This window comes from Tiliqua scincoides, chromosome 13 (genome assembly GCF_035046505.1).
Source record: "Tiliqua scincoides isolate rTilSci1 chromosome 13, rTilSci1.hap2, whole genome shotgun sequence".
Classification (NCBI taxonomy): Eukaryota; Metazoa; Chordata; class Lepidosauria; order Squamata; family Scincidae; genus Tiliqua; species Tiliqua scincoides.
In genome coordinates this window covers 4398925-4683988 of record NC_089833.1, presented here as the reverse complement: position 1 = coordinate 4683988, position 285064 = coordinate 4398925, and the positions used below count along the sequence as shown (strand labels likewise).

The following is a 285064-nucleotide window of genomic DNA, read 5'->3' as shown; positions in this document are numbered from 1 at the left end:
GAGACTGTGAAATAATTTAGTAAAAATATTGATTTTATTTTTTGTTCAGGAAAAAAAGAAATCAAAATGTCTCTATTACCCTTGCATGGGGCTCCCTTAGGCACATGGCCCAATTGATCTCTGCTGGCACCAGTGAGAGTTTTGTTTCCCAGGACTGCAGAGGTCCAACCTGCAGCGAGACCACAGACAGGGACAAAGGTTTAAAGCTTCCTCCAGCCCCATCTCTCTGAGCATACTGGGCCTGATCAGGGGCCCAATCCTATCCAACTTTCCAGCACCGGTGCAGCCACAATGCAGCCCAGAGGTAAGGCAAACGTTCCCTAACATTTGAGGAGGCTTCTGTGACTGCCTCCCCACCATAAGATGGAGCACATGCCCCATTGGCATGGCTGCACCAGCCCTGGAAAATTAGGATTGGGCCCCATGTTGTCGGTCAGTGTTTTAAAAAAAACAGGTGACTGTCTGTACTTTAATATTGCAGAGAACCTAGGACCTAATAAGAACAGCCCCCCTGGATCAGGCCATAGGCCCATCTAGTCCAGCTTCCTATATCTCACAGCGGCCCACCAAATGCCCCAGAGAGCACACCAGATAACAAGAGACCTCATCCTGGTGCCCTCCCTTGCATCTGGCATTCTGACATAGCCCATTTCTAAAATCAGGAGGTTGCGCATACACATCATGGCTTGTACCCCGTAATGGATTTTTCTTCCAGAAACTTGTCCAATCCCCTTTTAAAGTTGTCCAGGCCAGACACCGTCACCACATCCTGTGGCAAGGAGTTCCACAGACCAACCACACGCTGAGTAAAGAAATATTTTCTTTTGTCTGTTCTAACTTTCTCAACACTCAATTCTAGTGGATGTCCCCTGGTTCTGGTGTTATGTGAGAGTGTAAAGAGCATCTCTCTATCCACTCTGTCCATCCCCTGCATAATTTTGTATGTCTCAATCATGTCCCCCCTGAGGCACCTCTTTTCTAGGCTGAAGAGGCCCAAACGCCATAGCCTTTCCTCATAAGGAAGGTGCCCCAGCCCAGTAATCATCTCAGTCGCTCTCTTTTGCACCTTTTCCATTTCCACTATGTCTTTTTTGAGATTCGGCTTCAATGACACCCCAAAACATGCAACAAAACATTTCTTGCAGCACAATATGAGGCATGTCTACTCATAAATAAGCCCCACTGAATTCAGCTATGCCACTGGGAGTGAGCAATGCCGGTATCTCTTTCTTCAATTGTGAGCCCTTTGAAAACAGGGAACCTTTTTTTCATTTCTTTTGCTGCATGAACCACTGCGAACATTTGTTGTGGTTGTTGAGAAGCAGCATATACATATTTTTCATAATGGTTCTGGCCCAAACATGGGCTTGGAAACTGATCAGAAATGTTCATATCTTACAAATTTGAATATATGGAATTCTTTCTTCCTGCTTTGAGCTTGATTAGCTGCTGCCTCCATTCAGACCATACATTTCAGCTCACGTCCCCTTTTGAATGTGTCCCCTTTTGAACGTGTATGTTCAAATTCTGTTTTTCAGGTCTGTTTTGGAGTTAGGGAGCGGGATTGGACTGACGGGGATTGCGATTAGCAAAGCTTGCCGCCCCAGGGCTTATACGTTCAGCGATCACCACCAGCTGGTTCTTCAACAGCTGTCAGAGAACATTCATTTGAATGGCTTTCTTCTGGAGCCCAAAGCTCACAGTCAGGACGCAGCAAAGGGCCAAAGCTGTACGGCAGAGCTTGTTGAATTGCAGGGCCCCAACCTAACTGTAGTCGAACTGGACTGGAACTCTGTTACAAAAGAACAACTCGCAGACCTTCGCCCTGAAGTGGTCCTTGCTGCAGGTACAGTGCAGACCTGATAGTGTCTGAGGGGACAATCAGACAATCATACTGCAGGGCTGCAGTCCTGTGTACACTCTCTTTGGTATATAGCCCAGTGAAGACTTGCTTCTGAGTAAACATGCATAAAATTGTGCTGTTAGTATTTGCATAGGACCGTTCGAGTGTCCAAAGCACTTTTTTGTAATCCCTACAACAACCTTGCAAGATAAAGCGTTATGATTCCCCAAAATTGCAGCTGAAGCCAAGGGAGCCCCTTGCCAAAGACCACCGAGTAGCGAATTCATGGCAGAAGTGAGGTTTCAATCTGGGAAATCCTGGCTTGCAGTTGAGTCTCTTGGCCACTAGGCTGCGCTAGTGCTCTGCAAAAGAATATTTCATTTGCTGTCTGCAGAATATTGAACAGATCAGAGTCCAGGCCACTGGCTTTGGTTCATCTATAGCAGGGCTCTCCAAACTTTTGGGTCAGAGGGCCACATCAAATATCTGGCGTGGTGTGAAGGGCAGGGAAAAAAATTTAAATAAGTAAATTAGAAATGGAACATAGACGAGTGAATAAATGAAAGAATGGGCTCATTTATTCAACCTCTCTGGCCCTCAGAAAACCCTCCAGACACAACCAGAGCACAGTTCTGGTCATGTTCGGTTGAGTGGGCCAGAGGCTTTCAGGGGACAAGTGGTTGGCCGCGGGCCTGAAAAAGGCGTTCTGCGGGTCGCATCTGGCCCCCGGGCTGGGGTTTGGAGACCCCTGATCTATAGGAATTTGAGGGCTAAATGACCTGTGGTATTAAGCTCATTGCTCATAGGGGGGCTTAAAACTAGAAATTACAGCAGAAGTATTACTTTTGTGTCACAAGATAGCTGTTCAGCCCAAACTGGACCAGGAACACAGGGAGGGGGCAGTTAACATTATCTTATTGTGCTGATTTCCCACTGAGAAATATCCTTCCCCAAGTAGCTATTTGCAGCAAATAGCCACACTGGGCTGCCTCTCTCAGCCTCTGTTTTCCCATCTGCAGTATGGGGTTAATAAAACTAATTTCCCTTACAGGGTAGAAGCTGTAAAAGATGTTTGTCCCCAGAGCAGTCGGTCTCCTGCAGTGGTGGCTCTCCATCTCGGGAGGTTTTGAAGCAAAGGCTGGATGGCCAACCATCTGCCAAGGATGCTGTATCCCAGTGTTCTTCAACCTCGGGGTCATGACCTCAGTGGGGTCGCAAAGCCACATTTGTAGGGTTGCAGCAAGTCAGGGGAACCAAAATGGCCAAGCAATCATGCCAAGTCATACTGTTGAGGTGGCGTGGTGCAGTATGTCAATAAGAACATAAGAAGAACCCCACTGAATCAGGCCAAAGACCCATCTAGTCCAGCTTCCTGCATCTCACAGTGGCCCACCAGATGCCTCAAGGAGCACACAAGACAACAAGAGACCTGCATCCGGGTGCCTTCCCTTGCATCTGGCATGCTGAGGTAGCCTAATTCTAAAATTAGGAGGTTGCACATACCCGTCATAACCTGTGATGGACAGGTTATGGGGGGCAGAGGGTTGCATACAGGCCAGCATTCCACACGTGAAAGTATTGACACACTGCTTGCATACATAGGATTGTCACTGAGCCTTGCTTCACTGTTACTTTGCTGTCTGCTGCATGCCATTCTATGTTACTCTGAAGTATCCTGTCCACTGATATAAAGTCAAATATTAGGAGCAAAAGTGTGTGTGCCAAGTTCACAAACAGCCTTCCCCATTGTGGCCTGTGGGGGCAGCTTGTGGGGGCGATGGGGGCGTGTGGGTGGGCAGATTGCATCCCAGAAGTGAGGCAGGATCAACAGTGGGTCCCAGCCTCATATGTTGCTTGCAACTGGGGTCATGCCACAAAAAAGGTTGAAGACCACCGCTTGCACTGTGCAAGGGGTTGGACTAGATGATCTCCAAGGGACTTTCCAACCCTAACATTCTATTCTAGGGTCACTGTAAGGATCACATCATGGCAATTCATGGGAAGCCTTCTGTACCCTTAGAAAGCCCTATAGATATAGTCAGCATTGCTTTTATTTTTCAGGGGGCAAATTGCTACCCCAGGAGACAATTCTGGGGATGGGGAAATGGCAAGAGGAAGGCATTAAACCCCTACAAGATGCAATCCCTTTCTCAACAACTGATATTATTTTCAACCATTCAGCAACTGTTCATCTAGAAACTTTTTTCTTAGATCATTGCATGTTTTCATTTTTGTTCTGCTTTTTTCCTTTTTCTTCTCTCTCTCCCTTTGGATACATCCTTCCAACCAGATGTGGTATATGACCCGCAACTAATACAAGCCCTGACTGGGGTCCTGCAAAAACTTTCCATTTGCAACAGTGATGGTGATCCTCCAGAAGTCTACATTGCCTTTGCAATTCGAAATCCAGATACTTACCATCTCTTCCAAACAGAACTTGGTAGGTGCTCTTACCTGTTTTGAAGGGCAGCAGTGGTTTGAGTCTCCAGTAGTGGGCCTTGCAGGGAGATGGTACAATGCTCAGCTAAGTTATGCTAAGTATGGTGGAGTCCCTACTCCATGGATTCCTTGTATGGCCTTGGGCAAGCCAGTGCCTCAGTCGCCCCCATCTATAGGATGGCAACAATAAACACAGGCCTACAAAAACAAACAAACCGAAACACTTTTTTTTTTTAGTTGTCAAGGAGGTTTGAATGAATTTAGGATATTTCGGAGGTGCTGAATCAAAAAATGGCACCAGTGTTGCCCAGTTGGGTTTAGTTTTGGGGGTACAGCATAGCCCCCTTATATGCTGATTCCTCATGAAGAAGCTGCTTGAATCAACATATCAGGTGGCTATGCCTTACCCCCAAAACTAGAACCGGTTGGGCAAAACCGATGCCATTTTGGGATTCAGCACTCCAAATATACCCAAGAATAGGTCCAACTTTTAAGGCAGCAAGATGTTTGTAGGCCTGGGCTGCATTTCACAAGGTTGTTTTGAGGGTCCATAAGAAAAAAAAAAATTAAAAATCAACAATAACAGTAATAGTTAATGAACTCTTGGAGCGCTTAAGAGGAAAGGCTGAAAGAACAAGAGGTGCAGAGGCTACTCTGCAGTGCTTTTGTAGTCACTGTTTTTAGACTACATCATTGCAAGAAAACCTTCTTGCATGTAGAAAACTAGCAGGTCAGGAAATAGTGTACTAAGCTAGCTTTCTCCATAGCTTGCTAGTTTTGTGGAGATTTTTTTCTTTGCAGGGAAGCAGCCTTATAGCATGTGGATTTCCACCTCCTGCTGTCTGAAGTGGTCCAGTCTTGACCACATGACCTGCTGTTCTGTGTAGACGCGGCCCTATTTAATAGCACAAAGAAAAACCAACAGGAGCAGGGGAAACAGCAAAGGTTTATGGGCAGGTCACTGTGTGCCGCAATGAGCGACTGGGTCTTGAGAAGGGATTTGGCATCAGGCACTTGGCATCAGAGAGGGAATGGGACCAAGTCTTTTAAGGGCACAGAGACCTCACTGTTCTCTCTCCCTCTTCTTCCAGACAAGGCGGGGATCAGATGGCAAGTTGTTCCCGGCTCCCAGAAGAACCTCTTCCCTTACGACTCGCACGCCAACATAACCATTCTCAAGTTACATCTTTAAGTCCCGTCCCCCCAACTATTTGTCTTACAATTGGAACTGCTTCTTGTTGGCATCCTTCAGTCTCAGAAGACTATGGTGTCACGCTCTGAATAGTGCTTCTGGAACAGAGTGTCCTCTCCAGTACACAAAGCCTGGGTAAAGTAGGTATGGAGGATAGACTGTTACCCATGCAGCAAATCCCCTCTCCACGTCGCTGAAATGGTCCAATGGAAAGGCAGAGGCCAATACGGCTGGTTCCAGCGGCGTCGCAGGAGTTGCCAGAACGTGACTGTGTCAGCCATGAACTGCCTCAGGGACTCCGGCTCTGGATTTTGCCTCGAGGTTGACTCCTGAAGCCTTTTCCATAACTGGATGTAGCCACAAGGCAGTGGAGGTTTGGGATCAGAGTTTTCCTTCTCAGATGAGCTGCCTTCCCAGGCTGACGAGTCCCATCTACCCGGTGGCTGTTTAGTCGCCTCTTACGACAAGTACAGCCAAACTGAGGGCCTATTCTTATCCCCAGCCCCCAGGGGAACTGCTACAAGCAGTTAAACAACCCTTGTAGCTCAGGACCACAGTGATGGGGGCTTCCATTCTTCCAGTGATGAGGAAGTGAGCAGAACAGCTGTCAACATCTGTGCCTTAAGAGGAGGGGCTGTATTCATAGTGCTGTAACACACATTCTGCCTGCCGCATCTCATTGTTGACCAGTTGAACTGGTTATTATATTAATAACCAGTTATTAATTGAACTGGTTATACGATTAAGTTCTTGTTAATCCAGAGTGCCGTGTCATCCAGATCTGGTGCTCAGAGAAGCTACAGTGTGACGGAACATTAAGCGCCGCTCTGGGGGGAGAGGATTCTCCCAAACCCAGGATCCGGTCTGTGGGCTGGGGTTTAGAGAGACCTTATCTAAAGCCTTGGCATTTGATGCACGCATAGTCCAAGACACACGGATGTCTAGAACACTATGAAAATGTGACCTGTTTATAATTCACCACCACCCCAAAAATAGGGCACTCAAACAGTTTGAGTACATTCAGGCCAACCAAAAGGGTGAAATGTATTGTCCCAGACACCCACTTGGCAAAGCATACCAAGTGGAGGAATTGACTCAGCTTGAAACCAGAGACTTTGAGAGGGCGCTAACCTGGCCAAGGTATGTCCAAGCTACCCAAAAGGCTGGGGCTAAATTTCCAGGCTTGATTAGGAAAGCCTGAGACTGGGATGCTGGCAGTGGGGGTAAAACTTTTGGGATTCTGCTGACAATAATTCCATGGTAATTAGGGTGCCATCCATGAGTACTTCAAACAGAGTGAAGGAACAGGCCTGAAGCTCACTACCAAGAGAAACGAGAGAGGAAGGGATGGAAAGTGGCTACCAAGAGAGACTGGGGAAGAGTATGCAGTCATTTATTATGAACGTAGACTGTGGTCACTGGTGGGTTGGACTCAAGTCTTAATGGAAAAGATGGGTTTTGAGGAAGGATTTAATGGAAATTTTAAGGTACTTGATGGAGGGAATAAGGGAGGCAGTTCCAGGAATAAGGGCAGAGCAGGAAAGTCTTAAATAACTGGGGTTGGCAGAGCAAATAGCAGGTAGGGGGGTGTTGTTGGGATGTGGGAGCAGAGAGAGAGAGAGGCAAGGAGGAAGAGTCCAAGAAGTGTATGCTGATGGATCCGGGAGTGGACAGGAAGACAGCATGCATATATGGTCAGAGTGATGAGAGGCAAGGTGATTTCTGCAGCAGAGTGCTGGACAGAGGTGAGACAGTGGGAGAGCAGGGAAGAGGGGGCGACAGAAACGGCGCAAGGCAGGTGCCAGCTTTTTTGGCAGCCATGTGTCAGCCATTTTGCAAGAAGCTTTTTTGCTCGAAAAAGAAAATGGAAGCGATGAAAAGACGGGGTAGAGAATGCTCCCAGACCTCCCAGTTCACTTTTGAACTTTATTAGAACTCCTGGCATTTCTTCTCAACTCTAAGAGTTGAGAATTGGGGAAGGGGAGCGGGGAGGTGGTTTCATTTTCCCTCAGCTGCCCAAGCACTGTCAAAGGTAGAACTGGAAACTAATTATCGAGACTAGAATTGATTAACATAGAGCAAAACAGAGCTGACATGAAATGGCCAGGGTGTTCATGAGCCAGAGAGCAGCAGTGGGGTTCGATGTCTGTTTAAAGCTTGGTTGACATCAATTCTGCTTCAAGGGCTCCTTTGGAATATCCTTCACAGAGGCGGCTGGACTTGCTGTCAGAGGGACCAGCGAGCGCCTTCCAAAACAAATGAAGCCATTTGCAACTTTTCCACGCTGACCTCCCAGCGATATCCCACAATGGCCTCGTATTCAGACCAGCACAGAAGGAGCAAAATGAATCTTTAGTGCTAGCCCACCATGGAAGCCTGCAAAGGAAGCAGCAGCGGTGCTCTGGTTTTTAAATTGCTGTAAAGTTTTTCTTGGTTTGGTTTGCAGAGGTACTCTGCAGTGGTGGCTTGAGCTGCAGGCTCAGCCTCAGTGACCAGATTCAGTAGGCAAGCTGCAGCTGTGGTATCCTCCTTGGAAACAGGACAGGGGAGGGAATGTCGCTCAGTAGCAGAGCACCAGCTTTGCATGCAGAAGGGCCCAAGTTCAATCCCAGGCACCTGCAGGTACGATACATAGACATTCTTATATGAAACCCTGCAGAGAGGCTGGCTGTTGGTGCTGGTAACACTGGAGCTAGATGGGCCAACTGATCCTGATTCCAAAGAGGCAGCTTCCTTTGTTCATGTGCTAAGAAGAATACATGGCCCTCAGAGCCAAGATAACATTCCCTACCACCTGCGTTGTGAAACTGACAGTAGCCCCTTACAGATGTTCAGACCTGTACAGTGTGTAATAATAAAATATAATAATATACAGTATTTATATACCGCCTTTCTTGGTCTTTATTCAAGACTTTATTCAAGGCGGTTTACACAGGCAGGCTTATTAAATCCACGCAGGGATTTTTACAAATTGAAAGAAGGTTCTCTCTTTCAAGAACCACCACATTCAAGCTGTTACACTCCGATCTGGTTTAACATTCTGGCCTCCATCCTCCCACGCTCCGAGCAGATGGAACAGCTCAGCTGCAGCTTGCCAGCTGCTTCAAGGTCGCACGGTGCCGGTGGCCTCGAACAGGCGACCTTGTGGATGTTAATCTTCAGGCAAATGGAGGCTCTACCCTCTAGACCAGACCTCCTGCCCTGTGTATGGAGGGGGGGGGGGGAGATGTCACAGCAGCAGACTCAACTTCTATTATATAAGGTCAAAGTTTGAGCCAAAACCCCCATTTCAATTTTGTTGCCCTGTTTTCAGGTTGGCTGGGTGCCTTGAGGGGCGCTGGAAGGGGACCATATTCCACTGTCATCACCTGATCCTTGCTTGTCTGAAGAAGCCCCTAATGAACACAGATAGTGTGTCCTGCTATGCCCCACTCTTAAGACCGCCTGTTTCTTAAGAGGCAGGGACTGACACAGGTGCAAGCCTTATAACAACATAAGGTGCAAGCCTTATAACAATTGCAACACATCATGTCAGGGATCCAAGTGGTCTAGCAGCCATAGCATGATCTGTCTCATGTCTCTACTGGCAAGATTTGTTTCATTATTCACAGGGTCTGTCAGTCCTTTCCACCTCCCTTCTCCACTTTTTCTGCTTTCCCTTCATTGACTTTCTCATCTGGTTCTTCCTCCTTTTTTTCCTCTTTCTCCCGACCAGGACCCACAATAGACAAACTTAGAGCAGTGTTTCTCAAACTGTGTTTTGGGACCCACCAGATGGGTCACAAGCCAATTTCAGGTGGGTCCCCATTCATTTCAATATTTTATTTCTAATATATTAGACTTGATGCCCCCGTGGCACGTGACTGCATTTGGGGAAATGTTACAGATCTGTACTTTTAACAAGCTGCTATGTATATTCTTTTAACAATGATAGTCAATGCAGTTACTCCTGGGTAAGTGTGGGTAGGATTGTAGCCTTTGGGATGTTTTGAAAACAGATCAGCAGTGGGTTAGGAGGGCTTTTTATTTTAAATAAAATTTTATACTTACACTTAACTTTTAATTGACTTAATTGACTTGATTTTTTCATATGGGGGTGTTAAACATTTTCCTGCTTAATGATGGCATTTCTGGCCATGACATCACTTCCAGGTTAATGACATCACTTCTGGTGTCTGGATAAATTGTCATTCTAAAAGGTGGGTCCCGGTGCTAAAAAGTTTGAGAACCACTGCTGTAAGTGATATTGCAGGGAAGGAGGAAAACAAGGCATGAATTGGTGTTTGCTTAGTCTAACACAGTGTTTCTCAAACTGTGGGTCAGGACCCACTAGGTGGGTTGTGAGCCCATTTCAGGTGGGTCCCCATTTATTACAATATTTTAATATATTAGACTTAATGCTATCAAGGTATGTGACTGCATTTGGAGAAATGTCACAGATCTGTACTTTTAACAGGCTACTATGAAGGTGCTTTTAACAATGCTAGTCAATGGGACTTACTCCTGGGTAAGTGATTGCAGCCTAGGATGCTTAAAAATTTTCCTGCTTTGTGATGTCGCAAAGTATCACCTCACAAAATGCTCCTCACAGGTGCACACACAGCGCCCCCTGTTTCTCTCTCTCACACACACAAAGAAGTGTCTCATGTACACTTCACACGTTTGCCAAAATGAAGTGTGTCAAAGTCACACACATGCACAAAGAGAAGCACCTTGCAAAAAACACCTCACACGTATAAGGAGTCTCTCTCTCTCTCTCTCTCTCTCTCTCTCTCTCTCTCTCTCTCTCTCTCACACACACACACACACACACACACAGAAGTGTCTCACAGGCATTTTCAAATAAGGTCTCACACACACAAGCACAAAGTAACACCTCACAAAACACTCCTCACAGGCGCACACACAAGCAGCAGCTCTCTCAAACACACACACTCTCTCTTTCACATATACAGAAGTGTCTCTTTGATGCAGCTTTCCAGAGTACCAGCTCCCAAACAATTAATGCCCAAGGCTATATTGGACACAGTCTTCCCATGGCACTAAAGAGGATGCATCATTTAAACTTGTCGCTGAACAAACTCCGACATGTGCCATGCGGCCTTGGGAGACACTTTACCAAAAGCTCCCTGAGGAAGTGAGCGTGCTTTCAAAGGCCATCTTTTTCCACCTTCCTCCGTACCCTGCTGATACAGTATGACTGGCCTTCCACCCGTCACAGAATGACCAGATGTTTTGGGGTGACCTAAGGGAGAGGACACAGCCCTAGTGCATGGTTTCCCAAACTATGGGTCACGACCTGGTTTTCGGTGGGTAGTGAAGTGCTGAGCAGAGCTTCCAATGTAAAACGCAGAGGATGGCAAGAGCAGGTAACTAATTGCCTCAAGCCTGGATGCTATTCAAAAATCAGATCGCTGCTAATTACTCTGCAAACAGCTCAGCTCCTGCAGTTTGTATGCGTGTTAAATATGGAGAGATAAATGTGTTGTAGTTGATGCCTCCTAATAAAGAATTTAAAAAAACCAGAAGATTTTATGTTTAAGTTTTGTAAAGCTAGGTGGGTCCTGATAGAGCGTTGTTTTAAAAAGTGGGTCCTGGTGCTCAAAAGTTTGGAAACTTGACACTCAAATCCACAGCAGGACTTTGGCTACTGGTGTGAAGGAGGTCAGGCAGGGAGAAATCCCCTGCCTCCTGGGCTCCATCAGAGCCGGATCACCCTAGTAGCACCTGTTGCTGTAAGAGCCCAAATTTTGAAGACCAGAAGCTTATTTGATTTCTATCCTACTTCTCAAGCCAGAGGCGTCTCCTGCTTCTCTTTTCCAGTCGAGAAAACACAGGGCAACAGAACGCCTTGCATGTGCAGAACTCACTCGGCTGTCTCAGAGAAAGAGAGCCCCTGAGCGCGTGCAGAGTGCCTTGCCCCCTGCAGGGCTTGCATGTGCAGAACTCACTCGGCCATCTCAGAGAAAGAGAGCCCCTGAGCGCATGCAGAGTGCCTTGCCCCCTGCAGGGCTTGCATGTGCAGAACTCACTCGGCCGTCTCAGAGAAAGAGAGCCCCTGAGAGCGTGCAGAGTGCCTTGCCCCCTGCAGGGCTTGCATGTGCAGAACTCACACATACTTCAGTACCTTTATTGGCATATTAAAAGTTTACAGAGAATAAATAGCATAATAAAATAGAACAGCTTTGGGAATGTTAACTTCAAACTTTGGCCTTAGAGACTACCGCTAAAAATTCCGCCACCAGATGGGTAATAGGAGGGGAATAATCACTGAGAAGAATTGGGAAAGGATCAACAAGGGAAAAAGGAAGAGAAGAAAGAAAAGAATCAAGTGGGACCTGAGGTTGTGATGAGCAGTGCACTGAAGAAGGATATGATCCAGAGTATCTGGTTCAGCTGAACAAAATAGACATAATCTATTTGGACAAGGAGTTTTAGAGAATCTCCCTTGATGTAATGCCGATGGAAAGATATTCAGTCTCGCCAGCATAAAGGCCCGTCTTTTACTAGGGTTGGTAAGTTGGGTAACTAGGTTTGGTTAGTTCGCAGGACGGCCCAGAGAAGGAGACAAACCAAGAGAGAGAGGCGAGCAGGTCGGATTTAAGCTAGACAGTAAAGTTGCATATTCTTGCTCCCACAGTTTAAGTTTAATGAGATGATGCGCTTTTCGAAGGTCCAAATCAGCTAAGAGTTCAGGAGAAAGATCTAAAGAGGATAGTTTGGCACTGATGAATTTAAACCAGTTGGATAAAAAAGAGTCTTTTAATAGATCTAAGAGAATAGAATTCGAATGGATATTAAGATGGAGTTTAAGCCAAAACTTAAAAGTGGAAGTCCAAGCTACAGTAGTGGGATGTGCAGAACTCACTCGGCCGTCTCAGAGAAAGAGAGCCCCTGAGAGCGTGCAGAGTGCCTTGCCCCCTGCAGGGCTTGCATGTGCAGAACTCACTCTGCCGTCTCAGAGAGAAGAGAGCCCCTGACACCAGGCTCTCAGAGAGCAGGAGAGCCCCTGAGCGCGTGCAGAGTGCCCTGCCCCCTGCAGGGCTTGCATGTGCAGAACTCACTCCGCCGTCTCAGAGAGAAGAGAGCCCCTGAGAGCGTGCAGAGTGCCTTGCCCCCTGCAGGGCTTGCATGTGCAGAACTCACTCCGCCGTCTCAGAGAGAAGAGAGCCCCTGAGAGCGTGCAGAGTGCCTTGCCCCCTGCAGGGCTTGCATGTGCAGAACTCACTCCGCCGTCTCAGAGAGAAGAGAGCCCCTGACACCAGGCTCTCAGAGAGCAGGAGAGCCCCTGAGCGTGTGCAGAGAGCCTCGCCAGGAGTCATTGCACTGTCTGAGAGCGAGAGAGCCCCTGAGCAGGTGCAGAGTGCCTTGCCCCTGCAGGGCTGCCACCCCTCCCTCTGTGGCCAAGAGTGCTCACGCCCTGGTGCTGGCGGGGCTGCTCTGGCGGCCCAGCTGGGGGGGGGAGAGAGAGGGAGCCGCCACGCGCAGTCCCGGGCCAGGGCTCGGAATTACGCATTGAAAGGAGTGGGGACCCACCTGAAGTGGGCTCGCGACCCACCTGGTGGGTCCCGACCCGCAGCCCCGGGGCGGCAGCACTCAAAATAGAGAGTGGGCTCTCAGCCTGCCCTCCTGGAGTAGCCCTGTTGACTCTCACGAGGCCTACTTCTGAGTAGACCTGCCTCAGGCTCTCAGGGTGCCATTCTGTCCACGCTTACCTGGGAGTAGCCCTTTGACTCTCATGGGGGGAACTTGGGGGGGGGATGTTGCTAGTTTGTTTTCTGATCCTTTCCTCCTTGGCTTTGAAGCAGCAGCGGAGCTCCCCCCACACGGACCTCGCAGATTCTTGTACATGATGAGAATCAGAAAATAGTCGCTGCAGAGGGTCTCAGCACAGCCCTTCTCCTAGCCGGCTGTCCAGTCCCAAGGGTCTGGTCACGGCCCTCACTTCTATCCCGGGGCCACGTTCCAAGAACCCTCATTGGCTGCTAGGCTGGAGGGGTCCAGCAGTTGGTTTTGGAGCAGCAGCGGAGCTCCCCCCACACTGACCTCACAGATTCTTGCATACGATGAGAATCAGAAAATAAATCGTGACCGCGCAGGGTCTCTGCACAGCCCTAAAAAGGGGGGACAGTTTTAGTTTGGGGGTCACCTGGGGGAGCAGCAGCAGAACTCCCCTCCCCCGATCGTGCCCACCTAACTCTCTCGCTCTGCGGACAGACGGCATCCGAACGGTGCCAGGCGCGAGGCGGTGATCAGATCGAAGCTTCAGCTCAGGATGGAGAAGCCTGGCAGCCAGGCCAGGCCGTCTCTCAGTCTTTGAGGCCAACGCAGCAGAGACCGCATGCTGGCCAGTGTCCCTTCTCCAACGCCGGCTGCCCCGTGCCAATGGTCTGGTAACGGCCCTCACTTCTATCCAAGGGCCTCGTTCTAAGAACCCTCCTTGGCTGCTAGGCTGGAGGGGCCCAGCAGTTGGTTGGGAGCAGTTGGTTTTGGAGCAGCAGCGGAGCTCCCCCCACACTGACCTCACAGATTCTTGCATACGATGAGAATCAGAAAATAAATTGTGACCGTGCAGGGTCTCTGCACAGCATCCGAACATCTGACAGCATCCGAACGCTGCCAGGCACGAGGCGGTCACCAGACCTAAGCTTCAGCTCTGGATGGAGAACCCCAGAGCACCCCGCCAGAAGCCTGACAGCCAGGCCAGGCCATCTCTCGGTCTTTGAGGCCAACACAGCAGAGATCCTCCAGAAACTGCGGTTTGGCTGACAGGCGCAAGAATCTGTTCGAGGAGCCCAGAGCTGTCACTCGACTTGCAAAGAGCCGTTCCCTTGTTGCTGCTCGTGGGGGGAAGGCGAGTCCTGGAAACATGGCCGGGGAAGCCGCATGCACCTGCAAGGCTCCTTGGTGCAGATGCTCCAGGTCTTGAATGGAATCGGGCTGCTGGATCTCACATAAAAGCGCATAGCGATGAGGCCGCATGCTGGCCAGCGTCCCTTCTCCAAGCCAATGGTCTGGTCACGGCCCTCACTTCTATCCCAGGGCCTCGTTCCGAGAACCCTCATTGGCTGCTAGGCTGGGGTCTCCTATGCAGCTCACAATGGGTCTTACTTGCGAACAGATGTGCCTAGGTCTGTGCTGTGAGGCTGCCATCGTATCCACAGCCTTACCTGGGAGTAAGCCCCGTTGCACCCATTGGGCCTTACTTGTGAGTAGGCATGCCTTGTTCTAATAGAACAAAACAGTGCTTTGAAAGTTGTGGCCTACACCAAGGAAGAGAGTTTGTGCAAAGGGGGGGGGCAGAGATCATTGGCAGAAATATATTGATTAATGCTGAGGGAGAGTCAGCATGGCTTCTGTAAGGGTAAGTCTTGCCTCACGAACCTTATAGAATTCTTTGAAAAGGTCAACAGGCATGTGGATGCGGGAGAACCCGTGGACATTATATATCTGGACTTTCAGAAGGCGTTTGACACGGTCCCTCACCAAAGGCTACTGAAAAAACTCCACAGTCAGGGAATTAGAGGACAGGTCCTCTCGTGGATTGAGAACTGGTTGGAGGCCAGGAAGCAGAGAGTGGGTGTCAATGGGCAATTTTCACAATGGAGAGAGGTGAAAAGCGGTGTGCCCCAAGGATCTGTCCTGGGACCGGTGCTTTTCAACCTCTTCATAAATGACCTGGAGACAGGGTTGAGCAGTGAAGTGGCTAAGTTTGCAGACGACACCAAACTTTTCCGAGTGGTAAAGACCAGAAGTGATTGTGAGGAGCTCCAGAAGGATCTCTCCAGACTGGCAGAATGGGCAGCAAAATGGCAGATGCGCTTCAATGTCAGTAAGTGTAAAGTCATGCACATTGGGGCAAAAAATCAAAACTTTAGATATAGGCTGATGGGTTCTGAGCTGTCTGTGACAGATCAGGAGAGAGATCTTGGGGTGGTGGTGGACAGGTCGATGAAAGTGTCGACCCAATGTGCGGCGGCAGTGAAGAAGGCCAATTCTATGCTTGGGATCATTAGGAAGGGTATTGAGAACAAAACGGCTAATATTATAATGCCGTTGTACAAATCGATGGTAAGGCCACACCTGGAGTATTGTGTCCAGTTCTGGTCGCCGCATCTCAAAAAAGACATAGTGGAAATGGAAAAGGTGCAAAAGAGAGCGACTAAGATGATTACGGGGCTGGGGCACCTTCCTTATGAGGAAAGGCTACGGCGTTTGGGCCTCTTCAGCCTAGAAAAGAGACGCCTGCGGGGGGACATGATTGAGACATACAAAGATATGCAGGGGATGGACAGAGTGGATAGGGAGATGCTCTTTACACTCTCACATAATACCAGAACCAGGGGACATCCACTAAAATTGAGTGTTGGGCGGGTTAGGACAGACAAAAGAAAATATTTCTTTACTCAGCGTGTGGTCGGTCTGTGGAACTCCTTGCCACAGGATGTGGTGCTGGCGTCTAGCCTAGACGCCTTTAAAAGGGGATTGGACGAGTTTCTGGAGGAAAAATCCATTATGGGGTACAAGCCATGATGTGTATGCGCAACCTCCTGATTTTAGGAATGGGTTAAGTCAGAATGCCAGATGTAGGGGAGAGCACCAGGACGAGGTCTCTTGTTATCTGGTGTGCTCCCTGGGGCATTTGGTGGGCCGCTGTGAGATACAGGAAGCTGGACTAGATGGGCCTATGGCCTGATCCAGTGGGGCTGTTCTTATGTTCTTATGTTCTTATGATTAATGCTGTACAGTGAAACTCCTGAACCTATGGACTACATTTCCCAGCAGCCCCTGCTGAATCAGGTGGCAGACCAGGAAAGCGGGGAGCTTCAGTGGTGGGGTTGGATGGATGGATTGAAAAGGGATTGCAGAAGTCTCAAGACCCAGAGACAGGCTGCAAGCAGGTGACTGGAGGAGGGAAGCTGGAGGGTCTGCATTGCAGAGGGGGGCAGAAGGGAGCTCTGGTTCTGGGGATCTGCGCAGGCTAAGAGATGCCCTGGGAAGGAAGGGCTCACTGGGCACTTGTAAGAGTTCCTGCTGCACACTGGGGAAGGCCCTCCTTTGGCCACTGCGGGGGGGGGGGAATCCTGTTGTGGCATCCTACCCCCTGATGATTGCCAGCCCCTTCCCTGCCTGTCCTATTAAGTCACCTGCTTTTGTCAGGCAGCTGTCAGGGTGGTTGCTCTGAGCCCCAAAGGTCCCCTCCCAGCCAAGGCTGCTTCTGCACAAAGGTAGTTGGCATCCAGTCCTCCTACCTGGTAGCCATTGCACCAATAAATTTGTCCAGTCTCCTTTGCAGCCACCACCACAATTAGTGTAAACTTGCAGTGGTTTTCAAATTGTGGGTCTGTGCACACCAGTGGGTCATAACCCATTTGGGGAGGGGGGTCACGTAACTGACAAGGTAAGTTAGGCTATGTGCATCAAGGGTTAAACACCCTGCCACTGGAGAGGGGAGGGCGCTGCTGTCCAATCACCATTACAGCCACAGAAGCTTGAACGACTAATAAAGTGAAACTTTTTTAGGTGGTTCCTGGTGCTAAAAAATGTTTGAGAACTCCTGGTGTAAAGGACCTCAAACAAGGACATGCAGTAGGATGCACTGATACAAGACTGAAAACCTCGTATAGCTCTCCTCCTTTGTCTCCCTGTCAGATAACTGATAAACAGAACCAATACAAACCGAACCACCACATCAATGCAGAGGAGCAGAAATGGCTGCCACTGTTCTGAGCCAGGTAAGGGACATGATCACGGACAGCTTGAACCTCTCCTCTCGTCTCACAGGTGTGTTTCCTCCTTCCCTGAGTGTCAGGTGACAACGAAAAGACACTGTCGGCATTCTCCAGCTCTCTTTGCATATGGCTCTTGACATCTAGCAGGAAACATGCAGGTTTTCCTCACTGGACTGCAGACTAATCTATTAATAGGGAGTCTCCTCTTTCTTTCAGAGCCCTGTTTCATTTGCGGAGGTTGCTGTGTATTTCAGCAGCGCAGAGTGGGCTCTGCTGGATCAGCGCCAACGGTGCCTGCATGAGGCAGTCATGATGGACAACTATGAGAGCATCCTCTTTGTAGGTAAGGAGGCCTTAGCTGATAGATGCCCCAGGAGGGAACCCCTGTTTTGCCGGGTGTTGCTGGAACATTTGGTGGCTAGATTGACCTAGGCTTGGCTGCTGCTATGCCTGATAGCTCCACGCCCTCCCCCTCTGGCCCAACACAGATCTGGGGGTTCCTTACAAGGAGGGTACCCCCAAGCTGGGGACACTGTGCCATGAAATGACTGGAAGACTTTGGACATCTTGACTGGAGCTAGCTCAGTTTGTATTGGAGGGGGGGGCATGTCCCCCCTCGCGTTTCAGCTCTCCTTCTCTGTGTCACAATACACCCAAAATTGAAACCCCACAAGACGTTCTTAAAGGTATTTTTAAAAATAATAATTTAGCTGTCTTCTGTTACATGGTACGTGTGACTTTTCTGGGCCCTACTTCTAAGAGAAAAAAAATGACTAGGGGGTGGCTTCCTTGACCAGATGTTCCCTCCCCCTTACTTTATTTCTTGTTTCTGCAGCATCAGTTTATACTCAGTTTGGACGAAACAGGCATTCAGACAAAAGAGTGCACCGAGGAGATAAGCTCCATATGGACCCTGTATGTGGAAAGAGCATCAGTTGCAGTAGAAACCTTATAACCCATAAGAGGACCCACTCAAAGGAAAAGCCCTACACATGCCAGGAATGTGGAAAGAGCTTCAGTTACAGCAGCCACCTGACGACCCATCAGAGAATCCATACAGGGGAGAAACCCTATACATGCAAGGAGTGTGGAAAGGCCTTCTGTCAGAGTAATGATCTTATGGCCCATGTGAGGACTCATACAGGGGAGAAACCCTACACGTGCCAGGAGTGTGGAAAGAGCTTCATTAAGAGTAGCCAGCTGACATCCCATCAGAGAACTCACACAGGGGCGAAACCCTATGCATGCCAGGAGTGTGGAAAGTGCTTCAGTTCCAGCAGCAGCCTTATAACCCATCAGAGAACCCACACAGGGGAGAAACCCTATACATGCCAGGAGTGTGGAAAGCGCTTCATTAAGAGGAGCCAGCTGACATCCCATCAGAGAACTCACACAGGGGAGAAACCCCATGCATGCCAGTCTTGTGGAAAGTCCTACAGTTCCAGTAGCAGCCTTACAACCCATCAGAGAACACACACAGGGGAAAAACCATATACATGCCGGGAATGTGGAAAGAGCTTCCTCCGGAGCGCTGATCTAATGGGCCATCAGAGAATTCACACTGGGGAAAAGCCCTATAGATGCCATGAATGTGGAAAACGGTTCAGTTGCAACAGCAATCTTACAGCCCATCAGAGAATGCACACAGGGGAGAAACCCTATACATGCCACGAGTGTGGAAAGAACTTTTGTCAAAGTAAAGACCTTATAACGCATGTGAGAACCCATACAGGGGAGAAACCCTACACATGCCAGGAGTGTGGAAAGGGTTTCAGTTCCAGAAGCAGCCTTACAACCCATCAGAGAACACACACAGGAGAGAAACCCTATCCATGCCAGGACTGTGAAAAAAGCTTTATTAAGAGGTACCAACTGACATCCCATCAGAGAACTCACACAGGGGAGAAACCCTATACGTGCCAGGAGTGTAGAAAGTGCTTCAGCTCCAGCAGCAACCTTACAACCCATCAGAGAACTCACACAGGGGAGAAACCCTATACATGCCAGGAATGTGGAAAGAGGTTTAGTTGCAATAGCAACCTTACGGCCCATCAGAGAATCCACACAGGGGAGCAACCCTATGCATGACATGAGTTTGGAAAGAGCTTCTGTCAGAGTGGTGTACGTGCGACCCATCAGAGAAGCTATAAATGGGAGAAACCATATAGATGTTATGGCTTTGTGGTCAGTCAGGTGCTATCGAGCATGAAAAAGAACACCAGGGAGAATAATCATGGAGAGCAGGGATTCTTATTCTGGGTTTCATGGGTCTCTGAACCAGCTGCAAAATAATTCTTATTTATATTTTTATGTGCCTTTTTCTGGGGAGGTTTGTATGTAGCTTTCTTAAGATTCTCAAAGCTGTTGGTGACTAAAGGAAGGCTTAGAACCCCTAATATAAATGCTGGTGGGTGAAGTTAAATCCCATTGTTTGCAACCTAGAACGGATGTGGGGAACATTATTTCTGTTTATTTATTGTTCCGTTGAATTGTATTCTTACCAAAAGGTCTGGCAATGGGAATTATGGCTCAATGTCTCATTCCAAGGTACGTGAGGATCAGCTCTTGCTGCTGCCCTTGAGAAGTGAATATAGCCATAACAAAGTACACAGCTGTGTGTGGTGAAAGATGTTAGACTGGACAACAAATCAGCACAGTGAGGGAATCCCACACCCACCCAGTGTTCCCTGTAAGCTTTCAGCAATACGGAATCCTGCAACACTAAAGTTCAGCGATGACGTATCGTGCTGTGGTTGCGAGGCCATGCCCCAGAAGGAAGGGTCTGTATACCCCTTTCAGTGAACACTGCTTCCACCACAAAGAGACTTAGGGCCCAACCCTATGGGCCTTCAGCGCTGGTGCTGAGCTCCAGCGCTAGGTGTCATAAATGTGCTGTAGGGCACGCTTATGGCACGGGGGGAGTGCTGGCACTGTGGATGGCCAGACCCTTCCAGCACTGGCTGGCAGTATTTTTGAAGTGGGGGGAGACGGGAAGTGGAGGGAACAGGGCAGAGGGAGGGCATTTGGGAGGACAGTGTGGTGGATCAGGCTCTGCCAACATATTCTGTCCTCCCTCCTGGCCCAGGGAGCCCAACACAGGTATCCTAGGCTCTGTGCCCACTCAAACGCAGGCACAGAGCTGAGGAGACCATTGCCACCTGTTGCTGTCTACCTCGGCTAAGGTAAGAAAACGCTCCCTTCCCCCAAGGAGACCTCTGGCGGTATCTTGGCACCCACAGGATCCAGCGGTCGCCATTTTGGCACCGATGGAGCTGTGGGTGCTGGGAACTATAGGATTAGGGTGCCCAAGCGCAAGCCTGTCTTACGCCTCTTGTGAGCCCCGTGCCACCTGAAGGTGTCGCAAATGTGCCGTAAAGCACGTTCGTGACACCAAGAGAGCAAGGAGTCCTGGGCAGACCTGCACTGCCCCGCCAGCACTGCATACAGACACAGGGCAGCAGCTGAGATGGGGGGTTAATGCCAGTCACTGCAGGACTGAGAGAGGGTGGCAGGAGGGAGTTTCAGAGGTAGGGAGGCGGTGTTTGTGGACAGAGGAGGTTGGAACAGGAGTGAGAGCAATCCTGGGAGAGGGTGGGATTAGTGGAGGCCTTTTCCTCCGTTGTATCCTAATCCCCGCCTGCGTCAGCCTACAGAACCTACAGCAGCCCCATTGATCTGGTTGGTGTGTTACTCAGGGTAAGGGGGAAAATGTCCTCCTATCTTGATGAGCTCTCCTGTTGCCTCTTAACCTGCACTGGATACAGCACAGTGCAGGTTAGAATTGGGTTGTAAGGAAGAAATTGGTTCTAAATCAAACACTATCAGGTTTATTTTAAGAAAAGTAGATAAAAATAAGATGACAGAAATCAATCAAGTGTTTATTATGGTCTCAGACCAACAAAGCAGAAATACCATCCCCCCCAAGGATCAGTAAATAGTACCGTAATTTGCTGTGACAAATGGGTCCTGTGTGTTCCTAACCAAACCGTTGTGGTATACGTGTGGTGGGAATGTATTTGGTGTATCCATATAAATAACAAATAAAGGGACTACTTTGCAGGAAAGGTATTGAAAGGTTCCCTCTTCCTTTGCCCCGGTCCCTAGCAACTTAGGTGGAAAAATGAGGGGAGAACCTTGGAGGGAGCTGCAACTGAGAGGAAAGGGAGTTTACAGCACAATTATAGCTGCCCTTGTTCCTGATGTAGTTTGAGGGTGAATATCCAGGCCTCCTGAGCAATGCAAAAACCCTGGTCTGATCCCACATGCACATGTCAGTGCTGGAAAGTGGGTTAGGATTGTGCCTATGGCTATCTACACACAGCTCTGGAGGTGGCCACCTTAAGCCATTTCTGCCCAATGTTGCATATACACAACAGGGAGCAAATGTGTACACCTGTGGACTGGGGAGAAGTGGGTTAATTTATTTGTTGGGAAATGACAACTCTGGAGGGTTTTGTACTGGAGTATAAGTGCACTGGCATTCGTGGTAGGAGGGACAAATGCCCTGGGGTGCCATTCCTGTGGGAATGCACCGCTTCTCACATCCACCTGCCACGCCACCACTTCCCACCCTCCAGAGCCCTTCTCTTGGGTTGTCTCGTGCGGCATCCTGTAGCCCGGAGTTTCTCAATGTTTGTTCTCCATTGTACTATTTCACATGGTTCACCTATTTGAAGTACCACCAGAAGTACCACCTATTTGATGACACCATTGCCAGTTACTTCTGGGTTGGAAGGCTAGATGTGAGGCAACAAACACCAGTAAGAGGCTCAGAGCGGACTGGAAGGTTTTTTCGAGTGTGGAAAAGCATGCTTTGGAACCTCCTACCTCGTTTGTTGTGTCACATTCCTGGTCTTGCTGCAGGGTGGCAGGTGTCCAGAGGTCCGCGAGTACCACAAGACACCACTGGTACCACTGGTGATACCGGTACCACTGGTTGAGAAACACTGCTCTAGCCCTCCAAGAGCCTTCTGAGGCCTCCGGAGGGCTGTTAAGCATCACTTCTGATGTCAACCTGATGTTTAAAGTCCCCCTGGAGGCCTCGGAAGGCTTTTGGAGGGATGGAGGAAGTTGTGTGAGGCTCTGGACGCGACTTCTAAGTGGGGTACAGCATTCTCCGAGGGGGGGCAACATTATGTGGTTCTGGCCCTGGGTTGCACATGGACCAGGATCTCAATTGTGTAAATGTGTAATCTGTTGAGTAAAGAGAGTCCAGGTGGGCCATGATACAGGCGAGAGGATCCAAGAGGAAATCTCTACATGGAGAAAATCTTGATACATTTATATGGAGGAGGATGCTCTATGGGCTGGTATAATGGAGATGTAGCTCCAAACATCTAAATGGACAAGGCACATTTTTCAGTTGGCGCAGGGATGCAGGCCGGATGCAGCCACGACACAGAGAGGTTGTACTTAATGGAGACAATCCAAACAGGAGGTGCACTGGAAGAGTTGTGTAATTGGATTCAGTGGAGACCAGAGGTTGCTGAAACGGGATTATCGCCTTCCTCCCAGGGCATGTGACCTGGAAGGAAAGGAAGCAGCATTCCAGGGAACTGGGCACTAGGGGGTTGGCCTCCAGACTTACCTGTCATATTGTGGGGTACATATTCTGGTGTATATTCTGGGGACAGTGTGCTTAAGTCTGTGCCCCGTCCTCCCCTCACAGGCTCATCTAGTCCAGCATTGCTGTTTCTCCCATCGACATACCAGGTATCTCTGGGAAGTCCGCATTGCAGGAGGAAAAAGGCCAATTCCACCATTGTTCCCCGTGACTGATGTTCAGATGCACACTGTGGCTGGCTCTGCAAGCAGCATGTAGCTCTTGGCCATGGGTGGATGTGTCTTTCACGAATGCATCCAATCTGATTTTAAAGCCATCTGAACTACTGGCCATCATCAAATCTTGTGGCAATGAATTCCACATGCTACTGTTGTGCTGTATGAAGAGATACCTTTTGTTCTTTCTAGTTTAACAGATGACCCCTGGTTCTACTATTGGGGGGGGGAGAGAGAGATCTGGGAGCAGCCCCAGACCGCTGCCATGGAGACCCCTGCGGCGCAGAAGGCTTCATGGGGGCCTTGGCTGCCTCCTCCGTTCCCCCTTGTTTTCAAAGGGGGAACGGAGGAGGCAGCTGCGCTGAAGTAATTGCGGTGACAATGACATCACTGCAATTACTTCTGGGTCACATGTGGGGGGACGGAGAAGGGCAAAATGGGGTGTGGGGGGCAGAATTCTGGGTGTTGCCCCGGGCGCGGGGACCCCCAGGAATGCCACTGTTGCAAGTTGTTTATTCATTGCCTACAAATTTGTTTCAAAGCATTCTGGTCCCTGGATTGTAGTGAAAATCCTCAATTTCCTTTGTCTCAAGATGGGCTGTTCCATCCTTTAGGAGCCAGAATATGGTCTATTATTTAAGGATCATTCTCCTTCATCGGGATTGTGTGCCTGAGAACCCCTGCCCAGTTGCCCCTTTGCCTCTCAGGCAATAACAAAAGTTGGCTCCTTAAAACAACCAGTACAATAAATTAAGAATGAAAATATACTGAAGCAACTATTTAAAACACCTGGAGAGTCAACTTAAAATTTTTTTAAAAGTCAAGTAACAATATGAGAGAAAATAAATGACTACCACCAGGTCTACTCATTTTGGAAGCTCCTGCATGGAGGTGCCCGTTTGCCAAAAACGACCCTGTTTCCCAACATTCTTCATTAGGCAACATCCTGTTCTAGATTTTTTCTTTGCCTTTTTAAAAAAAATTTTAAGAACATAATAATAATAATAATAATAATAATAATAATAATAATAATAATAATAATAATAAACTTTATTTCTATCCCGCCCTTCTCCCTAAAGGGACCCAGGGCGGCTTACAACATATTAAAAACAGATTAAAACATAATTTAACAAACAGATAAAAACATATTAAAAACACATTAACAGAAACCATAAAAACAGATAAAAGTCAGAATAAAAAAGAGCATAAAACAGCAGTTCATAGAGGAATCAGGCCTGTAAAAAAACAACTAAAAATGTATAAAAGATGTTTAAAAGGCCATGAAGTCAAAAGGCTTGTTTAAACAGCAGGGTCTTCAGGCCTTGCCGAAAAAACTCAAGAGAGGGAGCCATTCGCAAGTCAAGGGGAAGGGAGTTCTATAATGTTGGTGCCGCTACTGAGAAGGCCCTGTTTCTTGCCGCCGCCCCACGTACCTCCTTAGGCGGCGGCACTTGTAAAAAGGCCTTCTTTGATGACCTGATAGGACGAGCCGGATTGTACAGGAGTAGGCGATCTCTAAGATACCCTGGCCCAGAGCAGTATAGGGCTTTAAAGGTCATGACATACAAAGCACAGCACATAAAAGGCAGGCCATGCACTACCCATTCACCAATCCACCGTTAACAAGTACAATCCTAATTCACTTAGCAGTGGATCGTATAATAATGGAAAGTGTTTCTTGGATCTGTTTTCTCTTGATTTTACATTTGATGTTTGTGTTTTGGGGGGGGGGGAGTTCCCTTCAATTGTAACCATCTTTATGATTAAAAGGCAGGGTCTGCATGTCTAAAACAATTACATTATTCCAATGGACTTCAGACTATGTTTCAGGATTCTGTATAAACTTATCCTGAGCTCCTCAGTACAATCGATGTATAAACAATGCAGCAAGTGTGAAAAGCACCAATGGCTTTGTTAAGTCTCCATTTGCTCAGTACAGAAGTTTTAAATCCTCCATTTTACTGATCCATAGAAGTGCAGGCAGGCCATGAGGCTGGCTGAGGCAGTGGGCACCCAGCTCCATCCACACACGTGCCTCCAATAAGGCTGGGGTACAATTACTGGCCTGGGATACCTCCCTTATGAGGAAAGGCTACAGTGTTTGGGGCTCTTCAGTCTAGAAAAAGGCACCGGGGGCACACGGGCTTGATGGAGATGTACAAAATGACGCAGGGGATGGATAGAGTAGATGAAGGGATGTTCTTTTCCCTCTCACACAACACAGAACCAGGGGACAGCCACTCAAATTGAGTGCTAGGAGCGAGAACATAAGAACAGCCCCACTGGATCAGGCCATAGGCCCATCTAGTCCAGCTTCCTGTATCTCACAGCGGCTCACCAAATGCCCCAGGGAGCACACCAGATAACAAGAGACCTCATCCTGGTGCCCTCCCTTGCATCTGGCATTCTGACATAGCCCATTTCTAAAATCAGAAGGTTGCACATGCACATCATGGCTTGTACCCCGTAATGGATTTTTCCTCCAAAAACTTGTCCAATCCCCTTTTAAAGGCGTCTAGGCTAGATGCCATCACCACATCCTGTGGCAAAGAGTTCCACAGACCAACCACATGTTGAGTAAAGAAATATTTTCTTTTGTCTGTTCTAACTCTCCCAACACTCAATTTTAGTGGATGTCCCCTGGTTCTGGTGTTATGTGAGAGTGTAAAGAGCATCTCCCTATCCACTCTGTCCATCCCCTGCATAATTTTGTATGTCTCAATCATGTCCCCCCTCAGGCGTCTCTTTTCTAGGCTGAAGAGGCCCAAACGCTGTAGCCTTTCCTCATAAGGAAGGTGCCCCAGCCCAGTAATCATCTTAGTCGTTCTCTTTTGCACCTTTTCCATTTCCACGATGTCTTTTTTGAGATGCGGCGACCAGAACTGGATGCAATACTCCAGGTGTGGCCTTACCATCGATTTGTACAACGGCATTATAATATTAGCCGTTTTGTTCTCAATACCTTTCCTAATGATCCCAAGCATAGAATTGGCCTTCTTCACTGCCGCCGCACATTGGATCAACACTTGAACAGACAAAAGAAAATACTTCTTTACCCAGCATATAATTAGTCTGTGGAACTCCTTGCCACAGGATGTGGTGATGGCATCTGACCTAGATGCCTTTAAAAGGAGATTAGATTGGTTTCTGGAGGGAAGGTTCATCACAGGCTATAAGCCACAACAAGTATGTGCGACCTCTTGGTTTTAGAAGTGGGTTATCCCTGAATGCCAGGTGCAAGGAAGTGACACCGGGATGCAGGTCTCTTGTTGTCCTGTGTGCTCCCAGAGGCATCTGGTGGGCTACTGTCTGATCCAGCCAGGCTCTTCTGATCTTATGCATCACCAGGCATTTGGCATGCCACCACAGGTACCAGGAAGCTTGGGCCAACCCTGAGCCTAAGGGTTTTGTTTGTTCTCACTATGATGCTTTGGTTCGCCCCAGCAGTTTCAGAAGGGCCTCCTTTACATCCTTGTTTCGCAAGCTGTATATGATGGGGTTCAGCATGGGGTTTATCACGGAATAGAAGAGAGAAATCAGCTTGTCCTTCTCTGCCGAATAGCTGGACTTGGGCCTCATGTACATGAACAAGCCACTCCCATAGTAGACGCTCACCACAGTGATGTGGGCAGAGCAAGTGGAGAAGGCCTTCCGCTTCCCATCCACCGAGGACATCCTCAGAATAGTGACGGCGATGCGGATGTAGGACAACAGGATCAAGACAAAGGGGAGGAGAAGGGTGAAGGAGCTCCCAGCCACCATCATGACCTCGTTGACCGAGGTGTCCTCATCGGGACATACCAACTGGAGCAGAACAGGGGCTTCACAGAACAAGTGGTCAATGATGGAATCGCACAGAGATTGCTTTATCGTGAAGGAAGGGACCACTGACAGCACAAAGCTGCTAACCCAGGCTACAACAGCAAGCACAAGGCAGGTGGTCTTGTTCATCACAGTTGTGTAGTGCAGGGGGTTGCAGATGGCCACGTACCGGTCGAGCGCCATCACCAGGAGCAGAAGACACTCTGCTGCCCCCAAGTAAAGAGTGATGTACACCTGTGCAGCACACAAGTGATACGAGATGGTCTTTCGGGTAGCCAGGAAGTTGACAAGCATGGGGGGCACCACGGCAGAAGTGTAGCAGATGTTCAGGAAGGCCAGGTTGCCGAGGAAGAAGTACATGGGAGTGTGGAGCCGAGAATCCAAGCAGGTCAACGTCAGCATGGAGACGTTTCCAAAGAGAGTCACCATGTAGATCATGGACACCACCACAAAGAGGAAGAGCTCCAGGCGGGGGCGGCCAGAAAACCCAAGGAGAATAAACTCTGTGAAAAGAGTGGCATTCCTACTGCCCATCTTCTTTGCAGGGGCCTACCTTCAAGGGCAAGAAGAGAGAAAGAAGCTGGGCACTTCAGAGGGCCAAATCCAGCACCACGCAGGAAACATGGACATCTCTTGAACATGTGACTTAAAAAAAAAAACTGAAAGGAGATTTGGAATGGAGGAGAGGAGGGTACCCAAACTTTCCCCTTCCTGACATTTGTTCATTGCCTTGGGGTTCACAGACAGAGAAGAAGCTTAGAGCCAGCTCTCCTGTCCTTGATGAGATTCCCTGTGAGATGCCTGTATTCACAAATACTTTACCTCATTCATACATGACCAGTTCAGCTGATCTCTTTTAAGAACAAGTCTTATCAATACACCTTGAAAATGCATTGTAAGAATGTGGCATACGAAGCTGGTTGAAGAGGCACATGGTGTTAGAATCGGTCACCGTAATGGCTAAGACACTGCGCCATGAACCAGAACGTCCCGGGTTTGAATCTTGCTCCTGCCATGAGGTCACCAAGTGGCCTCAGGCAAACCGCCCCCTCCCAGCTTCAGTCTTCCCCAACAAGGGAATAATATAGTGTGCCTACCTCACAGGGTTGCTGTGAAGACCAGAAAAGTGGTTTGCACATACAAGAAAGACTTTACAACAGTGGTTCCCAAACTGTGGGTTGGGACCAACCAGTGGGTTGCACTGCCCCCAAGTAAATTTTGGTGAACTGCCCCCAATTTTTGGTGGCAAAATGGATGAGCTGAGAGGCAACAAGGAAAATGGATTGAGACTTATGGAAAGCAAAACCGAGCCATTCTTGTGCATTTACTCATGAGTAGGCAAATCTGCCTCAGTCCGCTTTGAAGGGCAGGCTGTGGGGAATGCAACACCACCAGAATGGTCCCAATTCGATGAACACAGGCCTCAACAAACTCTCGAGAAGAAAGCCCCCCCCCAAGAAAAAATGTATTGAGCCCTATGGAAAGCAGAACTGAGCCACTCATGCATGATTACTTGCGAGTAGTGAATCATCCCTTGGCTCTTATCAAAGACCAGGTGAAGGGAAGCACAAGGCCACCAGAACTGTTGTGATCCTATGAATGTGGGGATCAGCAAATGTTCCCACCACAGTAAAAAGGATTAAAACAGAGGTTGAGCGGCTGAAAAAGTGAAACTTTTTTTTTAATCTTGTAAAAGTTAGGTGTGCCATTTTAAAAAGTGGGTCTCGGTGCTAAAACATTTGAGAACCACTGCTATACGAGCATTTAGTACAGGGGTGCCCAAACCCCGGCCCTGGGGCCACTTGCGGCCCTCGAGGCCTCTCAATGCGGCCCTCAGGGAGCCCCCAGTCTCCAATGAGCCTCTGGCCCTCCGGAGATTTGTTGCAGCCCACACTGGCCCAACGCAACTGCTCTCAGCCTGAGAGCAACTGTTTGACGTCTTGCATGAGCTGTGGGATGAGGGCTCCCTCCACTGCTTGTTGTTTCACATCTGTGATGCAGCAGTGGCAGTGAAGGAAAGGCCAGCCTTGCTTTGTACAAGGCCTTTTATAGGCCTTGATCTTTTGCAAGCATTCATTCATATAAGTTCATCTTTAATATATTCGGACACCCCTGATTTAGTAGTTAGGATGATGCCATTTACCTTCATGGTTGCTCTCATAAAAGTCCTCAAGGGCTTTTGCCAGGAAAAGAAGAAAGATGCCCAAAACTCAAGAGCTGCAGCGTCAGCAAAGGGAAGTTTGTGAAATCTCCATGATCCATTTGATGGACAATATCGCCAGGTTGTGGTTTTTCCACCACTGTTGGAAAGCAGCCAACATCCTTGTGTCACTGCAAGGAACGATGGAAATGACCCCTAATTAGCGATCCCGCTAATCACTCCAGTGCCCCAACATCAAACCTTTATCCAAACCCTTCCAAAAAGAGGACACCTGAAGATCCCTTATCCTGGCTCCATAAATCAATACATTATCGATTTGTTTCATTCATTGCTTCTGCCCCCCGCCCTTTCCAGTCCCAGTAAGAAAGCTCAGGGCAGCTCACAATGCAACAACAAACAAAATTTGTCTGCAGGAAATCCTCACTCCAAACAAAAAGGCAGGTGAGGCATGCCCCTTAGAACAGAATAAAAAAGCCTTTCCCCCGGAATTTGCCAGATATTCAAGCCATCGCCTTTTCTTCTGGAAGTTTCTGAGATATTTAAAACCAGCTGTAATACTCCCACCCACCCCCAATGTTCATGAATTCAATGGATTTCAAACTACTTTGTGAGAAGCCCTTGAACCCCTCAAGGAGAGTTGTGTCACAGACAACAACAAGCTTCCCTACATGAGTTTGACTCCCTGACAACATAGACCTGCAAAGAAAGACTCTTGACCTGCAAATCCGGAATGTACATAAGAAGTTCCCTGCAGGATCAGGCCCAAGGTCGATTGGTTCCACACCTTTTCCAACCAGATGCCTTGGGAAAGCCCACAAGCTTGACATATCCGCACGCCCCTCACCTGACACTGCTGCCCTGAAACTATTATTCAGAGGCCTTCATTGCTAGTAGCCATTGATAGACTGGTCCTCCAGGAATTTGCCCATTCCCCTTTTCAAGGCAAACGCAGCCAGCCAGCACGGAAACTTGTGGCAAGGAGTTCTACAGATAAATTCTGGACTGGATGAAGAAGTGCTTCCTTATGGGTCAAGTTCTTAGCAGATCTCGAGCAATGCACAGAACAAGAGAGAGAGAGAGAGAGAGGGAACAGCAACGCACTGGTGCAGACCAAACATAAAGAGTGCACACAAGTGCTGAAATGGTGTTTTTTAGTGCGAGATGTTCCCATAGCATTGTATGTGTCTTGCACAGATCTGAGCAGATCAGGAGACCTCAGAATCAAATAGTAAGTCATTTCAAACTAATACAGTCAGTTCTCTTTATATGCAAATTCACTATCCATGAATTGGATTTTCTGCAAGGGTCAAAATTGCCACCTAGCTCTACCTACCTACCACCTACCTTGTTATCCATGACTGTTCTTGTTAGCCATGAATACTGCGCTGGTGCACTTCAAGGGGGGGCTCAGCACGGCTATGCGCAGGCAGGCAGGAGCCGAAGAGACATGAACTGAAAGAAGCACCAGTACCATTTGGGGGGAGAGGAAGAAATGCCTCTACAGTATATGGTGGCCAACAGGGAAGGGGGTTGTGGTAATCACATCCATTCAATTGTACTGCTCGTTTTTTAGAAAGTTGTCTGGATTGAGTCAATTTTTCACATTAAACGGCCATTGGTATGAGCCTGTGGAGAATCGTTGGACACATTTGGGTCCGCTTCCAGACTTGCTCCACCATCTTGGGCAGCATCTCAGGAACTCTAGCTGTACCTTCACAACCCTGGTGATGATGAGAGGTCTCTGGAAGGCTGCCTGCAGGGTACTCTGGGGCTGGGGGAAAGCATGAGACCTGGGTGGGAAGGGTGACGCAACCCCCTCCCCACTGTTGAACTTTTGAGGCCTCATTGTTGGTTGAGCAACCTTCAATGAACTGAGGGATAACCAGCATGGAGGAGGAAGATCTGATGTTGGAGATGTTGGTGAGCCCTCACAATGAGCAACAAGTTAAGATTCAGGTTCATAAAGTTAAAGAGTGTATGGTGAAGAGGTTCCCCTGGAACCTCACCCCATTTTTCCTATGAGCTCAATGATTCAGTAGCAATTAATTTGGTATCCACTAGGTTTTTAAGAACCTGACCCTAGCGCAGGGGTACTCACACTTTTTTGGCTCGAGAGCTACTTTGAAACCCAGCAAGGCCCGGAGATCTACCAGGGGGGAAGGAAGCGTCTGACAGACACCCCCTTTAATGTATGGAGCCCCTGCTGGAGCGTAGTCAGTTTCGTCAGTTTTGTTGCTGCATGCCTGAAGAACAGCTAAAGTGTCAGTTTCAGTTTAGTGTCAGCTAAATATGTCAGTTTCATCTAGTCACTAGACGAAACTGACATATTAACAGTTTGGAGAGACAGGGCTCCGAGATCTACTCATTTTGCCTCGCGATCTGCCGGTAGATCGCGATCCACCTATTGAGCACCCCTGCCCTAGCGGATAACGAGAACTGAATGTGTTCTCAAATGCTAAGGGGAAGCACTTTAAAAATTAAATGAATTGTAATTTTGGGATATATTCTTACAGCTACAGATCCTTCCATCTTCCCATCCCGTGTACCTCACTGAGAATGGAAGGGCCTGCAGTTGTAGGATTTGCAGTGTTGAGAGCCAGAGGTCCATTGATAGACAGGTACGAAACAAGTCCCCTAAAATTAGAAAGGTTGAAGAGGCTGAAATAGTCCCATTCCTTAATTCAGCATTAATTCAGGAATGAAGATATTCAGTGGGAATATCTGCCTGCCCACCAAAAGCTATAAAATAGAACTCGGCTTAAATGGAGGAAGACCTCAATTTACTTCTTCACCAGTTCTTGATGGCTGGACACCCGTAACCAGATTTAGTGAATAATAATATTGATTCTATCATGCCAGCAAAATTCTCACTGTATCTTTTTCACACAGAATAGGTGGCCTGGCTACCTGATTTAAATCTGTTGTCTCTTTTTGTTTTGTTTTAAGGGGGGGGGGGAATTATAACAATCTAAAAGTCATTAACAAGTCAACACTCACCTCCTTCATCAGAGACCTGGTGATCCCAGAGAAACTGCTGTTCAAATGGCTAAGAATGAGTTGCACTGATGTTGAAAATGGAAAATATTGAATAGAGAAGGTGTAGATTGAGCTTTGGCAAAGATCACAAACTTTGCCAGAGATCGATGCTTTTGACAGTGTGCAAAAAGCACCTTTTATGCTCTTAAAAATAAGAAGTATCTTCCCTTGTCTTAAAAGTGCACCTTCTTCTGCGGGTTACTCCAGGGGACAGGGCTATGATTAAGCAAATGGATCATGTCCAGAACCAGTCCCTGGAGTGTTCCAGCACAAAATGCTTTGGGGAACCACCACAAATGAGATCACTGAGGTCAGCGGGCAGAATGCATCCAAATACCTGAGACTGATGGGGGAAATGATGAAGGCAGGTGTGGATGGTGTAGAGCAATGGTTCCCAAACAGTCAGGACCACTGTGGGTTGTGACCTGATTATTGGTGGATTGTCAAGGGATGATGGAAGGATCAGATAACTAATTGCCTCAAGCCCTGAAGCTATTCAAAAATCAGATGCTGCAGCTGCAAACTACCCTTCCAGGAGCTGAGCTCCTGCAGTTTGCAAGCAGGTGTAAAAGTATAGGGAGAAAAATGTTTGTGGGTCTTTCTTTCATGTTGTAAATAAAATATTATTACTTTCTAGATCTCCTTTTTTAATAGAGTGGTAAACCTGGGTGGGTCCGGTTAGAGTGTCATTTTAAGAAGTGAGTCCTGGTGCAAAAAAGTTTGGGAACCACTGGTGAAAAGAGAGAGAGAGAGGTCTCAGTCTCTCTCTCTCCCCCCCCCCCCCTAATAGTAGAACCAGGGGTCATCTCTTAGGCCTTTGGCATCCCAGGCCCTGAATTGTTGTAAGCCAGGATGTAGCAGGAGGGGCCTTGATGTCCAGGCCTGGTATGAAATGCAAATAAAGGAACAGTAACAGCACTGTATATGTATGGTGATGCAATCAGCTGCACCTGTTGCAGGTGGGAGTCATGTGACCTGGGGAGAGATGTGTGTTGAGTCACGCAGGCTATGGTGCAGTGGTGCAATGCACCACTGGACAGCCAATCAGAGTGGGTCACAAGACTGTCTTGTGACTATGAGGTTGCCCTACTCTGATTGACAGGCCCCGGTATATATGGGGGCAAGAACAGACTCCAAGTGTGGGTTGCTGTGGTGGAGTTTCTGCATGTTGTGCTGCTGGTTTGTGTACTGACTTGGACTGTGCTTATCTTGACTGTGCCTCTCTGTATCCCTGACTCCTGGACCGTTTGACTGACTACTCTTCTGCCCGCTCCTTTACCAATACCTGCTTCTGCAAGAAACAAGCCTGTGTCTGCTGCTTTGGCTCTGTTTGGGATCACCTGCTTCTTGTGCTATCTCCCTACGCTCCCAGGCCACTCTGCCATCGGGAAAGCAAGGGCTATCCTCCCCTGCCACCCTGACAATTACTTTCTAGATCTCCTTTTTTAAATAGAGTGGTAAACCTGGGTGGGTCCGTATAGAGTGTCATTTTAAGAAGTGGGTCCTGGTGCAAAAAAGTTTGGGAACCACTGGTGAAAAGAGAGAGAGAGAGAGGAGGAGGAGGAGGAGGAGGAGATGAGATGAGATGAGATGGGCGCCCTAGAGTGTAAGTGCCTCTCTAGGGCGCCTGTCTCCTATCCTCTTATAAAGGAGGAGGGGAGGGGAGGGGAGGGGAGGGGCGGCTCAGTCGGTGCCTCTCCACAGCACTCCTGGGTGCCCCTCCTGGCAGGAGTGGGTGTGGGGGCGGGGCGAGGCGAGGCTCCAAGGCGCCCCTGGATGGTCAGCGCCCAGGGCATTTGCCCCACTTGCCCCCCCAGGTACACCAGTGACTTGCAGTTTATTTTTCACGTTTCCATACCGCCCTTCCTCCAAGGAGCTCAGAGTGGTGACATAGCTCCTCCCCTCCTTTTGTCCTCACAACAACCTTGTGAGGTTGGTGAGGTTGAGAGCTCGACTGGCTCAAAGTCACCCAGGAAGCTTCATGGATGAGTGGGGATTTGAACTTGGATCTTCCAGGTCTAAGGCCAACTCCTGAACCACTACACCAGCGTTTCTCAATGTTTGTTCCCTGCTATACACTTCATGTCATCCACCTATTGGAAGTACCACCGGGAAGTAACTGGTGATGATGTCATCACCAGTTACTTCCAGCCTGGGAGGCCAGATGCAATGCGACAGCCACTGGTAAGAGGCTTGGGGCGGATAGGAGAGTTTTCAAGTCATGGGACTTACTCCTAGGTAAGTGTGGGTAGGATTGCAGCCTAGGATTGTTAAAAATTTTCCTGCTTGATGATGTCACTTCCAGTCATGACATCACTTCCGGTGGGTCCTGACAGATTCTCATTCTAAAAAGTGGGTGCTAAATGTGTGAGAACCACTGCACGACACCATCCTGGCTCTGCACATCAAGAAGGCCAATCAAGTTATTTAAAGAAGCACTCCCAACATTTCCCTCAGACAAGATGAGGACAGTGATTTATCAGTAACAGGCATAACAAAAAAAGTACTAAATGTGATTGTCTGTGCCAATATAGAGAGAAGCCACTGAAACCTCTCTCTGTCAGACACACCTCCAAGAGCTGAGTCATCCTGAGTAATCAAGCAGTGGGCGTACATGTGAGAGCCAGTCACATACCCAAAAAATAATCTAAAATACCATTTCTGTTATTTAGAGGTCACCCCTGACATTTGAAATTCTCCTATATTTTTTTATCTAGCCATCACCTCCAAGCCTCTGTCGACTGCAAAGTTTTGGCATGTTGACACCACCAAACTTTTTAATAAGGCCCTTTTGGACTTGTTAACGCTTGCAACTAAAAATCTTTAGGGTGCTTTGAAAACATTTGGCAATAATGAAGCCCACGGCTGCCTGTTTTGTCCATGACCAATTAGCAAATTGCCTGGATGCACCCCACCGGTGTTGGCTAGGAACACTGGGATAATTTGGGAAGAGGGGAAGGGCACCCTTCAATTGGTTGATACTGTCATGCCTTTTGCCTGTGGGGACACTGGAGAAGGTGGGTTTGGGATCTGTTAACATCAATTTCTAAACAAAAAACCAAACTCTTATTCCCAGAATTCCTTGCTGGAGAAGCCATGAAACAGTGCAATAAAACACTCATAATGTATTAAGGAGCTTGTCTATTTTCAGGGGTTCCCCTTCGGGCTGGGGATAAGAATAGGCCCTCGGTTTGGCTGTACTTGTTGTAAGAGGCGACTAAACAGCCACCGGGTAGATGGGACTCGTCAACCTGGGAAGGCAGCTCATCTGAGAGGAGGAAAACTGATCCCAAACCTCCACTGCCTTGTGGCTACATCCAGTTATGGAAAAGGCTTCAGGAGTCAACCTCGAGGCAAAATCCGGAGCCGCAGTCCCTGAGGCAGTTCATGGCTGAACACAGTCACGTTCTGGCAACTCCTGTGACGCCGCTGGAACCAACCGTATTGGCCTCTGCCTTTCCATTGGACCATTTCAGCAACGTGGAAAGGGGGGATTTGCTGCATGGGAAACAGCCTATCCTTCATACCTACTTTACCCAGGCTTCACGTACTGGAGAGGACACTCTGTTCCAGAACCAGCATTCAGAGCGTGACACCATAGTCTTCCGAGACTGAAGGATGCCAACAAGACCTGGAACTTTCAACAGGTTTCTGCCTGTCTCTTGCCATTCTTCCATGATAGAGCATATGCAGACCCAGACCTGCTGAGCTTTAGGCAGGGTACTGTGTCATGTGAACATCCCGGAATGCCGGGAACTACGGCACTGAAGGAAGTCAGGTGTTCACTCTGCTTCAACCTCATGGTGTCACTAACAGCATTGTGAAGACAAATCAGAGTGAGGGCAATGATTTCTGATTTCACCCTGGGTTCTTGCTGATTATTTTTTTTGGGGGGAAGGGGGGATATAACAGAAGCTGACAGTAGGACTGCCACTACCAATAGGGTCACAAAATAGGCAACAGCAAAAAGGTGGTCCCAACTTTGAGCCCCCGCAAAAGCTCAAGCACGGTTGGCTGCACTTTAAAGTGGAGGAGCTCTGTGATCTTTCACTGTCTTCCAGGGTCCACCCTAAGAGATAGAATCCTCATGGCTGTTGAAAAATCTGTGGTTTGTCTGCAATATAACTATTGCTTGTTGATGTCAGGTTTGTGTAAAGCAGGGGTGTCCAAACTTTTTGGCAGGAGGGCCACACGATCTCTCTGACACTGTGTTTGGGGGCCAGGGGAAAAAAAGGAATTAATTTACATTTCAAATTTGAATAAATTTACATAAATGAATATATTAAAGATGGAACTTATATGAGTGAATGAAGGTCATTCATGCTGAGAGCAGTTGTGTCTGGCCAGCATGGGCTCCAGCAAGTCTCTGGAGGGCCAGAAGCTCATTGGAGACTGGGGGCTTCCCATGGGCAGGATTAGGCGTTCCCAAGGGCCACAAGTAGCCCCCGGGCCGGGGTTTGGACACCCCTGGTGTAAAGTGACAGGAAGGGTAAAGAGAGAAAAAGGCCCTGATAGAGCTCAACAGCCAAGTAAATTATAAACTGTAAGTGCTAACCAGGCAGGAAACTGCATTAAGATTCATTGCCTTATTTGAGACTTTTTGCTATCAGGTGAGATGATGCATGAGAATTCCACACAGCTCCCAAAATTAACAGTGGTAATGGATGCTTCCAACAAGTGACAAAGGTATAAACCATGGGTGTCGTCTTCAAGCCTGACCATTTCTAGCAAACACCTCTTGAATCGCCTTGTCAGAGCCAATGAATTAATGATGTACAGAAATGTGAACCTGGTGAGCCAATTGGGCTAATTATGTTTTGCCTTTAAAGCTGAACACAAAAAGAATAGCACTGACCCAATATTGTGCACGTTACTTTTCCCACCTGATCTGCTTTGCAATTGTGGCAAAACTGACAACTGTGGTTGGCAACTGGCATGATTTGATTCTCATTCCTTAGGTGGTGGGAGCGAAAGAAGTGAAAGTCATCAGATTAGCTGGTAAGGATAAGTGCAGCGTTGATCCGAGAAGACAAGGCAGCCATCTTCTCCAGCTCCTGCTGCATCAGGGTATAACAGTGGTGTAGCTAGAGGGGGTGCAAGGTCAGCAATTGCACTGAACTGCAGGCTGCTTGGGGGCAACAGCCTGGCTGCCCACCCACGCAATCCCCCCCCCATGATCAACGCTCCCACCTCTTGCAAAAAGTGCTGGGAAAAACAGGGCTTCCTTTTTAGTTTTGCCCCTGGCTCCAGGATGTCTGGCTACACCAATGTTATAACAGTCTCGACTCATGCGAGACTGAGGACCATGTTTATGACATGAATTGGCTTCGGCAGGCATTTGGTTTTCTTTTATCTAAATAGCAGCAGCTGCTGCTGCTGGGTATCCAGACTGAAAACATGGCACAGAGGTGTGCGTGAAAGGGGGATTTAATCCTCCCCGCCACAGCCCCAGTCCCGATCCTGCCCCACAGCTGCTACTTAGTGCTCCTCAAAAAGATGCCCAAAGCGGTTAAGAACATAAGAGCCCCGCTGGATCAAGCCAAAGGCCCATCTAGTCCAGCTTCCTGGCTCTCCCAGTGGCCCACCAGATGTCTCCAGAGGCACAGAAGACGACATGCCTGCAATCCTTTTGCCACTCCCTTGCACCTGCCATTCAGAGACAGCCTACTTCTAAAACCAGAGGTATGCCCATCGTGGCTTATTTAAATGTGATGGCATTTTTCTCATAAAACGGTGAGTTTTATGGACTCATAAAAACATGGTGAGTTCCCTTTTAAAGGAACCTAGGCCAGGCGCCATCACCACATCCTGTGGCAAGGAGTTCCACAAATTACTTACATGCTGGGTAAAGAAATATTTTAACAAATTAAACACATTCAAGTGTATAAAAGCAAAAAAGTAATGCAGAGGCAGTAGATCAGGGGTGCTTAATACGTCAATTGTGATCTACTGGTCGATCGCGAGGCAAAATGAGTTGATCGCAGGCTTCTCTCCCATCCATGCATCCCTGGGAGTGAGCCCCGTTGACTCTACTGGGGCTGACACGTGAGTAGACCTGGAGAGGAGCCGCTCGCAGGCTTCTCTCCCATCCACGCATCCCTGGGAGTGAGCCCCATTGACTCTACTGGGGCTGACTCATGAGTAGACCTGGAGAGGAGCCACTGACAGGCTTCTCTCCTGTCCACGCATCCCTGGGAGTGAGCCCCATTGACTCTACTGGGGCTGACTTACCTTTCCCCTGTTTTTGCACTGGTATATATGGAGATCTGCCCCCCCCCAACTTCCATCTGTTGGTTCTGTGTGCAAGGGGTTTTGCACTGGTCTTGCTGTGATGTTTATATAGAGATCTTCCCTCCCCCACACCTTTCCCCTGTTTTTGCACTGGTCTGTATAGAGATCTGCTCCCCCCCCCCACACACACACACGTATTGGAATCGAGGAAGATCTGGTGAGGAGGTAGATGTGGTGTCAGCAGTGGCCCCTTTAAGGGTAAGGCCTGGGCATCCAGCAGAGTGTGCTGCACAGCTGCAGCCACTGGAAGGCAATAGGGCCCTCAGGGATATAAGAGCACCTGAGGCAGGAAGGGCTCCACTTATTTATGTGAGTCAGCCTTTTCCTACATGAAGATCATTAAGTCCAAGTACCGTTCCACCATGACTGATGAACATTTGGAAGTGTGCTTGAGGCTGGCTGTCAGTAGCTACTGTCCGGACTATGCATCCTTGGCTGATTCACTTCAGTGCAAGTCATCAAAGTAAACTCAAGTAATTACAAAAAATGTTTATAGTTAATTATGCTGTGTTGTGCAATATTGGCTCATGCGGTTATGGAAGGTACACCAACATACATTGTACACATAAATGTTATATGTTATGATGGCGCGAACATTGTAAAAAAACTCTGGTAGATCTCCGGGCCTTGCTGGGTTTCAAAGTAGCTCTCGAGCCAAAAAAGTGTGAGCACCCCTGCAGTAGATAGTTACACTGTTATGGGTTTTCAGCCATTTGTTTTTCTTCCTTGTCTAAACAGTCCTGTTTATTTACTGAAACTGCCTCATGGACCTTTCAGAGCTGACAAGAGTCTCCAGGAGATCTTCCAAACTCTACCTTTATCTCTTAAAACTGAAGACTATTGGAACTCCTCCTACATGTCCCAGTCTGTCCTTTTGCTTACCAACTGGCTGATGAAGAATTCTGTAGGATTGGTACACTTGTTTTTCTTCTTCATTACTTTAGGTTGGTCCTGAAAAGAAAAAAAAGTCACAGATGTCACAATGTCATGTGACGTCACGCCATCACTGCTCCAGGTGCCAAGGCAGTGGGTTATGCCTCTGACCCTGAGCTCCCCTGCAGGAACAGGGAGTTCAACTAAGCAATATGAAGGCACAGACATATCAAATGAATCCGCACACATTACAAACATCACCCCGAAGTGACACAAAGTAGGAAATGTGGATCCTCTTTCTTTTTCGGAAGCTGGCAACATTTCTGTGCAGGTGATGCTGTGGTAAACTCCTAAAGCTGTGTCTTGAGTGAAATTTAGTAGGGCTGCTGGGATGTCTGAGCTATAACTGCTCGGGGTTCAGCCCGTGCTTATGGACTGGCAACTGGCAACCCCAGGACCTCAGTAGGAGTTTTCTCCCAGGGCAAAGGTGGCCTGATCCAGCATGACACCGGGCTTCTTGGATGTGTGCCAGGGATGGATCCAGGAAGCCCTGTAAGCAGTAGTGTAGCTAGAAGCACTAAGTTTTGCATGGTACCTCACTGTGGTGTGCAAGCAGTGACCCCTCTGGGGCCATTCCAGGCCACTAGAGCAAAATGGAGGCAATATCTCTGAAGGGGAGGGGTGATCACATCATGGTGAGGCGCCCTTGCAAAACTTAGTACTTTGCACCCCCTCTAGCTAAGCTACTGCCCATCGGGACAGCTGTGGTGTTACTCAGGGTAAGGGGGAAATGTACTATTACCCCAAGGTGACCTCTAGCTGCCTCCTAACCTGCATTGCATGGCCATGCAGCCTGGCTGTACTGGTGCAAGTTGGGATTGGGCTGTAAAACCCTGTAACTATTTGCATAGTTAACCTGTAGTTGGACCCTCTGAGGACTAATTCACCATAGACCCAGTGACTCCTTTTTCCCCTCTTGCTGTTTTTGTTTCTACAGCAAACAAGTGTCCCTCGGCTGCTGCTAAGTAAAGCATTTGTAGAACATCATTAAAAAGTTAGCTGTATTTTTGCCAAAAAGAACTTGCATAACTTACAAATGAATTGCCCGGGGGCTTTCTTATTGCCTCTGTCTTTGTTCACAACAATTAGTGGGAAACTACTTATTAAGATGCCCTAGTGACCGATTTGCCCGTCTCCAGTGCCTTCCAAACTCAAAACCAACCCTTTGGGTTACAGCAAGGCAAGAGCCAAAAATACCAAATATAAGGGAGGCAAAAAAAAAATTAAAAGCACCAAAAAAATTCACATGGCAGGTATTGTGCTGGAGTTCAGCTCTGGGTTGTAGCCTTACTCCTTCCAAGTGTGTGGAGGGCGGGCTGCAGAGGCTTGGTGCACAAGGAAAAAGGCACCAACCGATTCTCAAAAGTACATTTCTTAATTATGTAATGGTTGTGTTTTAAAACACATTTCCATCCCGCTTTTCTTCCATTAGGGAACTGAAATAAGCGTTGAGATGCAAATAATCATGACAGTTTCAAACAAGATGATGAAATATGGTAATAATAGAATTGGCAATTCGGTCAAATAGGATATTCAGCTTTCCCAAAGACCTTTCCAAAGAGGTTCTGGGGGGCAGTTCAGCTCTGGAGGTAAGAACACAGGAGCCTGCTAGATCAGGCCAAAAGTTCCTCTACCCCAGCCGCCCCTTTCCCACTGTGGCCCAAACTGCAGCTTCCCGGAAGCCCAGGGTATCCCCCTCTCACTGTTGCTCCCCTAAGACTGCCTTTGGACATGTTTGCCATCATGCCTCCATGACCTTCTTCCTCCATGGATATATCTGATCTCTGCCGCAGCCTAGCCACTAGAGCTCTGCAAGGCTTGCTGCAGTCTCAGCTGCTGCAGAGGGGCATATATGAGTCCATGGCAATAGGCTTCAATGTGGGTGATTTCACTGTGATGTAGGAATGCTGAACTCTTATCGAAGCCCCTCTCTTTGCCCATCACCAAGCCTTAATCATGGGCCTCAGATCCCCTCTTTTGTAAGTGTGTCTGTCAGTCAGTCAACCCTTAAGGGCCCAATCCTATCCAACTTCCCAGCACCAATGCAGCCATGCCAATGGGGCATGTGCTACATCCTGTAGTGGGGGGCGGGCGGGTGGTCTTATAGGCCTCCTCAAGGTAAGGGAACATCAGTTCTCCCAGTGGCACAGGGAATGTTCTCAGCCTTCAGCCTTCCCCAATCCAACAAACAGGCCCTGCTCTAAGAATGAGTTGCCAACCACTGGTTTAGGGGTATCTAATGAAAGGGCAGAAGGATTCTCCAAATGGAAGCAAATATAAAAGCTCCTTGTTTTGAATATTCAAAATTAACGTGACATTTGCCATCTTGTGGGGTTTTGACACATGCGTCATTGCTTGAGACAGAGCCTGGGGAATAACTACCTTTAAATGTCAGGTGTGACTATAAAGTCCATCTGCTCCAGTGGTTGACTAGAACTATTGCTGCCTGTTGCATCAGCAGCTCTTTCGGAGCAACTCTTGAGCAGGTGGGAGAAGATTTCAAACAAACTAGGTCACTGTCCTGTGCTATGACCTGCCTTGGATTCAAAAGGGAAATTCCCTTTGAGTTGTAAGGCAGTTCCTCAAACTGTCCCAAGCATCCAAGTTCCAAGCGTCATCTGGGACCCAGCTTCTCGGTTAAAATTTACAATGAGGTTGGTGAGGGAAACCGAGGTTCAAGGCACCTCTAATGCGTTGCTGATACCTTTGGAGTAAACAGAACCCCCAAACGTGACTTGGTTCATCTTTTGGTCAGACCAAGGCATGGCCAGTTGTGGAATTTTCCAAAAAGCAAGAGAAAGGCTTTTCTCATATCAGCTGGAGGAGGGAGTGGGGGCTGCTTCCTCTGAAACAAACAAAACCAGGGAACTTGAGGCATCCTGCCAACAGCCCAGTATAAAACACCATGAGGCTGGCCTGGGTCATGCTCTGCTGGTATGGTGCACCCAGCACCATATTCATGTGTATAAAATAAAGTGTCAGGCAACATGATGTGCAAACAGATGTTGGAAGGTGGCTTTTGCATGTCTCCCAGAAATAGCACTTCTCCCTGATGTTGAAGAATAAGGTGGTAATTAGATGGGCAAATTAACTCATCCCTAAGGGTAGCATTCAGTGTGTGTATTTAAAAAAGGCTGTTTTTAAAAAAGGATGTTGGCATCCTTCAGTCTCAGATGGTATCATGCTCTGAATGGTGGTTCTGGAACAGAGTGTCCTCTCCAGTGCATGAAGCCTGGGTAGAGTAGATATGGAGGATAGACTGTTACCCATGCAGCAAATCCCCCCTCTCCACATCGCTGAAATGGTCCAATGGAAAGGCAGAGGCCAATACGGTTGGTTCCAGCATCGCAGGAGTTGCCAGAACGTGTCTGTGTTCAGCCATGAATTGCCTCAGGGACTCCGGCTCCGGATTTGGCCTTGAGGTTGACTCCTGAAGCCTTTTCCATAACTGGATGTAGCCACAAGGCAGTGGAGGTTTGGGATCAGAGTTTTCTTTCTCTCAGATGAGCTGCCTTCCTAGGCTAACAAGTCCCATCTACCTGGTGGCTGTTTAGTTGCCTCTTATGACAAGTACAGCCAGCCAAACTGAGGACCTATTCTTATCCCCTAGCCCCAGGGGTTTGCATCTCTGATCCCCCAGGATCACACTATGCATCTCAGTAACCACTGAGAGGGGTGATGGTGGAGTAGGCTTTGGGGGAGGGCTTCCCAGAGACACCTGGAGGGCTCTCAGGAAACAAAAATGCTGGACTAGAGGTACTGTGAGGGGTGGCGAGGCAGGGGGTCAAGCACCTTGCCCCTCCTGTACGTGAGAGTAGGGATGGCCGGGGCCAAAATCCCTGGAACTAGACCAGGCAGGTGCCACCACAGTGTCCCAGAGTCACAGCAGGATCAGGGCTTCTCTCACCCTGGCTCTGCTCCAGGCTGGCTGACTGAGTTGCCTCCTCGGTCCTGTGCTTAGGTCTCAGATCAATAACTGGCTAGCTGAGTGGTCACCCTGATGGGGGTAGGGGCAAGCCAAGCAACCCTCCTCAGCCACCCAGTCTGCAGCAACATCCTGCCCTTCACAGCCTGAGATTTGACTTGGCTGGCCTCACCTGGCCCCACTGACCACCTCACCCACCTCACCCATCCTGGGCTGTCCATGCCATCCCCATAGCCCAACCTCCTGGCCTGTGTCTTGTCTAGCCCGCAAGGAGCATTAGACAGCAGCCAGCCGATAAATGGAGGGAGTCGATTCTCCATAAGTCTGAGGCCAAAGAGGGACTCACCTTGGGTCCTTTCTGTTACGTTTCTTATGTTACAAGGCAGTGGCAACGGGGTGCAAGTCTCTTTTATCTGTGTGCTCCCAGAGGATTCTGGTGGATGACTGCAAGATGCTGGAAACTTGACTGGACAGGCCCTGGGCCTGATCCCGCAGGGCTCTAATTCTGACCACCAGTCGAAGAAGGTTCATTGCACCCAACACATTTGTCACAGCGTATTATTTTTTATTGCTCCTTTGGGGAAAAGGGTATTTTTGGTGCCATTGTTCATATTACCCCTGGGGGCTGGGGATAAGAATAGGCCCTCAGTTTGGCTGTACTTGTCCTAAGAGGCGACTAAACAGCCACCGGGTAGATGGGACTCGTCAGCCTGGGAAGGCAGCTCATCCGAGAGAAGGAAAACTCTGATCCCAAACCTCCCCTGCCTTGTGGCTACATCCAGTTATGGAAAAGGCTTCAGGAGTCAACCTCAGGCCAAATCCGGAGCTGGAGTCCCTGAGGCAGTTCATGGCTGAACACAGTCACGTTCTGGCAACTCCTGCTTCGCCGCTGGAACCAACCGTATTGGCCTCTGCCTTTCCATTGGACCATTTCAGCGACGTGGAGAGGGGGGATTTGCTGCATGGGTAACAGCCTATCCTCCATACCTACTTTACCCAGGCTTTGCGCACTGGAGAGGACACTCTGTTCCAGAACCACAATTCAGAGTGTGACACCATAGTCTTCCGAGACTGAAGGATGCCAACATTGTTCATATCTACTTTTCTTGAAATGAACCTGAAGTCTTTTGAATTAGAACCAATCTCTCCTCTAAGTTTGTGGTGGAAGCATGTTCTCTGTAAGGGGTCCACATCGGTGCGAAGACACCAATGGTATCTCCTGGCGCATGGCATCACAATGCATGTCACGGCTGAACGCCCAGATTGCATACCCTGAGCTGCACAGACCTGGAGCAGAATATAGACAGCTAAGCGGCCACACAGCTTACAGGGAACACAGGGTAGTGGTGGGATTCTCTACATTGTGCTGATTTGTTGTCCAGTCCAACATCCTTTATCACACAGTGTTATGGCGATGTTCTCTCTCCAAGGGCTGCAGCAAGAGCTGATCCTGGAGCACCTTCTTGGAGAGAGACATTGAGCCATAATTCCCTTCACAAGGTCTTCTTTCCAAATACATTTCAACTGAAACTGGACAAACAGAAGAAATTTTTCCAACCTCAATTCTTGTTGGGACTCAACTTCACCCACCAGCATTTACATCAGGGGTACCTAGCCTTCCTTCTGTCTGCTTTGAGCAACTGATGAAAGCTACATGCAAACCTCCCCAGGAAAAAGGCACATGAAAACACAAAAAGAAATTTTTTTTTTTGCAGCTGGATCACAGACTCTTTGCCCCATTCCATTAACCCCAGATTAAGAGACCCTGATCTCCATGCTTACTCTAACTTGAATTCCTTTTCATGCTGAGCACAAAACCTCCCTCCATAATCCTCACGTCTATATGGTTTCTCCCCTGTGTGGTTTTTCTGATGGGTTCTAAGGTTGCTGCTGTGACTGAAGCTCTTTCCACACTCCTGGCATGTAAAGGGTTTCACCCCTGCATGGATTGACTGATGAATTGTAAGAGCACCACTCTGATGAAGTGGCTTAATGCAGAGAAATTCCCTTTTACTTAAAGAGGAGACTGAGAGAAAGAGAACTTTCAATAAAAGATTAAGGTTTTATTACAAAAGAACATAGGTAAAAATAATCATAGAGTTGGAAGGGGGCTAAGAGGTCATCTAGTCCAACCCCCTGCCTTAGGCAGGAATATCTCTAGTGAGGGAGAGTCCACCACCTAATGCACATGGAGAAATGATAGGGGTACGTTTCTTGGTCCTAATAATTGAATAAAGCGCACCTAGTTCTCATAGTGGTTGCCTGTGAAGTGCATTTGGTGCATCCGAAGAAATCAGAGGAAGGGGGTGGCATAGGGGTCCCTGCTATGCCATCCCCAGCTGCTAGCTAATGATGGGACGAGAAGGGGAGAAAAGGGGGGGGAGAAGGGAAAGAGTTCAAGGCACAAGATAGTTACCTGTCCTGTGGAGGGAGGGAGAGAAACCTGTGGAGAGGGCAGACCTACACAACACAAGCGTGTTGGACCTTGGAGAGAGGGGCGGGGAGAGAGGAAGACTTCTCTTATAAGGGTGGGGAGATAGTGCTGAACTGGAAGATAGCTTGATTGCTGGTTGCTCAACACAGTGCTGGGTGCTTGGAGAACTGCTTTCATATGTAGCAGTATCTCTGAAAGGGGATCAGGATGTAGGTGTCAGTTATCAGCAAAAGTCAATCAGGGCTTCAGGGCTTCCTAGAAAGGGGAGCTTAAACAAAGACTGTGTGGGAAAAAAATACAGGATGTAGGTACAATACAATGAATCAGAAACAGAATTTTGCATACAGTTTTGTAGGAGATGCTTAAATGGTGATTTTCTTGCTTGATGATGTTACTTCTGGCCATGACATCACTTCCAGATTAATGACATCACTTCCAGTGGGTCCTGATAGACTATCATTCTAAAAAGTGGGTCCCGGTGCAAAAACATTTGAGAACCACCGCTCTAGGAGACAAGTACCAGCCAGGTAAGGCCACACCTGGAGTTTTGTGTCCAGTTCTGGTCGCCGCATCTCAAAAAAGACATAGTGGAAATGGAAAAGGTGCAAAAGAGAGCGACTAAGATGATTACGGGGCTGGGGCACCTTCCTTATGAGGAAAGGCTACGGCGTTTGGGCCTCTTCAGCCTAGAAAAGAGACGCCTGCGGGGGGACATGATTGAGACATACAAAGATATGCAGGGGATGGACAGAGTGGATAGGGAGATGCTCTTTACACTCTCACATAATACCAGAACCAGGGGACATCCACTAAAATTGAGTGTTGGGCGGGTTAGGACAGACAAAAGAAAATATTTCTTTACTCAGCGTGTGGTCGGTCTGTGGAACTCCTTGCCACAGGATGTGGTGCTGGCGTCTAGCCTAGACGCCTTTAAAAGGGGATTGGACGAGTTTCTGGAGGAAAAATCCATTATGGGGTACAAGCCATGATGTGTATGCGCAACCTCCTGATTTTAGGAATGGGTTAATTCAGAATGCCAGATGTAGGGGAGAGCACCAGGATGAGGTCTCTTGTTATCTGGTGTGCTCCCTGGGGCATTTGGTGGGCCGCTGTGAGATACAGGAAGCTGGACTAGCTGGGCCTATGGCCTGATCCAGTGGGGCTGTTCTTATGTTCTTATGTTCTTATGTTCAGGGCAGAGGAGGGCCCAGGTGTAGATAACCACCTCCTGGCCAAGACTCTGAGGCCCTTTGTGCTTCCCTGGCCAGCGACCCAGTTCTGCCACAGGGTAGTCTACCCAGACCAGCAGGGTGGTTCCCACAGTGCCCCCATCCATTGTATCATTATAAGTAAGTTACAAACAATCGGAGCCTCCATCAGAGCAGCAGACTGGAGTGGGCAGCCAACAAGCAAGCAAGGGGCTCATCCATTCTCCACCTGTCCAAGGTTGACCTTCCATACAATCATTTCTGGTGACTTCATGGCAAGGTGTGACCATCCCCACCTCTGTGGGCTGGTCCCAATGGGCAAGATCTGCATCATAGAGGTTGGGGTGTGACATAATCACTGCCTAAGGATGGCCCTACCCTGATCATCACTGCTGTCCAGACTCCAAGCCTGCAGTCACGTTTATTGTAAAGCTGCTCCTAAGAACATCTGCTGGCTAGTACAGCACTGGTGTTGCCCAGTGCACCAGATAGTCCTAGCTGGGTGTGATTGGGTTCCCCTGCTGCCCCTGTTTGTGGTCTGAAGGGTGACCTTCCCCTCAGTGAAGGTAAGAACCAGAGAGGAGTGGAAGACCAAAGGAAGGGACTTTGTTAGTCCCCCTTCCCCACTGAAAATTGCTGCCCTATACAATCCTTCATGGTTATGGGATCCACAAGCCAAAAAGCTACTGTAGCAGGCCAGTTTCCTCCCAGATTTGATTCTTTTAGGGAGGGTCATGGATGCATTCCTGGGCCCAGTATGCATGGCTTGTAGCAGCAGTTGCCACCATGCTTGTGGTTGTGCCCCCAGCGTCATGTGCATGTCATGTTCCAGTTTGGGTGAAACTGGAAAACATAATATCCCAAGAATTATCTGGGCCCCCTCCTTTGGTTCCTAGGCCCCCTTTCTGACCCTGGGCACGGGTACAAGTCAGAATGGGTTAAGTCAGAATGCCAGATGTAGGGGAGAGCACCAGAATGAGGTCTCTTGTTATCTGGTGTGCTCCCTGGGGCATTTGGTGGGCCGCTGTGAGATACAGGAAGCTGGACTAGATGGGCCTATGGCCTGATCCAGTGGGGCTGTTCTTATGTTCTTATGTACAAGTTACCCCCTTTATCCCCCTCTCCTAGGCTCTGATCAGCAGCAGTACTCATTAAGTTCAGGTCGTCATTTTTTACTGCATATATGTTTATTATTATTATTATTGTTGTTATTATTATTATTATTAACAGTAGCACAGAATAACAGTGTAATAACAGACACCCAATTCCCTGCCTCTCAGCAGATTATGAATGTTTAGTGGCTTCTATTATTAAGAACATAAGAAGAGCCCCAAGATCTGGATCAGGCCAAAGGCCCATCTAGTCCAGCTTCCTGTATCTCACAGCAGCCCACCAAATGCCCAGGGAGCACACCAGATAGCAAGAGACCTGCAAGGCCTCCTGGGAATTGTAGTTAAGAACATAAGAACAGCCCCACTGGATCAGGCCACAGGCCCATCCAGTCCAGCTTCCTGTATCTCACAGCGGCTCACCAAATGCCCCAGGGAGCACACCAGATAACAAGAGACCTGCAAGGCCTCCTGGGAATTGTAGTTAAGAACACAAGAACAGCCCCACTGGATCAGGCCATAGGCCCATCTAGTCCAGCTTCCTGTATCTCACAGCGGCCCACCAAATGCCCCAGGGAGCATACAAGACAACAATCTGTGTCCCAGTGCCCTCGTCCGCATCAGAGGCAGCCTGACTCTCAAACCAAGACCTTACACAAACCTACTATGACTTGTATTATAATAATGATGAACATTTCCTCCAGAAATTTGTCCAATCCCTTCTTAAAGGCATCCAGGCAAGTTGCCATCACTACTTCCTGTGGCAAAGAGTCCCACAGACTAATTACACGCTGGGTCAAGAAATATTGGCAGGGAGGGGGTGGCTGCAAGACCTTGCCACTGCTCATTTTCTCAAACAAAAAAATATTTTTTTTTAAAAATAGCTAAATAATCCAGTTCTGCATCCCTCCTCCCCAAATTATAAATGCTCAGTGGTCTATATTAACGGCCAGCAGGTGCTGCACTACTCACTTCACAAACAAGAATGTGTGTGTGTGTGTGTGTGTGTGTGTGTGTTGTTTTTTTTAAGAAAGCAAAATAATTCAATTCTGTCCCGTCTCCCCCCATTGTAATTGGGCAAAGCAGTACTTACAGGATGTAAGTAAGTAAGTACTTTTACTTACAGTAAAAACAGGATGGTTTTCTTTTAAACTACCCTCCAGTTGGTGCCAACAAAGGGCCATATCTTATCCAACTTTCCAGCGCTGATGTAGCTGTGCCAATGGGACGGGTGCTACATTCTGCTGTGGGGGGGGGGGGGCAGTCAGGGAGACCTCCTCAAGGTGCAGAAATGTTTGTTCGCTTACCTCGGGGCTAAATTGAGGCTGCATCGGCACTGGAATGTTGGATAGGATTGGGCCCAAAGGCTGCAATCCTACCCACACGTTCCTGAGAGTAAGCCCCATTGAACAAAATAGGACTGAGTAGACCTGGCTAGGCTTGTGCCCAAAACCTCTTCTGATCCAGGAAGTAGGGAGCAGCCATCCAGTATGATAGGAATAGAGAATGAATGGGTGATGGGGAGGCTGCAGAAGGAGGGCAGATGAGATGAACCATTCCAGAAGAAAAAGACCAGGAGCTTGCTGGATGGTGATTGGCTGAGCCAGCTGTAGACGTAGGGAAGGGGGGAAAAACAGGACCACAGCAGAGCCCACCAGTGGCAAAGCGCAGCCCACATTTTCCAGGAAAGAAACAGGGCGTCAATTTCACAAGCTTTATTTGTTCACAGAACATTTATTGTCTTCTTGACTGTTGCACTGGGAATTGCTTAACGTTAAGAGCCACATATGACAAACTGCAGGTGTTTGAGAGCCGCAACATTTAAGAAGCGTTTAAATTCTTGAATATATTTACTCACCCTGAACACCCACTTGGAGGCAGGCTGTGCAGCATGGCCTTTCCCAGTTTGAAGAGACACTTTGCCAACAGTCTGAGGCTAAGAGGCAAAGAAGGAAGGCCCATAGCCAGGGAGACAGACCAGGGACAGACTGCACTTGCTCCCGGTGTGGAAGGGATTGTCACTCCCGGATTGGCCTTTTCAGCCACACTAGACACTGTTCCAGAACCACCATTCAGAGCGCAATACCATAGTCTTTCGAGACTGAAGGTTGCCAACACAATACCCTGAACACCGTGTTCCGTTTACACCCGGTAAATAATTATAAAGCTTGAAGACATTTTAATTTTTTAATTGTGATGCAAAAAGGAACTCAGTCAATACATTTCCACGAGCCACACATTATATGTCAAAGAGCCGTGTGTGGTTTGACACCCCTGCTCAATACCTATGAGAACATGCTTTTATGAAGCACACGGCAAGCACCCAATCCCCTTGAATGTCACTTTCCTTCCAAATCTCACACCCTGGAAGGAGGAGGATAAACCTGTTTCTGCAACCTCCGGTCTCCACTGAATCCAATCAAGCAACCCTTCCAGTGCACCTCCTGTCTGGATTGTCTCCATTAAGTACAATCTCTCTGTGTCATGGCTGCATCCTGCACCCACTGAGAATTGTGCATTGACAAGTTTGGAGCTACATCTCCATTATACCTGTTCTCATTGTAACCTTGTGGACTGCTTCATTGAGCAGCCTCCTCCATATACATGCATCAAGGTTTTCTCCATGTAGAGATGTCCTCTTGGATCCTCTTGCTCGTATCAGTACAGACCTAGACTCTGCGTTCATGGCCAGGTTCCAGATTTACACTCCAGTACAAAAGCCTCCAGAGGTGATTGTAACTGCCCAGTAGTTTGATTAAGGTGTCCATCCCCAGAGTGGCATGGAGGCAGCTTCCCAAAACCACTGAAGTATCTGCAGATTTTGACCAGCATGCTGGCTGGCACAAGAACCCTGTGCCTGTAGTATCTTAATAGGGCAGGTCTGGTCTAGAGGATAGAGCCTCCATTTGCCTGAAGATAACATCCACAAGGTCGCCAGTTCGAGGCCACCGGCACCGTGCGACCTTGAAGCAACTGACAAGCTGAGCCAAGTTATTCCATCTGCTCTGAGCGTGGGAGGATGGAGGCCAGGATGTGAAACCAGATCAGAAAGAAACATCTGAATGTTGTGGTTCTTGAAAGATAGAACCTTCTTTCAATTGTAAAAATCCCTACGGGGATTTAAATAGCCTGCCTATGTAAACCACCTTGAATAAAGTCTTGAATAAAGACCAAGAAAGGTGGTATATAAATACCTGTATTATTATTATCTCCATGTGGCTTAGAAACTCTGGATGCCAGCAAGGCTCCCATTTCAGGAACTCGAGCAACTATAAATGCACTTCAAAACGCTCTCTTTTTCCTCCCAACCAATTCTCTCTCCTATTTCCCCACCTGAGACACTAGAGATTGATGCAAAATAGCGCTAAGCCTCAAACACCTTTCTCTGAACGTTGTCCCCTTAATGTCTATTTCTTGGGGTGCAAATACATTCTCATCACACACATTCACCACTGTTTGCTTAGGAACACTCAGTACACATTTCTCAAGGAAAACTCCTATTTCTTTATTGATCTTTCTGGGTAAAAAGTCATTTTACCGCTCTATGGCTTCTCTGATGGGCTGTAAGGCGACCACTCTGACAAAACCGCTTTCCACATTCTGTGGATAGGATTTCTACCCCATGTGAATTCGCCACCAGGTCATAAGGGCACCATTTGTACTGAAGCTTGTTCCACACTCCTGGCATGAACAGGGCTTCTCTGCCAATGGGATATAAGTTGGCAATTTGAAATGAATCCCTTTCCACACTCCGTGCACGTATAAGGTTTCTCCCCTGTGTGTGTCCTCTGATGGGTTCTTAGGGCACCACTCCTACGGAAGCTCTTTCCACACTCCTGGCATGTATAGGGCTTCTCCCCTGAGTGGATTCTCTGATGGCAAGTTAATTGGCTGCTGGAATTGAAGCTCTTCCCACACTCCTGGCATGCATAGGGTTTCTCCCCTGTGTGGGTTCGCCAGTGTGTTGTCAGTTCACTACTTGTACAGAAGTTCTTTCCACACTCCTGGCATGAATAGGGTTTCTCTCCTGTGTGAGTTCTCTGATGATTTGTAAGGGCACTGCTTGTACTAAAGCTCTTTCCACACTCCTGGCACGCATAGGGTTTCTCTCCTGTGTGGGTTCTCTGATGGGTTGTAAGGGCACCACTCGTACTGAAGCTCCTTCCACACTCTGGGCATGCATACGGTTTCTCCCCTGTGTGGGTTCTCCGATGAGTCGTAAGAGCACCATTCGTACTGAAGCTCTTTCCACAGTCCTGGCATGTATAGGGTTTTTCCCCTGTGTGGGTTCTTTGGTGGATCAAAAGATCAGCACTCAGACTGAAACTCTTTCCACACTCCTGGCATGTAAAGGGCTTCTCCCCTGTATGTGTTCGCCAATGGGATACAAGCAGGCCATTCGAAATGAAACCCTTTCCACACTCAGAGCATGTATAAGGTTTCTCCCCTGTGTGTGTCCTGTGATGGGCTCTAAGGGCACCATTCCTACAGAAGCTCTTTCCGCACTCCTGGCACGTATAAGGCTTCTCTCCTGTATGGGTTCTCTGGTGGCAGGTTAACTGGCTGCTGGAACTGAAGCTCTTTCCACACTCCTGACATGTATAGGGTTTCTCCCCTGTGTGGGTTCTCCAGTGGGTCCTAAGTTCAAAACTCGTACTGAACCTCATTCCACACTCCAGGCATGTATAGGGTTTCTCCCCTGTGTGCTTCCTCTGATGGCATATCAGATGACTCCTGCAAAGGAAGGCCTTTCCACACTCAGAGCACATATAAGGTTTCTCCCCTGTGTGCGTCATCTGATGGATCAAAAATACACTTTTTTTACTGAAATTCTTTCCACACTCTTGGCATGTATAGAGCTTCTTCCCAGCGTGGACTTTTTGCTGTGAAGAACTAATATCTTGACTGTTTCTTCCAATCTGGTTGCAAACTGATGTTGCTGAAATCAGAAGAGAAACAGAGTAAGAGACCAAGGGACTAATCTCCAGCCAGCTGAGGATGCCACTAACCAATTTTTGTGTCTCTGATCAGAACTGGCACTCAGAAAAGCCACAACAATTGCAACAAAATGGACATTAATACTGTGTTACACAGTTAATATTATGGTTTGCTTTTTTAAGGAAAGTGAAGAACTTTCAAAAGGATAGAGGCTGCAACTAGAGAGGAAGAATAGGGAACAGTAAACAAAGAGAGGCAGAATGGAACTACTTAAGGCCAAAAAAAAGAGATTTAGGGAAGCTAAGAGAAAGCTTTCCCACAAGCTGTCTTCTACCAAGTGAGGCACTTTGCAGCGAGAGTCACAACTGAAAAACCAGCCCAAGTTATTTCTAGGCTGGGGATGCCACATGGGTTTCCAGGGTCCCAACCATGCCCATGTATGGCACCTGTTCCTTCAGAGCAGTGCTTCCCAACTTGGGGACCCCTTCCCCCAGGTAGGCATGTGCGTTTTCAGTTGGGACACTTACCCCCTTAAGAAGGGTCGCCAAACCACCAGCGAAACCTGGAAATGCCATACTAACAGCACCTATGGGTCCCCAGGCAGGTCACCACTCTTTCTAAGGGGCTAGCGTCCTTAGGTTGGGAACCACTGCTTCAGAGGGAGGGCAACTCCAGTTTGAAAAGGATGAACATCTTTTCCCAAACGGGCTCTCCTCCAGAACAAAAGGTCCTCTGCTCTGGGTCAGTGGGTGAAACCAGGCCACTGCCATCTCCTGCAGACACCTGTACAGACAACTACGGCTTAGCATGGTAAACAAAAGTGGTGGCCGAAGGCATCCCAGGAAAAAATGAAATGCTTAAGGTGGTAACAGGCGAGCTCAAGGGAGTCAAGGTGAAAACAAAAATGGAGGAAGTTCTGGAGCAGGAGATGCATTTCTTAATCTGTGGTATGGAAGGTGGTGTCTGGTGGCACACGCATACACCCATCGCCTGACAATGAGACTGCCATGTGACAAAGGCTTGGCTCAGCAGGCAGAGCTCTAATGTGCAGTTTTAGCATGCTTGAAAAAGCCTTCCCGGCAGCCCTGAGCTTTTTTTTTGGCGTTTGCCACATCACCTCTTGCCTCCCAACCTGGAAGTGACGTCATCACCAGTTACTTCCAGTGTAACTTACAAAAGATGGACCATGCAAAGTGGTATGTCAGGGACAAAGGCTGAGATACGCTGCTTTAGTGGAAACAGAGTGGCAAGAACACACTCATTTCAAGGGCTGGCATCAGAGTAGCCCCTTGTGCCAGCGCTTCTTTGAGATATGGCCAACACCACAGGTAGGCCTGTGTCTAATGGAGCGATGCAAATAGGAAAGATTTTATCTTCTATTTTCCTTGCACAACACTGAACCCAAAGAATAAGTCGTCCTCTCTGGGGTTGACTTCTCAAGAGTCCAACGTACACAACTAAAGTACACTGAGATACATCTGGAGTGAAGATATACGCAGACATTCCCTCTCTCTGTGCTCAGTATTCCAACCTTCTCCCAGGGAGAAACACTCTTCCTGCACATTCCACAAGACGACGTTCCCAAGGCAAGCAGAGACTTTTGTCCTTTGCACATCTCCCACCTGAGCCTGTAACACCTCCCCACAATTTGTGCAGGAATGCTTGTGTGATGGGTTTCCCTCTTGGGTGTATCCTGGAGCAGAGAGCCCAAACACAGGGGGATGTGCCCTCTAAGACCATCCCACCTCCTCCAGCCAAGACGTCCATAGCCTTCCAAGCAGTTCATGGCACAGTGTCCCCATGTTGGGGATACCCTCCTTGTCAAAAGACTCCAGATCTGTGCTGGGCCAGAAGAGGAGGGTGTGGATCCATCAGGCCACACCCAGGTCAGTCCAGCCAACAAATGACCCAGCTACATCAGACTGAGGTTCCAACTGGGGGCAGCTATCAGCTAAGGCCCAAAGGACCCCCCTTACCTGTTAAGGTCACATTTTCATAACTGTCCATCACGGCTGCGTCACACAGACACCTTCGGTGTTAATCCAGCAGGGCCCACTCTGTGCTGCTGAAATGCACAGCGACCGCCGCAAATGAAATGGGGCTCTGAAAGAAAGAGGAAATGCCCTATTAACAGATTGACCCAGCTTGAATCTGTAGTCTAACAAGTGAGGAAAATCGGCATGTTTCCTGCTGGGTGCCAAAAGTCATGTGGGGAAAGAGGTGGGGAATGCTGACAGCGTCCTCTGTCTTGCCATCAGGCACTCAGTTCAAGAGGGAATGGGCCTGTAATAAAGAGGCTCAAGCTGTCAAATTGTTGTGGAGGAGCAGAAATCGCTGCCAGGTAAGGTCCAGGCCAGGTAAGGGATATGAGAAGAGCTCATATCCCTTACCTGGCCTGGACCTTACCTGGCAGCGATTTCTGCTCCTCCACAACAATGTGGCAGTTCAGTTTGCTTTGGGTTAGTTTCTCATGTCAAGGACAGAAAAGAGATGACGTGTTCGGGATTTTTCATCATGTATAAGTGCATCTTACTGGATGTTTGCCGTCCTTTCTGCTGATTGTGGTGGTGGCTGCAAAGGAGACTGGACAGATTCACAGAGGAATGGCACCATGGCTATCAGGCAGAAGGGCTGGGTGCCTACTACCTTCAAGCGCAGAAGCAGCCTTGGCTGGGAGAGGCAGTGGGAGGGTTTGCCTCTCTGCCCCAACACAGCGCCAGAAAACCTGGCTGTTTCCATGAGTAATTTTATCCTCTGTCTCTTTTTCCAAAGAAACAACTGGGTATAGTCACCTTGTATATATGGCAAACAGGGAAGTTAGTGGAGGAGGGGTCTTTGAACTTGGGACAAAAGGAGCCATTTTAAAGCATTATTCATAGGGCTACCAGATACAAAGGGGGACAGACAGAGTAAGAACATAAGAACATAAGAACAGCCCCACCGGATCAGGCCATAGGCCCATTTAGTCCAGCTTCCTGTATCTCATAGCGGCCCACCAAATGCCCCAGGGAGCACACCAGATAACAAGAGACCTCCTCCTGGTGGCCTCCATTGCATTGGCATTCTGACATAACCCATTTCTAAAATCAGGAGGTTGTACATACACATCATGGCTTGTACCCCATAATGGATTTTTCCTCCAGAAACTTGTCCAATCCCCTTTTAAAGGCGTCCAGACTAGACGCCATCACCACATCCTGTGGCAAGGAGTTCCACAGACCGACCACATGCTGAGTAAAGAAATATTTTCTTTTGTCTGTTCTAACTCTCTCAACACTCAATTCTAGTGGATGTCCCCTGGTTCTGGTGTTATGTGAGAGTGTAAAGAGCATCTCCCTATCCACTCTGTCCATCCCCTGCATAATTTTGTATGTCTCAATCATGTCCCCCCTCAGGCGTCTCTTTTCTAGGCTGAAGAGGCCCAAACGCCGTAGCCTTTCCTCATAAGGAAGGTGCCCCAGCCCAGTAAACATCTTAGTCACTCTCTTTTGCACCTTTTCCATTTCCACTATGTCTTTGGAAATGGAAAAGTGCCACTACCTTTAACTATTGTATAGAAGAGGGAATTTTGGCAGGTGCAGCTCAACATGGAAGGGTTTAAAATGCTGCACCTGCCCAAATCCCTTCTTCTGATTAAAGGTACTCTGTCCCATGTTGTACCACATAGACCCATCCAGGGTTAGTGTCCCATGCGTGAGCTTCCACCCCCCCACCCCCCCCGGCTGGAATTTTAGTGCCAGCATTTGGTTGTCTGAACAGAAGAAGCAAGTCCCACTGTGTTCATCAGGGCTTCCTCACAGGCAAGTGTGTGAGGATCGCAGCCTATAAGTGTCAGGCTTTTAAGGTAACTTTAATCACTATAAGGCAATGATGAAACATCACAAACACACCCTGAAGTACCTTCAACACTATTTCCTTCCGTTCTTCAATGAATCATATTTCTAGAGTGCTGGACATGCTTGTGACTTCATTTCCTCCTGATTTCTATTAGAAAAACTTAACAGGGCAAGCAAGGGGAAGGACTGGCAATCACCAGGGGATGGGGCATAAGAATAGGATACCTCCCCCCAGAGGCCAAAGGAGGGCCTTATCCGGGCATCATGAGCCCTGAAGGATCAAGCCAAAGGCCCCTCTAGTCACAGGAAACTGGCCTGATCCTGCAGGGCTTATGACACCTGGGGGAGGGACCCTGTTCTCTGGGGGGGAGGGATCTCACATTGGCCCACCAAATGCTCCCAAATGGGAGCACACAAGACAACAAGAGGCCTGCATCCTGGTGTCACTCCCTTGCACCTGGTATTCAGAGACAGCCTAATACCAGGAGGTTGCACGCATCCATCAAGGCTTGAAACCTGTGATGGAATTTTCTACTTGAAATCTGTCCTGTCCCTTTGAAAGGCACCTAGGCCAGACACCGTCACCACGTCCTGTGGCAAGGAGTTCCACAGACAGATGATGGGCAATGAAAAGTTCTCTTCTGTCTGTTCTAACTCTCCCACCCCTCAATTTTAGTGGACGATCCCCTGGAAACAGGAGGTTGCACATACCCACCACGGCTTATAACCTGGGATGGAGTTTTCCTCCAGAAATCTGTCCAACCCCTTTCCAAGGCATCCAGGCCAGATGCCAACACCACATTCGGTGGCAAGGGGTTCCACAGACTAATTACAGGCTGGGTAAAGAAATATTTTCTTTTGTTTGTCCTAACTCTACCGACAGTCAATTTCGGTGGACGTCCCCTGGTTCTGGTGTTGTATGAGAGGGAGAAGAGCATCCCTCTCTCCGCTCTCTCCATCCCCTGCATAATTTTGTACGTCTCAATCATGTCTCTGCTCAGGCGCCTTTTCTAGTCTAGGGCTGCCAGTGCAGCAGGAGGCCTCATTGGGGCCCAGTGCAAAGCCCAGGGAGCCCTTCCACCCCAGGGCAGCCTGTGCAGAGCCAGAGTTCCCTTCTGCCCCCCTCTGCAATGCACACTCTCCAGCTTCCCTCCTCCAGTCCCACTCACCAGCTTGCAGCCTCTCCCTCTCTCTGGGTCTTGAGACTTCTGCTTCCCTCCTTCTTCCACCCTCTCCTGCAGTCACCCCTCCCCGTTTCCTAGTCCCAGTCACATGATTCAGCAGGGGCTGCTGGGAAATGTAGTTCATAAGGCTGGCAGCAGGATAGGGTCTTCCCAACCCTACCTGGTGATGCTGCCAGCCATGGAATCTGGGACCTTCTACAGCAAAGTGGGGGGACCACCACTGAGCTACGGACTCAGTACCACTTGGGGGTAACAATCACAGGGCATGGTTAGGATTTGAGGTTAAGGGTGGGGTGGGGTCTGTGGATGGTGTCTAAAGCAGTGATTCTCACACATTTAGCACCGGGACCCGCTTTTTAGAATGAGAATCTGTCAGGACCCACCAGAAGTGATGTCATGACCAGAAGTGACATCAACAAGCAGGAAAATTTTTCACAATCCTAGGCTGCAATCCTACCCACACTTACCCAGGAGACTTACCCATTGACTATCATTGTTAAAAGCATCTTCATAGTAGCCTGTTAAACATACAGAACTGTGACATTTCCCCAAATGCAGTCACATACCATGGTAGCATCAAGTCTAATATAACAAAAAATAAAATATTGAAATGAATGGGGACCCACCTGAAATTGGCTCGTGACCCACGTAGTGGGTCCCAACCCACAGTTTGAGAAACACAGGTCTAAAGGCTTCTCAAGGAGTTCCACAGACTAACGGCAGAGTAGGCAGCTGTTGTTTTGTGGCTGCAGCCTACCTATAGGCTTGCTCACACTCTCTTAGCTCCAACCAAAGTAGTCCACAACTAGAGAATGACAGCAATTAGAACAGGAAGTGGAGAGAGCTTTTTCCCCCCTGAAGACCTTGCAGTGCACACCAAAAGGACTTTTCTTCCTGAGACATGCAGCAGCCATTCTGAGATGTCGCTCTGAGCTGGTGCTTCAGGACCAACCTGCCTAAGGACTCACCAAACATACCACATGCTACAGTCCTGTCCACACTTACCAGGGAATAAGCCTCTTTGAGTAACATTGTTAAAAGTACAAATTTGCAACATCACCCAAAATGCAGTCACATCCCAGGGTAGTATCCTAAGGACTCTGGACTCACAAGTGTGGGGAGCAGGGCCAGGGCTGTGTAACAAAAGGAACTGCGGAGGGACTAAGATGATTACTGGGCTGGGGCACCTTCCTTATGAGGAAAGGCTATGGCATTTGGGCCTCTTCAGCCTAGAAAAGAGGCGCATGAGGGGGGACATGATTGAGACATACAAAATTATGGAGGGGTTGGACAGAGTGGATAGAGAGATGCTCTTTACACTCTCACATAACACCAGAACCAGGGGACAGCCACTAAAATTGAGTGTTGGGAGAGTTAGAACAGACATAAGAAAATATTTCTTTACTCAGCGTGTGGTTGGTCTGTGGAACTCCTTGCCACAGGATGTAGTGATGGCGTCTGGCCTGGACGCCTTTAAAAGGGGATTGGACAAGTTTCTGGAGGAAAAATCCGTTACGGGTTACAAGCCATGATGTGCATGTGCAACCTCCTGATTTTAGAAATGGGCTATGTCAGAATGCCAGATGCAAGGGAGGGCACCAGAATGAGGTCTCTTGTTATCTGGTGTGCTCCCTGGGGCATTTGGTGGGCCGCTGTGAGATACAGGAAGCTGGACTAAATGGGCCTATGGCCTGATCCAGTGGGGCTGTTCTTATGTGTGTGCTTTTTGTTGGCTCCTTTAACTAGCTTGCATGACTTGTCTATAATCCCCTTGTGCTTACTCTCTCCCTTTTTGAGGTGTTTTTCCACACTTAAAAGAGGCAAGGGCAGTGCGTAATGTGGTCTGGTGTGGGGAAAAAGAGACTGGATTGATTTGGGTGGGTGTGAAAACCTCTGAATTGGGGGGAAATTATTTTGTGTTCCATGTATTCCATGTAAACCCAAGACTTTCACAGCTAGTGAAAGCAAATGTAAGTACACCATCACATTAATTATTAAGTAATCTTCTTATGTATTACAAATTTAATTGTATTTTTTGTGTGCAAGAGTGGGGAGGGTTTGCATGTGGTCCCCGCCATCTCCAAATTTTGCCTTAGTGGTCCCTGAGCTCCTAAAGGTTGGGAACCACTGGTGTAGATAAATGCTTTTCTAAGAAATGCAATGGCCCAGGGCAGACGTAATGCCCTGGCAAAACTGTCAATAGAAGAATTATTTGTTCCATGGAAGATTTAGTAAAACAATCGATAGGCACATATTCCCATCAGAAAAAGTCCTAGGCAAAATTTCTTTATATCTAAAGACAGGCCTGCTGCTTTAATTGTGAAGTTTACAGACAGCTACGAGAATTAGAAGCTGCATATTTCCAAGAAATGTTTGCAAAACGGTATGAACATCTCTGTTGCTTTACAGGAGAAACGTGTCTGTTATACTGTTTATTTTCTAGCAAAGTCTATTTATGAGAACAATGGAAATTGATAATGAGTATAAAGCAGTGGTTCGCAAACTTCTTAGCACAAGGACCCACTTTTTAGAATGTCAACCTGTTGGAATCCACCAGAAGTGATGTCATTAAGCTGGAAGTGATGTCATGGTCAGAAGTGACATCATCACCCTCCAAAATGTTTAACAAGCCCCCCCCCCCATACGACAAAATCAAATTAAGTAAGTAAATCAGAAGTTTACAATAAGTATAGGTTAAAAATTTATTTAAATTAAAGAAGAACGCTCCTAACTCTCCCAAGCAACTGCTGAACTGTTTTTACAAAAAAAATTCCCCAAACATACCACATGCTACAGTCCTGTCCACACTTACCAGGGAGTAAGCCTCTTTGAGTAACATTGTTAAAAGTACAAATTTGCAACATCACCCCAAATGCAGTCAGATCCCAGGGTAGTATCAAGTCTAATATATTAAAACTAAAATACACATTGAAATCCACATTGAAACTCACAAAAGTTGAGTGTTGAGAGAGTTAGAACAGACAGAAGAAAATATTTCTTTACCCAGTTCATGGAACTCTTTGCCACAAGAAGTAGTTATGGCATCTTGCCTGGATGCCTTTAAGAGAGGATTGGACACATTTCTGGAGGAAAAGTTCATCACAGGTTACAAGTAATAGTAGGTATGTGCAAGCTCTTGGTTTTAGAGGCAAGCTGCCTCTGATTGCCAGATGCAGGGGAGGGCACCTGGACGCAGGTTGTGTCTGTTGTCTTGCGAGCTCCCTCAGGCATTTGGTGGGCCACAGTGAGATACAGGAAACTGGACTAGATGGGCCCTTGGATGGATCCAGCAGGGCTCTGATCCAGCAGCGCTCTTCTTATGTTCTTATGTAAATGAATAGAAACCTACCTGAAATTGATTCGCAACCCACCTGGTGGATCCCAACCCACAGTTTGAGAAACACTGGTAAAGAATATTATTTTTTTTTATTACCGATCACCGTTTTAGACTGCCCTTCCTCCAAGGAGCTCAGGGTGGTGCACATGGTTCCTTCCCTCTTTTTGCCCTCACAACAACACTGTGAGGAGAGGCTGAAAGATAGTGACTGACCCAAGGTCACCCAGAAAGCTTTGGAGCTGAGCAGGGATTTGAACCTGGATCTTCCAGCTCTTAAGTCCAACTCCCAAATCACTACACTAATATGGATAGTATCTTCATGATGTTTCAAAGTACTTCACTTGCCAGCATAACTTCAGAGTGCCTAACTTAATTTTACCAAAATGTAAACACATGTATCAGAACTACTGTGGCTGTCAATTGTCGTTTTCCAGAGTCGGAGATTAATACATTTAAAAAATACATTACAGGGGGAAGTGTCAGTGAGGGGCTTTTGTTTGGCATACGTCAAACTGTAAGTTGCAATTTTATTTCTTTTTTCACACACTCCTTTGTCCCTTGTTGCCAAATTGAATCACCCAACTTCAGGGAATGTTAGAGCTGGAAGGGGCCTTAGAGGTCATCCAGTCCAAGCCCCTGTTTAATGCAGGCAATGGCTGTGACTGGTAGACATCCAGCTTCTGTTTGAAAACCTCCAATTAGAAACCGCTATTATGAGAGGCAAACTGTCCCAGTGCAAGTCACCTTCATTCATCCTGCAGCCAATGCTGTTCCATGTCTTCCTTTGGGGTGGGTGGGTGGTGCATTGGGTACACATCTCTTAAGTCTTCCGAAGATGTGAAGGATGGGAGTCCTGTGGGACCCAGATCCTTTTCCATGCAGGTAGCTTCCTGCCAAAAAACACCACCACAACACCTGGCCCTCTGCCTTCATGAGGTTATTTGATTTTTCTCTGTAAACCGCTTTGTGAACTTTTAGTTGAAAAGTGGTAAATAAATACTGTTAATAACAATAAATACTGTTAATGAGTCCAATATGCAGAGACATAAGGGTCTTTGTACCCAATTCACAGACTCCTGGAAACCCATCCATGGACCCCAATAAATAACCCCAATTTACATGGTTACTCTCCCTCGTGTGCCCTCTTATGCTCACTAAGACCTTACTAAATGAAAAGCTTCTTTTCACACCCCGGGCATTTATAGGATCTCTCCTCTCCCCTTTGTGGCTTTTCTGATCAATCATAATAAGGTTTTTCTGGCAACTGAATCTCTTTCCACTTTCATGGCATGTATTAGATCCCTCTTCTCTGTGTGTCAACTGATGGGCCATAAGGTCAGCTCTCAAGACAGATGCATTCCCCACATTCCTGGCACATAGGGCTTGTAAAGGTAGCCATACCCCAGGACTCCTAAGACCAAGAGTATTTAAGGCCACTGAATATAGGCTGAGCATATATCTGAAAATTCCAGGCAATTGTGGAGTACAAAACTGGCACAGAACCAGGAAAAAAACAAAAATCTCTTAAACCAACTCTATCCTACCAAAGTACTGCAGAAATTCAGATTGCTCAAAAAAACTACCAACTCCAGAATTCAAAAGAGTAGGAAGCAAATCTAAGGGACAAGCAGAAGAAAAAACACGGGCTCCCAGGCCCCTCCTTTTATACCCCTTCCTTCTCTCCTGAAAATCTTATCTTAACCCCATGACTCAACTAATACTCCAGCTGACAACATCACCTTCCCTACAAAACAGTAGGACAGAAAGAAGGCACCAATCCTAGAAACTTACGGCTCTTTCAACTTCCTTATCTCCTTCTACATGATCCTGCTTACCAACCACATGCCTAATTCCTATATCTTTCCAGGGCTTATCTTCCATGTGGGTTTTCTGATGAGCTACAAGACTTCTGCTGCAACTGAACCTCTTTCCACACTCCTGGCATGCATAGGGTTTCTCCCCCGTGTGAGTTCTCTGATGGGTCGTAAGGGCACCACTCGTACTGAAGCTCTTTCCACACAACTGGCATGTATAGGGTTTCTCCCCTGTGTGGGTTCTCCGATGGATAGTAAGTGAGCTGCTACAACTGAAGCTCTTTCCACAATCCTGGCATGAATAGGGTTTCTCCCCTGTGTGGATTCTCCTATGGGCCGTAAGTGCGCTACTACAACTGAAATTCTTTCCACACTCATGGCATGAATACGGCTTCTCCCCTGTATGTGTTCGCCAATGGGATACAAGTTGGAATTTTGAAATGAAGTCTTTTCCACAATCAGAGCATGTATAGGGTTTTTCCCCTGTGTGGGTCCTGTAATGTTTTGTTAGTGCGCTGCTACAGACGAAACTCTTTCCACACTCCTGGCATGTATAGGGCTTCTTCCCTGAGTGCATCCACAGATGTTTTGTGAGGTCACTGCTGCGACTGAAGTTCTTTCCACATACCTGGCATAAATATGGCTTCTCTCCTGTGTGAGTCCTCTGATGGTTCCTAAGGTCAACACTCTGACAGAAGCCCTTTCCACACTCCTGGCAGGTATAGGGCTTCTCCCCTGTGTGGATTTTCTGATGGGATATTAGGTGGCTGCTCCAATTGAAGCTCTTTCCACAATCCTGGCATGTATAGGGCTTCTCCCCTGTGTGTGTCCTCCAATGGGTCATAAGGGCACCACTCGTACTGAAGCCCTTTCCACACTCCTGGCATATATAAGGTTTCTCCCGCGTGTGCATCCTCCAATGGATTGTAAGTGAGCTGCTGCGACTGAAGTTCTTTCCACACTCCTGGCATGTATAGGGCTTCTCCCCTGTGTGCATCCTCTGATGGTTCATAAGATCAGCACTCTGACGGAAGCTCTTTCCACACTCCTGGCACGTATAGGGCTTCTCCCCTGTGTGGATTCTCTGATGGAATGTCAGATGGCTGTTGTAAATGAAGCTCTTACCACAGTCCTGGCATGTATAAGATTTGTCCCGCGTGTGCGTCCTCTGATGGTTTGAAAGGGCACTGCCACGACTGAAGTTCTTTCCACACTCCTGGCATGAATAGTGTTTCTCCCCTGTGTTGGTTCTCTGATGCTTCATAAGGTCAGCACTCAGATGGAAGCTCTCTCCACACTCTTGGCATGCATAGGGTTTCTCTCCCGTGTGGGTTCTCTGGTGCCATATCAGAAGACTTCTCAAACGGAAGTTCTTTCCACAGTCAGAGCATGTATAAGGTTTCTCTCCTCTGTGCATTCTCTGATGGGCCATCAATTCACAGCTTTTACTGAAGCTCTTTCCACACTCTGGGCATATACAGAGTTTCCCCTCTATGTGGATTTCGTGCTGTGAAGAAAGGGTGTCTGGACAGATTCTTCCAAACTGGTTGCAAACCAGGGATGCTGAAACAAGAAAGAAAATACAGATATAGGGAAAATACCCCAGACAGCTGGGGGCGCTATTAGCCCTCCTTTTTCATTGATCATTGATCTCATTTTTCCCCAGAAATGTCACAACATATAACATAATTGATGTTCACCGGCATGTTACATAATATAATGTTTTGTTTCTTTAAAGAAGATGAAGAATATTCAAAAGAATAAGGTCACAACTAGAGTGGTAGAATAGGAAAGAATAAAACAAAGAAAGGCAGAATGCAACTATTTGAGACCAAAAGAACTGAGATTTAGGGAAGCCAAGATAAAGGTGGCATAGAAGCTGACTTCTCTAAGTCTCAGAGACTTCTCAGAGTTCTCCACAAGCTCAAATACGCACAGATACGCCTGCAGTAAAGATATACCCAGACCTTCCCTCTCTCTGTGCTCTGTATTCCAAACTATCCCCAGGGAAAAACAACTTTCCTCCTGGCACCCTGCACGTGCCACAAGAGGACTTCCCAATGTAGGTAGAGACAGTTGTCCTTTGCGCATCTTCCATCTGAGCATGTAGTGCCTCTCAACAATTTGTACAGAAATGCTTGTGCAATGGGTTTCTCTCTTGGGTGTATCCCAGAACAGAGAGCCCAAACACGGCCCTCCAAGACCAAACCACCTCCTCCAGCCAAGATGTCCAAAGCCTTCCAGGTGGTTCATGGCACTGTGTCCCCACCTTGGAGATACCCTTCTTGTCAAGAGCCACCAGAAATGGTGCTGGGTCAGAAAGGGAGAGTGTGGTGCCATCAGGTGCAGCACAAGCCATCCCCAGGTCTACCCACCAAATGACCCAGCAACATACACCAAAACAGATGTTCCCACTAGTGGCATCAATCAATAATTGCCAAAGGACCCTCCTTACCTACAACAGTGACATTCTCGTAGTTGTCCATCATGACCGCCTCGTGCAGGCACCGTTGGCGCTGATCCAGCAGAGCCCACTCTGCACTGCTGAAATACACAGCCACCTCCGCAAATGAAATGAGGCTCTGGAAGGAAAAGGAGACTCCCCATTAAAAGACTAGCCCAGGCTGAGTCTGCAGTCCAGCAAGGGAGGAACATCTACATGCTTCCTTTGGGATGTCGTGTGAGAAATGGCAGTGGGGAATGCCGACAGTGTCTCTTGTGTCACAGTGTGGAAGGCGACCCAGGAGGAAATGCACCTGTGAGATAAGGAGAGAGGTTCATGCTGCCCCCTGCTCCCCTCCCTTACCTGGCCTGGAGGAGCTGCAGCCATTTCCGCTCCTCCACGTGGTCGTCTGGTTTCTCTTCTGTCTGTCAGGGAGAGAAATGGGAAGAACATCACAAGGTTTTTAATGTCTTATCCATGCTTTGTACTGGGTGTCCTTGTTTGGAGTCCTTTCTGCTGATCGTGGGGAAGGCTGCAAATGAGGCTGGATGGATTCAGTGAGGAATGGCACAATGGCTACCAGACAGGAGGGCAAGATGCTGGTGATACTCAAGTGCAGAGGCACCCTTGGTTGAGAGGGATGGTGCAGGGGGGGAACCTTTGCCTCTCTGTCTCAAATATGAGTGTCCAAGAAAAGCAGGTGATTTAATGGAGCAGGAAGAACTGGCAATCACCAGGGGGAGATGGAAGGATCCCCCCACCAGGGACCAAAAGAGGGCCTTCCCCAGGCGTCATAAGAAGAGCTCTGCAGGATCAGGCCAAAGTCCTATCTAATCCAGCTTTCTGCATCTCATAGTGGCTCACCAGGTACGTCAGGGAGCACCTGTATCACTGTATCACTCCCTTGCACCTGGCATTCAGAGATAGCCCACATCTAGAACCAGGAGGTTGCACATAACCATCACGGCCAGAGTGACCGGACATCCGGATTTTCTCAGTCTGCAACCACATGGGCTGTTGGTCTCAGCGGGGTCTGAGCATACAGGACAGTAAGGGTACAATCCTATCCACACTTTCCTGGGAGTAAACCCCATTGACTATAATGGAACTTACTTCTGAGCAGACATGCATAGGACTGGACTCTAAGAGCGCCATCCTAACCCACTTTCCAGCACCGAGGTAAGGGCAATGCAGCTCAGAGATAAGGGAATAAACATTCCCTTGAGGAGGCAGAGGCCTCTGTGACTGCCCCCCAACTGCAGGATACAGCACATGTCCCATTGGGGCAGCTGTGCCAGTGTTGGAAAGGCCTAAGTTGTCAAGCTTTGTTTTCATGCCGATTTCACTCTTTGCAATTTGACAAGGTTCTCTTATCTCTTTGCAATCCTGTTATCAAGATTTCAGCAGTTTCTCCCTTCTGACCCCTTCTGACCCCAGGATTCCTTATGCTCTGGCTTCTCGCCATCCCTACACAGTGCAACTCCAATGCATGTTCACCTGCACAGAAATGCCCACTGCTCACTGAGACTTCTTGAGTTCACAGAGTTGCAAGATGCAGGAGAGTGCACCTGGATGCAGGTTGTGTGCTCCCTGAAGCATTCGGTGGGCCACTGCAAGATACATGAAGCTGGACTAGATGGGCATTTGGCCTGTTCTAGCAGGGCTCTGCTTATGTTAAGTTATGTTCTTATGCTCTTAACTTCCATTCTATTTTCTAATCCATTCTTACCCTTCTTCCTTCCTTTCTTACCCTTCCTTTCTTATCCATTCTTACCCTTCCTCCTTCAAATCATGTTTTTCTATACTCTATACAATGAATTTGTCTGTCCTGGAAAACAGGTCATGTATAGAAGTGGAAGAAAATGGTTTTATTTTATTTCAATTTTTTTTTTTTTTGCAGATTTCGATGTTTAACCAAAATGAAATAGCAGAAAATGGTTTTTATATTATATTTTTTTCAAATATTTCCCATTTTTATTAATTATAACCACTTTAAAAACGTACTACTAGGTAGCTGGTATAGGTTACACAGTATCAGCACATCACAACCTACTGTGACAAGGGGTTCAACAGACTGATGACACACTGGCTCAAGAAATTTTTTCTTTTGTCTGTTCTAACTCATCCACCCCTCAATGTTAGCGGATGGTCCCTGGAAACAGGAGGTTGTACATACCCACCACGGCTTGTAACCTGTGATGGACTTTTCCTCCAGAAACCTGTCCAATCCCCTTTTAAAGATAACTAGGCCATCACCACAACCTGCTGCAAGGAGTTCCACAGATTAATGACATGCTGGATAAAGAAATATTCTGACTCTCCTGACACTCAATTTTAGCAGATGCGCCCTGCTTCTGGGGTTGCTTGAGAGGGAGAAGAGCATCCCCACTATCTCCAGCCCCAGGAAAATTTTCTATATCTCAATCATGACACCTTTGTTCAGGTGTCATTATTGCTCAGACACCTTTGTTCTAGTCTGGGGCTGCCAGTCTAGCAGGAGGCCTCACAGGTGCCCAGTGCAGAGCCCAGAGAGCCCTTCCTTCCTGCGGCATCTCTTAGCCTGTGCAGAGCCCCAGAACCAAAGCTCCCTTCTGCCCCTCTCTGCAAGGAAAATCCTCCGGCTTCCCTTCTCCAGTCTCACTGACCTGCTTGCAGCCTCTCTCTGGGTCTTGGGCAGACGCTTCCCTCGTTCCACCCTCTCCTGCAAGGCTCCCCTCCCCATCTCCTGGTCTGTCACATGATTCAGCAGGTGCTGCTGGGAAACGTAGTCCCTCAATAGGGTTACAGTGTTTCTCCAACTATGGGTGGGGACCCATCACGTGAGTGGCGAACCAATTTCAGGTAGGTCCCCATTCTTTTCCATGTGTATTTTATTTTTAATATATTAGACTTGATGCCAGCATGATATGTGACTGCAGTTGGGGAAATGTTACAGATCTGTACTTTGAACAGGCTACTATGTATCTGTTTTTAATAATGATAGTCTGTGGGGCTTTTTCCCTGAGTAACTGTGGATGGGATTGCAGCCTTTGGGATGTTTGGGGAGTTGTTTTTAAACAGATCAGCAACTGCTTGGGGGCAGTTAGGGGGGTTCTTCTGTATTCTAAATAAATTTTTAAACTTATTGTAAACTTTTAATTTGCATACTTATTTGGATTAATTTGATTTTGTCACTTGCGGGGGTGTTAAAAATTTTCTTGGTTGATGATGTCACTCATTTGTGGCCATGACATCACTTCCAGGTTAATGACATCACTTCCTGGACAGATTGTCATTCTAAAAAGTGGGTCCTGTGCTAAAATGTTTGAGAACCACTGGGTTATCAGATACAAAGGGGACAGACTGTTACTACCTTTAACCATTGTATAGAAGAGGGAATTTTGGCAGGTGCAGCTCAACATGGAAGGACCTGCCAAAAAGCTGGACCTGCCAAAATTTCTATGCAATGGTTAAAAGTAGAGGCACTCTGTCCCCCTTTGTAGCTGGTCACCCTATCCAGGGGGAATGTTGTATGCATGAGCTTCCTATCCTCTCCTTCTCCTCCCCTCCCCTCCCACTGGGATTATAATACCAGCCTATGGAAGTCTGATCAGAAGAAGCAAGTTCCATAGTGTTCAATGTGGCTCCTCCTAGGGAAGTATGTGACGATTGCAGCCAAGAAGCAGCAGAGGAAGGAACCTCTAGCCTTGCACCTCTTCTTGAAAGATGTAAATGGGAGGAGAGGGTTGTGAAACATCCAGGTTCATTCCATGGCAGAGACTGGGGCAAAAACCCTCAAGCACCCAGGTGGGTTTTCAATTCCCATATGCAAGGACATGGCGAAAAATCTCATTGCGTTCAAAACAGTGTTATCAGCGACAATTTCATCTCTCAGTTTTGCCTCTGCAGTGAACCAGTACTATTCACACCCATCCCCTACAGCCACTGAGAAAGGAGACACAACATATTTCCACTTAACAGTCAATTATTTGTTCCACTCGGCCTCCGCCATGAAAGAGGAGGAGAACTTCTACTGACCACCCATTGATCCAGGGTAGTGATGCTTAGTACTCACTCCCTTCCCACCCCGTTACCCCCCATTCTTCCAATCGATTTAACATGCAGCTTGGTGGGACCAGACCTGGTAGATCTAGACCAGGGGTGCCCAAACCCCAGCCCAGGGGCCACTTGCCGCCCTCGGGGACTCCCAATCCAACCCATGGGGAGCGCCCAGTCTCCAATGAGCTTCTGGCCCTCCGGAGACTTGCTGGAGCCCGTGCTGGTCTGACTCAACTGCTCTCAGTGTGAAGGTGACTAAGAACATAAGAACAGCCCCACTGAATCAGGCCATAGGCCCATCTAGTCCAGCTTCCTGTATCTCACAGCAGCCCACCAAATGCCCCAGGGAGCACACCTGATAACAAGAGACCTGCAAGGCCTCCTGGGAATTGTAGTTAAGAACATAAGAACAGCCCCACTGGACCAGGCCAGAGGCCCATCTAGTCCAGCTTCCTGTATCTCAAAGCAGCCCACCAAATGTCCCAGGGAGCACACCAGATAACAAGAGACCTCATCCTGGTGCCCTCCCTTGCATCTGGCATTCTGACATAGCCCATTTCTAAAATCAGGAGGTTGCACATACACATCATGGCTTGTACCCCGTAATGGATTTTTCCTCCAGAAACTTGTCCAATCCCCTTTTAAAGGCGTCCAGGCCAGTCGCCATCACCACATCCTGTGGCAAGGAGTTCCACAGACCAACCACACGCTGAGTAAAGAAATATTTTCTCTTCTCTATTCTAACTCTCCCAACACTCAATTTTAGTGGATGTCCCCTGGTTCTGGTGTTATGTGAGAGTGTAAAGAGCATCTCCCTATCCACTCTGTCCATCCCCTGCATAATTTTGTATGCCTCAATCATGTCTCCCTCAGGCACCTCTTTTCTAGGCTGAAGAGGCCCAAACGCCATAGCCTTTCCTCCTAAGGAAGGTGCCCCAGCCCCGTAATCATCTTAGTTGCTCTCTTTTGCACCTTTTCCATTTCCACGATGTCTTTTTTGAGATGCGGCGACCAGAACTGGACACAATACTCCAAGTGTGGCCTTACCATAGATTTGTACAACGGTATAATATTAGCCGATCGACCTCTTTCATGAGCTGTGGGACGAGGGCTCCCTACACTGCTTGCTGTTTCACGTGTGTGATGCAGCAGTGGCAGCGAAGGAAAGGCCGGCCTTGCTTTGTGCAAGGCCTTTTATAGGCCTTGAGGTATTGCAAGTCCTTCATTCATTCATATAAGTTCCATCTCTAATATATTCATTTATGTATATTTATTCAAATTTGAAATGTAAATTAATTATTCCCCCCCGGCCCCCGACACAGTGTCAGAGAGATGACGTGGCCCTCCTGCTAAAAGGTTTGGACAGCCCTGATCTAGACCACTGCCACCAGCCCAACAGATCCGGTTCCCAGAGGGGTTCCCAGGGGAAACCTCCCCCCCAAGAATGCTATGCAGGGTTGTTAAAATGGCCTTACTCTGCCAGTAACACCTGAAAAATGACAAAAATGACCTTGACTGGCCCAAAACTGCAGCAGCAATAAATTGCTGGCTACGACTTTGCTGGAAATGCCTCAAGGCTTTTTTTTTTTATTTAGGGAAGCTTTTAAATGTTGACATCGGGTTGGGGGGCTGGACTGGGACTTTTTATGAAACATCATTTACCTGTGACCCAATTGAGCTTCTTATGTTCTATCATTTTTACGGTTTTAATTGTTTTTATATTAATGTTTTAGCATTTTTTTAATTGATTCTATTGAAATTTTATTTTGTAGCTACCTTGGGAGCCCTTAAGCAGTGTGGAAAGACAGGGTATGTATGTATGTATGTATAAATAAATAAATAAACAAACAAACTCTACTGATCCCAGAACACAACATAGGTTTTAAGGCAAAGGGTTTTATTAAGAGATGAGGGAAAAAGCAATGCAAACAGGCTTGGTTTCTCAAACATCCTCTGAATGGTGCTGGCTCTGTAGGGAAGCTTCACAGGAGCAGGCTCTGCTGGACCAGGTGGAGAGCAGTCACTGGGGCCTCTTCAAAGTAAGGGAATGTTTGTTCCCTTATCCTGGGGCTGCATTGCAGCTACATCCGTGCTGGAAAGTTGGATAGGATTGGGCCCTAAATCCCTGGGGCTCTCCCTCCTCCAGCAGCCCTCTGACCCCCAGAGTGGCTCTCCCTGCCTGGCCCTGTCACAAGCACACAGAAGAGAAAAGGAAACCCCTCCAAACCCCTAAGAACTGGAGGGAAAAGGGAAACCCTTTGAAAATGTGTGGTTGGGGAAATGAAGCCCCTCAGAATTGGAGGGGAAAAATGAAACCCCTCGAAACTGGGGGAGGGAATGAAGCCACTCAGAACTGGAGGGGAAATGAAGCCTGTCCAAATTGGGGGGAAAAATGAAACCCCTCAGAACTGGGGGGAAAATGAAGTCCCTCAAAATTGAGGGGGGAGAAAACCCTTTGGAACTGGGGGGAAAATGAAGCCCCTTCGAATTGGAGGGGAAAAATGAAACCCCTCGAAACTGGGGGAGGGAATGAAGCCCCTCAGAACTGGAGGGGAAATGAAGCCTGTCCGAATTGGGGGGGAAAATGAAACCCCTCAGAACTGGAGGGAAAATGAAGCCCCTCAAAATTGGGGGGAAATAGGAAACCCATTAGAAATGGGGGGAATGAAGCCCCTCAGAATTGGGGGGGGCAAATGAAGCCCTTCACCACTGAAAATTAAAAACCAAACCGAAATAGAAAAGTGCAAGAGCAGGGCTTCTCCCAAATGGAGGAATGGGCACTCAAGTGGCAAACATGCTTCAGTGGTGTGAGTTGTGTACAGTGGGGCAAGACATTGCCCTCTCCATGTCGGTTTGTCCTGACTCCTTTTAGAACAGAAAAAGGGGTGTTCCTTCTTTGACTCCAACCCTTAGGGTTGTCAACCAGGAGGTAGGGGAGGTTGAAATCTTGACTTAGAAGGGCAAGTCCCAGCAAGACAGTTCAGAGAAAGACCCCTGGTTTTTCCGGCCCCATACTGTCAACCCTGACTAGCAGCAGCTCTCAGGGTAGGGTCTTCCTAACCCTACATGTTGATGGTGCCAGCCATGGAATTTGGAACCTTCTGCAGCAAAGTGGGGGCACCAACACTGAGCTATGGACTCATCCCAACCTCCAGTACCACTTGGAGGTCAAAATCACAGGGGGTGGTTAGGATCTGAGGTTAAGGGTGGGGGATTTTGCTGCATTAGAGAGAGATCCTATAAATGCTAGGGTTCTGAAAAGATGTTTTCCATTCAGTCAGGTGTTAGTGTACATGAGGGAGCGTAAACATGTAAATCGGAATTATTTATTTGGGACCATGGATTGATTTCCAGGACTTGTAAAGTTAGCCATACAGCAGTATTCATATGACCAAGAGTATTCGCGGCCACTGAACATAGGCTGAGTGGAGATCTGAAAATTCCAGGCAATACACTCCACACAGTACTGATTAAAAAGATATTTATTCCACAAATATTTTACATAAGAGAGAGCGAAAAGTTCTCAGTAACTTAGTTTAAAGGGAGGCACAGAACCAGTAAACAACAAAAATCTCTAAAACCAACTCTCTCCTACCAAAGCACTGCAGAACTTCAGATTGCTCAAAAAAACTACCAACTCCAGAATTCAAAAGAGTAGGAAGCAAATCCAAGGGACAAACAGAAGAAAAAACACGGGCTCCCAGGCCCCTCCTTGTATACCCCTTCCTTCGCTCCTGAAAATCTTATCTCAATCCCATGACTCAACTAATACTCCAGCTGGTGTAGGGAATCACCTTCCCTACAAAACAGTAGGACAGAAAGAAGGCACCAATCCTAGAAACTTACTGCTCTTCAATCCTCCTTATCTCCTTCTACATGATCCTGCTTACCAACCATATACCTAATTCCTATATCTTTCCAGGGCTTATCTTCCATGTGGGTTTTCTGATGAGCTACAAGACTTCTGCTGCAACTGAACCTCTTTCCACACTCCTGGCATGCATAGGGTTTCTCCCCCATGTGAGTTCTCTGATGGGTCGTAAGGGCACCACTCGTACTGAAGCTCTTTCCACACACAGCGCATGTATAGGGTTTCTCCCCTGTATGGGTTCTCCTATGGTTCGTAAGGGTACAACTCATACTGAAGCCCTTTCCACACTCCTGGCATGTATAGGGTTTCTCCCCTGTATGCATTCTCTGATGATTTCTTAGATGGCTGCTCCAACTGAAGCTCTTTCCACACTGTTGGCATGTATAGAGCTTCTCCCCTGTGTGAGTTCTCAAATGGCTCATGAGGGCACCACTCTTACTGAAGCCCTTTCCACACTCCTGACATGTATAGGGCTTCTCCCCTGTGTGGATTCTCTGATGAGTTATTAGATGGTTGTTCCAACGGAAGCTCTTTCCACACTCCTGGCATGTATAGGGCCTCTCCCCTGTATGAGTTCTCAAATGGCTCATAAGGGCACCACTCGAACTAAAGCCCTTTCCACACTCCTGGCATATATAAGGTTTCTCGCCTGTATGGATTCTCTGATGGTTGATTAGATGGCTGCTCCAACTGAAGCCCTTTCCACACTCCTGGCATATACAAGGTTTCTCCCCTGTATGGATTCTCTGGTGGTATGTTAGATGGCTTTTCCAACTGAAGCTCTTTCCACACTCCAGACATGTGTAAGATTTCTCCCGTGTGTGCGTTCTCTGATGGTTTGAAAGGGCACTGTCGCGACTGAAAATCTTTCCACACTCCTGGCATGTAAAGGGCTTCTCTCCAGTGTGCATCCTCTCATGGTTCATAAGGTCAGCACTCTGAAAGAAGCCTTTTCCACACTCCTGGCATGTATAAGGTCTTTCCCCTGTGTGGGTTTTCTGATGGGTTATTAGGTGGCTGCTCCAACGGAAGCTCTTTCCACACTCCTGGCATGTATAGGGCTTCTCTCCTGTGTGAGTTCTCAAATGGCTCATAAGGGCACCACTTGAACTGAAGCCATTTCCACACTCATGGCATATATAAGATTTCTCCCTTGTATGGATTCTCTGATGGTTTATTAGATGACTGCTCCAACTGAAGCTCTTTCCACATTCCTGGCATTTATAGGGTTTCTCCCCTGTGTGGATTTTCTGATGCTTCATAAGGTCAGCACTCAGATGGAAGCTCTGTCCACACTCTTGGCATGCATAGGGTTTCTCCCCCGTGTGGGTTCTCTGGTGCCATATTAGAAGACTTCTCAAACAGAAGTTCTTTCCACAGTCAGAGCATGTATAAGGTTTCTCCCCTCTGTGCGTTCTCTGATGGGTCATCAATTCACAGCTTTTACTGAAGCTCCTTCCACACTCTGGGCATGCACAGAGTTTCTCCTCTTTGTGGATTTTGTGCTGTGAGGAATGGGTGTCTGCCCTATTTCTTTCAATCTGACTGCAAACAGATGCTGCAGAAATAAGAAGGGAAATGAAGTAAGAGACAAACAGGAAAAACTCATTCCAGCTGAGGACACCATTTGCCCCTTTATTACATTGATCAGAACGGAGTCCAGAAAAGCCACAACAATATATAACATAACTGATAATTAACATATTACATAATTAATATTATGTTTTGTTCCTTTAAAGAAGCTGAAGAACATTAAAAAGAATAAGGCCACAACTAGAGAGGAAGGATAGGAAAGAGTAAAACAGAGAAAGGCAGAATGCAAGTATTTGAGACCAGAAAATCAATTGAGTTTTAGGGAAGCTGAGATAGTTGATGCAGAAGCTGATTTCCATCGCCCAGGGCACTTTCCAGCAGGAGTCACAGCTGAAAAACCAGCCCAAGTATATCTAGGTTGGGGATGCCAGTTGCGCATCCAGGAGTGCACTGGGGTCCAAAACGGCACCAGTTCCTTCATAGGGAGGGCAACCCCAGTTAGAAGAGGAAGAACTCTGCCTCCAAAATGGCTCTCATTCAGAACAAAGGATCCTCTGCTTTGTGTCTGTTGGCAAGCCAACATCCAGGCCATCACTATCTCCTTCAGGTTCCTGCACTGACAAACTACAGCTTTCCTTGGCTACAGAAAGAAGACAACAGTGGCTGAAACAATCTGAGGAGAAAACGAAATGCTTTATGTGGTAACGGATGAGCTCAGGAGAGACAAAGTGATAACAAAAATGAAGGAAGTTCAGGAGCAGAAGATACTGTAGGGGTAATAGGGTGGCAAGAACACACTGGCATTGGATTAGCCCCTTCAGCCGGCCCTCTTCTGAGATTTGACCTACATCACAGGCAAGCTCTGTCTCTTGAACATCTCCCACCTGAGCCTGTATTGCCTCTCCACAATTGGTGCAGAAATGCTTGTGCAATGGGTTTCTCTCTTGGGTGTATAACAGAACAGAGAGACCAAACACGGCCCTCCAAGACCAGCCCACCTCCTCCAGCCAAGATGTCCAAAGCCTTCCAGGCGGTTCATGGCACTGTGTCCCCACCTTGGAGATACCCTCCTTTCCAGGAGCCACTAGAAATGGGGCTGGTCAAATGACCCAGTAACATACACCAAAACAGAGGTTCCTACTGGGGACATCTATTGGGTAAGGGCCAAAGGACCCTCCTTACCTACAAAGGTGATGCTCTCATAGTTGTCCATTGTGACTGCCTCGTGCAGAAACCGTTGGCGCTGATCCAGCAGAGCCCACTCTGCACCGCTGAAGTACACAGCGACCTCCGCAAATGAAATGGGGCTCTGGATGAAAAAGGAGACTCCTGATTAACAGAGTAGCCCGGGTTGAATCTAATGCAGGCAAACAGTGCCTGAAAAATAGGGACAAAGTTGGGAGATGTTGCCATAGCAACAGCCTATATTTCAACATGTAATTCTGTCATTTTTCAGGTTGTGCTTATTTTTTTTTAACAATTTTTTATCCACATCATTATAACTATGTGTTATGTATTGGGCTTTGCACTCAATGCAAATTTTCTGACCTGGCTTTACGTTTATTTTTGTCACTCTTTTCAAATAATCAAACATGGCAAGATTGACTTTTGTCAATCCACTTTTAACGATGTGATTTTGCCTTTCAGATGGATTGCTACATGATTTTTGCTTCATTTTTTACTTGTCGAGATACTTTGCTTGGTGATGCAAGCAATAAATAATTGCGCTCAGTTTTGTTGGAATAAAATGAGCCTTGGTGGCACTTTGACAACAAATTTGTCCAATGGCACATGCGGGTATAGGAGGATTATTGTCACACAACTCGTCAACATCCATTTTGAATTAAATTAATACATACTAATGCATACTAATGTGAATCTGAAAAATCTGTATACAAAGCTTAGGACGTTTGCATATACACGGAAAAATTACAACTCCTATAAGTTGTAAAGGAAAAAGCAACTTGAAAACTGGCAGAATTCAGTTGAAATACAGACCATTGCTATGGCAACATCTACCAATTTGTCCCTTTTTCGGCGCTGTTTGCCTACATCTGAAAATCAAACCCATTTTTCGAGGGGGTTTGAAACATGCTCTTTCTAATGAGATTAGTTTAAAAGTGTTTCTAGGAGGTACTTTTTTGTAAAAGCAGGTTGAAAATACAATATTTTTGACCTTTTTACAAAACTCATCAACTTTACACTTAATTTGTGAACTAATGGAAAGAGCTAGGAGGTTGAAATTATATATTTGAAAACAAAGTTGTATTGGGATATTATGCACTAAATTTCACGATTATTACTTAATTATTGCTGGAGCTATTCAACATTGAACTTGCTGGATTTTTTTGGAGCACTGATTTTTCCGGCCAACTTTGCAGCAATTTAACCACTTTGGACGCGCTCAACAAAAATTGTTATTAGTTTCCTTAAATAGAGCGCAAAACATTAACCCCTGCTAATTGGGTAAGAGGCACTTTTTCAAGTGGGTGCTCCTTTTTTTTAGCAGGGGGAGAGTAACTGGCCCACCTCACCCCAGCACTGTCTGTTCTAGTGGCTGTCTGCTGGTGTTCATTTGCATCTTTTTAGATTGTGAGCCCTTTTGGGACAGGGAGCCATTAGTTATTTGATTTTTCTCTGTAAACCGCTTTGTGAACTTTTAGTTGAAAAGCGGTATATAAATATTGTTAATAATAAATACTGTTAATATAAGGTAGCTAAGTTTCATTTGTTTTGAAAAAATAATAATAGCAATATTATGTCTCAAATTTGTCAAAATCTCACAATCATACTGAACATGGTCACAGTATGGGGTCAAACAAATGGCTATATCTCCACAAATATTTCACCGGCAAACCTAAAACTTTACCAAAGTTTGTTTGAGACATGTGGGACCCTACACACAAAATTTCATTAATTCCTTGATATTCACGCAGGGAGCCCTAGACCACTTTATATGGAATGACCCTTTTGTGTTGCAATGTGGCACTTAACCCAGGAAGAAATGCACTTGTGAGACAAGGGGAAAGGTTCATGCTGCCCCCTGCTCCGCTCCCTTACCTGGCCTGGATGATAGGCAGCCATTTCCGCTCCTCCATGTGGTTGTCTGGTTTGCGTTGGTTCCATTTCTCTGCTGTCTGTCAGGAAGAGAAATGGGAAGAACAACACATGCGTTTTAATGTATTATACCTTCTTCATACTGGGTGTCCTTGTTTGACCTTCTTTCTGCTGATTGTGGTGACGGCTACAAAGGAGACTGGATGGATTTGGGGGTGCCTTGTCCTTTATTCCGGTTATGTCATCCGGGCACCCTGACCACAGCTTGTAACCTGTGATGGAATTCTCCTCCATCAATCTATCCAATCCGCTTTTAAAGGCAGCTAGACCAGACGCCATCACCACCTACTGTGTCAAGGGATTCCACAGGCTGATGACACGCTGGGTCAAGAAATACTTTCTTTTGTCTGTTCTAACTCTTCCACCCCTCAATGTTAGTGGATGGTCCCTGGAAACAGGAGGTTGCACATACCCATCACCGCTTGTAACCTGAGATGGACTTTTCCTCTAGAAATCTGTCCAATGCCCTTCTAAAAGCAGCTAGGCCATCACCACATCCTGCAGCAAGGAGTTCCACAGACTAATGACAGGTTGGGTATAGAAATGTTGTCTGTTCTAACTTTCCTGACACTCAATTTTAGCAGATGTGCCAAGCTTCTGGGGTTGCTTGAGAGGGAGAAGAGCATCCCTCTCTCCACTCTCTCCATCCCCTGCATAATTTTTTGTCTCAATCATGTCTCTGCTCAGGCACCTTTGTTCTAGTTTGAGGCTGCTGGATCAGCAGGAGGGCTCAGAGGTGCCAGTGCAAGGCCCAGCGGGGCCTTCCTTCCCGGAGCATCCCTTACCCTGTGCAGAGCTCCCATTCTGCCTCCCTCTGCAATGAAGACCCTCCAACTTCCCTTCTCCAGTCTCACTCACCTGCTTGCAGCCTCTCTCTGCAAGAAATGCTTCCCTCCTTCTTCCACACTCTCCTGCAAGGCTCCCCTCTCTATGTCTACATCCCAGTCACATGATTCAGCAGGAGCTGCTGGGAAACGTAGTCCCTCAGTAGGGTTACAGTGTTTCTCAAACTGTGGGTGGGGACTCACCAGGTGGGTGGCCAGCCAATTTCAGGTGGGTCCCCCTTCATTTCCATGTCTATTTTATTTTCATTATATTACAGTTGATGCCAGCATGATATGTGACTGCAGTTGTGGAAATGTTACAAATCTGTACTTTGAACAGGCTACTATGTATCTGTTTTTAATAATGATAGTCTGTGGGGCTTACTCCAGAGCAACTGTGGATAGGATTGCAAACTTTGGGATGTTTGGGGAAATGTTTTTAAACAGATCAGCAACTGCTTGGGAGGTTACGGGGGTTCTTCTGTATTCTAAATAATTTTTTAAACTTATTGTAAACTTTTAATTTGCATGGTCTATCAATTTGATTTGAATCTGTCACTTGCGGGGGTGTTAAAAATTTTCTTTGTTGATGATGTCACTCATTTAGGGCCATGACATCACTTCCAGGTTAATGGCATCACTTCCAGTGGGTCCTGGGCAGATTATCACTCTAGAAAGTGGGTCCTATGCTAAAACGTTTGAGAACTACTCAGTTACCAGATACAAAGGGGACAGACTGTCTTTGCCTTTAACCATTGTATAGAAGAGGGAATTCTGGCAGGTGCAACTCAGCATGGAAGGGTTTCAAAAGCTAGACTTGCCAAAATTTCTATGCAGCAGTTAAAGGTAGAGGCACTCTGTCCTGCTTTGTATCTGGTCACCCTATCCAGGGGGAGTGCTGTGTGTGTGAGATTCCTCCACCCCTCTCCAGGCTGAGATTATAATGCCAGCCTATGGATGTCTGATCAGAAGAAGCAAGTCCCGTGGTGTTCAATGAGGCTCCTCACAGGGAAAGGAAATCACATGTGAGGATTCCAGCTGAGGAGCGTCAGACATTCAAGACACACACAACAAAGGGAGGAAGCAAAGAAGAGGTGGAACCTCCAGCCTTGCACCTCTTCTTGAAAGATATAATGGAGTTGGTAGGAGAGGGTTCATCCCGGTTCATTCCAAGGCAGGGCAAAAACCCTCAAGCACCCGGGTGGCTTTTAAATTCCCAAATGCAAGGACACAGCGAAAAATCACATTGCATTCAAAACAGTGTTAGCAACAATTTCATCTCTCCCATTTTGCCTCTGAAGATCAATCAGTCCGAATCACACAAACCCCCTACAACCACTGAGAAAGGAGACACATCATGTTTTCACTTATAGGCAATTCTCGGGTTGAAAGCCAATTCTTTGGTCCACTCTGCCTCTGCCATGAAAAGGGCTTCTAGCGACCCCCCCCCCAATCCAAGGCAGTGATGCCTAGTGCCATGCGCTCACTCCCTTCCCATCCCCCACTCTTCCGATTGGTTTAATGTACAGCTTGGTGGGGTAAGACCTGGGAGATCTAGACCGCTGCCACCAGCACAAGAGATCTGGTTCCCACAGGGGTTCCCTGGGCAAAACCCCTCCTCAAGAATGCTATTCAGGGTCATTATGATGCCCTCATTCTGCCAACAGCACCTGAAAAATGACAAAATGTGCCTAGTCGCCGTGGGGACCTCTAAGCTGGGTGGAAAGGTCTAGTATAAATTCCTTAAATAAATAAATCCACTGATCCCAGTACACGGCAGAGGTTTTAAGCCAAAGGGTTTTATAAAGAGATAAGGGGAGAAAAACAACAGAAACAGGATTGGATTCTCAGAGATAAACGTCCTCTGAGTTGTGCTGGTTCTGCAGAGAAGCTTCACATGAGCAGGCTCTGCTGGACCAGGTGGAGAGTCTGGATCTCACTTGGCTAGTGGGTCACCCAGGGCTTCTGGCGCCCAGGGCAATGATTGATGTCATGACGCTGCACAGCATCACGATGTCATCAGCACATTCTTACTCCAATTGCTTCCCAACAGAGAAGCAGTTGGACCACAACCGTGAGTTCAGCAGCCAGCCAGGTGATTTTGCTGGGTCGATTCTTGACAGGGCAAATGTGCTACCACTACTTCCTAACGGGGAAGCAGTTGGAGCGCATGCTTTGGTGCCCGCCCCCTCATCAGTGTCCATAGCATGTGCTATGTTACACCACAGGGGCAGTAAGCCTCTGCACTGTGAGGGGAGAAGAGATCCCCACGTCTGGAGTGGGGGGTGACAGACCAACATCAACAGAAACTGACACTCTGTCCTTGGTCTGTAATTAGGTCCTTGGTCCGTAAATATTTGGTCCGTAACTATTGGCCAAATCCTGTCCAACTTTCCAGCACTGATGCAGCTATGCCAAAGGGGCATACACTGCATCTTGTGATAGGAGGGCAGTCACTGAGGCCTCTTCAAAATAAGGGAATGTTTGTTCCCTTACCCTGGGGCTGCACTGCAGCTACATTAGTGCTGCAAAGTTGGATAGGATTGAGCCCTAAGTCCCTGAGGTTCTCCACTCTGATCCCAATAGAGTGACTCCCCATATCTGGCCCTGTCACAAGGACACAGAAGAGTAAAGCAAACCCCTACGAATTTGAGGGAAAGGGGAAACCCCTTGGAAATCTTAATTCAGGGCATTTAAAACCAGATCAATTGGGCTCCTTGCAGGGAATTGAGGATTGCAGCCAAGGAGCATCAGAAATCTAAGCATGTGGTTGGTCTGTGGAACTCCTTGCCGCAGGATGTCTAGCCTGGATGCCTTTAAAAGGGGATTGGACAAGTTTCTGGAGGAAAAATCCATTACGGGTTACAAGCCATGATGTGTATGTGCAACCTCCTGATTTTAGAAATGGGCTATGTCAGATGCAAGGGAGGGCACCAGGATGTACATATCTTGTTATCTGGTGTGTTCCCTGGGGCATTTGGTGGGCCGCTATGAGATACAGGAAGCTGGACTAGATGAGCCTATGGCCTGATCCAGTGGGGCTGTTCTTATGTTCTTAAGCCACACATGGCAAAGGAAGGAAGCAAAATCAGAGGTGGAACCCCCAGCCCTGCACCCTTCTTGAAAGATAGTCTGGGTTTTGTGAAACATCACAAAGGAGGAGATCAGGACAAAAACCCTCAAGCAACCAGGTAGATGTTAGATTCCCAAATGAAAGGACACAAATCACATTTTGGTCAAAACAGTGTTATTATCAATTATTTCACCTAAATAACATCTGTGGGGTGGTACATAGCACCCCAAATGGGGTTGCACTGGGGCTGCCTCACATCCCAAGTCCTCAGAGGATGTGTAGAGTCGGAGTCCTGTGGGACCCAGATACTTCTCCATGCAGGAGGCTTCCTGCCAAACACCCACCACCACAGAACATGGCCCTCTGCATTTCAACCTCATCATGAGCCCAAATTGCAGAGCCAAAAGGTTCTTTGCACTCAATTCAGACTCCTGAAAACCAATCCATAGACCCCAATAAAAAAACTCTGATTTACACGGTTACTCTCCCTTGTATGCCCTCTCATGCTCACTAATACCTGACTGAATGGAAAACTTCTTTTCACACCCCTGATCAGTCACCCATAATAAGGTTTTTCTGGCAACTGAATCTCTTTCCACACTCATGGCATGTATTATATCCCTCTTTTCTGAGTGTCAGCTGATGGGCCATAAAGTCAGCGCTCAGGCGGACGCTTTCCCCACATTCCGGGCATGTATAGGGCTTGTAGCCATACCTCATGACTCTTATGAACAAGAGTATTCAAGACTATCGAATATAGGCTCAGTGGACACCTGAAAATTCCAGGCAATACACTCCACACAATATTGATCAGTTGCCAAACTTCAGTCTCGAAAGACTATGGTATAAGCCTACAGCACCCGGTATTCCCAGGCAGTCTCCCATCCAAGTACTAACCAGGCCTGACCCTGCTTAGCTTCTGAGATCAGACGAGATCGGGCATGGAAAGACTATGGTATAAGCCTACAGCACCCGGTATTCCCAGGCGGTCTCCCATCCAAGTACTAACCAGGCCTGACCCTGCTTAGCTTCCAAGATCAGACGAGATCTGGCATCTGCAGGGTAACAGTTGCTGCACACAATATTGATTAAAAAGATATTTATTCAACAAATATTTTACATAAAAAAGAACTAAAGGTTCTCAGTAACCTTTAGGGTTTCTCCCCTGTATGGGTTCTCTTATGGGCTGTAAATGTGTTACTCCAACGGAAGCTCTTTCCACACTCCTGGCAGGTATAAGGTTTCTCCCCCGTATGGATTCTCTGATGGTTTCTTAGATGGCTGCTCAAAGTGAAGCTTTTTCCACACTCCTGGCATACGTAAGGTTTCTCCCCTGTATGGATTCTCTGATGGTATATTAGATGGCTGCTCCAACAGAAGCTCTTTCCACACTCCTGGCATGTATAGGGCTTTTCCCCTGTGTGAGATCTCAAATGGTTCATAAGGGCACCACTCTTACTGAAGCCCTTTCCACATTCCTGGCATATATAAGGTTTCTCCCCTATATGGATTCTCTGATGGTCCATAAGGTCAGCACTCTGATTAAAGCTCTGGTCACACTCCTGGCATGCATATGGTTTCTCCTCTGTGTGGGTTCTCCTATGGGCCGTAAATGTGCTACTCCAACGGAAGCTCTTTCCACACTCCTGGCAAGTATAGGGCCTCTCCCCTGTGTGGACCCTCAGATGTTTTGTAAGGTCACTGTTCTGACTGAAACTTTTTCCACACTCCTGGCATAAATAGGGTTTCTCCCCTGCGTGCATCCTCTGATGGATCATAAGCTCAGCACTCTGACGGAAGCTCTTTCCACACTCCGGGCATATATAAAGTCTCTTCACTGTGTGGATTTTCTGATGCTTCATAAGGTCAGCACTCAGATGGAAGCTCTGTCCACACTCTTGGCATGCATACGGTTTCTCTCCCATGTGGGTTCTCTGGTGCCATATTAGAAGACTTCTCAAACGGAAGGTCTTTCCACAGTCAGTGCATGTATAGGGTTTCTCCCCTCTGTGCATTCTCTGATGGGTCATCAGTTCACAGCTTTTACTGAAGCTCCTTCCACACTCTGGGCATGTACAGAGTTTCTCCTCTATGTGGATTTCGTGCTGTGAGGAAAGGGTGCCTGGACAGATTCTTCCAAACCGGTTGCAAACCAGGGACGCTGAAACAAGAAGGAAAATGCAGTAAGAGATAAAGGGAAAGCTCCCCAGCCAGCTGGGAACGCCACTTGTTCCTTTTTTCCGCTGATCAGAGTGGGGTTCAGAAAAGTCACAACCACATATAATTGATGTTCACTAACATGTTACACAATTCATATTATGCCTGGTTTGTTTAAACAACCTGAACAACTTTCAAAAGAATAAGGCCACAACTAGAAAGGAAGGACAGGAAAGAGTAAAACAGAGAAAGGCAGAACGCAAGTATTTCAGACCAGAAAAACATCTATTTGAGATTTAGGGAAGCCGAGATAGTAGATGCAGAAGCTGATTTCTATCGCCCAGGGCACTTTCCAGCAGGAGTCACAGCTGATAAACCAGCCCAAGTTATACCTATGCTGGGGATGCCACAGAGGGTCACGCAGGGTTCCCCACACCCCTGGGAGGCTGCAGCACGCACTGGCAAGTAAATGCCAGTCCCTGCAGCCCCCTTAGTGACATGATCCTGGGGATCATATTGTTGCCTTCCCACTGCCTCCACACCTTAAGAGAGCAGAGTCCAGGGTCCTCAGGCTGGGGTGTGGCCACGCCCCACTTTGAGAAGCCTTGGGCTAAAGAAAGAACAACAATAGTGGCTGAAGAAATCCCAGGAGAAAACAAAATGCTCAGTGTGGAAATGGAGAGACAGGAGAGACAAAGTGACAACAAAAAGGAAGGAGGTTCAGGAGCAGGAGATGCTGTCGGGGGCATCTATCAAGAATGGCCAAAGGACCCTCCTTACCTACAAAGGTGACGCTCTCGTAGTTGTCCATCATGACCGCCTCGTGCAGGCACCGTTGGCGCTGATCCAGCAGAGCCCACTCGGCACTGCTGAAATACACAGCCACCTCCGCAAATGAAATGAGGCTCTGGAAGGAAAAGGAGACTCCCCATTAAAAGACTAGCCCAGGCTGAGTCTGCAGTCCAGCAAGGGAGGAACATCTACATGCTTCCTTTGGGACGTCGTGTGAGAAATGGCAGTGGGGAATGCCGACAGTGTCTCTTGTGTCACAGTGTGGAAGGCGACCCAGGAGGAAATGCACCTGTGAGACAAGGGGAGAGGTTCGTGCTGCCCTCCCTTACCTGGCCTGGAGGAGCTGCAGCCATTTCCGCTCCTCCACGTGGTCGTCTGGTTTCTCTTCTGTCTGTCAGGGAGAGAAATGGGAAGAACGTCACAAGGGTTTTCACATCTTCTACCTGCTTCATGCTGGGCGTCCTTGTTTGGAGTCCTTTCCGCTGATCGCGGTGGCGGATGCAAAGGAGACTGGATGGAGACAGTGAAGAATGGCACAACGGCTACCAGACAGGAGGGCAAGACGATGGTGATGCTCTAGCACAGGGGTCTCCAAACCCTGGCCCAGGGGCCAGATACAGCCCGCAGCCAGCCTCTGATCCCCTGAGAACCTCCGGCCCAGTTGACCAAACATAACTGGAGTTGTGCTTCTGGGGTGGGGAAATGGGGGCCATATAAGTGTGTGCTTTATTTGTTGGGCTGTGTTGGTGCTTGGAGAAATCCTGGGCATTGGAGCCCATTCATTTATTAATTTATCGAAGTTCCATCTCTAATGTATTTATTTTAATTTTATTATTTAATTTTTTATTCCAGCCCTCGACACTACCTGCTAATTGATGCGGCCCTTCGGCCAAAAGGTTTAGAGACCCCTGCTGTAGTATAGAGGCACCCTTGGTTGAGAGGGATGGTGCAGGGGGGTACCTTTACGCCTCTGTCTCAAATATGGGTGTCCAAGCAAACACCCTGACAGCTGCCTGAGGAAAGCAGGTGATTTAATGGGGCAGGCATGGGGAGGGATTAGCAATCACTGGGGCTGAGACACAAGAACTGGATCCCCCCACCAGGGGCAAATGACAGTCTTCCCCAGGTGCCATAAGAAGAGCTCTACTGGATCAGGCCAAAGGCCGATCTCTTCCAGCTTTCTGCATCTCACATTGGCTGCAATCCTAACCATACTTCCTGAGAGTAAGCCCCATTGAACAAAATGGGACTTACGTCTGAGTAGACCTGGTTAGGATTGTGCCCATTGGCCCACCAGATACCCCAGGGAGCACGGGAGTCTCTTAAAAGCCCTTTGCCTGGCCACCCCTATCTTCTTCCTTTCTCTTTTGTTCTTCCACCCCTTCCCCCATCCTTCGCCCTCCTGTTTATCTCATACTCTCTTATCTTCCATTGTATTTTCTAATCCTTTTTGACCCTTCCTCCTTTCAATCATGTTTTTCTTTATTCTTGACCTTACAAGGAATTTGTCTGTCCTGGAAAACAGGTCATGTTTACAAGTGGGAGAAAATGGTTTTATTTTATTTGCAGATTTTGGTGTTTAACCAAAGTGAAATAGCAGAAAATGATTTTATTCCAAAAATTCCCATTTTTATTCATCATAACTGCTTTAAAATGCACTAGCTAGTTGGTAAAGATTGCACAGTGTCAGCGGATGAAGAATGATTCAGAATTACATGGTTTTATTTCATTTTAGTAGGATTTTTTTTTAGTTGAAAGCAGTGTTTTTATTTCGCTATCACCCTTTTCTCCTTCTCCAAGTCAGGTAATGAAAAGTGCGTTAAGTGTTTGAGAGTAGCAAAGTTGATGAATGCCAATGAGAATTACTGACAAGGGCAGGATTTTTTTATTTTTATTTTTTCTGCATTGCCAGGTCACAATGCAAATACTAAAAAGGGGTTTCCTTAATTGCAGCACAAAGGACAAAGGAGAGAAATAATTTAAATGTAGATTCGGTCAAAAGTTTTTTACTAGTTACATTTTTAAATTTTAAGCATCTTTCTTGCTCACAGTTCTCAAACTATGTTATAAGCCAGCAAGAAAATTTAAAGGAGACGCTCATGGGAAAAATACAGGTGAGAAAGGCGGCACTTCCTGACTTCCCTAAACTCTAACAATTAGTTTTCTAATACACTACAGTAAGTTGGTATGTTGATAGAATAGTCTGCCTGAGACTGCAATCCTATCCACACTTTCCTGAGAGTAAGCCCCATTGAACAAAATAGAACTTACATCTGAGTAGATCTGGTCAGGATTGTGCCCTGAATTGAGAAGCATTACAGTCACATTTTCAAAGTGAGTATATAAAATTCCACATAATTTTAAATTTAATAACAAGTAATACAGTGTTTAAATTCAACATATGAAATCAATATATGAGTGTTTTAAGCTTTTATGCTGTTGTGCCCTATACTTTTCTTAAATATCCTACATTTTGGGGTGCCTTGTCTTTTTTCCAGTTATGACATCCAGTCACCCTGATCACGGCTCCTAACCTGTGATGGAATTCTCCTCCATCAATCTATCCCCTTTTAAAGGCAGCCAGGCCAGACGCCTTCACCACATACTGTGGCAAGGAGTTCCACAGACTAACTACATGCTTGGGTCAAGAAATACTTTCTTTCTTCTGTTCTAACTCTTCCACCCGTCAATGTTAGTGGATGGTCCCTGGAAACAGGAGGTTGCACTTACCCCTCACAGCTTATAACCTGTTTGAAGGACTTCTAGACCATCAGCACATCCTGCAGTAAGGAGTTCCACAGATGAATGACAGGCTGGGTAAAGAAATATTTTCTTTTGTCTGTTCTAATTCTCCGGACACCTCATTTTAGTGGCTGTGCCCTGCTACTGGGGTTGCTTGAGAGGGAGAAGAGCATCCCTCTCTCCACCCCCTGCATAATTTTGTGCATCTCAGGGCACAATCCTAACCAGGACTACACAGAAGTAAGTCCTATTTTGTTAAATGGGGCTTACTCTCAGGAAAGTGTGGTTAGGATTGCAGCCTCAGTCATGTCTCCGCTCAGCCGCCTTTGTTCTAATCCAGGGCTGCCAGTCCAGCAGGAGGGCTCACTGGTGCCCAGTGCGCAGTCCAGCAAGCCCTTCCTTCCTGGGGCATCACACACCCTGCACAGAGCCCCCTTCTGCCCCTCCCCAGCAATGAGGACCCTCCAGCTTCCCTTCTCCAGCCCCACACACCTGCTGGCAGCCTCTCCCTCTCTGGGTCTGGGGACTGGTGCTGGCTCCCTTCTGCCACCCTCTCTTGCAAAGCTCCCCCCATTGCCTGTTCCCAGTCACATGATCCAGCAGGGCTGCTGGGAAACAGAGTCCCTAAGTAAAGTTGCCAGACACAAAGGGGCCTTTCACCACTGTATAGAAGAGAGAATTTTGGCAGGTGTAGCTCAACATGTAAGGAATTAAAAAGCTGCATCAGAATCCCCTCTTGGATACAGTAGTTAATGTATCTCTGTCTGCCCCCCTTTGTATCTGGTCACCCTCTGTCTGTGTGTGGGTGTGGTGGGGGGTCTCTGCACTGTCCTTAGTAGTGCAAGGGGTGCTGTGGCTGGAGTCCTCAGGACTTTAGCCTTCTCAGTGGACTAGACCTCAATGAGGAGCTAAGCCTCTGTGTGTGTCTGTGTAGAGCAGCGATTTTCAACCTTTTACAACTCATAGCACACTGACAAGGCACTAAAATGGTCATGGCACAGCAGCAGTTTTTTGACAATTGACAAGGCACAGCACAGTGGCTGAAAACGGCTGGTGTAGGATGACCAGATACAAAGGGGGACAGAGTGCCTTAACCTTTAACCATTGTATAAAAGGGGGGATTTTGACAGGTGTAACTCAACATGGAAGGGTAAAAAATGCTGCACTTGCCAAAATTCCCTATACAATGGTTAAAGGTAGAGGCGGTTTGTCCCCCTTTCTATCTGGTCACCCTATCCAGGGGGAGTGTCCTTTCTCCCTCCACCCCTCAGCCCCAGGTTGGGATTAAAATGCCAGCCTATGGATGTTTGATCAGAAGGAACCAATCCCATGGTGTTCAATGGGACTTTCTTGCAGGCTAGTGGGTGAGGATTGCAACCAAGGAGCATCAGACTTCCAAAGACATACAGGACTGAGGAAGGAAGCAAAATCAGAGGTGGAACCTTCAGCCTTGCACCACTTCTTGAAAAATGCAATGGGGGGGGGGGGAGGATTGTGAAACATCCAGGTTCATTCCAGGGCAGAGATTGGGTCAAAAACCCTCAAGCACCCAAAGGTGGGATTCCCAAATGAAAAGACGCAGCAAAGAATCTCACTGCATTCAAAACAGTGTTTGCCACAATTTCATCGCTCAGTTTTGCCTCTGCAGAGCAATCAGTGCTATTCACACAAACCCCTACAACCACTGAGAAAGGAGACACCAGATTTCCGATTCACAGTCAATTATTTGTTCCACTCGGCCTCTGCCATGAAAGAGGAGGAGGACTTCTACTGACTACCCGCTGATCCAGGGCAGTGATGCCTAGTGCCAAGCGCTCACTCCCTTCCCACCCACCCCCTACACTTCCAAGCAATTTAAAGTGCAGCTTTGTGGGACCAAACCTGGGAGATCTAGACCAGTGCCACCAGCCCAAGAGATCTGGTTCCCAGAGGGCTTCCCAGGGCTGTGCAGGGGTCCCAAGGATGCTATGCAGGGTTATTAAAATGGTCTCAATCCGCCGCCAGTAACACTTACAATATGACAAACATGACCTTGGCTGGCCCAAAACTGCAGCAGCAATAAATGCTGGCTAACAGTTTTGCAGGAAATGCTGGAAAAGCCTCAAGACTGTTTTGTTTAGGGAAGCTTCTAAATGTTGACAGCGGGGTGCGGTGGAGGGGCTGATGCTTTCGATGAAACATCATTTAACTGTGACCCAATTCAGCTTCTATTGTTTTCATGGTTTTAATTGTTTTTCTATTAATGCTTTAGCATCGTTCTGTCGATTGTATTGAAATTTTATTTTGCAAGCGGCCTTGGGGACCCTTAAGCGGGATGGAAAGGCAGGACATGAATTCCTTAAACAAACAACAACAAAAAAAACACAAACAAACAAAGTACAGATCTGCAACATCTCCCCAAATCCGGCCACTTACTCAATGGTCATTAGACTCAATGGTAAGTGGCCGCATTTGGGGAGATGTTAATAAATAAATTACACATTGAGATGAGAAAAATAAAATACACATTGAAATGAATGGCGACTCATCTGAAATTGGCTCCTGACTCGCCTAGTGGGTCCTGACCCACATTTTGAGAAGCACTGGACTAGAAAGAAATGTTTTTTATTATTATTAATCACATTTTTAGACTGCCCTTCCTCCAAGGAGCTTAGAGAAATGACCATGGTTCCTTCCAAGCTGTTGCCCTCACAACAACCCTGTGAGGTAAGGCTGAAAGATAGTGACTGACCCAAGGTCACTCAGAAAGCTTCAGGGCTGAGCAGAACTTTTCCTGGTCTCAGACAAATGCCCAAACCACTACACCAATATGGATAGTATTTATATGGTGTTCCATAGTACTGCACTTGCCAGTGTAACCTCAGAGCACCTCGTTCAATTTCACCCAAATCTAAATGCATGTATGTATCAGATCTAGTGGGATAACTCAAGAAGAGACTGTCAGTTGTCGTTTTCCAGAGTCAGAGATTAATACATTTCAAAACACACTCTAGGGCGAAGTGTCAGTGAGGGGCTGAAAGGGAGGGTAAAAAGAGTCCAGTCTCTCCAGAGTGCATGGAGGCTGCTTAAAACAACAGTAATAGAGGCCCAGCAGAGGTGTACACCGCAAAGAAAGAAGGGTTTCACTAAATCCAGGAGGGTGCCTGCATGGCTAACCAGCCAAGTTAGAGAGGCTGTGAAGGGCAAGGAAGCTTCCTTCCGTAAATGGAAGTCTTGCCCTAATGAGGAGAATAAAAAGGAACATAAACTGTGGCAAAAGAAATGTAAGAAGGTGATACGGGAGGCCAAGCGAGACTATGAGGAACGCATGGCCAGCAACATTAAGGGGAATAATAAAAGCTTCTTCAAATATGTTAGAAGCAGGAAACCCGCCAGAGAAGCGGTTGGCCCTCTGGATGGTGAGGGAGGGAAAGGGGAGATAAAAGGAGACTTAGAGATGGCAGAGAAATTAAATGAGTTCTTTGCATCTGTCTTCACGGCAGAAGACCTCGGGCAGATACCGCTGCCCGAACGGCCCCTCCTGACCGAGGAGTTAAGTCAGATAGAGGTTAAAAGAGAAGATGTTTCAGACCTCATTGATAAATTAAAGATCAATAAGTCACTGGGCCCTGATGGCATCCACCCAAGAGTTATTAAGGAATTGAAGAATGAAGTTGCAGATCTCTTGACTAAGGTATGCAACTTGTCCCTCAAAACGGCCACAGTGCCAGAAGATTGGAGGATAGCAAATGTCACGCCTATTTTTAAAAAGGGAAAGAGGGGGGACCCGGGAAACTATAGGCCGGTCAGCCTAACATCCATACCGGGTAAGATGGTGGAATGCCTCATCAAAGATAGGATCTCAAAACATATAGACCAACAGGCCTTGCTGAGGGAGAGTCAGCATGGCTTCTGTAAGGGTAAGTCTTGCCTCACAAACCTTATAGAATTCTTTGAAAAGGTCAACAGGCATGTGGATATGGGAGAACCCATGGACATTATATATCTGGACTTTCAGAAGGCGTTTGACACGGTCCCTCACCAAAGGCTACTGAAAAAACTCCACAGTCAGGAAATTACAGAACTGGTTGGAGGCCAGGAAGCAGAGAGTGGGTGTCAATGGGCAATTTTCACAATGGAGAGAGGTGAAAAGCGGTGTGCCCCAAGGATCTGTCCTGGGACCGGTGCTTTTCAACCTCTTCATAAATGACCTGGAGACAGGGTTGAGCAGTGAAGTGGCTAAGTTTGCAGACGACACCAAACTTTTCCGAGTGGTGAAGACCAGAAGTGATTGTGAGGAGCTCCAGAAGGATCTCTCCAGACTGGCAGAATGGGCAGCAAAATGGCAGATGCGCTTCAATGTCAGTAAGTGTAAAGTCATGCACATTGGGACAAAAAAATCAAAACTTTAGATATAGGCTGATGGGTTCTGAGCTGTCTGTGACATATCAGGAGAGAGATCTTGGGGTGGTGGTGGACAGGTCGATGAAAGTATCGACCCAATGTGTGGCGGCAGTGAAGAAGGCCAATTCTATGCTTGGGATCATTAGGAAGGGTATTGAGAACAAAACGGCTCATATTATAATGCCGTTGTACAAAGGATGAGGTCTCTTGTTGTCTGGTGTGCTCCCTGGGGCATTTGGTGGGCCGCTGTGAGATACAGGAAGCTGGACTAGATGGGCCTATGGCCTGACCCAGTGGGGCTGTTCTTATGGCTTTGGGTTGGCATACATCACACTGTAAATGGCTATTTCATTTCTTTGTTCACACACTCCTTTGTCAGACAAGACAAGACAAGAAACCTTCATTGGAATGTTTAAAATACAAACAGTGTAAAACACCAAATTGGCTGGAGGGATGCCTGAATCCAACAGTTCACCTTCAACCAGGCCTTGCTGCATCAATTCAACCATTTGGGACAACATAGCAATACTATGTTGTATGTTGTACTATATAGTAATACTGCTAACTTAATAATCATATTTCTATAATTGGCTACCCCCCCCCCCCGAAAGCTCTTCGTTAACCCCACCGAGTATGTATGCAATTTTGTTCTGGTCATCCCAACTGCAGATAGTGGCCAAGATTGGTGCTTCTACAAAGATCTTGGTATAGGGTGCAATGTAATAACATGTAGGAAAGAGTTTCTAAATTTCCCAGCCTGCATGGGCAAACGCTACCTGCAGCTGGAATACCTCTGTATCTGCCAAATAACTGCTCAGGTGGGATGGCATTACATCTCGCTTGGGTAAACGCCCTCCGTTCTTGGGGGCATTCCAAGAAGTCAAAATATTTAGGCCTCCTTCCCAGTAGAACAGCAAGATGGAGATGTACTGGAGAGCAGATTTTGTGAGCATTGCTATGAAGGGCCTGCTGCTCGATGTCAAGGAGCCTTTGTTTCAAGGTTCTGGAGGCCTGTCCTGCGTCTAGAGCGCCTAACAAGTCCAAGGAGAGCCCCATAGAACAGATTTTCTTACTCAAAAGAGCCAAGTCTGGAAAAAATGGGGAATTGGGTAAGAGGCCCCAAATCAGGCTAGCTTGATCTGACAGGTGATACACTCTGAGCCAGTATCTAAATGTCCTAAGCCATGCCAGGGTGTCCACTCTGTGTTGGCCAACTTCCTAACAAAGAGTTGCAGTAAAAGGCCACCCAGTTGGAGGCCCTGCCATATTAGTGAAACCTGCTTTCAAACATGAATGGCTATTTATGGCTGATAGTTTTTGCAAAATACAAGCAATCAAGGTGAAGCTAATGCTCCAAAGCATAATGATAATTCACACACACACACACACACACACACACACACACACACATGAAAAGCAATGGGCATATCTTAGTGGTATAATCAATGATCTGACTAGTAAATTTTCCTCTTATAAGATTCTAATCGCAGGAGATTTCAACTCCAGGGTGGGGCATAATTCTGACATCTTTCATCAACTTTGGGACTTACCCACTGACACAATATTGCCAGAGACCTGTCTATTCAAAAGGCAATCGAAAGACAGAACAATCAATGCTGCGGGGCTTCTTCTAGCTAAATTTTGTATTACTTATGGCCTTATTTGACTAAATGGCTTAGACGCATTGGGGGATAATGGAGAATTCACTTACACCTCACCTAGAAGTGCAAGTGTTATTGATTATATCTTGGTTCCTCCTCAACTCCTTCCCCAGATAGCAAACTTTTGTGTTGGACACCCACAGTCTAGTGACCATCTTCCTCTGTTGTGTGATTTAGACTGTCTCCCAAATCATTACCATAACACTAACACCCAGGAGGAAGAAGGCTACCCAAACATAAAAAAAAGAATTAAATGGGACCCAGACTCTAAGGACTCATTTTGTGCATTGATACAAGCAAAGGAAATCCCTCAGTTGTCCACTCTGGATCAACCAGGGATTGTCCACTTTTTTGAGGACTTAATATCTACTCTTTTGAACGTATTTGGTAAGATCCCCTCATCCCGAAGAGTTGAGGGTTGGCGAGATGACTCTAAGATTGATCAGATCGGCTTATCTCTGAAAACTGCCATTCGCAGCACTTATAAAAAATTTAGAGACACTAACAGAAGAACACTTTTGCACCAATATTTCAAGCTGACTGCCCACCTAAAGGAAGCTGTCAGTTTCGATCCATCGTCTTGCAGAAGCAAGATGGTTACTACTAATCAACGCTGTTAAATCAAAAAATGCTAAGAGTTTTTGGCAAATTATATCAGGTTGTTTTCATAGAGTCAGTTGGTACTACCACAATCCCTGCTAAACTGTGGGAATCGCACTTTAAATCAATTTTTTTTTATGAATCCAAACCGACCTCTGTTGTTCAGGCATCCATCCCGCCAGACCTCCCAGACTGGCCTGCTGTCTCAGTGGATATGGTCATTTCAATTATTAACCAGCTAAAACAGGGTAAAGCAGCTGGCCCAGATGCAATTCCCTCAGACATCTATAAAGCAGCGCCAGACTGGTGGGCCCCAATTATTGCTCAACTATTCACAAGAATTGATAAATCTGGAGTAATTCCAGAATCCTGGACCAGATCAAACTTGGTCCCTATTTTCAAAAAAGGAAATAAGAACTGGTCAAAGCCTGCATTGAATATTTTACAATAAACGCTTTGCAGTTAAATTATGAAAAGTCTAAAATTGTGGTATTTGGAAACTCATAGAAACCACAATCTTGGCTTTTCAGTGGAAAATTAATACAGCAGTTCAAGGAATTCCAGTACCTTGGTCTTCGATTTCATTACAAGCATTCCTGGTCCTCTCATCGTTCAATTGCAATTAATTCATCCAAACCAGTGGTTCAAGCCATAACTCGCTTTTTCTTCACCTGGGGCAACCGGTTTGCACCAGCTGCTTTACAAGCTTTCAATGCTAAAGTCATACCACAAATTTGATATGGCACCCCAGTATGGATGCCGGCATTAAATAACACAATTGAAACGGTTCAATCTAAATTCCTTTATAACATTCTCGGCTTACCACATTGCGTTCCCTATGCAGCACTCTGCCTGGAATCAGGTCAACATAGACTGGAGTTACATGCGTGGTCCAGTTTTTTAAAATACTGGGCCAAAGTCTTTTTCAGGGCTGATCACGATTTGCTGCTAAAGGGGCTGTTGACTGATTCAACGTTAACTCCTTGCCTTGTACTATTTTATAAAAAAACTCAACAGATAGGCCTTGGGAGCCTATAGATGGGCCTACAAGGGGCCCCCTCTCCTGAGGTTATCACCAGGCTTTTGACAACCAGACTATATGATATAGAAAGGCAAGAGATTCTAGGTGCAGCATGGAAAAAATGTTCCCCTTTGAATTTTCAACTTAAAATTACAACTGGTCAACAACCAAAATATCTGTCCCTCCTAATGCACCGCCTGGAGAGAAGGGCCTTTACCTTGGCACGTTGTAATGTGACCCCCTCTAATGACTTACTTGGCAGATTCAGAGACGCCTCCTGGGAAGATGGTTTATGTAGCTGCAATTTAGGCGAAGTAGAATCATCCATACACATTATGTTGCGCTGCCCCAGATATCAAGCACTAAGACAGCAATTTCTCTCTCCCTTCCTCAATGCTAAAACAGGGCATTCTGAGAACGCTATAATTCAATTCCTTCTGGCAGGTGACATTGAGCATACCACCCTCTCAGTCGCACAGTTCCTAAACTTGAGTAATCTGAATCAAGCCAAGCTTTCTGTACCAAGCAATCACTGAGTAGATTACTTCTTGGCAATATCTGTAGAGTAACTGATTGTGCTCTGTCTTTTAAATAATTCATGTGTGTATGTAAAATGTAATGTATGTTTCTATCTGTGTGTACACATAGGTGCGCACATATACATATATTTGTGTACTACTTAGGTTTCTATTCTCTCTACGGTTTCTGTACAGAACCTTCACCCATCAAATGTTTATGCCTAAGAAAGGTGTTGTTGACTGTAAGAGCTGGGAGATTGTTTTAGACTTATCAAAATTTAGAAATAGCTCATTTTTCTTAAGGTAGTCAATACAGCCAGTTCCCAAACACTTGACCTACCCTCGACGTTGACAGTAAAATCATATCGTCAGCATATAGTAGGAGCAGGATACGATGGGGGCCTAATTTGGGGCTGGGAGCATTCATCTCTTTAAGATGAGTATTGAGGTCATTTAGAAATAAGTTGAACAAGGTTGGAGCAAGAATGCAGCCCTGCTTCACTCCCTTGTTAACAGGGATTGGCTCTGAAAGGTCACCTCTGAGGGAGACTCTAACCTGGCAGCTGTTAGCTGTCTATAGCTTCCGAATTAGGATGAGGAGTCATCTGTCCACCCCCATATGAGAATGTTTACGCCACAGAATGTCTCTAACCACTGTCAAAAGCGCCCTTTAAGTCCAAAAAGGCAACAAACAGCTGTCCATTAACCTGGACTAGCTGTTTGTCATTGAGATGAGAAAGGACCATACAGAGATCTAAGATGGATTTACCCTTCCTGAAACCTGCATGTTCCGGACCCAGAATATTGCTCACCTCGATCCAATCCAATAATCTTGATAATAAATGTTTTGCGTACATTTTACCGATAATTGAGAGCCAGCTCACAGGCCTATAGCTTCCTGGTGTTCTTATATCCCCATTTTCATAAATTAGTACTTTAGACCAGGCCTTAGGCCTTTGGGCTGTTTTATCCACCAGAGTGAAGAGTTGGGCAAGAAGAGGAGCCTACAATTCCGGCTGAGCTTTTATCAGGCCAGTGGGCAGTACGTTGGGGCCAGGTGCCTTATGCAAATTGAACTGACTGATAAGCTCCGTGATTTCCGCGATGGAGACCGGTGGCCACTCGGGTATATAGTCAAGGGAGGGCCCATCCGAATAGGCGGGTACCCTAGAGCTCTCCTAAAAAATCGCAAGAAAGTGCTGTTCCCAGGTCTGATGAGGAATCACTGATGGATCATGCACTTCTTTTCGCGAAACCCCCCACCACGACCTTCCAGAATTGTTTGCTATGACTTGATAGAAAGGCCTTGCAAAAGGCAATTCCATTGTGTTACATGAAAATCCCCTTTTTCCTTTTAGTTGTAATTTTCTCTCTATATCTGGTTATGTTACTAAAACATCATGCAGGCTAAACTTCTCCCAGCACACATTTCCAAAATTCTGGTCAAGTCACAAGCTCATGGTTGCACAACCACCTCCCCATGGTCACACACTATGGGAGGAAGTCTGGCATCTTAAATCATTGTTTAAGTGTCTCCTATTCATTGTATTGTTTTAACCCAGTCTCCTACATTACTGTATTCATTGTATTGTTTTAACCCAATCACTGCTTAAGTACTGTATGCAAACCTGAACTGCCTTCTGTGTGTTGCTGACTCATTGTATTGTTTAAGTTCCCCCATCTAGGAAGCCAGCCATTAGACCCCATTGAATTTTGCTGATAATCCTTTCAATGTTTTACACACTCCCAAGCACCCTGCTGGTAGTAAGCAAGTTACTCAGCACTGTCTGAAAACCCCTTTTTAAGAGAGGGCTTCCTCCCACATGCTCTCTCTCTGGCTCACTCTCCAAGGACCAACACATCTGGGTTGTGTCAGAGGGTCCTCCACACAAGACTCCCCCCCCCCATCCAACTGCTCTACAGGACAGGTAACTATCTCGTGCCTGAAACTCTTTCCCTTCTCCCCCCCTTTTTCTCCCCTTCTCTCCCCATCTTTAGTTAGCAGCTGGGTTTGGCAGACCAGGGACCCCTAAAATCCTTCCCTACAACCTTTCCTGGGTTGTACAAGCTGCCCTGGGTCCCTTTTGGGGAGAAAGGCAGGATATAAATAAAGTTTATTATTATTATTTCCTTTTTCTAATTTCCTCGGATGCACCCCATACTTTTCACACGCAACCACCATGAAAGCTAGGTACATTGGATTCAAGTACTAGGACCAAGAAACATATACTTATCATTTTTCCACATGCATTATGTTTACCTTTGTGCTTCTGTAATAAAACTATAATCTTTTATTAAAAGTTATCTTTCTCTCAGTCTCCTCTTTAAGCAAAAGGGAACTTCTCTGCATTACACCGTCTTGTTATCCAGCCTGCGGTCCTAAGGTTCCAATAAGGGCAGTATAATAATTCCCCTAAACAAAACAGCCCTTTTGGTAACAACTGATCTTGGGATTGAGGCATTTTCACCCAGTGTGCTCCCACAAGGATAACCAGACGGTGGAGTCACTGCAGGGCAAGCTCTATTCCAAGTGTTCTCTGGGCTTGGGGAATTTCTATGCTCGTTCCCTTCCCAAACACCTTCAGTCTCCAGACAGTCAGGGTTGTTGAAGGAGGGAAGACTGGGAGTATCACTGACATTTCCATTCCACGATGAGAGGAGATCGAGCCGCAGTTGTTTGGAGACCTTCATGGGAGAGACACTGCCCGCTTGCAGCCTGTTCCTCCTTCTGCCCATGATTACAATTCAAAACAATCCTCGAAAACAGACACCCCACAGGAGCAAAATGGCCAACATCAGAGGTGCCAAAAAGGTCTCGGACAACACAGAAGAACTTGGGAGAAATAAAACCTCCCGGGTAATCACTAACATTTGACGAGCTGTCCCACAAGAGTTAAAACGAAAAGCCAGAGCTGCAAAAGGTACCTTATCAGTACATAATTAGGATTAAAATTAAAAAGAATATCTCCCATAAACAAGCAAAATTGGAAGATGTGAAAAAAGGGAACGATGGGGAGATCTTAGCCAGTCGCCATCTTACTTCCACCTCATTCTGGTTCACTCCTTTGTCCCTCTTTCTTAAACCTGCCATTGGAATCGCCCAACCTCAACTTCTGGTGCTGTCTTGGCCTGGTCCAGCTGCTCAGAGCATTTGAGAGTTAGAAGGGGCCTCAGAGGTCATCCAGTCCAAGCCCCTGCTCACTGCAGGCAATGGCTCTGACCTCAAGCAGACCTCCAGCCTCTGCTTGAAATCCTTGAATGTCAAACTGTTCCAGTGCAGGGCAGCTTCATTCTTAGTGTAGCCAACACTATTCCATGTCTTCCTTTGGATGGTGGGTGGTGCATTGGGCACACAGCACCCCAAAAGAGGTGGCACTGGGGTTGCCTCACCTCTCAAGCCTTCAGAGGATGTGTACAATAGCAGTCCCGTGGGACCCAGATCCTTCTCCACACAGCAGCCTTCCTGCCAGACACCCACCACCACAGAACCTGGCCCTCTGCACGCCTGTCTCATCACGAGCCTAATGCAGAGAGACAAAAGGTTCTTTGCACTCACTGTACAGACTCCTGGAAAGCCATCCATGGACCCTGATAAATAGCCCCAATTTACGTGGTTACTCTTCCTCATGTGCCCTTTCATGCTCACTAATACCTGAATGAATGGAAAGCTTCTTTTCACACCTCTGGCATTGATAGGATCTCTCCCCTGTGTGGCTTTTCCAATCAGTCATAAGGCTTTTCTGGGAACTGAACGGCTTTCTGCACTCCCAGCATGCATTGGGCTTCTCCCCTGTGTGATGTCTCGGACGGATCATAAGGTCAGTACTCAGATGGCAACTCTTTCCACACTTCTGGCACAAATAGTCCCTTCACTATTGAATAGTGCCTTTACTATGCACTCTTAGATGCCTTCTAAGGGAACCATTCCGAGAGAACCCTTTACCACACTACTGGCATGTATAGAGTTACTCGCCCGTGTGGATTCTTTGATGGGTTGTAAGTGTGCTGCTATAACTGAAACTCTTTCCACACTCCCTGCATGTATAGGGCTTCTCGCCTGTGTGGGTTCTTCGATGGGTTGTAAGTGTGCTGCTACAACTGAAACTTTTTCCACATTCCCTGCATGTATAGGGCTTCTCGCCCGTGTGGGTTCTCTGATGGGATTTCAGATTGCTGCTGCAAATGAAACTCTTTCCACACTCCCTGCATGTATAGGGCTTCTTGCCTGTGTGGGTTCTCTGATGGGTTGTAAGTGTGCTGCTGCAAATGAAACTCTTTCCACACTCCCGGCATATATAGGGCTTCTCGCCCGTGTGGGTTCTCTGATGGTATTTCAGCTGGCTGCTGCTAATCAAACTCTTTCCACACTCTGGGCATGAATAGGGCTTTTCCTCTGTGTGAGTTTTCAGATGGGTCGTAAGTGCACTGTTGCAAATGAAACTCTTTCCACACTCCTGGCATGTATAGGGCTTCTCGCCCGTGTGGGTTCTCTGATGGTATGACAGATGGCTGCTGCAAATGAAACTCTTTCCACACTCCTGGCATGTATAGGGCTTCTCGCCTGTGTGGGTTCTCTGATGGTATGTCAGATGGCTGCTGCATATGAAACTCTTTCCACAATCCTGGCATATATAGGGCTTCTCGCCCGTGTGGGTTCTCTGATGGTATTTCAGATTGCTGCTGCTAATGAAACTCTTTCCACACTCCGGGCACGTATATGGCTTCTCACCCATGTGAGTTCTCTGATGGGATTTCAGACGGCTGCTGCAAATGAAACTCTTTCCACACTCTGGGCATGAATAGGGCTTTTCCCCTGTGTGAGTTCTCTGATGGGTCGTAAGTGCACTGTTGAAACTGAAGCTCTTTCCACACTCCTGACATGTATAGGGCTTCTCCCCTGTATGTGTTCTCTGATGGATAGTAAGTTGAAGACTCTGATGAAAACTCTTTCCACACTCCCAGCATGTATATGGTTTCTCGCCCGTGTGGGTTCTCTGATGGGATTTCAGATGGCTGCTGCAAATGAAACTCTTTCCACACTCCTGGCATGTATAGGGCTTCTCGCCTGTGTGGGTTCTCTGATGGTATTTCAGATGGCTGCTGCAAATGAAACTCTTTCCACACTCGGGGCATGAATAGGGCTTTTCTCCTGTGTGAGTTCTCCGATGGATTGTAAGTGCGCTGCTGCAACTGAAGCTCTTTCCACACTCCTGGCACGTACAGGGCTTCTCCCCTGTATGTGTTCTCTGATGGATCGTAAGTTCAAGACTCAGACGGAAACTCTTTCCACACTCCTGGCATGTATAGGGCTTCTCCTCTGTGTGGGTTCTCTGGTGCCATATTAGAAAACTTCTCAAACAAAAGTTCTTTCCACAGTCAGAGCACGTATAAGGTTTCTCCCCTCTGTGCATTCTCTCATGGGTCATCAATTCACAGCTTTTACTGAAGCTCCTTCCACACTCTGGGCATGTACAGAGTTTCTCCTCTATGTGGATTTCGTGCTGTGAGGAAAGGGTGCCAGGACAGATTCTTCCAAATCGGTTCCAAACCAGGGATGCTGAAAAATGAAGGAAAATGCAGTAAGAGATAGAGAAACACCCCAGAAAGCCGGAGAAAACACCCCACTAGCCTCCTTTTTCCGTTGATCAGAGTGGGGTTCAGAAAGGCCAGAACTACATATAACATATGTAATTGATGTTCACTAACATGTTACATATTTAATATTATGCTTTGTTCCTTTAAAGAAGCTGAACAACATTCAAAAGAATAAGGCCACAACTAGAGAGGAAGGACAGGAAAGAGTAAAAGAGAGAAAGGCAGAATGCAACTATTTGAGACCAGAAAAACTACTGAGATTTAGGGAAGCCGAGATAGTTCATGCAGAAGCTGATTTCTATCGCCCAGGGCACTTTCCAGCAGGAGTCTCAGCTGAAAAACCAGCTCAAGTTTCATCTAGGCTGGGGATGCCAGTTGCGCATCCAGGAGTGCACTGGGGTCCAAAACAGCACCAGTTCCTTCATAGGGAGGGCAACCCCAGTTAGAAGAGGAAGAACTCTGCCTCCAAAATGGCTCTCGTTCAGAACAAAGGATCCTCTGCTTTGTGTCTGTTGGCAAGCCAGCATGTAGGGGGGGTGCACCGGGCTCCCAACATCCCTGGTAAGCTGCAGCAGGCACTAGTAAGTAAATCCCAGTCCCTGCTATTAATAGTGTTACCAAAAGGGCTGTTTTGTTTAGGGCAGGAGTCGGCAACCTTATACACTCAAAAAGCCATTTGGACCCATTTTCTGGAGGAAAAAAAACCTCAGGAGCCACAAAACCCTTTTGACATCTAAAATGAAGATAATACTGCATATATAGGGTTTTTTTTTTTTCACCTTTATGCTCTTATAGGTCCCATTTTAATAATGTAGCCCCCTCTTGTAGCCTTTAGTTAGTTTTGTCATACATTCTTGTCCTGTGTTTTCAGACACCTGGTCCTCTATGGTCTTTTGCCTGATTCCAAGGCCATTCTCTGCCTGGAGAATTAGGCCCACTTCAAGCAAATTAGCTCCCCTTCTTTCCCCCGACAAATGACCCTGGTTCTGCTCTGCAGTCCTGCTGGACCCCACCTCCAGGGTAGCTCGCCTGTTCAACCTGCAGAGGTCCTCTCTCCTGCCAGTAGCCTCCCACCACTACAGCAGACCCTGGGTCCTCAGCAGGTCTTGGGCACAGCGGCCACACACCAAACTCCAGTGACTCCAGCAGTCACAAAGTCAGTCAGAGCATCCAGGGCAGAGTCCAAAGTCAATAAGCCAAGTCACAGTCCAAGATCAGATTCCAAAGTAAGTCAGTCAAATCTGTCAGAGTATACAAGTCAAAGTCAATAAGCCAAGCCAGTCAGTCTCCTCTCCTACCTCCAACCTGCACTCCTTCTACAATGCACACCCCCTTCCTCAGGTGCTCCTTATATCCCTGAGGGCCCTATTGCCTTCAAGTGGCTGCAGCTGTGCAGCACACTCTGCTGGATGCCTTAAAGGGGCCACTGCTGACACCACATCTACCTCCTCAACAGATCTTCCAGGATTCCAATACATATGGCAGTTATGACAACTGCTTATCTTACATGGATACTAAAGAACTCCCCCTACCCTCCAGAGGCACCCTGCTGGAAGGAAAAACGGACACAGACTCCAGAGAAGAAGCCAGAGCTGGGGGGGAACCACAGGCCAGCTTCTGCCCTGCCTGCCTGCCTGCCTGCCTGTTCTCCCTCACTCAGGCTGCAACCCTCTCCACACTATCCTGGGAGTAAGCCCCATTGGCTACAATGGGACTTCTGAGCAGACAAGTTGGTTGGAGCTCTCAGGCTGCAGTCCTCTCCACACTTTCCTGGGAGGAAGCCTCACTGACTACTTGTGAGCAGACCTGCATAGGAGGGGGCTGAGGCTGCAGCCCTCCACACCTTCCTGGGAGGAAGCCCCACTGACTACAGCGGGGCTTACTTGTGAGTAGACCTGCACAGGAGGAGGCTGAGAATACAGCCCTCCATACCTTCCTGGGAGGAAGCCCCACTGACTACAGCGGGGCTTACTTGTGAGTAGACCTGCACAGGAGGAGGCTGAGGATACAGCCCTCCACACCTTCCTGGGAGTAGCCCAGGGACTACATCGGGGCTTACTCTGGAACAGACCTGCTGGGCGCAGGCTCCCACTCACCCGTCCTTGCGCTTGGCCTTGAACAGGCTTCAAGGCTGCCATCCCAGGCACCCTTTCCTGGGAGTAAGCTTCTTCCCCTGTAATGGGGCTTACAACTGAGTAGACACGCATAGGAGCAGGCTCCATGGCTGCAATCCCAGGCACCCTTTCCTGGGAGCAAGCTTCATCCACTGTAATGGGGCTTACTACTGAGCAGACACACAGGATGGCTCCTCTGCTGTGGAGGAAAAGCCTCTCCTTGCACTGAGTGGGGACCTGCTCAGGGAAAGGTGGGCTGCAAGGGCTCGCAATGGCTGAGGAGGAGGGAGGCTCAGGATTGGCTGGTGGTCAGCCAGTGAAGGGCCCTGAGCCATTCCAACAGAAAAAGCCAGGAGCCTGCTGGATGCTGATTGGCTGAGCCTGCTGGAGAGTTGGGGAAGGGAAAAACAGGGAGCTTAAGCCTGCAGAGCGGCAAAATTGAAAAGGGAAACCAATGCCGGGCAGGTAGGGGTGAAGGGGAAGAATACCAGGCAAATCTCTAACAAAAACCCTTGACTTCCCAATGTGCGGCAGCAGTGAAGAAGGCCAATTCTATGCTTGGGATCATTGGAAAAGGTATTGAGAACAAAACGGCTAATATTATAATGCCATTTTACGAATCTATGGTAAGGCCACACCTGGAGTATTGTGTCCAGTTCCGGTCGCCACATCTCAAAAAAGACATAGTGGAAATGGAAAAGGTGCAAAAGAGAGCGACTAAGATGATTACGGGGCTGGGGCACCTTCCTTATGAGGAAAGGCTACGGCGTTTGGGCCTCTTCAGCCTAGAAAAGAGACGCCTGAGGGGGGACATGATTGAGACATACAAAGATATGCAGGGGATGGACAGAGTGGATAGGGAGATGCTCTTTACACTCTCACATAATACCAGAACCAGGGGACATCCACTAAAATTGAGTGTTGGGCGGGTTAGGACAGACAAAAGAAAATATTTCTTTACTCAGCGTGTGGTCGGTCTGTGGAACTCCTTGCCACAGGATGTGGTGATGGCGTCTAGCCTAGACGCCTTTAAAAGGGGATTGGACAAGTTTCTGGAGGAAAAATCCATTATGGGGTACAAGCCATGATGTGTATGCGCAACCTCCTGATTTTAGGAATGGGTTATGTCAGAATGCCAGATGCAAGGGAGGGCACCAGGATGAGGTCTCTTGTTATCTGGTGTGCTCCCTGGGGCATTTGGTGGGCCGCTGTGAGATACAGGAAGCTGGACTAGACGGGCCTATGGCCTGATCCAGTGGGGCTGTTCTTATGTTCTTAAGGGAGAAGAGGGCAGTGAGCTCAGGGGGCAGAGGGAAGCAGCCTGCACTCCCAACACAGGTGCTTCTTGTCACACTCTTTGCCACTTTCACCTGGAGGAGCCGCAGCAGACAGCTGAAAGAGCCACATGCGGCTCTAGAGCTGCAGGTTGCCGACCCCTGGTTTAGGGGAATTATTACACTGCCCTTATTGGAACATCAGGATTGTAGGCTGGATAACAAGGCGGCATAATGCAGAGAAATTCCCTTTTGCTTAAAGAGGAGAATGAGAGAAAAATAGCTTTCAATAAAAGATTATGGTTTATTACAAAAGGACAAAGGTAAACATAATACACATGGAGAAATGTATTTCTTGGTAACTAGCTTTCATGGTGGTTGCGTGTGAAGAGTTTTTGGTGCATTTGAGGAAAACAGATAAAGAAGGGGGGTTGTGAGGAAGGCTTTAGGGGTCTGTGCTCTGTCAACCCCAGCTGCTAACTAAAGATGGGGAAAGAAGGGGAGAGAAAAGAGGGGAGGAAAGAGTTCCAGGCACAAGATAGTTACCTATCCTGTAGAGCAGTTGGAGGGGGGGGGAGTCCTGTGAAGATGACCCTCTGAAACAACACAGATGTGTTGGGTCTTGGAGAGAGACAGCATGTGAGAGGAAGCCCTCTCTTAAAAGGGATTGGGAGACAGTGCTGAGCTGGATGGTAGCTTGATTGCTAACACAAGGCTGGGTGCTTGGAGTAGGTATACATTTGAATGGGGACCAGGATGTCAGTTATCAGCAAAATTCAATGGGATCTATGGCTGGGTTCCTTAACAAAGACTGCAGTTTAAGTTTGCATAAACAGTGATTGGATTAAAACACAAGACTTGCTCCCATAATGCGCGACTGGGGGGGGGGGGTTGTGTGACCATGAGCTTGTGACTTGAGCAGAGTCCTGGAAATGTGACCTGTATGCTGGGAGAGCAGTTTAGCTTGCATGATATTATAACCAGATATATAGAAAATCGCAGCTAAAAGGCAAAAGGGGATTTTCATATAACAGATGCCCCCTTAGCGAAGTGATCCTGAGGGCAATCCCCGTTAGAAGAGGAAGAATTCTGCCTCCAAAATGGCTCTCATTCAAAACAAAGGTTCCTTTGCTTTGTGTCTATTGGCAAGCCAACATCCAGGGGGGCGCGCACGGCTCCCCACACCACTGGGAGGCTGCAGCAGGGACTGGTAAGTAAATGCCAGTCCCTGCAGCCCCCATAGTGATGTGATCCTCCCCACTGCCCCCGCCCCTTCAGGGGGCAGGGTCCAGGGTCCTCAGGCTGGGGCGATGCCATGCCCCAGTTTGAGAAGCCTTGGACTAAAGAAAGAATAAAAATAGTGGCTTAACAAATCGCAGGAGAAAACAAATGCTTAATGTGGAAATGGAGAGACAGGAGAGACAAAGTGACAACAAAAAGGAAGGAGGTTCAGGAGCAGGAGATGCTGTGGGGCATCTATCAAGAATGGCCAAAGGACCCTCCTTACCTACAAAGGTGACGCTCTCGTAGTTGTCCATCATGACCGCCTCGTGCAGGCACCGTTGGCGCTGATCCAGCAGAGCCCACTCTGCACTGCTGAAATACACAGCCACCTCCGCAAATGAAATGAGGCTCTGGAAGGAAAAGGAGACTCCCCGTTAAAAGACTAGCCCAGGCTGAGCCTGCAGTCCAGCAAGGGAGGAACATCTACATGCTTCCTGTCGTGTGAGAAATGTTGGATGTCGTGTGAGAAATGGCAGTGGGGAATGCTGACAGTGTCTCTCGTGTCGCAGTGTGGCAGGCGACCCAGGAGGAAATGCACCTGTGGGACAAGGGGAGAGGTTCGTGCTGCCCCCTGCTCCCCTATCTTACCTGGCCTGGAGGAGCTGCAGCCATTTCCGCTCCTCCACGTGGTTGTCTGGTTTGCTTTGATTCCATTTCTCTTCTGTCTGTCAGGGAGAGAAATGGGAAGAACATCACAAGGGTTTTCATATCTTCTACCTGCTTCATGCTGGGCATCCTTGTTTGGAGTCCTTTCCACTGATCACGGTGGCGGATGCAAAGGAGACTGGATGGCTGCAGGGAGGGATGGCACAATGTCTGCCAGGCAACAGGGCAAGATGCTGATTATCCTCAAATGCAAGTAAGTTCGTTTCTACTTGACAATCACATCATTTCGATTCAAACCTACCCATCGGATCAGACCCTAAGCATGACAAGGGCACCATGACCTGAGTTCACCAGCCAATCAGCAAACAACCGGGCTCAAAGCTGGACGCTTATCATTATTCCTGTCTATTCTAGGAAGGCTCCTTCTCTTAGAATTTAAAGAACATTCCAAAGATCATGTTCCACCGTAAGGATTTTTATATGGTGTGTTGGGATCTTGGTTTGCTCAACTCCCAGCACAATTTCAATATTTCAGCCAGAGAAATAACCATGGCCAGTATCCAAAACTCCTTTACAGAAGTCTAAGGGCCCAACCCTATCCAACTTTCTAGTGCTGGTGCAGCCATTCCAATGGGGCGTGCACTGCATCATGTAGAAGGGGGAAAGTCACGGAGGCATCCTCAAGGTAAGCAAACATTTGTTCCCTTTCCTGGGGGCTGCACTGCAGATGCATCAGTGCTGGAAAGTTGGATGGGATCGGGTTCAAAGAGGTTGCGCACATCCAGTATTTCCTGTATAGCAAATCCACATGCGATTGTTGCAAATGACTCTTGAAACTCCCTCCGCTCAGCATCGAAAAATGGCCTTGCTGCGTTCCACAGATTTGCTGCATTTTGAGATACTTGAGCTCAAAGTAGGAAGTCTCAGACTATTTGCATGGCTTTTCGGATCCTGCTCAAAGGCTCTATTCAATATATATTTTAAATCCTAGCTATAAGGACTCAGAATTCAATCCAGAACTTCTAGCAGCCAAAGCCCACTGCCTGACTCTTGTACCAGCAAGGTAGCTCTTAGGCACACAATGGCCTTATGGTTTAATGGTTGCAGAAGTTGGTCTTAGACCAGGAGGAACCAGGTTCAAATCCTTGCTCAGCCGTGAAGTTTACTGGGTGAAACGTGGGGCAGTCATGATCTCTCAGCCTTACCTACCTCACAGGGTTGTTGTGAGGATAGAAGGAGGGAAGGAGCCATGTACAGCACCCTGAGCTCTTTGGGGGAAGGGCAGTATAAAAATGTGGAAAGTAATATTTGCTGCACTGCAGCACCATCCAGATGATGGCCAAATACGGCACAGCTCATTAGTCTACTCGGGCCAGGCAATCTGAGGAAACAACCGAGGCCCGGCTGATCCTATATAACTTTTGCTTTGGGCTTGTTTCCCAGTCTGAGCAACTCAGCACTCTGAGAAGCCAAACGGATTGGATCTCTCCCCTGTGTGTCTTTTCAGGGAGCACACAGGAGTCCCTTAAAAGCCCTTTGCTTGGCCATCCGTCTTCTTCCTTTCTCTTCTGTTCTTCCACTCCTTTCTCCATCCTTCTCCCTCCTGTTTATCTCCTCCTGTCTTATCTTCACTTCCACCTTGTCTTCTAATCCTTTTTCACCCATCCTCCTTTCAATCATGTTTTTCTTTATACCTACTCTTAACTTTACAAGCAATTTGTCTGTTCTTGAAAATAGGTCATGTATTGAGGTGGGAGAAAATGATTTGGTTTTGTTTGTTGTTGTTTTTGCAGATTTTGGTGTTTAACCAAAGTGAAATAGCAAAAAAATGATTTTATTCCAAATATTTCCCATTTTTGTCCATTATAACTGCTTTAAAATGCACTAGCTAGTTGGTAAAGATTGCACAGTGTCAGCAGATGAAGAATGATTCAGAATTTCATTGTTTGTTCTATTTTAGCAGGTTTTTTTTTTAGTAGAAAGCAGAGTTTTGTGTCTTTATTTCACTCTCACCTTTTTCTCCTGCTCCAAGTCATGGAATGAAAAGTGGGTTAAGTGTTTGGGAGCAGCAAAGTTGATGAATGCCATTCAGAAGTACTTGCAAAAAAAATCCTGCCAGGTCACATTGCAAATATAGTGTTTAAATTAAATGCATGAAATCAATATGAGAAGCTTAAACTTTTCTGTTGTCATGTTCTACTTTTTTCTTAAATGTCCTGTACTTTGTCTTGTCCTCTTTTTCGGTTATGACCTCCAGTCACCCTGACCACAGCTCGTAACCTGTGATGGAATTCTCCTCCATCAATCTCTCCAATCCCCTTTTAAAGGCAGCCAGGCCAGACGCCTACACCACATACTGTGGCAAGGAGTTCCACAGACTAATGAAAAGCTGGTGTCATGTCTATGTACAGTTTAGGCCTACTGACAGGTAAAGCCTGAACCAAGCTAAAACAGTAACACAGAAGTGGCTTGCAGTTCCTAGCTGTTAGGAATTTACAACTCAATGGAAGGTGATTATGTAGCACCTAGGCAGCCAGAAAGACGCCCATCAAGGACGGAATGCAGCTGTAGATCTCCAGGGGGGAGGGAAGAGCTGAGAGGGGAGCTTCCAGCCCCACTTCCAGAGGACAGGGCCTTTGGTCCTTGTCTCTTGGTGAGATAGGAGGTGGGTGTACATCCTGCCCCGCCAGGACCATGTGGCCTTTTAGGTAATTGACCTGAGGATCTACAAAAGAAACTGGCCCAGGTGAGAGTTAGAGAATAACAGAGTTAGCCAGTTAGCTTTGTTGCTTTATGCTGATATGTTTCCTAGACGTTTTTATGCCTCCAGCATTTGCTGCCTTTGTAACTTTTTGTAACCCTATGTACTTAATAAAGTAAAAATCTTTTTACCATGTTGGTTCATTGTCTGTTGGGGACAAAGGTTCAGAATCCTGCCTAGCCATTCAGCAAGCTACCAAATCCTCATTGTGGACTAGTAACTTGAGGACTAAGACTTTAAGTAAAGAAAGTGCTCAGTGCCTACAAGGGATATAGTTAAGCCTAGAGGGTCTCAGTGTCCCTGGACTGAGGCACTGGCTCTTACAGGGTGGTGGCAGTACTACCAAACAGGGATCTTTGGGGGCTCTAGGGTTCAGAACCAACAACTCTGAGCACCCCAAAACCATGGGAGTAAGACCAAGCGTACGACAGCTGGGTAAAGAAATATTTCCTTTCTTCTGTTCTAGCTCTGCTGTCACTCAGTTTCAGGTGATGTCGCCGCTTCAGGGGTTGTTTGCCAGGGAGAAGAGCACCCCTCTCTCCATCCCCTGCACAAGTCATGTCTCAACCATGGCTTCACTCGGGTGCCTTTGTTCTAGCCCAGGCCTGCTAGTCCAGCAGGAGGGCTCACTGGTGCCAGGGCACAGCCCAGCAGGCCCTTCCTTCCTGGGGCACCTCACACCCTGGGCAGAGCCCCCTTCTGCCCCCCCCCCAGCAATGAGGACCCTCCAGCTTCCCTCCTCCAGCCCCACACACCTGCTGGCGGCCTCTCTCTCCCTCTCTAGGCCTGGGGACTGGTGCTGGCTTCCTTCTGCCACCCTCTCTTGCAAAGCTCCCCCATTTCCTGTTCCCAGTCACATGATCCAGCAGGGCTGCTGGGAAACAGAGTCCCTGAGGACAGGCTAATTGCCTCTACCTTGCAGCACTGCATAGAGGAGGGAAGAATTGCATTGCGTAGAAGAACTTTGGCTCCACATGGAAGGGATTAAAAAGCTGCACCAGATCCCCCTCCTGGATACAGTGGTTCATGGGAGAGGCACTCTGTCTGCCCCCCTTTGCATCTGGTCACCCTCTGTCTGTGTGGGGGTGGGGTAGGGGGTCTTTGCACTGTCCTAGCAGTGCAAGGGATGCTGTGGCTGCAGTCCTCAGGACTGTAGCCTTCTCAGTGAACTAGACCTCAAGCATGAGCTAAGCCTCTGTGCGTGTCCATATAGAGCAGCAATTTTCAGCCTTTCACATCTCATGGCACACTGACAAGGCACTAAAATTGTCACAGCACACCAGCAGTTTTTTGACAATTGACAAGGCAGACGCCACTGATAGCAGGGCTTGCATCCCTCAGTGACCCTACTAACAAATGATCCTCCCCAAAACTTCTGTGGCACACCTGCAGACCACACCAATGTTCCACTCGGCCTTTGCCATAAAAGAGGAAGACTTCAAATGACCACCCACCGATCCAGGGCAGTGATGCCTAGCGCCAAGCACTCACTCTCTTCCCACACACCTACCCCCTACTCTTCCAAGTAATTTAAAGTGCAGCTTGTTGGGACCAAACCTGGGAGATCTAGACCAGTGCCACCAGCCCAAGAGATCTGGCTCCCAGAGGGTTTCCCAGGGCTGTGCAGGGATTCCAGGGATGCTGTGCAGGGTTGAAAAATGGCCACACAACACCAGCAGCACCTGCAAAATGACAAAAATGACCTTGGCTGGCAGCAGCAATAAACACAGGCTACGATTTTTGCTGGAAAAGCCTCAAGACTTTTTTGTTTAGGGAAGCTTCTAAATGTTGACAGCGGGGTGGGGTGGAGGGGCTGACGCTTTTCATGAAACACCATTTAACTGTGACCCGATTCAGCTTCTATTGTTTTCATGGTTTTAATTGTTTTTCTATTAATGCTTTAGCATCGTTCTGTAGATTGAATTGAAATTTTATTTTGCAAGCGGCCTTGGGGACCGTTAAGCGGGATGGAAAGGCAGGACTTGAATTCCTTAAACAAACAAACCCACTGATCCCAGAACACGGCAGAGGTTTTAAGCCAAAGGGTTTTATTAAGAGATAAGGGGGGGGGGGGGAAGGAAACAGGACTGGATTCTCAGAGATCAAGGTCCCCTGAATGGTGCTGGCTCTTCAGGGAAGCCTCACAGGAGCAGGCTCTGCTGGACCAGGTGGGGAGCCAGGATCCCATCCCACTCGGCCAGTGGTGTCCCCAGGGCTTCTGTTGCCAGGGCAACGCTTGATGTCACGTCCCCAGGCAGCATCAAGGTGTCACCAGCACAGTCACGCTCCAATTGCTTCCTGATGGCTCTCAGCTATCTGATTTCTCCAGCACACTTTGGTGACCCACCAAAAACCAGGTCACAACCCACCAGTGGGTCTTGACTCACAGTTTGGGGAACCACTGTATGAGCCCATCAAAAGTACAGATCTGCAACATCTCCCCAAATGCAGCCACATACCACGGTAGCATTGAGTCAAAACTAGTAAAAATAAATTACACATTGAAATGAATGGCAACCCATCTGAAATTGGCTCCTGACTCGCCTTGTGGGTCCTGACCCAGAGTTTCAACAGCACTGGACTAGAAAGAATTGTTTATTATTATGATTATGAATCACATGTTTAGACTGCCCTTCCTCCAAGGAGCTTAAGGAGGTGTCCATTTATTCCTTCCCTGCTGTTGCCCTCACAACAACCCTATGAGGTAAGGCTGAGAGGTAGTGATTGACCCAACGTCACCCAGAAAGCTTTGGGGCTGAGCAGGGATTTCCCAGTTCTAAGACAACACCAATATGGGTAGTATTTACATGGTGTTCCAAAGTACTCCACTTTCCAGTATAACCTCAGAGCACCTCATTCAGTTTCACTCAAATCTAAATGCATGTATGTATCAGATCTAGTGGGATAACTCAAGAAGAGACTGTCAGTTGTCGCTTTCCAGAGCCAGAGATTAATACATTTCAAAACACATTCTGGGGGGGGGGGTGTCAGTGAGGGGCTTTGGGTTGGCATACGTCACACTGTAAATGGCTATTTCATTTCTTTGTTCACACACTCCTTTGTCCTAGATTTACACACTCCTAGATTTACTGCCATTTTACGATGCATAGCCCAAGAACGCATGTGATGGAAATAGATTCCTAAATATATAAACTCTCTTACCTGTTCAACAGTCATCCATTTGAAAGACCAATAGAGAACTTTCCGAGATTTGCCAAATATGACTATCTTAGATTTATCAAATTTAGAAATAGCTCATTTTTCTTCAAAAGATGCTAAGAGAGGTAAAAAAAAAATGCTTAGGCAGAAATTATATTGGGAGTTGATACAAATTGTATTTTAAATCAAATAGATACAACATCAAGAAATAGAACATAAGAACAGCCCCACTGGATCAGGCCATAGGCCCATCTAGTCCAGCTTCCTGTATCTCACAGCAGCCCACCAAATGCCCCAGGGAGCACACCAGATAACAAGAGACCTGCAAGGCTTCCTGGGAATTGTAGTTAAGAACATAAGAACAGCCCCACTGGATCAGGCCATAGGCCCATCTAGTCCAGCTTCCTGCATCTCACAGCGGCCCACCAAATGCCCCAGGGAGCACACCAGATAACCTCATCCTGGTGCCCTCCCTTGCATCTGGCATTCTGACATAACCCATTTCTAAAATCAGGAGGTTGCGCATACACATCATGACTTGTACCCCATAATGGATTTTTCCTCCAGAAACTTGTCCAATCCCCTTTTAAAGGCATCCAGGCCAGACACCGTCACCACATCCTGCAGCAAGGAGTTCCACAGACCGACCACTCACTGAACAAAGAAATATTTTATTTTGTCTGTCCTAACCCGCCCAACACTCAATTTTAGTGGATGTCCCCTGGTTCTGGTATTATGTGAGAGTGTAAAGGGCATCTCCCTATCCACTCTGTCCATCCCCTGCATATCTTTGTATGTCTCAATCATGTCCCCCCTCAGGCGTCTCTTTTCTAGGCTAAAGAGGTCCAAACGCTGTAGCCTTTCCTCCTAAGGAAGGTGCCCCAGCCCAGTAATCATCTTAGTCGCTCTTTTGCACCTTTTCCATTTCCACTATGTCCTTTTTGAGATGTGGTGACCAGAACTGGACGCAATACTCCAGGTGTGGCCTTACCATCGATTTGTAAAATGGCATTATAATATTAGCCGTTTTGTTCTCAATACCTTTTCCAATGATCCCAAGCATAGAATTGGCCTTCTTTACTGCCACCACACGCTGGACCAGGTGGAGAGCAGTCACTGGGGCCTCTTCAAAGTAAGGGAATGTTTGTTCCCTTATCCTGGGGCTGCATTGCAGCTACATCCGTGCTGGAAAGTTGGATAGGATTGGGCCCTAAATCCCTGGGGCTCTCCCTCCTCCAGCAGCCCTCTGACCCCCAGAGTGGCTCTCCCTGCCTGGCCCTGTCACAAGCACACAGAAGAGAAAAGGAAACCCCTCCAAACCCCTAAGAACTGGAGGGAAAAGGGAAACCCTTTGAAAATGTGTGGTTGGGGAAATGAAGCCCCTCAGAATTGGAGGGGAAAAATGAAACCCCTCGAAACTGGGGGAGGGAATGAAGCCCCTCAGAACTGGAGGGGAAATGAAGCCTGTCCGAATTGGGGGAAAAAATGAAACCCCTCAGAACTGGGGGGAACATGAAGCCCCTCAAAATTGAGGGGGGAGAAAACCCTTTGGAACTGGGGGGAAAATGAAGTCCTTCCGAATTAGGGGGAAAAGGAAACCCCTTGGAACTGAGGGGAGGAATGAAGCCACTCAGAAGTGGGGGGAAAGAAACCCCCTCAGAATTGGTGGCAAAATGAAACCCCTCAGAACTGGGTGGAAAATGAAGCCCCTCAAAATTGAGGGGGGAGAAAACCCTTTGGAACTGGGGGGAAAATGAAGCCCCTCCAAATTGGGGGGAAAATGAAGCCCCTCAGAATCGGGGGGGGGAAGGAAACCCCTTGGAACTGAGGGGAGGAATGAAGCCACTCAGAAGTGGGGGAAAGAAACCCCCTCAGAATTGGCGGGAAAAATGAAAAACCTTTCACATCTCATGGCACACTGACAAGGCACTAAAATTGTCACAGCACACCAGCAGATTTTTGACAAATGACAAGGCACACCCTTGCAGGGCTTGCATCCCTCAGTGACCCTAACAAACAATCCACCCCCCAAACTTCTGTGGCACACCTGCAGACCACACCAATGTTCCACTCAGCCTCTGCCATGAAAGAGGAGGAGGACTTCTACTGACCACCAGATGATCCAGGGCAGTGACACCTAGTGCCAAGCGCTCACGCCCTTCGCACCCACCCCCTACTCTTCCAAGCAATTTAAAGTGCAGCTTGATGGGACCAAACCAGAGAGATCAAGGCCACTGACACCAGCCCAGGTCATCTGGTTCCTTGAGGGCTTCCCTAGGCTATACAGGGTTCCCAAGGATGCTATGCAGGGTTGATAAATGGCCTCACTCAGCCAGTAGCACCTGCAAAATGACAAACATGACCTTGGCTGGCCCAAAACTGCAGCAGCAAGAAACGCAGTCAATTTTGCAGGAAATGCTGGAAAAGCCTCAAGACTTTTTTGTTTGGGGAAGCTTTTAAATGTTGACAGTGGGCTGGTGTGGGGGGCTGATGCTTTTGATGAAACGCCATTTAACTGTGACCCAATTCAGCTTCTATTGTTCTCATGGTTTTAATTGTTTTTCTATTAATGCTTTTGCATCGTTCTGTTGATTGAATTGAAATTTTATTTTGCAAGCGGCCTTGGGGACCGTTAAGCGGGATGGAAAGGCGGGACTTGAATTCCTTAAACAAACAAACAAACCCACTGAACCCAGAACAAGGCAGAGGTTTTAAGCCAAAGGGTTTTATTAAGAGATAAGGGGGGGAAGGAAACAGAACTGGATTCTCAGAGATCAAGGTCCCCTGAATGGTGCTGGCTCTGCAGGGAAGCTTCCCAGGAGCAGGCTCTGCTGGACCAGGTGGGGAGCCGGGATCCCATCCCACCCGGCCAGTGGTGTCCCCAGGGCTTCTGGTGCCAGGGCAACGCTTGACGTCACAACCCCAGGCAGCATCAAGGCTTCACCAGCACAGTCACACTCCAGTTGCTTCCTGTCATGAATATGTACAGTTTGGGCCTAGTAGCATGTAGAGCCTGAACCAAAGTAAACCAGTAACAGAGAAGTGGCTTGCAGTTCCTAGCTGCAAGGATGTGAGTAACAACAGCCAACGGAAACAACTCAATGGAAAGTAATAACGTAACACCTATTCACAGCGTAGCCAACACTATTCCATGTCTTCCTTTGGACGGTGGGTGGTGCATTGGACACACAGAACCCCAAAAGAGGTGGCATTGCGGTTGCCTCACCTCTCAAGTCTTCAGAGGATCTGTACAATGGCAGTCCTGGGGACCCAGAACCTTCTCCACGCAGCAGCCTTCCTGCCAGACACCCACCACCACAGAACCTGGCCCTCTGCACGCCTGTCTCATCACGAGCCTGACGCACAGAGACAAAAGGTTCTTTGCACTCACTGTGCAGACTCCTGGAAAGACATCCATGGACTTTGGATGGCCCCATAATTAGCCCCAATTTACATGGTTACTCTCTCTCATGTGCCCTTTCATGCTTACTAACACCTGACTGAATGGAGAACTTCTTTTCACACCGAGCATTGATAGAATCTCTCCCCTGTGTGGCTTTTCCAATCAGTCATAAGGCTTTTCTGGGAACCGAACCTCTTTCTGCGCTCCCAGCATGCATTGGGCTTCTCCCCTGTGTGATGTCTCGGACGGATCATAAGGTCAGTACTCAGATGGCAACTCTTTCCACACTTCCAGCAGGAACAGTGCCTTCAGTATTCAACAGTGACTATGAATCCTGCCTTCACTATGCACTCTCAGATGCCTTCTAAGAGAAACATTCTCAGAAAAGCCTTTTCCACACTCCTGGCACGTATAGGGTTTCTCGCCTGTATGGGTTCTCAGATGGGTCATAAGTGCACTACTATGACGTAAAGTCTTCCCACACTCCTGGTATATATTGGGCTTCTCGCCCGTGTGGGTTGTCTAATGCTCTATCAGACTGCAGCTGTAAATGAAACTCTTTCCACACTCGAGCATGAATAGGGCCTTTCTCCTGTGTGAGTTCTCTGATGGGTTGTAAGTTTGCTGCTACATATGAAACTCTTTCCACACTACCGGCATGTATAGGGCTTCTCACCTGTGTGGGTTCTTTGATGGTATTTCAGTTGGCTGTTGAGAATGAAACTCTTTCCACACTACTGGCATGTATAGGGTTCTCGCCCGTGTGGGTTCTCTGATGGGATTTCAGTTGCCTACTAAGAATGAAACTCTTTCCACACTCCTGGCATGTATAGGGCTTCTCGCCCGTGTGGGTTCTCCGATGGGATTTCAGATTGCTGCTGCAAAAGAAACTCTTTCCACACTCCGGGCATGTATAGGGCTTCTCGCCCGTGTGGGTTCTCTGATGGGACTTCAGTCGGCTGCTGCAAATGAAACTCTTTCCACACTCCCGACATGTATAAGGCTTCTCACCTGTGTGGGTTCTCTGATGGGATTTCAGATTGCTGCTGCAACTGAAACTCTTTCCACACTCCGGGCATGTATAGGGCTTCTCGCCCGTGTGGGTTCTCTGATGCGACTTCAGTTGGCTGCTGCAAATGAAACTCTTTCCACACTCCCGGCATGTATAAGGCTTCTCTCCCGTGTGGGTTCTCTGATGGGATTTCAGATGGGCGCTGCAAATGAAACTCTTACCACACTCCCGGCATGTATAGGGCTTCTCGCCCGTGTGGGTTCTCTGATGGGACTTCAGTTGGCTGCTGCAAATGAAACTCTTTCCACACTCCCGGCATGTATAAGGCTTCTCACCTGTGTGCGTTCTCTGATGGGATTTCAGATGGCTGCTGCAAATGAAACTCTTTCCACACTCCCGGCATGAATAGGGCTTCTCGCCCGTGTGGGTTCTCTGATGGCATTTCAGTTGGCTGCTTACAATGAAACGCCTTCCACACTCCCGGCATGAATAGGGCTTCTCGCCCGTGTGGGTTCTCTGATGGTATTTCAGTTGGCCGCTGTGAATGAAACTCTTTCCACACTCCAGGCATGTATAGGGCTTCTCGCCCGTGTGGGTTCTTTGATGGGACTTCAGTCGGCTGCTGAAAATGAAACTCTTTCCACACTCCGTGCACGTATAGGGCTTCTCGCCCGTGTGGGTTCTTTGATGGGATTTCAGTTGGCTGCTGAAAATGAAACTCATTTCACATTCGGGGCATGAATAGGGCCTTTCTTCTGTGTGGGTTCTCTGATGGTTTGTAAGTGCGCTGCTACAACTGAAACTCTTTCCACACTCCCGGCATGTATAAGGCTTCTCACCCGTGTGGGTTCTCTGATGGGACTTCAGTTGGCTGCTGCAAATGAAACTCTTTCCACACTCCCGGCATGTATAAGGCTTCTCGCCCGTGTGGGTTCTCTGATGGGACTTCAGTTGGCGGCTGAAAATGAAACTCATTTCACACTCGGGGCATGAATAGGGCCTTTCTCCTGTGTGGGTTCTCTGATGGTTTGTAAGTGCGCTGCTACAACTGAAACTCTTTCCACACTCCTGGCATGTATAGGTCTCCTCGCCGGTGTGGATTCTCTGATGGGTTTTTAGATTGCTACTAGAACTTAAACTCTTTCCACAGTACTGGCAAGTATAGTGTTTCTCCCCTGTATGAATTCTCTGATGGATCTTAAGACCATGACTCAGACAGAAACTCTTTCCACACTCCTGGCATGTATAGGGTTTCTCCCCTGTATGTGTTCTCTGATGGTTGAACAGCTGGCTGTTCCAACTGAAGCTCTTTCCACACTCCAGACATGTATAGGGCTTCTCCGCTCTGTGGGTTCTCTGGTGCCATATTAGAAGACTTCTCAAACGGAAGTTCTTTCCACAGTCAGAGCATGTATAGCGTTTCTCCCCTCTGTGCATTCTCTGATGAGTCATCAATTCACAGCTTTTACTGAAGCTCCTTCCACACACTGAGCACGTACAGAGTATCTCCTCTATCTGGATTTTGTGCTGTGGGGAAAGGGTGTCTGGACAGATTCTTCCAAACCGGTTGCAAACCAGAGATACTGAAACAAGAAGGAAAGTGCAGTGAGAGATAAAGGGGAAACACCCCAGCCAGCTGGGGACGCCACTAGCCCCCTTTTTCTCTTGAACAGAACTGGGGCCAGAAAAGCACAACCACATATAGCATAATGGATGTTCATAATGGATGTTCACAACCACATATAGCATAATGGATGTTCAACATAATGGATGTTCATAATGGATGTATAGCATTATGTGAGGTAATTAATATTATGCCTGGTTTGTTTAAACAAACTGAACAACATTCAAAAGAATAAGGCCACAACTAGAAAGGAAGGATAGGAAAGAGTAAAACAGAGAAAGGCAGAATGCAACTATTTGAGACCAGAAAAACTATTGAGATTTAGGGAAGCCAAGGGGAGTCTGTATGTATTCTGGGATGCAGAAGCTGATTTCTATTGCCCAGGGCGCTTTCCAGCAGGACTCACAGCTCATAAACCAGCCCAAGCATATCTAGGCTGGGGATGCCAGTTGCGCTTCCAGGAGTGCACTGAGGTCCAAAACGCACCAGTTGCTTCAGAGGGAGGGCAACCCCAGTTAGAAGAGGAAGAATTCTGCCTCCAAAATGGCTCTCATTCAGAACAAAGGATCCTTAGCTTGGTGTCTATTGGCAAGCCAACATCCAGGGGGGCGCGCAGGGCTCCCAACATCCCTGGTAAGCTGCAGCAGGCACTAGTAAGTAAATGCCAGTCCCTGCAGCCCCCCTAGCGATGTGATCCTCCCCACTGCCCCCGTCCCTTCAGGGGGCAGGGTCCAGCGTCCTCACGCGTTGCCATGCTTACGGGCTAAAGAAAGAATAAATATAGTGGCTGAAGAAATCCCAGGAGAAAGCAAAATGCTCAATGTGGAAACGGATGAGCTCAGGAGAGACAAAGTGACAACAAAAAGGAAGGAGGTTCAGGAGCAGGAGATGCTGTGGGGCATCTATCAAGAATGGCCAAAGGACCCTCCTTACCTACAAAGGTGACGCTCTCGTAGTTGTCCATCATGACCGCCTCGTGCAGGCACCGTTGGCGCTGATCCAGCAGAGCCCACTCTGCACTGCTGAAATACACAGCCACCTCCGCAAATGAAATGAGGCTCTGGAAGGAAAAGGAGACTCCCCATTAAAGACTAGCCCAGGCTGAGTCTGCAGTCCAGCAAGGGAGGAACATCTACATGCTTCCTTCGGGATGTCGTGTGAGAAATGGCAGTGGGGAATGCTGACAGTGTCTCTTGTGTCACAGTGCGGAAGCCGACCCAGGAGGAAATGCACCTGTGGGACAAGGGGAGAGGTTCGTGCTGCTCCCCTCTCTTACCTGGCCTGGAGGAGCTGCAGCCATTTCCGCTCCTCCACGTGGTTGTCTGGTTTGCTTTGATTCCATTTCTCTTCTGTCTGTCAGGGAGAGAAATGGGAAGAACATCACAAGGGTTTTCATATCTTCTACCTGCTTCATGCTGGGCGTCCTTGTTTGGAGTCCTTTCCGCTGATCTTGGTGGCGGATGCAAAGGAGACTGGATGGCTGCAGGGAGGGATGGCACAATGTCTGCCAGGCAACAGGGCAAGATGCTGATGATCCTAAAATGCAGAGGCACCCTTGGCTGGGAGGAGTGCCAGGGGACGGGGACCCTTTGCCTCTCTGTCCCAACTGTGAGTGTCCAACAGGGCAGGCAAGGGAAAGGGCTGGCAATCACCAGGGCTGGGATGTAACAACAGGAGCTCCCGAGGGGCAAAGGAGGCTCTTTACCAGGTGTCTGGGTCTGCAGTGCAGCAGGAGGGCTCACAGGTGCCAGTGCAGAGCCCAGGGAACACTTCCTTCCCAGGGCATCTCTTACCCTGTGCAGAGCCCCACAGCCAGAGCTCCCTTCTTCCCCCATTCTGCAATGCAGACCCTCCAACTTCCCTTCTCCAGTCTCCCTCACCTGCTTTTCCAGGCTCTCCCTCTCTCTGGGTCTTGGGACTGAGGCTTCCCTCCTTCTTCCACCCCCTCCTGCAAGGCTCCCCTCCCCATCTCCTGGTCTCAGTCACATGACTCAGCAGGGGCTGCTGGGAAATGTAGTCCCTAAGTAGGGTTATCAGATCCGAAGGGGACAGAGTGCCTCTACCTTTAACCATTGCATGGAAAAGAGAGTTTTGGAAGATGCAACATGGAAGGGTTTAAAGATCTGCACCTGCCAAAATTCCTATGCAGTGGTTAAAGGTAGAGGCACTCTGTCCCCTTCGGATCTGGTCAAGCAGGCTCTGATGTGCACCAAATCTCAATTCAGGGACTTTAAATCCCAACTGGACTGGGAAAGAGCAAGAGCAGGGCCTCTCCGGACTGGGGGAATGGGCACTCAAGCAGCAAACATGTTTCAGGGGTGTGACTTGAGTACAGTGGGGCATTTTGGGACAAGACATCACCCGTCCACATGGGATTGTCCTGACTCCTTTTAGGACGGAAGAAGGGATGTTCCTTCTTGTATTCCTGGGTTGCGACCAGGGGGTAGGAGAAGGTGATAGCCTGGCTTAGAGAGGAAAGTCCCAGCAAGACAGTCAGGAGACAGACTCCTAGTTCATCCAGCCCTGTACTGCCAACCCTGACTAGCAGCACCTCCCAAGGGAAAATCCCCCCCCCGTTTAATTGTATTTCTGTTTATGTTCCTTTGATATCAAGAACAGGCCTTCATAACTGGATGCTAGCAGGCAGAACGAACTATTCTCCCAGAAAACCCTGGCCTGCAGGCCACATTCCCACTTTGGTCAAGCTCATACTCTTGGTTGTTTGTTTGTATTTGCCTCTCACAATCACACATCCTGGAAAGAAATCTATCAACCTGCGTTGTGTCTAGTCTAGTTGAATGAAACTCAGTTTTCCATGGTACCTTCAGCTAGTGTTTGCTTTCCTGAAGGCAATTCCAGTCACTTCTGTATTTTGCACCAAAACATGGCATCATACCTGTATTTGGCATTAACTTAGGCATCTCTGCATTTTCTCATTCTCCCTCCCTCCCTCCAAGCTCAGTTACTGCTGTTACCGTATCTCGAAATTTGTGTTGTGCTAACAGTACATCGTTTCATCCAAACCTACCCATCAGATCAGAACCTGAGAATGACAAGGGCGCCTTGACCTATGTTCACCTGCCTATCAGCAAACAACCGGACTCAAAGCTGGACACTTATCATTACCCCTGCCTGTTCTAGGAAGGTTCCTTCTGTTAAAGAGACTGCCAAAGATCATGTTCCACCATAAGGATTTTTATAAGGCATAGTACATTTGAAATCTTGGTTTGCTCAATTCCCAGCAAAATTTCAATATTTCAGCTAGAGAAATAACAACAACCAGGTTCCAAAACTCCTTTAGAGAAGTCTAAGGGCCCAACCCTATCCAACCTTCTAGCGCTGATGCAGCCATTCCAATATCTTGAATTTTGAGATATTTGAGCTCAAAGTAGGAAGTCTCAGACTATTTGCATGGCTTTTTGGATCCTGCTCAAAGACTCTATTCAAGGATAGATATTTTAAATCCTAGCTGTAAGGACTCAGAATTCAATCCAGAACTTCTAGCAGCCAAAGCCCACTGCCTGACTCTTGTACCAGCAAGGTAGCTCTTAGGCACACATTGGCCTTATGGTTTCATGGCTGCAGAAGTTGGTCTTAGGGCTGGAGGAACCAGGTTCAAATCCCTACTCAGCCGTGAAGTTTCCTGGGTGAAACGTGGGGCAGTCATGACTGTTCAGCCTTACCTACCTCACAGGGTTGTTGTGAAGACAGAAGGAGGGAAGGAACCATATACACCACCCGGAGCTCTTTGGGGGAAGGGCAGTATAAAAAAGTGGAAAGTAATATTTGCTGCACTGCAGCACCATCCACATGATGGCCAAGTAAGGCACAACAGCTCATTATTCTACTCGGGCTGGGGAATCTGAGGAAACAATCGAGGCCCGGCTGATCCTATATAACTTTTGCTTTGGGCTTGTTTCCCAGTCTGAGCAACTCAGCACTCTGAGAAGCCAAACTGATAGGATCTGTGTGGCTTTTCTGACCAGTGACAGAAATGAAAAATAATCCCCAGGTATTTGAAAGTTGGTACTTGTTGAAAAGAGAGATTACCTATCTTCCAAGGGAACAAAGCCCAAGACTTAGCGAAAACCAAAATTTTGGTTTTCTCAGAATTGATTATTAAATCATTGGATAGACAGTAATCTTGAAAGGAGGGCAAAGCATGACATAGGCCAAGTCTTGTGACAGACAAGAGGACTGTGTCATCTGCATAAAGAAGGATGGGAAGGGGGACACTGTTGAGGGAAGGAGGGGAGTTCTGACAGCTTAATAAGTGGAGGGGTAAATCTGACAAAAATAAATTAAAAAGGAGAGGAGCAAGTATACAGCCTTGACGAACTCCTAGGAAGTTTATCAGATGTGGAGCCCAGGCCATTAAGACGAACCCTACAGTAACTGGATGAATGAAGACGGCAAATTAGGAAAAGGAGACGGAGATCAATCCCACAACTGGCCAGTTTGTTCCATAGCATGGCCCTGTTAATGGAATCAAACGCTCGGCGGAGATCTATAAAGGCCGCAAAGAGTTTGGCACCATGATGGACAGAATACTTCTCGGCCAAGTAGGAGAGCAGAAAGGCATGATCAACAGTAGAGGCACCTGGGCGGAAGCCAATTTGTTCTCTACCCAGAAGGGCTTTGGAAAGAGCCCACGATGATAGTCTAGCGAGTAGATATTTGGAGTAAAGCTTCCCTATAAAGGAAAAAAGGCTAATTGGTCTATAATTGCCCGGGTGGGAAGAATCGCCTTTCTTAAAAATAGGGACGAGGGTTGAGGAAAGCCAGGAATCTGGAAAAAGGCCAGTTTGATTGATTAGGGTAAAAAGGTTAGATAAGGGTTCCGACCACCAAGAGGGGTTGCTGGTTAAAATTTCACTCAAGATGTCATCAGGGCCTGGAGCTTTCCCGGGTTTCAGAGTGTTAATCAGCGCTACTACCTCATCAGGGTTGACGGGTGGCCATTCTGGGAAATTTAAAGGAGTGAGGACAGAAGGTTCACAGGTAGCAGAAAAAATTCCTGAAAAATGGGCTATCCAAGCGGTCAGAGAGATAGGGGAAGGAGCATTATTGGAAGGAGGTGAGCTGATACGGGTAACTAAAGACCAGAAGGATTTGTGATTATTGGATGAAATTGCATTATAAAGTTGTAGCCATTTATACTGGGCAAAGGAATGTTGTTTTTCCCCCAAGAAGAATCTGGCAACATTTCCCCAGGTGGAAATAAGATCTTAAAGAGGCAGGGAAGGGTTATGACGAGCTAGAAAGAAAGACTGCCTGACTCAACTCTTAGCTAACCAACACTCCGAATCAAACCAAGTAGGTTGTCGGAGTGGGAGGGAAGAGAGGCTCTGAGAAACTGGATTAAAGACTCAGAGAGGGAGTCAAAAGTTAAGATGGCCGTAGAAGGCGAGTCAGTCCCTGCCAACGTGCGTCTTAAATTCATAGGCTCTTCCAGTCTGGACCAGTGATGATAAGCATTCTCAATCCTAGCAGACCATTTAAGAGGAGGTGGAGGCTGTGACAGAGGTTTCCTAGGTGGGATCTTGAAAAAGGGAGGGGCTAAGGACAATTGGATAGGCAAGTGATCACTGTCGGAACAGGGATTAACAAAGAAATCAGGGAGAAGCGGAAGAAGAGCCAGAGAGGCAAGAGCATAGTCTATAACACTTGTCCCCCTAGGTGCAAAATGAGTAAATTCACCCGGGATATCCCTTCCGGTAGAGCCATTGAGAATGACTAGATTGAGCTCAAGACACATGTCGATAAGGTAAGGGGCATAACTATTAACAGCCAGATCTTTAGAAGACCTAACGCCCTGGAACCAAGGGGGGAATTGTTCGTCAAGGTCCAAGTTCATAAGTGGGCCAGGGCAAGGTTACTTGGTCCCAATCTAGATCGCCCATGATTAAAAGGAACACTGTAGGCATAGAAGCCAAGTATTTTTCGGCAGAGGACTTAGCCTCATTCCAAAAAACATGGGGGAAGGGGTCAGAGGGAGGCATATATACATTGAACATTACAGTCCTGAGCTCCTTACATTGAAATAAGAGAGTTTGAAAGAAGCGAGATTGAGAAGGGAGGGGGGATAGAGAAACCCAAGAGGAGGAGCTAATCAAGCAACATAGGCCTACTTGGGGGGGGGGCGGCCCATTCGTTTGCATTTGAAAGCAGGAAGATGATAGGAGGTAAACCCAGGAATGATTAACGGAGACAGGGACCAAGTCTCTTGCAGGAAAATGATATCAAAAAGAGACAGGTAGTCAATGAGATCTCGATCAAATTTCTTTTTCTCCCAGCCTGCGATGTTCCACGATTCCAGCTTGATGGTGGGAATCAAGTCTGGAAAGGTCTGAGGGGGATCTAATAGTCAACAACGAGGGTCAGCAATGGTTGTGCAGTTGATGGAACCAGGAGAGATTCTTTCCATTGTAAAGAAATGCGCTCTTACAGGGGCTTCAGTTCGCAAAGGAAGCGAGGAATTAGCAGAGGTGAGTGACTGACTGTAGGCAGGAAGAGTTGAAAAGGTCTCCATGGAAATAGACGGTCTTCCGCCATCAGAGTTGGAGCCTGTAAAGGGGGGGGGAGTCTGTGGACAGTGTCTAGAGGCTTATCTCAGAAAGTGAAACTCTGCTGGAATCTCCTGCAAGGGCATGAGATCTCCCTGTTTAGAACCACTTGTATTTTGAGGCCAGTTGAATTTTAGGAAACAGAAAGGCACACACAGACTAGGGTACAGCCTCCTGGCAGTGCTAGGGAGCAGAGCCAAAACAGAGCCCTGCTTGATAAACAGATGGGGCCAGACACCTGGAAGAGTCTTCAGGAACCCAGAGCAGGACAGAGAATTCCCAGTTCAATGTCGGATTCCACTGAACAACCTAAGCGGCTTCACAGTGAGGGAGACCAGAAGCTCTCATTGCTGTGAAACCAGGTCTAGCTGGACTAGAGTGAGCCCAAATCCTCCATCAATCCCAGCAGTGGAAGCACTCCAGATCTGGGCATATTTCAGCTAGTGGGTAAGCGTGGAATGGACCCTAAACAGCACAAAACGCTGTATTTTCTTCCTTGATGGTACTTGCAAGAGGGAAATAGGAGGCTGGCAGCACAGACATGGCAGACCCCCAGAAACCCATCCACTGACACAGATAAATACCCCATTGTATATGGTTACTCTCCCTTGGGTGCCCTCTCATGCTCAATAGCGCCAGGCTGCATTGAAAGCTTTTCACACCCCTGGCATTTATTGGATCTCTCCCTGTGTGGCTTTTCCGATGGGCAAAGAAACATGCGACACGGCTGGGGCTTGTTTCACAGTTACTAATGGATTATTGGATGGACTTTCATTACTCTCTCTCTCTCTCTCTCTCCAAAAGTGCAACTTGGCTATTCACGTGGCTAGAAAATGTCTACTGCTTCATTCTCCTTCACACCTCAGAGTAAACTGCCCCCAAGTAAGTTCCTTTCTACTTTGACAATCACATCATCTCCATCCAAACCTACCCATTGGATCATATCCTAAGCATTACAAGGGCACCATGACCTGAGTCCACCAGCCAATCAGCAAACAACCAGACTCAAAGCTCAACGCTTATCATTATCCCTGTCTATTCTAGGAAATTATCTTAGAATTTAAAGAACATTCCAAATATCATGTTCTGCCATAAGGATTTTTATATGGTGTGTTGGAATCTTGGTTTGCTCAACTCCCAGCACAATTTCAATATTTCAGCCAGAGAAATAACCATGGCCAGTATCCAAAACTCCTTTACAGAAGTCTAAGGGCCCAACCCTATCCAACTTTCTAGTGCTGGTGCAGCCATTCCAATGGGGCGTGCACTGCATCATGTAGAAGGGGGAAAGTCACGGAGGCATCCTCAAGGTAAGCAAACATTTGTTCCCTTTCCTGCGGGCTGCACTGCAGATGCATCAATGCTGGAAAGTTGGATGGGATCGGGTTCAAAGAGGTTTCGCACATCCAGTATTTCCTGTATAGCAAATCCACATGCGATTGTTGCAAATCACTTTTGAAACTCCCTCCGCTCAGCATCGAAAAATGGCCTTACTGCGTTCCACAGATTTGCTGCATTTTGAGATATTTGAGCTCAAAGTAGGAAGTCTCAGACTATTTGCATGGCTTTTTGGATCCTGCTCAAAGACTATTCAAGGATACATATTTTAAATCCTAGCTGTAAGGACTCAGAATTCAATCCAGAACTTCTAGCAGCCAAAGCCCACTGCCTTATTCTAGTACCAGCAAAGTACCTCTTAGGCACACATAGGCCTTATGGTTTAATGGTTGCAGAAGTTGGTCTTAGACCTGGAGGAACCAGGTTCAAATCCCTGCTCAGTCGCTAAGTTTACTGGGTGAAACGTGGGGCAGTCATGATCCCTCAGCCTTACCTACCTCACAGGGTAGTTGTGAGGACAAAAGGAGGGAAGGAACCATGTATACCACCCTGAGCTCTTTGGGGGAAGGGCAGTATAAAAATGTGGAATTTGCTGCACTGCAGCACCATCCAGATGATGGCCAAATAAGGCACAACAGCTCATTATTCTACTCCGGCCAGGGAATCTGAGGAAACAATCCAGGCCCAGCTGATCCTATAAAACTTTTGCTTTGGGCTTGTTTCCCAGTCTGAGCAACTCAGCACTCTGAGAAGCCCAACTGATAGGATCTCTCCCCTGTGTGGCTTTTCTGACCAGTCATAAGACTTTCCTGGCAACTAAAGCTCTTTCCACACTCATGGCATGTCTACGCTTTATATATTATGCGTGTATTTAAAAGATTTATATCCCGCATTTCCTATGCCAGAGTACATGCCAACTCAAGAACTAAAAAAAAACACAATACATAAGACAATAAATGAAATCAAAAGGGCCATTCAGAAGTACTTGCAAAAAAATCCTGCCAGGTCGCATTGCAAATGGTAAAAAGGGCTTTCCTGAGTTGCAGCACAAAGGACAAAGGAGAGGAATAATTGAAATGCAGATTCGGTCAAGAGTTCCTCACTAGTTACATTTTTAAATTTTAAGCATCTTTCTTGCTCACAGTTCTCAAAGTATGTTATAAGCCAGCAAGACAATTTGAAGGAGACACTCATGGGAGCAATACAAGTGAGACAGGCGGCACTTCCTGACTGCCCTGAACTCTGATCTAACAATTAGTTTTCTATTACACTACAGTAAGTTGGTAAGTTGCTAGAATAGTCTGATGGATTTGTGAAACATTACACACTCACATTTTCAAAATGAGTATATAAAATGCCACGTAACAGAATTTTCAATTTAATAACGAGCAATAAATTGTTTAAATTAAACGCATGAAATCAATAGGAGCAGCTTAAACTTTTCTGTTTCATGTTCTACATTTTTCTTAACTGTCCTGTACTTTGGGGTGCCTTGTCCTCTATTCCGGTTAAGACATCCGGTCACCCTACCCACGGCTCGTAACCTGTGATGGAATTCTCCTCCATCAATCTCTCCGATCCCCTTTTACAGGCAGCCAGGCCAGACGCCTTCACCACATCCTGCAGCAAGGAGTTCCACAGACTAATGACAGGCTGGGTAAAGAAATATTTCCTTTCTTCTGTTCCAGCTCTGCCAACACTCAGTTTCAGGCGATGTCCCCACTTCTGAGGTTGTTTGCCAGGGAGAAGAGCACCCCTCTCTCCATCCTCTGCACAAGTCATGTCTCAACCATGGCTTCGCTCGGGTGCCTTTGTTCTAGCCCAGGCCTGCCAGTCCACCAGGAGGGCTCACTGGTGCCAGGGCACAGCCCAGCAGGCCCTTCCATCCTGGGGCACTTCACACCCTGGGAAGAGCCCCCTTCTGCCCCCCCCAGCAATGAGGACCCTCCAGCTTCCCTCCTCCAGCCCCACACACCTGCTGACGGCCTCTCCCTCTCTGGGTCTGGCTTCCTTCTGCCACCCTCTCTTGAAAAGGCTCCCCCCATTTCCAGTTCCCAGTCACATGATCCAGCAGGGCTGCTGGGAAACAGAGTCCCTAAGTGAAGCTGCCAGATACAAAGGGGGACAGGCTGAGTGCCTCCACCTTTCCCCACTGCATAGAGGAGGGAAGAATTGCATTGTGTAGAAGAACTTCGGCTCCACATGGAAGGGATTAAATAGCTGCACTAGAACCCCCTCCTGGATACAGTGGTTCATGGGAGAGGCACTCTGTCTGCCCCCCTTTGCATCTGGTCACCCTCTGTCTGTGTGGCAGTGTGGTGGGGGGTCTCTGCACTGTCCTAGCAGTGCAAGGGCTGCTGTGGCTGGAGTCCTCAGGACTGTAGCCTTCTCAGTGGACTAGTCCTCAACGAGGAGCTAAGCCTCTGTGTGTGCCCCTGTAGGCGGTGATCAGATACAAAGGGGGACAGAGTGCCTTGACCTTTAACCAAGCAGCTCAACGTGGAAGGATATAAAATGCACCTGCCAAAATCCCCTTTTCAATGGTTAAAGGTAGAGGCGGTCTGTCCCCTTTCTATCTGGTCACCCTGTCCAGGGGGAGTGTCGTGTGCCTGTGCTTTCTCCCCCTCCCCTCCGCCCCAGGGTGGGATTATAATACCAGCCTATGGATGTCTAATCAGAGGAAACCAGTTCCATCCTGTCCAGTGGGGCTTTCTTGCAGGTTAGAGGGTGAGGATTGCAACCCAGGAACATCAGACATCCAAGACATGCAGGACTGAGGAAGGAAGCAAAATCAGAGGTGGAACCTCCAGACTTGCACCACTTCTTGAAAGATGCAATGGGGGGAAGGTTTGTGAAACATCCAGGTTCATTACAGGGCAGAGACTGGGGTGAAAACCGCCAAGCACCCAAAGGTGGGATTCCCAAATGAAAGGACGCAGTGAAGAATCTCACTGCATTCAAAACAGTATTATCAGCATTTCATCTCTCTGTTTTGCCTCTGCAGAGCAATCAGTGCTATTCACACAAACCCCTACAACCACTGAGAAAGGAGACACATCAGATTTGTGCTTCACAGTCATTTCTTTCTGCCATGAAAGAGGACTTCTACTGACCACCCGCTGATCCAGGGCAGTGATGCCTAGCGCCAAGTGCTCACTTCCTTCCCACCCACCCCCACCCCCACTCATCCAATAGGTTTAACATGCAGCTTGGTGTGACCAAACCTGGGAGATCGAGACCAGTGCCACCAGCCTAAGAGATCTGGTTCCCAGAAGGCTTTCCAGGGCTGTGCAGGGGTCCCAAGGATGCTAAGCAGGGTTGTTAAAATGGTCTCCATCCACCGCCAGTAACACTTACAATATGACAAACATGACCTTGGCTGGCCTAAAACTGCAGCAGCAATAAATGCTGGCTATGAGTTTTGCAGGAAATGCTGGAAAAGACTGAAGACTTTTTTATTTAGGGAAGATTTTAAATGTTGACAGCTGGGTGGGGTGGAGGGGCTGACGCTTTCGATGAAACATCATTTAACTGTGACCCAATTCAGTTTCTATTGTTTTCATGGTTTAATTCTATTAATGCTTTAGCATTGTTTTATCGATTGTATTGAAATTTTATTTTACAAGTCGCCTTGGGGACCCTTAAGCAGGATGGAAACGCGGGACTTGAATTCCTTAAACAAACAAACAAACAAACCCACTGATCCCAGAACACGGCAGAGGTTTTAAGCCAAAGGGTTTTATTAAGAGATAAGGGGGGGAAAGGAAACAGGATTGGATTCTCAGAGATAAACATCCCCTGAATGGTGCTGGCTCTGCAGGGAAGCCTCACAGGAGCAGGCTCTGCTGGACCAGGCGGGGAGCCAGGATCCCATCCCACTCGGCCAGTGGTGTCCCCAGGGCTTCTGGTGCTAGGGCAACGTTTGACGTCACGTTCCCAGGCAGCATCAAGGTGCAACCAGCACAGTCACGCTCCAATTGCTTCCTGAATGGCTCTCAGCTATCTGATCTCTCCATCACCCTTTCGTGACCCACCAAAAACCAGGTCACAACCCACCAGTGGGTCTTGACTCACACTTTGGGGAACCACTGTATGAGCCCATCAAAAGTACAGATCTGTAACATTTCCCCAAATGCAGTCACATACCACGGTAGCATTGAGTCCAATGTATTAAAAATAAAATACACATTGAAATGAATGGCGACTTATCTGAAATTGGCTCCTGACTCGCCTAGTGGGTCCTGACCCACCTTTTGAGAAGCACTGGACTAGAAAGAATTATTATTATTAATCACATTTTTAGACTGCCCTTCCTCATGGAGCTTAGCGTGAGGTACATGGTCCCTTCCCTGCTGTTGCCCTCACAACAACCCTGTGAGGTAAGGCTGAGACCCAAGGTCACTCAGAAAGCTTCGGCGCAGAGCAGAAATTTTCCTGGTCTCAGACAAATGCCCAAACCACTACACCAATATGGATGGTATTTACATGGTGTTCCTAAGTGTACTGCACTTGCCAGTATAACCTCAGAGCACCTCATTCAGTTTCACCCAAATCTAAAGGCGTGTATCAGATCTAGTAGGATTAAGTCAAGGAGAGACTGTCAGTTGTCATTTCCCACAGCTAGTGATTAAGACATTTCAAAACACATTCTAGGGGGGAGTGTCAGTGAGGGGCTTTGTCCCAGTTTCTCAAATCTGCCATTGGAATCGCCCAACCTCAACTTCTGGTGCTGTCTTGGCCTGGTCCAGCTGCTCAGGGTATTTGAGAGTTAGAAGGGGCCTCAGCGGTCATCCAGTCCAAGCCCCTGCTCAATGCAGGCAAAGGCTCTGACCTCAAGCAGACCTCCAGCCTCTGCTTGAAATCCTTGAATGTCAAACTGTTGCAGTGCAGGGCAGCGTAGCCAACACTATTCCATGACTTCCTTTGGACGGTGGGTGGTGCATTGGGCATACAGAACCCCAATGGAGGTGGCACTGGGGTTGCCTCACCTCTCAGGTCTTCAGAGGATCGTACGATGGCAGTCCCGTGGGACCCAGATCCTTCTCCATGCAGCAGCCTTCCTGGCAGACACCCACCACCACAGAACCTGGCCCTCTGTACGCCTGTCTCATCACAAGCCTGATGCACAGAGACAAAAGGTTCTTTGCACTCACTGTGCAGACTCCTGGAAAGCCACCCATGGACCCCGATAAATAGCCCCAATTTACGTGGTTACTCTTCCTCATGTGCGCTCTCATGCTCACTAACAACTGACTGAATGGAGAACTCCTTTTCACACCTCTGGCATTGATAGGATCTCTCCCGTGTGGCTTTTCCAGTCAGTCATAAGGCTTTTCTGGAAACTGAACCGCTTCCTGCACTCCTGGCATGCATGGGGCTTCTGCCCTGTGTGATTTCTCGGATGGATCATAAGGTCAGTACTCAGATGGCAACTCTTTCCACACTTCCAGCAGGAACAGTGCCTTCAGTATTCAACAGTGACTATGAATAGTGCCTTCACTATGCACTCTCAGATGCCTTCTAAGAGAAACATTCTCAGAAAAGCTTTTTCCACACTCCTGGCATGTATAGGGTTTCTCGCCTGTATGGGTTCTCAGATGGGTCTTAAGTGCACTACTATGACTTAAACTCTTTCCACACTCCAGGCATGTATAGGGCTTCTCGCCTGTGTGGGTTCTCAGATGGGTTGTAAGTGTGCTGCTACAACGGAAACTCTTTCCACACTCCCGGCATATGTATGGTTTCTCACCCGTGTGAGTTCTCTGGTGGGATTTCAGATTGCGGCTGCAAACGTAACTCTTTCCACACTCGAGGCATGTATAGGGCCTTTCTCCTGTATGAGTTCTCTGATGGGTTGTAAGTGCGCTGCTACAACTGAAACTCTTTCCACACTCCCTGCAGGTATAGGGCTTCTCGCCCGTGTGGGTTCTTTGATGGGTTGTAAGTGTGCTACTACAACTGAAACTCTTTCCACACTCCTGGCATGTATAGGGCTTCTCGCCTGTGTGTGTTCTCTGATGGTACTTCAGATGGCTGCTGAGAATGAAACTCTTTCCACACTCGAGGCATGAATAGGGCCTTTCTCCTGTGTGAGTTCTTTGATGGGTCATAAGTGCGCTGCTACAACTGAAACTCTTTCCACACTCCTGGCACGTATAGGGATTCTCGCCCGTGTGCGTTCTCTGATGGGATTTCAGTTGGCTGCTGAGAATGAAACTCTCTCCACATTCCCGGCATGTATAGGGCTTCTCGCCCGTGTGGGTTCTCCGATGGCATTTCAGTTGGCTGCTGAGAATAAAACTCTTTCCACACTCCAGGCATCTATAGGGCTTCTCCCCCGTGTGGGTTCTCTGGTGGGATTTCAGTTGGCTGCTGAGAATGAAACTCTTTCCACATTCCGGGCATGAATAGGGCTTTTTCTCTGTGTGAGTTCTCTGATGGGTTGTAAGTGCGCTGCTAGAAGTATAACTCTTTCCACACTCCAGGCATGTATAGGGCCTCTCGCCCGTGTGGATTCTCAGATGAAACTTCAGATTGCTGCTAGAACTTAAACTCTTTCCACACTCCTGGCATGTATAGGGTTTCTCCCCTCTATGAATTCTCTGATGGTATATTAGCTGGCTGTTCCAATGGAAGCCCTTCCCACACTCCGGGCATGTATAGGCTTTCTCCCCTGTATGCGTTCTCTGATGAATCTTAAGATCAAGACTCAGACGGAAACTCTTTCCACACTCCTGGCATGTATAGGGTTTCTCTCCTGTATGGATTCTCTGATGGTATATTAGCTGGCTGTTCCAACGGAAGCCCTTCCCACACTCCGGGCATGTATAGGCTTTCTCCCCTGTATGTGTTCTCTGATGGATCTTAAGATGAAAACTCAGACGGAAACTCTTTCCACACTCCCGGCATGTATAAGGCTTCTCCCCTGTATGGATTCTTTGATGGTATAATAGCTGGCTGTTCCAACTGAAGCTCTTTCCACACTCCAGACATGTATAGGGCTTCTCCCGTGTGTGTGTCCTCTGATGCTTTAAAAAGGCAGTGTCGAGACTGAAAACCTTTCCACACTCCCGGCATGTATAGGGCTTCTCCCTTGTATGGATTCTCTGATGGTATATTAGATGGCAGTTCCAAATGAAGCTCTTTCCACACTCCAGACATGTATAGGTCTTCTCCCGTTTGTGTGTCCTCTGATGCTTTGAAAAGGCACTGTCCAGACTGAAAACCTTTCCACACTCCTTGCATGTATAGGGCTTCTTCCTTGTATGGATTCTCTGATGGTTTATTAGATTACTTCTCCAACGGAAGCCCTTTCCACACTCCGGGCATGTATAGGGCATCGCGCCCGTGTGGGTTCTCTGATGGTATATTAGATGGCAGTTCCAAATGAAGCTCTTTCCACACTCCAGACATGTATAGGGCTTCTCCGCTGTGTGGGTTCTCTGGTGCCATATTAGAAAACTTCTCAAACGGAAGTTCTTTCCACAGTCAGAGCATGTATAGGGTTTCTCCCCTCTGTGCATTCTCTGATGGGTCATCAATTCACAGCTTTTACTGAAGCTCCTTCCACACTCTGGGCATGTACAGAGTTTCTCCTCTATGTGGATTTCGTGTTGTGGGGAAAGCGTGTCTGGAGAGATTCTTCCAAACCGGTTGCAAACCAGAGATGCTGAAACAAGAAGGAAAATGCAGTGAGAGATAAAGAGGAAGCTGGGGACGCCACTAGCCCCCTTTTTCCGTTGAACAGAACTGGGGCTAGAAAAGCCAGACCCACATATAACATAATTGATGTTCACTAACATGTTAGATAATTAATATTATGCCTGGTTTGTTTAAACAACATGAACAATGCTCAAAAGAATAAGGCGACAACTAGAGAGGAAGGACAGGAAACAGTAAAACAGAGAAAGGCAGAATGCAACTACTTGAGACCAGAAAAACATCTGAGTTTTAGGGAAGCCGAGATAGTTGATGCAGAAGCTGATTTCTATCACCCAGGGCACTTTCTAGCAGGAGTCACAGCTGAACAACCAGACTAAGCATATCTAGGCTGGGGGTGCCACTTGCGCTTCCAGGAGTGCACCGGGGTCCAAAACGGCACCAGTTCCCTCAGAGGGAGGGCAACCCCAGTTAGAAGAGGAAGAACTCTGCCTCCAAAATGGCTCTCATTCAGAACAAAGGATCCTCTGCTTTGTGTCTATTGGCAAGCCAACATCCAGGGGGGTGCGCAGGGCTCCCCGCATCCTTGGAAGGCTGCAGCAGGAACTGGTAAGTAAATGCCAGTCCCTGCAGCCCCCCTAGCGATGTGATCCTCCCCACTGCCCCCGCCCCTTCAGGGGGCAGGGTCCAGGGTCCTTAGGCTGGGGTGTTGCCATGCCCCAGTTTGAGAAGCCTCCGGCTAAAGAAAGAATAAAAATAGTGGCTGAAGAAATCCCAGGAGAAAGCAAAATGCTTAATGTGGAAAGGGTTGAGCTCAGGAGAGACAAAGTGACAACAAAAAGGAAGGAGGTTCAGGAGCAGGAGATGCTGTGGGGCATCTATCAAGAATGGCCAAAGGACCCTCCTTACCTACAAAGGTGACGCTCTCGTAGTTGTCCATCATGACTGCCTCGTGCAGGCACCGTTGGCGCTGATCCAGCAGAGCCCATTCTGCACTGCTGAAATACACAGCCACCTCCGCAAATGAAATGAGGCTCTGGAAGGAAAAGGAGACTCCCCATTAAAGACTAGCCCAGGCTGAGTCTGCAGTCCAGCAAGGGAGGAACATCTACATGCTTCCTTTGGGATGTCGTGTGAGAAATGACAGTGGGGAATGCTGACAGTGTCTCTTGTGTCGCAGTGTGGAAGACGACCCAGGAGAAAATGCACCTGTGGGACAAGGGGAGAGGTTCATGCTGCCCCCTGCTCCCCTCCCTTACCTGGCCTGGAGGAGCTGCAGCCATTTCCGCTCCTCCACGTGGTCGCCTGGTTTCTCTTCTGTCTGTCAGGGAGAGAAATGGGAAGAACATCACAAGGGTTTTCATATCTTCTACCTGCTTCATGCTGGACATCCTTGTTTGGAGTCCTTTCCGCTGATTGTGGTGGCGGATGCAAAGGAGACTGGATGGCTGCAGGGAGGGATGGTACAATGTCTGCCAGGCAACAGGGCAAGATGCTGAGGATCCTCAAATGCAGAGGCACCCTTGGCTGGGAGGGGCAGTGGTGGGGGAAACCTTTGCCTCTCTGCACCAAATACGGGTGTCCAAGCAAACCCTGATGGCTGCCTGATATAAGCAAGTGATTTAACAGGGCAGGCATGGGGAGGGATTGCCCATCACCAGAGAACGAGAGCAGAATCCCCCCATCATGGCAAATGAAAGCCTTCCACAGGCTTCATAAGAACATAAGAAGAGCCCTGCTGGATCAGGCCGAAGGCCCATCTAGTCCAGCTTTCTGCATCTCACAGTGGCCCACCAAATACCGCAGGGAGTCCCTTAAGAGCCCTTTGCCTGGCCATCCGTCTTCTTCCTTTCTCTTCTGTTCTTCCACCCCTTTCTCCATCATTCACCCTCCTGTTTATCTCATCCTCTCTCATCTTCACTTCCTCTGTGTCTTCTAATCCTTTTTCACCCATCCTCTTTTCAATCATGTTTTTCTTTATTCCTGCTCTTAACCTTACAAGCAATTTGTCTGTTCTTGAAAATAGGTCATGTATTGAGGTGGCAGAAAATGATTTGGTTTTTTCCTTTTGCAGATTTTGGTGTTTACCCAAAGTGAAATAGCAGAAAATGATTTTATTCCAAATATTTCCCATTTTTATCCATTATAACTGCTTTAAAATGCACTAGCTGGTTGGTAAAGATTGCACAGTGTCAGCAGATGAAGAATAATTCAGAAGTTCATGGTTTTGTTTTATTTTAGCAGGTTTTTTTTTTAGTAGAAAGCAGAGTTTTGTGTCTTTATTTCACTCTCACCTTTTTCTCCTGCTCCAAGTCATGGAATGAAAAGTGGGTTAAGTGTCTGAGAGCAGTAAATCTGATGAATGCCATTCAGAAGTACTTGCAAAATAATCCTGCTAGGTCACATTGCAAATGCTAAAAAGGGCTTTCCTGAATTGCAGCACAATGGACAAAGGAGAGGAATAAATGAAATGCAGATTCAGTCAAGAGTTTGTCACTAGTTACATTTTTAAATTTTAAGCATTTCTCTTGCTCAGAGTTCTCAAACTATGTTATAAGCCAGCAAGACAATTTAAAGGAGACCCTCATGGGAAAAATGCAGGTGAGACAGGTGGCACTTCCTGACTGCCCTGAACTCTGATCTAACAATTAGTTTTCTATTACACTACAGTAAGTTGGTATGTTGCTAGAATAGTCTGATGGATTTGGGAAATATTACAGTCACATTTTCAAAGTGAGTATATAAAATGCCACGTAATAGAATTTTAAATTCAATAACAAGCGATATAGTGTTTAAATTAAACGCATGAAATCAGTAGGAGAAGCTTAAACTTTTCTGTTGTCATGTTCTACATTTTTCTTAAATGGGGTGCCTTGTCCTCTATTCCGGTTATGACCTCCGGTCACCCTGACCACGGCTCGTAACCTGTGATGGAATTCTCCTCCATCAATCTGTCCGATCCCCTTTGAGAGGCAGCCAGGCCAGACATACTGTGGCAAGGAGTTCCACAAACTAATGACAGGCTGGGTCAAGAAATATTTCCTTTCTTCCAGCTCTGCTGACACTCCATTTCAGGCAATGTCCCCACTTCTGGGGTTGTTTGCCAGGGAGAAGAGCACCCCTCTCTCCATCCCCTGCACAAGTCAGGTCTCAATCATGGCTTCGCTCAGGCGCCTTTGTTCTAGCCCAGGCCTGCCAGTCCAGCAGGAGGGCTCACTGGTGCCAGGGCACAGCCCAGCAGGCCCTTCCTTCCTGGGGCACCTCACACCCTGGGCAGAGCCCCCTTCTGCCTCCCCCTGCAATGAGGACCCTCCAGCTTCCCTCCTCCAGCCCCACACACCTGCTGGCGGCCTCTCCCTCTTTGGGTCTGGGGACTGGTGCTGGCTTCCTTCTGCCGCCCTCTCTTGCAAAGCTTCCCCCATTTCCTGTTCCCAGTCACATGATCCAGCAGGGCTGCTGGGAAACAGAGTCCCTGAGGACAGGCTAAGTGCCTCTACCTTGCAGCGCTGCATAGAGGAGGGAAGAACTGCACTGCATAGAAGAACTTTGGCTCCACATGGAAGGGATTAAAAAGCTGCACCAGAACACCCTCCTGGATACAGTGGTTCATGGGAGAGGCACTCTGCCTGCCTCCCTTTGCATCTGGTCTCCCTCTGTGTGTGGGTGTGGTGGGGGGGGTCTCTGCACTGTCCTAGCAGTGCAAGGGCTGCTGTGGCTGGAGTCCTCTCCCTCTCTGGGTCTGGGGGCTGGTGCTGGCTTCCTTTTGCCACCCTCTCTTGCAAAGCTCCCCCCATTTCCTGTTTCCAGTCACATGACCCAGCAGGGCTGCTGGGAAACAGAGTCCCTAAGTGAAGCTGCCAGATACAAAGGGGGACAGGCTGAGTTCCCCCACCTTTCCCCACTGCATAGAGGGAAGAATTGCATTGCGTAGAACTTCGGCTCCACGTGGAAGGGATTAAAAAGCTGCACCAGAACCCCCTCCTGGATAGTGGTTCATGGGAGAGGCACTCTGTCTGCCCCCCTTTGCATCTGGTCACCCTCTGTCTGTGTATGGTGCGGTGGGTGGGTCTCTGCACTGTCCTAGCAGTGCAAGAGGTGCTGTGGCTGGAGTCCTCAGGACTGTAGCCTTCTCAGTGAACTAGTCCTCAACAAGGAGCTAAGCCTCTGTGTGTGTCCCTGTAGGCGGTGACCAGATACAAAGGGGGACAGAGTGCCTTGACCTTTCACCATTGCATAGAAGAGGGGATTTCGGCAGGTGCAGCTCAATGTGGAAGAGTTTAAAAGATGCACCAAAATCCCCTCTTGGATACAATGGTTGAAGGTTTACACTTCAATGTAAACCTACAATGGTTGAAGGTTTACACTTACATCAGTAAGTGTAAAGTCATGCACATTGGGGCAAAAAATCAAAACTTTAGATATAGGCTGATGGGTTCTGAGCTGTCTGTGACAGATCAGGAGAGAGATCTTGGGGTGGTGGTGGACAGGTCGATGAAAGTGTCGACCCAATGTGCGGCAGCAGTGAAGAAGGCCAATTCTATGCTTGGGATCATTAGGAAGGGTATTGAGAACAAAACGGTTAGTATTATAATGCCGTTGTACAAATCTATGGTAAGGCCACACCTGGAGTATTGTGTCCAGTTCTGGTCGCCGCATCTCAAAAAAGACATAGTGGAAATGGAAAAGGTGCAAAAGAGAGCGACTAAGATGATTACGGGGCTGGGGCACCTTCCTTATGAGGAAAGGCTACGGCGTTTGGGCCTCTTCAGCCTAGAAAAGAGACGCTTGAGGGGGGACATGATTGAGACATACAAAATTATGCAGGGGATGGACAGAGTGGATAGGGAGATGCTCTTTACACTCTCACATAATACCAGAACCAGGGGACATCCACTAAAATTGAGTGTTGGGCGGGTTAGGACAGACAAAAGAAAATATTTCTTTACTCAGCGCGTGGTCGGTCTGTGGAACTCCTTGCCACAGGATGTGGTGCTGGCGTCTAGCCTAGACGCCTTTAAAAGGGGATTGGACGAGTTTCTGGAGGAAAAATCCATTATGGGATACAAGCCATGATGTGTATGCGCAACCTCCTGATTTTAGGAATGGGTTAAGTCAGAATGCCAGATGTAGGGGAGAGCACCAGGATGAGGTCTCTTATCTGGTGTGCTCCCTGGGGCATTTGGTGGGCCGCTGTGAGATACAGGAAGCTGGACTAGATGGGCCTATGGCCTGATCCAGTGGGGCTGTTCTTATGTTCTTAAGGTAGAGGCACTCTGTCTGTCCCCCTTTATATCTGCTCACCCTCTGTCTGTCCCTCTGTGTGCGTGTGTCATGGGGGTCCTTGCACTGCCCTAGTAGTGCAAGGGGTGCTGTGGCTGCAGTCCTCAGGACTTTGGCCTTCTCAGTGGATTAGTCCTCAAGGATAAGCTAAGCCTCTGTGCGTGTCCATATAGAGCAGCAATTTTCAGCCTTTCACATCTTATGGCAAACTGACAAGGCACTAAAATTGTCACAGCACACCAGCAGTTTTTTGACAATTGACAAGGCACACGCCACTGACAGCAGGGCTTGCATCCCTCAGTGACCCTACTAACAAATGATCCTCCCCAAACTTCTGTGGCCCACCTGCAGACCACACCAATGTTCCACTTGGCCTCTGCCATAAAAGAGGAAGACTTCAACTGACCACCCACTGATCCAGGGCAGTGATGCCTAGCGCCAAGCGCTCACTCCCTTCCCACCCACCCCCCTACTCTTCCACGTAATTTAAAGTGCAGCTTGTTGGGACCAAACCTGGGAGATCTAGACCAGTGCAACCAGCCCAAGAGATCTGGCTCCCAGAGGCTTCCCAGGGCTGTGCAGGGATCCAAAGGATGCTATGCAGGGTTGAAAAATGGCCACACAACACCAGCAGCACCTGCAAAATGACAAAAATGACCTTGGCTGGCCCAAAACTGCATCAGCAATAAACACAGGCTACGATTTTCGCTGGAAAAGCCTCAAGACTTTTTTGTTTAGGGAAGCTTCTAAATGTTGACAGCGGGGTGGGGTGGAGGGGCTGACGCTTTTGATGAAACACCATTTAACTGTGACCCAATTCAGCTTCCATTGTTTTCATGGTTTTAATTGTTTTTCTATTAATGCTTCAGCATCATTTTATCAATTGTATTGAAATTTTATTTTGCAAGCGGCCTTGGGGACCGTTAAGCGGGATGGAAAGGCAGGACTTGAATTCCTTAAACAAACAAACAAACAAACCCACTGATCCCAGAACACGGCAGAGGTTTTAAGCCAAAGGGTTTTATTAAGAGATAAGGGGGGGGGGAAGGAAACAGGACTGGATTCTCAGAGATCAAGGTCCCCTGAATGGTGCTGGCTCTTCAGGGAAGCCTCACAGGAGCAGGCTCTGCTGGACCAGGTGGGGAGCCAGGATCCCATCCCACTCGGCCAGTGGTGTCCCCAGGGCTTCTGTTGCCAGGGCAACGCTTGATGTCACGTCCCCAGGCAGCATCAAGGTGTCACCAGCACAGTCACACTCCAATTGCTTCCCTGATGGCTCTCAGCTATCTGATCTCTCCAGCACACTTTGGTGACCCACCAAAAACCAGGTCACAACCCACCAGTGGGTCTTGACTCACAGTTTGGGGAACCACTGTATGAGCCCATCAAAAGTACAGATCTGCAACATCTCCCCAAATGCAGCCACATACCACGGTAGCATTGAGTCAAAACTAGTAAAAATAAATTACACATTGAAATGAATGGCGACCCATCTGAAATTGGCTCCTGACTCGCCTTGTGGGTCCTGACCCAGAGTTTCAACAGCACTGGACTAGAAAGAATTGTTTATTATTATTATTATGAATCACATGTTTAGACTGCCCTTCCTCCAAGGAGCTTAAGGAGATGTCCATTTATTCCTTCCCTGCTGTTGCCCTCACAACAACCCTGTGAGGTAAGTCTGAGAGATAGTGATTGACCCAAAGGTCACCCAGAAAGCTTCGGGGCTGAGCAGGGATTTCCCAGTTCTAAGACAACACCAATATGGGTAGTATTTACATGGTGTTCCAAAGTACTTCACTTTCCAGTATAACCTCAGAGCACCTCATTCAGTTTCACTCAAATCTAAATGCATGTATGTATCAGATCTAGTGGGATAACTCAAGAAGAGACTGTCAGTTGTCGCTTTCCAGAGCCAGAGATTAATACATTTCAAAACACATTCCGGGGCAGGGGGGTGTCAGTGAGGGGCTTTGGGTTGGCATATGTCACACTGTAAATGGCTAATTCATTTCTTTGTTCACACACTCCTTTGACCTAGATTTACACACTCCTAGATTTACTGCCATTTTACGATGCATAGCCCAAAAATGCATGTGATGGAAATAGATTCCTAAATATATAAACTCTCTTACCTGTTCAACAGCCTTCCCTTTGAAAGACCAATAGAGAACTTTCCGAGATTTGCCAAATATGACTATCTTAGATTTATCAAAATGTAGAAATAGCACATTTTTCTTCAAAAGATGCTAAGAGAGGTAAAAAAATTTGCTTGGGGAGAAATTATATTGGGAGGTGATACAAATTGTATTTTAAATCAAATAGATACAACATCAAGAAACAGAACATAAGAACAGCCCCACTGGATCAGGCCATAGGCCCATCTAGTCCAGCTTCCTGTATCTCACAGGGGCCCACCAAATGCCCCAGGGAGCACACCAGATAACCTCATCCTGGTGCCCTCCCTTGCATCTGGCATTCTGACATAACCCATTTCTAAAATCAGGAGGTTGCGCATACACATCATGGCTTGTACCCCATAATGGATTTTTCCTCCAGAAACTTGTCCAATCCCCTTTGAAAGGCATCCAGGCCAGACACCATCACCACATCCTGCGGCAAGGAGTTCCACAGACCGACCACTCGCTGAGCAAAGAAATATTTTATTTTGTCTGTCCTAACCCTCCCAACGCTCAATTTTAGTGGATGTCCCCAGGTTCTGGTGTTATGTGAGAGTGTCAAGAGCATCTCCCTATCCACTCTGTCCATCCCCTGCATATCTTTGTATGTCTCAATCATGTCCCCCCTCAGGCGCCTCTTTTCTAGGCTGAAGAGGCCCAAACGCCATAGCCTTTCCTCCTAAGGAAGGTGCCCCAGCCCCGTATTCATCTTAGTCGCTCTCTTTTGCACCTTTTCCATTTCCACTATGTCCTTTTTGAGATGTGGTGACCAGAACTGGACGCAATACTCCAGGTGTGGCCTTACCATTGATTTGTAAAATGGCATTATAATATTAGCCGTTTTGTTCTCAATACCTTTTCCAATGATCCCAAGCATAGAATTGGCCTTCTTTACTGCCACCACACGCTGGACCAGGTGGAGAGCAGTCACTGGGGCCTCTTCAAAGTAAGGGAATGTTTGTTCCCTTATCCTGGGGCTGCATTGCAGCTACATCCGTGCTGGAAAGTTGGATAGGATTGGGCCCTAAATCCCTGGGGCTCTCCCTCCTGCAGCAGCCCTCTGACCCCCAGAGTGGCTCTCCCTGCCTGGCCCTGTCACAAGCACACAGAAGAGAAAAGGAAACCCCTCCAAACCCCTAAGAATTGGAGGGAAAAGGGAAACCCTTTGAAAATGTGTGGTTGGGGAAATGAAGCCCCTCAGAATTGGAGGGGAAAAATGAAACCCCTCGAAACTGGGGGAGGGAATGAAGCCCCTCAGAACTAGAGGGGAAATGAAGCCCCTCAAGATTGAGGGGGGAGAAAACCCTGTGGAACTGGGGGGAAAATGAAGCCCCTCCGAATTGGGGGGGAAAGGAAACCCCTTGGAACTGAGGGGAGGAATGAAGCCACTCAGAAGTGGGGGAAAAGAAACCCCCTCAGAATTGGTGGCAAAATGAAACCCCTCAGAACTGGGTGGAAAATGAAGCCCCTCAAAATTGAGGGGGGAGAAAACCCTTTGGAACTGGGGGGAAAATGAAGTCCTTCCGAATTAGGGGGAAAAGGAAACCCCTTGGAACTGAGGGGAGGAATGAAGCCACTCAGAAGTGGGGGAAAAGAAACCCCCTCAGAATTGGTGGCAAAATGAAACCCCTCAGAACTGGGTGGAAAATGAAGCCCCTCAAAATTGAGGGGGGGAGAAAACCCTTTGGAACTGGGGGGAAAATGAAGCCCCTCCAAATTGGGGGGAAAAGGAAACCCCTTGGAACTGAGGGGAGAAATGAAGCCACTCAGAAGTGGGGGAAAAAAACCCCCTCAGAATTGTCAGGAAAAATGAAACCCCTCAGAACTGGGGGGGAAATGAAGCCTTAAGGCATGTTTTCCACTGTGGCTGATGGCGTGGAGCCATGACGCAGACTACAGGATTGGGTTCTTAGGCAGCTACGAATCATTTAAAGAGAAATAATTATGAATATGGGAATAAAAATACTAAGTTGTTATATGCAGTAAAAAGGAAAGCAATTAAAAGGGCAATTGTGTCTGTGAAAACGAAAGAGGGCATAGTAGTAAATTCACAACAACAAATAGTAACTACATTTATGGAATACTATAAGAATTTGCAGAAGCAAGATGGTCACTGCTAATCAGTGTTGTTAGATCAAAAAATGCTAAGAGTTTTTGGCAAATTATATCAGGCTGTTTTCATAAAGAGTCAATTGGCACTACCACAATCCCTGCCAAATTGTGGGAATCGCACTTTAAATCAATTTTCTTTGATGAATCCAAATCAACCTCTGCTATTTAGGCATCCATCCCGCCAGACCTCCCAGAATGGCCTGCTGTCTCAGAGGATGAGATCATTTCAATTATTAACCAGCTAAAACAGGGTAAAGCAGCTGGCCCAGATGCAATTCCCTCAGATATCTATAAAGCAGCGCCAGACTGTTGGGAACCAATCATCGTGGAACTATTCACAAGAATCAATAAATTTGGAATAATTCCAGAATCCTGGACCAGATCAATCTTGGTCCCTATTTTCAAAAAAGGAAATAAGAACCTTCCCTCTAGCTACAGGCCAATAAGCCTTTTGGATGTCACAGGGAAAATGTACGCATCCCACTTATTGGAAAAACATTCTTCCTGGATATCTAACATCATAGGACCAGAGCAAGCAGGTTTTAGACCAAACAAGTCCACAGTCGACCACTGTGTGATATTGTCCCACTTAATTTTCAAACAGGTGATTCAAAAGAAATCTCGACTCTATGTGGCATTCCTGGATTTAAAGTCTGCCTTTGACTCTATTGATAGGGATAGACTCTGGGAAAAACTTGAGAAGACAGGACTTGACAAAAGACTATTAGAATTAATTCGTGTCCTCCACCTAAACACTTCCTGTCAAGTGAAATTATCCCCACAGGGTGACCTTTCAGCTCCAATCCCGATCAACAAGGGGGTCAAGCAGGGTTGTGTGCTGGCACCCACTTTGTTCATCCTTTTCATCAATGATTTGGCCCCCTTCTTAACAAAGCTTGACTCGCATTGCCCGAAACTGGGATCAGTGGATGTCCCTTTACTTTTATATGCTGACGACATGGCTCTGATCTCACGTACAAAAATAGGCTTACGGAGATTGGTCAAAGCCTGCATTGAATATTTTACAACAAATTCTTTGCAGTTAAATTATGAAAAGTCTAAAATTGTGGTATTTGGGAACTCTTGGAAACCACAATCTTGGCTTTTCAGTGGAAAATTAATACAGCGGGTCAAAGAATTCCAGTACCTTGGTCTTCGATTTCATTACAAGCATTCCTGGTCCTCTCATCGATCAATTGCAATTAATTCATCTAAACCAGTGGTTCAAGCCATAACTCGCTTTTTCTTCTCCTGGGGCAACCAGTTTGTACCACCTGCTTTACAAGCCTTTAATGTTAAAGTTATACCACAAATTTTATATGGCATCCCAGTATGGATGCCAGCATTAAATAACACAATTGAAAGGGTTCAATCCAAATTTCTTTACAAAATTCTCGGCTTACCACATTGCGTTCCCTATGCGGCACTCTGCCTGGAATCAGGTCAACACAGGCTGGAGTTTGTGTTGACCAAAATTACCAAAGTTATACAAATAGAAGAAATTCCTGATTGGGTTGAGATGGAGAAAGATCGAGAAATTGATATAGTTAATATGCATCCCCTGGGGGCTGGGGATAAGAATAGGCCCTCAGTTTGGCTGTACTTGTCGTAACAGCCAACTAAACAGCCACTGGGTAGATGGGACTCGTGAGCCTTTCTCATCCGAGAGAAGGAAAACTCTGATCCCAAACCTCCACTGCCTTGTGGCTACATCCAGTTATGGAAAAGGCTTCAGGAGTCAACCTCGAGGCAAAATCCGGAGCCAGAGTCCCTGAGGCAGTTCATGACTGAACACAGTCATGTTCTGGCAACTCCTGCGACGCCGCTGGAACCAACCGTATTGGCCTCTGCCTTTCCATTGGACCATTTCAGTGACATGGAGAGGGGGGGATTTGCTGCATGGGAAAGAGTCTATCCTCCATATCTACTTTACCCAGGCTTTGCACACTGGAGAGGCCACTCTGTTCCAGAACCACCATTCAGAGCGCGATACCATAGTCTTCGAAGACTGAAGGATGCCAACAACCAATATGCATATATATATATATATATATATATATATATATATATATATATATATATATATATATATATATATATATATATATAAACAAAACTGATTAGAAAGGGACAACAAATACAGAATGCTTCTGCTTTTGAAATATTAAAAATATGGCGTAAATATATGAAAATCCTTGCTCCTCCTATATCTCCTCTATGTCCTTTGTTGGATCATCCAAATCTCAAGTCCCAGGAGAAATATATACAATTTAAACATTGGAGACAAACTGGAATTTATAGAATTAGAGATCTGTTCAAATCGGGGAACGAATTACAACTAAACAATTAGAAGAGAAAACAAGTCAAATAAGAACTAACTGGTTACAAATAAAACAAGTAAGGAATTTTGTGATACAGTTATATAAAAATTGTGGCCCGATGAGACCACTAACGGAATTTGAACAATATTGTATAGAAGAAAATAAAAATAATAGGAAAGGATTAACTTCGTTAATATATAAACATATTACTGAGAGAGAATATGGAAATGGTATGGGAGCTAAAATAGCTTGGGGAAAAATTTGAATATTGATATATCAGAGGAAGTATGGATGGGAATATGGACCAAATACCCTTCTAAATCAATATCACCTAGAACAAAAGAAATGGTTTTAAAGGTAGTTCATAGATGGCATATGTATAAAGTTAACAGAGATATCTCAGATATGTGTTGGAGGAACTGCAGAGAGAAGGGTACATTGGAACACACATTGATTTTTTGTCCTAAAATAGAAAAATACTGGCATGAAATAATTGACTGGATGGAAACTTTGACTACTCAAAAAATAACTGGGAATGAAACAATACTATTATTTTCATTATTTAGCCTGCGCCAGTCCTTTATTTTTAGACTGTGCCAGTCCTTCCAACTTCCAGCATTAACTGGCACTCTGCCAACTTCCAGAATGATTTGGTTGGCTTGAAAACAGCACAATTTAAGATCAGCTTCATTAAGCGTGGAGACTGGCTTGCTCCCAGGTTCTTCCACAGGGGCAGGAGTGTCCTTGGGCTTTGTTTGTTCTGTTTGTTCCTAAAAGATCGTGAAGTTGCCGGAGAGTCACTTTTGAATTTTGGGGCTACTTGCTCCTGTAGCTGTTTCTGCAGAATAGCTATTTGGGCAGAGACCTCCTGAAGTTCTTAGAATATTGCCAAGAAGAGGCAATATTGACCTGAAGAGTGACCTCCCAATACAGAGGCTGAAGAGTGACCTCCCAATACAGTCAGGAGGCAAACACTGTCTAGGTCAGAGTCCATCCAGTCCCTCCAGTTCCTTGGGATTGAGACATTTTCGCCCACTGTGCTACCACAAGGATAACCAGACTATGGAGTCACTGCAGGGCAAGCTCTATTCCAAGTGTTCTCTGGGCTTGGGGAATTTCTATACTTGTAACCTTCCCAAACACCTTCAGTCTCCAGACAGGGTTGTTGAAGGAGGGAAGACTGGGAGTATCACTGACATTTCCATTCCACGATGAGAGGAGATCGAGCCGCAGTTGTTTGGAGACCTTCATGGGAGAGACACTGCCCACTTGCAGCCTGTTCCTCCTTCTGCCCTTCATTACAATCCAAAACAATCCTCGAAAACAGACACCCCACAGGAGCAAAATGGCCAACATCAGAGGTGCCAGGAAGGTCTCGGACAACACAGAAGAACTTGGGAGAAATAAAACCTCCCGCATAGTCACTAACATTTGACGAGCTGCCCCACAAGAGTTAAAACGAAAAGCCAGAGCTAAAAAAGGTACCTTATCAGTACATAAATAAGATGAAAATTAAAAAAAAAAAACTCAGAATATCTCCCATAAACAAGCAAATTGGAAGATGTGAAAGGAGAGAAAGATGGGGAGACCTTGGCCAGTCGCCATCTTACTTCCTCCTCATTCTGGTTCACTGCTTTGTCCCTCTTTCTCAAATCACCCATTGAAATAGCCCAACCTCAACTTCTGGTGCTGTCTTGGCCTGGTCCAGCTGCTCAGAGCATTTGAGAGTTAGAAGGGGCCTCAGAGGTCATCCAGTCCAAGCCCCTGCTCAATGCAGGCAATGGCTCTGACCTCAAGCAGACCTCCAGCCTCTGCTTGAAATCCTTGAATGTCAAACTGTTCCAGTGCAGGGCTGCTTCATTCTTAGTGTAGCCAACACTATTCCATGTCTTCCTTTGGATGGTGGGTGGTGCATTGGGCACACAGCACCCCAAAAGAGGTGGCACTGGGGTTGCCTCACCTCTCAAGTCTTCAGAGGATGTGTACAATAGCAGTCCTGTGGGACCCAGATCCTTCTCCTCGCAGCAGCCTTCCTGCCAGACACCCACCACCACAGAACCTGGCCCTCTGCACGCCTGTCTCATCAGGAGCCTAATGCAGAGAGACAAAAAGTTCTTTGCACTCACTGTGCAGACTCCTGGAAAGCCACCCATGGACCCCAATAAATAGCCCCAATTTACATGGTTACTCTCCCTCATGTGCCCTCTCATTGCTCACTAACACCTGACTGAATGGAGAACTCCTTTTCACACCTCTGGCATTGATAGCGTCTCTCCCGTGTGGCTTTTCCAATCAATCATAAGGCTTTCCTGGGAACTGAACCGCTTTCTGCACTCCCGGCATTCATGGGGCTTCTCACCTGTGTGATGTCTCGGGTATATCATAAGGTCAGTACTCAGACAGCAACTCTTTCCACACTTTCGGCAGGAACAGTGCCTTCACTATTCAAGTGACTATGAATAGTGCCTTCACTATTGAATTGTGACTATGAATAGTGCCTTCGCTATGCACTCTCAGATGCATTGTAAGGGAACCATTCTGAGAGAAGCTTTTTCCACACTACCGGCATGTATAGAGTTTCTCGCACGTGTGGGTTCTCAGATGGGTTGTAAGTGCGGTGCTACAACTGAAAACTCTTTCCACACTTCCGGCATGTTTAGGGCTTCTCGCCCGTGTGTGTTCTCTGATGGGATTTCAGATGGCTGCTGCAAATGAAACTCTTTCCACACTCCTGGCATGTATAGGGCTTCTCGCCCGTGTGGGTTCTCTGATGGTATGTCAGATGGCTGCTGCAAATGAAACTCTTTCCACACTCCTGGCATGTATAGGGCTTCTCGCCTGTGTGGGTTCTCTGGTGGTATTTCAGATTGCTGCTGCTAATGAAACTCTTTCCACACTCCTGGCACGCATAGGGCTTCTCGCCCATGTGAGTTCTCTGATGGGATTTCAGATGGCTGCTGCAAATGAAACTCTTTCCACACTCTGGGCATGAATAGGGCTTTTCCCCTGTGTGAGTTCTCTGATGGGTTGTAAGTGCGCTGTTGCAACTGAAGCTCTTTCCACACTCCTGACATGTATAGGGCTTCTCCCCTGTATGTGTTCTCTGATGGATAGTAAGTTGAAGACTCTGATGAAAACTCTTTCCACACTCCTGGCATGTATATGGTTTCTCGCCCGTGTGGGTTCTCTGATGGGATTTCAGATGGCTGCTGCAAATGAAACTCTTTCCACACTCCTGGCATGTATAGGGCTTCTCACCTGTGTGGGTTCTCTGATGGTATGTCAGTTGGGCGATGCAAATGAAACTCTTTCCACACTCTGGACATGAATACGGCTTTTCTCCTGTGTGAGTTCTCCGATGGATTGTAAGTGCGCTGCTGCAACTGAAGCTCTTTCCGCACTCCTGGCATGTATAGGGCTTCTCCCCTGTATGTGTTCTCTGATGGGTCGTAAGTTCAAGACTAAGACGGAAACTCTTTCCACACTCCTGGCATGAATACAGTTTCTCCCCTGTGTGTATTGTCTGATGGGTTCTAAGTGCACTGTTATAACCGAAGCTCTTTCCGCACTGGTGGCATGTATAGGGCTTCTCCCCTGTATGTGTTCTCTGATGGATCGTAAGATCAAGACTCCGACGGAAACTCTTTCCACACTCCTGGCATATATAAGGTTTCTCACTTGTATGGACTCTCTGATGGTTTCTTAGATTTCTTCTGCAACTGAAGCCCTTTCCACACTCCTGGCATGTATAGGGCTTCTCCCCTGTATGCATTCTCTGATGGATCGTAAGATCAAGACTCTGATGAAAACTCTTTCCACACTCCTGGCATATATAAGGTTTCTCACTTGTATGGGTTCTCTGATGGTTTCTTAGATTTCTTCTCCAACTGAAGCCCTTTCCACACTCTGGGCATGTATAGGGCTTCTCGCCTGTATGGGTTCTCTGATGGGATTTCAGATGGCCGCTGCAATTGAAACTCTTTCCACACTCCATGCACGAATAGGGCTTTTCCCCTGTGTGAGTTCTCTGATGGGTCGTAAGTGCACTGCTGCAACTGAAGCTCTTTCCACACTCCTGGCATGAGTAGGGCTTCTCCCCTGTATGTGTTCTCTGATGGATCGTAAGATCAACACTCTGACGGAAACTCTTTCCACACTCTAAGCATGAATAAGGCTTTTCCCCTGTGTGAATTCTCTGATGGGATCTAAGTGCACTCTTATCACTGAAGCTCTTTCCGCACTCCTGGCATGTATAGGGCTTCTCCCCTGTATGGATTCTCTGATGGTTTATTAGACAGCTGTTCGAACTGAAGCCCTTTCCACACTCCTGACACGTATAGGGTTTCTCCCCTGTATGGATTCTCTGATGGTTTATTAAACGGCTGCTCGAACTGAAGCCCTTTCCACACTCCTGACACGTATAGGGCTTCTCCCCTGTATGGATTCTCTTATGGCTTATTAAACAGCTGCTCGAACTGAAGCTCTTTCCACACTCCTGACATGTATAAGGCTTCTCCCCTGTATGGATTCTCTGATGGTTTATTAGACGGCTGCTCCAACTGAAGCCCTTTCCACACTCTTTACATGTATAGGGCTTCTCCCCTGTATGGATTCTCTGATGGTTTATTAGACGGCTCCTGGAACTGAAGCTCTTTCCACACTCTGGGCATGAATAGAGCTTCTTTCCTGTATGTGTTCTTTGATGGATTGTAAGATCAAAACTTTGAAGGAAACTCTTTCCACACTGCTGGCATATATAAGGTTCTTCCCTTATATGGATTCTCTGATGGTTTATTAGATTTCTTCTCCAACTGAAGCTCTTTCCACACTCCGGGCATGTATAGGGTTTCTCCCCCGTGTGGGTTCTCTGATGGGATTTCAGATTACCGCTGCAACTGAAACTCTTTCCACACTCCGTGCATGAATAGGGCTTTTCCCCTGTGTGAGTCCTCTGATGGGTCGTAAGTGCGCTGCTGCAAGTGAAGCTCTTTCCACACTCCTGACATGTGTAAGATTTCTCCCGTTTGTGCATCCTCTGATGGTTAGAAAGGGCGCTGTGGAGACTGAAAACCTTTCCACACTCCTGGCATGTATAGGGCTTCTCCCCTGTGTGGGTTCTCTGGTGCCATGTTAGAAAACTTCTCAAACGGAAGTTCTTTCCACAGTCAGAGCACGTATAAGGTTTCTCCCCTCTGTGCATTCTCTGATGGATCATCAATTCACAGCTTTTACTGAAGCTCCTTCCACACTCTGGGCATGTACAGAGTTTCTCCTCTATGTGGATTTCGTGTTGTGGGGAAAGCGTGTCTGGAGAGATTCTTCCAAACCGGTTGCAAACCAGGGACGCTGAAACAAGGAGGAAATGCAGTAAGAGATAAAGGGGAAAAAAAGCTGGGGATGCCACTCCCCCTTCTTGCGTTGATCAGAACTGGGACCAGAAAAGCCACAACAATTAATTGATATAACCACAATAATTGATGTTAATTAACATACTACATAATGAATGTTTTGTTTTTTTAAAGAAGAAGTCTATTCAAAAGAATAAGGCGACAACTAGAGAGGAAGGACAGGAAAGAGTAAAACAGAGAAAGGAAGAATGCAACTTTTTGTGACCAGAAAAACAACTGAGATTAAGGGAAGCCAAGATAGTTGATGCAGAAGCTGATTTCCATCGCACAGGGCACTTTCCAGCAGGAGTCACAGCTGATAAACCAGCCCAAGCAAATCTAGGCTGGGGGTGTCACTTGCGCTTCCAGGAGTGCACCAGGGTCCAAAACATGCCCAGGCACGGCACCAGTTCCTTCAGAGGGAGGGCAACCCCTGTTGGAAGAGGAAGAACTCTGCCTCCAAAATGGCTCTCATTCAGAACAAAGGATTCTCTGCTTTGTGTCTATTGGCAAGCCAACATCTGGGGGGGGGCGCACAGGGCTCCCCGCACTCCTGGGAGGCTGCAGTAGGGACTGGTAAGTAAATGCCAGTCCCTGCTGCCCCCTTAGCAAACTGATCCTGGGGATCATGTTGCTGCCCCCCCCACTGCCCTCACCCCATCAGGGAGCAGGGGCCAGGGTCCTCAGGCTAGGGCACGGGTGCCCAAACCCTGGCCCTGGGGCCACATGCGGCCCTTGAGGCTTCCCAATGTGACCCTCAGGGAGCCCAGTCTCCAATGAGCCTTTGGCTCTCTGGAGATTTGTTGGAGCCCAAACTGGCCCAACACAACTGCTCTCAGCATGAGGGCGACTGTTTGACCTCTTGCATGAACTGTGGGATGAGGGCTCCCTCCACTGCTTGCTCTTTCACATCTATGATGCAGCAGAGGCAGTAAAGGAAAGGTCAGCCTTGCTTTGTTCAAGGCCTTTTATAGGCCTTGAGCTACTGCAAGACCTTCATTCATTCATATAAGTTCATCTTTAATATACTCATTTATGTAAATTTATGCAAATTTATTCAAATTTAAACCGTAAATTAATTCTTTTTTTCTGCGGCCCCTGACACAGTGTCAGAGAGATGATGTGGCCCTCTAGCCAAAAACTTTGGATAACCCTGGGCTAGGGTGTTGCCATGCCCCTGTTTGAGAAGGCTTGAATAAAGAATAAATATAGTGGCTGAAGAAATCCCAGGAGAAAACAAATGCTTAATGTGGAAACGGATGAGCTCAGGAGAGACAAAGTGACAACAAAAAGGAAGGAGGTTCAGGAGCAGGAGATGCTGTCGGGGCATCTATCAAGAATGGCCAAAGGACCCTCCTTACCTACAAAGGTGACGCTCTCGTAGTTGTCCATCATGACCGCCTCGTGCAGGCACCGTTGGCGCTGATCCAGCAGAGCCCACTCGGCACTGCTGAAATACACAGCCACCTCCGCAAATGAAATGAGGCTCTGGAAGGAAAAGGAGACTCCCCGTTAAAAGACTACCCAGGCTGAGTCTGCAGTCCAGCAAGGGAGGAACATCTACATGCTTCCTTTGGGATGTCGTGTGAGAAATGGCAGTGGGGAATGCTGACAGTGTCTCTTGTGTCGCAGTGTGGAAGACGACCCAGGAGGAAATGCACCTGTGAGATAAGGAGAGAGGTTCATGCTGCCCCCTGCTCCCCTCCCTTACCTGGCCTGGAGGAGCTGCAGCCATTTCCGCTCCTCCACGTGGTCGTCTGGTTTCTCTTCTGTCTGTCAGGGAGAGAAATGGGAAGAACATCACAAAGGTTTTCATATCTTCTATCTGCTTCATGCTGGCCATCCTTGTTTGGAGTCCTTTCCGCTGATCGTGGTGGTGGATGCAAAGGAGACTGGATGGCTGCAGGGAGGGATAGCACAATGTCTGCCAGGCAACAGGGCAAGATGCTGAGGATCCTCAAATGCAGAGGCACCCTTGCCTCGGAGGAGTGCCAGGGGACGGGGTCCCTTTGCCTCTCTGTCCCAACTGTGAGTGTCCAACAGAGCAGGCAAGGGAAAGGGCTGGCAATCACCAGGGCTGGGATGTAACAGGATCTCCCCAAGGGCCAAAGGAGACCTTCCCCAGGTGTCTGCAGTGCAGCAGGAGGGCTCACAGGTGCCAGTGCAAAGACCAGGGAACACTTCCTTCCCAGGGCATCTCTTACCCTGTGCAGAGCCCCACAGCCAGAGCTCCCTTCTTCCCCCATTCTGCAATGCAGACCCTCCAACTTCCCTTCTCCAGTCTCCCTCACCTGCTTTTCCAGGCTCTCCCTCAATCTGGGTCTTGGAACTGAGGCTTCCCTCCTTCTTCCACCCCCTCCTGCAAGGCTCCCCTCCTCATCTCCTGGTCTCAGTCACATGACTCAGCAGGGGCTGCTGGGAAATGTAGTCCCTAAGTAGGGTTATCAGATGCAAAGGGGACAGAGTGCCTCTACCTTGAACCATTGCATGGAAAAGGTTTTGGAACATGCAACATGGAAGGGTTTCAAGATCTGCACCTGACAAAATTCCTATGCAGTGGTTAAAGGTAGAGGCACTCTGTCCCCTTCGGATCTGGTAACTCTAATCAGGGGGATTGTTACATACATGAGCTCCCCTCCCCTCCAAATACTGGAATTGTAGCACCAGCCTACAGAAGTCTGATCAGAAGAAGCAAGTCCCACGGTGTTCAATGGGGCTCCTTGCAGGGAAGTGAGGATTGCAGCCAAGGAAGGTCAGAAAATCCAAGGCATACACGGCACAGGAAGGTAGCAAAAGCAGAGGTGGAACCTCCTGCACCCCTTCTTGAAAGATGGTCCAGGGTTCTGTGAAATATCCAGGATCATTCCAGGGGGAGATCAGGACAAAAGCCCTCAAGCAACAGGCCCATAGCCAGGATTCTTGAGGTGGTGGGCCGACTATTTTTTCGGGGGGGGGGGGGGGGGCAATTATGTCAGGTATCTATACTGGTGTGCAAAATGAAGGAAAATAATGGAGAAACATCAAAGACCCATAACTAACCCAAATTTCATTAGGAGGAAAAATTTGGGGTTTTTGTTTTGTTTTGTTTTGAAAGATGCATTCATTATCTGTAAAGCAATCTAACAATGATCTGCATAGAATAAATGCATCTCTGTATGCAGTGTAAAATCTATTTGTCTACATAGAAATAACATGCAATTTATCCCTTTCATTTTGCACACCAGTGCAATACACAGGCTTGAAACCCTGCAAAAGTAAAACATATCTACAGGTATGCTACAGGTAATATTTACTTGTATTAAAAGCTTTCATTTGCTGATGACACTGGTCAATTTATTTACTTTACATAAAAGCAAGAGGACAGATATTTAAAACACAGTAACACCATTGTAGCATTAGTTTTTTACATCATTCATTACTTTTAAAAAGCAAGGTGCAGAAGATTTGAATCTACATGAAAGAGCTGAATTCTCCTATCTTTCTGAGAATTGAGTCTACTTAGAACCTTTTCCACATTTAATTTCTTGTTCTCTTTAGCTCAAATGCTAAGTATACTAAATTAGCCATTCTTGAGTGGGACATTGAGTCTTTCAGGTCTGTTAATTCGTGTAAGCACTGAGAAGGTTGATTCACAAACTGCTGGGCTATATGCAGAAATACTCCATCCAAAATCTCAGAGGCCAAGAACATAAGAACAGCCCCACTGGATCAGGCCATAGGCCCATCTAGTCCAGCTTCCTGTATCTCACAGCGGCCCACCAAATGCCCCAGGGAGCACACCAGATAACAAGAGACCGCATCCTGGTGCCCTCCCCTGCATCTGGCATTCTGACATAACCCATTTCTAAAATCAGGAGGTTGCGCATCATGGCTTGTACACATCATGGCTTGTACTCCATAATGGATTTTTCCTCCAGAAAGTTGTCCAATCCCCTTTGAAAAGGCGTCTAGGCTAGACGCCAGCACCAAATCCTACAGCAAGGAGTTCCACAGACTGACCACACGCTGAGTAAAGAAATATTTTCTTTTGTCTGTCCTAACCCGCTCAACACTCAATTTTAGTGGATATCCCCTGGTTCTGGTGTTATGTGAGAGTGTAAAGAGCATCTCCCTATCCACTCTGTCCATCCCCTGCATAATTTTGTATGTCTCAATCATGTCCCCCTTCAGGCGTCTCTTTTCTAGGCTGAAGAGGCCCAAACGCCATAGCCTTTCTCATAAGGAAGGTGCCCCAGCCCCGTAATCATCTTAGTCGCTCTCTTTTGCACATTTTCCATTTCCACTATGTCGTTTTTGAGATGCAGCGACCAGAACTGGACACAATACTCCAGGTGTGGCCTTACCATAGATTTGTACAACGGCATTATAATATTAGCCGTTTTGTTCTCAGTACCCTTCCTAATGATCCCACGCATAGAATTGGCCTTCTTCACTGCCGCCGCACATTGGGTCAACACTTTCATCGACCTGTCCACCATCACCCCAAGATCTCTCTCCTGATCTGTCACAGACAGCTCAGAACCCATCAGCCTATATCTAAAGTTTTGGTTTTTTGCCCCAATGTGCATGACTTTACACTTACTGACATTGAAGCGCATCTGCCATTTTGCTGCCCATTCTGCCAGTCTGGAGAGATCCTTCTGGAGCTCCTCACAATCACTTCTGGTCTTCACCACTCGGAAAAGTTTGGTGTCATCTGCAAACTTTGCAACCTCACTGCTCAACCCTGTCTCCAGGTCATTTATGAAGAGGTTGAAAAGCACCGGTGCCAGGACAGATCCTTGGGGCACACCGCTTTTCACCTCTCTCCATTGTGAAAATTGGAAGGAAGCCCCAGTGCCCCTCCATGGTCCCCCCCCCCAGAGAAGGGCCTTTCCCAGGCCCCACATAGCAGAAAACATCCATCCAAAATCTCAGAGGCCAAGGAAGCCCCAAAGTCCCTCCATGGTTCCCCCCCTGCCCGCCAAGAGAAAGGCCCTGCCAGATCAAACAGCATAAATGGTGCATCCAAAATCTCCTACCTGCTCACCCCCAAATGACTCCAGACTCAGCAGCAGCCTCCGGGTCTTGCAAAGTGCCTGCACAGCCACTCAGGGGATGGAAGGCACTGAGCACATTCCCTCCAGGCTTTTTCATGCCCACCTCTCTGGTGTCCTATGACTATCAGAAGGTCTAAGGTGAGTTACTGAGACACAGTAACCCAAGCTGATTGGAGGAGGCTGCCTGCAGGGAGGGGCTCAGCTCTCAAGGAACAGGAGCTAAATTGGAGGACATTCAACCACATTTACATGACAAGTCTGGAAAAAATGCTGGGGGGGGGGCAAACTGCTGGATCAGGGGGGCAAAGCCACCTGCCCCTCCAGCTACGGCCCTGTCAAGCAACCAGGCAGGTGTTGGACTCCCCAACAAAAGGACATTGTCATTGGCGATGATCATTGGCAATGATTTCATCTCTTGATTTTGCCTCTGCAGAGCAATCAATCCTAGTCAAACCACCACCCTGCCAAGGACAAGAGAACAGGCATCATATTTCTTCTTAATATCCCATTATGTGGTTCACTCTGGCTCCTTTTGCAGGGCACCCAATTCCAGGTGTTGTCCTCAAGCAGGCTCTGATGTGCACCAAATCTCAATTCAGGGACTTTAAATCCCAACTGGATTGGGAAAGTGCAAGAGCAGGGCCTCTCCGGACTGGGGAAATGGGCACTCAAGCGGCAAACATGTTTCAGAGGTGTGACTTGAGTACAGTGGGGCATTTGGGGACAAGACATCACCCCTCCATGTGGGTTTGTCCTGACTCCTTTTAGAACGGAAGAAGGGATGTTCCTTCTTGTATTCTTGGGTGGCGACCAGGGGGTAGGAGAAGGTGAAAGCCTGGCTTAGAGAGGAAAGTCCCAGCAAGTTGGGGGACAGACACCTAGTTCATCCAGCCCTGTACTGTCAACTCTGACTAGCAGCAGCTCTCAGGTTAGGGCGTTCCCAACTCTTCCTGGGGATACTGCCAGCTATGGAATCTGGGACCTTCTTCAGCAGAGTAGGGGTACCACCACTGAGCTATGGCTTCATGCCAATGCCCAGTAATGATTGGGGGTAACTACCACAGGTGGTGGTTAGGATCTGAGGTTAAGGGTGGGGGGAATCTGTGGAAGGTGTCTAGAGGCTCATCTCAGAAAGTGAAACTCTGCTGGAATCTCCTGCAAGGGCATGAGATCTCCCTGTTTAAAACCACTTGTATTTTGAGGCCAGTTGAATTTTAGGAAATAGAAAGGCACACACAGACTAGGGTGCAGCCTCCTGGCAGTGCTAGGGAGCAGAGCCAAAACAGAGCCCTGCTTGATAAACAGATGGGGCCAGACACCTGGAAGAGTCTTCAGGAACCCAGAGAAGGACAGAGGATTCCCAGTTCAATGTCGGATTCCACTGAACAACCTAAGCGGCATCACAGTGAGGCAGACCAGAAGCTCTCATTGCTGTGAAACCAGGTCTAGCTGGACTAGAGTGAGCCCAAATCCTCCTTCAACCCCAGTCGTGGAAGCACTCCAGATCTGGGCATATTTCAGCTAGTGGGTAAGCGTGGAATGGACCCTAAAAAGCACAAAACACTGCATTTTCTTCCTTGATGGTACTTGCAAGAGGGAAATAGGAGGGTGGCAGCACAGACATGGCAGACCCCCAGAAACCCATCCGCTGACACAGATAAATACCCCATTTTATATGATTACTCTCTCTTGGCTGCCCTCTCACACTCAATAGCACCAGGCTGCATTGAAAGCTTCTTTCCACACCCCTGGCATTTATCGGATCTCTCCCTGTGTGGCTTTTCCGATGGGCAAAGAAACATGTGACATGGCTGGGGCTTGTTTCACAGTTATTAATGGATTATTGGATGGACTTTCTTTACTCAGGAATATACACGCGCATGCACACACACACACACAGAGTTTCTCCAGAAGTGCAACTTAGCTATTCAGGTGGCTAGAAAATGTCTACTGCTTCGTTCTCCTTCACATCTCAGAGTAAACTTCTGCCCCCAAGTAAGTTCGTTTCTACTTTGACAATCAGTTGCTGAGAACAGTGTTGCCGGGGAATAGTGCTCCTGTCTTTCCTCTGCATGGCCCTCCGTCAATTGCTTCTGTAGGCATCTCTGCATTTTCTCCTTCTCCCTCCAACTTACTGCTCAGTTTCTGCTATTACCGTATCTCGCAATTTGCGTTGTGCTAACAGTACAACGTTCGATCAAAACCTACCCATCGGATCAGACCCTGAGAATGACAAGGGCGCCATGCTCTATGTCTACCTGCCAATCAGCAAACAACCGGACTCAAAGCTGGACGCTTATCATTATCCCTGTCTGTTCTACGAAGGCTCTTTCTGTTAGCATTTAAAGAGACTTCCAAAGATCATGTTCCGCCATAAGGATTTTTATATGGCGTGTTGTAGTATGTTTGGAATCTTGGTTTGCTCAACTCCCAGCAGAATTTCAATATTTCAGCCAGAGAAATAACAATGGCCAGGATCCAAAACTCCTTTACAGAAGTCTAAGGGACCAACCCTATCCAACTTTCTAGTGCTGATGCAGCCACTCCAAAGGCAGAAGCGCGCTTGGTCTCTGAGAAACCAAGTGCCTCGGGAACAAAGTGCCAGGTAAGGCACGGCGAGTTTTGCATCTGTGCGAGGAGAAGGCAAGTGGTCCTCTGAGTTTTGGAGAAGGAGAGAGAAGACTCCCTGAGTTGTGAAGAGGAGGAAGAGAAGGAGAAGCTAAGTGTACTCTTTCTAACTCTTTGTCTTCTAACCTTAAATCAACCTTAAAACAACATTGAAATTTCACTTTACCTTTAGCTTAGCTTTACCTAAGCTTTACCTAAGCTAGCACCTAATCTAACCTAAGACAGGGAATCTAAGGTCCAGCAAGCTGGGGCACAGGAGCTAGGTTAGGGCAATAAAAATAAATACATAAGTGTGTACTTAGGTCTACTCTGAGCAGGAGCAGAGTCCTACTTGTGAGTAAGGGCCCAAGGTACAGGCACTTGGAAAAATAAATGAAACAGGAGGATAATATGGAAAGCAAGTTTTTCTACTTTGATTAAATTAACCCTATATTTAACCCAAGTTAAATTTACGTAATCTAAGTTAGAACATAATCTAAAGGTGCAGTAAATTGGGACACAGGATCTAGGTGAGAGCAATAAGTAAGTAAGTAAGTAAGTAAATAAATAAATGGGCACACTTATTAAAGCAGGATTTTAGCAGGGCTAAACAGGATTTAAACCTTAATGCGTAAGTTCTGCCATACCAAAAAATTCTTAAACCAGTGCAGTTTAAAATCAAATAAAAAACCAGCTTGAGTAACCTCAAGTCCAGTCCCAAAACCTCAAAAACAGTCCAGCCTAAGAGAACTGAATTAGGAGGGAAAGAACCTAGGAAGGGCCAGTTCCCAACCAGCCAGGGTAACTAGCATAGTCATTGTCCTTTAGGTCATAGCAATGGATTTTTAGGAGTTGATAAGAGCCCCATTAGGCAAATCCAAGCACCCCATTCAGGGAAATCTCACCTGGGAAGACCAGCCCCTTTTCAATCAGCAAGGCGTGCTAGCTAGGAGTATAAAACTAGTGCCTGCCACCATGTGAGCTTCTCTGCAGAAGCGCGCCTGGCCCCTGGGAACCAAGTGCCAGGTAAGGCACAGCGAGTTTAGCATCTGTGCGAGTTTAGAAGCAGTGCGAGTTTAGAAGCAGTGCGACGAAGCCAGGGCCCAAGACACCGCCTTTCTCTTCCCTTGAGAAGAGGGCAGCAAACCAGTGTAGGGTTTTTAAGTACCCTTAAAAAAAGGAAGCTATGCAATCAGGCAGCGAGCAGCAGGGTGGGGGCTGTCCAGTGTTTTGCATCGAGTGCAACATGTATGACTATATGCCTCTGGGGCATAAGCCATGGGTGTCTGTCCCCCCCACCCCGGTGCAAGGAGCTCCAGGAACTCAGCGAACAAGTTCGCCCCCTTGAAGCCTTGGTGGTCAACCTGGAGAAGCAGAGGCAGGCAGAGAAGGACCATGGAGATACTTCCGGGGACGATCAGACGCGCAGCTCCTCAGCAGCCTGGGTGGGAAGTCTCGGGGATGGAGGATGTTGTCTGGAGAGGAGGGAAAAAACTCCCTAGGGGGTTCTCCTTCTCCAGGGGACAGGCCCGGAGAAGGTACTTGGCGGTAGGGGGGTCGGGAGCTTCTTGTAGTGGAGGATTCGATTATTAGAAACATAGAGAGGGGGGTTTGCAACGGACGGCTTCATTTCACACTCTCAGTTCCAAAGGATTTTCTCCCCCCCCCCCCAGTTTTGAGGAACTTCATTCCCCCCAGTTCCAAGGGGTTTCCTTTTCCCCCCCAATTCTGAGGGGCTTCATTTTCCCCCAGTTCTGAGGGGTTTCATTTTTCCCTCCAATTTTGAGGGGGTTTCTTTCCCCCCACTTCTGAGTGGCTTCATTCCTCCCCCCAGTTTCGAGGCGTTTCATTTTTCCCCTCCAATTCGAAGGGGCTTCATTTTCCCCCCAGTTCTGAGGGGTTTCTTCCCCCCCCCCCAATTCGGACAGGCTTCATTTCCCCTCCAGTTCTGAGGGGCTTCATTTCCCCAACCACACATTTTCAAAGGGTTTCCCTTTTCCCTCCAATTCTTAGGGGTTCGGAGGGGTTTCATTTTCTCTTCTGTGTGCTTGTGACAGGGCCAGACAGGGAGAGCCACTCTGGGGGTCAGAGGGCTGCTGGAGGAGGGAGAGCCCCAGGGATTTAGGGCCCAATCCTATCCAACAAGCTATGATGTGTATGTGCAACCTCCTGATTTTAGAAATGGGCTATGTCAGAATGCCAATGCAAGGGAGGGCACCAGGATGAGGTCTCCTGTTATCTGGTGTGCTCCCTGGGGCATTTGGTGGGTCCCAGTGAGATACAGGAAGCTGGACTAGATGGGCCTATGGCCTGATCCAGTGGGGCTGTTCTTATGCTCTCATGGGGCGTGCACTGCATCATGCAGAAGGGGGATAGTCATGGAGGCATCCTCAATTATTATTATTATTATTAACAGTATTTATATACTGCTTTTCAACTAACAGTTCACAAAGCAGTTTACAGAGAAAAATCAAATAACTAAATGGCTCCTTGTCCCAAAAGGGCTCACAATCTAAAAAGATGCAAATCCTCAAGGTAAGCAAACATTTGTTCCCTTTCCTGGGGGCTGCATTGCAGATGCATCAGTGCTGGAAAGTTGGATAGGGTTGGGTTCAAAGAGGTTGCACACATCCAGCACTTCTTGTATAGCAAATCCACATGCGATTGTTGCAAATCACTTTTGAAACTCCCTCTGCTCAGCATCGAAAAATGGCGTGCCACAGATTTGCTGCATTTTGAGATATTGAGCTCAAAGTATGAAGTCTCAGACCATTTGCATGGCTATTTGGATCCTGCTCAAAAAGTCGATTTATGCTCAAATACATAAGATGATAAATAAAATCAAAAGGGCAACAACAAACTGGGCAACTAATAAAAGTGCTGCTATCAGGACAAATGATACTTTGCCAAACACCAAAGGTTCCCCCGGAAGGGAATCCCATGATTGTGGATCCACTCCAGATTTACAGAGGAAAATCCATCACAGGTTACAAGTCATGATAGCGATGTGCAAGGTCCTGGCTACCACAGAGTGCCAGATGCAGGGGAGGGCACCAGGATGCAGGTTGCGTCTTGTTGTATTGTGCGCTCCCTGAAGCATGTGGTGGGCCACTGTGAGATACAGGAAGCTGGACTAGAGGGCCTTTGGTCTGATCTAGCTGGGCTCTTCATATATTCTTAAGTCTCCACACACAGGCCGCCATCCCTCTAACTTGGAAAAAAGGCAGCACTTGAAGTAGAGCCCCTACAGATGACCAAAGATAGCTTCAAACACCTGTTTTCTCCTCTATGTGGGTTCTCTGATGGATTTTAAGGATGCAGCTATGACCGAAGGCCTTTCCACATCTTATGATCTTTCCGATGGATCGTAAGATCAGACTGAAGCTTTCCCCACATCCCTGGCACGTATAGGGCATCCCCTGTGTGAGTTCTCTGATGGATTGTAAGGGCACTGGATAAGGGCATTTGGTGGGCCACTGTGAGATACAAGAAGCTGGACTAGATGGGCTTTGGACTGATCCAGCGGAGCTCTTCTTATGTTCTTATCTCCTTCAGGCACCTGACCTGACAACTATGGCTCCACTTTAACTTTCTAAGACATGGGGAGCCCTGCGGAGGGTCATGCAGGGCTCCCTGCACCCCTGAGAGGCTGCAGCACAGACTGCTAAGTAAATGCCAGTCTCTGCAGCCAGCCTAGCGATGTGATCTTGGAGATCACATTGCTACTTGCCCACTGCCCCTGCCCCTTAAGCAGGCAGAGTCTAGGGTCCTCAGGCTGGGGTGTTGCCACGCCCCAGTTTGAGAAACCTTGGGCTAAAGAAAGACTAAAAAGGGTGGATGAAGAAATCCCAGGAGAAAACAAAATGCTTAATGTGGTAACACATGATCTCAGGAGAGACAAAGTGACAACAAAAAGGAAGGAAGTTCAGGAGCAGAAGATACTGCAGGGGTAATAGGGTGGCAAGAACACACTGGCATTGGAGTAACCCCTTGAGCAGGTCCTCTTCTAAGATTTGGCCTACATCACAGGCAAGCTCTGTCCCTTGAACATCTCCCACCTGAGCCTGTAGTGCCTCTCCACTATTAGTGCAGAAATGCTTGTGCAATGGGTTCCTCTCTTGGGTGTACCCCAAAACAGAGAGACCAACCACAGCCCTCCAAGACCAGCCCACCTCCTCCAGCCAAGACCTCCAAAGCCTTCCAGGCGGTTCATGGCACTGTGTCCCCACCTTGGAGATACTCTTCTTGTTAAGAGCCACCAGAAATGGTGCTGGGTCAGAAAGGGAGGGTGTGGTGCCTTCAGGGGCGATACAAGCCACACCCAGGTCTACCCACCAATCTACTAACCAACATACAGCAAAACAAAGGTTCCCACTGAGGGCATCTATCTGGTAACAGCCAAAGGATCCTCCTTACCTACAAAGGTGAGGCTCTCGTAGTTGTTCATCTTGACCGCCTCGTGCAGACACCTTTGGCACTGATCCAGCAGAGCCCACTCTGCACCGCTGAAGTACACAGAGAACTCTGTGAACAAAACAGGCCTCTGGAAGAAAAAGGAGACTCCCCATTGAAAGGCTAGCCCAGGTTGAGTCTGCAGTCCAGCAAGACTTCCACCCCATCCCCAATCCTTCTCCCTCTTCTTTATCTCATCCTCTCTTATCTTCACTTCCATTGTGCTTTCTAATCCTTTTTGACCCATTCTCCATTCAATCATGTTTGTCTTTATACCTACTCTTAATCTTACAAGCAATTTGTCTGTTCTTGAAAATAGGTCAAGTATTGAGGTGGCAGAAAATGATTTTGTTGTGGGTTTTTTTTTTTTTTGCAGATTTTGGTGTTTAACCAAAGTGAAATAGCAGAAAATGATTTTATACCAAATATTTCCCATTTTTATCCATTATAACTGCTTTAAAATACACTAGCTAGTTGGTAAAGATTGCAGTGTCAGCAGTTGAGGAATGATTCAGAATTACATGGTTGTGTTTTATTTTAGCAGGTTTTTTTGAAGTAGAAAGCAGAGTTTTGTCTCTCACCTTTTTCTCCTGCTCCAAGTCATGGAATGAAAAGTGGGTTAAGTGTCAGAGCAGCAAAGTTGATGAATGCCATTCAAAAGTACTTGCAAAAAAATCCTGCTAGGTCTCAATGCAAATGCTAAAAAGGGCTTTCCTGAATTGCAGCTTAAGGAGAGGAATAATCTACATGCAGATTCGGTCAAGAGTTTGTCACTAGTTACATTTTTAAATTTTAAGCATTTTTCTTGCTCAGAGTTCTCAAAGTATGTTATAAGCCAGCAAGATAATTTAAAGGAGACCCTCGTGGGAAAAATACAGGTGAGACAGGCGGAACTTCCTGACTGCCCTGAACTCTGATCTAACAATTAGTTTTCTATTAACTACAGTAAGTTGGTATGTTGATAGAATCATCTGATCAATTTTGGAAACATTACACAGTCACATTTTCAAAGTGAGTACATAAAATTCTACATAAAAGAATTTTAAATTTAATAACAAGCAATAAAGTGTTTAAATTAAATGCATGAAATCAATAGAAGTTTAAACTTTTCTGTTGTCATGTTCTACTTCTTTCTTAAACGTCCTGTACTTTGGGGTGCCTTGTCCTCTATTCCGGTTATGACCTCCAGTCACCCTGACCACAGCTCGTAACCTGTGATGGAATTCTCCTCCATCAATCTCTCCGATCCCCTTTGAAAGGCAGCCAGGCCAGGCGCCTTCACCACACACTGTGGCAAGGAGTTCCACAGACTAATTACATGCTTGGGTCAAGAAATACTTTCTTTTGACTGTTCTAACTCTTCCACCCCTCCGTGTTAGTGGTTTTTTGTTTTTTTTTAATTGATGTGTAATTATAAAGTATACATTCCACTTATATTTACAAAATCATACATCAACAATCTTTTTTTCCCTTTTTTCCCCTCCCCCCTTGAAGAGTGACCATTAACATTAAGTATTTATATCTGCAGCCATAAGGCCACCTTTTGGATTTTATCCATTATAACAGTATTGGCCCCCCCTTCCCTTATCCATCTTATATATCTCAACCATTTCTTTTTTATCTCGGTTTTCTTATCTTCCCATGTCTTATCCTGTTTCAATATTGATACTATGTCTGATTGTATGCATTCATATAAATACCAATTCCATTTTTCCACAGTCCATTTTGATGCATCTTTCCACTCATATGCTATAACTGCATGGATAGCTAGAATCATAGCTTTGAATAAATCCTGATTATATTTTTTTCTTTATTATTTCCCCAAACTCTCATAAATAACATTTTCCCAGAGAGCTCCAGCTTAAGGTTACATAATTCCTCCACCTTTTCAAATATCAATTGCCAAAAATCAATTACCTTAGAACATTCCCACCAAAGATGGGCATAATAACCCTTTACCGTTCTACAGTGCCAACAATTTGAATTCCTTCCCTTAATCATATAAGCCAGTTGGGCAGGTGTCCTATACCATTTCAATATTAATTTTATCTCCAATTCTCTAATTTTTTTGATTCTAATCTCCAATATTCCTTTCATTAATCTATCTCCTGCACTGACATTCCCACCTCTCTTTCCCATTTAATTTGTATTAACCTAATCATATAGTCTCTATCTTTATTCATTAAATTATATAACTGTTTTGCCACACCCTTTTTATTATCCTCTTTAAGACTATATATTTTTTTTTATATTGAGTATCCTCTTCATTTAAAACTCTGGAGTATCTTTGTTTTAAAATACTATATAAAGCCAAGATCCTTAACCAGTATTTTCCTCCTACTTTCTCCAATAGTTCTTGTATAGGAGTCAATATCCCCTGAGGATTGTATAAATCCTTCACTCTAAAATAACCCTTTTCCTTTAACTTCTCCCAAAAAATTTTTTCAACATTTTTAAATTCCTCACTTAAAAAAAAAAAAAAATTCAAGTGGGGTCCATTTAGAAAATTTTGGCATCCAATTGAGTTGCATTTTCCCCCAAACTTTTAATGTTGACTGTCTTGGTCCTATTGTAATTTTAATTTCCTTTTTCACTTTCTGTGTAAATATTCCAAAATTACCTCCTCTTCTATTGTATCTGCCCATCTCACCCATGTATCCAAATTTTCTGCATCTATTTCCATCAATATCTTAATTTGGAAAGCTTCATAGTAACCTCCGTCTTAGTGATGACCTCTGGAAACAGGAGGCTGCACATGCCCCTCACAGCTTATAACCTGAGCTGGACTTTTCCACCACCAATCTGTTCGATCCCCTTTGAAAGGCATCCACATCCTGCAGCAAGGAGTTCCACAGACTAATGACAGGCTGGGTCAGGAAATATTTCCTTTCCAGCTATGCCAACACTAAATTTCAGGCGATGTCCCCGCTTCTGGGGTTGTTTGCCAGGGAGAAGAGCACCCCTCTCTCCATCCCCTGCACAATTCATGTCTCAATCATGGCTTCGCTTGGGCGCCTTTGTTCTATCCCAGGCCTGCCAGTCCAGCAGGAGGGCTCACTGGTGCCAGGGCACAGCCCAGCAGGTCCTTCTTTCCTGGGGCACCTCACACCCTGCGCAGAGCCCCCTTCTGCCCCCCCCCAGCAAAGAGGACCCTCCAGCTTCCCTCCTCCAGCCCCACAAACCTGCTGGCGGCCTCTCCCTCTCTGGGTCTGGGGACTGCTGCTGGCTTCCTTCTGCCACCCTCTCTTGCAAAGCTCCCCCCATTTCCTGTTCCCAGTCACATGATCCAGCAGGGCTGCTGGGAAACAGAGTCCCTAAGTGAAGCTGCCAGATACAAAGGGGGACAGGCTGAGTTCCCCCACCTTTCCCCACTGCATAGAGGGAAGAATTGCATTGCGTAGAACTTCGGCTCCACATAGAAGGGATTAAATAGCTGCGCCAAAACCCCCTCCATGATACAGTAGTTCATGGGAGAGGCACTCTGTCTGCCCCCTTTGCATCTGGTCATCCTCTGTCTGTGTGTGGGTGTGGTGGGGTGTCTCAGCACTGTCCTAGCAGTGCAAGGGCTGCTGTGGCTGGAGTCCTCAGGACTGTAGCCTTCTCAGGGGACTAGTCCTCAACTTGGAGCTAAGCCTCTGTGTGTGTCCCTGTAGGCGGTGACCAAAAACAAAGGGGGACAGAGTGCCTTGACCTTTAACCAATGTATAAATTATGCAGGGAATGGACCGAGTTGATAGGGAGATGCTCTTTACACTCTCACATAACACCAGAACCAGGGGGCATCCACTAAAATTGAGTGTTGGGAGAGTTAGAACAGACAAGAGAAAATATTTCTTTAGTCAGTGTGTGGTTGGTCTGTGGAACTCCTTGCCACAGGATGTGGTGACAGCATCTGGCCTGGATGCCTTTAAAAGGGGACTGGACAAGTTTCTGGAGGAAAAATCCATTATGGGGTACAAGCCATGATGTGTATGCGCAACCTCCTGATTTTAGAAATGGTCTATGTCAGGCCGGAGGGCACCAGGATGAAGTCTCTTGTTATCTGGTGTGCTCCCTGGGGCATTTGGTGGGCCGCTGTGAGATACAGGAAGCTGGACTAGATGGGCCTATGGCCTGATCCAGTGGGTCTGTTCTTATGTTCTTATATATAGAAGAGGGGATTTTGGCAGGTGCAGCTCAATGTGCAAGAGTTTAAAAAGCTGCACCAAAATCCCCTCTTGGATACAATGGTTGAAGGTCTGTCCCCCTTTATATCCACTGACTCTCTGTCTGTGTGCGTGTCTCGTGGGGGTTCCTGCACTGTCCTAGCAGTGCAAGGGGTGCTGTGGCTGCAGTCCTCAGGACTTTAGCCTTCTCAGTGGACTAGTCCTCAAGGATGAGCTAAGCCTCTGTGCGTGTCCATACAGAGCAGCAATTTTCAACCTTTCACATCTCATGGCATGCTGACAAGGCACTAAAATTGTCATGGCACACCAGCAGTTTTTTGACAATTGACAAGGCACACCCCACTGATAGCAGGGCTTGCATCCCTCAGTGACCCTACTAACAAATGATCCTCCCCCAAACTTTTGTGGCACCTGCAGACCACACCAATGTTCCACTCGGCCTCTGCCATAAAAGAGGACTGCTACTGACCACTCACTGATCCAGGGCAGTGACACCTAGTGCCAAGCGTTCACTCCCTTCCCACCCACCCACCCTGCACTCTTCCAATAGGTTTAACATGCAGCTTGCTGGGACCAAACCTGGGAGATCTAGACCACTGCCACCAGCCTATGATTTCTGCAGGAAATGCTGGAAAAGCCTCAAGACTTTTTTGTTTAGGGAAGCTTCTAAATGTTGACAGCAGGGTGGGGTGGAGGGGCTGACGCCGGGAACCCATCCCACTCAGCCAGTGGTGTCCCCAGGGCTTCTGGCGCCAGGGCAACGCTTGACGTCATGACCCCAGGCAGCATCAAGGTGTCACCAGCAGTCACGCTCCAATTGCTTCCTGATGGCTCTCAGCTATCTGATCTCTCCATCACCCTTTGGTGACCCACTGTCACCTGGACCCTGACCAGGTGGCCAGGAGTTCCCTGGGCACCAGGATCTCCTTGAGAGTCAAGGCCTACTCAGGAGTAAGCCCTGAGTGTCAGCAGGACTGGGGTGCAGGACACTTAGGGACAGGGAACAGCTGGGAGCAGGAAGACACGTGGGCCAGAAGGGTGGGGTTAGGCAGACCTGAGGTAAGCCTCATAAGGGAGCTGGAAGGGGAAGAGAGAGGTCACTCCTCTCCAGAGGGGTGGAAGGCCAGAGGTGAAGCCAGTGGGAGCAGGTGAGAAAGGCCTCCATAGGAAGGGGGCTACGGGCATCTCTGGAGAGAGGAGGCCTGGGCAGAGACCTTCCTGCCCCCGGGCCTGCCCTGACCCAGAGAGCATACCCTGGAGAAAGGTGGTTGTCGAGATGGACGCTTAACGCCAACCCAGGGGGACTAATTGAGAAGGGAGCAAACAACAAGGTACCGTGGGCTCTCCCAAGGCCAGCCAGCCTGACCCCAGACTGCCGGGGCAGTGCCCTCCAGAGCCCAGGCGCAGGGCTGAGGGACTCGGGCTGGGAGGCCAGGACTACAAGCTCCAAAGAACTGGAAGGCCTGGGGCCTGAGCCGCTCCATCGACGACGACACCAGTCAGCCTAGACTGAGGGGGGCCGTGAAGTAACGAGCCCCCATGAATGTAAAGAGGTTGACTCAATTAAACCGCTTGTGTAAAGCTGCCCTACCTGCGCCCCGTGCTTTAATTCACCGCCGACCACAGCGCCTAGAACAGGAAAGCCCCTAGCGCTCGGTACCGACCCCAGGGCAGGGGCCTCCTCCTGCCATGGACGTTACACCCACCAAAAACCAGGTCACAACCCACCAGTGGGTCTTGACTCACAGTTTGGGGAACCACTATATAAGCCCATCAAAAGTACAGATCTGCAACATCTCCCCAGATGCAGTCACATACCACGGTAGCATTGAGTCCAATGTATTAAAAATAAAATACACATTGAAATGAATGACGACCCCTCTGAAATTGGCTCCTGACTTGCCTAGTGGGTCCTGACCCACCTTTTGAGAAGCACTGGACTAGAAAGAATTGGTTATTATTATTATTATTATTATTATTATTAATCACATTTTTAGACTGCCCTTCCTCCAAGGAGCTTAGGGAGATGTCCATGCTTCCTTCCCTGCTGTTGCCCTCACAACAACCCTATGAGGTAAGGCTGAGAGATAGTGACTGACTCTAGGTCACTCAGAAAGCTTCGGGGCTGTGCAGGGATTTTCCAGGTCTCAGACAAATGCCCAAACCACTACACCAATATGGATAGTATTTATATGGTGTTCCAAAGTACTGCACTTGCCAGTGTAACCTCAGAGCACCTCATTCAATTTCACCGAAATCTAAATGCATGTATCAGATCTAGCGGGATAACTCAAGAAGAGACTGTCAGTTGTCGCTTTCCAGAGCCAGAGATTAATACATTTCAAAACACATTCTATGGGGAAGTGTCAGTGAGGGGCTTTGACCCTCTTTATCAAATCTACCATTGGAATTGCCCAACCTCAACTTCTGGTGCTGTATTGGCCTGGTCCAGCTGCTCAGAGTATTTTAGAGTTAGAAGGGGCTTCAGAGGTCATCCAGTCCAAGCCCCTGCTTGGGTTCCGTGGGTTCTCTGATGGGATTTCAGTTGGCTGCGGAGAATGAAAGTCTTTCCACACTTCATGCATGAATAGAGCCTTCCTACTGTGTGAGTTCTCTGATGAGTCATAAGTGCGCAGCTAAAACTGAAACTCTTTTCATACTACCAGCATGTTTAGGGCTTCTTGCCTGTGTGGGTTCTCTGATGGGATTTCAGTTGGCTGCGGAGAATGAAACTCTTTCCACATTCTGGGCATGAATAGGGCTTTTCCTCTGTGTGAGTTTTCTGATGGGTCGTAAGTGTGCTGCTAGAAGTGTAACTCTTTCCACACTCTCGGCATGTATAGGGCTTCTCGCCCGTGTGGGTTCTCTGATGGATTTTCAGATTACTGCTAGAACTTAAACTCTTTCCACACTCCTGGCATGTATAGGGCTTCTTCCCTGTATGTGTTCTCTGATGGATCTTAAGATCAAGAATCAGACAGAAACTCTTTCCACACTCCTGGCATGAATACGGGTTCTCCCGCGTGTGTATTACTTGATGGTTTCTAAGTGCACTTTTAGAACTGAAGCTCTTTCCGCACTCCTGGCACTTATAAGGTTTCTCGCGTGTGTGTGTCCGCCGATGGTTTCTAAGGCCAGAACTGTAACTGAAGTTCTTTCCACACTCCTGGCATGTATAGGGTTTCTCACCTGTATGCGTTCTCTGATGGATCTTAAGATCAAGACTCAGACGGAAACTCTTTCCACACTCCTGGCATGTATAAGGCTTCTCCCCTGTATGGATTCTCTGATGGTATATTAGGTGGCTGTTCCAACGGAAGCCAATTCCACACTCCTGGCATGTATGGGCTTTCTCCCCTGTATGCGTTCTCTGATGGATCTTAAGATGAAAACTCAAACGGAAATTCTTTCCGCACTCCTGGCATGTATGAGGCTTCTCCCCAGTATGGATTCTCTGATGGTATATTAGCTGGCTGTTCCAACTGAAGCTCTTTCCACACTCCAGACATGTATAGGTCTTCTCGCGCGTGTGTGTCCTCTGATGCTTTGAAAAGGCACTGTCCAGACTGAAAACCTTTCCACACTCCTGGCATGTATAGGGTTTCTCCCTTGTATGGATTCTCTGATGGTTTATAAGATTTCTTCTCCAACGGAAGCCCTTTCCACACTCCGGGCATGTATAGGGCATCACGCCCGTGTGTGTTCTCTGATGATATATTAGATGACAGTTCCAAATGAAGCTCTTTCCACACTCCAGACATGTATAGGGTTTCTCCCCTGTGTGTGTTCTCTGGTGCCATATTAGAAAACTTCTCAAACGGAAGGTCTTTCCACAGTCAGAGCATGTATAGGGTTTCTCCCCTCTGTGCATTTTCTGATGGTTCATCAATTCACAGGTTTTACTGAAGCTCCTTCCACACTCTGGGCATGTACAGAGTTTCTCCTCTATGTGGATTTCATGCTGTGAGAAAAGGGTGTCTGGACAGATTCTTCCAAACCGGTTGCAAACCAGGGATTCTGAAACAAGAAGGAAAATGCAGTGAGAGATAAAGGGAAAACACTCCAGCCTGCTTGGGACGCCACTACCCCTCTTTTTCCGGTGACCAGATCTGGGGCCAGAAAAGCCACAACCACAAATAATTGATGTTCACTAACATGTTAGATAATTAATAATATGCCTGGTTTGCTTAAACAACCAGAACAATGTTCAAAAGAATAAGGCCACAACTAGAGAGGAAGGATAGGAAAGAGTAAAACAGAGAAAGGAAGAATGCAACTATTTGAGATCAGAAAAACAACTGAGATTAAGGGAAGTCGAGATAGAAATCAGCTTCTGCATCAACTATCGCCCAGGTAACTTTCCAGCAGGAGTCACAGCTGATAAACCAGCTCAAGTTACATCAAGGCTGGGGATGCCACTTGCGCTTCCAGGAGTGCACCGGGGTGCAAAACATGCCCAGGCACGGCACCAGTTCCTTTAGAGGGAGGGCAACCCCAGTTACAAGAGGAAGAACACTGCCTCCAAAATGGCTCTCATTCAGAACAAAGGTTCCTTTGCTTTGTGTCTATTGGCAAGCCAACATGTAGGGGGGGTGCGCCAGGCTCCCAACAGGGACTGGTAAGTAAATGCCTGGGAGGCTGCAGCAGGGACTGGTAAGTAAATGCCAGTCCCTGCAGCCCCCCTAGCGATGTGATCCTCCCCACTGCCCCGCCCCTTCAGGGAGCAGGGTCCAGGGTCCTCAGGATGGGGCGATGCCATGCCCCAGTTTGAGAAGCCTTGGACTAAAGAGAGAATAAAAATAGTGGCTGAAGAATTCGCAGGAGAAAACAAAATGCTCAGTGTGGAAATGGAGAGACAGGAGAGACAAAGTGACAACAAAAAGGAAGGAGGTTCAGGAGCAGGAGATGCTGTAGGGGCATCTATCAAGAATGGCCAAAGGACCCTCCTTACCTACAAAGGTGACGCTCTCGTAGTTGTCCATCATGACCGCCTCGTGCAGGCACCGTTGGCGCTGATCCAGCAGAGCCCACTCGGCACTGCTGAAATACACAGCCACCTCCGCAAATGAAATGAGGCTCTGGAAGGAAAAGGAGACTCCCCATTAAAAGACTAGCCCAGGCTGAGTCTGCAGTCCAGCAAGGGAGGAACATCTACATGCTTCCTTTGGGATGTCGTGTGAGAAATGACAGTGGGGAATGCTGACAGTGTCTCTTGTGTCGCAGTGTGGAAGGCGACCCAGGAGGAAATGCACCTGTGAGACAAGGCGAGAGGTTCATGCTGCTCCCCTTACCTGGCCTGGATGAGCTGCAGCCATTTCCGCTCCTCCACGTGGTTGTCTGGTTTGCTTTGGTTCCATTTCTTTACTGTCTGTCAGGGAGAGAAATGGGAAGAACATCACAAGGGTTTTCATATCTTCTACCTGCTTCATGCTGGGCTTCCTTGTTTGGAGTCCTTTCCGTTGATCTTGGTGGCGGATGCAAAGGAGACTGGATGGCTGCAGGGAAGGATAGCACAATGTCTGCCAGGCAACAGGGCAAGATGCTGATGATCCTCAAATGCAGAGGCACCCTTGGCTGGGAGGAGTGCCAGGGGACGGGGACCCTTTGCCTCTCTGTCCCAACTGTGAGTGTCCAACAGGGCAGGCAAGGGAAAGGGCTGGCAATCACCAGGGCTGGGATGTAACAGGATCTCCCCAAGGGCCAAAGGAGACCTTCCCCAGGTGTCTGCAGTGCAGCAGGAGGGCTCACAGGTGCCAGTGCAGAGCCCGGGGAACACTTCCTTCCCAGGGCATCTCTTACCCTGTGCAGAGCCCCACAGCCAGAGCTCCCTTCTTCCCCCCATTCTGCAATGCAGACCCTCCAACTTCCCTTCTCCAGTCTCCCTCACCTGCTTTTCCAGGTTCTCCCTCTCTCTGGGTCTTGGGACTGAGGCTTCCCTCCTTCTTCCACCCTCTCCTGCAAGGCTCCCCTCCCCATCTCCTGCTCTCAGTCACATGATTCAGCAGGGGCTGCTGGGAAATGTAGTCCCTAAGTAGGGTTATCAGATGCAAAGGGGACAGAGTGCCTCTACCTTGAACCATTGCATGGAAAAGGGAGTTTTGGAACATGCAACATGGAAGGGTTTCAAGATCTGGACCTGACAAAATCCCTATGCAGTGGTTAAAGGCAGAGGCTCTCTGTCCTCTTCGGATGTCTGATCCCAGATCAGTTGTCTGATCAGAAGAAGCAAGTCCCATGGTGTTCAATGGGGTTCCTTGCAGGGAAGTGAGGACTGCAGCCAAGGAAGGTCAGAAAATCCAAGGCATACACGGCAGAGGAAGGTAACAAAAGCAGAGGTGGAACCTCCAGCCCTGCACCCCTTCTTGAAAGATGGTCCAGGATTCTGTGAAATAGCCAGGATCATTTAAAGGGGAAATCAGGACAAAAACCCTCAAGCAACCAGGTGGGTATTGGACTCCCCAACCAATGGACACAAATCACACTTGGTTCAGAACAGTGTCATTGGCAATGATTTCATCTCCTGGCTGTGCCTCTGCAGAAAAATCATTCCTATTCAAACCACCACCCTGCCAAGGACAAGAGAACCTGCAAAATATTTCTTCTTAATAACCTGTTATTTGGTCTGCTCTGCCTCCTTTTCCAGGACACCCAATTCCAGGTGTTGTCCTCAGGCAGGCTCTGATGTGCACCAAATCTGAATTCAGGGACTTTAAATCCCAACTGGACTGGGAAAGAGCAAGAGCAGGGCCTCTCCGGACTGGGGGAATGGGCACTCAAGCGGCAAACATGTTTCAGTGGTGTGACATGAGTATAGTGGGGCATTTGGGAACAAGACATCACTCGTCCACGTGGGTTTGTCCTGACTCCTTTTAGAATGGAAGAAGGGATGTTCCTTCTTGTATTCTTGGGTGGCGACCAGGGGTTAGGAGAAAGTGAAAGCCTGGCTTAGAGAGGAAAGTCCCAGAAAGACAGTCAGGAGACAGACCCCTGGTTCATCCAGCCCTGTACTGTCAACCCTGACTAGCAGCAGCTCTCGGGGGAAAATCCCCCCATTTGATTGTATTTCTGTTTATGTTCCTTTGATATCAAGAACAGGCCTTCATAACTGGATGCTAGCAGGCAAAATGAACTATTCTCCCGGAAAACCTGGCCTGCAGGCCTCATTCCCACCTTGGTCAAGCTCAGACTTGGTGGTTTATTTGTATTCGCCTCTCACAATCACACATCCTGGAAGGAAATTGATCCTCCTACGTGGTGTCTCTAGTGAATGAAACTCAGTTTTCCATTGTACCTTCAGCTAGTGTTTGCTTTCCTGAAGGCAATTCCAGTCACTTCTGTATTTTGCACCAAAACATGGCATCATACCTGTATTTGGCATTAACTTAGGGAAACCTCACTTTAAGTTGCCAGACATCCTCTGGCGCCAAAGGGCTAATCTGTATTTTAGCTGACCCTGCTAGCCCTGTTTGCTGTCACCTGGTTGACTCCCTTCGTTCATACCCAAGTTACCTGTTGATACATTAAAAGCAAACACCCCAAGTTACACATTGACCCCCAAACATTCTGCTTACACGTAAGCAACTCTTCAATATCCTTAAATACTAAGGAGGGTTGACTAGGAAAGGGTCGCTCTCCGGGGTGTCCACACATGCTGCTCACAGAAACTGCTGCTCACAGACCGGACGCCCAGACAGGCAGCTACGACTTGCGTTTTGAACTCTCTCTCCTCCCTCACCCGCCTTGTTCCCTACTCTCCCCATCTTCAGCTAGCGGCTGGGGTTGGCAGAGCGGGGATCCCTGAAATCCTTCCCTACCGATCCCCTCTTTCTGATTTCTTCGGATGCACCAACTACACTCGCACAACTGCACTCACCGCAATAGCACACTCTGGTTGGGACACTACAATAGTCCTTCACTGATTCTTTTGGATATCTCTTAGGTGTCCCTTTTAATGAAGCTGTAATCGTTTATTGGAATACTTCTCTCAGTCTCTTCTTTGAGTAAAGGGAATTTCTGCAGGACGCTGCTTCGCATCCAGTCTAAGGTGCCAGTGTTCCAATAGACCAGGTGCACTAATTCCCCTAAACAACTAAACCAGGCCCTTTTGGGAACAGTAGGGCCTTCCCAATGCTACCTGGGGATACTGCCAGCCATGGAATCTGGGACCTTCTGTAGCAGAGTGGGGGCACCACACCAGTTACTGCCTCATCCCAACTCCTATGAACGATTGGGGGTAACAACCACAGGTGGTGATTAGGATCTGAGGTTAAGGGTGGGGGGAGTCTGTGGACGGTGTTTCTCTTGCTCAGAGTTCTCAAAGTATGTAATAAGCCAGCAAGACAATTTGAAGGAGACACTCATGGGAGCAATCCAGGTGAGACAGGCGGAACTTCCTGACTGCCCTGAACTCTGATCTAACAATTGGTTTTCTATTACACTACAGTAAATTGCTATGTTGCTAGAATAGTCTGATTGATTTGGGAAACATTACACAGTCACATTTCCAAAGTGAGTATATAAAATGCCACGTAATAGAATTTTAGATTTAACAATGAGCAATATAGTGTTTAAATTAAACGCATGAAATCAATAGAAGTTTAAACTTTTCTGTTGTCATGTTCTACATTTTTCTTAACTGTCCTGTACTTTGGGGTGCCTTGTCCTCTCTTCCGGTTATGACCTCCAGTCACCCTGACCACGGCTGGTAACCTGTGATGGAATTCTCCTCCATCAATCTCTCCGATCCCCTTTGAAAGGCGGCCAGACATGCTGTGGCAAGGAGTTCCACAGACTAATGACATGCTGGGTCAAGAAATATTTCCTTTCTTTTGTTCCAGCTCTGCCAACACTCAGTTTCAGGCGATGTCCCCACTTCTGGGGTTGTTTGCCAGGGAGAAGAGCACCCCTCTCTCCACCCCCTGCACAAGTCAGGTCTTAATCATGGCTTCGCTCGGGCGCCTTTGTTCTAGCCCAGGCCTGCCAGTCCAGCAGGAGGGCTCACTGGTGCCAGGGCACAGCCCAGCAGGCCCTTCCTTCCTGGGGCACCTCACACCCTGGGAAGAGCCCCCTTCTGCCCCCCCTGCAATGAGGACCCTCCAGCTTCCCTCCTCCAGCCCCACACACCTGCTGGCGGCCTCTCCCTCTCTGGGTCTGGGGACTGGTGCTGGCTTCCTTCTGCCACCCTCTCTTGCAAAGCTCCCCCCATTTCCTGTTCCCAGTCACATGATCCAGCAGGGCTGCTGGGAAACAGAGTCCCTGAGGACAGGCTGAGTGCCTCTACCTTGCAGCACTGCATAGCGGAGGGAAGAACTGCACTTCGTAGAAGAACTTTAGCTCCACATGGAAGGGATTAAAAAGCTGCACTAGGAACCCCCTCCTGGATACAGTGGTTCATGGGAGAGGCATTCTGCCTGCCCCCCTTTGCATCTGGTCTCTCTCTGTGTGTGGGTGTGGTGGGAGGGTCTCTGCACTGTCCTAGCAGTGCAAGGGGTGCTGTGGCTGGAGTCCTCAGGACTGTAGCCTTCTCTGTGGACTAGTCCTCAACGAGGAGCTAAGCCTGTGTGTGTGTCCCTGTAGGCGGTGACCAGATACAAAGGGGGACAGAGTGCCTTGACCTTTAACCAATGTATAGAAGAGGGGATTTTGGCAGGTGCAGCTCAATGTGGAAAGGTCTAAAATTCTGCATCTGCCAAAATCCCGTTTTCAATGGTTAAAGGTAGAGGCGGTCTGTCCCCTTTCTATCTGGTCACCCTGTCCAGGGGGAGTGTCGTGTGCCTGTGCTTTCTCCCCCTCCCCTCCGCCCCAGGGTGGGATTATAATACCAGCCTATGGATGTCTAATCAGAGGAAACCAGTTCCATCCTGTCCAGTGGGGCTTTCTTGCAGGTTAGAGGGTGAGGATTGCAACCCAGGAACATCAGACATCCAAGACATGCAGGACTGAGGAAGGAAGCAAAATCAGAGGTGGAACCTCCAGACTTGCACCACTTCTTGAAAGATGCAATGGGGGGAAGGTTTGTGAAACATCCAGGTTCATTACAGGGCAGAGACTGGGGTGAAAACCCCCAAAGGTGGGATTCCCTAATGAAAGGACACAGCGAAGAATCTCAATGCATTCAAAACAGTATCATCAGCATTTCATCTCTCTGTTTTGCCTCTGCAGAGCAATCAGTGCTATTCACACAAACCCCTACAACCACTGAGAAAGGAGACAGGACAGATTTCCGCTTCACAGTCAATTATTTGTTCCACTCAGCCTCTGCCATGAAAGAGGAGGAGGACTTCTACTGACTACCAGCTGATCCAGGGCAGTGATGCCTAGTGCCAAGCACTCACTCCCTTCCCACCCTTCCAAGCAATTTAAAGTGCAGCTTTGTGGGACCAAACCTGGGAGATCTAGACCAGTGCCACCAGCCCAAGAGATCTGGCTCCCAGAGGGCTTCCCAGGGCTGTGCAGGGGTCCCAGGGATGCTATGCAGGGTTGATAAAATGGCCGCACTCCACCAATAGTACCTGCAAAATGACAAAAATGTCCTTGACTGGCCCAAAACTGCAGCAGCAATAAATATTGGCTACAATTTTTGCAGGAAATGCTGGAAAAGCCTCAAGAACTTTTTTGTTTAGGGTAGCTTTTAAATGTTGATAGCAGGTTGGGGTGGGGTGGGGGGGCTGACACTTTTGTTGAAACACCATTCAACTGTGACCCAATTCAGCTTCTATTGTTTTCATGGTTTTAATTGTTTCTCTATTAATGCTTTAGCATCGTTTTATTGACTATATTGAAATTTTATTTTGCAAGCCGCCGTGGGGACCCTTAAGAGGGATGGAAAGGCGGGACATGAATTCCTTAAACAAACAAACAAACAAATCCACTGATCCTAGAACACGGCAGAGATTTTAAGCCAAAGGGTTTTATTAAGAGATAAGGAAAGGAAACAGGATTGGATTCTCAGAGATAAACGTCCCCTGAATGGTGCTGGCTCTGCACAGCTCCGGCAGGAACAGTGCATTATTCAACAGTGACTATGAATAGTGCCTTCACTATGCACTCTCAGATGCCTTCTAAGGGAACCATTCTGAGAGAACCCTTTACCACACTCCAGGCATGAATAAGGCTTTTCCCCTGTGTGAATTCTCTGATGGTTTCTAAGTACACTCTTATCACTGAAGCTCTTTCCGCACTCCTGGCATGTATAGGGCTTCTCCCCTGTATGGATTTTCTGGTGGTTTATTAGACAGTAGCTCCAGCTGAAGCCCTTTCCACACTCCTGGCATATATAAGGCTTCTCCCCTGTATGGATTCTCTGATGGTTTATTAGACAGCTGTTCGAACTGAAGCCCTTTCCACACTCCTGACACGTATAGGGCTTCTCCCCTGTATGGATTCTCTGATGGTTTCTTAGACGGCTGCTCCAACTGAAACCCTTTCCACACACCTGACATGTATAAGGCTTCTCCCCTGTATGGATTCTCTGATGGGTTATTAGACGGCTCCTTGAACAGAAGCTCTTTCCACAGTCTGGGCATGAATAGGGCTTCTCCCCTGTATGGATTCTCTGATGGTTTCTTAGACAGCGGTTTGAAGTGAAGCCCTTTCCACACTCCTGACACATATAGGGCTTCTCCCCTGTATGTGTTCTCTGATGATCTATTAGACAGCTGCTCGAACTGAAGCTCTTTCCACACTCCTGACATGTATAAGGCTTCTCCCCTGTATGGATTCTCTGATGGTTTATTAGACGGCTGCTCCAACTGAAGCCCTTTCCACACTCTTGACATATATAGGGCTTCTCCCCTGTATGGATTCTCTGATGGTTTATTAGACGGCTCCTGGAACTGAAGCTCTTTCCACAGTCCAGGGATGAATAGGGCTTCTTCCCTGTATGTGTTCTCTGATGGACTGTAAGATCAAAACTCTGAAGGAAAGTCTTTCCACACTCCTGGCATATACAAGGTTCTTCCCTTATATGGATTCTCTGATGGTTTATTAGATTGCTTCTCCAACCAAAGCCCTTTCCACACTCCGGGCATGTATAGAGCTTCTCGCCCGAGTGGGTTCTCAGATGGGATTTCAGATTGCCGCTGCAACTGAAACTCTTTCCACACTCTGTGCATGAATAGGGCTTTTCCCCTGTGTGAGTTCTCTGATGAGTCGTAAGTGCGCTGCTGCAAGTGAAGCTCTTTCCACACTCCTGACATGTGTAAGATTTCTCCCGTTTGTGCATTCTCTGGTGGTCTGAAAGGGCGCTGCGGAGACTGAACGCCTTTCCACACTCCTGGCATTTATAGGTCTTCTCCCCTGTGTGGGTTCTCTGGTGCCATGTTAGAAAAATTCTCAAACGGAAGTTCTTTCCACAGTCAGAGCACGTATAGGGTTTCTCCCCTCTGTGCATTCTCTGATGGGTCATCAATTCACAGCTTTTACTGAAGCTCCTTCCACACTCTGGGCATGTACAGAGTTTCTCCTCTATGTGGATTTCGTACTGTGAGGAAAGGGTGTCTGGACAGATTCTTCCAAACCGGTTGCAAACCAGGGACGCTGAAACAAGGAGGAAATGCAGTAAGAGATAAAGGGGGAAAAAAGCTGGGGATGCCACTCCCCCTTCTTGCGTTGATCAGAACTGGGACCAGAAAAGCCACAACAATTAATTGATATAACCACAATTATTGATGTTAATTAATATATTAAATAATGAACGTTTTGTTTGTTTAACAACTATTCAAAAGAATAAGGCCACAACTAGAGAGGAAGGACAGGAAAGAGTAAAACAGAGAAAGGCAGAATGCAACTACTTGAGACTAGAAAAACATCTGAGTTTTAGGGAAGCCGAGATAGTTGATGCAGAAGCTGATTTCCATTGCACAGGGCACTTTCCAGCAGGAGTCACAGCTGAAAAACCAGCCCAATTATATCTAGGCTGGGGATGCCACTTGCGCTTCCAGGAGTGCACCGAGGTCCAAAACATGCCCAGGCACGGCACCAGTTTCTTTAGAGGGAGGGCAACCCCACTTAGAAGAGGAAGAACCCTGCCTCCAAAACGGCTCTCATTCAAAACAAAGGTTCCTTTGCTTGGTGTCTATTGGCAAGCCAACATCCAGGGGGGCGCGCAGGGCTCCCCACACCCCTGGGAGGCTGCAGCAGGGACAGCTAAGTAAATGCCAGTCCCTGCAGCCCCCCTAGCGATGTGATCCTCCCCACTGCCCCCGCCCCTTCAGTAGGCAGGGTCCAGGGTCCTCAGGTTGGGGCGATGCCATGCCCCAATTTGAGAAGCCTTGAACAAAGAAAGAATAAAAATAGTGGCTTAACAAATCGCAGGAGAAAACAAAATGCTTAATGTGGAAAGAGTTGAGCTCAGGAGAGACAAAGTGACAACAAAAAGGAAGGAGGTTCAGGAGCAGGAGATGCTGTCGGGGCATCTATCAAGAATGGCCAAAGGACCCTCCTTACCTACAAAGGTGACGCTCTCGTAGTTGTCCATCATGACCGCCTCGTGCAGGCACCGTTGGCGCTGATCCAGCAGAGCCCACTCGGCACTGCTGAAATACACAGCCACCTCCGCAAATGAAATGAGGCTCTGGAAGGAAAAGGAGACTCCCCATTAAAAGACTAGCCCAGGCTGAGTCTGCAGTCCAGCAAGGGAGGAACATCTACATGCTTCCTTTGGGATGTCGTGTGAGAAATGGCAGTGGGGAATGCTGACAGTGTCTCTTGTGTCGCAGTGTGGAAGGCGACCCAGGAGGAAATGCACCTGTGAGATAAGGAGAGAGGTTCATGCTGCCCCCTGCTCCCCTCCCTTACCTGGCCTGGAGGAGCTGCAGCCATTTCCGCTCCTCCACGTGGTCGTCTGGTTTCTCTTCTGTCTGTCAGGGAGAGAAATGGGAAGAACATCACAAGGGTTTTCATATCTTCGACCTGCTTCATGCTGGGCATCCTTGTTTGGAGTCCTTTCCGCTGATCGTGGTGGCGGATGCAAAGGAGACTGGATGGCTGCAGGGAGGGATGGCACAATGTCTGCCAGGCAACAGGACAAGATGCTGAGGATCCTAAAATGCAGAGGCACCCTTGGCTGGGAGGAGTGCCGGGGGACGGGGACCCTTTGCCTCTCTGTTCCAACTGTGAGTGTCCAACAGGGCAGGCAAGGGAAAGGGCTGGCAATCACCAGGGCTCGGATGTAACAACAGGAGCTTCCCAGGGGCAAAGGAGGCCCTTTACCAGGTGTCTGGGTCTGCAGTGCAGCAGGAGGGGTCACAGGTGCCAGTGCAGAGCCTGGGGAACACTTCCTTCCCAGGGCATCTCTTACCCTGTGCAGAACCCCAGAGCCAGAGCTCCCTTCTTCCCCCATTCTGCAATGCAGACCCTCCAACCTCCCTTCTCCAGTCTCCCTCACCTGCTTTTCCAGGCTCTCCCTCTCTCTGGGGCTTGGGACTGAGGCTTCCCTCCTTCTTCCACCCTCTCCTGCAAGGCTCCCCGCCCCATCTCCTGGTCTCAGTCACATGATTCAGCAGGGGCTGCTGGGAAATGTAGTCCCTAAGTAGGGTTATCAGATGCAAAGGGGACAGAGTGCCTCTACCTTGAACCATTGCATGGAAAAGGGAGTTTTGGAACATGCAACATGGAAGGGTTTAAAAAGCTGCACCTGCCAAAATTCCTATGCAGTGGTAAAAGGTAGAGGCACTCTGTCCCCTTCAGATCTGGTAACTCTAATCAGGCGGATTGTTGCATGCATGAGCTCCCCCCACCTCCAAATGCTGGAATTGTAGCACCAGCCTACAGATGTCTGATCAGAAGAAGCAAGTCCCATGGTGTACAATGGGGCTCCTTGCAGGGAAGTGAGGATGGCAGCCAAGGAAGGTCAGAAAATCCAAGGCATACACGGCACAGGAAGGTATCAAAAGCAGAGGTGGAACCTCCAGCCCTGAACCCCTTCTTGAAAGATGGTCCAGGATTCTCTGAAATAGCCAGGATCATTCCAGGGGGAGATCAGGACAAAAACCCTCAAGCAACCAACCAAAAGACACAACCAAAGGACACAAATCACACTTGGTTCAGAACAGTGTCACTAGCAATGATTTCATCTCCTGGCTGTGCCTCTGCAGAGCAATCAATCCTAGTCAAACCACCACCCTGCCAAGGACAAGAGAACAGGCATCACATTTCTTCTTAAGAACCCGTTATGTGGTCCACTCTGCCTCCTTTTCCAGGGCACCCAATTCCAGGTGTTGTCCTCAGGCAGGCTCTGATGTGCACCAAATCTCAATTCAGGGACTTAAAAACCCAACTGGATTGGAAAAGTGCAAGAGCAGGGCCTCTCCGGACTGGGGGAATGGGCACTTAAGCCGCAAACATGTTTCAGGGGTGTGACTTGAGTACAGTGGAGCATTTGGGGACAAGACATCACCCCTCCACGTGGGTTTGTCCTGACTCTTTAGAATGGAAGAAGGGGTGTTCCTTCTTGTACTCCTGGGTGGCGACCTGGGGGTAGGGGAGGGTGAAAGCCTGGCTTAGAGACGAAAATCCCAACAAGACAGTCGGGAGACAGATGACCAGTTCATCCAGCAACTTGGAGCAACTCAGCACTCTGTGAAGTCAAACTGATAGGATGTCTCCCCTGTGTGGCTTTTCCGATCAGTCATAAGGCTTTCCTGGCAACTGAAGCTGTTTCCGCACTCATGGCTTGTCTACGTTTTATTTATTATGTATGTATTTAAAAGATTTATATTCCACCTTTCCTATGCCAGAGCACATGCTCAAGGCGACGTCAACTCAAGAACTAAAAAATATACAATATATAAAACAGTAAACGAAATCAAAAGGGAACAACAAACTGGGCAACTAACAAAAGTGCTGCTATCGAGAAACAGGTCAATGAATGACACATTGCCAAACACAAAAGGTTTTGAGCCTTCACCGAAAGACTACGAGGGAACAGAAAGTTCTTAGTTCCCCGGTAGGGAATTCCATTTTTGTGGCACCACTACAGATTTACAGAGGAAAAGTCCATCACAGGTTACAAGTCATGGTAGGTATGTGCAATCTCCTGGTTTTAGAGATATATTTCAGAGATATTTCAGTCTCTTTTAGAGATAGGCTACCACAGAGTGCCAGATGCAGGGGAGGGCACCAGGATGCAGTTGTGTCTGTTGTCTTTTGTGCTCCCTGAAGCATTTGGTGGGTCACTAAGAAGCTTGGACTAGATGGGCCTTTCGCCTGATCCAGCGGGGCTTATGTTCTTATCTCCTTCAGGCACCTGACCTGACAACTATGTTTCCGCATTAACTTTCTAAGACTGCGGAGGGTCATGCAGGGCTCTGTGCACCCCTGGGAGGCTGCAGCAGGGACTGGTAAGTAAATGCCAGTCATCCAAAGCCTTCCAGGCAGTTCATGGCACTGTGTCCCCACCTTGGAGATAGCCTTCTTGTCAAGAGACACCGGAAATGGTGCTGGGTCAGAAAGGGAGGGTGTGGTGCCATCAGGGGCGGTACAAGCCACACCCAGGTCTACCCACCAAACTACTTACCAAAATACAGCAAAACAAAGGTTCACACTAAACGCATCTATCGGGTAAGAGCCAAAGGACCCTCCTTACCTGCAAAGGTGACACTTTCATAGTTGTTCATCGTGACCGCCTCTCAATGGTGCAGACACCTTTGGCACTGATCCAGCAGAACCTACTCTACACTGCTGAAGTACACAGCGACCTCCACAAATGAAATGGGGCTCTGGAAGAAAAAGCAGATTAACAGGTTAGCCCAGGTTGAGTCTGCAGTCCAGCAAGACTTCTACCCCATCCCCCATCCTTCTCCCTCCTGTTGATCTCATTCTCTCTTATCTTAACTTCCACTGTGTTTGCTAATTCTTTTTGACCCATCCTCCGTTCAATCATGAGCATCTTATCTGTTCTTGAAAACAGATCATGTATTGAGGTGGCAAAAAATCATTTTCTTTTAATTTTTTTTGCAGATTTTGGTGTTTAACCAAAGTGAAATAGCAGAAAATGATTTTTTTCAAACTATTCCCCATTTTTATGCATTATTGTTGGCATCCTTCAGTCTTGGAAGACTATGATATCGCACTCTGAATGGTGGTTCTGGAACAGAGTGTCCTCTCCAGTGCGCAAAGCCTGGGTAAGGTAGATATGGAGGATAGACTGTTACCCATCTAGCAAATCCCCCCTCTCCACGTCACTGATATGGTCCAAGGGAAAGGCAGAGGCCAATACGGTTGGTTCCAGCGGCGTCGCAGGAGTTGCCAGAATATGTCTATGTTCAGCCATGAACTTCCTCAGGGACTCCAGCTCCGGATTTTGCCTCGAGGTTGACTCCTGAAGCCTTTTCCATAACTGGATGTAGCCACAAGGCAGTGGAGGTTTGGGATCAGAGTTTTCCTTCTCTCAGATGAGCTGCCTTCCCAGGCTGGTGAGTCCCATCTACCCGGTGGCTGTTTAGTCGCTTCTTACGACTATTCATTATATTATTATATATTATATATATTATATATTAATGAATTATATTCATTATAACTGCTTTAAAATGCACTAGGTAGTTAGTAAAGATTGCACAGCATCAGCAAATGAAGAAGGACTCAGAATTACATGGTTTTGTTTTATTTTAGCAGGTTTTTTTTTTAGTAGAAAGCAGAGTTTTGTGTCTTTATTTCACTCTCACCTTTTTCTCCTGCTCCAAGTCATGGAATGAAAAGTGGGTTAAGTGTTTGGGAGCAGCAAAGTTGATAAAGGACATTCAGAAGTACTTGCAAAAAGAATCCTGCCAGGTCTCGATGCAAATGCTAAAAAGGGCTTTCCTGAATTGCAGCATAAGGAGAGGAATAATCTACATGCAGATTCGGTCTAGAGTTTGTCACTAGTTACATTTTTAAATTTTAAGCACTTTTCTTGCTCAGAGTTCTCAAAGTATGTTATAAGCCAGCAAGACAATTTGAAGGAGACACTCATGGGAGCAATACAGGTGAGACAGGCCGCACTTCCTGACTGCCCTGAACTCTGATCTAACAATTAGTTTTCTATTACACTACAGTAAGTTGGTATGTTGCTAGAATAGTCTGATGGATTTGGGAAACATTACACAGTCACATTTTCAGTGAGTATATAAAATTCCATGTAATAGAATTTTAAATTTAATAACAAGCAATAAATTGTTTAAATTAAACGCATGAAATCAATAGGAGAAGTTTAAACTTTTCTGTTATGTTCTACATTCTTCTTAAATGTCCTGTACTTTGGGGTGCCTTGTCCTCTTTTTCGGTCATGACCTCCGGTCATCCTGATCACCCTGACCCTAACCTGTGATGGAATTCTCCTCCATCAATCTCTCCGATCCCCTTTTAAAGGCAGCCAGGCCAGACGCCTTCACCACATACTGTGGCAAGGAGTTCCACAGACTAATGACATGCTGGGTAAAGAAATATTTCCTTTCTTCTGTTCCAGCTCCGCCAACACTCAATTTGAGGCGATGTCCCTGCTTCTGGGGTTGTTTGCCAGGGAGAAGAGCACCCCTCTCTCCATCCCCTGCACAAGTCATGTCTCAATCATGGCTTCACTCGGGCGCCTTTGTTCTAGCCCAGGCCTGCCAGTCCAGCAGGAGGGCTCACTGGTGCCAGGGCACAGCCCAGCAGGCCCTTCCTTCCTGGGGCACCTCACACCCTGCGCAGAGCCCCCTTCTGCCCCCCCTCCAGCAATGAGGACCCTCCAGCTTCCCTCCTCCAGCCCCACACACCTGCTGGCGGACTCTCTCTCCCTCTCTAGGTCTGGGGACTGGTGCTGGCTTCCTTCTGCCACCCTCTCTTGCAAAGCTCCCCCCATATCCTGTTCCCAGTCACATGATCCAGCAGGGCTGCTGGGAAACAGAGTCCCTGAGGACAGGCTAAGTGCCTCTAACTTGCAGCACTGCATAGAGGAGGGAAGAATTGCATTGCGTAGAAGAACTTTGGCTCCACATGGAAGGGATTAAAAAGCTGCACCAGAACCCCCTCCTGGATACAGTGGTTCATGGGAGAGGCACTCTGCCTGCCCCCCTTTGCATCTGGTCACCCTCTGTCTGTGTGGTGGGGCGTCTCAGACTTGAGAGACATGAGAAGATGTGGCAGCTTCTGGAAGTGCTCCTCTCTGCACAGCAACAGGACGTGTTGGCACTGGCCAGGCTACTGGGCATGATGGTGTCTTGCCAGGACACAGTGGTGGAGCAAACAGGGTGCAGGGGGTAGCAGTTACACTGGGCATCAAGCTTTAGGGGGGCAACAAGCTGAATTGACACTAGTAACCAAAATTGTGAAAATCTTGGTATGTATGCAGAATACCATCATGTTATATATCATTGGAAAGGTAATTTACTGCAGAATGCAATGAAACAAACCTCATCGGAGTATCTGTATTCTATCAAAAGTTATGACCAATTAACCAGAAAACGAAAACACAACTGCCTTATGGAACAAAAAGTGGATTTCTTTAACTCAAAACCGACTTATGAGACTGTTCTGAGAGCCAATGAAATGTTATAATAGCACACCATGGAACCAATAACTTTTTATTTATTTACTTAATTAAATTTGATTTTGTCATGGGGGGGCAACAAAATGTTCTTTGACCCCAGGTTGTAGATAGATGCCTTAGCTATGCCACTGACTGGGGGGAGGCAGCGGAATAAGTGGGTGGTGAGCTGCTGGGGGAAGGAGGTGGGTTCCTCCCAATTTTCACTTTTTAAAAAGCCTGGGTGTGATGTCACTTCCAGTTGTGACATCACTTCTGGGGCAACATTCTGAGCTTAGCACTGGGCTACACGATCATTAGCTATACCACTGCCAGAACATTAACACATGGGCATGCTTCCATGCCAGAACCCTTCAGAGATTCCTCCTACGCTTCCAGCAGGAGATACAGGACAACTCCCACTTCGCGACTTCCATTCCTCCCAAGGTCAAGAAGAAGCTGGAGTGGTGGCAGAGCCACTCCCATCTGGCAGCAGGCTCCCCTTTCCCCAACAGTGGACAGTGATCAACACAGACGCCAGTCTTTTGAGCTGGGAAGCCCACACCAAGGGGGCGATGGCTCAAGGGACTAGGTCCAGGGAGGAGTTCCGCAGGCACATCAATCTCCTGGAGCTCAGAGCCATCCATCTGGCACTGGACGAGTTCTCTCATCTGATCCAGGGCCACCAGATCCTGGTGAAAACAGACAACGTGACCACCAAGGCCTATTTGAACAAGCGAGGAGGCCTGCGGTCTACAGCTCTCCACAGAGAGGCGGCAGCCATCACTTGGGCCGAAGCAGACTTCGGAGCCATACAGGTGGAACACATGGCCGGAATAGACAATTCCACAGCGGACTGGCTAATCAGGTGGCAGATCCTGGAGACGGAGCGGCAACTAAACCCGCAAGTCTTCACCCTGGTGAGCGAGAGATTCGGGTTGCCACTCATGGACCTCTTTGCCACAAGGGAGAACGCGCAGCTCCAAAGGTTCTTCTCAAGGGGCCCTCAAGAGAGAGCAGAAGCCATAGATGCTTTACGCAGTCCCTGGCCGCAGGGTCTGTTATATGCCTTCCCACTGGTAACGCTACTGCAGACACTCCTCAACAGAGTCAAGCAACTCCGGGCAGAGATCATTCTGATCGCCCTGAGGTGGCCCAGACAACTGTGGTTCCCAGAGCTCCTACGCCTGTCAATGCAGAAACATTGGACCCTTCCACTACAGCAGGACCTTCTGCTCCAGGGTTCAACTGTCCACCCCCAGCCACACCTCCTCATTCTGATAGCGTGGAGGTTGAGCGGGGCCTGTTAGACAGGTTGGGTTATTCTGACAGGGTCACGGCCACATGTTGGCCCCACGGAAGGCCTCCACTAAGAAGGTGTACCAGTCCACCTGGCGCACCTTTACCAGGTGGGCCGAGGCTAGGGGGGTCAGAGCGGTGAGAGCCAAGGTGAAGCATGTTTTGGCTTTCTTTCAAGGCCGCCTGGACAAGGGGCTGTCCACCAACACTCTCAGGAGGCAGGTGGCGGCCCTAGGGAGCATCCTGGGAGCGGGCTATGGGGAATACCTCTCATCCCACCCTCACGACTGCAGGTTCCTGCGGGGGGGGGGGGTCGTGCTCCTGAACCTCCCCGACTGTCCACTGGTTCCCCAGCTGGGATCTGAACAAGGTCCTAGAGGCTCTTACTCAGGCACCCTTCGAGCCGCTGGACTCAGTCCTCATCAGGGAACTTACCTTCAAGGTGTTATTCCTGATGGCAATTACCTCAGCTAGGAGGGTCTCAGAGCTTGGGGCACTCTCCATCAACCCCAAACTCTGCATTTTTCACAAAGACCAGGTGGTTCTCCGCCTGGACCTGACCTTCATTCTGAAGGTCAACTCCTTATTCTACAGGGCATAGGAGATTATTCTTCCATCCTTCTGCCCCACACCAATCCACCCCAGAGAAAAGGCGTGGCATACCCTGGACGTGCGCAGAGCTCTGCATTACCTCACCAAGCGCACCAGGGCTTTCAGAAAGTCGGAGGCCCTGTCCATAACCTACAAGGGCTCCAACTAGGACCACAAAGCCTCAGCTGGCTCACTAGCGCGCTGGCTGAGGGCATGCATACAACTGGCCTACCAGGCCAGAGGGGAAGTTTCCCCAGAGGGATTATGGCCCACTCCCTTAGGAGCGCTGCCACCAGAGGTGTTCGATGGGTATGCATCCCTTCTTGAAATCTGTAGGGCGGCGACATGGTTTTCACTCCACACCTTCGCCAAGCACTTCCGGATAACCTCAGCCGCTTCATCGGACACCACTATGGGGCGTAAGGTGTTGCAACAGGTGGTGAAGCAGTGAGCAAACCCTCGCTGGCCCACCCTCCTGGTTGGCTCTGGTATATCCCAGCAGTAGGAATGCCAGTCCTTCCTTCCCAGAAGAGAATTCCAGTTCTGGGAAAGGAAGGATGGCATTCTGACCGCCACTTCTCCAGCTCGGGGGGGGGGGGTACACTGCTAGCTCAAGTTTTCCCACAGGGTACAACCACCCTCCCTTCCCACCAGGGGCGGGGCCGTTTTCCACTTAGTTTATGCAATACTATTTTTGGTTATCATTGTAGTTGTTCATCTACAGTTTGTCAGAGTTTCTCTACCAAGTTAGCCCTTGCAGTGGATACGCCGTTCATCAAGGGGCAGGCCACAGCTGAGGCACAGGGGGGCATTCAGGTTTTTTCCTGCCTCTCAACTATGGACTGGTGACCAGAAGGGACACCCCCCCATGTGGGAGGAGTATCTGTCAATCAAGGTCCGATCCTGCCTCCCAGGAAGAGGGGTATCCCAGCAGTAGGAATGCCACCCTCCCTTTCCCCGAACTGGAATTCTCAGGTAAGAAATTCCTACATTTTTATTTAGGGAAGCTTTTCAATGTTGACAGCGGGGTGGGGTGGGGCGTTTGAGGCTTTTTATGAAACATCATTGAACTGTGACTCAATTCAGCTTCTATTGTTTTCATGGTTTTAATTGTTTTTCTATTAATGTTTTAGCATTCTAAACTAAACTATTAACTAACATCTATTAATGTTTTAGCTTTCTCGACTGCATTGAAATTTTTGCAAGCCGCCTTGGGGATCCTTAAGCAGGATGGAAATGCAGGACTTGAATTCCTTAAACAAACAAACAAATCCACTGATCCCAGAACACGGCAGAGGTTTTAAGCCAAAGGGTTTTATTAAGAGATAAGGGGGGGGGGAAGGAAACAGGATTGGATTCTCAGAGATAAAGGTCGGCTCTCAGCTATCTGATCTCTCCATCACCCTTTGGTGACCCACCAAAAACCAGGTCACAACCCACCAGTGGGTCTTGACTCAGTTTGGGGAACTACCGTATGAGCCCATCAAAAGTACAGATCTGCAACATCTTCCCAAATGCAGTCACATACCATGGTAGCATTGAGTCTAATGTATTAAAAATAAAATACACATTGAAATGAATGACGACCCATCGGAAATTGGCTCCTGACTCGCCTAGTGGGTCCTGACCCACCTTTTGAGAAGCACTGGACTTGAAGGAATTGTTTTTTATTATTATTAATCACATTTTTAGACTGCCCTTCCTCCAAGGAGCTTAGGGTGAAGTACATGGTCCCTTCCCTGCTGTTGCCCTCACAACAACCCTGTGAGGTAAGGCTGAGAGATAGTGACTGACCCAAGGTCACTCAGAAACCTTAGGGGCTGAGCAGAAATTTTCCTGGTCTCAGACAAATGCCCAAAACACGACACCAATATGGATGGTATTTACATGGTGTTCCAAAGTACTGCACTTTGGTATAACCTCAGAATACCTCATTCAATTTCATCCAAATCTACATGCATGTATCAGATCTAGTGGGATAACTCAAGAAGAGACTGTCAGTTGTCGTTTTCCAGAGCCAGAGATTAATACATTTCAAAACACATTCTAGGGGAAGTGTCAGTGAGGGGCTTTGTCCCTCTTTTCCAAATCAGCCATTGGAATCGCGTGTGGTCGGTCTCAGCCTGTGGTCGGTCTGTGGAACTCCTTGCTGCAGGATGTGGTGATGGCATCTGGCCCGGATGCCTTTAAAAGGGGATTGGACACGTTTCTGGAGGAAAAATCCATTATGGGTTACAAGCCATGATGTGCATGTGCAACCTCCTGATTTTAGAAACAGGCTATGTCAGAATGCCAATGCAAGGGAGGGCACCAGGATGCAGGTCTCTTGTTATCTGGTGTGCTCCCTGAGGCACTTGGTGTGCCGCTGTGAGATACAGGAAGCTGGTCTAGATGGGCCTATGGCCTGATCCAGTGGGGCTGTTCTTATGTTCTTATGAATGGCATGCAAAAGGTAATTCCATTGATCTTGGAAAAAAAGCCTGTCGTTTATCTCTAATAGCTGTGATTAAACCACGGCCGTCCTCAGAATTTAGGACTGAGAAACTTTGAGGAGGGAGGAGAGAAGAGTTAAAGGACATAATTACAAGATGGTTTAAAGATGTCTGCCCTTACCAGCCAATAACAGAAAGCAGCTGGAAGGTGTTCACTGAGTTGGTGGAAGGAGAAATCAGAACTGGTACAGGGATATAATTGTAAGATTTGATTTCTATACAACAAAGGTGGTCGTTTACCGTGCTTCAAGGAGTGCTTCAAGGAGTGGAAATAAGTTAATATACGAAGGAGTGGAAGTAGAGATATATCAGGATCTGGCTTCAGAGATAATTCAGAAACAGAGAGAGTGGAAAGTGTACACAGAAGAGCTTCAGAAACAAAATATAAATGACACTTGAACGGGTTGTCTGGTGTGGACATAATAATACAAGAGATATGACGGACAAGGTACAGTTGAAGGATTTTTCCAAAGAAATGAAGATACAACTGCGGGAAAAAGGATGGGAAAGAAAGGATGGCAGGAGGTCTGGTCTAGAGGGTAGAGCCTCCATTTGCCTGAAGATTAACATCCACAAGGTCGCCAGTTCGAGGCCACCGGCACCGTGCGACCTTGAAGCAGCCGGCAAGCTGCAGCTGAGCTGTTCCATCTGCTCGGAGCGTGGGAGGATGGAGGCCAGAATGTTAAAACCAGATCGGAGTGTAACATCTTGAATGTGGTGGTTCTTGAAAGAGAGAACCTTCTTTCAATTTGTAAAAATCCCTGCGTGGATTTAATAAGCCTGCCTGTGTAAACCGCCTTGAATAAAGTCTTGAATAAAGACCAAGAAAGGCGGTATATAAATACTGTATATTATTATTATTATAAAGAAACCTGCAAGAGGAACATGGACAACAGTGGAGCAGAGTTGGAAAAAAAACAAACCCTGAAAGATAGACTTTGTTGAACTTTTCCAGAGCAAGTGAACACCTGTATACAGCTACTTTTGGGGCTGTACGCCAAGTAGAAGGACATGAGAAGATAAGACCAAATATAGCAGAATTTGGGTGAGATTATGAAGAGGGTTTGTGAAGAATAAGATAGAGTTAAGAATTTAAGTATTATGTAATAAGTAACGGAACTGAATTGATAGATGGACTAGAAACTTAAATGATTGATACATTAAAGTATTAAAGTTTAAAGTCTAATAATTCATTCGTAGATGGACTAATAAGTGAGGAGGAATATTAGGTTAAAAGTTACATTAACAATTGAAATAAGTTTAAAAAGTTGAAATAATGGTATTGACCATTTAAAACATGTTTGTTAGAAGACAGGGCTGCGGGGGGGAAGGTTCTGCTCAGGAGAACTACCCCTGGTCTCACATTGGAACTCACATGGCACAGCTGAAAGTAATGAGCTGGAGACCTCGATGTCTCAATACCAAAGTAGGGTTTGGCGAGGGGAATGGGACAGAGGGAATGGTTGTAGGCTGGAGGAAAAAGAGAGATGGGAAGGAGGGGGGAGGGGGAGAAGTTGAGAACAAAAGGAAATTAGACAATTCTATTTAGTTAACTATGACCATAAGTTGAATGCTACAATATATATTAAATATTTTACAAAGTTATGTAAGAACAACATGTCTGGAAATATAGTTTATAAAATTTATGACTGTAATGTTAGATAATTTGAATATAATTTCTTATAATACAAATGGACTTGGCTCACCAGAGAAAAGATATACAATTATGGGGACTATTTAAAAATTGGGAGCGGAGGTATTGCTGTTACAGGAAACTCACCAGAAGAAGGGAAAAAAGAGATTATGAAACATCCAGAGTTGGGTGATCAATACACTGCAAATGGGACAAATAAAGCCGGGAGGTGGCAATAATTTTTATGAAAAATTCAAAATTCAAAGTGATGTACCAGATGGAAGACTCAGAAGGCAGATACATGATAGTGAGAGGGTAGTTAGAAAACAAATTATTGACTCTAGGTTCTTATTATGCTCCTAACACTGGCCAAGCCAAATTTATGCAAAAGATGCTAAGAGAGGTGAAAAAATTTGCTTGGGGAGAAATTATATTGGGAGGTGATACAAACTGTATTTTAAATCAAAGAGAAACAACATCAAGAAACAGAAAGAGGTCAAGTGAGGGAATTAAAATTGGGAAATCAATGAAGAGAGTAGGCTTAATTGAGGCATGGAGATATTTAAATCCTAGAGTGACAGAAGCTCTCGGGGAAGATCCAAAGTAATGGAGAAAACTCTCTTCACTGTTATTTTGAATGTGTCAAGAAACCGTCTCATTCGAACCAGAGTCAGGGGAATTATAGAGGTCTCAAATGTAAGAAAAAGGCTGGTTTTATATAGAGAACATTGCAGCAGATGGTAACTTTGTACATCCATGTGATTAAATTCCATACGTAAGATTGTTCTGAGAGAGGTTTTTAGACTGCGCCATTCCTTAAATCTTCCAGCATTAACTGGCACTCTGCCCACTTCCAGAATGATTTGGTTGGCTTGAAAACAGCACGATTTAGGATCAACTCCATTAAGCGTGGAGACTGGCTTGCTCCCAGGTTCTTCCACAGGGGCAGGAGTGTCCTTGGGCTTTGTTTGTTCTGTTTGTTCCTAAAAGATCGTGAAGTTGCCGGAGAGTCACTTTTGAATTTTGGGGCTACTTGCTCCTGTAGCTGTTTCTGCAGAATAGCTATTTGGGCAGAGACCTCCTGAAGTTCTTGGAATATTGCCAAGATTGTTCTTGCCAAGGCTGAAGAGTGACCTCCCAATACAGTCAGGAGGCAAACACTGTCTAGGTCAGAGTCCATCCAGTCCCTCCGGTTCCTTGGGATTGAGGCATTTTCATCCACTGCGCTCCCACAAGGATAACCAGACTGTGGAGTCACTGCAGGGCAAGCTCTATTCCATGTGTTCTCTGGGCTTGGGGAATTTCTATGCTCGTTCCCTTCCCAAACACCTTCAGTCTCCAGACAGTCAGGGTTATTGAAGGAGGGAAGATTGGGAGAATCACTAACATTTCCATTCCACGATGAGAGGCAATCGAGCCGCAGTTGTTTGGAGACCTTCATGGGAGAGACACTGCCCGCTTGCAGCCTGTTCCTCCTTCTGCCCATGATTACAATCCAAAACAATCCTCGAAAACAGACACCCCACAGGAGCAAAATGGCCAACATCAGAGGTGCCAGGAAGGTCTCGGACAGCACAGAAGAACTTGGGAGAAATAAAACCTCCCGCATAGTCACTAACATTTGACGAGCTGCCCCACAAGAGTTAAAACGAAAAGCCAGAGCTGCAATAGGTACCTTATCAGTACATAATTAGGATGAAAAAAAAAAAACCTCAGAATATCTCCCATAAACAAGCAAAATTTGAAGAGGTGAAAGGAGGGAAAGACGGGGAGACCTTGGCCAGTCGCCATCTTACTTCCTCCTCATTCTGGTTCACTGCTTTGTCCCTCTTTCTCAAATCAGCCATTGGAATTGCCCAACCTCAACTTCTGGTGCTGTCTTGGCCTGGTCCAGCTGCTCAGAGCATTTGAGAGTTAGAAGGGGCCTCAGAGGTCATCCAGTCCAAGCCCCTGCTCAATGCAGGCAATGGCTCTGACCTTAAGCAGATCTCCAGCCTCTGCTTGAAAATATCCAAAGGCAAACTGTTCCAGTGCAGGGCAGCTTCATTCATAGCGTAGCCAACACTATTCCATGTCTTCCTTTGGACGGAGGGTGGTGCATTGGGCACACAGCACCCCAAAAGAGGTGGCACTGGGGTTGCCTCACCTCTCAAGTCTTCAGAGGATCTGTACAATGGCAGTCCTGTGGGAACCAGATCCTTCTCCACGAAGCAGCCTTCCTGCCAGACACCCACCACCACAGAACGTGGCCCTCTGCATGCCTGTCTCATCACGAGCCTGACGCACAGAGACAAAAGGTTCTTTGCACTCACTGTGCAGACTCCTAGAAGGACATCCATGGACCCCGATAAACAGCCCCAATTTACATGGTTACTCTCTCATGTGCCTTCTCATGCTCACTAACACCTGACTGAATGGAGAACTTCTTTTCACACCTCTGGCATTGATAGGATCTCTCCCCTGTGTGGCTTTTCCAATCAGTCATCAGGCTTTTCTGGGAACTGAACCTCTTTCTGCACTCCCGGCATGCATTCGACTTCTCCCGTGTGATGTCTCGGATGGATCATAAGGTCAGTACTCAGATGGCAACTCTTTCCACACTTTTGGCAGGAACAGTGCCTTCATTATTCAACAGTGACTATGAATAGTGCCTTCACTATGCACTCTCAGATGCCTTCTAAGGGAACCATTCTGAGAGAAGCCTTTTCTACACTACAGGCATGTATAGAGTTACTCGCCCGTGTGGATTTTCTGATGAGTTGTAAGTGCACTGCTGTAACTGAAACTCTTTCCACACTCCCTGCATGTAAAGGGCTTCTCTCCCGTGTGGGTTCTCTGATGGTATTTCAGATTGTTGCTGGAAGTGAAACTCTTTCCACACTCGCTGCATGTAAAGGGCTTCTCGCCCGTGTGAGTTCTCTGATGGTATTTCAGATGGCTACTGCCAATGAAACTCTTTCCACACTCCTGGCATGTATACGGCTTCTCACCTGTGTGGGTTCTCTGATGGTATTTCAGATTGCTGCTGCAAATAAAACTCTTTCCACATTCTGAGCATGAATAGGGCTTTTCTCCTGTGTGAGTTCTCCGATGGATTGTAAGTGCACTGCTGCAACTGAAGCTCTTTCCACACTCCTGGCACGTATAGGGCTTCTCCCCTGTATGTGTTCTCTGATGGATCGTAAGATCAAGACTCTGATGAAAACTCTTTCCACACTCCGTGCATGTATATGGTTTCTCGCCTGTGTGGGTTCTCTGATGGGATTTCAGATTGCTGCTGCAAATGAAACCCTTTCCACATTCCACACATGAATAGGGCTTTTCCCCTGTGTGAGTTCTCTGATGCGTCGTAAGTGCGCTGCTGTAACTGAAGCTCTTTCCACACTCATGACATGTATAGAGTTTCTCCCCTGTATAGGGCTTCTCGCCCGTGTGGGTTCTCTGATGGGTTGTAAGTGTGCTGCTCTTTCCACACTCCTGGGATGTATAGGGCTTCTCGCCCATGTGGGTTATCTTATGGGATTTCAGATGGCTGCTGCAAATGAAACTCTTTCCACACTCCCGGCATGTATAGGGCTTCTCGCCCGTGTGGGTTCTCTGATGGTATTTCAGATGGGCGCTGCAAATGAAACTCTTTCCACACTCCAGGCATGAATAGGGCTTCTCCCCTGTGTGAGTTCTCTGGTGTGTCCTAAGTACGTTGCTGCAACTGAAGCTCTTTCCACACTCCTGACACGTATAGGGCTTCTCCCCTGTATGTGTTCTCTGATGGATCGTAAGCTCAAAACTCAGACGGAAACTCTTTCCACACTCGTGGCATGAATACGGTTTCTCCCCTGTGTGTATTGTTTGATGGGTTCTAAGTGCACTGTTACAACTGAAGCTCTTACCGCACTCCTGGCATGTATAAGGCCTCTCCCCTGTGTGAGTTGTCAAATGTCTCATAAGGGCAGCACTCGAACTGAAGACATTTCCACACTCCTGGCATATATAAGGTTTCTCCCTTATATGGACTCTCTGATGGTTTATTAGATTTCTTCTCCAACTGAAGCCCTTTCCACACTCTGGGCATGTATAGGGCTTCTCACCCGTGTGGGTTCTCTGATGTGATTTCAGACTGCCGCTGCTAATGAAACTCTTTCCACACTCCGGGCATGAATGTGGCTTTTCCCCTGTGTGAGTTCTCTGATGGGTCCTAAGGGCACTACTGCAACTGAAGCGCTTTCCACACTCCTGGCATGAATAGGGCTTCTCCCCTGTGTGTATGGTCTGATGGGTCCTAAGTGAGCTGTTATAACTGAAGGTCTTTCCGCACTCCTGGCATTTATAGGGTTTCTCCCCTTTATGGATTTTCTCATGGTATGTTAGATTTTTCCTCCAGCTGAAGCTCTTCCCACATTCCAGGCATGTATAAGGCTTCTCGCGCGTGTGCGTCCTCTGATGGTTTGAAAGGGCACTGTCAAGACTGAAAACCTTTCCGCACTCATGGCATGTATAAGGTTTCTCCCTTGTATGGATTCTCTGATGGTTTATTAGACGGCTTCTCGAACTGAAGCCCTTTTGACACTCGGGGCATGTATAGGGTTTCTCGCCCGTGTGGGTTCTCAGATGGGATTTCAGATTGCCACGGCAACTGAAACTCTTTCCACACTTCGGGCATGAATAGGGCCTTTCCCCTGTGTGAGTTCTATGATGGGTCGTAAGGTCAGCACTCCGACAGAAGCTCTTTCCACACTCCTGGCATGTATAGGGCTTCTCCCCTGTATGCGTTCTCTGATGGACCATAAGATCACGACTCTGACGGAAACTCTTTCCACACTCCTGGCATGTATAAGGTTTCTCCCTTGTATGGATGCTCTGATGGTTTCTTAGTTTTCTTCTCCAACTGAAGCCCTTTCCACACTCCTGGCATGTATAGGGCTTCTCGCCCGTGTGGGTTCTCTGATGGGATTTCAGATGGCTGCTGGAATTGAAACTCTTTCCACACTCCGTGCATGAATAGGGCTTTTCCCCTGTGTGAGTTCTCTGATGGGTCGTAAGGTCAGCACTCCGACAGAAACCTTTTCCGCACTCCTGGCATGTATAAGGTCTCTCCCCTGTGTGGGATTTCTGATGGGTTATGAGATGGCTGCTCCAGCGGAAGTTCTTTCCACACTCCTGGCATGTGTAGGGCTTCCCTGTGTGTGTTCTCTGGTGCCATGTTAGAAAACTTCTCAAACGGAAGTTCTTTCCACAGTCAGAGCATGTATAAGGTTTCTCCCCTCTGTGCATTCTCTGATGGGTCATCAATTCACAGCTTTTACTGAAGCTCCTTCCACACTCTGGGCATGTACAGAGTTTCTCCTCTATTTCGTGCTGTGGGGAAAGGGTTTCTGGACAGATCCTTCCAAACCGGTTGCAAACCAGGGATTCTGAAACAAGAAGGAAAATGCAGTAAGAGCTAAAGGGAAAACACCCCAGCCAGCTTTTTCCCCTTTCCCCCCCTTTTTTCCCCTTTTTCCCCTAGCCCCCTTTTTCCGTTGATCAGATTGGGGTTCAGAAAAGCCACAACCACATATAAAATAACTGATGCTCACTAACATGTTACATAATTAATATTATCTGTTGTTCTTTTAAAGAAGCTGAAAACTATTCAAAAGAATAAGGCCACAACTAAGAACATAAGAACATAAGAACAGCCCCACTGGATCAGGCCAAAGGCCCATTCTAGTCCAGCTTCCTGTATCTCACAGCGGCCCACCAAATGCCCAGGGAGCACACCAGATAACAAGAGACCTGCAAGGCTTCCTGGGAATTGTAGTTAAGAACATAAGAACAGCCCCACTGGATCAGGCCAAAGGCCCATCTAGTCCAGCTTCCTGTATCTCACAGCGGCCCACCAAATGCCCCAGGGAGCACACCAGATAACAAGAGACCTCATCCTGGTGCCCTTCCTTGCATCTGGCATTCTGACATAACCCATTTTTAAAATCAGGAGGTTGCGCATACACATCATGGCTTGTACTCCATAATGGATTTTTCCTCCAGAAACTTGTCCAATCCCCTTTGAAAGGCGTCCAGGCCAGACGCCAGCACCACATCCTGTGGCAAGGAGTTCCACAGACCGACCACACGCTGAGTAAAGAAATATTTTCTTTTGTCTGTCCTAACCCGCCCAACACTCAATTTGAGTGGATGTCCCCTGGTTCTGGTATTATGTGAGAGTGTAAAGAGCATCTCCCTATCCACTCTGTCCATCCCCTGCATAATTTTGTATGTCTCAATCATGTCCCCCCTCAGGCGTCTCTTTTCTAGGCTGAAGAGGCCCAAACGCCGTAGCCTTTCCTCCTAAGGAAGGTGCCCCAGCCCCGAAATCATCTTAGTCGTTCTCTTTTGCACCTTTTCCATTTCCACTATGTCTTTTTTGAGATGCGGCGACCAGAACTGGACACAATACTCCATAGATTTGTACAATGGCATTATAATACTAGCCGTTTTGTTCTCAATACCCTTCCTAATGATCCCAAGCATAGAATTGGCCTTCTTCACTGCCGCCGCACATTGGGTCGACACTTTCATCGACCTGTCCACCACCACCCCAAGATCTCTCTCCTGATCTGTCACAGACAGCTCAGAACCCATCAGCCTATATCGAAAGTTTTGATTTTTTGCCCCAATGTGCATGACTTTACACTTACTGACATTGAAACACATCTGCCATTTTGCTGCCCATTCTGCCAGTCTGGAGAGATCCTTCTGGAGCTCCTCACAATCACTTCTGGTCTTCACCACTAGGAAAAGTTTGGTGTCGTCTGCAAACTTAGCCACTTCACTGCTCAACCCTGTCTCCAGGTCATTTATGAAGAGGTTGAAAAGCACCGGTCCCAGGACAGATCCTTGGGGCACACCGCTTTTCACCTCTCTCCATTGTGAAAATTGCCCATTGACACCCACTCTCTGCTTCCTGGCCTCCAACCAGTTCTCAATCCACGAGAGGACCTGTCCTCTAATTCCCTGACTGTGGAGTTTTTTCAGTAGCCTTTGGTGAGGGACCGTGTCAAACGCCTTCTGAAAGTCCAGATATATAATGTCCACGGGTTCTCCCGCATCCACATGCCTGTTGACCTTTTCAAAGAATTCTATAAGGTTCGTGAGGCAAGACTTACCCTTACAGAAGCCATGCTGACTCTCCCTCAGCAAGACCTGTTCGTCTATGTGTTTTGAGATCCTATCTTTGATGAGGCATTCCACCATCTTACCCGGTATGGATGTTAGGCTGACTGGCCTATAGTTTCCCGGGTCCCCCCTCTTTCCCTTTTTAAAAATAGGCATGACATTCGCTATCCTCCAATCCTCTGGCACTGTGGCTGTTTTGAGGGACAAGTTGCATACCTTAGTCAAGAGATCTGCAACTTCATTCTTCAATTCCTTAATAACTCTTGGGTGGATGCCATCAGGGCCCGGTGACTTATTGATCTTTAATTTATCAATGAGGTCTGAAACATCTTCTCTTTTAACCTCTATCTGACTTAACTCCTTGGTCAGAAGGGGCCGTTCGGGCAGCGGTATCTGCCCGAGGTCTTCTGTCGTGAAGACAGATGCAAAGAACTCATTTAATTTCTCTGCCATCTCTAAGTCTCCTTTTATCTCCCCTTTCCCACCCTCACCATCCAGAGGGCCAACCGCTTCTCTGGCGGGTTTCCTGCTTCTAACATATTTGAAGAAGCTTTTATTATTCCCCTTAATGTTGCTGGCCATGCGTTCCTCATAGTCTCGCTTGGCCTCCCGTATCACCTTCTTACATTTCTTTTGCCACAGTTTATGTTCCTTTTTATTCTCCTCATTAGGGCAAGACTTCCATTTATGGAAGGAAGCTTCCTTGCCCTTCACAGCCTCTCTAACTTGGCTGGTTAGCCATGCAGGCACCCTCCTGGATTTAGTGGAACCCTTCTTTCTTTGCGGTATACACCTCTGCTGGGCCTCTATTACTGTTGTTTTAAGCAGCCTCCATGCACTCTGGAGAGATTGGACTCTTTTTACCTTCCCTTTCAATCTCCTTCTAACCAGCCTCCTCATTTGAGGGAAGTCCGCTCGTCGGAAGTCAAGGGTTTTTGTTAGAGATTTCCCTGGTATTCTTCCCCCAACGTGCACGTCAAAACGGATCGCAGCATGATCACTGTTCCCCAATGGCTCAGTAACGTTTACATCTCTAACCAGGTCCTGTGTACCGCACAATATTAAATCCAGAGTCACCTGTCCTCTGGTGGGCTCCATGACTAGCTGCTCTAAGCCACAGTCATTTAGCACGTCAAGAAATCCGGTTTCCTTATCGTGACCAGAACACAAATTGACCCAGTCAATATGAGGATAATTGAAGTCCCCCATGATTACAACCCTGTCCCTCCTTGTCACCTCCCTGATCTGTTTCCTCATTTCAAGGTCCCCATCCGATTTCTGGTCTGGAGGACGATAGCACGCCCCCAGTATTACATCGCTGCACAAGCCTGGTAATTTAACCCACAGAGATTCTACGGTGGAGTCGGACCCACCTTCAATCTCTACTTTGCTAGAGGTAGGAGAGGAAGGAGGAGGAAGGATAGAGAGGAAGGATAGGAATGAGTAAAACAGTAATGCAAGTATTTGAGACCAGAAAAACAATTGAGATTACGGGAAGCCAAGATAGTTGATGCAGAAGCTGATTTCCATCGCACAGGGCACTTTCCAGCAGGAGTCACAGCTGATAAACCAGCTGATAAACCTATGCTAGGGATGCCACTTGCGCTTCCAGGAGTGCACTGGGGAGCAAAACATGCCCAGGCACGGCACCAGCTCCTTTAGAGGGAGGGCAACCCCAGTTACAAGAGGAAGAACCCTGCCTCCAAAATGGCTCTCATTCAAAACAAAGGTTCCTTTGTTTCTGTCTATTGGCAAGCCAACATCCAGGGGGGTGCGCAGGGCTCCCCACACCCCTGGGAGGCTGCAGCAGGGACAGCTAAGTAAATGCCAGTCCCTGCAGGCCCCCTAGCGATGTGATCCTCCCCACTGCCCCTTCAGGGGGCAGGGTCCAGGGTCCTCAGGCTGGGGCGATGCCATGCCCCAGTTTGAGAAGCCTTGGACTAAAGAGAGAATAAAAATAGTGGCTGAAGAAATCCCAGGAGAAAACAAAATGCTTAATGTGGAAAGGGTTGAGCTCAGGAGAGACAAAGTGACAACAAAAAGGAAGGAGGTTCAGGAGCAGGAGATGCTGTCGGGGCATCTACCAAGAATGGCCAAAGGACCCTCCTTACCTACAAAGGTGACGCTCTCGTAGTTGTCCATCATGACTGCCTCGTGCAGGCACCGTTGGCGCTGATCCAGCAGAGCCCACTCTGCACTGCTGAAATACACAGCCACCTCCGCAAATGAAATGAGGCTCTGGAAGGAAAAGGAGACTCCCCGTTAAAAGACTAGCCCAGGCTGAGTCTGCAGTCCAGCAAGGCAGGAACATCTACATGCTTCCTTTGGGACGTCGTGTGAGAAATGACAGTGGGGAATGCCGACAGTGTCTCTTGTGTCACAGTGTGGAAGGCGACCCAGGAGGAAATGCACCTGTGAGACAAGGGGAGAGGTTCGTGCTGCCCTCCCTTACCTGGCCTGGAGGAGCTGCAGCCATTTCCGCTCCTCCACGTGGTCGTCTGGTTTCTCTTCTGTCTGTCAGGGAGAGAAATGGGAAGAACATCACAAGGGTTTTCATATCTTCGACCTGCTTCATGCTGGGCATCCTTGTTTGGAGTCCTTTCCGCTGATCGTGGTGGCAGATGCAAAGGAGACTGGATGGCTGCAGGGAGGGATGGCACAATGTCTGCCAGGCAACAGGGCAAGATGCTGAGGATCCTCAAATGCAGAGGCACCCTTGGCTGGGAGGAGTGCCAGGGGACGGGGACCCTTTGCCTCTCTGTCCCAACTGTGAGTGTCCATCAGGGCAGGCAAGGGAAAGGGCTGGCAATCACCAGGGCTGGGATGTAACAACAGGAGCTCCCCAGGGGCAAAAGAGGCCCTTTACCAGGTGTCTGGGTCTGCAGTGCCGCAGGAGGGCTCACAGGTGCCAGTGCAGAGCCCGGAGAACACTTCCTTCCCAGGGCATCTCTTACCCTGTGCAGAGCCCCACAGCCAGAGCTCCCTTCTTCCCCCATTCTGCAATGCAGACCCTCCAACTTCCCTTCTCCAGTCTCCCTCACCTGCTTTTCCAGGCTCTCCCTCTCTCTGGGGCTTGGGACTGAGGCTTCCCTCCTTCTTCCATCCTCTCCTGCAAGGCTCCCCTCCCCATCTCCTGGTCTCAGTCACATGATTCAGCAGGGGCTGCTGGGAAATGTAGTCCCTAAGTAGAATTATCAGATGCAAAGGGGGCAGAGTGCCTCTACCTTTAACCATTGCATGGAAAAGGGAGTTTTGGAAGATGCAACATGGAAGGGTTTAAAGATCTGCACCTGCCAAAATTCCTATGCAGTGGTTAAAGGTAGAGGCACTCTGTCCCCTTTGGATCTGGTCACTCTATCCAGGGGGATTGTTGCATGCATGAGCTCCCGTCCCCCCACCAAATGCTGGAATTGTAGCACCAGCCTACAGATGTCTGATCAGAAGAAGTAAGTCCCATGGTGTTCAATAGGGTTCCTTGCAGGGAAGTGAGGATGGCAGCCAAGGAAGGTCAGAAAATCCAAGACATACACGGCAGAGGAAGGTAGCAAAAGCAGAGGTGGAACCTCCTGCACCCCTTCTTGAAAGATGGTCCGGGATTCTGTGAAATAGCCAGGATAATTCAGGACAAAAACCCTCAAGCAACCAAGCGGGTGTTGGACTCCCCAACCAAAGGACACAAATCACACTTGGTTCAGAACAGTGTCATTGGCAATGATTTCATCTCCTGGCTGTGCCTCTGCAGAGCAATCAGTCCTAGTCAAACCACCACCCTGCCAAGGACAAGAGAACATGCAAAATACTTCTTCTTAAGAACCCGTTATTTGGTCCGCTCTGCCTCCTTTTCCAGGACACCCAATTCCAGGTGTTGTCCTCAAGCAGGCTCTGATGTGCACCAAATCTCAATTCAGGGACTTTAAATCCCAACTGGATTGGGAAACAGCAAGAGCAGGGCCTCTCCGGACTGGGGGAACGGGCACTCAAGTGGCAAACATGTTTCAGGGGTGTGACTTGAGTACAGTGGGGCATTTGGGGACAAGACATCACTCGTCCACGTGGGTTTGTCCTGACTCCTTTCAGAACGGAAGAAGGGATGTTCCTTCTTGCACTCCTGGGTGGCGACCAGGAGGTAGGGGAGGGTGAAAGCCTGGCTTAGAGAGGAAAGTCCCAGCAAGTTGGGGGACAGACCCCTAGTTCATCCAGCCCTGTACTGTCAGCCCTGACTTGCAGCAGCTCTCAGGGTAGGGCTTTCCCAACTCTCCCTGGGGATACTGCCAGCTATGAAATCTGGGACCTTCTGCAGCAGAGTGGGGGCACCCTGCCAGAGTTACTGCCACTGAGCAACTCAGCCTTTGGCCTGATCCAGCTGGGCTCTTCTTATATTTTTAAATCCCCCCCCCCAATGTTGCCATCCCTCTAACTTGGAAAAAAGGCGGCACTTGAAGTTGAGCCCCCCAGATGACCAAAGAGAGCTTCAAACACCTCTTTTCTCCCCTATGTAGGTTCTCTATTTTAAGGCTGTAGCTATGACCGAAAGCCTTTCCACACTTTTGGCATGTTCACCTGATGGATCGTAAGATCAGGTCTCAGACTGACGCTTTCCTCACATCCCTGGCATGTATACGGCATCACCTGTGTGAGTTCTCTGATGGATCATAAGGGCACTGGGTAAGGGCATTTGGTGGGCCTCTGTGAGATACAGGAAGCTGGACTAGATGGGCCTATGGCCTGCTCCAGTGGGGCTGTTCTTATGTTCTTAACTACAATTCCCAGGAGGCCTTGCAGGTCTTCTTGTTCTCTGGTGTGCTCCCTGGGGCATTTGGTGGGCTGCTGTGAGATACAGGAAGCTGGACTAGATGGGCCTATGGCCTGATCCAGTGGGGCTGTTCTTATGTTCTTAACTACAATTCCCAGGAGGCCTTGCAGGTCTCTTGTTATCTGGTGTGCTCCCTGGGGCATTTGTGGGCCGCTGTGAGATACAGGAAGCTGGACTAGATGGGCCTTTCGCCTGATCCAGCAGGGCTATTCTTATGTTCTTGTCTCCTTCAGGCACCTGACCTGACAACTATGGCTCCGCTTTAACTTTCTAAGACATGAGAGGAGGGTTGCACAGGGCTCCCCGCCCCCTGGGAGGCTGCAGCAGGGACTGGTAAGTAAATGCCAGTCCCTGCAGCCCCCTTAGGGATGTGATCCTGGGGATCACATTGCTGCCTCCCCACTGCCCCCGCCCCTTAATGGGGCAGAGTCCAGGGTCCTCAGACTGGGGTGATGCCATGCCCCAATCTGATAAGCCTTGGGCTAAAGAAAGAATAAAAATAGTGGTTGAAGAAATCCCAGGAGAAAACAAAATGCTTAATGTGGTAACAGATGAGCTCAGGAGAGACAAAGTGACAACAAAAATGAAGGAAGTTCAGGATCTGGAGATGCTGTAGAGGTAATAGGGTGGCAAGAACATGCTGGCATTGGAGTAGCCCCTCGAGCTGGCCCTCTTCTGAGATTTGGCCTACATCACAGGCAAGCTCTGTCCCTTGAACATCTCCCACCTGAGCCTGTATTGCCTCTGCACAATTTGTGCAGAAATGCTTATGCAATGGGTTCCTCTCTTGGGTGTAACCCAGAACAGAGAGACTACACAGGGCCCTCCAAGACCAGCCCACCCCCTCCAGCCAAGATGTCCAAAGCCTTCCAGGCAGTTCATGGCACTGTGTTCCCACCTTGGTGACCCTTGGAGAAGGGTGTCCCCACCCTTCCTGTAAAGAGCCAACAGAAATGGTGCTGGGTCAGAAAGGGAGGGTGTGGTGACATCAGGGGCAGGACAAGCCACACCCAGGTCTTCCCACCAAATTACTTACCAACATGCAGCAAAACAAAGGTTCCCACTGAGGGCATCTATCTGGTAACAGCCAAAGGACCCTCCTTACCTACAAAGGTGACACTTGCATAGTTGTCCATCATGACCACCTGTCAATGGTGCAGACACCTTTGGTGGTGATCCAGCAGAGCCCACTCTGCACTGCTGAAGTAAACAGTGACCTCCTGGAATGAAACGGGGCTCTGGAAGAAAAAGGAGACTCCTGATTAACAGATTAGCCCAGGTTGAGTCTGCAGTCCAGGAAGACTTCCACCCCATCCCCCATCCTTCTCCCTCCTCTTTACCTCATCCTCTTTTATCTTCATTTCCTTTGTGTCTTCTAATCCTTTTTCACCCATCCTCTTTTCAATCATGTTTTTCTTTATTCCTGCTCTTAACCTTACAAGCAATTTGTTCTTGAAAATAGGTCATGTATTGAGGTGCCAGAAAATGATTTTGTTTTATTTTTTTTTTGCAGATTTTGGTGTTTAACCAAAGTGAAATAGCAGAAAATGATTTTATTCCAAATATTTCCCATTTTTATTCATTATAACTGCTTTAAAATGCACTAGCTAGTTAGTAAAGATTGCACAGTGTCAGCAGATGAAGAATGATTCAGAACTACATGGTTTTGTTTTATTTTAGCAGGTTTTTTAGTAGAAAGCAGAGTTTTGTGTCTTTATTTCACTCTCACCTTTTTCCTGCTCCAAGTCATGGAATGAAAAGCGGGTTAAGTGTCTGAGAGCAGCAAAGTTGATGAATGCCATTCAGAAGTACTTGCAAAATAATCCTGCTAGGTCACATTGCAATTGCTAAAAAGGGCTTTCCTGAATTGCAGCACAATGGACAAAGGAGAGGAATAATCGAAATGCAGATTCAGTCAAGAACAACATAAGAACATAAGAACAGCCCCACTGGATCAGGCCATAGGCCCATCTAGTCCAGCTTCCTGTATCTCACAGCGGCCCACCAAATGCCCCAGGGAGCACACCAGATAACAAGAGACCTCATCCTGGTGCTCTCCCCTACATCTGGCATTCTGACTTAACCCATTCCTAAAATCAGGAGGTTGCGCATACACATCATGGCTTGTACCCCATAATGGATTTTTCCTCCAGAAACTCGTCCAATCCCCTTTTAAAGGCGTCTAGGCTAGACGCCAGCACCACATCCTGTGGCAAGGAGTTCCACAGACCGACCACACGCTGAGTAAAGAAATATTTTATTTTGTCTGTCCTAACCCGCCCAACACTCAATTTTAGTGGATGTCCCCTGGTTCTGGTATTATGTGAGAGTGTAAAGAGCATCTCCCTATCCACTCTGTCCATCCCCTGCATAATTTTGTATGTCTCAATCATGTCCCCCCTCAAGCGTCTCTTTTCTAGGCTGAAGAGGCCCAAACGCCGTAGCCTTTCCTCATAAGGAAGGTGCCCCAGCCCCGTAATCATCTTAGTCGCTCTCTTTTGCACCTTTTCCATTTCCACTATGTCTTTTTTGAGATGCGGCGACCAGAACTGGACACAATACTCCAGGTGTGGCCTTACCATCGATTTGTACAACGGCATTATAATATTAGCTGTTTTGTTCTCAATACCCTTCCTAATGATCCCAAGCATAGAATTGGCCTTCTTCACTGCCGCCGCACATTGGGTCGACACTTTCATCGACCTGTCCACCACCACCCCAAGATCTCTCTCCTGATCTGTCACAGACAGCTCAGAACCCATCAGCCTATATCGAAAGTTTTGATTTTTTGCCCCAATGTGCATGACTTTACACTTACTGACATTGAAGCGCATCTGCCATTTTGCTGCCCATTCTGCCAGTCTGGAGAGATCCTTCTGGAGCTCCTCACAATCACTTCTGGTCTTCACCACTCGGAAAAGTTTGGTGTCGTCTGCAAACTTAGCCACTTCACTGCTCAACCCTGTCTCCAGGTCATTTATGAAGAGGTTGAAAAGCACCGGTCCCAGGACAGATCCTTGGGGCACACCGCTTTTCACCTCTCTCCATTGTGAAAATTGCCCATTGACACCCACTCTCTGCTTCCTGGCCTCCAACCAGTTCTCAATCCACGAGAGGACCTGTCCTCTAATTCCCTGACTGTGGAGTTATTAGAGTTTGTCACTAGGTACATTTTTAAATTTTAAGCAAAACAATTTAAAGGAGACCCTCATGGGAGCAATACAGGTGAGACAGGTGGCACTTCCTGACTACCCTGAACTCTGATCTAACAATTAGTTTTCTATTACACTGCAGTAAATTGCTATGTTGATAGAATAGTCTGATGGATTTGGGAAACATTACACAGTCACATTCTCAAAGTGAGTATATAAAATGCCACATAACAGAATTTTAAATTTAATAACAAGCAATAAAGTGTCTAAATTAAACGCATGAAATCAATATGAGAAGCTTAAACTTTCTATGTTTTTCTTAACTGTCCTGTACTTTGGGGTGCCTTGTCCTCTCTTCCGGTTATGACCTCCAGTCACCCTGACCACGGCTCGTAACCTGTGATGGAATTCTCCTCCATCAATCTGTCCGATCCCCTTTGAGAGGCAGCCAGGCCAGACATACTGTGGCAAGGAGTTCCACAAACTAATGACAGGCTGGGTCAAGAAATATTTCCTTTCTTCCAGCTCTGCTGACACTCCATTTCAGGCAATGTCCCCACTTCTGGGGTTGTTTGCCAGGGAGAAGAGCACCCCTCTCTCCACCCCCTGCACAAGTCAGGTCTCAATCATGGCTTCGCTCGGGCGCCTTTGTTCTAGCCCAGGCCTGCTAGTCCAGCAGGAGGGCTCACTGGTGCCAGGGCACAGCCCAGCAGGCCCTTCCTTCCTGGGGCACCTCACACCCTGCGCAGAGCCCCCTTCTGCCCCCCCCCAGCAATGAGGACCCTCCAGCTTCCCTCCTCCAGCCCCACACACCTGCTGGCGGACTCTCTCTCCCTCTCTGGGCCTATGGACTGGTGCTGGCTTCCTTCTGCCGCCCTCTCTTGCAAAGCTCCCCCATTTCCTGTTCCCAGTCACATGATCCAGCAGGGCTGCTGGGAAACAGAGTCCCTGAGGAAAGGCTAAGTGCCTCTACCTTGCAGCACTGCATAGAGGAGGGAAGAACTGAACTGCGTAGAATAACTTTGGCTCCACATGGAAGGGATTAAAAAGCTGCACCAGATCCCCCTCCTGGATAGTGGTTCATGGGAGAGGCACTCTGCCTGCCCCCCTTTGCATCTGGTCACCCTCTGTTTGAGTGTGGGTGTGGTGGGGGGTCTCAGCACTGTCCTACCAGTGCAAGGGCTGCTGTGGCTGGAGACCTCAGGATTGTAGCCTTCTCAGTGGACTAGTCCTCAACGAGGAGCTAAGCCTGTGTGTGTGTTCCTGTAGGTGGTGACCAGATACAAAGGGGGACAGAGTGCCTTGACCTTTCACCATTGCATAGAAGAGGGGATTTTGGCAGGTGCAGCTCAACGTGGAAGGATATAAAATGCTGCACCTGCCAAAATCCACTTTTCAATGGTTAAAGGTAGAGGCAGTCTGTCCCCCTTTCTATCTGATCACCCTATCCACGGGTAGTGTCGTGTGCATGTGCTTTCCCGCCCTCGCCTCCGCCCCAGGGTGGGATTATAATACCAGCCTATGGATGTCTGATCAGAGGATTCCATCCTGTCTAGTGGGGCTTTCTTGCAGGTTAGAGGGTGAGGATTGCAACCGAGGAGCATTAGACCTCCAAGACATGCAGGACTGAGGAAGGAAGCAAAATCAGAGGTGGAACCTCCAGACTTGCACCACTTCTTGAAAGATGCAATGGAGGGGAAGGTTTGTGAAACATCCAGGTTCATTACAGGGCAGAGATTGGGGCAAAAAACCCCAAGCACCCAAAGGTGGGATTCCCAAATGAAAGGACGCACCAAAGAATCTCACTGCATTCAAAACAGTGTCATCAGCATTTCATCTCTGTTTTGCCTCTGCAGAGCAATCAGTGCTATTCACACACCCCCTAACAACCACTGAGTCTCCTTTAGACACGTCAGATTTGCGCTTCACAGTCATTTCTTTCTGCCATGAAGGAGGACTTCTACTGACCACCTGCTGATCCAGGGCAGTGATGCCTAGTGCCAAGCGCTCACTCCCTTCCCACCCACCCACCCCCCACTCTTCCAATCAGTTTAACGTGGTTCGTGGGACCAAATCTGGGAGATCTAGGCCACTGCCACCAGCCCAAGAGATCTGGCTTCCAGAGGGCTTCCCTGGGCTGTGCAAGGGTCTCAAGGTTGCTATGCGGGGTTGATAAAATGGCCTCACTCCACCAGTAGCACCTGCAAAATGACAAAAATGACCTTGGCTGGCCCAAAACTGCAGCAGCAATAAATGCTGGCTACGAGTTTTGCAGGAAATGCTGGAAAAGACTGAAGACTTTTTTATTTAGGGAAGATTTTAAATGTTGACAGCTGGGTGGGGTGGAGGGGCTGACGCTTTTGATAAAACACCATTTAACTGTGACCCAATTCAGCTTCTATTGTTTTCATGGTTTTAACTGTTATTCTATTAATGTTTTAGCATCATTTTATCGATTGTATTGAAATCTTATTTTGCAAGCCGCCTTTGGGACCCTTAAACTGGATGGAAAGGCGGGACATGAATTCCTTAAACAAACAAACAAACAAACAAACAAACAAACAAACAAACAAACAAACAAACAAACCCACTGATCCCAGAACACAGCAGAGGTTTTAAGCCAAATGGCTTTATTAAGAGATAAGGGGGGGAAAAACAATGGAAACAGGATTGGATTCTCAGAGTACAGATCTGCAACATCTCCCCAAATGCAGTCACATACCACGGTAGCATTGAGTCTAATGTATTAAAAATAAAATACACAGTGAAATGAATGGCGACCCATCTGAAATTGGCTCCTGACTCGCCTTGTGGGTCCTGACCCACAGTTTGAACAGCACTGGACTAGAAAGAATTGTTTATTATTATGATTATGAATCACATGTTGAGACTGCCCTTCCTCCAAGGAGCTTAAGGAGATGTCCATTGTTCCTTCCCTGCTGTTGCCCTCACAACAACCCTGTGAGGTAAGGCTGAGAGATAGTGACAGACTCTAGGTCACTCAGAAAGCTTCGGGGCTGAGCAGGGATTTCCCAGTTCTAAGGCAACACCAATATGGGTAGTATTTACATGGTGTTCCAAAGTACTCCACTTTCCAGTATAAGCTCAGAGCACCTCGTTCAATTTCACCCAAATCTAAACGCATGTATCAGATCTAGTGGGATAACTCAAGAAGAGACTGTCAGTTGTTGTTTCCCACAGCCAGTGATTAAGACATTTCAAAACACATTCTAGGGGGGAGTGTCAGTGAGGGGCTTTGTCCCTCTTTCTCAAATCACCCATTGGAATAGCCCAACCTCAACTTCTGGTGCTGTCTTGGCCTGGTCCAGTGGCTCAGAGCATTTGAGAGTTAGAAGGGGCATCAGAGGTCATCCAGTCCAAGCCCCTGCTCAATGCAGGCAAAGGCTCTGACCTTAAGCAGATCTCCAGCCTCTGCTTGAAATCCTTGAAAGGCAAACTGTTCCAGTGCAGGGCAGCTTCATTCTTAGTGTAGCCAACACTATTCCATGTCTTCCTTTGGACGGTGGGTGGTGCATTGGGCACACAGCACCCCAAAAGAGGTGGCACTGGGGTTGCCTCACCTCTCAAGTCTTCAGAGGATGTGTACGATGGCAGTCCCATTGGACCCAGATCCTTCTCCACGAAGCAGCCTTCCTGCCAGACACCCACCACCACAGAACCTGGCCCTCTGCACGCCTGTCTCATTACGAGCCTGACGCACAGAGACAAAAGGTTCTTTGCACTCACTGTGCAGACTCCTGGAAGGACATCCATGGACCCCGATAAATAGCCCCAATTTACATGGTTACTCTCCTTCATGTGCCCTTTCATGCTCACTAACACCTGACTGGAGAACTTTTCACACCTCTGGCATTGATAGGATCTCTCCCCTGTGGCTTTTCCAATCAGTCATAAGGCTTTTCTGGGAACGGAACCTCTTTCTGCACTCCCAGCATGCATTGGGCTTCTCCCCTGTGTGACAGATCATAAGGTCAGTACTCAGATGGTAACTCTTTCCACACTTCTGACATAAATAGTGCCTTCACTTTTGAATAGTGCCTTTACTATGCACTCTCAGATGCCTTCTAAGGGAACCATTCTGAGAGAAGCTTTTTCCACACTCCCAGCACGTATAGGGTTTCTCACCTGTATGGGTTCTCTGATGGGACTTTAGGTGGCTACTGCAGCTGAAACACGTTCCACACTCCTGGCATGTAAAGGGCTTCTCGCCCATGTGGGTTCTCTGATGGGATTTCAGATGGCTGCTGCAAGTGAAACTCTTGCCACACTCAGGGCATGAATAGGGCTTTTCCCCTGTGTGGGTTCTCTGATGGGTCGTAAGTGCGCTGCTAGAACTTAAACTCTTTCCACACTCCTGGCATGTATATGGTTTCTCCCCTATGTGGGATCTATGATGGTAGGTTAGCTGGCTACGGCAACTAAAGCACTTTCCACACTCATGACATGAATAGGGCTTTTCCCCTGTATGTGTTCGCCAATGGGATATAAGCTGGCAATTTGAAAGGAAGCCTTTTCCACAATCAGAGCACATGTAAGGTTTCTCCCCTGTGTGGGTTCTCTCATGGGTTTTAAGTGTACTACTACTACTGAAGCTCTTTCCACACTCCTGACATGTATAGGGCTTCTCCCCTGTGTGGGTTCTCTGATGGGTCGTAAGGTCAACACTCAGATGGAAACTCTTTCCACACTCATGGCATGAATAGGGCTTCTCCCCTGTAAGTGTTCGCCAATGGGATATGAGTTGGGATTTTGAAATGAAGGTTTTTCCACAATCAGAGCATTTATAAGGTTTCTCTCCTGTGTGGGTTCTCTGATGGGTTTTAAGTGCGCTGCTACAACTGAAGCTCTTTCCACACTGTTGGCACATATAGGGCTTTTCCCCTGTGTGGGTTCTCCGATGGATTATCAGTACACTGCTACAAGTGAAGCTCTTTCCACACTCCTGGCATGAATAGGGTTTCTCCCCTGTGTGAATTCTCTGATGGGTTGTAAGGGCACCACTTGTACTGACGCTCTTTCCACACTCCTGGCATGTATAGGGCTTCTCCCTCGTGTGTGTCCTCCAGTGCTTTGTAAGGGTGCTACTGCGACTGAAGTTCTTACCACACTCCTGGCATGCATAACGTTTCTCCCCTGTGTGGGTTCTCAGATGGGTTGTAAGTGCACTGTTATAACTGAAGCTCTTTCCACATTCCTGGCATGTATAGGGTTTCTCCCCTGTGTGTGTTCTCTGATGGTATATTAGATGGCTGCTCCAACTGAAGCTCTTTCCACAAACCAGACATGTATAAGATTTATCCCGTGTGTGCATCCTCCAATGGTTTGTGAGGGCACTGCTGCAACTGAAGTTCTTTCCACACTCCTGGCATGAAAAGGATTTCTCCCCCGTGTGGGTTTTCTGGTGCCATATTAGAAGACTTCTCAAATGGTAGTTCTTTCCACAGTCAGAGCAAGTATAAGGTTTCTCCCCTCTGTGCATTCTCCGATGTGTCATCAATTCACAGCTTTTACTGAAGCTCCTTCCACACTCTGGGCATGCACAGAGTTTCTCCTCTTTGTGGATTTCATGCTGTGAGGAACGGGTGTCTGGACTGATTTTCCCAAACTGGTTGCAAACACGGGATGCTGAAACAAGGAGGGATATGCAGTGAGAGATAAAGGGGAAAAAACTCCAGCTAGCTGAAGACACCACTTGCCCCCTTTTTTACGCTGATCAGAACGGGGTCCAGAAAAGCCACAACAATATATAACGTGATTGATAATTAACATACAACATAATTAATATTTTGTTTTGTTAAAGTAAATGAAGAACATTCCAAAAATTAAGGCCACAACTTAACTAAGGAAGAATAGGAGACCAAAACAAAACTGAGATTTAGGGAAGCCAAGATAAAGTTACGTAGAAGCTGACTTCTATCGCCCCCGGCACTTTACAGCAGGAGTCACTGCTGAGAAACGAGCCTAGGTTCTAACTAGGTTGGGGATGCCACATGCTTCATCCCTAGTTCCTTCATTGGGAGGGCAACCCCAGTTAGAAAAGGAAGAACTCTGCCTCCAAAATGGGCTCTCACTCAGAACAAAAGATCCTCTGCTCTGTGTCAGTTGGCAAGCCCACATCCAGGCCATCACTATCTCCTTCAGGCGCCTGCACTGACAAACTACAGCTTTCCATGGCTACAGAAAGAAGAAAACAGTGGCTGAAACAATCCCAGGAGATAACGAAATGCTTAATGTGGTAATGGATGAGCTCAGCAGAGACAAAGTGATAACAAAAATGAAGGAAGTTCAGGAGCAGGAGATACTGTAGGGAAAATGGAGTGGCAAGAACAGAGTGGCATTGGAGTAACCCTTTGAGCCGGCCCTCTTCTGAGATTTGGCCTACATCTCAGGCAAGCTCTGTCCCTTGAACATCTCCCACCTGAGCCTATAGTGCCTCTCCACAATTTGTGCAGAAATGCTCATGCAATTGGTAGCTCTCTTGGCTGTTTCCCAGAACAGAGAACGCAAACATGGCCCTCTGAGACCAGCCCACATCCTCCAGCCAAGAGGTACAAAGCCTTCCAGGTGGTTCATGGCACAGTATCCCCATCCTGGAGATACCCTACTTGTCAAGAGCAACCAGAAATGGTGCTGGTTAAAAGGGGAGGGTAGGTGCCATCAGGTGCAGCACAAGCCACCCCCTTGTCTACCCACCAAATGACCCAGCAACATACATCAAAACAGAGGTTCCCACTGGTGGCATCAATAATTGCCAAAGGACCCTCCTTACCTACAAAGGTGACGCTCTCGTAGTTGTCCATCATGACCGCCTCGTGCAGGCACCGTTGGCGCTGATCCAGCAGAGCCCACTCGGCACTGCTGAAATACACAGCCACCTCCGCAAATGAAATGAGGCTCTGGAAGGAAAAGGAGACTCCCCATTAAAAGACTAGCCCAGGCTGAGTCTGCAGTCCAGCAAGGGAGGAACATCTACATGCTTCCTTTGGGACGTCGTGTGAGAAATGGCAGTGGTGAATGCTGACAGTGTCTCTTGTGTCGCAGTGTGGAAGGCGACCCAAGAGGAAATGCACCTGTGAGACAAGGCGAGAGGTTCATGCTGCTCCCCTTACCTGGCCTGGATGAGCTGCAGCCATTTCCGCTCCTCCACGTGGTTGTCTGGTTTGCTTTGGTTCCATTTCTTTACTGTCTGTCAGGGAGAGAAATGGGAAGAACATCACAAGGGTTTTCATATCTTCTACCTGCTTCATGCTGGGCTTCCTTGTTTGGAGTCCTTTCCGCTGATCGCGGTGGCAGATGCAAAGGAGACTGGATGGCTGCAGGGAGGGATGGCACAATGTCTGCCAGGCAACAAGGCAAGATGCTGATGATCCTCAAATGCAGAGGCACCCTTGGCTGGGAGGAGTGCTGGGGGACGGGGTCCCTTTGCCTCTCTGTCCCAACTGTGAGTGTCCAACAGGGCAGGCAAGGGAAAGGGCAGGCAATCACCAGGGCTGGGATGTAACAGGATCTCCCCAAGGGCCAAAGAAGGCCCTTCCCCAAGTGTCTGGGTCAGCAGTGCAGCAGGAGGGCTCACAGGTGCCAGTGCAGAGCCCAGGGAACACTTCCTTCCCAGGGCATCTCTTACCCTGTGCAGAGCCAGAGCTCCCTTCCTCCCCCATTCTGCAATGCAGATCCTCCAACTTCCCTTCTCCAGTCTCCCTCACCTGCTTTTCCAGGCTCTCCCTCTCTCTGGGTCTTGGGACTGAGGCTTCCCTCCTTCTTCCACCCTCCCCTGCAAGGCTCCCCTCCCCATCTCCTGGTCTCAGTCACATGACTCAGCAGGGGCTGCTGGGAAATGTAGTCCCTAAGTAGAATTGTCAGATGCAAAGGGGACAGAGTGCCTCTACCTTGAACCATTGCATGGAAAAGGGAGTTTTGGAAGATGCAACATGGAAGGGTTTAAAGATCTGCACTTGCCAAAATTCCTATGCAGTGGTTAAAGGTAGAGGCACTCTGTCCCCTTTGGATCTGGTCACTCTATCCAGGGGGATTGTTGCATGCATGAGCTCCCGTCCCCCCACCAAATGCTGGAATTGTAGCACCAGCCTACAGATGTCTGATCAGAAGAAGCAAGTCCCATGGTGTTCAATGGGGCTCCTTGCAGGGAAGTGAGGATTGCAGCCAAGGAAGGTCAGAAAATCCAAGACATACACGGCACAGAAAGGTAGCAAAAGCAGAGGTGGAACCTCCTGCACCCCTTCTTGAAAGATGGTCCAGGATTCTGTGAAATATCCAGGATCATTCCAGGGGGAGATCAGGACAAAAACCCTCAAGCAACAGGTCCATAGCCAGGATTCTAGAGGTGGGGGGCGACGGGCGACTGTTTTTTCAGGTGGGGCAATTATGTCAGGTATGCACAATGAAGGATAAGTATGGAGAAAAATTGCAGGAATTAGACAAATTTGCCCTCTGGTAAAAGGATTTATTCGTGAAGAATGAGTATCAGAGAATAAATATAAGCTCTATGAAGAGTTTGGCAAATTATTTGAAGAAAAGAAAGGAAAGACAAAAGATAGTCTGCATGAGAAATGAAACAGGAAAGAATGTTTATAAAGATAGTCAGATAAGAGAGACTTTTGAAAAATTTTATAGTAACTTATTTAAAGCTGAGGAAGGGAAACAATTTGATGAAGTTATAGTCAATAAAATCAAGGAAGAGGATTTGTTAGTATTAAATGACAATATTACACAACAAGAAATTTTGAGTGTTATACAGAAGTTAAAAAATAGGAAGTCACCAGGTTTAGATGGATTGACATCAGAATTTTATAAAATGGTTGGAAACTTAATAGCTCCAGAACTACAGAGTTTATTTAATAAGATATTGAGGGGAGGGAAAGCCCCAGATTCTTGGGGGAACACTGAAATTATAGTAATTTTGAAACAAATGAGGGACCTGGTAAATCCTAATTCTTATAGACCTATTAGCCTGGCAAATCAGGACTATAAAATTTTTGCAAAAATCTTAGCAAATAGACTCGAGAGACTGCTTCCAAGGTTAATAAGAGAGGATCAATATGGTTTTGTAAAGGATACATTGGACACCCTTTTAATAAAGCTGTAATCATTTATTGGAATACTTCTCTCAGTCTCTTCTTTAAGTAAAGGGAATTTCTGCAGGACGCTGCTTCGCATCCAGTCTAAGGTGCCAGTGTTCCAATAGACCAGGTGCACTAATTCCCCTAAACAACTAAACCAGGCCCTTTTGGGAACAGTAGGGCCTTCCCAATGTTACCTGGAGATACTGCCAGCCATGGAATCTGGGACCTTCTGCAGCAGAGTGGGGGCACCACATCAGTTACTGCCTCATCCCAACCCCCAGTAATGATTGGGGGTAACTACCACAGGTGGTGGTTAGGATCTGAGGTTAAGGGTGGGGGGAGTCTGTGGACAGTGTCTAGAGGCTTATCTCAGAAAGTGAAACTCAGCTGGAATCTCCTGCAAGGGCATGAGATCTCCCTGTTTAGAACCACTTGTATTTTGAGGCCAGTTGAATTTTAGGAAACACAAGTCTTAGGCACACACAGACTAGGGTACAGCCTCCTGGCAGTGCTAGCCAGCAGAGCCAAAACAGAGCCCTGCTTGATAAACAGATGGGGCCAGACACCTGGAAGAGTCTTCAGGAACCCAGAGAAGGAGAATTCCCAGGTCCATGTCGGATTTCGCTGAACAACCTAAGCGGCATCACAGTGAGGCAGACCAGAAGCTCTCATTGCTGTGAAACCAGGTCTAGCTGGACTAGAGTGCGCCCAAATCCTCCATCAATCCCAGCAGTGGAAGCACTCCAGATCTGGGCATATTTCAGTTAGTGGGTAAGCGTAGAATGGACCCTAAACAGCACAAAATGCTGCATTTTCTTCCTTGATGGTACTTGCAAGAGGGAAATAGGAGGCTGGCAGCACAGACCTGGCAGACCCCCAGAAACCCATCCACTGACGCAGATAAATACCCCATTGTATATGGTTACTCTCCCTTGGGTGCCCTCTCATGCTCAATAGCGCCAGGCTGCATTGAAAGCTTTTTGGCATTTATAGGATCTCTCCCTGTGTGGCTTTTCTGATCAGTTTTCCTGGCAACTGAAGCTCTTTCCATACTCATGGCTTGTATACATTTATTTATTTTATTTAATAAATATTTATATCCTGCCTTTCCTATGCCAGAACACATGTTCAAGGTGACTTCAATTCAAGAACAAAAAATATATAAAACGATAAATAAAATCAAAAGGGCATCAACAAACTGGGCAACTAATAAAAGTGTTACTATCGAGAAACAGGACAAATGACACTTTGCCAAACACCAACGGTTTTGAGCCTTCGCCAAAAGACTACGAGGGAGGGGAAAGTTCTTTGTTCCCTCGGTAGGGAATCCCATGAGTCTGGCACCATTCCAGATTTACAAAGGAAAAGTCCATCACGGGTTACAAGTCATGGTAGGTATGTGCAAGCTCCTGGTTTTAGAGATAGGCTACCTCAGTGTGCCAGATGCTGAGGAAAGCACCAGGATGCAGGTTGTATCTTGCTGTCTTGTGTGCTTCCTGAAACATTTGGTGGGCCACTGTGAGATACAGGAAGCTGCTCTAGAAGGGCCTTTGGCCTGATCCATCTGGGCTCTTCTTATGTTCTTAAGTCTCACCCCCATACTGCCATCCCTCTAACTTGGAAAAAGAAGCAGCACTTGAAGTAGAGCCCCCTCAGATGACCAAAGAGAGCTTCAAACATCTCTGTTTTCTCCCCTATGTGATGGATTTTAAGGCTGCAGCTATGACCGAAGGCATTTCCACACTTCTGGCATGTTCACCTGATGGATCATAAGATCAGGTCTCATACGGAAGCCTTCCTCACATCCCTGGCACGTATAGGGCATCCCCTGTGTGAGTTCTCTGATGGATCTTAAGGGCACCACTCTGACGGAAGCTCTTCCCACACTCCTGGCATGTATAGGGCTTCTCCCCTGTGTGGCTCCTCTGGTGGACTGTAAGTCTGCCAATGCAACTGAAGCTCTTTCCACATTCCTGGCATGTATAGGGTTTCCCCCTTGTGTGGGTTTTCTGATGACGGGTTAATTGGCTGCTGCAACTGAAGTTCTTTCCACACCCCAGGCATTTATAAGGCTTCTCCCCCGTGTGGGTTCTCTGATGGGTTGTCAGGGAACCACTTTGACCGAAGCTCTTTCCACACTCCTGGCATATATAGGGCTTCTCCCCTGTGTGGGTTCTCTGGTGAGCCGTGAGTCTTCCCCTGCTACTGAAGTTCTTTCCGCACTCCTGGCATGAGTACGGTTTCTCCCCTGTGTGCATTCTCTGATGGATGATGCGGTCAGCATTCAGGCTGAAGCACTTTCCACACTCCTGGCATGTATAGGGCCTCTCCTGTGTGTGGGTTCTCTGATGTCGGGTCAGTTGGCTACTGCAGCTGAAGTTCTTTCCACACTCCTGACATGAATAGGGCTTCTCTCCTGTGTGAACCCTCTGATGGGTTGCAAGGGCACCACTCGTACTGACACTCTTTCCACACTCTTGGCACGTATATGGTTTCTCCCCTGTGTGGGTCCTCTGGTGGCACGTCAGATGGCTTCTGCAGCGGAAGCTCTTTCCACACTGAGAGCATGTATAAGGTTTCTCCCCTGTGTGCGTCCTCTGATGAATTATAAGATAACTACTCAGGCTGAAGCTCTTTCCACACTCTTGGCATGTATAGGGTTTCTCCCCTGTGTGGGTTCTCTGATGGTAGGTTAATTGGCCACTGAAACGGAAGCTCTTTCCACACTGAGAGCATGTATAAGGTTTCTCCCCTGTGTGTGTCCTCTGATGAATCAAAAGGTAAGCGCTCACACTGAAGCTCTTTCCACACTCCTGGCATGTACAGGGTTTCTCCCCTGTGTGGGTTCTCTGGTGGGTTGTAAAGTTGCTGCTCTTACCGAAGGTCTTTCCACACTCCTGGCATGTATGGAGTTTCTTCTTGATGTGAACTTTTTGCTCTGAAGAAAAGGTATTTAAAAAGAAAAGGTATTTTAAAAAAGTGTTTCTTCCAAACTGTTTGCAAACTGTCTACTGTGGGACAGAACTCTAGCCAGCTGAGGTTGCCTTTAGCCATTTTTTTCTCTGACCAGAAAAGTCACAACATGTAACACAATAAATTTTAATTAATTAATATTATGTTATATAATCATATTAATATTAATAATACTATTATGAGTTGTTTTCTTAGAGGAGGTGTTGAAGTTTTGAATGAATAAAAGGCCGCAGGAAATGGTAAAACAACAAAGAAATGCAGAATGCCTCTCCTTAAGGATAAGAAATTTGAGATTTAGGGAAGATTTCAGGGAAGGCAACCCCAGTTAGAAAAGGATGAACCTCTCCTCCAAATGGGCTCTCCTCCCGAACAAAAGATCCTCTGCCAGTCGGTGAGCCAACATCCAGGCCGTCACCATCTCCCTCAGGCACCTGTTCAGACAATTACGGCTTTCTGTGGATTAAGATGGCCCAGCAACATAGAGTTTGGAGTCACTGCAGATTCCAGTGCTGAGAGTACAGGTGTGCACCAACAATCATTCGCTTAATGACGGATCGCATATATGATGCTCTCAATGAGGCAATCATGACTCCCATAGCCTGCAGCAGAGTGTCTGTTTACACAACAGAGAGGCTCTTAATGCAAAGAGGCAGTCTGTCTCCAGCAGTCTGTGCAGCCAGGGAGTGCCTGGCAGGGAGTGTCTGTTTACACAACAAAGGCAATACACTGGACTGAATGTTCACTTAATGACCTAATTGCGTAACAACGGGATCAGAGAACGTATATCTGTCCTTAAGTGGCACACAACTGTACCTTTATTTTTAGCTTCCCCTGGTATGCTTCAGGTTCATGAGTATACTATATCTCAACACCTTGATTGCTACGGTGCTTACTCAAAGACTGATAATTCTAGAGAAAAGGTGCAGGCTGGTTTATTGGTTATGCTCCGAAATTGGTTATTGGTTATGCTCTGAAAACTGACCTAGTTTGAGATTTTTGCTAAGGATCATGGGAAAATCTCCCTCTAGTTAATTTTAAGAAAACTCTTCTCCAAAAGAAGCTGGTGCTACTATGGAAGGTGAGAATGACGACTAGCAAGACATAAAGTGACTTAAAGGGGGAAGTACTATACGTAAGCCTGCCATGACACGCAAAGTGTGATGTACTTTTGTACCTTTCCTGCACTGGGCTGCTTTGCCCTCCTGGGACAGGCACATTTTTTGTGTCTGTCATTCTTTTGTGCACTGAAAATGACTGGAGGTGCCTGTCTTGTAGGGAAGATAGGCTGCTTTGGGGTCCCATCATGCCTGGGAGAGACCAGAGAGCAAGAAGTGAAGGGGAAAATAGACAGCAGTGCTCTTGACCGTGCAGGGTGTCCCAGCCAAGCTTCACCCAGCAGTGATGCCACCAGAAGCAGGTAAGTGGCACGTTCAAAGATTCCGTACAGAAAACGTGGCCCGTGGCATGTTGCACTGCATGCATATGCAATGGGTTTCTCTCTTGCGTGTATCCCAGAAGAGAGAGCCCAAACACGGGGGGACGTGCCTTCAAGTCCAGCCCATCTCCCCCCAGCCAAGATGTCCAAAGCCTCCCAGTCAGTTTATGGCACAATGCCATAGTATGGCACAATGACCTCCTAGTAAGGGGACCCCAGATCTGTGCTGGGCCAGAAGGGGAGGGTGTGGAGCCATCAGGTGTAGCACTAGGCACGCCCAGGTCACTCTAGCCACCAAATGACTCAGAAACATCCAGCAAAACAGAGGTACCCAACTATCAGGTCAAGGCCAAAGGACCCTCCTTACCTACAAAGGTGACGCTCTCGTAGTTGTCCATCATGACTGCCTCGTGCAGGCACCTTTGGTGTCGATCCAGCAGAGCCCACTCTGCCCTGCTGAAGTACACAGCTACGTCCACGAATGAAACGAAGCTCTGGAAAAAGAGGAGACTCCCTATTAACAGATTAGCCCAAGCTGAGTCTGCAGGTCCAGCAGGTGAGGAAAACCTGCCTGTTTCCTGCAGGATGCTAAAAGCCATGTGTGAAAGGGGTGGGGGAACAGTATCTTTTGTTGCGCCATCTGCACTTAGTCCAAGACAAAATGCTCCTGAGAGACAGGAGGAGAGGCTCAGTCTCTCCTTGCTCATGTCCCTTACCCAACCTGGATGAGCAGCAGCCATTTCTGCTCTTCCACATGGAAGAGGCGATCCCGTTTGCATCTGGTCCATTTCTCTGCTGCCTGTCAAGGAGAGAAAGGAGAACTTTACAAGGTCTTTAATACTGTATTCACACTTCATAGAATCATAGAGTTGGAAGGGGCCTAAAAGGTCATCTAGTCCAACCCCCTGCCTTAGGCAGGAAATCCTCTTTGAGCATCTCCAGCAGGTGCTTGTCCAGCCTCTGCTTGAATATCTCTAGTGAGGGAGAGTCCACCATATATAGGACATCCTTGTTTGCTGCCCTTTCCCCTAATTGTGGTGGCTGGACAGATTCATGGAGGAATCAGTGGCACAATGCCTACCAGGCAGGAGGGCTGGATTCTAACCTCCAGTGCAGGGGCAGCCTTGGTTGATATGGGTGGTGGGAGGGGGCCACTCCCTCTCTGCCCCAGCACTGGGGGTCCCAGCAACCAACCTGACAGCTGCCTGACAAGAGCAGGTGATTTAACAGGGCAGACAAGGGAAGGGGCTGGCAATCTCCGGGGGGGGGGGGATACATAAGAATAAGATCCTAGAATGGTCCAAAGAAGAGCCTTCTCCAGGCGTCTGGGGCTGCCAGTCCAGGAAGAACCCTTCCAGGTGCCCAGAGCAGAGCCCAGCAAGCCCTTCCTTCCCAGGGCATTTCTTAGCCTGTGCAGAGACCCAGAGCCAGAGCTCCCTTCTGCCCCCCTCTGCAATGCAGACCCTTCAGCTTCCCTTCTCCAGTCTCACACACCTGCTTGCAGCCTCTCCCTCTCTTTGGAACTGGGCATTCTCTCCTTCTTCCATCTCCTACACTGAGGCTTCCCATCCCATTTTAGGACACAGTCATATGATGCAGCAGGGGCTGCTGGGGAATGTAGTCTCTCAGTCCAGCTTTCCCATTGCACATCATTAACCAATATTATTTCTACCAATGATCTCTCTCTCCATTCTAGTCCCATCCAGCTCCTCATTCCCTTAAGGCAGGGGTGTCCAAACCCCGGCCCTGGGGCCACATGCGGCCCTCGAGGCCTCTCAATGCGGCCCTCAGGGAGCCCCCAGTCTCCAATGAGCCTCTGGCCCTCCAGAGATTTGTTGCAGCCCACACTGGCCTGACACAACTGCTCTCAGCATGAAGGCAACTGTTTGACCTCTTTGTGTGAGCTGTGGGATGAGGTCTTCCTCCACTACTTGCTGTTTCATGTCTGTGGTGCAGTAGCGGCAGCAAAGGAAAGGCCGGCCTTGCTTTGTGCAAGGCCTTTTATAGGCCTTGAGCTATTGCAAGACCTTCATTCATTCATATAAGTTCATCTTTAATATATTCATTTATGTAAACCTATGTAAATTTAATCAAATTTAAAATGTAAATTAATTCTTTCTCTCCCCGGCCCCTGACGCAGTGTCAGAGAGATTATGTGGCCCTCCTGCCAAAAACTTTGGACACCCCTGCCTTAAGGGAATGGATGAATTGCTTTTTGGGCGTGGAAATCAGACAGGGGAGCCGCAGAATCCTTGTAAAAAAACCTCCACCCTATACAGTGTAGCAGTTTGTTGCCCTAGGTTTGTAACTGTGGCCAATTGCACAGAAGGTAAAGGGAGCCACCAGTCAAAAAAGGTTTGGGAACCACTGCTAAAGAACCTTGCTAGAGGATGTACTGCTCCGGCAAACACGCAGCCCAGCAGTCCTTCCAAAAGTACACATGCCCCACCACTGCTTCTGATGCAACCTCCTCCTCTCTCCTTTCCTAAGGAGAGAGGCTGGGAGGGCAAGGAGAGGAGGGGGCAAGGGGGCGTTCTCAAGCTGTCATCAGGCAGCTCAGGGCTCCAGCCTGCCTTCAGACTCTCCTGCTCAGACATCCACAGCCAAGCACCCAACTAGTCATCTTACATCTGATTCAACAACCCACAACCCAGCTTGGTTCATGAGAAGGGGAGCACTGCTCCAGTCCCTGGATCTCTGCCCTGATAGCAGACCAAGCTCCCTGAGCCCACCTGGAGGTGCAAGTGAGGAAACAGGCCCCTGGTGCACCTGGAGAGGCCGCCTTGTTCTGCAGCCCAAGGCTCGGCTCAGGGGTCTCAGTTTGTGCTCAGAGGGCCAAGAGGCTCCTTCTCCGGACCTGGCAGCCTCTGTTCATCAAGGGGTTCCCCTGCCCTGCTTCTGCTGTTAGGAGCCCCTGAATGATTTCAGGGCACCTGCTCTCAGCTGCTGAGATCTTTGAATGCTGGGGAATGTAGTCCATAGGGCCAGCATTCCCGTTACACATCACTAACCAATATATTTCTGCCAATGGTCTTTATATTCTCCTCTCAGAGAGGAAGGTGCTGATCTGTCCTCCTTAGTCTGCACCATTATATTGTGCAGAAGCTTCGAGAAAGACAATCTGGAGAGCACAAGCCTATGCTTGTCTACTCTGAAGTAAGTCTTATTGTCTTCAGTGGGGCTTACTCTCAGGAAAGCATGCATAGAATTGCAGCCTGAGCCATTAGGATTCGTGTCACCCAGTGCCACAGCTCATTGCGTCACCTCCATGATGGACCACCTCCTATACCAGAGCATACAAAATACATTACAATATTTTATTTATTTATTTAAAAGATCTATGCTCCACCTTTCCTCTGGCGGAACAGATGCCCAAAGGCGGCTTATAATTTTAGACTTAAAACAAATAACAAAAACAAATAAATAAACACAAAAACCACAATATAAAACACTAAACAAAAACAAAATAAGGGTATACAGGACGGGGGAAAACAGATGACACAACACACACAGGCACAGAACTCAACACAAATGTTCTGAGCAATATACACATCATACGCACAACCTAATGTTGGTGTCACACCCATTCACTTTATTTTCATATACGTCACCCAACAAATTAGTAACCAACAAAAAACTTGTGGCCAATTTGAAGAGACACAATTGAATCAGAATTCTTTTATGAGCTCTGATACATGGAAATCAGAGCTGACTCACAGCCCAATCCTCAAGCCCATGCGCAGGGTTGCAGCAGTGCCAAAATTGGCTGCCGCTGCATCCTGAGCGCTGCCTGGGCAGTGCCAGTGGCTCCTTGGGAGAAGGGCACTTTCATCCCCTTCCCCCTGGTAAGGCGAGCAGTTCCGCAACGGGGCTACTCGATTCTACGGCAAGCCAAGGGTTGGCGTAGAATCAAGAGCCTGTGTTGGGCCAGCGGCCTGACACGAAGGCTCAGGATCCAGTGGAGGGAAGCATGACTGGTTCCGCCTCCTTCCTTCCCCCTGGCACTCTCCCCGCCCTAGAAGGGCTCCTCCCTGCCTCCCCCCACTCCCCCACCTACATCACCACCACCCAGCAGTTCAGGCAACCGCAGAGAGGCGGAGAAACAGTGGTCCACCAGCGTTAGCCCAATGCCGGCCAGTGCTGAGCTAGTACCAGCAATGGATCAGCACCCAGGGTTGCAGATGTGCCTTATGTCACATTTGCGACAGTGCACACCGGCAGTAAGCCGGCACGCATTGGTTAGGATTGGACCCTCATCCTAACACCTTATTGGTTCCCTGCTGTGTCATAACAACACCTCATTGGCTCTTAGAACAATCAGTCCCATTCATTAGTTTTGAGTCCACTTTTTGTGACATAAGGCAGTTGTGTTTTCCTTTTCTGGTTATTTGGTATAATTTTTGATATACAGATATTTCAACACAGTTTCTTTCATTGAATTCTGCACAAAATTACCCACTGAATAATATATACCATGATGGTATTATTCAAAAAGGTATTTCACAATTTTGATTGTGAAAATCAATTTCACAAAAAGATTTCACAATTTTGGCCAGTAGTGACTACTACCACCCCCCAAGTGTGTCACCTGGGATGGGCCGCACCTCACACACCTGCTGGTGGCCCCACTAGCCTGAGCTGGAGGGGCCACTGTGAGATACAGGAAGCTGGACTAGATGGACCTATGGCCTGATCCACTGGAACTATTCTTATGTTCTTATGACCATGACATGAGACTGAAGTACAAAAATGCCTCAGAAGCCTGAAGGTCAGAACCTTGAAACTGGGGGCAGGGGATAGTGGGTGTGTTGGACACAGAGAGGATGAGAAGGGGGGCAGAGTAGAGGTGATATTTTTCCTTCTATTACCTGTGATGTTTTCCACGCATTTCTATTTTGGCACTGTGTTCACCGACCATATTGTGGACTGGGTACCCATCTGATGCCAATACCAACTAATGCCAGTATTGTATCACGTTTTGGTCTGGTTCATTAAGAACCTATATGTGGTTGGCCCCCACTGTACATACAACTGTACATACAACTGACTCGCACAAATTCAAGTATATAAGCTTCCCATCTCCAAAATTATAGAGAAAAGCAATAGTTTAGTCAGGCAACTCTGCCCACCATTCTAATTGCACTGTTTTTGCCCCAGAGCAGTGTTTCTCAAACTGTGAGTCGGGACCCACTAGGTGGGTCACAAGCCAATTTCAGGTGGGTCTCCATTCATTTCAATATTTTATTTTTAATATATTAGACTTGATGTTGCCATGGTATGTGAGTGCATTTGGGGAAATGTGATGCATCTATACTTTGGACAGACATACATATACTATGTATATGCTTTTAACAATAATAGTAAATAGAACTTACTCCTGGGTAAGTGTAGTTAGGGTTGCAGCCTTGAATTGTTAAAAATTTTCCTGCTTGATGATGTCATTTCTGGTCATGTCCACTTCCGGTGGATACCAATAGATTCTCATTCTAGAAAGTGGGTCCCAGTGTTAAAAGTTTGAGAACCATTGCCCCAGAGCAAGCCTGAAATGGGAGAAGGAGGTTGCTGTTCTCTCAGTTGCCTCATATGTCCCATTCCATGCTTTATTTCTTAAAGAGACAGTATTACTGTACAGGTGGGACCTCAGTATCCACTGATTTGGTATCCACTGATTTGACTAACCACTGATACTGAGGTCCAACTTTAAATGCCTTGTAACAAGGGAAAAAAGGCACCAAAATCCTGTTTCCTTTGCGCTGTTAAATAATTATGACTTCATTCCATTAGGTTCCATTATTTGCCCCATCTAGTGGCTGAATGCATTATAGTGTCTAAACCAATGCATTCTGGGGTGACAATGGAGAAGCAAGAAACCTGGAAGTGGGTCTGTAAAGCTATTTTTCCACTGCTTTGGTATCCACTTATTATTTTTTTTTTTTAATCCACTGGGCATTCCTGAATGGAACCCCAGTGAATAACAGAGCACAATCTGTACATGTTTTTGGCTTTACACTCTGACTTCAGAAGGTAACCCTTACATGTGATGCAAGCTGACTGTGTCTAAAAAGGACTGTATGACACTGATTTTCTTGATACTATGCATCTAATTCTGTTTCACTCTGCTCTCCTTCCAAGTTGCACACCCTGGGAGGAAGACAAGAATCCCGTTTGCGCCATCCCGTGTCCACTGAATGCCATTTGTGCAACCCTCCCAGTGCACTTCTGGTTTAAATACCACTTCTGTGTCATGACTGCATCCTGCCTGCATCTCTGTACCCACTGAGAAATGTGTCTTGTGCATTTACATGCTGGGATCACATCTCCATCTTACCTGTTCTCATTTTAACCTTCTGGACTAACCCATTCAGCAGACTCCTCTGTATAGACGGACCAAGGTTTTCCCTGTGTAGCAATGTGGGAAGCTCTTGCTCATATCAATACCCTCCCCTGGACCTTTCTTCATTCGCTCACACATTTACACTCCTGTTCAAAAGCATCTCCAGAGTTCTTGCTAACTTCCTCGTAATTACGCCAGCTATCCCCACAGCGTCATGTCGGTAGTTTCGCAAAACCCTTTAAGTATAGGAGGATTTTGCCTAGCAAACTATGCCTTTGTCGTGATGCAACAACCCTGTGCCTGTTGTGTCAGAACAGGGACTCCACATTGCGCAGGATGGATCAGGACCACTTCAGGAACTCGGCAAATGTGATGCTAACCCTCCCTCCTTCCTCTCAGCCGTCCCTCCCTTGTGTGACTATGCACAAAACTTCCTTCCATGATACTAGCACCTGTACGTTTCCCCCCCTGTGTGAGTCCTCTGATGGACTGTTAGGGCACTGCTCTGACAGAAGCACTTTCCACACTCCAGACAGGCAAAGGGTTTCTCCTCTGTGTGGCTTCTCTGGTGAATTACAAGGGTGCTGCTGCGACTGAAGCTCTTTCCACACTCCTGGCAGGTAAAGGGCTTCTCCCCTGTGTGAGTTCTCTGATGGTTTGCAAGGGTGCTGCTCTGACTGAAACACTTCAAACAATCTTGGCATGTATAAGGTCTCTCTCCTACATGGGTTCTGCGATGGAGCCTAAGGCTGTTGCTGCGGCTGAAGTTCTTTCCACACTCCTGGCACATATACGGTTTCTCCCCTGTGTGGGTCCTCTGATGGCGGCTGAGCTGGCTACTGCAGCTGAAGCTATTGCCACACTCTTGGCACGCATAGGGTTTCTCCCCTGTGTGGGTTCTCTGATGAGTTATCAGGCTGCTGCTGCTGCTTAAGCGCTTTCCACATTCCAGGCACGTATAGGGTTTCTCCCCCGTGTGGGTTCTCTGATGGGTCATAAGGGCACCACTCTGACGGTAGCTCTTTCCACACTCTTGGCAGGCATAGGGTTTCTCCCCTGTGTGGATTCTCTGATGGCGTGCTAGTTGACTGCTGGAGTTGAAGCTGTTTCCACACTCCTGGCAAGCATACGGTTTCTCCCCCGTGTGGGTTCTCTGATGGACTGCTAGTTGACTGCTGCAGCTGAAGCTGTTGCCACACTCCTGGCATGTATAGGGTTTCTCCCCTGTGTGGGTTCTCTGATGGACTGTGAGGTTGCTGCTGCTGTTGAAGCTCTTTCCACACTCCTGGCATGCATAGGGTTTCTCCCCTCTGTGGGTTCTCTGATGAGTTCGAAGGGTACCACTCTGACGGTAGCTCTTTCCACACTCCTGGCACTCATATGGTTTTTCACCTGTGTGGGTTCTCCAATGGCGGGTTAATTGGCTGCTGCACGTGAAGCTCTTTCCACACTCCTGACATGGATATGGTTTCTCTCCTGCGTGGGTTCTCTGATGGCCTGTCAGGCTGCTGTGATTGAAGCTCTTTCCAAACACAGAGCGTACATAGTCCTTCTCCCCTATGAGAATGCCTTGCTTAGAGGAACGGGTGTTCTGAGTGTTCCTTCCAAACTGGTTCCAAGCTGATGCTGCTGAAATAAGGAGGCAAATATAGTAAGAGACCAAGGCCTAAATCGTAAACAATGTTCCTGCACTGACATAGCAGTGCCAATGGGGCGTGTGCTGCATCCTGCAGTTGGGGGGGCAGTCTCAGAGGCCTCCTCAAGGTAAGGAAATGTTTGTTCCCTTACCTTGGAGCTGCATTGCCCTGACCTTGAGGCTGGAAAGTCGGTTAGGATTGCGCCCCAAGGGACAAAACTCCATTAGCCATTTGTTTTTCTCCGATCAGAATTGGGATCCAGCAAAGCCATAACAACTGCTAACATGTTAAATAATATCATGTTACACAATATTATGTTTTGTTTCTTTAGAGGCAGTGAAGAAATTTCAAAAGAATATAAAAACTACAATTGGAGAGCAAGAATAAATACTAGGAAATCAACAAAGAAAGGGAGAATGCCACTAAAGAGTTTTTGGGATTTAGGAAAGACAAGTTCAAGCTTTTGGAGAAGTTGTCTTCTACCGAGTGGGGCATTTTCCAGCAAATGTCACAGCTGAGAAACCAGCCACAGTTATATCTAGACTAGGGATGACACATGGACTCCCAGGAGTGCACCCAGGTTCAAAGCATGAACATAAGAACGTAAGAATAGCCCTGCTGGATCAGGCCATACGCCCAACTAGCCCAGTTTCCTATATCCCACAGTGGCCCACCATGGCCAGACTTGGCACCAGTTCCTTCAGAGGGAGTGAAACCCCAGTTAGAAAAGGATGAACCTCTCTTTTCCTCCAGAACAAAAGATCCTCTGCTCTGTGTCAGTTGGCAACTGTTTCCACCTGGGCATCTACCAATAAAGGACCTTCCTTACCTACAACAGTGACATTCTCATAATTGTCCATCATGACTGCCTCATGCAGACACCGTTGGTGGTGATCCAGCAGAGCCCACTCCGCACTGCTGAAATACACAGCGACCTCCGCAAATGAAATGAGGCTCTGGAAGGAAAAGGAGATTCCCCATTAAAAGACTAGCCTAGGTAATAATAAAAAATTTTTTAAAGAAAAGACTAGCCCAGATTGAGTCTGCAGTCCTGCAAGTGAGGAACATCTGTATGTTTCCTGCAGGATACCATGTGGGAAGGAGCTGGGGGATGCTGACAATGTCCTTTGTGTTTCAGTCCAAGAGGAAATGTGCCTGTGAGACAGAAGAGAGGCCAAAGCTGCCCTTGCTCATGTTCCTTACCTGGCCTGGATGAGTGGCAGCCATTTCTGCTCCTGCACAAAGAAGTGGCCTGGTTTGCACTGGGTCCATTTCTATACTGTCTGTCATGGAGAGAAAGGAGAAGCACATTGCAAGGTTTGCAATACAGTATAATACAGTATACAGCAGTGTTTCTCAAACTGTGGGTCAGGACCCACTAGGTGGGTCGCGAGCCAATTTCAGGTGGATCCCCATTTATTTCAATATTTTATTTTTAATATATTAGACTTGATGTTGCCATGGTGTGTGAGTGCATTTGAGGAAGTGTGATGCGTCTATACTTTGAACAGACGTACATATACTATACTTGATGCTGCCATGCCATGTGACTGCATTTGGAGAACTGTTACAGATCTATACTTTTAACAGGCTACTATGTATATGCTTTTTAACAATGATAGTTAATGGGACTTAATCCTGGGTAAGAGTGGGTAGGATTGCAGCCTAGGATTGTTAAAAATTTTCCTGCTTGATGATGTCACTTCTGGTCATGACATCACTTCCAGTGGGTCCTGACAGATTCTCATTCTAACAAGTGGGTCCCAGTGCTAAACGTGTGAGAACCACTGGTATACAGGCTTCTTACTGGACGTCCTTTTGTGCTGTCTTTTCCACTAGTCATGGTGGTGGCTGCAAAGAAGACCGGAAGGATCCAGTGGGGAATGGTTGGTTGGTTGGCAACCGTCAGTCTCGAAAGACTATGGTATAAGCCTACAGCACCTGGTATTCCCAGGTGGTCTCCCATCCAAGTACTAACCAGGCCTGACTCAGCTTAGCTTCCGGGATCAGATGAGATCAGGCATGTGCAGGGTAACAGTGAGGAATAGCGCTATGGCTTCCAGGCAGGAGGCAGAGGCAGCCTTGACTGGGGGGGGGGAACAGTGGGAGGGGACCTTCGCCTGCAACACTGGGGCTCTGAGCAACCACCCTGACAGTTGTCTGACAAAAGCTGGTGACTGAACAGGGCAGGGGAGCAGCTGGCAAGCAACTCAGGGTGGGATGCAACAACAGGATCTCCCACAGTGGCCAGAGGAGGGCCTTCCCCAGGTGTCCAGGGCTGCCAGTGCAGCAGGAGCCCTTGCAGGTGTCAGGGCAGAGCCCAGCAAGCCCTTCCTTCCCCAGGCATCTCTTAGCATGTGCAGAGCTCCAGAGCCAGAGCTCCCCTTCTCTCCTTCTCTGCAATGCACACCCTCCAGATTCCCTTTTCCAGTCTCACTCACCTGCTTGCAGCCTCTCCCTCTCCCTCTCTCTGGGTCTTGGGCTTCCTTTCTTCTTCCTTCCATTCATCCCCTCTCCTGAATCTTCCTCCTTGCCTGGTCTCTGTCACATGATTCAGCAGGTGCTGCTGGGAAATGTAGTCCATAGAGCCGGCAATCCATTATATTTTTGCCATTCACCTGCTCTCTCTCTCTCTCACACACACACACACACACACACACACACACAATCAATCTGTTGTCTTCAGGCCACAGGTTACAAAGATCTGTGGCAGGTTGGCAAACATGTTGTGGAAGCACTCCAGATCTGGGCATATTTCAGCTAGTGGGTAAGCGTGGAATGGACCCTAAACAGCACAAAACGCTGCATTTTCTTCCTTGATGGTACTTGCAAGAGGGAAATAGGAGGCTGGCAGCACAGACATGGCAGACCCCCAGAAACCCATCCACTGACGCAGATAAATACCCCATTTTATATGATTACTCTCTCTTGGCTGCCCTCTCACACTCAATAGCGCCAGGCTGCATTGAAAGCTTCTTTCCACACCCCTGGTATTTATCGGATCTCTCCCTGTGTGGCTTTTCCAATGGGCAAAGAAACATGCGACACTGCTGGGGCTTGTTTCACAGTTACTAATGGATTATTGGATGGACTTTCTTTACTCAGGCACATACGCACGCACACAGAGTTTCTCCAGAAGTGCAACTTGGCTATTCAGGTGGCTAGAAAATGTCTACTGCTTCATTCTCCTTCACATCTCAGAGTAAACTTCCGCCCCCAAGTAGGTTCGTTTCTACTTTGACAATCAGTTGCTGAGAACAGTGTTGCCGGGGAATAGTGCTCCTGTCTTTCCTCTGCATGGCCCTCCGTCAATTGCTTCTGTAGGCATCGCTGCATTTTCTCCTTCTCCCTCCAACTTACTGCTCAGTTACTGCTGTTACCGTATCTCGCAATTTGCGTTGTGCTAACAGTACAACGTTCGATCAAAACCTACCCATCGGATCAGACCCTGAGAATGACAAGGGCGCCATGAGCTATGTCTACCTGCCAATCAGCAAACAACCGGACTCAAAGCTGGACGCTTATCATTATCCCTGTCTGTTCTACGAAGGCTCCTTCTGTTAGCATTTAAAGAGACTTCCAAAGATCATGTTCCGCCATAAGGATTTTTATATGGCGTGTTGTAGTATGTTTCGAATCTTGGTTTGCTCAACTCCCAGCAGAATTTCAATATTTCAGCCAGAGAAATAACAATGGCCAGGATCCAAAACTCCTTTACAGAAGTCTAAGGGCCCAACCGTATCCAACGTTCTAGTGCTGATGCAGCCACTCCAATGGCAGAAGCGCGCTTGGTCTCTGAGAAACCAAGTGCCTCGGGAACAAAGTGCCAGGTAAGGCACAGCGAGTTTTGTATCTGTGCGAAGAGAAGGCAAGTGGTCCACTGAGTTTTGGAGAAGGAGAGGGAAGACTCCCTGAGTTGTGAAGAGGAGAGGAGGAAGAGAAGGAGAAGCTAAGTGTACTCTTTCTAACTCTTTGTCTTCTAACCTTAAATCAACCTTAAAACAACATTGAAATTTCACTTTACCTTTAGCTTAGCTTTACCTAAGCTTTACCTAAGCTAGCACCTAATCTAACCTGTACAGCAAGCTGGGGCACAGGAGCTAGGTTAGGGCAATAAAAATAAATACATAAGTGTGTACATAGGTCTAGCAGGAGCAGAGTCCTACTTGTGAGTAAGGGCCCAAGGTACAGGCACTTGGAAAAATAAATGAAACAGGAGGATAATGTGGAAAGCAAGTTTTTCTACTTTGATTAAATTAACCCTATATTTAACCCAAGTTAAATTTACGTAATCTAAGTTAGAACATAATCCAAAGGTGCAGTAAATTGGGACACAGGATCTAGGTGAGAGCAATAAGTAAGTAAGTAAGTAAGTAAGTAAGTAAATAAATGGGCACACTTATTAAAGCAGGATTTTAGCAGGGCTAAACAGGATTTAAACCTTAGTGCGTAAGTTCTGCCATACCAAAAAACTCTTAAACCAGTGCAGTTTAAACTCAAATAAAAAACCAGCTTGAGTAACCTCAAGTCCAGTCCCAAAACCTCAAAAACAGTCCAGCCTAAGAGAACTGAATTAGGAGGGAAAGAACCTAGGAAGGGCCAGTTCCCAACCAGCCAGGGTAACTAGCATAGTCATTGTCCTTTAGGTCATAGCAATGGATTTTTAGGAGTTGATAAGAGCCCCATTAGGCAAATCCAAGCACCCATTCAGGGAAATCTCACCTGGGAAGACCAGCCCCTTTTCAATAAGCAAGGAGTGCTAGCTAGGAGTATAAAACTAGTGCCTGCCACCATGTGAGCTTCTCTGCAGAAGCACGCCTGGCCCCTAGGAACCAAGTGCCAGGTAAGGCACAGCAAGTTTAGCATCTGTGCGAGTTTAGAAGCAGTGCGACGAAGCCAGGGCCCAAGACACCGCCTTTCTCTTCCCTTGAGAAGAGGGCAGCAAACCAGTGTAGGGTTTTTAAGTACCCTTAAAAAAAGGAAGCTATGCAATCAGGCAGCCAGCAGCAGGGTGGGGGCTGTCCAGTGTTTTGCATCGAGTGCAACATGTATGACTATATGCCTCTGGGGCATAAGTCATGGGTGTGTTCCCGAATGAACACACACAGGATTCTTTGGATTTTGGAGAGGCAATCAAACAGGCGACAGGAGAATTCAAAGGACTTCTTATGTTTACTCTCGTTTGCAAACGGGACCCTCCACACACACACACACACACACACACACACACACACACACACACACACGTGGAGAGACCCCGAACAATTACAATGATACTGGTTTTATAGGGTAGACTAGGTAGGGGAGGGGGGACAAAAGAGCACATAAAGAGAGCAAAACACATCCATGGCAAGCATGGGAAAAATAACAGACCAACAGTCCCACAAACATTTGGCTTGGTTATCAGATCAACATCTTGATCCTCAGGATGTTCAGGAGGGCAATTCGATACGCATCGGCAATTTGTTTACAGAGATATCCATTACAAAGGATCTGGTACTCTATGCATCCCTTTTATTTGTTTATGGCTCTTATTTATGACTTTCTGTTTACCCTTGTGAACATACCACAGCTAGCTTGTTCTCTGAGAGGGATTTTTAGATGCTGGCTTTTGGTCAGAGAAGAGCCTTATGGGTGAACTGGGCATCTTGGGATATTTCCATATTGTGAGCTGGGCATATTGGTATCAGTTTTCCCTCCTGATAAACAACAAGGTAAACAGAAAGTCAAATTAGCTTGGTAAACTTGGGCTGAACAAAACAAAAAATACATCAACACACATTTTACTTTGATAGGAATCATAAATCCAGACCACTTTTAGGTATACCAGGGTGGTGTAGTTTTAGTTCACTTTCTACAGAGCATTCTGAATACACAAGGGCAAAGAGTGAATTTAAAGTGCAAACATAGCTACTTGTCTGGGTGTCTGGTCTGTGAGCAGCCTGTACACCCTGGAGAGTGATTCTATGTTTGGGTGCTCAGAAGAGTAACTATTTGCTAGCCAAACTCTCATAGTTTTTAAGGATATTGAAAGGTTGCTTACATGTACGCAGAATGTTTGGAGATAAATGTGAAAGTCAGGGTATGAATGGAGGGAATTCCCTTAATCACCCAGGATGCAGGTAAACTGGGCCAGCAGTGTGAGCTAAAATGCATATTAGCTCTTTGGTGCCAGAGCCTGTCTAGCAACTTTTAAGTGAGGTTTACCTAAATTAATGCGAAATACAGGCATAATCCAAAGTTTTGGTACAAAATACAGAAGTTACTGGAATTACATTCAGGAAAGCAAACACAAACTGAAGATACAATGGAAAATAATAGAATGAATAGAAAATAAAAATCCTACATTAAAACTTCATCCAAGGAAATCATACATGCTCATAACAGCTCATTATTTATCTGCCGTGAGTCCCTTCAGCAGGTCCAACTCCAACATATCTTTCAGCATCAGGTGAGCAAGGTGTTCTTCATCTTCCAGCAGCTGTCTTCTGGGTGACGTTGTGTGTAGTCAGGGACCTGACAAGTTGGTACCTCCCGTGTTGAATCTCCATCTGGGGGTGTATGGCGAGGGACCGGTGTATCTTCGATCTTGCCCTCGCTTCTTTCAGTGGGTGCACACAGGTTGAGGAAAAGAGGTCTGGTCTCTTTCACAGCCAAGTTGCCTCCACCATTTGTCTCAGTTCAGAGGAGCACAGGCAGGAACCATCTTCAGGTCTGAACCAGCATTGGTTGGAAGTTAGGTCCATGTAGCGCTGGACATGCGTGAGCTTGTCCAGTGGATGTGTTGGTTGGAGTTAGCTGCACTGACCCTGCTTTGGAGCTCACTGCAGATGATAATGCCAAAGCACTCATGATTTCTGAGTATAAAGCAGAAAAGAAAAGTTAGCAAAGCAAAACACATACTCAAGGGGTCAATGTGGTTTCTTAAGCAGTGCATTTCAGGGTACACTTTCTCTGCGTTGGAACACATTTGAGACATCTCAAAAGGAGATATTGGAAATGGAAAAGGTACAAAAGATCACTAAGGTGATTGCTGGGCTGGGGCACCTCCCCTATGAAGAAAGGCCACAGCGCCTGAGCTCCCTTAGCCCAGCAAAGAGACACCTGAGGGGGAACATGATTGAGACATACAAAATCATGCATGGGGAAGACAAAGTGGACAAAGAGATGCTCTCCGTGCACTCTCACATAACACCAGAACCAGGGGACATCCACTCAAAATTGAGCGTGGGGAGAGATAGGATAGACAAAAGAAAATATTTGTTCACTCTGTGTGTGGTAGGTCTGTGGAACTCCCCGCCACAGGATGTGGTGACGGCATCCGGCCTGGATGCCTTCAAAAGGGGACCGGACAAGTTTCTGGAGGAAAATCCATCACGGGCCACAAGCCATCATGTGTATGTGCACCCTCCTGATTTTAGAAATGGGCTATGTCAGATGCAAGGGAGGGTACCAGGATGCAAGTCTCCTGCCACTAGGTGTGCTCCCTGGGGCATCCGGCGGAGCCGCTGTGAGATACAAGAAGCTGGACCAGATGGGCCTATGGCCTGATCCAGGGGGGCTGTTTCTCATGTGGTCACAGACACAATGCTGGACATTTTGTTGGAACATAATGCAGGTTAGTGACAGAGGCTTATTTAGTTGTGTCCCTGCATTCAAACAGTTAAACACAACCAGCTTGGCAATAAATTAAAGTTATTTTTGATACTTGTTACCACAACTTTTTAGTTAACTTGATCTTAGATGTTTAGGTCTTTTCTTTGTTTTCTCACCCTCCTTTATCTAGACACTCCTGTTGATATCAAACATTCAGATACTGCACCTACTTCAGACTCTTTTAGTTGCTTTGGTCTCAAACAAAGATAAGATGCAACAATTTACTAAACATAGGAAACTTAAAACATTGTGAGAATAGCAGTTCAGGGAGTGCAATATTGGAATACAGGCAATTTGCTAGCTTTAAACCTGCACACAGACATTGATTTACAACAGACAATAAACAACAACACATATTTTTGGGGAAGGGGGCTTCCTGTATTTTTATCAAACCTCCTCAAAATACAATTGCGTGATTTGGCCCCTCCCACTATTGGCTATGTCTGGTACTTTTCTTTTGGTCAGTTTCTCTTAGCTCAAAGTTCCTTTGGTCAGGCTATGTGGCTCTTGATTCCATTTTCTCTCTCTCTCTCTCTCTCTCTCTCTCTTTTTCTTGGACTGTTCAACCTTAAAGGGCTGGTGTTGTTACAGAACTCTGTACATGGCCTGCTTGTTGGTTGGTTTGCTGTAGGAATTAGAGAAGAGGTAATAACAGTACAAAAATACAAATACAGTACAAATACAGTAGCAGAAAGACACTGTGTTGACTTTGCTTACATTCTTGTTGAGCACAAAAGGTTAGGTGTTTTAACACATTCTCCACAGAGAAAGTAAACCGGTTGTCCAGGGCTACCTCTGATTGAGTGCAATTTCTTACCATTAAGACAGAGGAAAACTGGAACACATCATGAGCTTTACACACGACAGTCAGCCAAATCTGATTTTTTTTCCAACTTTTGCTTTTGTTTCTTTTCTTATTCACAACTGTTTTGATTCCCTGGGAGCTGGAGAGAACCTGGGTTTTTCCTTCAAGGAGGACTCAAGTTGGTTCTGCAAACACTTGCACAGCTCATTCCTCTTTGCTTTTCTCTCTTTCTCCCTCTTTTTTTTTTTTTTCCTTAACATAATAGTAGAATTAAGAGAATGCAAAATATTAATTGCACCACAGTAGTTTTTACAATGGAGTGAAATCTTAACATTAAGAGATTATTTGCTGAGGGACTGTAACCCTTGAACATATTCATCATTGATGGAACAAAACGTTTTGTCCAATTACCTTAGGGTTATTCTTCATGTTCCCTCCCTCTTGGATGGGGGGGGGGGGGTTTGTGTGAAAAGAAAGCACATTTGATAAGAGTACTCTTACATGTTTAAAACAGAAAAAAAGGAACCATGGTACCAAAAATGGTAATGAGCTCAATATACAAAAATAATAAAAATTGTTGCAACGAATATCAGGCCTATTACAGAAAGGAAGTCATGTGGGCTTCAGATAGACTTCACTATAAGTCAAAAACAAACAAGAACAAAGACAGACAAAGCGCTTCTTTCATACCACACACACACATCCAACAAACATATAGAACATTTTAGTATTTATATGTATATAAGCAGAGAACATAAGTTGAATTAAAAGAATTTGTCATGACAATCTTTCCATTAGAAAAAGAAATACTTCATTAGTGTTAAACCAAACTAAAATATATACAGATATAGGCGTCAGGGCTTAGATCCTGTAAAGGAAATGAGATTAAGTAAATTTTTCCTCTGGAGGGCAAATGCTGTTTTCTTTGTCTTTACTTGTTGCTGAAACAAAAAGGGTTAAAACAAAAGATAGCCATCGCAAAGTTAGGCATTAGATGCTTTCCTTTTTTGGCTACTATTTTGCACTCTGTGCATGCCTTGAGGCACAAAGGCTAGGAGGGTTTCTCCAGCTTTCCCTTCTTTTGGGGAGGGGGAACACACAGACTTCCTGCATTGCATACCTGTGAAATCCAAAAGTTATTAAGATTGATTAAAAGTTGTATTTAAAGAGAAACACACTTTTGACAACTATCTAGGTTGGTTGCAGCTGCAATTAGTCTTTTTTTAGTTACTTAAATAGGTAGGAAGCAAATCATGGTTATTATTGCAGCTGGAAACTATACTTTGGGGTCTCTCTAAATCAATCTGAGCATTTTTAGCTTGTATTCTGGCCCCTAGGATCTCACTGACTCAGTTTTGCTGATCTATGTAATGGGCACATGTATTGTTTTGCAGGCTGTGTTTCTAAGCAAACACGCAGTGTAGTTTGCTTAGAAGTTTGCTTTTTCAATGCACTTAGTAGTAAGTGCCTTAAAAAACACTAAGTTCAAATGAGCCTGATCCTGAGCACCCATGAACAAGACAGCTAATTGTATCTTGTCTCTCAGACAAGGGAAGACAGAACACATCATATGAAATTGCCAAGCAGATAGAAGAGAGGGATGTCAGGAACACTGAGGGGAAGGGGCAGGCAAGCAGAACACTGAGTACTTTGGAGGAGAGAAGGGAGGGGGCCTTGTTGAAACTCAGGAAAGATCCAATGTCTAATGCCTTCCTGAAACTAGTGAGACCTGGTTAACAACATATGCCAGAACCACCATCCAGATCGAAATACCATAGTCTTCCGAGACTGAAGGTTGCCAACAATACCAACTGCTGGCCTTTGAAATTCTGAGTTGGCCAGTAATTCGCCCATTCAGAAGGGTGGGGTTTCCCCTTCCCAGAGACTCAAAGTTATCCAATATGCATTTCAAAGGGTTTCTTCCTTCAGGCCCAGGCTCTGAGTGCCTCATCTTAATTGTCACACAGGCTGGCCTCCTGTGTCTCAGCTGGGTCCGGCTGGGAGCTGGGAGCCAGGTCTCAGCTGGACTGGCTGCCCAAAACAGTGACTCACTCATGGCCAATCCTTCAAAACCTGGGGGTTTGCTGCCTTGACACACACACACACACACACACACACACACTCATATTCTCATTCGTATCTCAGTCACACAACACTCAGTCAGGCAGAGAACCACATGGCCTTGCTCTGAAGCCACGGAGATGGGCGCACACACACCACACAGCAAAATGTACAATAATATACAATATGTACAGTAATTCAAACACAATCACCCTCCCCACTGAGGCTTCACACTAAAACCTCCCACAGAGAATTCTCACCTAAGCGCGCTGTACTTTCCCGCGGGCGAAGTTCCGTTCTCCTGGGCTCTTTCTTGCGGAGAAGGAGATGGTCAGATTCAGAGACAACCCAGCGCCAGGACACACACAAGGGGCGCGGGAGCCGACTCACTTTACCTTCTGGCGGTGCGCTGTCCCCTGCAGTGACTTCGTCTCGATCCCCGCAGAGCCTTGCCTTCCAATCCGAGTCACAAGGCACCAAAACTGTTCCCGAATGAACACACACACACACGTTTCTTTGGATTTTGGAGAGGCAATCAAACAGGCGACAGGAGAATTCAAAGGACTTCTTACGTTTACTCTCGTTTGCAAACGGGACCCTCCACACACACACACACACACACACACACACACACAGACCCCAAACAATTACAATGATACTGGTTTTATAGGGTAGACTAGGTAGGGGAGGGGGGACAAAAGAGCACACAAAGAGAGCAAAACACATCCATGGCAAGCATGGGAAAAATAACAGACCAACAGTCCCACAAACATTTGGCTTGGTTATCAGATCAACATCTTGATCTCAGGATGTTCAGGAGGGCAATTCGATACCAGGATACCAGGATGTTTCCAGGAATTACCAGGGCAATTCGATACCAGGATGTTCAGGAGGGCAAATTGTTTACAGAGATATCCATTACTCTGTGCATCCCTTTTATTTGTTTATGGCTCTTATTTATGACTTTCTGTTTACCCTTGCGAACATACCACAGCTAGCTTGTTCTCTGAGAGGGATTTTTAGATGCTGGCTTTTGGTCAGAGAAGAGCCTCATGGGTGAACTGGGCATTTTGGGATATTTCCATATTGTGAGCTGGGCATATTGGTATCAGGTGTCTGTCCCCCCCACCCCGGTGCAAGGAGCTCCAGGGACTCAGGGAACACGTTCGCTCCCTTGAAGCCTTGGTGGTCGACTTGGAGAAGCAGAGGCAGGCGGAGAAGGACCATGGAGATACTTCCGGGGACGGTCAGACTTCGTCCCACCCTCAGGCGCGCAGCTCCTCAGCAGCCTGGGTGGGAAGTCTCGGGGACGGAGGATGTTGTCTGGAGAGGAGGGAAAAAACTCCCTAGGGGGTTCTCCTTCTCCGGGGGACAGTCCCGGAGAAGGTACTTGGCGGTAGGGGGGTCAGGAGCTTCTTGTAGTGGAGGATTCGATTATTAGAAACATAGAGAGGGGGGTTTGCAACGGACGGCTTCATTTCACACTCTCAGTTCCAAAGGATTTCTCCCCCCCCCAATTGTGAGGGGCTTCATTTTCCCCCAAGTTCCAAAGGTTTTCTCCCCCCCCCAGTTTTGAGGAACTTCATTCCCCCCAGTTCTGAGGGGTTTCCTTTCCCCCCCCAATTCTGAGGGGGTTTCTTTCCCCCCACTTCTGAGGGGCTTCATTTCCCCCCCAGTTCCAAAGGGTTTTCTCCCCCCCCCAAGTTTTGAGGAACTTCATTCCCCCCAGTTCTGAGGGGTTTCATTTTTCCCGCCAATTCTGAGGGGGGTTTCTTCCCCCCCCCCGATTCTGAGTGGCTTCATTCCTCCCCTCAGTTCCAAGGGGTTTCCTTTCCCCCCCAGTTCGGAGGGGCTTCATTTTCCCCCCAGTTCCAAAGGGTTTTCTCCCCCCTCAATTTTGAGGGGCTTCATGTTCCCCCCAGTTCTGAGGGGTTTCATTTTTTCCCCCAATTCGGACAGGCTTCATTTCCCCTCCAGTTCTGAGGGGCTTCATTCCCTCCCCCAGTTTCGAGGGGTTTCATTTTTCCCCTCCAATTCTGAGGGGCTTCATTTCCCCAACCACACATTTTCAAAGGGTTTCCCTTTTCCCTCCAATTCTTAGGGGTTTGGAGGGGTTTCCTTTTCTCTTCTGTGTGCTTGTGACAGGGCCAGGCAGGGAGAGCCACTCTGGGGGTCAGAGGGCTGCTGCAGGAGGGAGAGCCCCAGGGATTTAGGGCCCAATCCTATCCAACTTTCCAGCACGGATGTAGCTGCAATGCAGCCCCAGGATAAGGGAACAAACATTTCCTTACTTTGAAGAGGCCCCAGTGACTGCTCTCCACCTGGTCCAGCGTGTGGTGGCAGTAAAGAAGGCCAATTCTATGCTTGGGATCATTGGAAAAGGTATTGAGAACAAAACGGCTAATATTATAATGCCATTTTACAAATCGATGGTAAGGCCACACCTGGAGTATTGCGTCCAGTTCTGGTTACCACATCTCAAAAAGGACATAGTGGAAATGGAAAAGGTGCAAAAGAGAGCGACTAAGATGTTTACTGGGCTGGGGCACCTTCCTTAGGAGGAAAGGCTTTGGACCTCTTTAGCCTAGGAAAGAGGCGCCTAAGGGGGGACATGATTGAGACATACAAAGATATGCAGGAGATGGACAGAGTAGATACAGAGATGCTCTTGACACTCTCACATAACACCAGAACCTGGGGACATCCACTAAAATTGAGCGTTGGGAGGGTTAGGTAATAAGCAGTGAAAGTTATAAGACAGTTTGCATTACCAGCATCATACACAGTGAGGTTACATGGAAAGTACTTCACCTTTCTTACTAATACAGTTACGTTCCTATTCATGAATTGGTGTTTTGGTACTACATGCGAGACAAAGCTTAAGCATGACATTCAAATTCACATACAGCACAATGTGTCTCACAAGGCAATCGTTTTCTACTTAGATCCACAAGTGCATGTAACATCCTCTTCAGATTCCTGTAAAAGAACAGGGTTTAGAATCTTTATTCTTTCTCTTGAGAGCAAATGCCCTTCTCTTTTCTTGTCCTTTCTTGTTGCTGAAACAAAAAGGGTTAAAACAAAAGATTGCTGGTATTTTGCACTCTGTGCATGCTCTGAGGCACAAAGATTAGGAGGGTTCCTCCTGCTTTTCTTTTCTTTAAGAACAATGCACTTTACTTTCTTGTATTGCATACATGAAAAACCTAGAACGTTTAAAGGAAACATTGTTACTATTCAAACTTTTGTTGCTGGCTACAGTGGCAGGGAGTTCCAATGGCCACCGTGGTCTATTGACTTTTAGCATCAAAACACAATTGTTATAGACATTTTAATAGGTTTTCCAATGCATTGAACATGGTTTAGTCTTTGCCCCAACATGATAATGTCTTCCTTTTTGGGGCGCTGCTAAAAATCTTCCACTTCCTATTGTTTGTTTATCCCTAATTTTAGGTTTGGAAGTAATTTCTTCTGCTTTAGCTTCCTGGCTGATGGAAGAGATGCTTGAAGACGCTCTTCCTTTTGCTGCTTTAGAAGCTTTGGCTTGACCAGATGGATTTCTGCCTGCTGGAGCTTCTCTAGTAGACTTCCTTTTGGCAGCTTGCTGCCTGTCTAACACATCACAAAAATCTTGCCCTAAAAGAACTGATGTGGGTGTGTTTGAATGTACAGCCACAACACGTGTACCTTTCCAACCTTTAAATTCTAACTGCACCTTTGCACCTTAAGTACAGAAATCTCAGGACTCTCATAAGGCTTTACTCTAAAAGTTTCTCCAGGCAAAATGTGACATTCCTCCACCAAATTTCTATGAACTGAGGTCAGTTTGGCCCCAGAATACAAGTGTCCCCAGAATAGAAGTGTCCGCGTATCTTTTTTCCATTGACAGTTAAATTAACCTGATGTTTGCTAGCATGGTTTTTTGAGGAACAGGAAATATGCATCATTGGGGCCACTGGTTCTGAGGTCCCATTTGTTGTCTCAGCAACTGGTAGAGAGTCTCTATTGTTCTCTGATATGGCCTTGCTCTTCCCCCCACCTTCTACAGCTCTGACAAGCACTTGGGGAACTCTTGGAACAGAGGAGTGGGCTGTCCCCTCCCTCTCTCCCTTCAGGTAACTGCTGAGGTTTAGAGCAGGCTCCCCTTCTTCATGGGATTCACTAGGGTCCTCCCTTTGGGCATGGCTTGCAACCCATTGTACCCTGGGCCTCAATGGGTTACTTACAGTCTTAGGGGCTGGAGTTTGCACAGCATTTCCTTGGGCATTTTGGGAACAGAATTTTTTCAGGTGGCCTGCCTGACCGCATCCATAGCAAGGAAGATCCTTGTTTGTAGAGGCTTCAGCATTCCTTGGAAGGTTGTGGAAGTCAGCTGGCTTTTGGGGCCTGGCTGTCTCTCCTCCCCCTCCTTTCTTTGCTGGTGGTTGCTGAAAGTTTTCAGGCTGTGCATAAGGTTGACTCCTAGTGTTGGCCCTCTGAAGCTGTCTTCATGACACAATTTCATCGGCAATTCGCGCAGCTTGAAGCGCATTAGCCGGTTGACGCTCTGCCACCCATTCTGACAGTTCGGGTGGTAAATAGGAGAAAAAATGTTCTTTTGCCACCAACTCTCTCCACTGCTGCGCAGTTTCTACTTCCACTGTCTCAGCCCAGGTGATCAAAGCTCTCTCTAGGCGTAGCTGGAAGTTTGTATATGACTCCTCTGGCTTCCTTTCTGCATGGTGAAACTTCTGCCTTGCCATTTGCTCATTTATGGCCAGGTTCTCCTTGACTAAGGACTTAAACAGTTTGTAATTGTGCCTTTGTTCTTTAGGCAGTCCCGCTAGTATGTGTGCTAGCTCTGTACCTACACATTGTGGGCACAGTATCCTTAACCACAAAGTTTTAGGCACTTCCTCATCTTCACATGTCTGTTCAAACATAGCCAGGTAGGACATTGCATCCCCATCACAGACATACCTTGGAAACATGTGTATGTCCCATTGCTCTGTGAGACGCAGCCTTTGTCTTCTCCGGTCCTCCATTTGCATCTCTATAAGGCATTGTTGCATGGCAAGAAGTTGAGTCCAGTCTCCTGCTGTGGGCATTGCTGCTCCTGGGAAAGTTCCAGTAGCATTCCCTTCCCCCTCTACTTGTGCTGGTGGTGGAGCAGTTGGTGCAGGAGTGGGTGAAGGAGGTTTCTGCACGCCCAGCCACTCACCCTTTTGTCTTTTTGCAACAGTCTCTTGCCATAAGCCTTTGTCTGGCAACTTCCAAGAATCTTTTCCTCCTTCTGCATCACTTTCATCAGTCCATTCCAACTCTTGTTGAAATTTTAGAGCGGACCTGCTGGCAGCTGTACTTGGCATGTTGTACCTCTGCTGATTGAACCTCTTTCTCATATCAATACCCTCCCCTGGACGTTTCTTCACTCACTCACACATTTCACACTCACACATTTCACTCACTCCTGTTCAACAGCATCTCCAGAGTTCTTGCTAACTTCCTCGTAATTACGCCGGCTATCCCCACAGCGTCATGTCGGTAGTTTCGCAAAACCCTTTAAGTATAGGAGGATTTTGCCTAGCAAACTATGCCTTTGTCGTGATGCAACAACCCTGTGCCTGTTGTGTCAGAACAGGGACTCCACATTGCGCAGGATGGATCAGGACCACTTCAGGAACTCGGCAAATGTGATGCTAACCCTCCCTCCTTCCTCTCAGCCGTCCCTCCCTTGTGTGACTATGCACAAAACTTCCTTCCATGATACTAGCACCTGTACGTTTCCCCCCCTGTGTGAGACCTCTGATGGACTGTTAGGGCACTGCTCTGACAGAAGCTCTTTCCACACTCCAGACAGGCAAAGGGTTTCTCCTCTGTGTGGCTTCTCTGGTGAATTACAAGGGTGCTGCTGCGACTGAAGCTCTTTCCACACTCCTGGCAGGTAAAGGGCTTCTCCCCTGTGTGAGTTCTCTGATGGTTTGCAAGGGTGCTGCTCTGACTGAAACACTTCAAACAATCTTGGCATGTATAAGGTCTCTCTCCTACATGGGTTCTGCAATGGAATCTAAGGCTGTTGCTGCGGCTGAAGTTCTTTCCACACTACTGGCACGTATACGGTTTCTCCCATGTGGGTTCTCTGATGGCGGCTGAGCTGGCTACTGCAGCTGAAGCTATTGCCACACTCTTGGCATGCATAGGGTTTCTCCCCTGTGTGGGTTCTGTGATGGCGGCTGAGCTGGCTACTGCAGCTGAAGCTATTGCCACACTCCTGGCACGTATACGGTTTCTCCCCTGTGTGGGTTCTCTGATGAGTTATCAGGCTGCTGCTGCTGCTTAAGCGCTTTCCACATTCCAGGCATGTATAGGGTTTCTCCCCTGTGTGGGTTCTCTGATGAGTTATTAGGCTGCTGCTGCTGCTTAAGCGCTTTCCACATTCCAGGCATATATAGGGTTTCTCCCCTATGTGGGTTCTCTGATGAGTTATCAGGTTGCTGCTGCTGCTTAAGCTCTTTCCACATTCCAGGCACGTATAGGGTTTCTCCCCCGTGTGGGTTCTCTGATGGGTCATAAGGGCACCACTCTGACGGTAGCTCTTTCCACACTCTTGGCAGGTATAGGGTTTCTCCCCTGTGTGGATTCTCTGATGGCGTGCTAGTTGACTGCTGGAGTTGAAGCTGTTTCCACACTCCTGGCAAGCATACGGTTTCTCCCCCGTGTGGGTTCTCTGATGGACTGCTAGTTGACTGCTGCAGCTGAAGCTGTTGCCACACTCCTGGCATGTATAGGGTTTCTCCCCTGTGTGGGTTCTCTGATGGACTGTGAGGTTGCTGCTGCTGTTGAAGCTCTTTCCACACTCCTGGCATGCATAGGGTTTCTCCCCTCTGTGGGTTCTCTGATGAGTTCGAAGGGTACCACTCTGACGGTAGCTCTTTCCACACTCCTGGCACTCATATGGTTTTTCACCTGTGTGGGTTCTCCAATGGCGGGTTAATTGGCTGCTGCACGTGAAGCTCTTTCCACACTCCTGACATGGATATGGTTTCTCTCCTGCGTGGTTTCTCTGATGGCTTGTGAGGCTGCTGTGATTGATGCTGTTTCCAAACACAGAGCAGACATAGTCCTTCTTCCCTATGAGAATGCCTTGCTTAGAGGAACGGGTGTTCTGAGTGTTCCTTCCAAAATGTTTCCAAGCTGATGCTGCTGAAATAAGGAGGCAAATATAGTAAGAGACCAAGGCCTAAATCGTAAACAACTTTCCTGCACTGACATAGCAGTGCCAATGGGGCATGTGCTGCATCCTGCAGTTGGGGGGGGGCAGTCTCAGAGGCCTCCTCAAAGTAAGGAAATGTTTGTTCCCTTACCTTGGATCTGCATTGCCCTGACCTTGAGGCTGGAAAGTCGGTTAGGATTGCGCCCCAAGGGACAAAACTCCATTAGCCATTTGTTTTTCTCCGATCAGAATTGGGACCCAGCAAAGCCATAACAACTGCTAACATGTTAAATAATATTATGTTACACAATATTATGTTTTGTTTCTTTAGAGGCAGTGAAGAAATTTCAAAAGAATATAAAAACTACAATTGGAGAGCAAGAATAAATACTAGGAAATCAACAAAGAAAGGGAGAATGCCACTAAAGAGTTTTTGGGATTTAGGAAAGACAAGTTCAAGCTTTTGGAGAAGTTGTCTTCTACTGAGTGGGGCATTTTCCAGCAAATGTCACAGCTGAAAAACCAGCCACAGTTATATCTAGACTAGGGATGCCACATGGACTCCCAGGAGTGCACCCAGGTTCAAAGCATGAACATAAGAACGTAAGAATAGCCCTAATGGATCAGGCCATACACCCAACTAGCCCAGTTTCCTATATCCCACAGTGGCCCACCATGGCCAGACTTGGCACCAGTTCCTTCAGAGGGAGTGAAACCCCAGTTAGAAAAGGATGAACCTCTCTTTTCCTCCAGAACAAAAGATCCTCTGCTCTGTGTCAGTTGGCAACTGTTTCCACCTGGGCATCTACCAATAAAGGACCTTCCTTACCTACAACAGTGACATTCTCATAATTGTCCATCATGACTGCCTCATGCAGACACCGTTGGTGGTGATCCAGCAGAGCCCACTCCGCACTGCTGAAATACACAGCGACCTCCGCAAATGAAATGAGGCTCTGGAAGGAAAAGGAGATTCCCCATTAAAAGACTAGCCTAGGTAATAATAAATTTTTTTTTAAAGAAAAGACTAGCCCAGGTTGAGTCTGCAGTCCTGCAAGTGAGGAACATCTGTATGTTTCCTGCAGGATACCATGTGGGAAGGAGCTGGGGGATGCTGACAATGTCCTTTGTGTTTCAGTCCAAGAGGAAATGTCCCTGTGAGACAGAAGAGAGGCCAAAGCTGCCCTTGCTCATGTTCCTTACCTGGCCTGGATGAGTGGCAGCCATTTCTGCTCCTGCACAAAGAAGTGGCCTGGTTTGCACTGGGTCCATTTCTATACTGTCTGTCATGGAGAGAAAGGAGAAGCACACTGCAAGGTTTGCAATACAGTATAATACAGTATACAGCAGTGTTTCTCAAACTGTGGGTCAGGACCCACTAGGTGGGTCGCGAGCCAATTTCAGGTGGATCCCCATTTATTTCAATATTTTATTTTTAATATATTAGACTTGATGTTGCCATGGTGTGTGAGTGCATTTGAGGAAATGTGATGCGTCTGTACTTTGAACAGACGTACATATACTATGCTTGATGCTGCCCATGTGACTGCATTTGGAGAACTGTTACAGATCTGTACTTTTAGCAGACTACTCTGTATATGCTTTTTAACAATGATAGTTAATGGGACTTAATCCTGGGTAAGTGTGGGTAGGATTACAGCCTAGGATTGTTAAAAGTTTTCCTGCTTGATGATGTCACTTCTGGTCATGACATCACTTCCAGTGGGTCCTGACAGATTCTCATTCTAACAAGTGGGTCCCAGTGCTAAACGTGTGAGAACCACTGGTATACAGGCTTCTTACTGGACGTCCTTTTGTGCTGTCTTTTCCACTAGTCATGGTGGTGGCTGCAAAGAAGACCGGAAGGATCCAGTGGGGAATGGTTGGTTGGTTGGCAACCGTCAGTCTCGAAAGACTATGGCATAAGCCTACAGCACCTGGTATTCCCAGGCGGTCTCCCATCCAAGTACTAACCAGGCCTGACTCTGCTTAGCTTCCGGGATCAGATGAGATCAGGCATGTGCAGGGTAACAGTGAGGAATAGTGCTATGGCTTCCAGGCAGGAGGCAGAGGCAGCCTTGACTGGGGGGGGGGGAACAGTGGGAGGGGACCTTCGCCTGCAACACTGGGGCTCTGAGCAACCACCCTGACAGTTGTCTGACAAAAGCTGGTGACTGAACAGGGCAGGGGAGCAGCTGGCAAGCAACTCAGGGTGGGATGAAACAACAGGATCTCCCACATTGGCCAGAGGAGGGTCTTCCCCAGGTGTCCAGGGCTGCCAGTGCAGCAGCAGCCCTTGCAGGTGTCAGGGTAGAGCCCAGCAAGCCCTTCCTTCCCCAGGCATCTCTTAGCATGTGCAGAGCCAGAGCCCCTTCTCTCCCCGTCTGCAATGCACGCCCTCCAGATTCCCTTCTCCAGTCTCACTCACCTGCTTGCAGTCTCTCCCTCTCTCTGGGTCTTGGGCTTCCCTTCTTCTTCCATCCATCCATCCCCTCTCCTGAAGCTTCCTCCTTGCCTGGTCTCTGTCACATGATTCAGCAGGTGCTGCTGGGAAATGTAGTCCATAGAGTCTGCAGTCCATTATATTTTTGCCATTCACCTGCTCTCTCTCACTCTCTCTGACACACACACACACACACACACACACACAATCTGTTGTCTTCAGGCCACAGGTTACAAAGAAGTCTTTCTTTCTTTCTTTCTTTCTTTCTTTCTTTCTCCTGCTAGCAAGGGCATGTTTGCTAACCCTCTACAGGTTTTTTTTCTAGCGACATTTCAGCTCACAACAAAGTCCACACTACACATTTCTTATTGCAAGAAGCCATTGATTAATCCTGATGTCATTCTGCCCCGTCTTTCCCTTAACGTAATCCTGTGACAGCAGTGGTTCCTAAACTTTTAAGCATCAGGACACACCTTAAAAAAAGTTTCACTTTACTGGTTGCTGAAGCCTCTGTGGCTATAATAGTGATTGGACAGCAGGTTGTTTAAACCCTTGATGCACGTAGCCTAAACTACCCCGTCAGCTTTGCAAACCACCAAAAATTGGGTCGTGACCCACTGGTGGGCCGTGGACCCAGAGTTTGGGAACTACTGTGTTAGAGGTTTCTAGGAGCAGCCCAAGAAGGTTTGCCCTAATGCCTGCAAATTTGCACCCCAGCACCCCTCCCAAAAATATATGTGTGCTCCATCACCACTGCTTTTGCTGCCGCTACCAACTCAGCTCTTTGGCAGATTAGACAAGCTACTGTGACAAGGTTTGAAGCTGGTTGTTCTGAAGCTGTGGTCGGGCAGATCAGGACTCCAGCCTGCCCTCTACCACTCTGTCCTGCTCACACATCTTCACACAGGCATCCAACTAATCCCATCTGATTTAACAAGCAAAACCCCAACATGATTCATAACATGGGTAGGTGGGTGGGTGGGTGTTCCTGAAGCCAACCTACTCCCAGAGGGCTCTGACTGAAGAGGCAGGGTCCTCTGTTCTGTGCTCTAAGGCAGTGGATCCCAAACTTTTTCGACTGGCAGTTCCCTTGTCCTACTGGGCCATTGGCTGCAGCTCCCTATTAAGGCACCAATTCTATACATTGTATAGGGCAGTAGTTCTCAAACTTTGCACTGAGATCCACTTTTTAGAATGACAATCTGTCAGGATGCACTGGAAGTGATGTCACTAACCTGGTAGTGATATCATGGCCAGATGTGACATAAGCAGAAAAATTATTAACATCCCCATACAACAAAATTAGATCAAGTCAGTAAGCCAGTAAGTAAAAGGTTTACAATAAGTTTAAAAATTTATTTAAAATAAAGAACTCTCCTAACCCTGCCAAGCAGTTTAAAAAAAATGCATAGGAGGGGTTGCCAAGGGGTAGATGTATGTCTTCTCCATCCCCCCCCCCCCAACATACTGCAGTGCAAGAAGAGGAACCAGTCAGGCCAGTTTGGACCAGAGGTGGCTGTGTGTGGGAGTAGGATACCCTGGCAACTCATAGTTTCCTCCAGTTTGGTACCTGGCATGAAGTTCTTCACGCGTGCCATGAATTGGCTGCCACTGGGTGGGGGGTATACCAGTTTCTGCACATTTAGTATGCCAGTGAAACTGTCTATTGTGTAAGCATTTACACTATAGCCTGGAATGCCACTTCCAAAATAAGCTGAGAAATCACAATGTGGAATGCTTTGACCTTTTGTGAGCCCCCAGTAATCGAATGGGATTTATGATTTAGGTAGACCTGTCTTAAGTCAGAAATTCTGGTCTTCCCCCCTCCCCCCAGAAAAGTTGATAGCCTGCAATGGGTACTGGATCATGGAATTGGGGGGAGTTTTGTGACCTTCTATATCACACCCAGTTAGTTCAACAGACCCTGTGGTTCCTGTTGCTCTGCCTCTTTCAGAAGCTGGTAATTCAGGCTCCTTTCTCCAGAAAACTACTGTACAGGCAGCTGCCGCTTAACAACCTTCCGCTTAACAACAGACTGCATATGACAGTGGTCAAAGCACAACAAAGAGGCTCTTAATGAGGCAGTCAGGACTCCCATGGCCTCCAGCAGAGTGTCTGTTTACACAACAAAGAGGCCCTTAATTGCAAAGAAGAGGCCATCTATCTCCAGTAGCCTGTACAACCAGCTAGTTTCTGGCAGGGAGTGTCTGTTTACACAACAATGGTGATAGATTGGACTGAATGTTCACTTAATGGCCTAATCACATAACAACGGGGATCGGAGAACATATCCCCATCGTTAAGTGGTGCACACCTGTATTTCTAGCCTGAACAGGCTTCAGGACATATTTGGGGTCTCATGTTATCACTCCCAACCAGTCTGTTCTTACAGGTGAGTGAGCCTTGATGTCTGTGATGCCTGCTGCCAGTCATTCTAAGCTATGCTTTGTTAAAAACAGGTTGTGGCTGAGAAATTAAGACAATTTCAGGGTCTCTAACATGCGTCTGGCTAGTGGCAGACATACAGCAAGTCAAGAAACCTATTATGCCCCCAGATGAATGCCTTTCTCTTGAAAATTGCAGGAGACTTTCCAGTTGAGAAGAATACAAACAAAGCATATATTCTCCAGGAGATAAAAACAGGCCATTAATTTCACAAATTTTACTTTAAAAAAAACAAAACAAAAACATCAGAAACAAATACTTCATATACATTTCAATTGAACACTGGAAAAGTAGCAGGAACTTTTCAGACACTAATTCTTGATTGCAAAGCAAGGGACTCCCCACCCACCATGTTAATTTGGTTACACTGCAGTGTATTCCCTTATATGCTCAGCAAGACTTGACCAAGCACAAAATATCCTCCACAACTGTGACATGTATAAGGTCTCTACTCTGTGTGAGTTCTCTAATGGGTAGAAAGGCATCAGCATCAGCAACTGAAGCACTTTCTACGTTCCCAGCATGTCTCTCTCCTATGTGGCTTCTCTGGTGTGTGATAAATTCATTTGTACTGTAGCTTTTTCTACACTCATGACATGTAGAAGATATTTCCCTTGTGTGGGTTCTCCCTCATGGGTTGTGAGGTATTCTCTGAGAGTGAAGCTCTTTGCACGTTCATGACATGAGTAAGGTTTGACCCTTGTGTGGTTTCTCTTGTGGCACATAAGCATGTATAGGTTTCTCCCCTGTGTGAGCTCTCTTGTGGCAGTGCTCTTCGCCCTCTGGGTCCCAACCCCTATGGGTTTGTAAAGTCACACTTGGGGAGGGGGGCACGGCAACCTTTTAAAGCCTGTGCAAGAGAGAACTTGAATCCAATACAAAATTGTACTGCCTTATCAAAACTGAATTATGCAGCCTCTTCTTCTTGTCTTGCCCCACAGCTCTTATGGCCCTGCTCACAGGGTTGTTGTGAAGACACAAGAGATAGGGGAAAACAGAGCAGGTGGGGTGTGGATCGGGTCCCAGGAGAGTGGCAGGATCGGTGGTGGGTCTTCAATCTCATGTTTTATTCACTCATTTATTTGTTGGGATCATGGAACAAAAAAGGTTGAAGACCACTGGGATATAAGATGGCTATTCTGAATAAGGCCTTTTCCACAATCCTGCAATGTATAGGGTTTCTCCCCTGTGTGGGTTCTCTGATGGCATATTAGATTACGACTAGAAACAAAGCTTTTTCCACACTTTTCACAAATATAGGGTCTGTCCCCTGTGTGGGTTCTCTTATGGGATGTAAGATGGCTACTCTGAATGAAGCTTTTCCCACAATCCTGACATGTATAGGGTTTCTCCCCTGTGTGGGTTCTCTGATGTTTCATAAGGCTACCACTGTGACTGAAGCTCTTCCCGCACTCCTGGCATATAAAGGGTTTCTCCCCTGTGTGGGTTCTTTGATGATACATAAGGCTAGTACTGCGAATAAAGCTCTTTCCACATCCCTGGCATGTATAGGGTTTCTCCCCTGTGTGGGTTCTCTGATGAACTTTAAAGTGACTACTTGAAGTGTAGCTCTGTCCACACTCTTGGCATGTATAGGGTTTCTCTCCTGTATGGGTTCTTTGATGGACTTTAAAGTGACTACTAGAATCAAAGCTCTTCCCACATTCCTGGCATGTATAGGGATTCTCCCCAGTGTGATTTCTCAGATGATTCAAAAGGCTATTGCTGTAAATAAAGCTCTTTCCACACCTCTGGCATGTATAGGGTTTCTCCCCTGTGTGGGTTCTTTGATGGACTTTAAAATGACTACTTGAAGTGAAGCTTCTTCCACATTCCTGGCATGTATACGGTTTCTCCCCCGTATGGGTTCTTTGGTGTGTCATAAGGTTGTCTCTGCGAATGAAGCTTTTCCCACACTCCTGGCATGTATAGGGTTTCTCCCCTGTGTGGGTTCTCTGATGTTTCGTAAGGCTACCGCTGTGACTAAAGGTCTTCCCGCACTCCTGGCACGTATAGGGTTTTTCCCCTGTGTGAGTCCTTTGATGGTTCATAAGGCTGGTGCTTCGAATAAAACTTTTTCCACAACTCTGGCATGTATAGTCTCGCTCCCCTGTGTGGCTTCTTTGATGGATCATGAGATGGCTGCTGTGAAGGAAGCTTTTTCCACACTCCAGGCATGTATAGGGTTTTTCCCCTGTGTGGGTTCTCTGGTGGTATGTTAGATATCTTTTGCAACTGAAGCTTTTGCCACATTCCTGGCATGTGTACGGCTTCTCTCCTGTGTGGGTTCTTTGATGAGTTGCGAGGTCACCACTCCCACTGTAGCTCTTTCCACACTCCAGGCATGTATAGGGTTTCTCCCCTGTGTGGGTTCTCTGGTGGGATCTTAGATATCTTCTGCAGCTGAAGCCTTTTCCACATTCCTGACATGTATATGGCTTCTCCCCTGTGTGGGTTCTTTCATGAATTATAAGGTCACCATTTCCACTGAAGCTCTTTCCACACTCCTGACACATAAAGGGATTTTCTCCTGCGCATGTTCCTTGCTGTGAAGACTGAGGTAGCTGCCTCTTTCTTCCAACCTGCTTCCAAAGTGATTCTGCTGAAATGAGGTGAAAATATAAAAATACATCAAAGGAAGAAAAAGCATATAGTTGGCAAATTGGTGGGCATTTTTTTTATTTCTGACCAGATCAGGGGCCCAGAAATCCACAGCACCCTGTAACTGCAGTGGATACATTACTAATCTGCTATATTTTCACTAGGAAAAAACCTCCACCCTGTCTGAATTAAATCATTTTTGCCCAACGTTGCATATACGCAACAGGAATCAAATGTGTACACCTGTTCACAAAAAATGGGTTCATTCTAAGCTTCTGAGCCCACATCCAGCCTATACTTGTCCCCCCCAGGCATCAGAATGGAACACACAGCATTGCAGGAGCTGTGGGGCAAGGATGCCAGGTTTGGGTCATGCACCTGATCAAAACCAGGGTGTATAGGCAAAAACAGGGGTTCTGACGCTAACCCTGACGATTAGGCCCTTGCTTGAAGGAGGAAAGCAGGGCAAGAGAGCTGGAGCAGCTTCTTGTGTTGCTCTTGGGGAGAGGAGAGGGGAGGGAGACTGGCTGAAAAAGAAAGGGGGAGTGGAGTGATTATTGATCTTAGTTGCCAACTGGTATGGTGGTTCTTGTATGGTAGCAGGACTGGGGGTGATTTCATATGGCACCAACAAGTTTAATGTATCACAAACCTTCAGCAGGTTGGAGAGTGAAAAAGAAGAACAGGAAGCTCTTATACATTTTCCCCCATAGATGATACTGGTGAGGTGACATAAGGAAGGAACCTTTTTTTTTATGGCCCTTGAAGGCCGCTGCCTTTGACTCTACACCTAACTGAGGTTGTGGTGGCTCATTCCAGATGTCCAGCAGGACTCAGGAAGTAGCTTTAGTCACAAGGTTAAACCTGTAGTACAGTAGCTTGAAGAGAACTTTGGAGCAGGTGAAGCTCCATTTGATTTTTGGCCCAGAGTTCTATTTAAGCCAGTTTAATGGGCAGGTGTTGACTACTTTGATATTAAAAATATGACTTTCCTACCCTATGGATCTGAGACCTGATGCCAAAAGGCCTGATGAAAACATGCTCCCTGGGTCATGCTCTCCCTGCATGCCCCCAGCAATCTGTATATGTGGTCACATGAGTATATTGAGCACGCATTACAAAAAAGAGTAATAGAGTCTAGCAGGCATCAGTCTCATGCAGTAGATGCCACAGCTGGAAAAGGGTGGCAACAACACACCCGTCTCAAGGACAGGCAGCAGACTGAACCCGGTCAGCCAAACCTTCTCCAGGACTTGGTCTATACCATAGACAGGACTGCATCCAAAAGTGAGATGCCTACAGAGAAGATTTAATCTTGGGTTTTCCTCAGACAACACTAGACCTGAATAATTGAGAATCATCTCTGGAAGAGACTTCTCACGGCTCTCCAAAAACTACAATTCCCAGGATCCTATATGTAGACATGGGTGAAAATGGTTTTATTTTTTCCCCAGATTTTGGTGTTTTCCAAAAATTAAAAGTGTAGAAAGCAGAGTTATGTGTTTTTATTCAAAATTTACATTTATAATCAATTGTAAATCATTTTAATCAGGTGCGATAGCTGTAATATGGGCAGAACAGGGACCATGGAAGCCAGGGGTGTCCAACTCATTTCATACAGAGGGCCAAAGTTAGCATTCATGGCACCTAATTAAAGCCAGGTGTGACATCATTAAGCAGAAAGTGATATCATTAAGCAGATGATGACCGTACTGTATTTTTCGCTCCATAAGACGCACTTCCCCCCCCCCCCCCAAAAGTGGGGAGGGAAGTGTGTGCATCTTATGGAGCGAATACTGCAAAGCTGCAGGCATTCTCAGGGCAGCAGAGCCTCCTTGGCAGGTGCTTCTGCCCCTGACCAGGGTCCTGCCTGCGCTCAATGGTAATGCAAATGCAATGGTAATGCAAATGCAAATTGTAATGCAAATGCAGGCGCTCAATGGTAATGCAAATGTTCAACGCTTAGTGACAATGCACTTGCAGAATAATACTACAGTACCTCATTCTACCAGTGCAAGGATGATAAAGCAGAAAAGGCTAGCATATAAAATTCCTTTTAAACTAGAGGTAGTAAAATATGCTAAGGAGCATGGAAACAGAGCAGCGGAGAGACATATTTTATTACACTATTTGGTTCAGAATATTTTTTTTCCTGTTTTCCTCCTCTAAAAACTAGGTGCGTCTTATGGTCAGGTGCGTCTTATAGAGCGAAAAATACGGTACTTTGTTCTCACTTCGGAACTCATTAGCTGCAAGTGACAGAAGAGAAAATGTGTAAATCTGGTTCATATTTTCAAGATAAGAGAGAGCTCAATTATCAAGCTACGAAAGCCCAATTATAACGGGGGCTGGATAAATAAATGGCTTTCAGGGGCCACATGTCTGACACCCTGATGTAAGGTTTGCTTGATGTAGTTGCACAACTACATCACGGTCAGATTTGCTCTTAAGATAACACAGAAAAAGCCCATGTGGTTAAATGAACCAAATGCTTCCAGACACCAAGGCTATCAAGGGAGCAGGTTGTGTGTGTGTGGTTTACTACAGCCAAAGGGCACACAACCCAGCTTGTTGTTTTCAACTGCTCTAAAAAGCCTTCAATAAGGGGAATCAAATGATTGAAACCCACAATCCTGCTTGCTTGTCCAAACTGCTTCAAAAAGAATTGAATGATCAACACAACATAAACATAACAGCATTTGCCATCTTCAAACCCTGTGCAAAAGGCAGCATTTATTTTCTTTATCTCTGGAACAGAGAGAACCTAGACGCATATACATAGACTCTGAGCCCAATCCTATGCATGTCTACTCAGAAGTAAGTATTATAGTCCATGGGGCTTACTCCCAGGAAAGTGTGGATACGATTGTAGCCGCAGTTGCTGCAGGGGGCGATTGCATGGACATTGAATTGGAGTTCTCTGCTGTCCACTTCAGCAACATCACAGTCACCCCCTGTAGCGACTGAGTCAAATCAAATCTTTATTGCAGTCACAGACCAGCATAAAAATCAATACCAATGCATAAGAACATAGGAAGAGCCCCGCTGGATCAAGCCAAAGGCCCATCTAGTCCAGCTTCCTGCATCTCACAGTGACCCACCAGAGCACGTCCAGCATAAACAATATAAAAACGAAATACATTGAATACTACAGTTGGCAACCCAAATTAAGATAAAACTAGGAGTAGAAATAAAATCTCCCACCATCCTACCCATATTTTAATGCTACAAAATTCACTTTAAAAGAATTACTCTAAGTTAAAATATGGGGACCATCATAACAGATCATAGAATGCAATATTTTTCAAGATAGAGCATCCTAATCCAAATTGAGAAAATCCACAATCTATCATCTTTTTCTGGATTATGTATATGAGTCAAGGTTCTTACTATTCCAAAGCAAAAGGTAATAAATGCTGCCTTTTGCACAGGGTTTGCACAGACGCAGACGCGTGTGGCCTCTGGGAACCAAGTGCCTCTGGGAACTAAGTGCCAGGTAAGGCACAAGAGTTTAGCATCTGGGCGAGGAGAAGGCAAGGAGACCTCTGAGTTTTGGAGAAGGAGAGGAGGAGGAGGAGGTAAGTGTACTCATTCTAACGCTTTGTCTTTCTAACTCCCTGTCTTCTAACCTTAACCTTACCTTTAAAGCAACCTTAAATCAAAATTGAAAGTTAGCACCTAAGGGCGGTACATAGGGCTACTCTGAGCAGGAGCAGAGTCCTACTCGTGAGTAAGTGCCGAGTCCTACTCGTGAGTAAGTGCCCAAGGGTCAGGCATTTAAATCAAAATTGAAAGTTAGCTGCACCTAAGGTAGCACTTAATCGAAGAAAGGGAGGAGGATAAAGTGAAAAGCAGGTTTTCTACTTGCTTAAATTAAACCTATACTTAACCCAGGTTAAACCTAATCTAAGTTAGAACATAACCTAAACAGGTCAGTAAATTGGGACACAGGATCTAGAGAGCAATAAATAATTAAACAAACCCAAATAAAAACTAGCTTGAGGTTACAAAAACAGTCCAGCCTAAGAGAGCAGAACTAGGAGGGAAAGGACCTAGGAAGGGCCAATTCCCAACCCATTAAGAGCCCCAAGCAGTCCATTCAGGAGCCTGCAGAGTAGGTCACGCCCATCAGCAGCCATTTGCCTTCCTGAGCTTTTGTAAACTCACCTGGGAAGGCCAGCCCCCTTTCAATCAGGAAGGAAGGAGGGGGGAGGAGCCAGCCAGGAGTATAAAGCTAGGCAGGCCATCGCGTGAGGCTCTCTGCAGACGCGTGTGGCCTCTGGGAACCCAGTGCCTCTGGGAACTAAGTGCCAGGTAAGGCACAAGAGTTTAGCATCTGGGCGAGTTCAGCAGCAGGGCGAGGAGGCCAGGGCCCCATACATTGCCCTTCCTCTTCCCTAGAGAAAAAGGCTGCTATCCAGTGTACGGTTTTTAAAAGGACCCCTAAATAAAACAACAACAACAACAACAAAAAAGCTATGCAGTCAGACAGCCAGCAGCAGAGTGGGGGCTATCCAGTGTTCTGCATCGAGTGCCACATGTATGATTATATGCCTCTGGGGTATAAGTCATGGGTGTGTCCTCGGTGCAAGGAGCTCCAGGCTCTCAGGGAACGCGTCCGCTCCCTTGAAGCCTTGGTGGCCGACCTGGAGAAGCGCAGGCAGCCAGAGGAGGACCGTGGGGAGACTTCTGGGGACGATCAGGCTTCGTCCCAACCTCAGGCGTGCAGCTCCTCGGCTGCCCGGGTGGGAAGTCTCGGGACTGGAGGACGTCATCCTGGAGAGGAGGGAAACAATCCCCTAGGGGGGATCCCTTCTCCAGGAGATGGGCCCGTATCCGAGCGCACTCGGGATACTCCTCGGCGGGAGGGGGGTCGGGGGCTTCTTGTAGTGGGGGATTCGATTATTAGAAACATAGAGAGGGGGGTTTGCGACGGATGTGAGGACCGCATGGTGACTTGCCTGCCTGGTGCGAAGGTTGCGGACATCACTTCTCGTCTAGACAGGCTAGTAGACAGTGCTGGGGGAGAGGTAGCGGCTGTGGTGCATGTCGGCACCAACGACGTGGGCAAGTGTAGCTGGGAGGTCCTGGAGGCCAAATTTAGGCTTTTAGGCAGGAAGCTGAAAGCCAGGACCTCAAAGGTAGCGTTCTCTGAAGTGCTACCTGTTCCACGCGCAGGGCCAGCTAGGCAGGCGGAGATCAGGGGTCTCAATGCGTGGATGAGACGGTGGTGTAGGGAGGAGGGGTTTAGATTCGTTAGGCACTGGGGAACGTTTTGGGACAAGCGGGGCCTGTACAAGAGGGACGGGCTCCATTTGAACCAGAATGGAACCAGACTGCTGGCGCATAACATTAAAAAGGTGGCAGAGCAGCTTTTAAACTGATCCCTGGGGGAAGGCCGACAGGAGCCGAGGGGCATCCGGTTCGGGACTCCTCATCCCTATGGGATGAGGATGGGGAGGTTAGAGAACAACAAGACAAAGGCAGGGTAGGAGAAGAAATTGGGAAAGGTAGGGAGATGGGATGTGATAGACGGTTTGGCACAATGAGAGGATGCAGGGACAAAGGAGCGAATAAGCAGCCCATCCTGGGGCATTCCGTGTATAAATGCTTTTATGCGAATGCCCGAAGTCTACGAGCAAAGGTGGGAGAACTGGAATGTCTGGTGACAAGGGAAAATATTGACATAGTGGGCATAACGGAAACCTGGTGGAATGCGGAGAATCAGTGGGATACCGCAATCCCGGGCTATAAACTCTACAGGAGGGACAGGCAGGGGCGTGTTGGAGGTGGGGTGGCCCTTTATGTTAAGGAAGGGATAGAATCCAGCAAAGTAGAGATTGAAGGTGGGTCCGACTCCACCGTAGAATCTCTGTGGGTTAAATTACCAGGCTTGTGCAGCGATGTAATACTGGGGGTGTGCTATCGTCCTCCAGACCAGAAATCTGATGGGGACCTTGAAATGAGGAAACAGATCAGGGAGGTGACAAGGAAGGACAGGGTTGTAATCATGGGGGACTTCAATTATCCTCATATTGACTGGGTCAATTTGTGTTCTGGTCACGATAAGGAAACCGGATTTCTTGACGTGCTAAATGACTGTGGCTTAGATCAGCTAGTCACGGAGCCCACCAGAGGACAGGTGACTCTGGATTTAATTTTGTGCGGTACGCAGGACCTGGTTAGAGATGTAAATGTTACTGAGCCATTGGGGAACAGTGATCATGCTGCGATCCGTTTTGATGTGCACGTTGGGGGAAGAATACCAGGCAAATCTCTAACAAAAACCCTTGACTTCCGACGGGCGGACTTCCCTCAAATGAGGAGGCTGGTTAGAAGGAGGTTGAAAGGGAGGGTAAAAAGAGTCCAGTCTCTCCAGAGTGCATGGAGGCTGCTTAAAACAACAGTAATAGAGGCCCAGCAGAGGTGTATACCGCAAAGAAAGAAGGGTTCCACTAAATCCAGGAGAGTGCCCGCATGGCTAACCAGCCAAGTTAGAGAGGCTGTGAAGGGCAAGGAAGCTTCCTTCCGTAAATGGAAGTCTTGCCCTAATGAAGAGAATAAAAAGGAACATAAACTGTGGCAAAAGAAATGTAAGAAGGTGATAGGGGAGGCCAAGCGAGACTATGAGGAACGCATGGCCGGCAACATTAAGGGGAATAATAAAAGCTTCTTCAAATATGTTAGAAGCAGGAAACCCGCCAGAGAAGCGGTTGGCCCTCTGGATGGTGAGGGAGGGAAAGGGGAGATAAAAGGAGACTTAGAGATGGCAGAGAAATTAAATGAGTTCTTTGCATCTGTCTTCACGGCAGAAGACCTCGGGCAGATACCGCTGCCCGAACAGCCCCTCCTGACCGAGGAGTTAAGTCAGATAGAGGTTAAAAGAGAAGATGTTTCAGACCTCATTGATAAATTAAAGATCAATAAGTCACCGGGCCCTGATGGCATACACCCAAGGGTTATTAAGGAATTGAAGAATGAAGTTGCAGATCTCTTGACTAAGGTATGCAACTTGTCCCTCAAAACGGCCATGGTACCAGAAGATTGGAGGATAGCAAATGTCACGCCTATTTTTAAAAAGGGAAAGAGGGGGGACCCGGGAAACTATAGGCCCGTCAGCCTAACATCTATACCGGGTAAGATGGTGGAATGCCTCATCAAAGATAGGATCTCAAAACACATAGACGAACAGGCCTTGCTGAGGGAGAGTCAGCATGGCTTCTGTAAGGGTAAGTCTTGCCTCACCAACCTTATAGAATTCTTTGAAAAGGTCAACAGGCATGTGGATGCGGGAGAACCCGTGGACATTATATATCTGGACTTTCAGAAGGCGTTTGACACGGTCCCTCACCAAAGGCTACTGAAAAAACTCCACAGTCAGGGAATTAGAGGACAGGTCCTCTCGTGGATTGAGAACTGGTTGGAGGCCAGGAAGCAGAGAGTGGGTGTCAATGGGCAATTTTCACAATGGAGAGAGGTGAAAAGCGGTGTGCCCCAAGGATCTGTCCTGGGACCGGTGCTTTTCAACCTCTTCATAAATGACCTGGAGACAGGGTTGAGCAGTGAAGTGGCTAAGTTTGCAGACGACACCAAACTTTTCCGAGTGGTAAAGACCAGAAGTGATTGTGAGGAGCTCCAGAAGGATCTCTCCAGACTGGCAGAATGGGCAGCAAAATGGCAGATGCGCTTCAATGTCAGTAAGTGTAAAGTCATGCACATTGGGGCAAAAAAATCAAAACTTTAGATATAGGCTGATGGGTTCTGAGCTGTCTGTGACAGATCAGGAGAGAGATCTTGGGGTGGTGGTGGACAGGTCGATGAAAGTGTCGACCCAATGTGCGGCAGCAGTGAAGAAGGCCAATTCTATGCTTGGGATCATTAGGAAGGATATTGAGAACAAAACGGTTAGTATTATAATGCCATTGTACAAATCTATGGTAAGGCCACACCTGGAGTATTGTGTCCAGTTCTGGTCGCCGCATCTCAAAAAAGACATAGTGGAAATGGAAAAGGTGCAAAAGAGAGCGACTAAGATGATTACGGGGCTGGGGCACCTTCCTTATGAGGAAAGGCTACGGCGTTTGGGCCTCTTCAGCCTAGAAAAGAGACGCTTGAGGGGGGACATGATTGAGACATACAAAATTATGCAGGGGATGGACAGAGTGGATAGGGAGATGCTCTTTACACTCTCACATAATACCAGAACCAGGGGACATCCACTAAAATTGAGTGTTGGGCGGGTTAGGACAGACAAAAGAAAATATTTCTTTACTCAGCGCGTGGTCGGTCTGTGGAATTCCTTGCCACAGGATGTGGTGATGGCGTCTAGCCTAGACGCCTTTAAAAGGGGATTGGATGAGTTTCTGGAGGAAAAATCCATTATGGGGTACAAGCCATGATGTGTATGCGCAACCTCCTGATTTTAGGAATGGGTTAAGTCAGAATGCCAGATGTAGGGGAGAGCACCAGGATGAGGTCTCTTGTTATCTGGTGTGCTCCCTGGGGCATTTGGTGGGCCGCTGTGAGATACAGGAAGCTGGACTAGATGGGCCTATGGCCTGATCCAGTGGGGCTGTTCTTATGTTCTTATGTTCTTAGGGTTTGCAAAAGAAGAGAGATTAATTGTTAGTACAATGGGGGGGGGAGGTTTGAGACAGGTAAACAAGTAAAATTGGGTTATTTCGGGGATTAAAGGGGATTTCGTGTTTTGTGGATTTAAACAGTCAAAATTTTGTGATAATTCGTGATATTTCGTATTTACCATTTTTTTCTGCCCCTACCTATAAGAGGAGCTGAGATATCTCAGGAGTATGCTGAGATAACACTGCAGTGGAGATATACGCAGTTTCTTTCTGTGTCCTGTACCTAAACCCGTCCACAAGGTGAGACAATTTTCATCCTTGCACCTTGGCCATTATATATATAGAAGTGCCAAACATCTATCCCCTGCTCTTCTCCCATCAGAGCCTGCAAGGCCACTCATGCACAGATATTTATGGTGTTTCTTTCCTGGCATTTGAGAGAGCCCAAAAAGAAGAAGACATGGCCTCCAAGAAAGAACCAGCCCACCTCCTCCAAAGGTCAGCCAAGGGAAAAAATGCCCAAGGCTGGGTAGGCACCTCATAACATCCCCAGGTTGGCACTACCCTCTTCAAGGGAAGATGTGGGCCCATCAAGCTGAGCAGGAGCCATGCCCAGGTCATGCACCTAGCCTACAACTCTCCCTGGCAACCTCCTATGCAGCAGAGGATCCGAACTCAGGTCCTGTTGCAGACTGTGGAGTTCTGCAACACTGCACTGCTCCTGGGCCCTCCCTGTGGAGGGGAGAGCTGAGCAGCAGCATCAACGCCATGTCATGCCCAACTGGCCATGACCACCAGCCCCCTCTCTTCACTGCCAATGATGAGAGCAGATGAGAACACTGTCAACTGTGCTCGGGAGGTTTAAAGATCAGCACATCCAAACGTGGGGAAGAAAGTGAGATGGAGAGGGCGGTGGAGAGGAAAGGACACTGGAAGACAAAACAGGGGAAGTGGAGGAAAGAAGGAAGGGGGAGCAATCTGGGGAGAAGGAGACGATGCCTGAGGAGAGGACTATGAAGGGGTGGGCCAAGATAGGGAAAGAGAGGGGGAGGAAAGACCGAGCTTCCCATGGCCCAGATGGGAGCGGATTGAGAAGAAAGGGGCAGGCATGAAAAGGGCAGCAGGATGCATGGGACCGAGGAACATATACTGGGACTCACAGAGCTGGAGCACCCCCAGGAAGGGCTGGCAATGCTGCATGGGAAAGAAGGCAAGGAGTAGCTGACGGGCGCCCACCATCCCCAGGTACAAAGGTAGGAACTCCCCCTCTTGAGACCCAAGGTCTCTGCTGAATATAAGGGGGAAAGGGAGTGACAGACTGAAATTTGGCTGATGGAACCTTCATTGTCTTATCTCACAGGAGGGAGGTTCTGATCTGAGAATAATCAAACACAGTGGACACCTGCTCTGTCCCTGGAAAAGGAGCTTCCTTACCTACAAAGGTGACACTCTCATAATTGTCCATCATGATTGCCTCGTACAGATGCCGTTGGCCTTGATCCAGCAGAGCCCACTCTGCACTGCTGAAATACACGGCGACTTCCTTGAATGAAACGGGGCACTGGAAGAAAAAGGAGACTCCCTATTTAGCCCAGGTCAAGTCTGCAGACCAGCAATAATAATAATAATAATAACTTTATTTCTACCCCGCCTTTCTCCCCGAAGGGACTCAAGGCGGCTTACAACATATTAAAAACAATTTAAAAAACAAATAAAAACATATTAACACATACTAAAAACAGCAGTCAGAGTAAAAAAAATAGGTAAAAAGAGCATAGAGCAGCAGCAAGTCATAAAAGAATCAGGCCTGTAAAAAAATATTAAAAGATGTTAAAAAGATGTTAAAAGGCCAAGAACTCAGAAGGCCTGTTTAAACAGAAGGGTCTTCAGGCCTTGCCGAAAGGTCTCAAGAGAGGGAGCCATTCTTAAGTCAAGGGGAAGGGAGTTCCATAGCGTTCCATAGCGTTCCATAGCAAGTGAGGAACATCTAAATGTTTCCTGCAGGGTGGAAAGAGCCTTGTGGGAAGAAGGTGGGGGATGCTGACAGTGTCCTTTGTTGTCATGAGACACTCAGTGCAGGAGGATACGTGCCTGTGATAGAGGCTCCAGTGGTCCCCTGGTCATGTCCCTTACCTGGCACGGATGAGCAGCAGCCATTTCTGCTCCTCTGCAAGGACGTGGTGGTTCAGTCAGTGTTGGTTCTGTTTCTCTACTATCTGTCAGGGAGAGAAGGAAAAATAACTTTACCGGGTTTTTAATATTATGTGCCAGCTTCATATTGGACATCCTGGTGTGCCAGCATTTCCGCTAATCTTGCTGGTGGCTGCAAAGGAGACTGAATGGATTCAGTGAGGAATGGTGCAGGCAGGAGGGCTGGATGCTGATGATGCTCAAGTACAAAGGCAGTCTTGACTGGGAGGGGCAGTGGGGTGGACACCTTTGCCCTTCTGCCCCAACACGGGGGCACCAACAACCATCAGTGCTGCTGTGGAAGGCCATCCCAGGTGGGCAGGAGGGCTGCCTCCTGCCAGGCTCTGATCTTTCCGTCATGGGACCAGAGAAGGAAGGTGCTGAAGTGCCCTCCTCAGTCTGCACATTTCTGTTGCACGGAAAAACATGGAGCTGGAGGGGCTGATCGTGGCACGAGGCTTGAAGCAGAAAGGCTGAAGTCTGAAGTCCAGAACCTTGAAACTGGGGGAGGGATGTGGTGGGTGGCCGGGGGTGGTGGTGGACATCAGACAGAGAGGTTATGAGAAGGGACGCTGAGTAGTGTGTGCACGTGTGTGCAGAACACCAGAGAGAAGGAGAAGGAAGCCTGTGTGTGCCTGAAAGGCAGGCAGGCTGGCCAGATCCATTCTCCTGCTTGCTTGTCAGAAGAAGTCCAGCAGGGTCACCTCTGTCTGTCTGAAAGGAACAACAACTGAGCATTTCTCCCCACCTGCAACTCTTGGCTGCGCCTCTCTCCCCACCCCTCTTCTCCTCTCATTCCTGCTTGCCTGGGTGCCCAGTCCCCCCCTTTCCCTTCTGCACACAGATTCACATTACCTTGGAAACAAAATTCCACCGCTGACTGTGGCTGACTCCCCAATAAGCTGCAGAGGATCGAGGCCATCAACTTCCTGCTTCCTTTCCAACCCTTCTCTTGCTTCCCTGCCTCTGCGAAACCATCTCTTCCCTCTTAACCCATTTTGCCCAGCCCACAGAGGTACACATTTGATTCCTGTTGCGTATATGCAACGTTGAGCAGAAACGGCTTAATCTGTCCCATTTCTTTCCAACCAGCGGGAAAACTTCTCCTCTTTCAAAATTCCGCATCAGCTCCACCTCCCAGCCTTTAAAAATAGTTCCTCCAACTCACCCCGATTAAATCATCACAGAGGGTCCACTTGCACATTCATGCATTCGAGACACACGAAAACAGCACACTGCTTGCAAGTACATTGGGCAAAATGAAACATATTATCTCAGCCTCTGAATTACTTTATTGCAAACTCAGCAATTTCTCTGCCTGCTCTCCCAGCAAGCGGATTTCAAGCCAGAGAGAAAAATGGAATCCATAGAACCACCCAGCTTTACCTGAAGAGCAGCTTTTCTTAACATTTGTCCCCTGCTGTACCACTTTGCATGGTCCACCTATTGGAAGTACCACCAGAAGTTAACTGGGGGTGATGTCATCACCAGTTACTGCTGGACTGGGAGGTCAGGCGCAACACAACAAATGCTCAGGGCAGATGGGAGGGATTTTTTGAGTATGCAAAAAATGCACACTGGAGTTCCTACTGCTGCTTGCCGCCTTGCACTGCTGGTCTCGCTGCCAGGCAGTGAGAGTCTGGGGGTCCTGTGGATGCCCACCAAACACGATCTCAGTTACCACCGGTGGGAAGAGTACCAAGCGAAACACTGCTCTAGAGCCGAAAGAGATGTGAGCACAGTGGGATTTGGGAGAGGTCTGCTTCCAAGATCACTTCAAGGCATGTGGTCATAAAGAACTACTCTGTGCACTAGAACTCCATCCTTGGAGGAAGGGGGGAGAGGAAGAGCTTGCCTGATAGGTCCTCCTACCTGCTTGCTCTGCAGCTGATGGGCTCTCTGGGATGAAGGAGGAAGGGAGGAGTGTCTAATGCAAACCAAAGAGAATTTTCAGGGAAGGTAAGAGGGAAAACCCTCCTGTCCCATCTGTCAGTCTCCTAGCCACAGTGCCCTCTTCAGGTGCACATCCTCTTCCCGCATTGCTCTTCAACAGCATGTGGGCAAGGCTACAACACCCATCTTTTCTGGTAGAGCAGTGCTTCCTCAACTGTTTAGCACTGGGACCCACTTTTGAAAATGACCCACATAGCTTTATTGGCCAAAAAAAAAAAAAAAGTGATCTAGGAAGAAATAATATTTTTATTTATTAATAATTCTTAAATTGTTAATAAATAATAATCAGGGCCCCCGAAGCTGCTAGAGACCTTGCATATAGTATGTGGGTGTAGATGTTTGCTAGATTCTCCCTAAAAATGGAGTTCAAAGACTGTCACCCCAAATCGTTACAGTCATTCCAAAGTATCCAAAAGGCTGACCTGGAGAGCAAGCTGTACGGTTATGGACTTCCAGAAGACTGAAACTGGGTTCACACGTGATCAACATTTCGGATATCGGAAAATGTGGCATTTTAATTTGGGGGTATGAAGATGACCTCATACCACAGGTTAGCATTCCAGCCACAATTTCAGATACTTTTCACAACCCACCAAAAATCAGCTCACGACCCACTGGTGGGTCCCGACCCACAGATTGGGAAACTGTGGTAGACCTTGCCTGGAGAAGGTCTGCATCAGCAGTCATGTCCTCACTTAGACAACCAGCCCTTTTTTCTTGCATGTCTCTCAATAGATGGTACTGATGGAGGCATGTTGGAGAGAAGCCTTCACCCTCCAGAGCTGCAAGCTGGAGAGGGCAGCGGTTAGGGAGCTCCACCCCTCCAAGAGTGCCAGATTCAGACTAACTTCATGAGAAAGAGCGACTGCCCCTGCTTCTGCAGGCTCTTCCCAAGTTGGGAGGGGAGAAGTCTGCAGGGGGGTAGGTGTTTGGGGGTGGCTTGGCCCCCATAATCACTACAGTAGACACTTCTCTGCAGTCCTGTTTATTGTAAAGCTTGCTCCTTCCACAGTCTGCCTCTGCCAGCTCCCAGTTTCACTGGGCCCTGAAGCCCCTTCCTTCCCCTTCGTGTCTTCCCCGTCTTGAACACCTGCCTCTTCCGTCCATCTCCAGGCTTCTTCCTTGTAGGGCTGTCCTCCAACCCTCTCCTCTTGGACTTCTCTGGTTCCTCTCCCCTTGCCAACCTTCCCTTGGCAGCTTATTCCCCTTGCATTTTTCTTCACCTTTCTGTCTAGGCTGGATTCCATTCTCTTCTGCCTTTCCTCCCTGTCCTTGCCTCCTCCTGTCACTCTCCACCTGGATACTGATTTCGCCTTTGGCCTTGCCCTTGCCTCTATCATTCGTCCCCCTTCCCTCCAGCCTCTTCTTGATTTCAACACATGCAAGTTCATATGGCATTTACTAATCCTGCAAACAAAATGGCCAAAGTGTGAAAGAGCACCCAAAAAACCCTGCTGGACTTTTCTTTTCTTGGAGGATAAAGCTGGCTACTTTTAAATGGAGGAACTCTGCCACAAGAAGTAGTTATGGCATCTTGCCTGGATGCCTTTGAGAGGGGATTGGACAAATTTCTGGAGAAGTTCATTAGGGGTTACAAGTCGTAGTAGGTATGTGTAAGCTCTTGGTTTTGGAGGCAAGCTGCCTCTGATTGCCAGATGCAGGGGAGGGCACCTGGACGCAGGTTGTGTCTGTTGTCTTGTGTGCTCCCTGGATATTTGGTGGGCCACTGTGAGATACAGGAAGCTGGACTAGATGGGCCTTTGGCCTGATCCAGCAGGGCTCTTATGTTCTTATTCTCTTCAAGCAAATATCAAGCAGCAGCATCAACAGAAAGGTCTGGGAGTTAGCTCTGCTGTATTGTGTGTCCATCCTAGCAAAGGTCTCACATTAAACTTCCTGTTTTTTCAATGTCTGCATTTTAGGAGTAAAGTTAATCATAACCTTTCCCAGGTAGTGAAGTCCATGAGAAGCATGGCTTATGCTTTAGCATAGCATGTCCCAAACCATAGGGTTGCAGTGAGATACCCCCTGTAACTCTGCAAAGCAAACCACGGAAGCAACCTGAAACCATTTCCATTTTGCAGACGCAACTGGAAGTAGCTTCCGCAGGGCATTCTGGGACCCATGGAGTGGGTTGCAAGCCTGGAACAATCCAGAAGCAGCCTGTGGGGGTTCTCAACAATTGCTTTGCAGTGCTACAGGGAGCACTGAGTGATGAGCCACTACAAATGCTGAGGTGGAATGAAGACCTAGAACGTTTGGGAACTGCTACTTTAGCATGTTTGCCAAACATTTATGACCCATGGAAAAGGCATGACCTAATACAGAGTCGCCCTCATTATCCATGGGGGTTCCATTCCATGACTCCCCCGTGGATAAGGAAACCTGCAGGTAATGTAATCCACAGGTTTCGGGGTCCATTAATTCTCCAAAGCAGTGTTTCTCAAACTGTGGGTTGGGACCCACTAGAAGGGTCACGAACCAATTTCAGGTGGGTCACCACTCATTTCAATAGTTTAATTTTAATCTATTACATGTGATGCTACCATGGGATGTGATGCATGTGATGGGGAAATGTTACAGTTCTGTACTTCTAACAGGCTACTATGTATATGAACTTCCGGTCACGACATCACTTCCGGTGGGTCCTGACAGATTCTCATTCTAAAAAGTGGGTCCTGGTGCTAAAAGTTTGAGAACCACTGCTTCAGAGCACACGGACTCCCCGGCCCTCAGAATGCCTTCTAAGGACATCTGAAGGCCTTAAAAGGCATTCGGAAGACTGGGGCAGAAGGGCCCAAGTGGTTCTGACCCATAGGTTCCGGGGCCTGCACATATTGGAATCTGTGGATGACACAGGTCCATCTGTATAGGAGTTCTTGAAATACCATGGACAGGTGTCTTTTTCTGTGTTTGTGGTACCTAAGCCCAGAGTCCTTGCATTTTTAGCGACGCTGAACCCTGCAAAACCCAATTTTACTTCTATAGTTTTTCAGCTTCCAGTTAAGACAAAATCACTAGCTATAGATGTGGAAGAGTCTTCTAGGAAAGCCTAGAATCAAAGCAACAGGGGCTGCGAAACTAATACAATTTCAATTCTGCATGGGTGCTATTTCAAAATTACTCCTCCCCTTATGTCTTTAACATAAGCCTGGTGGAAAAGGCAGGGGTGGCTATAGCAAGCCAAGAGTGTTATTAGGGTTCCAAGTGGAATCCCTTTGGCTTGCAGACCTTCCAGGAAATTGCAAATATTAAGAGCAAGGCAAAATCCATATTCTCCAGGAAATAAGGGCATTAATTTCACAGACTTTTTATTCTCTAAAACAACAGCAGAAACAAGAACTTATACATTTCTATGGAACACTGGAAAAAAGCAGGATTTTTTAAAAACTTTAATGGCCAAACACTAACCCCCCCTCCCAATCTGACACCATGCAGCTGAGCCAATAGAGTGCATCCTGCGTGCTATAATGGGGCAGTCAGATGGACAATTTTTAAAAAATTATTATTTACTTACCTCCTGGGAGACAAGGAGGTAAGTAATTTCACCAATGGATCTCCTCACACCTATGTACGCTAGTTTGCTAGCACACATCTGAGGAGCCTCAGGGAGTGAGGCTGGATAAGGAAAGAGGGATAGGATCCAGTATGTATGACTGTTGCCACAAATCCACTCCCTCCCACCCTTGAATCCCCATTCCCCCCCAGCTCAGCTCACTCCTTACTCCAGTCCTCCACCAAAACACCCATGAACCAGCCCCTCCACTATTATCAAGGCCTTAGGGACCTAGGGGCATGTGCATGGCCCTATTATTATCAAGGCCTTAGGGACCTAGGGGCATGTGCATGGAGCTTCTGGTAGTTCCATAGTGACCATCAACAGCGTGCACCATTGCAAGGGGACTTAGGGCAGCGATCACTAGATCCACTTCAGTAAGTCACCATGGGATCAGGGAATAATTCTTAGCTGCAAACTAATGGACTCAACTCTGAAAATATTAATTCCTCTGAGCAATGAGACATACAAAATTATGCAGGGGATGGACAGAGTGGATAGAGAGATGCTCTTTACACTCTCACATAACACCAGAACCAGGGGACATCCACTAAACGTGAGTGGGACAGTTAGGACAGACAAAAGAAAATATTTCTTTACTCAGCGTGTGGTTGGTCTGTGGAACTCCTTGCCACAGGATGTGGTGATGGCGTCTGGCCTGGACGCCTTTAAAAGGGGATTGGACAAGTTTCTGGAGGAAAAATCCAATACTTGTTACAAGCCATGATGTGTATGTGCAACCTCCTGATTTTAGAAATGGGCTCTGTCAGAAGGCCAGATGCAAGGGAGGGCACCAGAATGAGGTCCCTTGTTAACTGGTGTGCTCCCTGGGGCATTTGGTGGGCCGCTGTGAGATACAGGAAGCTGGACTAGATGGGCCTATGGCCTGATCCAGTGGGGCTGTTCTTATGCTCTTATACTCCTCATTGTGTTCCTGTTAATGCTAAATAAAACATTACCAAGTACAGACACACACACTCCTGACAAGCATACAGATTTTCCCTTGTGGGGTTCTCTGATGATTTATAAGGGTGCCCTTGCAAAGCTCTTTCCGCATGCCTGGCATATATAAGGATTCTCCCCAGTGTATGTTCTCTGATGTGTGATAAGTTCACACTTAGAAGTGTTCTTGACACTCATGATGCGTATAGGATCTCTCCGGTGTGGATTCTTTCAGAAGGTGCTCTCTGTGACAGCCCAATCCTATCTAACCTTCTAGCATTGATGCAACAGCAATGCAGCCCCAAGGTAAGGGAACAAACTTCCCTTCCCTTGAGGTTTCTGTGACAGTCTCGACACTACACCATGCAGCACATGCCCCCTTCGTGTGATTGGGCCCTGAAACTCTTTGGACATTACTGGGATGTTTAAGGTTTCTCCCCTGCATGGGTTCTTTGATGGGTGGTAAGTCTGAACAACTGAACCTCTTTCCATACCCTGGCATACATGGGTTTTCTCCCCTGTGTGGGTTCAGTGATTATTTAGGATTTTGCCCCTGAAATGGAAACACTTCCCACATTTTTTGTATATATAAAGTTTCTCCCCCTGCAGGTTTTAAGTTGGCATCTCGGATAGTTGCCGTACTAGAAGCTCATTCCACACTCATGGCTAATATGCCCTCTAAGCCAGACACCTTGATTGATGTATGGCGGCTCTGCAGTGTTTCTGGATGAACAGCGGCCACATCAGACGTGAGGCAGCCACACAACTTAAACAGAACTGTGCTGCTGACTTATAAGGGGCCTCTCCGCTGTGTGGTTTCTTTGATGAGCCTTAAGGTCTCGACTCCAGCTGAAGGTCTTCCCACACTCCTCACACATATAAGGCTTCTCCCCAGTGTGGGTTCTCAAATGACATCTTAGATTACGACTAGAAACAAAACTCTTCCCACACTTGTCACATATATAGGGTCTCTCCCCTGTGTGGGTTCTCCTATGGGATGTAAGATGGGTACTCTGAATGAAGCTTTTCCCACAATCCTGGCATGTATAGGGTTTCTCCCCTGTGTGGGTTCTCTGATGATTTATAAAGCTGCCACTGTGATTAAAGCTCTTCCCACACTCTTGGCATGTATAGGGTTTCTCCCCTGTGTGGGTTCTCTGATGAACTTTAAGGTCACGACTCGAAGCAAATTTCTTTCCGCACTCCTGGCACGTATAAGGATTCTCCCCTGTGTGATATCTCAGATGATTCCGAAGGCTACTGCTTCGGATAAAGCTCTTTCCACACCCCTGGCATATATACGGTTTCTCCCCCGTATGAGTCCTTTTATGGACTTTAAAGTGGCTGCTGGAAGAAAAGCTTTTTCCACACTCAAGGCATGTATAGGGTTTCTCCCCCGTATGGGTTCTCTGATGAGATGTTAGGTGGCTGCTGGAACTGAAGCTCTTTCCACACTCATGGCATGGATATGGCTTCTCCCCTGTGTGGGTTCTTCTGTGGTTCATAAGGTGGTCTCTGCGAATAAAGCTCTTTCCACACTCCTGGCATGTATGGGGTCTCTCGCCTCTGTGGGTTCTTTGATGGACTTTACGGTCATGACTTGAAGCAAAGATACTCCCACACTCCTGGCACACATAGGGTTTCTCCTCTAGGTGGTTTCTCTGATGATTCATAAGGGTGTTGCTGCAAATGAAGCTCTTTCCACACTCCTGGCATGTATAGGGTCTCTCCCCTGTGTGGGTTCTTTGATGGATTTTATAGTGACTACTTGAAGAGAAGCTCTTTCCACACTCCTGACACATATAGGGCTTCTCCCCTGTGTGGGTTCTCTGATGAGATGTTAGATGGCTGCTGCAGCTGAAGCTCTTTCCACACTCATGACATGGATATGGCTTCTCCCCTGTGTGGGTTCTTTGGTGAGTCACAAGGTGGTCTCTGCGAATGAAGCTCTTTCCACACTCCTGGCATGTATGGGGTCTCTCCCCTGTGTGGATACTGTGATGGTCTTTAAGGGCACGACTTGAAACAAAGCTCTTTCCACACTCCTGGCATGTATAGGGTTTCTCCCTTGTGTGGCATCTCTGATGTGCTGCGAGGCTGCTACAGCAATTGAAGCTTTTTCCACATTCCTGGCACGTATATGGCTTCTCCTCTGTGTGGGTTCTTTGATGAGTTATAAGGTCACCACTTCCACTGAAGCTGTTTCCACACTCCTGGAACATATAGGGACTCTCTCCTACCCAAGTTCTTTGCTGCAAAGATTGAGTCAGCTGCCTCCATCTTCCAACCTGCTTCCAAACCGATTCTGCTGAAATGAGGAGTGAAATGTAATAAAATAAAAGAAAATTCTCAGTTTCTGAGCCTACATTCTCTCTTCTAGGCATCAGAACTGAGCACACAACATTGCAGGAGCTGTGGGGCAAGGGTGTCAGGTATGGGTCATGCACCTGATCAAAACCAGGGTGTAAAGGCAGGAAAAGGGTCTTTGAAGCTAAAGAACAAGGGCCCAATCCTATCCAATTTTCTAGCGCTGGTGCAATTGTGCCAGTGGAGTGTGCATTGCATCCTGTGGTGGATGGACAGTCACTGGGGCCTTCTCAAGGTATGTGTTCCCTTACCATGGGGCTGCATTATGGCTACACTGGAGCCGGAAAGTTGGATAGGATTGGGCCCTAAAGCAATCAATTATCCTCGCCTGAAGAAGCAGGACAAGAGAGCAGAAGCAACCTCTTGAGTTGCTCTTGGGGAGAGGAGAGAGGAGGGGAGACTGGCTGGAAAGGAAAGGAAGAGCAGAGTTGTTACTGATCTTGAGTGCCAGTGGGTACAATGGTCCTTGGATGGTAGCGTGACTGGGGGTGACTTCATACAGCACCAGCAAGTTAAATGTATCGCAAACCCTCAGCAAGGTAGTTTCGAGAATAAAAAACAAAGAACGGGAAGCTCTTATACATTTTCCCCCCATAGATGACATTGGGGTCCTTTGCGAATTGACACAAGGAAGGAACCTTTCTTTGTTAGCTGATGGCCCCTGAAGGTGCTTCTTTTGTCTCTGCACCTACCTGAGGTTGCAGTGGATAGTTCTAGATATCTAGAAGGACTCAGGAAATAGCTTTAGTTACAAGGTTAAACTTGTAATGTGGTAGCTTGAAGAGAGTTTTGGGGCAGGCAAAGCTGTTTGATTTTTGGACCAGAGCTCCATCTAAGCTTTGATGGGGAGGGGGCTGCTCTGATATCAAAAGTATAACTTTCCTGCCCTATGGAACTGAGACTGGATGCCAACAAGCCTGAAGTCTGATACAAACATCAATCTAGGTCAGTTGTGATCTCCCAGTATGCTCCAGTACTCAGAATACGTGTTCATACACGTATCTCGAGCACATGTTACAAATACACAGGAAGAGAGAAGGAAAGAATGGAGAAGAAGCCATCTGGGGAGAATGAGAAGACGTCTGAGATGCGCGAGCCAAGACCGGGAAAGAGAGAGAAGGGACAAGAGGAAAGATGGAGTCCACCAGGGCCCAAAGAGGAGAGGAGAGAAAAGGGCGGCTGAGGAACATATTGGAACTCATCAGAACCAGAGCAACCCTGGGAAGGGATGGCAATGCTGAGAGTGAATCCAGGCAGGAAGAAGTAGCTGGTGGGGACCCACCAATGCACAGGCACAAATGGAGAAACCCCCTTTCTTGAGACCCAAGGTCCCTGCTAAGTCTAAAAGGGAACAGGGACTGATGGAATGTGATCGGGCTGGCGTAACCTTCATAGTCTTAAGTCACAGGAAGGATTGCCACCTCAGTTTGTGAACAATTAAACACAGTGGGCCCACTTGCTTGCTTGCCCCTGCAAACAGCACCTGCTTACCTACAAAGGTGACACTCTCATAATTGTCCATCATGACTGCTTCATACAGATGCTGTTGGCGCTGATCCAGCAGGGCCCACTCTGCCCTGCTGAAATACACAGCCACCTCCTCGAATGAAATGGGGCTCTGGAAGAAAAAAGATAAGAGTCTCTGTTAACAGGGCACCCCAAGCTGGGGCAGCAATCCACAGGGAAACTTCCAGAAAGTGAAAAGGATCAGTCTGTCTCCAGCAGGATTGCCAAGAGCTGTGAGGGAAAGTGGTACGGAATGTTGACAGTCTTGTTTCGGCTGCCATGTGGCAAAGGCCCAAATCCTAACCCACTCCCCAGCACTGGCACAGCTGTGCCAATGGGACGTGTGCGCAATCCTGCAGTTGGAGGGCACTCACGGAGGCCTCCTCAAAGTAAGGGAATGTTTGTTTCCTTAGCTAGGAGCAGCATTGCCCTTTTGTCGGTGCTGGAAAGTGAGTTAGGATTGCATGCAGGAGTAAAAGCCCTTTTGGGACAGAATGAGGCCCAAGCGGTCCCCTGCTCACCTCCTTTACCTGGCCTGGATGAGCGGCAGCCATTTCTGTTCCTCCACCAGGACGTGGCAGTTCCATTTGCATTGGCTTCTGTTTCTGAACTGTCTGTCAGGGAGACACACACACAAAAAAACACAAATTATATGAGCACATCATCTTGGATGTCCTTGCTTGAAGCCCTGACCACTAACTGTGGCGATGACTACCAGTCAGCATGGTTAGATGTTAACTATGTGCAAATGTGGAGGCTGGGAGGGATGGTAGGAGAGGACCTTAACCTCTCTCCCCTAACACTACTGGGTCCCAGAAATCCCCTTGGCACCCGGCTAACAAGAACTGGTCATTTGCAAGGGCAGGTAAGACAGGAGGCTGGCAATCACCAACAGTAGCATGTAAGAACCGGATCCTGCAACACCTCCCAATTCCCAAATTCTCCTTCTCCCTTCTTCAGGCCGTAAGTTTCAACGCTAAGGTTTTGTTACACTAGCAAGGGGATGTCTGATTTTGCCACCAGGTACAGGATTCTTTTCTAATGATTCCAAAAAGTGATCCACCAATTCTGGTCCCATCCAGCTCCATCTTTCCCTTACGGCAGTGGTATTCAGATTGAGGCGTCGCGATGCCCAAGCCTGAGGGCCTTGGCGTCTGCCCCCTTAAGGGGTAGGGGGAAAGGCAGCGGCGCAATCCCCAGGACCGTGTCGCTGAGGGGGCTGCAAGGACTGGGATGTGATCGTTCTACTTGCACTTTGAACCAGCTGGGGAGGCCTGCAGGTGCTCACGTAGGGCTCCCCACACCCCCAGGGCAATGCTGCAAGGACTGATGAGTGCATCCCAGTCCCTGCAGCCCCCCCTGAGCGGTGCGATCCTGGGGATCGCTGCCTCTCCCCTGCCCCCATTGCCTCCCCCCACCCCCGCAAGGACTTCCTGCGCTTTCCAAACTCCTGGAGAGTTTGAAAACCGCAGCCTTAAGGAATTCTGACAGAAGTTTCCAGGAGCAGCCAAGAGGATTTGTCACTCCTGCTCCTACACAGCCAGCACCCTGCCAAAGAAGATATGGTATGTGCCCCACCACAGACTCCAGCTCAGGACTCCGGCCTCCCTGGCTCCTGCTCACACATAGGCATCCAACTACATTCACCTCACATCCGATTCAACAACCGGCAACCTCACGTGACATGACAAGGGCTGCTCCACTCTTTTAGGAGAAGCTGGGCTGCTCTGACATCAGATTTTGCACCTACCTGGAGGCATAAGCAGTGGAAACAGACCTCCACTGCACCTGGAGAGGCTGCCTTGGGCTGCAGCCCGAGACTCGGCTAAGGGGTCTCCATTCTCAGAGGAGCAAGAGGTTCCTTCTCTGGACCTGGCAGCATCTGTCCATGCCCCTCCCCTGAACTGTTTCATTGCAGCTACTCACAGCTACGGAAGGCCACCCCAGGTGGGCAGCAGGGCTGCCTCCAGCTAGGCTCTGATCTTTCCTGTTGAGATCAGAGGGGTTGGTTGGCAACCTTCAGTCTCGAAAGACTATGGTATAAGCCAGGGGTGCTCAATAGGTGGATCGCGATCTACCGGTAGATCGCGAGGCAAAATGAGTAGATCGCGGAGTACCGACCCCCCCTTCAGGTGCCTCTGGGAGGAAACGCCGGGAGTAAGGCCCATTGTACTCAATGGGGCTTACTCCCAGGTAAGTGTGGCTAGGATTGCAGCCTCACAGCCTAATCTTAGGCATGTCTACTCAGGAGTAAGTCCTGTTATACTCAGTGGGGCTCAAGGTACACCAACATACATTGTACGCATAAATGTTATATGTTATGACGGCGCAAACATTGTAAAAAAAAACTCTGGTAGATCTCCGGGCCTTGCTGGGTTTCAAAGTAGCTCTCGAGCCAAAAAAGTGTGAGTACCCCTGGTATAAGCCTACAGTACCCGGTATTCCCAGGCAGTCTCCCATCCAAGTACTAACCAGGTCTGACCCTGCTTAGCTTCTGAGATCAGATGAGATCAGGCATTTGCCCTTCTCAATCTGCACAATTCTGTTGCACAGAAAGACCTGGAGCTGGAGGGGCTGATCGAGGCATGAGATTGAACCAGGAGGTCCAGAACTTTGAAACTGTTAGGTAAGAACCATGGTATGTCCTATTTCAGAGAAGGGGGCAGTCAAACATACAGACACAGTAGAGTCTTCAATTTCAATTGTATTTTGAGTACAGAGCCAGACGCAGAATTGTTAGAGCAGTCCAGGTCATACACATGTAATACAGCAATTCAGAGTTACCCAGTCACAGTCCAGTTTCCTTAAGGCAAAATCAAAGTCAGTCCATGGTCATCTGCAGTGTTTGTTCTGACAAGGCCTCCAGCAGTAGCTTCTCAGTTCACCCACTGCGGAGGTGGCTCTACATGGAGAGGCTTAAATGGGATTCAGCACCCAATCTAGCTAATTAGGGCATGGCTACACAGGTGTTTAGGTAATCCTGCTATCACAGCTGTTTACAACTTGCCCTGAACCAACTGTTTGCAACCAGGCCTGACTGTGCTGGAGCAAAGAGCTAACAGCAACTGGGTTGGAGACATGGGGGGCAGGGATCAGACATAGGGAGGATGAGGAGGGCTGAGTAGAGTGTGCACATGTGTAAAAAACACCAGAGAGAAGAGGAAGGAAGCAGGTGTGAGCCAGGCAGGCAGGCATGCAGGCCAGATCCATTCACCCACTTGCTTGCCAGAAGCTGCCCAGCCAGGTCACCTCTGTCCAAAAGAAGCAACAACGGGGCATCCTTTCTCCCCACCTGCATGTCTTGGCTGTACCTTTCCCCACCCTGCTCCTCCTCTCATTCCTGCTTGGGTGCCTGACTCTACCCCCTACCCACCACCATCCGTTACCTTCTTCCCGCAGCTTCACACTGACACAGAAGCCAAATCCCACTGGTCACAGAGACTGACTTCCCAATAAGTTGCAGAGAATGGAGGCTTTCGCCTTCCTCTTTCCTGCTTCCTTTCCAGCCCTCCCCCTCTTTACTCCCCTACTTTTGCAAATCCATCTCTCCCCTCCTAGTTTAACCTGCCCTGTTGCCTTCGCCATGACTGGGAAATCTCATTTTTCTTAAATTCTGCACCAGTTTTGCCTCCTATTATTTTGGTATGCACCCCATGGCAGTGATTTTCAACCTTTTCCATCTCACGGCACACTGACAAGGCACTAAAATGGTCAAGGCGCACCACCAGGTTTTTGACAATTGACAAGGCACACCATGCTGCCAGTGGGGGCTCACACCACCTGTGTCAATTTCAAGCCAGGCACAAAGGGGAAATGCTGTCCTCCCACCAAGCTGATTTCAAGCCATAAAGCAACATGGAATCCACAGAGGGACCCAGTTTTACCTCCAGAGTCCAGAGAGGCGTCTGCAGAACGGGGGTCTGGGAGATCTCTGTCTGCAGGATCACTCCCAGGCACCTGCTCAGAAAGAACTGAAATGTACTTGGTGCAGGAAAGCAGAGGGATCCTTGCATTGGGATCCCGTGCATGTAAGAGGTGCTACCTGCTCACTCTTTCTCTCTCTCTCTCTCTCTCTCTCTCTGTGCAGCTGAAGGGGATCCTGGGAAGGAGGAAGAGGAAGGAGGATCAGCTGCTGGGGTTAGCAGTCTGCATACCAAAGAGAGGACACAGGGAGGCTGAAGGGGGAGCCTCCTTTGCTGCAGTGCCCTCTCCAGGTCCAGGTTGTGCATCCAGGGTTGTTGTGTTGCTGCACTTCTGACCCAATTCCTCAGCAACATGGTGCACAAAGCTATAGATGCTGTGCAATGCCTGCATATCAGGAATGAAGAGCCCAGTGCTACCCTTTCCACCGCCATAGCTTGCGGCCAGCCCTGGATTAACTGCTTTGCAAAAAAATAAGCACCTGCCTAGGGCATCAAGGGAAGGGGGGGCACCACAGAGTTCCCTCCAAGTGCTTTGATTTGTGTGTAACAGCCCAGTAGAACTAGGTCCTTAATGTCATAGAATAATAGAGTTGGAAGTCTCTATTTCCCTTGCCTATAGCAGGAAATTCTCCTAGAGTAGTGGTTCCCACATTTTCTAGCACCAAGACCCACTTTTTAAAACAACACTCTATCACAGGGGTGCCCAAACCCCGGTCCTGGGGCCACTTGCGGCCCTCGAGGCCTCTCAATGCAGCCCTCAGGGAGCCCCCAGTCTCCAATGAGCTTCTGGCCCTCCGGAGATTTGTTGGAGCCCGCACTGGCCTGACGCAACTGCTCTCAGCGTGAGGGCAACTGTTTGACCTCTTGCGTGAGCTGTGAGATGAGGGCTCCCTCCACTGCTTGCTGTTTCATGTCTCTGATGCAGTAGCAAGCAGCAAAGGAAAGGCCAGCCTTGCTTTGTGCAAGGCCTTTTATAGGCCTTGAGCTATTGCAAGACCTTCATTCATTCATATAAGTTCATCTTTAATATATTCATTTATGTAAACTTATGTAAATTTATTAAAATTTTAAATGTAAATTAATCCCCCCCCCCGGCCCCTGACACAGTGTCAGAGAGATGATGTGGCCTCCCTGCCAAAAACTTTGGACACCCCTGCTCTATTAGGAGCTACCTAACTTTATGAGACATTTTTAAAAAAGAGAAAGATCTAGAAAGAAATAATATTTATTTATAAGTAATAATAAGACCCTCAGACATTTATCTCCCTCTATTTACACATGCTTGCAAACTGCAGGAGCTGAGCTCTTTGCAGGGTAATTAGCAGCTACAGTATCTGATTTTCAAATAGCCTCAGGGCTTGAGGAAGTTAGTTATCTGATGTGGCCATCACCCTTTGGCAACCCATCAAAAATCAGGTTATGACCCACCAGTGGGTCCTGACCTACAGTTTGGAAACCACAGTTTGTCCTAGGGCATCTCCAGCAGATGCTTGTAGAGCCTCTGCTTGAAGGTCTCCAGTGAGAGAGTGTCCACTACCTCCCTCTGCAACCTGTTCCACTGCCAAACCACTGCAGCTGGGGGGGGGGGGGCAAATTGGATGGCTAGGGATAGACCTGGGAAAGTTTTTTTCCTGACCTCCCCATATAAGTCTCCTGATCACCAAGGGGGTCTCCTCAGATCTGTGCCAGACTGTTGGCTGGAGCAAAGAGCCTAAGGAGGGAGTTAGGTGAGGCTACAAAGGGGATACCATCTGGTGTAAGTCTGCTGCACCAGGTGCCACCAACTCCTGCCTCAACAGAGCTGTAACTAGGGGAGAACCTGAGGAGCATCCACCTCAGATGCTATGCCTGGGGGGGGGGGGGGAACATGACTGCCTCTTATGCTCCACCTGAGTTTTGGAGGAGGTACCGTTAAAAGTAAAAATCTGTGGCTGCAATCCTAACCACACTTTCCTGAGAGTAAGCCCCATTGAACAAAATAGGACTTACTTCTGAGTAGACCTGGTTAGGATTGTGCCCTGTGACATTTTCCCCAAATGCAGCCACATACCATGGTAGCATCAAGTCTAATATACTAAAGATAAAATACACCTTGAAATGAATGGGGACCCACCTGAAATTGGCTCACACCCACCTCCTGAGTCCCAACCCACAGTTTGAGAAACACTGTCCTGTATCATTTCCTATTAGGCCAGGAGAGCTTGTAATTTTGATTTCTTTGCTTGTTTCCGAAGTGGCCAATCCAGCCCCGGATTTCCGGAAAGAATTTACAGTATTGCCTGGAACAGGTATTGGAATGTGGAATGTTTTGGCTTTTGGCAACTCACGATTTAGTCCCTAGAAACCCACCACGACTTATGAAGACCTGCCTTAACTCAGTACTGACTCTCTGGAGCCCTTTTGCCAGAGAAATGATGACAGCCTGGAATGGGTACTGGAATGTGGAATTTGGGGGAGTTTTGTGACCTGCTTTATCACACCCAGTTAGTTCAATGGATCAGGTGATTCCGTTATCTCTGCCTCTTTCAGAAGTTGGTAATCCAGCTACCTTTTCCAGAAAAAAAACATTTCTAGCCCAGAATAGGCTTCCAAACATGACATTTTGGGTTATTTCATTATTACTCCCAACCAGTTTGCTATTCTAGGGGAGGCTTGATGTCTTTGTGCCTATAGGCACATCCTACTGTTAAATATTATTAAAAACTGCTGTTAAAAACAAGCTAAGAAATTAATCCTAACCAACTAGCCAATCCTAACCAACTGGCATGGCTGTGCCAGTGGGGCGTGTGCTGCATCCTGCAGTTAGGGAGCAGTCACAGAGGCCTCCTCAAAGTAAGGCGATGTTTGTTCCCTTACCTTGGAGTTGCATTGCCCTTACCTCAGTGCTGGAAAGTTGGTTAGGATTGCACCCTTAATTTCAGTTCTGCAGGGTGCCATTTTGAAAATGCTTTTCCCATGGGTCTCTAACATGCCTGGTGGAAGGGGCAGAAGATACAGCAAGCCAAGAGACATGTTAGATTTCCCGAAGTGGTATCCCCTTGGCCTCCAGAAGACCTTCCTGTTGGGAAGAGTACAAGTAAAGCACAGGCCATATGGTGAAATGGAGCCTCCCTCTCCAAATCAGTGCACCACTGAATTCATACCAACCGTGGTGTAGCCATACATTTTGAAATGCAAGCACTCATCATGACACCCCCATTCCTGCACTCCACTAAGAGCGTACCACAGAAACATCAATTTTACATTTCTTCATTAGAGTGTTATCTTTTGCCATTTATTCCTACTCTTGACACTTGTTCTACTTAAACATCTCTAGCTCATTTCACCCCAAATGTATTTTAACAAATTGTAACAGTAAATATCAAAGGTACATCAGAGTGCTAACCCCTGCATATTTATTTATTTGAAAAGGTCAACAGGCATGTGGATGCGGGAGAACCGGTGGACATTATATATCTGGACTTTCAGAAGGCGTCCTTGGTCCCTCACCAAAGGCTACTTTGGGAGAAAACTCCACAGTCAGGGAATTAGAGGGCAGGTCCTCTCCTGGATTGAGACCTGGTTGAAGACCAGGAAACAGAGAGTGGGTGTCAATGGGCAACTTTCACAATGGAGAGAGGTGAAAAGCAGTGTGCCCCAAGGATCTGTCTTGGGACCAGTGCTCTTCAACCAATTCATAAATGACCCGGAGACAGGGTTGAGCAGTGAGGTGGCTAAGTTTGCAGACGACACCAAACTTTTCCGAGTGGTGAAGACCAGAAGTGATTGTGAGGAGCTCCGGAAGGATCTCTCCAAAGTGACAGAATGGGCAGCAAAATGGTAGATGCGTTTCAATGTCCGTAAGTGCAAAATCATGCACATTGTGTGCACATTGTGTGTGGGGGGCTGTTCTTATGTTCTTATGTAAAGTGTCGACCCAGTGTGCAGAGGCAGTAAAGAAGGCCAATTCTATGCTTGGGATCATTAGAAAAGATATTGAGAACAAAATGGCTAATATTATAATGCTGTTGTACAAATCTATGGTAAGGCCACACCTGGAGTATTGCGTCCAGTTCTGGTCGCCACATCTCAAAAAAGACATAGTGGAAATGGAAAAGGTGCAAAAAGAGAGCAACTAAGATGATTACGGGGCTGGGGCACCTTCCTTACGAGGAAAGGCTACGGCGTTTGGGCCTCTTCAGCCTAGAAAAGAGGCGCCTGAGGAGGGACATGATTGAGACATACAAAATTATGCAGGGGATGGACAGAGTGGTTAGAGAGATGCTCTTTACACTCTCACATAACACCAGAACCAGGGGACATCCACTAAAATTGAGTGTTGGAAGGGTTAGGAGAGACAAAAGGAAATATTTCTTTACTTAGCGTGTGGTTGGTCTGTAGAACTCCTTGCCACAGGATGTGGTGTTGGATGCCTGGATGCCTTTAAAAGGGGATTGGACAAGTTTCTGGAGGAAAAATCCATTATGGGTTACAAGCCATGATGTGTATGTGCAACCTCTTGATTTTAGAAATGGGCTATGTCAGAATGCCAATGCAAGGGAGGGCACCAGGATGCAGGTCTCTTGTTATCAGATGTGCTCCCTGGGGCATTTGGCGGGCCACTGTGAGATACAGGAAGCTGGACTAGATGGGCCTATGGCCTGATCCAGTGGGGCTGTTTTTCTTATTGAGAAGCAAGGCCCCCACTATTCAGGAGAACTTACTCCAGGCAAATTTGCATGGGACTGTAGGATGTACATATAACCTCTCAAGCAGCCCTGGAGACACTAAGCACTAACATATGCCCATAGGCAAATTTCCCAGTTTGCCTCCTGCTGATCAAAGGTGGCACCTGTGTGCTCACTGCTCGTGGAGATATTCCAGAGCTCCCCTTCAAGGACACCCATGGCTGTCAGGGAACAACAGTGGTGGTGGTGGGTGAGCAGTTGTCTTTGTGCTCTGCTTGTGGGCTTCTGGTAGGACTTTGGCTGGTTGCTGCATGAAACAGGATGGATGGAGTCTTCCTTATGAGGGCTAGGTCTAT

General features: G+C 47.6%; 7 protein-coding genes, 2 long non-coding RNA genes and 4 pseudogenes across 18 annotated transcripts in view; 3 read left to right on the top strand and 10 right to left on the bottom strand.

Moving 5' to 3' along the window:
• EEF2KMT (eukaryotic elongation factor 2 lysine methyltransferase) overlaps positions 1-5604 on the top strand; it is a 17138-nt gene extending 11534 nt beyond the window's left edge. Inside the window, exons 6-8 of the mRNA XM_066640824.1 lie at positions 1539-1846; positions 4134-4283; positions 5374-5604. Coding sequence (XP_066496921.1) covers positions 1539-1846; positions 4134-4283; positions 5374-5474 — 559 coding nt within the window. The 3' untranslated portion in view covers positions 5475-5604. The remainder of the gene's footprint in view (positions 1-1538; positions 1847-4133; positions 4284-5373) is intronic.
• Positions 5605-17484: 11880 nt separating this feature from the next.
• On the top strand, positions 17485-19593 carry LOC136633704 (zinc finger protein 84-like). The gene is made up of 2 exons (XM_066609484.1): positions 17485-17549; positions 18042-19593. Exons 1-2 carry the CDS (start codon positions 17516-17518, stop codon positions 19292-19294), a joined length of 1287 nt encoding a protein of 428 aa, XP_066465581.1. The 5' UTR covers positions 17485-17515; the 3' UTR covers positions 19295-19593.
• A 6811-nt stretch (positions 19594-26404) lies between these two features.
• Positions 26405-27340, bottom strand: LOC136633663 (olfactory receptor 2K2-like). The gene has a single exon (XM_066609422.1). It carries the CDS (start codon positions 27338-27340, stop codon positions 26405-26407), a length of 936 nt encoding a protein of 311 aa, XP_066465519.1.
• A 22813-nt stretch (positions 27341-50153) lies between these two features.
• On the bottom strand, positions 50154-137589 carry LOC136663716 (zinc finger protein 345-like). Of its 5 annotated transcripts, XM_066640596.1 has the most exons (7): positions 78873-78953; positions 77958-78034; positions 76080-76206; positions 73571-74922; positions 63080-64144; positions 52587-52690; positions 50154-52502 (listed from the first exon to the last, which is right to left on the bottom strand). In XM_066640596.1, exons 2-7 carry the CDS (start codon positions 78021-78023, stop codon positions 51545-51547), a joined length of 3672 nt encoding a protein of 1223 aa, XP_066496693.1. In that variant the 5' UTR covers positions 78024-78034; positions 78873-78953; the 3' UTR covers positions 50154-51544. The 5 variants fall into 5 exon arrangements, with proteins under 5 accessions (XP_066496693.1, XP_066496692.1, XP_066496689.1 ...); XM_066640592.1 differs by lacking the exons at positions 50154-52502; positions 52587-52690; positions 73571-74922; ... (1 more) ...; positions 77958-78034; positions 78873-78953 and adding exons at positions 84849-84975; positions 85190-85251; positions 137521-137589 and having other exon boundaries at positions 60592-64575; XM_066640591.1 differs by lacking the exons at positions 50154-52502; positions 52587-52690; positions 73571-74922; ... (1 more) ...; positions 77958-78034; positions 78873-78953 and adding exons at positions 84849-84975; positions 85190-85251; positions 98046-98106 and having other exon boundaries at positions 60592-64575.
• Positions 69093-77536, top strand: LOC136663723 (uncharacterized). Its single transcript, XR_010795042.1, has 3 exons — positions 69093-69241; positions 71266-71302; positions 73416-77536. It is a non-coding gene; the product is annotated as an uncharacterized lncRNA (long non-coding RNA).
• LOC136633796 (5S ribosomal RNA) lies at positions 82872-82991 on the bottom strand (annotated as a pseudogene).
• LOC136663721 (zinc finger protein 850-like) lies at positions 99658-120004 on the bottom strand (annotated as a pseudogene).
• Positions 130244-166788, bottom strand: LOC136663715 (zinc finger protein 850-like). 3 transcript variants are annotated; one of them, XM_066640590.1, is made up of 6 exons: positions 166741-166788; positions 163523-163649; positions 153172-153233; positions 152822-152948; positions 148737-151419; positions 130244-133859 (listed from the first exon to the last, which is right to left on the bottom strand). In XM_066640590.1, exons 2-6 carry the CDS (start codon positions 163551-163553, stop codon positions 131993-131995), a joined length of 4770 nt encoding a protein of 1589 aa, XP_066496687.1. In that variant the 5' UTR covers positions 163554-163649; positions 166741-166788; the 3' UTR covers positions 130244-131992. The 3 variants fall into 3 exon arrangements, with proteins under 3 accessions (XP_066496687.1, XP_066496685.1, XP_066496686.1); XM_066640588.1 differs by lacking the exons at positions 148737-151419; positions 152822-152948; positions 153172-153233; positions 163523-163649; positions 166741-166788 and adding exons at positions 135090-135216; positions 135440-135501; positions 139974-140052 and having other exon boundaries at positions 130244-134190; XM_066640589.1 differs by lacking the exons at positions 148737-151419; positions 152822-152948; positions 153172-153233; positions 163523-163649; positions 166741-166788 and adding exons at positions 135090-135216; positions 135440-135501; positions 137521-137588 and having other exon boundaries at positions 130244-134190.
• A 2886-nt stretch (positions 166789-169674) lies between these two features.
• LOC136663718 (zinc finger protein 850-like) lies at positions 169675-176914 on the bottom strand (annotated as a pseudogene).
• A 1703-nt stretch (positions 176915-178617) lies between these two features.
• LOC136663717 (zinc finger protein 208-like) lies at positions 178618-209224 on the bottom strand. Of its 3 annotated transcripts, XM_066640598.1 has the most exons (6): positions 209153-209224; positions 206293-206425; positions 202827-202888; positions 202486-202612; positions 195958-198630; positions 178618-180105 (listed from the first exon to the last, which is right to left on the bottom strand). In XM_066640598.1, the coding sequence occupies exons 2-6, from the start codon at positions 206324-206326 to the stop codon at positions 178736-178738; spliced, it is 4266 nt and encodes a 1421-aa protein (XP_066496695.1). In that variant the 5' UTR covers positions 206327-206425; positions 209153-209224; the 3' UTR covers positions 178618-178735. The 3 variants fall into 3 exon arrangements, 2 of the variants coding, with proteins under 2 accessions (XP_066496695.1, XP_066496694.1); XM_066640597.1 differs by lacking the exons at positions 195958-198630; positions 202486-202612; positions 202827-202888; positions 206293-206425; positions 209153-209224 and adding exons at positions 181171-181297; positions 181522-181583; positions 184310-184442; positions 186456-186545 and having other exon boundaries at positions 178618-180261; XR_010795040.1 differs by lacking the exons at positions 178618-180105; positions 195958-198630; positions 202486-202612; ... (1 more) ...; positions 206293-206425; positions 209153-209224 and adding exons at positions 181595-181710; positions 184310-184442; positions 186456-186545.
• Positions 209225-210993: 1769 nt separating this feature from the next.
• On the bottom strand, positions 210994-231086 carry LOC136663719 (zinc finger and SCAN domain-containing protein 2-like). Of its 2 annotated transcripts, XM_066640601.1 has the most exons (5): positions 231023-231086; positions 230649-230775; positions 228648-229811; positions 219264-220357; positions 210994-213908 (listed from the first exon to the last, which is right to left on the bottom strand). In XM_066640601.1, the coding sequence occupies exons 1-5, from the start codon at positions 231044-231046 to the stop codon at positions 212382-212384; spliced, it is 3936 nt and encodes a 1311-aa protein (XP_066496698.1). In that variant the 5' UTR covers positions 231047-231086; the 3' UTR covers positions 210994-212381. The 2 variants fall into 2 exon arrangements, with proteins under 2 accessions (XP_066496698.1, XP_066496697.1); XM_066640600.1 differs by lacking the exons at positions 210994-213908; positions 219264-220357 and having other exon boundaries at positions 225963-229808.
• LOC136663722 (uncharacterized) lies at positions 215136-216131 on the bottom strand. Its single transcript, XR_010795041.1, has 3 exons — positions 216064-216131; positions 215470-215546; positions 215136-215256 (listed from the first exon to the last, which is right to left on the bottom strand). It is a non-coding gene; the product is annotated as an uncharacterized lncRNA (long non-coding RNA).
• A 13909-nt stretch (positions 231087-244995) lies between the features above and the next one.
• Positions 244996-280181, bottom strand: LOC136663852 (zinc finger protein 850-like; annotated as a pseudogene).
• Between the last annotated feature and the right edge of the window lie 4883 nt (positions 280182-285064).

What these genes read in the sequence shown, in the direction of transcription:
- LOC136633704 (XM_066609484.1), top strand. Translation starts at nt 17,516, where the DNA reads ATGATGGACAACTATGAGAGCATCCTCTTTGTAG. An exon ending in TGAGAGCATCCTCTTTGTAG is followed by an intron (nt 17,550 to 18,041) that starts GTAAGGAGGCCT and finishes TTGTTTCTGCAG; the next exon opens with CATCAGTTTATACTCAGTTT.
- LOC136633663 (XM_066609422.1), bottom strand. Translation starts at nt 27,340, where the DNA reads ATGGGCAGTAGGAATGCCACTCTTTTCACAGAGTTTATTCTCCTTGGG.
- LOC136663716 (XM_066640596.1), bottom strand. Translation starts at nt 78,023, where the DNA reads ATGGAACCAACGCAAACCAGACAACCACATGGAGGAGCGGAAATGGCT. An exon ending in CTGCCTATCATCCAGGCCAG is followed by an intron (nt 76,207 to 77,957) that starts GTAAGGGAGCGG and finishes TTTTTCATCCAG; the next exon opens with AGCCCCATTTCATTTGCGGA. An exon ending in ACAGGGGAGAAACCCTATAC is followed by an intron (nt 52,503 to 52,586) that starts ATGCCTGGAGTG and finishes GAAACCCTATAC; the next exon opens with ATGTCAGGAGTGTGGAAAGA.
- LOC136663715 (XM_066640590.1), bottom strand. Translation starts at nt 163,553, where the DNA reads ATGAACAACTACGAGAGCCTCACCTTTGTAG. An exon ending in CTGCAGCTCCTCCAGGCCAG is followed by an intron (nt 152,949 to 153,171) that starts GTAAGGGAGGGG and finishes TTTTCCTTCCAG; the next exon opens with AGCCTCATTTCATTTGCGGA. An exon ending in CGAGAGCGTCACCTTTGTAG is followed by an intron (nt 151,420 to 152,821) that starts GTAAGGAGGGTC and finishes TCCTTGTTTCAG; the next exon opens with CGTCCCTGGTTTGCAACCGG.
- LOC136663717 (XM_066640598.1), bottom strand. Translation starts at nt 206,326, where the DNA reads ATGATGGACAACTATGCAAGTGTCACCTTTGTAG. An exon ending in TGCAAGTGTCACCTTTGTAG is followed by an intron (nt 202,889 to 206,292) that starts GTAAGGAGGGTC and finishes TCTCCCTGACAG; the next exon opens with ACAGAAGAGAAACCAGACGA. An exon ending in CGAGAGCGTCACCTTTGTAG is followed by an intron (nt 198,631 to 202,485) that starts GTAAGGAGGGTC and finishes TTCTTGTTTCAG; the next exon opens with AATCCCTGGTTTGCAACCGG.
- LOC136663719 (XM_066640601.1), bottom strand. Translation starts at nt 231,046, where the DNA reads ATGGCTGCCACTCATCCAGGCCAG. An exon ending in CTGCCACTCATCCAGGCCAG is followed by an intron (nt 230,776 to 231,022) that starts GTAAGGAACATG and finishes TTTTCCTTCCAG; the next exon opens with AGCCTCATTTCATTTGCGGA. An exon ending in AGAGAACTCACACAGGGGAT is followed by an intron (nt 213,909 to 219,263) that starts GCCCTATACGTG and finishes CACAAAGAGGAG; the next exon opens with AAACTCTGTGCATGCCCAGA.